Raw genomic sequence first — 243793 nt, 5'->3', positions numbered from 1 at the left:
GCCACTCAGTCTCCCTAGGAGGAAGGAGGTGGGTGGGGAGCATAAAATAAAAACCCTAATACCAGGCAAGAGATGTAAAACATTCTTTTTCCTTTGAAAAATAAAAATACAACTAAAATGTGCAAGAACACACCACCCTAGCCCCTTGACATTTATCAGCTGAGCTAGACCTTAAAACCTTGATCTAGGGCTTCATAAGAATTGGAGTTAGCGCCCACACGTACAAGATTTCATTCTTTTTAACATATTTGAACACTCACTGAATACCAGACATGGTACTAAGCTCTAAATTTTCACAACAGCCTATGTTAAAATTACTCTTATCCCCATTTTATAGGTGAGAACACTAAGGCATACAGCAAGTCCAAGGCTACCCTGCTAATAAGGATTAGAATTTGTGATTTAAACACAAGCTGCTGGACTCCAGCTATTTGCTCCTAACCTCTATACCATCCTGGCGTACTCAGTGATGAGCCCAAGCTGCTCCATCCTATCTCATCAAACAGTTTATCAGGTGGGTATGTTTCAGTTTGATGACAGCGCTATATGCCATTGTTAGCAGGTTTATATGCCATTGCACTCTTCCCTAAACACTGCTTGACTATCCTGTTGCCGAATAGCTTATTGTTTTACTGATTCGTCATGTTGCTTGTTTGTTTTTGGTAAGTTCCAGTGGAAAAGAACTGTAACATAAATACAATGTTCATCTAACACACTGTGTTTTGTAAGAATTCATCTCCATATTCTACTTTTTACTAAAAGCAGAGTATAATCTGTTATCACTAAGATACAGCCATCTGATATATAACTGGGGAGAAGGTAGTGATTTTCCTTAATTATCATTTTTGTGTTCTAAGCATAAAAGCCATGGATAGCACTTGTCAAATGCCATTCTTCGCTTTGATGATGGCCTGTGACAAAGAGAGACTAGTTATTAACTAAATAGAAGCAAAAAATGGATCCCAAGACAAGAGGAAAATTAACTGAGGTACAGACTGAGCATGATGTAATAAAATACTTCATGTAAATTCCGCTTTGGCTACTTTTTGGTTGTGTGACCTTGGGCAAACCACTTAACCTCCCTGAAATTCTGTTTACTCATTTTTAAAATGTCAGAAAGTGCTCCCTACTTTGTCAGGATGTTCTGAGAACTCAGTGTAATCAATTCTATGGAAAACTACTATAGAAAGCACAACTATACAAACTACTATACAAACACAGATGTCTATATGGACCAGTCAGGCCGTGTGAATGAGTCCATTTGCAGGAGATACCGTCCAAATGTAGCACAACAGAGAGTGGGTATTTAGATATGACATTAGGATGATAAGATGTCAATGAGTATTATTCAGCGGAAGATAGGTTAGGGCAGGGAAGTCTCTATGGCCTAATAAGACTGAGTAACAATGATGTATTTCACAACCCTTTTCTGTAGATTCATAAGGCACATTGATATATCATAGACTCTGAGAAGCCCTATAGTAAAGAAACCAATTTTTGCCAATTTACCCTAACCTTTTGCAAATCTATTTGGAAATGAATCCCTTTTAACATCTCCATGGAATAAAAATTCTCTGAAATACATTTTGGAAATCTATTCTTTGGAGTGTCAGATGAAAAATCTGAAAGAGCAGCAATCAGATTCACTCCACGTTGCATAGCTTATGGCTCTACAGTCAATACAAAAGCTCAAGTCTCTCGAATCCTCTACCTCTACACCCCAAGGCATATTCCAAGTATTTAGCTAGGTTTGCAGCTGAGTGGAGATTGGCTTTTTTACATTGCTGGGCTAGGTGGCTGTAGTACTGGCGGGGATAGGGCATGTATGGTGTAGAGCAAGTGTTGGAGAGATTGTGCTACTGGAAAGTGGGAATGTTGAAGTCCTGCTTTCAGAGCTCACATAGGTGATTTTAAATCATGTAGGGCACAGTGTGCACCAAAATCATGACCTGGGCTAAGATGTTTGCATTCTTCCAGCTACAGTAAAGAGCCAAATGGGTTTTGACAATGAAAAAATGCATGACACAAATCAACAAGCAAATTAAGACATGGAGCTATAGTGGGCTTTAGCCTCAGTTATTTTACCCTTTCCTTTTGGAGGAAGTGCCTTGAGCCACTGATGGCTCCCAGTTGAGTGGGTAATAGACCCCTGACATATCTTATTTCTGGCAATTGCTCTGGACATAATTCTTTGTTTATAGCACCGCTGTAGAAAACTTGATGAATACTCAGAAGAAAATAGAATTAGGACCTACAGACCCCAGTTAAAATCAACTTAGTGGAACATAGGCATTTCTTTGTGTAGAGCTGGAAAAGATAGCCATGAGAGAAAGTGGCTTTAACATACACCCAGAGAAGCTATATATTATACACATAATATGTAAGAGGCAATTATGGCCTAGTAATCTGCAGTGTATCACTACCTAGCAATCAGATTGACATATTCTAATGAGACCCATGTTGTTTGTAATCAGACTGGCACTGCTTATTCAGAGCTCTATTCCATAAGATGCACTTTTAAATGGCTCAGATTGCACCAGATGCTATAAGAAATAGCATTCCATTTTATTCCATTACCAGCATTTTCTCCTCTTCCAATTAGCATAATTTAAAATCAGCCAGAGGCAAATGTGAGGGGGCTAAATAGTTGCAAAGAAGTTCAAGAAATACATGATAAAAAAAGGCAAGAAGACACTCAAGCAACCATTTTTTCTTTAAATGGGAAAGAGAATACTGCAATTAATAGAATTCTTCTTTAAATTGCTCAGAATTTATTTCTGTGACTTATCGAAATATTAGAATCTCTCAAGAGGCTAATTGCCCCCAGGTTCTTCTTGCTTATGCATTATCTTGTGGATGACATAATAAAATCACCACCTCATTTACCATTCAGTTAAGGTTTAATTGAGTCCATCTTTTTCCCCCCTCAAAATATGCAGGAACTTAGAGAATCAAAACAAATTTTCATTTGTAAAATAAGAGGATCTTCATAAATTGCCTCTTTATAAGTTAGGTCCTATTTATAAAATTCTTGAAGTTAAAACCTGAGCTAGCATAATAAACATTTTTCCTTGATGTGAACTCTCATGATGTTAGAAATAGTGCTTGTTTTTTTTTTTGGTTTTGTTTTTTGTTTTTGGTTTTTTTTTTTTTTTTTCTTTTTTGAGATGGAGTCTCGCTCTGTTGCCCAGGCTGGAGTGCAGTGGCGCCATCTCGGCTCACTGCAAGCTCTGCCTTCTGGGCTCACGCCATTCTCCTGCCTCAGCCTCCCGAGTAGCTGGGACTACAGGCACCCACCACCACGCCCAGCTAATTTTTTGTGTTTTTAGTAGAGATAGAGTTTCACCATGTTAGCCAGAATGCTCTCGATCTCCTGACCTCGTGATCCACCCACCTCAGCCTCCCAAAGTGCTGGGATTACAGGCTTGAGCCACCATACCCGGCTGAAATAGTGCTTGCTTTTAAATCAAGGATTGGCATCTGATACAGGGAGAGTAATTTTCCAAGGATGCACATACCCCGAATCCTTGTGTTATCTTCCCAGTAAAGCATAAACTCCCTAGGCGGTATCTCAGGCTTTTGCCAGTAGCTCACCTAGTATTCACGCCCCTTTGATTCTCTTCCTAATGGCAGCTAACAGATTTTGAGAACCCATGTTCTCTCTTTATTTCATTTGAGTGAGACTGGCCCATCCCCAGCTATAAGTTACCCTAAAGGGTCTGAACCATAGTAAGCCCTTGATCAAGTGACTGGCTCAGAGGTCCAATCAGAGTGAAACTTGAGTCTTCTTTTCCATGATGTGAGAAGCATTTTTTTTTTTTTTTTTTTTTTGCCCCTTTCCTCATTCCCATAGAAACATGACACCATTTCCTCCAGCAACCATTTTGGGATCATGTGAAGAGCCATTCTCAGGATGAAGGTGACATGGAGGTGAGGAGAAACTCAGGGAAACAGCTGGACCCAGTGGGATACTGGAGCCACCTTGTTCCACCTCATGAGAGCTGAGTATTAAGATTTCAGGAGTTTTATGAGCCCATTAAGGTCATCTTGGCAGCTCAAAATTGGCCATGGTAGGAGTATTTACACCACAGAATTTTGCAAAAACTAAAAATCAGAGCTGCTATTTCTTTTTCTCCTCTCCTTTCTCCTTCCCTTTTCTCTTCCTCCCTGTCTCCCCAGAGCTGGTTTTTAACTATTTGCCAGCTTACCTCAGGATGTGTCTCTCAGAGAGCCATGCCTGAAGTTTGGCTTATTCATTCACCTTTCACATTAGAAATCCAGAAACCATTGTTTAAGTCAATTTGACTGAGACTTTCTGTATTTCTGTTGCTGTTAACCAAAAGCAAATCCACCATGGCCAACAATGTTCTACATAATTATAACAGTTAACCTTCATGGAGCTTTTTAACAAGGACCAAGAACTGTGCCAAGAACTAAGTCACTTTAGGGAAAACAAACCATTCACCTCTATGAAGAAGGTACTTCACAATGTCTAACTCAAAGATGAGGAAACTAAGCCTTAGAGTGCTGACATGGTTTGGCTCTGTGTCCCCACCCAAACCTCATCTTGAATTGTAATCCCCATGTGTTGAGGGAGGGACCTCACAGGAGGTGATTGGATCATGGCAGTGGTGTCCCCCATGCTTTTCTCATGATAGGGAGTTCTCACAAGATCTGATGGTTTAAAAGTGGCAGTTTCCCCTGTGTGTGCTCTCTCTCTCCTGCCACCTTGTAAAGAAGGTACTTGCTTCTTCTCCGCCTTCTGCCATGATTGGAAGTTTCCTGAGACCTCCCCAGCCATTCAGAACCGTGAGTCGATCAATCCTCTTTCCTGTATAAATTACCCAACCTCAGGCAGTTCTTTACAGCAATGTGAAAACAGACTAATACAAGTGCAAACATTACTTATCCAAGCTTCAAAGAGACCTACTTAGAATTTTCCAAAGGCATAAAGCCTTTTCACACCTCAGTGCCTGACCCATGCTGTTTCCTGTTTTTATAGCCCATGTCCACCTAGTTAGTGCCTATTCCTCCTTCAGCATCCTGAGTCAGTGCCTCGCGGAGGTTTTCTTCATTCTCTGAGCTGGGTGACTACCCACATCACCTTGCCCTTATCTTATTTAGAGTGCTTTCAACAATGTAGAGTACTTAGTGATTTTATTGCTGGCTTCCCCCATTAGACTGCAAGATTAACAAAAGCAAGAGTCTTCTCTTTTGCATATCTTCATGCCTAAGATGATGACTGCCACATGGTAGCTGCTCAATCAGTGTTGGCTGAATTATGTGAATGAATGAAGGAAGGAATGAATGAATGAATTCATCCTTGTGATTTGTTTCTATTACATTAAAACTCAAGCAAAAAATTAATGCTGAGGCCGGGAATGGTGGGTCACACCTGTAATTCCAACACTTTGGGAGGCCCTGGTGGGTAGATCATTTGAGCTCAGGAGTTCGAGACCAGCCTGGGCAACATAGCATGACCCTATCTCTACGAAAAAACCCATGAAAATTAGCCAGATGGCAGGTGCCTGTAGTCCCAGCTACTCAGAAGGCTGAGGTGGGAGGATCATTTGGGCCTGGAAGGTGGAGGTTGCAATGAGCTGATATCATGCCACTGCATTCTAGTCTGGGTGACAGAGCAAGATCCTATCTCAAATGATAATAATTTAAAAAAAGAATAAATGCTGTCATTCCGCTTGACAAGTATTATTACATTAAATATGTGAATCATCATAAACTATCAAAAGTGAATCATCATAAACTATCAAAAGTCCTTGTCTTCTTTCTTTTTATTTCTTATCTTCAACATCACCATCTTCTTCAACATCATGTACTGTTTGTCCAGGTATGACACAGATGGAAGAATTTATTGAGAGATATTAGGAAGGTCACTGACCTTTGTGTCAAATAGATCAGGCAAGGACTGTAGTTCCACAAATTACTGGCTGGGTCATTTTAGGCAAATTGCTTCATACATAAAATGGGGATAATGCCTAACATTTAAGGTTACTGTGTAAAGTAAATAGCTGGTAAAGTGGCCATGGTATGTGGCGATAAGTAGGTAAGAAATGGTAGCTCTGTATCTTCCTGCTTTGCGACTTTAGCCATATTTTGCTTTTTTTTTTTTTTTTCTGAGGACTACCACTTAAGATTTAGTATCTGATCTCCATTTACTTAGTTTGGTTATTACAAATTACTACTACTGTGTCCTACTTATCCAAATAATAATAACAAATTACAATAGCCATAAATATTACTAGATGCCTTAGGGGATTGGAAGTCAAAAAAATGTTTTAAGCTGAAACCACATCAACTGTGCATTTCTAGAAGTTTCTGATTTGCAGGGTTACGTTATCATTTGTCTTTGGACCTCCTCGATTTTTTTCTCTTAGATCTCTCGCATGTGCACATGTTTATGCATGAGTGTTTGTATGTATGCAAATGGGTGTGTGTATGTGTGTGTATGTGTGTGTCTGTGTGTCTGTGTGTGGGGGACTGACCCTTTATTCACAGGAGATCAAAATAGGAGACCAGACCAATACAAGAGCAATGCATAATTTTTCATGTTTTTGTATTTCATTCCAGAAGAATCACTTTGAGGAAAAATAAACAAAATGTTGGGCTGGTCTTAGTGATGTGGACTGAGCTACCCTTGTCCTACATAAGGCATAATTGAATATTGAATAAACCAGATTTTAGGAAATCTCCCATTGGCTCTGGTAGTTGTTATATTTGAGCCATTGGGCCAGACCATTAGCAATGAGGTATGATTTTGCCCTGAATGGAAGATAAATCGCTGTCAATCATCCTAGAAGGAAGGGGCTACACATCTGGCCCTTGGATCACTGAAGAGAAAGAAAATTTTCTTCTCTTGGGCCCCAGGTAGGGAAGCAGAGTTAGTCCTGGACTCTAAGCATGAGAGTGTTAGGAGTACTCTAGAGGTGAGAGTTAGTGGGCCCCCGTGCAAGGAGGCAGGCTGGCAGATAGGCAGGGCATTCACCTACTGAGGAGATTTAAGGTAGAATTTGGGTATCTGGGATGGAAGCAGCTATAAAGTACTCTCTGAATTTCTAAGCCTCAGTCAAGTTTGGGGCAAACCACATCCTCCATAGTCATCTCCCAATTATGATTTAGGAAATTGGATTGAGCAGCAAGCTCACAGAAAGCCCATGGAGAAGGCAGTGGGGTGGGGGAGGGGAGGCTGTTCTAAAAAATAGGTGTTCAGAAGAGCAATGCTATCATGATGATGGTCCACAGCGTAGGAGAGGCAAGGGGAAGAACCTGACAGATTTGTTCTGGACTACATGGGAGGCAGGATGCTGGGATGCTGGAATGCTGGAAAACACTTGGAAAACTTTGAGAAGGAGATTTGCCAGAAGTTTGCTGGAGAGAATTTGAATGATGATAGTTTAGACCTGAAAAGAAAATGTAACATTATTTTGTGGCCACAGGCAGGTGAAGTTTGTGATTTACGGGTGACACATAGATTTCTCATCTTATTTCTTATAACAACCAGGTTGTAAGTATTATTAGGCCTATTCTATAAATCTAGGAAATGAGAAATATATAGATTAAGCACTTGCCCAAGTTGTAACTGCTGGCAAAGTCTCCAGGCTAAAATTTGTGCCGTATTTGTCTGCTACCAAAGATGATGCACTTTCTAGAATAACACGATGCCTCTTAAAGTGCAGTGAATATAGAACTGGAGAGAAATGTGGTCTGCTAGTTAATTTCCTGTGGCGTTTCCACAAACTAGACCTGTGAAATTATTGCTTTCCATAAGTTTCAGTAGTCCTTTTTGTATAAGTTGCCTATCATTACTTTCTGTCCAGATGTCTTGATGGAGGAGCGGGATGTAGAGAAGATTTGTGTTTTCATGAGAACCAGTAACATTTAACATCTTAAGTAAGACTTTTAATTCTCTGGTCGATCGCCTGAAATTGATTTTCCTCCAGCTGAAGACCAATGTGATAGAAAATCTACTTAGTGTAATAGGCACTCTCTGCTTGATGTTGTTGAAAAAGAATATGGCACATTTAGAAGACATTGGATCTGGCCTGAACTCTGCTGCACAAAGCTTTGTGAGTGTATGTCACACATGACTCTTTATTCTAAAACAAGGACTTGGGACTTGTAGTCTCTAAATATTTTTAGCTCTCAAATTCAACATATACTCTAAATTCTTTGGTTCCTAGGTATGAGTTTCTGAATGCAAGAATGTTTATACATGGACACAGAAAAGAAAGGCAACACTGATGATACTTGGCAGACACACACTGGTACTGCTGTAGCTGTTGTTACAATATCTAAGTAATTCCATGATAGCTGGTAAATGGCTGTGGTCCTGAAGCATCCTGAGTGGCTCCCATTACCTCACCTGTCCTAACTATTTCTGGATGTGGCCTCACAATCACTGAGTCACGGTATTTGATAGAAGTATATTTATTATTTTTGGAGTGGTTTAAAACTATTTTCACACATATAAAGCAACTATAATCCTGAGTAAAGACTTGATCTGCGAATAAAGAGACATTGAAGATAGAAGTCAGAGAGAGAAAAAAATACAATGAAGCAATGTGTGTGGGGAAGTGGAAGAAAGAAGAAATGACTGTCACTGGAAAGCAGCAAGTCAGCATGAAACCAACACCATATAGATATAGAAAGTCACCTCCTGGTCAGGTGCCATGTCTCATGCCTGTAATCCCAGCGCTTTGGGGGCTGAGGCGGGTGGATCACGAGGTCAAGAGATAGAGGCCATCCTGGCCAACATGGTGAAACCCTGTCTCTACTAAAAATGCAAAAATTAGCTGGGCCTGGTGGTGTGTGGCTGTAGTCCTAGCTACTCGGGAGGCTGAGGCAGGAGAATCACTTGAACCCAGGAGGCAGAGGTTGCAGTGAGCCAAGATTGCGCCACTGCACTGCAGCCTGGCAACAGAGCAAGACTACACCTCAAAATACATAAATGTTATGCTGTACCTTTTCTCTCTTTTTGTCTTCTTCCTCTTCCCCCTCCTCCTCCTCTTCTTCTTCCTCTTCCTCTTCTTCTTCTTCTCCTTCTTCTTCCTCTTCTTCTTGTTTTTATCTAAGGGTTAAAGGAAAGAAAGTTCTGTTTTCAGGTTTTTCTTGAATCTATTACCTAAGACTGTCAGCAGAATAGAGCTTTGAGTAGGTAGATAGATATCTTTCATTAAAAAATTAGACTTCCAGTGAAGAATGTCATTGGTATTTTGATAGGGTTTGCCTTGAATTTGTAGGTCACCTTGGGTAGGATAGACATTTTAACAATATTAAGCTTTGCAATTCATGAGCATGGGATAGCTCTTCATTTTTTGTGTGTTTCTTTTTCAGTTATTTTTCATCAGTGTTGTATAGTTTTCCTTGTAGAGATCCATCATTTCACAAAAATAGGAAAAAAAAAATCCTAAAGTTTGTATGGAACCACAAAACACCCAAAATAGCTAAAGAAATCCTGAACAAAAACAGCAAAAGCAGAGACATCACAGTACCTTATTTTGAATTATATTATAAAGTTATAGTAATCAAAACAGCGTGGTACTGGTATAAAACAGACATAGTGACATAGAACAATGGCACAGAATAGAGAACCGAGAAATAAATTCATTCACTTACAACAAACTCATTGTTGACCAAGGTGCCAAGAACATACATTGAAGAAAGGACAGTCTCTTTAATAAATGGTGCTGGGAAAACTGGATATCTATATGTAGAAAAATGAAACTAGATTTCTTCTTTCACCATATGCAAAATGAGCACAAAATGGAGTGAAGACATACATGTAAGTCCTGCAGCTAGAAAACTACTAAAAGAAAACACTGGAGAAATGTTACAGAACATTGGTCTGGGCAAAGATTCATTGGGTAAGATCTCAAAAGCTCTGGCAACAAAAGTAAAAATAGATAAATGTGATTATGTCAAGCTAAAAAGTGCCTGCACAGCAAAAAAAAAAAAACAAAATCATCAACAGAGTGAAAAGACAACCTACAGAATGGGAGAAAATATGTGCAAATGTCCCTCTGACAAGACCTTAATAATCAGAATATGTAAGAAACTCAAACAACTCAATAGCAAAAAGAAAGATCCCAATTAGAAAATAAACAAAAGTCCTAAATTGACATTTCTCAAAAGAAGACATGCAAATGGCCAACAGGTATATGAATACATGCTCTACATTACTAATCATAAGGAAAATGCAAATCAAAACCCCAATGAGGTGTCATCTCACCCCAGTTACAATGGCTATTATCGAAAGGATAAAAAATAACTTCTAGTGAGGATGCAGAGAAAGAGAAACTCTTACATACTGTGTGGGAATGTAAATTAGCAGAGCCATTATGAAAAATAGTATGGAGAGTCCTCAAAAAACTAAAAATAGAACTACCACATGATTCAACAATTCTACTACTGGGTATACATCCGAGGAAAATCAATCAGTATATAAAAGAGATATCTGCACTTTCATGTCTAAGACCACTATTAACAATATCCAAAATGTGGATTTAACCTGTGTCCATCAATGAATGAACAGATAAAGAAAATGTGGTGTATATGTATACACAATAGAATATTGTTCAGCCATAAAAAGAAAAAAATCCCATCACAGATGGAATGGGAGGTCATTATGTTAAATGAAATAAGCCAGGCTTTCTGTGACAAATATTGCATGTTCTCACTTGTATATGGGAGTTTAAAAAGTGGATCTCATGGAGGTAGAGAGTAGAATGATGGTTACCAGAGACTGGGAAGGAGATGGAGGAGTGGGGAATGAAGAGAAGTTGGTTAAGGGGTACAAAATACAGTCAGATAAAAAATAAGAAACAAACAAAAAATAACAAATATAATGGGGCACTAAGTGCTTTCATATCTTATCATTTATTGTCATACATTTGTATGATTATCATATACTTTAGAAATTTTTATTTTACAAAAAAAGAGAAATTAGACTGACAGTACTTTGGGAATGAAAATACATTGAAAGAAAGCATTTCTAGTGCCGTGGAATGAACCAAAGTGATTTTTTTTATTCCTCACTCTATTCAAAAATGAACAAAATGTTCTGTGGTGCTTTGGAGAACAAAGAGAACGAAGCACTCGTGATGCAAGGTCTTTTACTGATCTGCAGACAGTGGTCCTTGCAAAAGGTAATCTAATAATCCTCTCTTTTATTTAAGGACTATGTGTGATTGTACATTTCTAGACATTTAAAATGATTTGTCCAACAACCCTTCAAGCCCTTTGATCCAAGCATTGTTATTACTCTTGCTTAATGCGTATTTGGGTGGACTGAAGTCAAGTGAGACGTTGGATGCTAATATGTGCTCCGCTGGTGTGTGTTTCCCTTTCTTTTCAGTCAGATACATTGTCCAAAAATGTTCCCCAAAATTATGAGCATGTGGTCCTGAGGGTTTTGTTCTTCTGATTGACTTGAGTAACTTTGGGAAAGCTCTCCGAAGTTCTTTGAGAATCTATTGCTATTCTTGACAGAGTTTTGCAGTTGATTGCTTTGAAGCCCACTTATCTTCCTAAGCTGATTGAAGATGTCTCTGATGTGCTTTTTTAATTAGTTTGTGAAGTGGGTGGAGTTGGAGCAAAGTCAATTCCATCTTGCTAAAATCTAATCAATGCTAGTTGACTGAATGACTTTAGTTTATTTAGCTGATTGACCCTGGATTTCTTCAGAAGTTGTTTTCTCTTATTTTCAATTTTGATGATTAAAAATATGATTTAATTACAGAAGTCGCTTCTATGTTGCTTAATATGTTTGCATGAAATTCTATTCCACTTTTCCACCTTATGTATAACCCATGAAGCACACAATATGGTTCTGCTGAATTCAATAACATTTGCTGTTCCCAACTATAAATAACACAATTTTCTCCTTTGACTTTTCGTTTCCTTTGTTGTGCAGACAAGTATTTATAGAAAGAAAAGATTGCCCAAATCTTTGCAGAAATATTTACAGTGTACTAAGTTTTGTTGCAATTTACTTCAGGATTTTTATGATGCAGTTTTTTGCCAATCCTTTCACCAGCTAAACTTTTCTTATTGAAGTAATGAATAGAAAAATGGTGGCTCCCATTTATTTGAAGAAGAAATATTGTGACTGCCTGCCTGGGCATCAAGCTGAAATGCTTACAAAACCATTTCACATCCCAAACAACAACCAACCAAATTTTGTTTCTGTCAACATAATAGAAACAAATCGTTCTAAAGCAGAAATGCTGCTAGTAAACATTTTCATCAGAATCAAGCACTGTGGCTATGAAAATTCATCCAAATTAAATGTTTATTTCTGAGACAAATGCCTTCTTTGTAAAATATTTGCCAGAAAAGATACCACTAACCCTGCAGGGTAAGTTCACTTATGTGAAAGATCTGTGATTCACAAGAGCCTAATTAAATAGAAAAAAATCAATTTAGTAAACTTCTCTCTAAAAGGAAATGTTAAGCCTGCATCTTTGGGTGGTAGTGAAAACTTGTTCTGAAGCTTAATTTCCAAATGCTATTTTTAAAGAAATTCTACAAGAGGACTCATGTGGAACATGGGCTGGTCACTATTAGTCAAATATGCCAAGATATCCTAGATGAGTCCCATATTGGATTCAGGTCATTGTTTCATTTCGATTGGTTTGGTCCTGGAGTGTCTGAGGGGCACAGAGGGGAAGGAAAAGCTTTGGAATGGAGAGACTGATGTTTACTCCCACGTCTCAGCCTGAGGGACTGATTTTGAGACCAAGGTAGAGTATAGCAGTCAGATATTGCCACATAAACACTGCATACAAACCACCCTAAAATGGAGTGCATACAGCAATAAGCATTTATTTCTCTCTCACACACCCATGGCTTGACTGGAGTTCAGGTGATGTAGGCTGGGTTTGTCTGACTTAGCTCTGCAGTTTAAGTCCAGGTGTATATCATGTGTTTCTTAACCTTTTTCGACCAGATGCTCCATGAGGTGTGTTATTCTCATGGCAAAAGTAGGCGAGTGATAGACTAAGCTGAAACACACATGCACATTTCTAGCTCCTGTGTATGTCATATCAACTAATATCCTATTGGTGAAAACAAGTCAAGGGTCATGCTCAAGTTCAAGGGGTGAGGGAGGTATTTTCTGCCCACTGTGAGGTCAAAGCAAGTCACATGTATAAGACCAACATGAATGGGTGAGAACATATTCTCCTGTCAGGAGGGAGGGAGGAGTTAATATTGCCTGAACAATATTATTATCTACCCAAAGTGCTGAAACCGGAAAAAAAGTACATGTGTTTATGAAATACTTCATGAGTTTGAGAGTTCAAATAGTAGACCCATGAGTAGAATGCTTTGGCATTCTCAGGGATTAGGGTAGCTGTCAGTGGAGAACTGATGAGCACAGTGGAACCGCATTCCTCCAGAGGTTTCTTGCTTACAGTCAGTGGCTTGGTGCCTTGGTGAGAGGTTGGGTCAGTGGAGTGGGGGTATACTTGTTGCTGAGCACAACAAGATGCTACCACCCCTGAAAATCTAAGAGATACTTGGGGGAGATTTTGCAGGGTGCTCAACTCCAGAGCAAACAGGAGAACTAGCACAGATTCATTTGTATCCAGAGGTTTTGGACATTGTTGTTTGTAAGATGAAGTGGAAGATTGGATTCATTTTCTAGGTAATTCTACAGTAAAGCTCCAAATGAACCTAATTTCCATGTTATGATGAAAAATCCCATATATATATATATATATATATATATATATATGATTATATATTGGATGTCCTACAAAACATATCTTTAGTCATATAATGGAATAAATATGTGTATCCAGCGGTGGTTTCAATCAACAAACAGATGAATAACAATAAAAAGCATAGAAGCAATCTGAATGTATGATACTGTTTTGCCATTTTATCTTAAAAAGTCACAAAACTTCTATTTGTGAAAGTTGCTGGTGATCCTACCTGCACTTCCATCTGACACACTTTCCTCATGAACACATAAATATCCATATTTTCACATCACAGTGGCTATTAGTACGAGCATGGGATTTGTGTGTGGCCTGAGACTACTAAATTCCCACCAGACCTATTTCCTCTTCTCCTTAAGCACACCGCTAGAGTACATTTTCTAACGTTCCCTGCAGGCAGTTGTAGCCATGTGACTGAGCTCTAGCCAGTGGAATTTGAGCAGAAATAATATTTTGTCATTCCAAAGCCTGACCTATAAAAACTTCACATGTTCAATTCTTCATATTTTTCCCTTCCAGGGCTTGATGCAGACAAAAATTTCAACCTTGAAAGCCATGGACTGAAGATAGTAGATCCAAAAAAATGGACGCATACTGAGTCTTTGAGCTGCTACTTGAAGTATCCACTGATCAGGACTTTACATGGCAAGATAAAAAATTCCTTCGTGTTTGAGACTGCGTGACCACAGCCAAGTTATTTGACCCCCAGGTACATACATTTTCTTATCTGTAAAATGGTGTGGTTCTGCTAAATATGTACACAAACTCCCTGACACTCCTGTCTTCAAAAGGTGGAGACTAATTTTTCTCCTTTTGAGTGTACACTGAACTTAATGACTTTCTTTCTTTTATTTATTTATTTATTTTTAGACATTTATTTTTGTTTGCCCAGGCTGCAGTGCAGTGGTGCGATCTCAGCTCACTGCAACCTCTGCCTCACGGGTTCAAGTGACTCCCCCTTCTGCCTCAGCCTCCTGAGTAGCTGGAATTATAAGCACTCACCACCATGCCTTGCTAATTTTTGTATTTTTAGTAGAGAAGGGGTTTCACCATGTTGGCCAGGCTGGTCTCAAACCCCTGACCTCAAGTGATCTGCCAGACTCAACCTCCCAAAGTGCTGGGATTACAGGCGTGAGCCACCACGCCCAGCCTTAATGACGTGCTTTCTAACAAATAGAATATGGTAGATGTGGTGGTGCGTGGCTTCCAAGACTAGGGCATAAAAGGCATTGTAGTTTCCTGCTTTCTCTTCTTCTTGGATCACTCACTCTGGGGGAGGTCAACTGCCCTTTTGTGGAGATACTCAGGCAGCGTCATGAAGAGGTCCACATGGTGAGAAAATGAAGACTCCTGCCAACAGCCATGTGACTGAGCCAACTTGGAAACATCCTCCAGTCCCAGTCCAAACTTCAGATGACTGTAGTTCTCACTGACATCTTTTCTACAACTTCATGAGAGACCAAAAGGAGAACTATCCAACCTCTCTCCAATTCCTGATCCATTAAAAACTATGTGATCTATGGAATCTACGTTAGGTAAGGAAAGATATGAGGACACTAGGAGGGCTGACAGGTATGTCAAAGTCAATAGATTTAGAGTTCCAATGAAGATCAAAGAAATGTTAGAACGGGAGAAGTGTTAGGATATGTGAGCTGGAAAGATAGAGCTGATGGTCAGATAGTACAATACTTGAAATCAAGATAAAGGAGGTAATACAGTTATGGGTAATTATGTGAACCAAACTGTTAAGATTATGAGAGTTGATGGCTAAAGTGAACTAAAAGAACTGTAGCTAAAAGTGATAGGCCAGGGTAATAGGTGAATCCTCTTGTCAGATGTTGAAGCTGTGAAGAATGATGACAGGAGGATTCATTTTGGTAAGAAAGGCAGTGACCTGTGTCCTAACATTTTCATTAAATATGGAGGTCTAATTGGACACTTGTTAGACAAGCACCACAAGGAGGGGTAGTGAATGGTGCTGCCTAATAGATGGGGCTCAGAGAAGCCTGCGAGTTTGAGAAAGGAGGAGTGGGAAAATGGGTGGAAGTGGCCAAGAGGAGCAAGGAAAATGCTACCTCATGTCCAGGCTCCAGGGAACATGGGAGCAGTAGAAAAACATCATTGCTGGTGAGGGCTGTTGGAGAAGTAGTGCCCTCAGACAGTAGTCAGATTCCACTTGGAGGAAATGTTGAGGTTAAAGAATTTGGCCAATAATAGATTCAACTCCAGATAAAAGAGCAAATGGGTTTGGGAGGCCAGGGAGTGATAGAAGACCAGGTAGGATTAGGGCCACAGAAGAATAAAAACTCAAGTAGTAAGATAACCTTGAATCTTGAACTCCTGGAAGTAGCTTACGTAAATAGAGATATTAAAGCATGATCACATTAGCTGTGATGGCCTTTTAGATAAAGATACATCATAAATTCTGATTATAGCATTTCTGGGGACTGTTTTAGGTCCGTTTGTAGGAGTGAAGTGGGTGGGGCTCTGGCTACAGACATGGTAATCTAAAAGGGGCACATGGAGCTGCCTGAGCCTTCCTGAATCCCCCTGAGGGTGGCATCAGGGTTGTAGGAGGGACTCTGGAGGTAGTGAGTGATGCCACAGCTCAAACAACAGGGAGGCTAACGGTTGGCAGTCTCCATAGAATTCTGAAGTCTTAATCCTTTTTGCTGAGTATTAACTGCTTGCCCTATTGATAGATTAAAGAACCAAATATCCTCAGGTTCAAAATGACGGGTTCAATACCATCTTGCCTAATCCCCAGTTACCTAAGAAAGGAAAAATTAAGTCAGGACTCAACATTTTATATTTAAATCTTCTTTTTTCTTTTCTCACCTTAAATTACTTTCAAAAAGCTAAAGTCATTTTCCGGAAGGTCTTCAATTATTATTAAGCACAAGTGAGTAGATTCACATCTTTGATGGCTCCTGGAGGCCACACAGTATTTCTTTACCTCTAGCAGGAAAGGCTTAGGAGAGGGCCATGGGGACCTGAGCACAGGAGGGGAAACTATGAGGCCAGTTATCCTTACGCTCTCGGAAGTGCTCTGCAGGCCTGGCAAGGCACTTGATCTTGTTGCGTGTGTTTCCTGGCTTGTGAGGTCTCACCAGAGTGCCTTGAGGAAAAAATAATTAATGGTTGCAAAGCATAAAACCCAAAGTGCTATGGGAATAGAAAAGCAACAATAAAGGGACTTCTCCTGTTGCTCCACTCCTGCATTTGGAGGAACAGTGTCTGGAATTAAACTCCACTCAGGCTCTAGCCTGGTCAGCCTGAGACATGATCTAAGCTTCCCCAGTCTTTGCAGCACACTTACTGATCCTTTCCTTGACTTTTCTGCTACCTCCCTGATGCTCATCCTTCTCTTTTCCCTTTCCTCATCCAGTCAAGAGTAGATCAGATTAAACACCATCGTGTTGGTGTAGTTTAATGTCACACATTTTATCTCTTCACTTATCCATTTCACAATCACTGTATATCTGCTCTGTTTGGGCTCAGTACCTGACCTGGTATTACAAAAGTGGAAGGGTCCCAGCTTAAGTCTAAGTGGCATACATGGCCATGTGTTTACATATCTGTGCATGTGGGAGCAACAGTGGAACAGGCCCCTCAAGAATCTTTGTGCTAGATCCTAAAAAGCCTTGAGAATGGAGGAATATGGGGAGCAGGACACACTTGATTTAGAAGCAAGAGTTTTGTTCTCTGACTCCAGTTTACATTTCACTGTCTCTGGTCTGAATATTGGTATGTTAGTCAGAAGGCTTAAGAATCAGGAGCTCCGATGTTTGAGAGCAGGAGAAGATGGATGTGTCAACTCAATAAAGGAGAGAGAATCCATGCTTTCTCTGCCTTTATCTTCTATCCATGCTCTCAACAGACTGGTTGATGCCAAACATCACTGGTGAGGGCAATTTTCTTTACTAGATCTACTGATTCAAATGCAAGTCTCTTCCATAAACAACTTCACATACACACACACCTACCAGCTGTCTGCAAATCCTTTAGCCAAGTTGACGTGCAAAATTAATCATCACAATTGGGGTTTTTGGTATCTGCAAGATTACTCTAAATTTGTAAAATATGGTGGCCCAGAGATCATGCTTGTCATGGCATATATAATATATTTGACACTCAGAGCACAGAGCAGATTACTTTTTAAGATTCCTCTTTCCTATTCTAAAAATTATTGCTAGTCATAATCATGTACTAATAACCATTATTTTCTTGATTCATTCTTTAGTTCAAAAAGAATTTTAAAATTTCAGTTTAATATTAAAATTCAGTAAAATATTCAATGGATGAACTAAAATTTGCACTTACTGAACTGACTCAAAATGTGTACTATGCTTTGCCGTTTTAAAATTTCAAACATAAAACCTCTAAGAGATCATACAGAATGACAGAGTTGAAGTAAGTCAGGTTCTGTCTCTTCATCTTTACAATCAACATGCCATCATTATTTTGAATCTATTGTTTACACTGAGTAATATGTAGTATTCAAGGGATTAGAGACATAAACTCCACCCAAGATGAGTTGGACCTATTCCAAACCATTCCTTTCTCTTCAAAGGAAATTATATAGCTGAGCCTGTATATCTGGAAACTGTCTGTACTACTGAGAGTGCTCTGAGTTAACTTCCATGTAGAATGCCATGTATATTAAGGTATAAGTAACAAAACTTGATCATTTGAAGCCTGTATTATTGCTGCTGTTGTTATTAAAAGCTCAGTAACTACAGCAATTGTTTATAAATTAGATCAACTAAAGGTTTTCTTTTTTCCAGAGAGGGGTAGTTTACTACCATCACTGTTTGATTGATTGATTGGCACATAGTGGTAGTAAAAAGCAGACTGACTTCAAGTTAGTTTTATTATTTTCAAATTCTCTGCAGACACATACCCTCTATTGCCTTCACCTAGGGTGGACCACTCCCATTTTTCCACCATTTGTACTCCACTACTACTTTGGGAAACCCTAGAACAAAGCAAAACACAAACAGAGAAGATTCTTCCACACTTTTTCACAGAATACTGCTCAATTTGGATGCCAAGAGCTGCTCTAGCAGCACTTGGGAGGAATTACCAGTGGTAGAAAAAGGAAGTGATATCCAGAAAGAGAGGTAGCCATGCCCCACAGACCTTAGCAAGACCACGGTGATGAGCAGATGGAACAGCACTTTGGGGACTCTCAGAAATTCTTTGCAGGGAGAGGAACAGCTCTGCAGAGGTAAGACCCTGTGTCAGCAAGTTAGGGCAAGGGCCAAAAGTCTTAACTGTGTCCAGAGATGGGTAAGACAGAAAGAATTTCTGCCCTCAGAAAGCACGCAGACTAGGTAAGGCAAAAGCCACAAAAGTAAACATCATAATATGTTGTTACAGAATAAAGTTTACTTAAATATTGTGTATATTCCGATAAGCAGAATGCTAGACAAACATGTATGGAATATCTAGGAAATATTCTTGGGAGAAATGATGCTTGAACTGATTCTTTAAAAGGCTATAGGACCTAGTGACTTCTAAGACTGAATTTGTCCTATTGTGACTTCGGGTGTGGCTCTTGAGTAGACACCATATTTGGAGGCAGGGCATGCTCCCAAAGATCGCTTTATATTAAACAGCATCATAATATCCAAGTTTTATTGAGCTTTCATAATGTGCCAGGCAGTGTGCTCACTGAATTCTACTCATCATTTGACTTTATCCGCAATGCAGTCCTGTAGGGTAGATGATGATTGCATCCTCATTTTATCAAGGGGAAACCAAGGCTTTGAGTAGCTAAGAAACCTACCCAAATTCATAATCTAAGAAGTGGCTGAGGTGGGATTCAAATGCAAACAGTCTGACTTCAGAGCTTAAAATTTAATCTTTCAATTGCTTCCTAAAAATGAACACAGAAAGACATTTAGATCCCCATTCACTGGAAACCCACAATTCTTCCTCTTCCTAAACTGCATGTAAGACTGGTATTGCTGTACTGTGATAGCTCCTGCAGGTATTCAGCTGAGCTGTGGTTGGCAAAGACAAGGATCAACACCAGCAACTACTCCCACGGGAAAGGGTCTGACTTTGTGCTTAAACTTCATCTCTACCACTTCTTGGCAATATGATCTTGGCTAAGTTATTTATCCGTTCTAAGCTCAGTTTCCTTACTTATAACATGAGGCTATTAACAACTAAGGTTCAGAATTTTTCTGATGATTAAATGCAACTAAATAACATAGCACCTGGCACGTAGTAGGCACTTCTTCACCTGCTACTCTGACGCATGTCAGAGTTCACTAAGCAGGAAATAGCAGAATTTATTTATTTTTAATTTAGCTGGCACTCAATCTAGTTATTCCACATTTTTGCATCCTAAGTAAAAGACCCCAGGATTGCTATTTATTTTAAACAACAAGCACCTGTCATTGCTTAAATTAGAAACACTTGCAGAACCATGCTACAAAATATTTATAAATTCACAAATGTGTTTTAATTGCTGCTAAGTAAAATGAATTCAGCTGTAGTTTTTTTTTTAAAGAAAAATATGGCTTCATTTCTTTCTCCTGATCCTAATTATAGCTGTTGAATATTGAATTTGTGCAGCCAATTGTATAGTATTTGTGCTAAATGGAAGTTTGGGGGTTGGAAGGAAAGGAAGATGAAGGTGTTGGAGATAGATGTCATAATGTGAAAGAAGCAATTCATATTGCAAACAAAAATTAGGCTAAGAAAATATATCTGCATTTGGCCTCATAGCTCCTATCCACAGTGGGAAATTCATTGACCTAATTTGTGAGACGTTTTTCTTTTTATTTGATAATGTAAGTATGAATATATCCATGTATATATTCATCATAATTCTTAGTTTTTTTGATGGAGTACAGGGAAATATGATATCAGTTTTATCTAATAGGATAAATAGTGCAGTCAACTTCTACTGTCTATGGATTTTTAAAAAATTGTTTCTCCACACACAGATGCAGGGAGGGGAATAACACACCCTGGAACCTGTCAGGGAGTAGCGCATCAGGCAAAAGAACTAATGCGTGCTGGGCTTAATACCTAGGTGATAGGTTGATAGGTGCAACAAACCACCATGGCACACGTTTACCTGTGGAACAAACCTGCACATCCTGCGTATGTATCCCAGAACGTAAAATAGGATAATTGTTTCTCTGACCCAATTTTTTACATGTATGTGTGTGTGTGTGTCTGTGTGTACATATAGTGCTGGGTTTGAAAACCACTGTACCATTGCAAACCAAATATCCACAATCTTATAAACAGAAATTAAATTTAAAGATCATCACATTTGATGGAAAATAATCCTATTTCCATATGAAGTTTGGGGTGAACCAACTGTTAACAAGAAAACAATTTTAAGATGAATATTTTCTTATAATAGAAGCTACAGTGATATAACCTGCAAACAGGTCAGGAATCATGAAGCTACTTTCAGTTTCTTATATGACCTCCACGAATTACAAAAATCGTCAGAGGAAACATTACAATGCCATTATATAAATTTATACTTAAAATTAAATTCACATGTACACAAAACTGCTTTGTACAGAGTTAAACATTTTAGAAAAATTATACCTCAAGAATCATCAGCTATAGATATATCAAAATTTATATTTCAAAATAATTTATTAAAGATTTCTCCTAATGTTATCATAGTCTATAAAATAATAACTCTAGTAACAGTTGCTTCAGAAATATCCTTCTCAAAATTAAAAATTATCAAAAATAATTTATGATCTTTCATTTGCCAAGAACGATTGCTGTCAATTTTATTGAAGATGAAGTTGCTAAAAGCATACATTTAATTGACCTAAGAAGTGAATAGGCAGAAAATATAGCCAGAAAAATCTTATGACCAATCAAGTTATCATATTACCTTTATTATTAATAAAGTATTGAGTTTATTAGTATTTATCATATTGCCTGAAATTACAATAGCAGATTTTTTTCCACAATTTATTAAGTTTACAGTAGTACTCATATAGTACCACCAGTCCATTATGTTTTATAGTAAGAAAACATTTTTAAAGGTAAAAGCTTTATATTTTAATATAGTTTCTTTTCTTTTAAGACAGGGTCTTGCCCATCACCCAGGCTGAAGTGCAGTGGCACAATCATAGCTCACTGCAGCCTCAACCTCCTGGGCTCAAGCGATCCTCCTGCCTCAGTCTCCCAAGTTGCTGGGACCACAAGCATGTGACACTATGCTTGGCTAATTTATTTTTAAATTTTTGTATATATATGGGGTCTTGCCATATTGCCCAGGCTTGTCTTTAACTTCTGAGCTCACATGATTCTTCTACCTCAGCCTCCCAAAGTGCTAGGATTACAAGTGTGAGCCATTGTGCCGTGCCTATTTTAGGATCTTAAATAGCAATTTCCACTTGCCTTTTGAGCAAGAGGCTTTGCCTTTTCATTTTGCACTGCTCCCGTAAATTATATGGCTTGTCTTGCCTGTAACATTTGAGGTAGCCGTCCTCAGGTATAGAAACAAATACAAGCAATAACAAAGAAAAACAGAAGATCCACTTTTCAAACCCAGTTCTGGGACATTCGGTAAGATTGTTTATGTTTTCACTGCCCTGAAGGTGAAAATGGTGGCAAGACTGTTTCAAAAGTAAAGAAGACTAAAGACACGTAAAAACCAGAAGTAATACAGAAATACTAATTGGGTCCTGGATAGGGAGAAAACTATAAAGTTTTGGGGACAATTGGGGAAATTTAAATATAGATTTGATATTAGACAATGTCACTGAATCAACATTTGTCATAATAATGATTATATAGGAGAATGGCCTGCTTTTTGGAAATATATGTAATTTTTAAGAGTGAGGTTAGGAGTAAGGTTATTGTTACCAGTGGAAGGTGTCCAGGTTCTTTGTGCTTTGAACAAAGAATTGAACAAAACTCACAGACAAAGCAAGGAAAGAATGAAGCAACAAAAGCACAGATTTATTGAAAACGAAAGCACACTCCACAGAGTGGCAGTGGGCTGAGCAAGTGGCTCAACGGCCTGGTTACAGAATTTCCTGGAGTTTAAATACCCTCTAGAGGTTTCCCATTGGTTACCTGGTGCCCACCCTACGTAAATGAAGTAGTGGCCCACGATCAGTCTGATAGATTGTGGAAAGTGACCAATCAGAGGCTGAAGTGAAGTTACAAAGTCACCCCCTATGGAAACATCTGATTGGTTGTGGAAAGTGACCAATCGGGGCTGAAATTACTCCTATGCAAAGTTAGACTCCTATGTATAGTCTCCTATACAAAGACTTGGCCCACGACCAGCCTGATTTGTTATGGGAGGAGACCAATCAGAGGTACTTTCAATTTTTCATCTGTCACGCAGAAAAGGGGTGGGTTGCAAAGGGAAGAGCCTCTGGTCCTTTTGTTACTTGGGCATGGAAAGTTGGGGTTTTCCTTTTGATTTAGTTCTAGGAAGTCAGTGTGAATCAGCCTTAGGTTCTCTGCCTCCAGATCCTACTCTCCTGTTTCATTATGGTACTTTTCAAGTACTTCAACAGGAGCGAGAGAGCAGGGAAGGGGAGCACAAGAGCTAGCAACTGTGGCCAAATATTAGTAATTGATGACTAACTAAAAGGTGTGCAGGTGTTTATTGTGCTATTTCAACTTTTTTGAAGGGTTGAAGTTTTTCAAATAAAACATTTGAGAAGATACACAAATGACAGCACAGCGGGGCTTTCTGGGGAGTTGGTAATGATCTAGATTTAGACATGAGTGGGAGTTACAAGAGTGTCTTCAATTTGTAATAATCCAGTTAGCTATTCACATATGGTTTATGTACTCTTTTGAGTATACGCTATTTGTCAATTAGAATGCTTTAAAATAGTGCTGTATAATTGAATGAGGAATACCTAAATGTGATCTATTGTTATTCCCGAGTGCACAGTGGTTTTGGAGCGCAAAGGGTTTTTCAGTTCATCAGGCAATCTCATTTCTTTTGTTTGCTTTGCACATCAGATTCTGGATTCCACATTCAAAATTTGAACCAAAACTTTGGTATGGAAAGGGAACAGAAATAAGATGAGGTTACTTAATTAGAGATAATTTTTTGCAGGGTGGATCTTGGTGTTGTATAAGTGACTAGAAGCTTATATGATTTTGAGGGCCCTCCTTCAAGGAAAATGATATACGCTTAAGCCTGAAAGTAGTATACTGATTTGGAGGAGTCTAGGAAGTGAGGGTTTAGAAACTTGAGTATCGTTGTATTCATGAGAAATCTGCTTCTAGCATTTTTTTTTCTTATTTTAAGGTGGGACAAAGGAAAAACTCAAAGTATTATTGTTTTGATGTCTCCTATTTCAGCTAATACTATACTGTATTTACTATATTCTTATTGTGTCTCTCAGGCACCTCCAATAACTTTTTTTATGACTTAAGGGGACAAATCCCCTCTATTTGCTTCTAAACAATAGCTGGAAGAGGAGCACAAGATCTATGGACTAGTCTTATGGAAAAGAGGATTAGAGGAGAATCTCTAATTTGCTCCCATGTGAAATGACAGAAAACAATACATGCCTCGCTGCTGTCTCTGAAATCAGGGCCTAGAGAAGGCCCCTGTATCAGGCACCATGTAACAGCTCACAAGGGATGAAATCAAACCTCATTTAGTCTTCCCAGTGGCTTTCTGAGATGAGAGTGATTATTCCCATTTTGCAGCTGAACAGTTTCCTGCAGTCAACCAGAAAGTAATGCCTGAGCCCGAATTTAAATGAGGGCTTTTGCTCCCAAAGCCTATGCTCTATCTGTGACACTCTGCTGCACTAGCCAACTGCAGCCCTTTCACAAGGTGGGACTTATAAACGATCATGATCTTAACTTCAGGGATCTGGTGTCTGCTTTTTATGCCTCTAATAAAAGAGATGAAATACAGAAGGGTTGAATGTTAAAGAGAATGTCTTAGGCAAGCGGGCAAAGAGAATAAACCTATCACAGAGAACTTAGACTCTCACTTCTAACAAGGTCAGCCCTTCCTGCTTAACCCTTGTAAACTCTCCAGATTTCAAAAGAGAAAACGAGAAAGTTGTATATTTTATGAATAAAAAAATTTATCTAGCTGATGTATATTTTTTCTCTTTGAAAAAAATTTTTTATTATACGTTAAGCCCTGGGATACATGTGCAGAATGTGCAGGTTTCTCTTTAATTTTCATACTTAAGTCACTAAATTAATGCAATTTCCTAGTTCCTTTTCCTAATTAAGTTATTTTCTTCATGCCAGCCAACTAAACTTACCAATATCATATAGAGACTTAAACATTTTTGTTTTGTTTTTGTTTTTGTTGGAAACAACTCACTTTGCTCCATTTTAGAGTGGTTTTATGAAACTGGGCAGCAAAGACAATAAACTTCTCTCTCTCTTTCTCTTTAAGGAATTGACAAACATAAATAAATAAACCTCAAGATTTCACTTATAAATGAACTTATCCAGGGTCAGATGTTTTTCCGTAAAAAAAAAAATCATGTGGAAAATTGTGCACTCTTCCTGCTTTGTTTGCATAAACCCCAAATCAGCGTCAATCAGCTTGTCTTGATTTGGTATCAAGCCACAGCAAGGGGACTGGCAAAGCTTAAATAGGTTTCAGGACCAGCCAAAAAGGGGCAATCTGCTGGTGGATACAAAACAGTTAATCTTTTGAAGGCAGGCATCTGAGAGCATTTGGTAAAATCAGGCAACGCTCGGTTCTCATTAGGCCTTTCCAGCATGAAAGGCTTCTGCCTTCATTTAGTGACACTGTCCATGGACCAGTTTTCTTCAGTACACAAAACAGATATGTTTGCCTTATAGGTCTGGCAAACAAGTCTTGTCTTTCATTATAAGGACAAGTTTATTGATATTGAGACAAGCTGTGTTCCCACTTCCACTTGTGTTTGAATTCCTGGACTGCGGCTGAGGCTCTCTGGAAGGCAGCATAAAATCACTATTGGCTGCTAGTTGAGGCCTGATTCTTTACGGAGAAAACTTCTAACACCTCAAAACATAGAGCAAATATTAAGTCCTTCAACTTTTGGCAAAATGGTTTTATAATCTGGGGGGCAGTGGCTCGGGATAAGTTATTCAGCCGTCAAGTATTTTTAAAAGTGTAATGTTAGAAATATATGTAGTATTTCTTCTCTCTCTCTCTTTCTCCTTTAGGGAGGACTCTAGCTTCATGTTTCTTGAGAGTAGAAAAGGCAATTCTTTTGGACTGACACCATGAGCCACGTTGAGGATGGGCGGGACTAACGTTTCCTGAGGGTCATCCTTCCATGCAGCTCTTGAGGATACTTTAAACTGTTCTGAGAACACTGGACAGACCCTTCCCCTCCAGTGTGCAGCCACCATGCTGTGTCTACCAGCTCAAAGTCCACTCAGGAACTCTTTGGAGAGGCTGAGGGGTGTTCTCCTAGTAAAAGAAGTTTTTTGAGAGTCGATTTCACAATTTCCTCTCAGATTTACAAAGGCCAGTTGGAGACAAGAAGGTAAAAGTTTGGCCCAATTATGAACAGTCATTCATTGCAGCTGATAGTAAAAGAACTATAAATGCTATATTAATCTTTATTATGTCAATGCAATGGTAGTTAATATAAACAGGTAAAATTTAATTTCTGTTAAATTTAATAGACACCATAAACTCTACATGAGTCTATACTTTTTTCCTCTCTCAAAAAATGCAGTCTTTTTTTCAACAAATATTTGTTCAGAGCATCAACATGAAGAAACCTGACCTAAAGTTTGGCTGAAACCTTGCCCCGGTGGCCAAACACCCTCATCAGCGGTAACACTGAGCAGTGATAGCGAAACGTTGAGTACAAAAGCAGATGGTGGTAGTAGGGAGGCCTGATGCTTACAAATAAACAGTGGCTAATTAATCCAAAGTGATTGCAAGGAGGCCACCTGGCTATTTTCAAGGTTATGAAATGGGAGCAGACGGGTGGTAAAAAAAAAAAAAAAAAAAAAAGGATGAATTCAACAATTTCAAAGAGCTAAGTGTGAGATTTTGTTTAGGGAACCATCGTAGGGTTGATGAACTATGCATGGAAATCATTTAGAGATACCAGGAGCTGGAGCACAAGTAAGAGAATGCGGCCGTGAAACTAACCGTCTTTTGACTTTTTGGCTAATCATGTAAATAACTACAGGTGATTGGTGACAACAAAAAAGAAACTTATCTTTGGGGTCTTGACTGCTGGTGGTGGAAGGAAGATTGAAGATTACCTAGCATCCTAGGTAATCTTATCTCCTAGCTTCCTCTTATCTCAACATATATAGAAGTAGAAACTGTGATTCAAGATGTCCTGCCTAAGGTTGTGTATCAAGTAAGTAGCAGACTCAGAACCCATCCCTCTTTAATTTTCCTTTTAGAATCCAATAATCCAGAGACACTAAGACTTGGTGCAAATGGAAATGCTAAACGTCTACACATGTAGCCTCAGACACAAAGACTAGAAATATTTGTGAGTGTATAGTTACCCTGGCGTCACCAGGGTTCCACTTGATCACACTGTTGATGAATTATAGGCAGATATATGATTATATGAGACAAATGAGATTAAATAAAAGGAGGAAATGCATGAGACCGGTGTAATTCTTTGCAACTTTTCTAAAATTTCAAACTCAGTTTTTGACAATGGAAACATAATGAGAAATCCTCCAATTTTTCAGAAAGGAGGGTTTTTTCCCTCCTCAATCTTGTAGCCAAAACACTGAAGATGATAGAATTGATTCTGTAAAAGCTGTTAAAAATGTAGTCAATTAAAAACATACTCTTGAGTGAGTAGAAAAATTAGACATCATTACTAATGTGGATTGGTCAGGTCAATCTGGTACTGGTTAGGTTATCTTGTGTAGCAGCACTGGATGTGATATCCGCTTTAGATAGAGAAATGAGCTGTGGAGGCATAGAATGTATTCCTTAATGTGGTATCTCGCTCACTCATCTTACACCATTTTTTTTTCTTTTTTAAAGTTGAGCCTGCCATTCCACCTCCAAAATGATGGGGTTAGTTTTACATTAGGATATTTTAAAAAGACCATGCTAACACAGTTTTTATCCGATATTAATACATCGATTTTGGCTTATTCATTTTTAATCAGTCAGATGGGTAGATTCATTCAGAAAATGTAGAATAACTGAGTTATTGATTGATGGGGTCACTGGCTGGGTGAGGGTTGGTAACATCAAATAATACTAAAAAGGGGCATTAACAATGTCTGACTTTTGGAGTTTTTAAAGTTATTATGAGATTCTTGACCAAGTGTATGTAATTACAGAGGGCCTAATGAAGATAAGGTGGCTCAAAGATTTGTTTCCAAATGTTTCTCTCTTTCATATTGCTTCTAGCTACTTAAAGGTAGAAAATAAGGGTGATTGAAAAATTGATCTTGGCGGCCAATCAGCAGATTTCTGTTGGAAAATTTTCCTCTGAACTCTAAATAAAGGTAGATTTGATTATGTATCAAAAAACTTACCACCCACAGGGATTTATACACATACCATGCGGGGCATCACCATGTGGCTCTGTGACAATTGTGTCCGCATGAACCAAGCATTTTATAGCTGTTTCAAAGTTCTACAGCTGGTTTGTTAGCGCTTTTCTCTTTCAAAAATCTTTTTTTCTTGTAATTTCTCATTTTTACTTTTTTTGATAGCAAAGAAGAAAATAGAGCACGAAAAACTGTTACCTCAAATTAGATGGTGAGATCCAATTCAAGTTATTGAGTACACCTTAAGTAACTATGTAAAAGGCCCTGTGCTACATTCAGGAATTTTGAGTCTAATCATTGTCATAGACTTTGTTTATGTATTTCTCAGAGTCCTGATCTTGGGAATATCTAGATTCTAGCAGCTCCCTCTCTTCAAATCCATCAAGAAAAAGTAGCCCTGAGAAGGGTACTTAGTCTGTATGAAGGGTTTTGGGCGGCTGCTGGGCTGTGTTGGGAAAAGCAGCAGCTCGTCTCCCTAGAAGTGAACTGTGCCTGAGTGGCTTCACTGATTCACATCACACTGAACTTGAATCCTTGTTTTTATGGGAAATAACGGTGTAGGAACCAAGGTTTACATTGAAATATTGTTGAGAAAAACTTATTAAGGCACTTCCCTTCACTGTCTGTATGCATGGTGTCTACATGAGATAATTTTTTCAAACATTCTTCCGTAGAGAATAATTTAGGAAATTTAGAACCATGAATAACCCAGGATTGAAGCTCCAAAGGGCTAGTTAAGGTAGGAAGGATGCGACTGTGCAAGAAATGAGTTGAGATTGACTGGATATAGGGACAAAGTAGAGTCTGCATGAAGGTTAGTTGAAGACTATTTCAAGAGCCTCCCAACTAGTTCCCCTTAAGTTATCCTATACAGTGCTGTCAAATTGTCCCTCTTCAAGACTAGTTTTAAATTGTATATTATAAACTTGAAAGCCTCCAATGAATAAAATGTAAACACTTTCTGTACAATACCCCATGCACGTTGTCATAACAGCAATTTCCTCATTTTCACCTCCACACTTCTGCAAAGCTCACCTCTTCCCCAATTTTCCTGTGTTCACTTTTAGGCTACTGCAAAATCCACTTTAAGAGAATGGAAAACAAGGGACTGGATCCGCAGCCAGATTTAATTTCTTGCTGGTCTCTCAGCACCATCTCCCTCTGTACTTTTCTCCTCTCCACCCTCTCTGCCTTGGCAATTTTCAGAATATATCCTTGCATTAAATCCCAAATTATACCCCCTTTTCATTATCATTATTAATTAGCCCACAGACGGTTCAGCCCAAGAATTAGATATGCAAATGCCAATTTGACTTTCAAGTTTAGCTACTTGTGTAATCCCATTATGGTATAGATTGTCAACATATATTGAGATACATTGTTATTTGTTACAAATCTCCTTTAGACAGCAAGCCTGGGTTTGTACTATAATTTGTAGGTACACTACTTTGCTGGGATAATCCAGTTCTACTTCTTCAAAAACACCACACACACACCTGCATCAACATGACTGATTCCTGGCAAATAGGGGTGTTGCTTCCAAGTAGGTGATTCACTCTCCATTAACAGCTTCTTCTCCAGCACTACCCACCCAAATGAGTTTGCTCCTTCTGAAAGAGAAATCATGTCTACAATTAGGTTGGGATGACCAAAAATGAGGGGAAAAGAAACATGTCGAAGGAGTGAGTTTAATCTTCCTTAGAGCATAGATTCTCTAGCACTTAGAACAGAGTGGGGAGTCAGAAGAAATTTTTAGTAAAAGTATAAAGTAGATTCTCAGAGGAAGAAAATAAAAAATAAATATTTGTTTTTTTAAAAATGATGATGAGCTCCTACTGCACTTATTAGGATGACTTAAAAAAAAATACTGCCAATACCAGATGGTGGTTAAGATGTGGAATATGGAGCAACTGAAACTCTTCTCCATTGCTGCTGGGAGTGTAAAATTGTATGGCCATTCTAGAAAATTATTTTTGCAGTTTCCTGTAAAGCAAAATATACACTTGCCATATGACTAGGTATCCCATTTTTAGGTATTTACTCAAGTGAAATTAAAACTTATGTTCACACAAAAACCTGTGCATGAGTGTTGACAGCAGTTCTATTTATCATCATCAGAAACTGCAAGAAAAACAAATGTCTGTCAATGGTGATTAGATTACAAACCATGCTACAGCAATATAATGGAAAACTACTCACCAATAGAAAGGAATAAACTATTAATAGGTGGAGTAGCTTGGATGGATCTCAAAGGCATTACTCTGAGTGAAAAAAGGCAGTTTCAAAATATTGCATACTGTATGCTTCTATTTAAATGAAAGTCTCAAAAGACAAAACTAGAGTGACAGAGAACAGATCAGAGGTTGCCATGGGTTAGAGGTGAAGGAAGGGGACTATAAAGGGGCAACAGGAAGAATTTGGGGGAAGGACAGAACCATTTTCTATCCTGAATCTTCTAGTATTTAAGGTATCTATACATGTGTTAAAATCATAGAATTATACATAATATTAACTCTATTGTATATTAATTTTAAAAGTTAGGCTCACAACTGTAATCTCAGCACTTTGGGAGGCCGAGGCAGATGGATCAACTGAGGTCAGGAGTTCGAGACCTGCCTGGCCAACATGGCAAAACCCCATCTCTACTAAAAATACAAAAACTACCCAGGCATGGTGGCACGTGCCTGTAATCCCAGCTACTTGGGAGGCTGAGGCAGGAGAATCACTTGAACCCGGGAGGCGGAGGTTGCAGTGAGCTGAGATTGTGCTATTGAACTCCAGTCTGGGTGACAGAGTGAGACTCCATCTCAAAAAGAAAAAAAAAAAATTAAATCTAAAAAAAAAGAGGTAAGAAGCATGGGCAGAAAAGAGTGTCTGATACAAATTAGTCTTTCTTTAAAACTTAAGTACTTTTGTTACAAAAACAAACAAACAACAGCAAAAAAACAAACAAAAAATAAAACCAGTGTGGAAGGAAATTCTTTCTAACTACACAAGGAAGTTGCGGAAACCACTGAATACCTACCAGGTAAGCTGCTAGGAATTTATCATTTGATTTTTCAAGTTTGAATAAAATTAGTTTTTTGATATGCAAAATGGAGAATTACATGAGGAATTTATGTTTCTATTATGATAGAAACTATGGAAAAACCACACTTTTTCCCTTGCATGTTTGATGCTTGAAAAAGAGACTTCACTAAAATGTGAGGCTATAAAAAATATGTCCTGTGGAAAGTTTAAGTCAACATATTATCTTTGAAATTGACATTTGCTCAGGAAAAATCACTGGCTTCTTTAATAGCCAAGTTTTTCTCTCCAACTTGTATGGCTTCTTTTTTTTTTCTTCTTCTTTTTTTTGAGACAGAGTCTTGCTCAGTCACCAGGCTGGAGTGCAGTGGCACAATCTCTGCTCACTGCAACCTCCACCTCCCAGGTTCAAGCGATTCTCTTGCCTCAACATCCAGAGTAGCTGGGACTACAGATGTATACCACCATGTCCAGCTAATTTTTTTGTATTTTTAGTAGAGACGGGATTTCACCAAGTTGGTCAGGATGGTCTCGATCTCCTGACCTCGTGATCCGCCCACCTCCGCCTCCCAAAGTGCTGGGATTACAGGCGTGAGCCACTGCGCCCGGCCTCCAACTTGTATGGCTTTGAGGGTGGTTGTCATGGACAGAGATCACGGCAAAATGAGGTGAGTTCCATTTTTTGTTCTATTTTGTTTCTCTCTTTGGCTTTACCTGTTTATGTCTATCATTTTCAAAATGTATGGACTTAATCAGCAATCAAGAGACACAGCTTTGTTGCTTACATGTGGAGATGTGACTTTATTGTAGCTATGCATTTCAAATATTCACCAATTCACATAATAATGTACTTCCCTTATTGTTCCTGTACAGCATCACCCTTTTCACTGTGTGTCTGCGTGTGATTTTATAATTAGGCTACATATTTACCAGATCTTTATTTTACATTTCTAATACCAAGAATTTACGTTAGTATATATTTTCACCTTTGCGATTTCGACATGAGGAAATATTTGTTTTCTAAATAATTTAGTTTTTTGCTGTTATTGTTTAGCAATCTCGTGCTTTTGCACAGAGAGAAGCATTTCACAATTCTAATGGCTGCACACTCATCTTCTGAAATCTATTGTCACTACTCATCACTTATAATTTCAAAGACACCTACCACTGTTTAAGGCACAACAAAACAAAACAAAGGCACCTGTGTCAGAATATAAGGGCCTGAAACAGGTGTAAATAAACTATAGCCTATGGGCCATGTGTCTGCTTTTGCAAATAAAGTTTTATTGAAATACAGCCACATCCATTTGTTTATGTTTTATTTACAGCTGCTTGTATGGTTCCATAGCAGAGTGACAGAGACTCTATGGCCCACAAATCCAAAAATATTGACTCTCTGACTTGTTCAAAGAGTGTTTGCCAAGCCCTAGTCAGAATGCTTATCTCACCAATACTTCATTTGTGTTATGCCAAATTTTATCTTAAATATATTTATTTGAATATAACGAGTTATATTTAATATATATTACAATATAATAAATACAATATATTATATATTAATATATATTTAATATATAATATATTAAATATATTTTAATATATAATATATTACAATATATTATATATTTAATATATAATATATTACAATATAATATATTTAATATATAATATATTACAATATAATATATTTAATATATAATATATTACAATATATTATATTTAATATATAATATATTACAATATATTATATTTAATATATAATATATTACAATATATTATATTTAATATATAATATATTACAATATATTATATTTAATATATAATATATTAAATATATAATATTTAATATATAATATATTACAATATATAATATTTAATATATAATATATTACAATATATTATATTTAATATATTATATATTACAATATATTATATTTAATATATTATATATTACAATATATTATATTTAATATATTATATATTACAATATATTATATGTAATATATTATATATTACATATATTATATGTAATATATTATATATTACATATATTATATTTAATATATTATATATTACAATATATTATATTTAATATATTATATATTACAATATATTATATTTAATATATTATATATTACAATATATTATATTTAATATATAAAAATATAATAATTGATACAATATATTATATTTAATACATAATATAATAAATACAATATATTATATTTAATATATAATATAATAATAAATACAATATATTTAATATATAATATAATAATAAATACAATATATTATATTTAATATATAATATAATAAATATAATATAATATATTTAATATATAATATAATAATAAATATATTATATTTAATATACAATATAATAATATAATATATATTATATTTAATAAATAAATATAACACTCAAGTTATATTTAAATAAAACCTCAGTTCATTTATTTACTCTGAAACCACCTTGAAGGATGTTAAATGGAATTTGAAATAAAGCATTGGACAAAATCCATTGAGGTTCTGCTTGTCAAAACCTGAATGTGGGAAGGCTAGGGCTGGGCCTCCACAATGAAATACACATGTAACATCCACAAAGCTGTTAGACATCAAAGCTCCCTGACATGCCAGCCTTGCTAAGTGGTAGGAAAGGCCCAGCCACAAGAATGGGCATTTGAGTAATGAGAGAGTGTGCTGGGTAACATGTTACCTGGAAGAAGTTTATATTTTTTTCACCCTCAATCCTAGCATATCTTTAAAAGAAACAGCCCTTCCATCTCTGAGGCATAGATGGAGACTATTAACAAAAGGAATTTTGAGCATTCAAACGTAGTCACTCAGAGGAGTTAAGTCTTCAGCATTTCCTTTGTTGAGTGGATTTTGGTCATAGTCAACAGGAAAAAAAAACCCTGCAAATGGAACCAGTCCACCTATCCTTCCCTATTGGGGAGTACAAATGGGTTACATTTACTTTAGTGTACAATTTCTTTGGCTTTGAAAACCTCACCTGATTGATATCAGGAGATACAGTCTGTTTAAGCCTCCCATTCTCCTAACATTGCGGAGTTTTCCCAGGTTTGTTTATAGAGTCCCCACTAAGCTGCAATACCCAGCGCCAGCTCCCTAGAGCTCAAATCTGGCTAATGCTGTGAACTTGCCTCACTGAGGCAGGGCTTAACCTCCTTTCATCTTGTTGCTGTTGCTGTTACACGGCGATGTTTGGGAGGCCCGCCACTGTGGTTTAGGAGAGTGGCTGCTGCTGCTTTCTCGCCCAGCCTACGGTGCACGTGCTGCCTGATTGGCTGTGCCAGGCTGGATTCCAGGACCTGCTGCATGCTGTACCAGCAGCATTTCAGTTCTCTCTTCCTATGGTCCTTAGATCTGGATGTTGTATCTGGCTAGTTTACAGTCTCCCTGTTTCTGGTGAGCTCACTCTCAGAGCCACTCTTGTCTTTCCTATAATCTACCCACCTCAAGGTTCTTCTAAAAACCCAGGAATGCATATTTGAATCTCTAGCAGGAACAGAAGATAGTCTTGTTTTTCTCAAGCGGGACTCCTTTACATCTGTGTAAATTTAGAAGCAATTAGATTCTTAAGAGGAAAGACCTAACCAATTCTGCTGTCATCAAAATCTAAACCTTAAACACCAGTGGATTCTTTGGGGAGGAGCTGTTGTTATCAGGGCCTTTGACCACCGTGCTTAAGCCCCATATCCTCTCTACCTGAGCATGAGTGGAGTAAAGATTATGCTGTTGAACTCTAGTTAGTGGAGGCAGAAAAAGTTTACTCACTTTTGAACTTTGCAATGATCAAAGCTGAGGGCTACATCAAAAACATGCTCTCAGGCTATCTATAGGGAAATCACCTGGGCATTCTAAAAGTACCAATCTCTGCCTTTTCCCCCAGCAACCCAGGGTGGGACCTGGAAATGTGTTAATGAGAACGTTGGTACTAAACAAAGATATATCTATAAAGTCGGAACTTCCCATCTGTAGACTTCAATTATAGATCAAAAACATTAAAGAGTAACAAAATACAAATTAAAAGCCCGGTAGAACAACTACATAGCATTTACACTGTATTAGGTATTATAACTAATCTAGAGATGATGTAAAGTACACAGGAGGATGTGCTTAGGTTATATGCAAATACTACACCACTTTAGATAAGAGACTTGATCATTCATGGATTTTGGTATCTCAGGGGATCCTGAAACCAATGCCCTGAGAATACTGAGGGTTGACTATGTATTATTAACAATTTTCTATACATATACATGTTTGCTAGAAAACTGCACATAGTTAATCCTGTAGGATAGGCCTGATACTTTTTAACCAATCCTTTAGTTATCTATGAAACGATGATCCTAAGGGGTCTCTCCTGACCTTAATTAACCTTCTTGAAGCATTTATTTTAGCAAAATTCATATCAAAAGGAGTATTTTAAATTGAAGCCCACAACCAGATATATATATCGAAAAACACCAAAATGTTTTAAAAATACCTACCTAAGGGAGTGCATTCTTCAGATTTTATCTGACTGGTTGATGCCGTGTAGATAGTGTGTACGAGGCTCACCCACACACAGAGAAATTGCCCATAATAGTAGACAAAACTTCAAATAGTACTTTTCTGCTGAACCACTTTTTAAAACTGGTGGGACTCTGGGTCCGGCTGAAAGCTGCAATACAGACTAGCTACTAACCCCAGGCAATACCACAGTCTGCTTTCTCTTTCCTCTAGTTTTTTGGGGGTCGCTGATGTTGTCTCTTAAGCCCAAAGACATTGAGATTAAAAAGCAAAATTTGAGACCATCTCCATGTCTAAAGGAAAGGCACAGATTTAAGAAGATCCACTGAGGCCGGGCACGGTGGCTTATGCCAGTAATCCCAACACTTTGGGAGGCTGAGGCAGGTGGATCACCTGAGGTCAGGAGTTCGAGACCAGCCTGACCAACATGGTGAAACCCTGTCCCTACTAAAAATACAAAATTAGCCAGACATGGTGGCTCGTGCCTGTAATTCCAGCTACTCGGGAGGCTGAGGCAGGAGAATCACTTGAATCCGGGAGGCAGAGGATCCAGGGAGCCGAGATTGTGCCACTGCACTCCGGCCTAGGAGACACAGTGAGACTCTGTCTCAAAAAAAAAAAAAAAAAGAAAAAGAAAAAGAAAAAGAAAAGAAAAAAGAAGATCCACTGACCACAAACTCCAGATTAGAGTCCTGGGGATTCATCTTCTCCAATGTGATGTCTACCTATAGAGGAACACAGAAATTGAAAGAAATGTACAGATGTTGGTGGTGCCTAGTGTTAGCTATTTTAGCTGAAAAAATTAACATAAAACTTATCTCCCCTCTTGCAGTTTTCACCAGCTTGTCATTTTAGTGGACAGAGCATTAGTCACTCTTGTATTACAAAATGTGAATTTATATTTACAAATATAATAATTTTCAAATGTATACTATTCATTCTCTATGTACTGATCCCACCTACCAAAGAACACCTTTAAGACCGTCAGTCTACCTGCCATATTCTGTTATAGTATTTTATTCTTAATTGTTTCCTGATGCCTTTTATTCTCCTCATTCCACCACATCACCCTCTTTCTCTTTTTCTTGTTTTACTCCGGATCCTTAAGTCTACCTCTCTTTCTTCCTCGTTTGTCACTCGTGTATAGCTCTGTGCCTGAAACTAGGTCATGAGGCTGTCAAGATGTCAGCTTCAAATTTAGTTTTCAATTCCCTGTCTTTAAACCACTTTATACTTTGGGGATGATTTGTTCTTCTCTGTGGTTAGATGAAACAATCTGAATACCCTTTATATTGCACATGAGTTTTTCTATATATATATCTGCTTAAATGGCTTCTTATAAGTCATTGTGCACTGGTATTCACATGTTACAGAATCCAGGTTGGCTTAAAAACCTTCTGGTCTTGATAAATTAAAAAAAATGATAAAGCATCTTACAAAAGACACATGAAGTTAATTTTTGTCACCATATTCATAAAACAATTCCAGTAACCAAATGCTGCCCACTTTTCAAAATGCAATTATGGTTATACCTCATCGAGAGAAAAGATTTTTAAATATTAAAAATAAAATAAGCCACAGAAAACTCAAATATCCTCCCCTAGGAACAAATGGTAAAATCTGGTATTCATTAAAATACTTGAATGTTAATGGAAGAGAAAAATGTAAGCTCTCTGTGTCTGTTTTTTTGGACCAAGACAGTGTGGTTTCTCAGTTTTCTCAAGGCCTGGCCAACTTAGGATCTGGTGAGACTCTTTGGAGACAGGAAATGGGAGGTTGGACATAGAGGAGAAATGGGTGAAATGGTTTGGGGTTGCTTTGTGCTGCACATCATCCTGACCTTCCCCATGGAGAGGCACTTTCAGGCACAAGGAGCTCAGTCCTCTTGCTAATGCTCTTCTACTGACAGAACCTCACTGTCACCAACATGGGAAAATGGTCTCGAAACAAAACAAAACAGGACAAAATGGAAAGATCTTAGAAGATCTGTTGGTTTTGAGGTTTTAGAAAAGGATAAAGCTATGAAAATCAAGAGCATCACAAACAAAAGGAATTTACCTTCTCTCACCTTCCTTGTCCTGATACCCGCCTTCCTGCCTCCACCTTCAGGTAGATCATTAGCCAGAGCAAGACTGTCCAAGGATATCTGCATGGATCGGCTCACTTCAGTTGGCTTACTAGTTAATATTCCACCAATGACAGCCATTTGGGTTTTGGAGTTTTCTACCCTTTACATCTTAATATTATTTTCAATGCAAGTAACTCTAGGAAGGTCAGAGGACTGTCAGTTATTAATACTTCAGAATAAATTAATTGAATCCAATTGCCTTCCCCATAATTTCTAGATTAGACCAGCTGCGCAAAGGAAATAAGACTTCTCACTGCTAGTAGAGAGGGGATTTGTTGATGAGAATTCTGGATTGGGGAGGAGAAGGGGGTCTATTGAGTTTCTGAGGGTCTATTGAGCATCTGAGGTTGAGGGAAATCAGCTGTTTCTGAATATCTACAGTATGAAGAATGGAGCAAAAAGGCAAGAGGGAGGCTGTCAAAGTCAATACTGAATTGTTTAAATGTTTGCCCCCGGCCATGAAAGGGAGGAAAGCTCCCAGCCTGATAGCCTCCAGGAAGAGAGCTGAACAGTTTTATAAAAGGCAGTCAACAGCCAAATTTCTGACTTGCCAATTAGATGAAGGGCAGTGATTATTATGTATCTGTTGAAATACATGTTACCAGTTCTCTACTCTTTTGTATTGATGTATGCTTGTGACAAATTCTGGCACACAGTATGTACTAAACAAATGTTAGTCATCATTATTTGTAGTATACATGTTAAAAATCACACGTGATCAGTTATTAATGTTTATAAAATTTAATTAATTTCTTGAATAGGTAATATATGAAGAGAATATAAAAGCTTAAGAGTTAATTGGGAGATAAGATACACATAAATAAAATGTTTACTCCTTTATTACAGAAAGAAACAGCAATAGAGAAAAATATAGTTGTTAATATGGAAACAGTTTTCCAAAAAGGAAATTTTTCTATAATTATATTTTATATTATTTTGTCACTAAATGTATAATAGAGGTGGTTCAATGTTGGTAAATAGAGGCACATTTTTAATGGCTGCAAAGCATTCTATTATGTAAAGTTACATATTTAACAAATCAATTATTGATATATGCTCAGGCTATTTCTAGTTTTTATAAAAATTACTATTATAAATAATGCTGTAATAAACTTCTGGGTTGCTAGGATTTTGTTCTAAAACATTGGTAGTGGGCAAGGACTTTCTAAACTTTATACCAAAAGCAAAATTATGAAGGAAAAGTCTAAATTTCTTTACAAAACAAAGAAGGAAGGATACTACTCAAAGAAGGAAGGATACAGACTCACTCTTACAAGAATTTTAAAAGATGAGTGACAAATATTATTATTTTGTAATAACTCTTAGGTCAGTGATGGGATGGAGAAATTAGAATTTTTAGCATGTTTTGATCTCTTTTCTTTCTACAGGGTTTCCATATGGTTGCATCTGTCCTCATGTTTGAATAACATGTATATTCCCACTGCTCCCAGTGATGTACATTTAGGCCACCTCTTTTCTTTGGGCGTCAGATCCATATACACATCTGCCTACTTGAGTTAGCCACTTTATTATCTGACAAATATTTGAAATTTTACATACAAGACAGCACTTTTAATCTTCTCAAGCCTAGGTCTCTCCCAGTCTTTGTGTATTCAGGAGTCCAAATCTTAGAGTATTGAATTACTGTTGATACCTCCCTTTCTTCCTCCTCACACTCAGTATCACCAAGACCCATTGGCACCATCTCCAAATACATCCTTAGTCCATCCATTTCTCTTTAGCTCCACCAAGATCACCCTGGTCCGCATCACTACCCACTCTTCCTTAAACTACAGCTAGAGTTTCCTATTTGGTTCCTACACCTCCTTCTTCCCCACCTCCCTGATTTGCCACTCAGCAGCCAGAATGGATACTTTAAAAAGTAAATAGATCATGCTTCATGCATCTTCAGAGCTTCAAACTCTTCAATGGCTTTGCATTCTGCTTTATTAAATTTGAACACTTGGTGCCTAGAAAAGCATATAGAAGGCACACAACAAATATGCATCGAGTCAGTAATTATCAAGGCTGTCCATGGTGTGGCCACTACCCACTGGTGGGACTCACTTTGGGGCAATCCTCTGCCCTCTCTCTTCCTTTCTTCCTCTCTCCTTCCGCTTTCATCTTTCCCCGGGGTCCTCCAATGTGCGCAGTCCTTGCTGGGTCAGGATATTTACACCCGCACTTCCCCTTATCCTGGAGGGTCCTTATCTACTTCTCCAGGGCTGTCTCCTCCTGGGGGTTTGGGACACAGTGTGTAGGTGCTGTCTCCTCTGAGGCCTTTTCCAAATGCCTAGTCTAAGGAGACTCACCCTGGGATTCCGTTTCACACTACCCTGCATTGTTTTCCTCCACATAATATATCAGAGTTTGTATCTATGTATCTAATTGTGAAATAATTTGATCACAAGACCTCTAGGGCAATGTCAGTGACAGTATTTGGCTCATGATTGTGTCCTCCGTGTTTCTCACAGTAGTGCAAATTATGAACCAAAAATGTAGCTGGAGAGGGAAAATCATACCAGCTAACAACACATTTTGAAAACTTGCTTGATGCCAGGCACTCCGCCTTGACAGAAATGATACATGTAAATGCAAACGTGGGATTGGAAGAGAGCATGACGTTGCGCAAGCCACACTGGTATTTGTAAGCATACACTCTCTCTTGAATCCTCACATTTGCCCCACACAAATCTCGACTTCTCATTTTAGGTGCAACAAAACTGGGGCTCAGAGAGGTTGAGTAAACGCCACGGTCTGGACCCAAACCTAAATCTGTCTGACCCAATAACCACCCTTCTGTCTCCATTTGGGAGTGGCTTCAGTGTCATACCACTTGAGGAGGAGTCTCCATCTTTGTGGGGCTGACTTTGACCTCAGATGCTGCCCAGTTGGGGTAGAATCTTCTATTCCTTTTGTGGACCGCAGAGTTGGACGGGGAAAGAAGCCTAGATGTTCTTTAGGGGAAAGAAGGGCTAAAATGGTGCCACTCCCATTTTCTCTCCTGACATTGTCCATAACTAGAGTGATGCCTCCATCCTGGTTTGCCAGGACAGTCCCAGTCTAGTCTAATTATACAGCTTTATTTATTTATTTATTTGTTTATTTATTTAGACAGAGTCTTGCTCTGTAGCCCATGCTGGAGTACAGTGTTGTGATCTCTGCTCACTGCAATCTTCGCCTCCTGAGTTCAAGTGATTCTCATACTTCACTTCCTAAGTATCTGGGACTACAGGTGCACACCACCATGCCCACTAATTTTTTTTGTATTTTTAGTACAGATGGGGCTTTGCTATGTTGGCCAGGCTGGTCTTGAACTCCTGGCCTCAAGTGATCTGCCCGCCTCGGCCTCCCAAATTGCTGGGATTACAGGCATGAGCCACCGCGCCCAGTCTATTTATTACCAGAAAGATCCCTGGATGGAGAAGAAGTCACATGGTTGCCCTGTCCATTGCTGTGCAGTATGGATGATGGCCGCTTTGCTGGCTTTACTCTCAGCTTTCTTCCTTCTTCGCCTTGAGCAACTTGCTCTCTCTGCTCTAACACATTGGCTCTTGCAGGTGGCAGCTGACTCTTGCCAGCTTCCGGATCATCTGCCCTGCTAATCCACCTTGCAGCAAGCTCATGGACTAGCTATGGTTGGAGACTACTGTGAGGTGCCAGGACTGGGTTTCAGGATCCATTGCCCTGCTCTGCTCAACATGCAGCTGGCACTCTGCCTGCACACTCGTGGCGAGAGGAGCTCATTGTTGTTCCCAGCAGCCCCTCCAATCCTGACCATCTTTCCTCTGGGTTCTTCCACAGTTGACTAGCCTCAAAAACACATTGGAAACTTCAGGGAGAGCAACTAGAGTCCCCTACTCCCTTGCCCACTGGAGGCTGCTTTGTGTCTTCAATGGGGCTGATTTGTGTCTTCAATGGGGCTGATTTATTTTGCTCTGTCAAGCTCTTACAGGGAGAACACGTGTCCTTGCGTTCTCATCTCCGCTTCTTCTATTCCCTGCACAAACCCCTGCTCAGTTTTTGAGATGATAATGAGCTGCTGGTTTTCTACCTTGGGTTTGTCAATTTGTTTCTAACAGAGTGAATATTTTGTCTCTTGATTCGTCATCATAGAAAGATGAATGCCATGCGCCGTAACTATACAACGCCTTCCTGTCTGCCTCCTTGCTCCCACATAACCATCAGCGGAGAGATGCTGGGCAGCCTGGATTTATTTTTCTCTGCATTCAATCAGGCACATGACACCATGTAGGGAATGTCAGTTTATTCCAGCTCAAGGTGAATTTCTTTCTCCTCAAGGCAATGACACAAAAGTTCCCTAGGGGGCAGCCCCTTGGAGACTGCTTGATTGTATTTTTCCGTAAATGAGTTTTCAGGGGAGGGTCAGGCTTCTGGTGGGATAGAGCTGGCAGGACCGGTGATGGGATTGGATGTTGTCACCCCACGCTGTCATCTGAGGCAGGGCTGGATTGATTGCATCATTTAAAGTAAGCAAAACCCCGAAAAAGCAAAGTGCTTGATTTCCAGGCTTTTCTTTCAAAAGGGGACAGCGGAAAGCAATTTCATTTAAAAAAGGGGGTGTGACTCCAGAAAATTTGTCTCATGTCTGTTCTAGGTGAACTTTATTTTTACTTATTGTTCCATCTAATTGCATTCATTTGCAATGCTGAGTGCTTGCACTTGCCGGGATGGCTGGGTTCTGTGGGTGGGAGGCTGGCTACACACGTAAGAAAGAGCAGGAGGCCAGCGCAGCAGTGGTTTTTAACTAGCACTCCAAGGAAACCGGAGGTTTTTGTAGGAGGTCGGCAGAGGAGCCTGGAAAATAATTTTGGAATGTCTGATATTTTACTTTTCTAGCCATTGCAGTTCTTTGTTGTTTCTTTTATTGCTAACCAGACTTGTCAGTAGAAGGATCATCTAAGTCTTAGTTTAACTAAAGCATGAAGGGCGTCCAGAACTTCAAATTTTGAATATATTTTGAAAAGGAAAAAAAAATTGTCCATATAGTGCCTAGTATTTTCACGGGAAGCAATGTATGGTATAATACTTTGGGATAGTAATAGGAAAAAAAAGGTTTTTAAGTAACTCTTGCAAATATAGTTGAACTATTAACAGATTTAGACCTAGGAGTAAGGCGTTGGCACCCTAGCTGGCCTCTTTCCCTCAACCCTCACCTGAGAAAGTCTTTGTGGCACAGAGAGCTCCTTAGACCATGGTCCTACAGTATCAAGCAACAGATGGTAGGGGCTGGGCACAGTGGCTCACACCTGTAATTCCAGCATTATGGGAGGCCAAGGTGCGAGGATTGCTTGAGTTCAGGAGATTGGGGTCAGCCTGGATGACATAGTGAGACTCTGTATCTATAGGAAAAAAAAAAATTGTGGGATGTCATGGTGTGTGCCTGTAGTCCCAGCTACTCAGGAGGCTGAGCTGGGAGGATCACTTGAGCCCAGGAGGTTGAGGCTGCAGTGTGCCATGATTGCATCACTGCACTCTAGCCTGGGTGACAGAGTGAGACCCGTCTCCGGGAGGGGTGGTAGGGGGAAAGCAGATGGTAGGCGGGGCCAACTGGCGACGGAGCAGGAGGAAGGATGAGGCTGGGGTGTGGATGAGGCAGGGCTGGTCACTCTACAGCTTTTTTTCTCTGCCCTATTTCCATCTTCTTTCCTCAACTTCGAAGTCATGCACTGAAATGCCTCTCTGGGTCAGGCGGAGTAAGGATGCGTGACGTGGATGTGGAGGGCCTGTGACATGCTGCTCCTGGCCACCCTGCTCTGCTCTTTCTTAGGGAGCAGCTCCTGATGAGCAAGGGGAGACTCTGAGTGTCATAATCCAATTTGTATAAAAATACTCAAGAAGAAGTCTCTCCAAACTTCCCTCAAGGCTCTTTCCCTTACATACGATGGTGGCTTTTTCTTGGCTGAAATTCAAAGAAATCTCCAAAATGAACCAGAAAGCACTTTAAATCACTTTGCAATTCACAGCTTGTCTCTCCTGGTTGTATATGTTTATTGTATTATTTTTAGAATGTTTACTTAAACAGCGTGCAGAGCTGGCTGAGAAGAATATCTGAATCTTTTATTAGAACACGTCTGTGTCTTCTATCACGGGGGTCCGCTGGCAGGTGGCTAAAAATAGTTTGCTGAGCCCCTTCCTCCATCAGAAGGTTGTTTATTTGCCAGAAAAAGAGACAAAACAGAACCTCCCCTTTAATTCCTCTCCCTAAATTTCTTCTAGAACAGAGTAAATGCTTTGCCTCAGAAATAAAAGTTATCTGCCTTGATGTGGGAGCCGGTGAGTAGTCGGCCCCTTTAGTCTTTTTCTGTGAATCTGATGATGACATTAGTTTTCTGATCACATCACATACTTGGTCTAAAATGTTAGCAGCTTACCACTGCCTACATGGCAGGGCTCGAATGTCCTATATCTGGTATTCGCGGTTCTTTATAATCAACCTATCTCCTTGGTTTGTCCAGCATTATTCTCCACTGCTGATGAACTTACACTTCCAGACTGACTCTTCAATGTCCCCCAATACCCTTGGCACCTGCCACACTTCTCTCTACTATTAATAAAATGCCTGACTCTCCTGATAAACAGGTCTGGTCCTGCCCATGTTTTCAGGAACGGCACCAGATTGCTGTCCTGGGGAAGCCTCTTCAGCCTGCCAAAGTTAATTCAAGCTTTCCCACCTCCTAAAATACTCACCACACCAGTCAGCTCTTTTGGACACTTAGCAAATAGGAGAGTCTTTCGTAGTTATTTATCTTTTTATGTGGACAAGTTTTGTTTTGTTAGTATCTCAAACTCCTGGGCCTAAATGACCCTCCCACTTCAGCCTCCCAATTTGCTGGGACTATAGACGCTTGCCACTGTGCCTAGCATATTTTTTAGTGTCCTGAAAAATTCCGGGAATGGTGATAGCAGATTTCACTCTCTGTATCTGCAACAGCAATTGACAAATAATAATGCTTAATTAGTGTTTGATGATTGATTTAGGGATTCTCGCTCTATCCCCACGGGGTGAATTAAGCACTCTTCTCATCCCCACTGGGACCACTCGATGCAGGAGCTGAGCTCTACAGGGTTTTTGTAAAGTAATGCTTGACAAACACTACTCCCTCTAAAATGCTTGCAGGAGGAGGTAGGGAATGTTGTGAAGAGGAAGGTCACCTCTGTGTTAAAAGAAAAAAAAAAAAGAAAGAAATAACCTGCTTTGTACAATGTCCTTATTGAGTCAGAGAACCCTTGGACATATTAAAGGTGCAGAGAAATCCTGCAATAGAGAAAGCTCTATTATTTTGTTGAACCTACCATTTTCTAAATTTATTTTACCACAGAAGTCCCTCTTTTTCCTTCTGTGATATAATAGATTTAACATCCAGAAATAGTAAAAGGCGAAAGATTTATACTCTGAAGAGAAAGAAGACTATCCAGAAATAGTGGGATTGTGTTGAGCACAGTTTGAGAGAGATATTTTCCTGTTTAGTTTCCCATCCATCCTCCCTCTAAGCCACATCTTCAAGGAGATTTTCTAATCTCCGACTGTGGTATGATCTCTTGGATAATTGGACCCCAATGCAATGTAAAGTGTTTACTATTTTATCCAGTTTTTACCAACAAAGTCCTCCTATTTCTACCACTCTGTTGTGTATCCTTTTAGGTAAGTCCAAGTGAGGAAGATTAATCTATATTTCTAGTTGCTGAAGTAACCACTAGGCTTAAATAACTAGACTATTTCTAGTACCTCTGCTACTAGCTAGTTATGTGAACATTTTAGGGATTTTCTACTCTAAACAGATTTTATTTTAACACAATAATTAACTAAGGACTTAGAAAGTAAGTAATGTTGGAACGGGGGTAGAGCAGGAGAGGGTTTGGGGTGATCAAACAGGGAGCAAAATTAACTAAATCCAAGCCTGTTGACTTCCAGGTAAGTAAGTGGGCTTTCCATATACCTCTCAGACTTCCCAATCATGTAGAATCTCCAAGTCTTAACTTTTAAAAAATCTCTTGAAGTCAGCTGAGATCACCCCAAACAGAAAAGAAAGCTATATCACGTATTTTGATGTTTCTGAGTTACACATAACCAGACCCTTCAATTCTCCCTTGCATAGCAGGATTTTCTGTTACCTCTCCACACTGGTCACCCTCCTCTGGGTGCTTTGAAATCCATGTCCTTTCTAAAATGTGGCCCTTGAGACAAACCCAGTTCTCCAGGGGTAGCCTGACTTGACAAAGTGCACTGGGGGTCCTCTTGTCCCCTTAATCCAGGCACTGGGGGTCCCCTTGTCCTCTTAATCCAGGCACTTGGGGTCTCCTTGTCCTCTTAATCTAGGCACTGGGGGTCCCCTTGTTCCCTTAATCCAGGCACTGGGGGTCCCCTTGTTCCCTTAATCTAGGCAATGGGGGTCCCCTTGTTCCCTTAATCCAGGCAATGGGGGTCCCCTTGTCCCCTTAATCCAGGCACTGGGGGTCCCCTTGTCCCCTTAATCCAGGCACTGGGGGTCCCCTTGTTCCCTTAATCTAGGCACTGGGGGTCCCCTTGTCCGCTTAATCTAGGCACTGGGGGTCCCCTTGTTCCCTTAATCCAGGCAATGGGGGTCCCCTTGTTCCCTTAATCCAGGCAATGGGGGTCCCCTTGTTCCCTTAATCTAGGCACTGGGGGTCCCCTTGTCCCCTTAATCTAGGCACTGGGGGTCTCCTTGTCCCCTTAATCTAGGCACTGGGGGTCCCTTTGTCCCCTTAATATAGGCACTGGGGGTCCCCTTGTCCCCTTAATCCAGGCACTGGGGGTCCACTTGTCCCCTTTTCCCCTGAATCCAGGTACTGGGTATCCTCTTGTCCCCTTAATCTAGGCACTGGGGATCCTCTTGTCCCCTTAATCCAGGCACTGAGGGTCCCCTTGTCCCCTTAATCCAGGCACTGGGGGTCTCCTTGTCCCCTTAATCCAGGCAATGGGGTTCCCCTTGTCCCCTTAATCCAGGCACTGGTGGTCTCCTTGTCCTGACCTTAATCCAGGCACTGGGGGTCCCCTTGTCCCCTTAATCCAGGCACTGGGGGTCCCTTTATCCCCTTAATCCAGGCATGGCTCTTCTGTTGCTGCAGTAAAATGGTGTTGGGATTTTCAGTGGTCCCAGATGTTCCTTTGTTAATGCCCTTATCTGCCTTCAGAGCTGGCCTCAATCTCCTAGCCTGGGGTTTTAAGCCTTCCCACCATTCAGTTCCTCTCTTGGTTAATTTATTTCATCTCTTGTCACATGGCAAGCTTTTGTCTTGTTGGATGAACCGGCCTGGCATTCCTGCACCTGCTTCACTTTCTTGCATCTCTGATCTCTGGGCAGTGGTTCACCACACCACCCTTCCTTCTTTCTGTATATTAAATGACTCCCCGCTTCTTCAGATTTTTCTTCAAGCCCCATCTTCTCTATGAAAACTTTCTAGACCAAGCCCTTCCAGCTCCTACCCCTCCACAAGTATATGCCCTCTTCCCTATTTTCTCTCTAAATGCTCAGCACTTGGAGACTATTGTTTGTATCCTCCAGTAAGGCTTGGTGTAGATTTCTACCACTTGTCTCTGTAAGTCATCTCTCTAGCTCTTTTGCAACAGTACTGATTGCAGTAGCGAGCATTTGTGTATCAATTAACATGTCACAGAGGACTTACACAGGCAGTGGCTCATCAGACTCACCTCAGCCTTTACAGCAGTAGGCAAGTATAAGCATCTTTATTACCTTCAGATAAGAATAGATAGCCTTTATGAGGTTACATAACTTGCTCAAGGCCTAGTGAACAGTGCCACAGGGATTTCCAATGCAGAGACCATGCTCCTTTGAATTTTCTACATTGGCTGATATATTAAAGTCTGTTACGCACTGAGAGCAAGATCAGAAAATCTCTAATCGTATGCAGCAACTTTTTGATTTTGAAGTTTTCAGAAAGAGAGGGGTAATACTCTTTCTCCCCCAGTGACAAAAAGAGTGTTGCCCCTCTCCAGGAGTCTAGTGTGAACAGCATTTGCTTATCCTGGAAAGGACTTGGATTTCAGGTCTTCTTCTTCTTTTTTTTTTTTTTTTTTTGTTTTGAGACTGAGTCTCGCTCTGTTGCCATGGCTGGAGTGCGGTGGCACAATCTCAGCTCACTGCAACCTCTGCCTCTTCTCCTGCCTCAGCCTCTGAGTAGCTGGCATTACAGGCACCCATCATCACGCCTGGCTAATTTTTGTATTTTTAATAGAGACAGGGTTTCACCATGTTGGCCAGGCTGGTCTCGAACTCCTGACCTCAAGTGATCCACCTGTCTCAGCTTCTCAAAGTGCTGGGATTACAGGTGTGAGCCAAGGCGCCCAGTCAGGGTCTTCTTTTGGTTCTCTTTACCTCTTCTTCATTTTGTCCCATTTCTATATTTTTATATTCCATGTTCTTTACCTGACTAATGGGTTAATATTGCATCTAAGAACCAAAGTTGTTTTTTTTTTTTTTTTTTTTTGAGACAGAGTCTTACTCTGTCACCTAAGCTAGAGTGCAGTGGCGCTATCTCAGCTCACTGCAACCTCTGCCTCCTGGGTTCAAGCGATTCTCCTGCCTCAGTCTCCTGAGTAGTTGGGATTACAGGCATGTGCCACCATGCCCAGCTAATGTTTGTATTTTTAGTAGAGACGGGGTTTCACCATGTTGGCCAGGCTGGTCTTGAACTCCTGACCTCAAGTGATCCACTCACCTCTGCCTCCCAAAGTGCTGGAATTACAGGCGTAAGCCACCATGCCCAGCCCAAAGTTTTAAAAATCATTCATGAAGGATTCAATGACAATGAGAGCAATTTCATATCATATGTCTTCTAGCATTTTCTAACACTGAATAGAGCAGGTTGAAGGTTAGCTGATATCCACTAGAAGGCGGTAGAGTAATTTGGGCACAAGGTAACTAGCTAATTGATAGTATTTGATGGAAAGTGATACACATGAGGCCATGTCATTTTGCCCTATTCTATTGCAGTAGACTAGTGAATCAAATTCAACAAAGGCTGCCTGAAGTCCTGCTGTGTGCTGGTGCCATTCTGATGACGGGAGAGGAAAAAATGAACAGTATAGACAGGATTTCTGATCTCACGGAGTTCACATTTGGAATAAGAAGACAGGTAGAAACAAACAAACCAACAAATACATAAATGGCAGATTTCAGAGAGTGATAAATACTAGAAAAAAAAGCTGCTTAGTAAGACGTGATGGAGCCCAGCTGGAGGGGAGGGCCATTGAAGAGTGTGGTCAGGAAGGTCTCTTGGAGGGGGTGGTGTTTGAGTTGAGATTTGAATGGCAAGACAGAGGCTGCCAAGTAAAGGTTGGTGGCAGATTGTTCCAGACACAAGAACCAGAAAGCCAGGAGGTGGGAAGAAGCTGTATTTGAGGCTGAGAAAGGTCAGTGAAGCTAGTGTATAATGAGGGTAAGGGACAAGAATGGGAAGCAGCAAGTTTACCTCGGGACCCTTGCAGATCAAGGGAGACATTGGAGGCTTTGACAGGAGGGAGGCAGGGAGGGCATCTAAGCCACGCTTTAGAAGCGTCCACCTAGCTGCTCTGTGTACAAAGGGATTATAGGGAGGTGAAAAGGAAGCAGTAAGGTTATCCATTAATATTAATCAGGTGAGTGATCATTGTAGATTATACAAGGTATTGATGATGATAGAGATAAATGAGAGATTTGGGATATATTTTTGACATTAATATGATGTAAACGTAAGTGGACTGAGCATGGAGGTAAGGAAAGAAGGAAATCAAGGGTGACTTTTAGGTGCTGATACTACATGGAAATACTTGCTAGTACTGTGGAGAGTAGCCTGGCAGAGTTTAAAGAGAACTGCAGTGTCCCTAGGCAGCATGTAAGACCAAGTGCAGCCTGTTATATCCTTGCTGATTAGCCCTGTTAAGGGAAATGCCTCGGTCATTTTTGATAAATACTTTCTATTTCTTCCCTAATACAAAGTTTACATCATTCTATTGCAAATCCTAAACCCGGAACAATCCACAAGTACATAGCTTTTAGTTCCAAAGCAGAAAAAAAAATTTAATGATTGAAATATACAATATTTAATGTATACAATGATTCATATATAATGAGTTGACATATACAATGGGTTGGGGCTCAACCAGAAGTGGAATATGCAGTCGTTTCCTTTGGTGGGGAGAGTGAGTTTCTTGGTATTTAAGCCACAGGATAGCCCAGTTCTAACACGGGCAGGATGGATGCTGCACTGATATCAGAGGCCCTTAGGAATGGTTGGAGGACAATCGATTGGTTGGTGATATGATCTAGTATGTGAAAGGGGCACCACCGTTGGGAGGCTGAGGTGGGTGGATCACTTGAGGACAGGAGTTCGAGACTAGCCTGGCCAACATGGAGAAACCCTGCCTCTATTAAACATACAAAAATTAGCCTGGCGTGGTGGCACATGCCTGTAGTCCCAGTTACTCAGAGGCTGAGGCATGAGACTCACTTGAACCCGGGAGGTGGAGGTTGCAGTGAGCTGAGATTGTGCCACTGCACCCCAGCCTGGGCAACAGAGCGAGACTCCGTCTCAAAAAAAGGGGGCACCACCCTTTTGTTGGTCATTGAATTGAGGTTTCAGAGTCTTGTTTTGTTATTATTTGTTTTGTTATTTACTTTCTTGAAAGTTTTAAATTTTTTATTACGGTCTTAGCAACTGTCATGATCAATGGTTTTAGCAACTTAAAAACTAATGTCAAGGCATCTGTTCTAGAGAATGTGCTAAGGAGAGTTCGTCCCCCTGTTGCTTGCCTAGCTGTATGTATCAGTCAGGATTCTTGGAGACCATGGACAGCACATTGAGTTGAGAGTTTCAGAGACTTTCAATAAAAGGATTGTTGATGAAGAGCCAATCAAAGCTGCAGAAGTACGAACAGGCTGTGGTAGTGCTAAAATCTCATAGGTCTACAAGAACAAGGGATGGAAAAAGTGTTTGGAGACCGGGGACCATGGAAGGGAGGCCTTTTAAAAGAAGCTCCAGAGGCCACAGCTACCTCCAGAACTGAACCTCAGCAGAGAGGGAGCAGGGGAGAAATGCCCCCACCTCGTTCTTCCTGCTCTCAGATGAGCTGCTGGTGTCTCTAGCTAGTTGACCCCCCCCAGAAAAGTCAGTGGTCAAGGTTCCTGACTCACTTTTTTGGGGCAGAGGCTAGGATCGAAAAGGACAGGAAATGAATTTGGAGGTGAACAGAGAAACAACGTTTGTCCCCTAAAGTTGCTCTTGGTTATAGGATTTCTTGTTTATATCCATGCTTATATTAGTTGTTTTATGTACTGCCTTTTACATGCTGTGGACAACATGGTCTGAATGATAGTTTTGACCACTATAGAGATAGCAGGGGGCTATTGATTCTGTGGGGCCTGCAGCTATCAATTTGCCATAGATGTGCAAAACTTTGTTACTAAAAGCACAAATGGAAGGAAAAACAATGTCAACCAAAGAAAAGCAAATTCAATTCCAAACCATATTGTCAGAGTATTTTTTTTTTTATCAGAGCTGGTGAACGGTTCACGTGAGAATACTTACAAGAAGGGCAGTGAGACTTGTCAGTACTTCTCACGCCTCTTCTACTTTTTTGGCACTAGAGAAATGTTGTAGGGATTGGGTCAGCAAGGAGTTGATGCCAGCAAGGAACTGCAGTGAACGGAAATTGGCCTAGCTCAGGAATAAAGAATTCTACCCCACATTACTTAATCTTCGTTCCTACTTGGCTACTGGATGTATTAATAGCATAAATCCTTCCAGCTTCTTCCCTCTTATCTGAACTGTACTGTGGTTATTAAACAAATTGCGGATCTATTCCACATACTCTCTGATACTTTGAAAACTACACAATATAAGGCTTAATGAAGGTGGCATGCCTCAGAATGACTTAGAACTGAAAATATGACTACATCAAAAGTCTTTAGAAGGCAAGATTTTAATGGCTGAATAATATGCTGGAACAGAGGAGTAATTTCTTCTCGAATGCTAGGATGAATTATTTATGCTTTGACAACATTATGTGTCTCTAAAGCAGCTTTTAGTTATTCGCCACTTCTGGGCTACAGCTGATCCTGCTGCCCATTCTTGTAATTACATTAACCTCTTGACTTTACATGACAAGCTTTTCCTGTGCGCTGCGATCAATAGCCCATAACTACACCTCTTTAATAGGGCCACAGTTACACTTCAGTTCAGATACAATTAACTTTTGTCCCCCTTTTCATTTTGGTAGGGCATGGAATAAAATTTCTGATTTTAACATCTGAAACAAAGGAGATCATTTTGAAGGAAAAAAATACATAAAAATATGCAGATCAGATAGGAAGAAGTGATTGCAATAATAGATAGGCCAGTTGAAAATCCATTTCTGCAATCCCATGGGATTACAAACCCTGGGAGAAGCAGTGAATTTTGAAACCCTACATTTGTGTAGTGGCCTTTAAATCTCCACTTTGATAAGCTTTGTAGTTTCAGGAGGATTAAAGGCACCGTGGACCACCTACTTTCCTACTCAAGCTATGACAATTAATTATAGTGTATAAACGTAAATAGAGAAAGCACAATGTTAAATGTTAAAACATCTTCAAGGTCAGCTAGTTAAATCCTCCTCTATGTCAAAAACCCTCCTTTTTGACAAAGAGAAAATGGAAAAGGTATATAACAGTGGTATAATAGAGACCACTCCTGCTGGCTCAGGAAAGGATTGTGCACATTCCATCATGCTGGTAGCTCTAAGTTAGCCATGGTAGGAGTATTTACACCATGGAAATTGGCAAACATATGAACTAGCGTCTTTCCCCAGAGAGAGCAAGTTAACCATTTACCTGCATACCACTGTACATATATGTGTATACATACATATACATCACACATATGTATTTCATGTGCTATATTATGTAGACATTTGTTCTGTATTTCACATATGAAATAGCCTCATAGGATATAGGAAATACAGACATTTGATCTGTATTTCACATAGCAAATAGAACTTTCCCAGGTATTTCTGTGATGGCATTTTAATATTATTTTAATGCTTTATAATACATTAATGCACAGAGACACAAATACAAACACCCACAATAGGTATCCACACAGACTTCCAGGGACTTGTATTTTATATTTGACTTCAGGTTGCTTAGAAGACTTCCCAGCTTATGGTTCATTTTGAAGAACTCAGAGGGAAGCTTGTGAAAATCGTGTCCACAAAGATAGGCACAGTGGATAAGGCTGTAACCAGACAAGTTTGAAACATGAAGGATTTTGAATGTGAACTGAATTAAATTTTCCTCTAATTCTATAATACTGTAAATGACCAAAGTCTGTTACTATCTTCTGTACTATATTATTATAGCCATATATCTAAGAAATAATAAACTAAAACTCCCCATTACAAATAGCAATAATTTAGGACCCATCCAATGTTCCCTACAGATAATGAATCTGGTTTAACCACCTTAAGAAATAACTGGTGGCTGCTTAAATCCTGCCAGACTGCCCTAATTTTCTTTTATGACACTGTCAGGCTTGCTATATTGCAGAAAAGTGATCTACATAATACAGATGTTTATGCCTATACATATTACAAAATCAGCAAATTTAATGTGAAAAAATATCTTCAGTAGGTGCAGAATCGATAGAAGGGAAGTAAAGTGTAGTTACTACCAAGAGAAACTAAGCGTAGAGAATTCCAATGTCCTAGGGCTCAAGCAGCCCCTGTTCAAGTGGGAAAATGGGACCGCATACATCAATATCTACTAGGGTGTTAATTAAATATCAAACCTCTGGGCCCCAGTTCTTAACCCACTGATCAAATTTCATGAAACGATTCTTATGCCTGCTTGAAATTGGGAATGACTGCTGTTGGGCTGTATTTCTCAAATGAGGAAAGTCCAAGAAATAGGGAACTTTCAGCATATACTGAGTGACACCAGAACTCCTCTGCAACCTGTGAGAGCCACCTCTTGCTCACACTCTTGGCCCTCTGTGACCTCCTTCTCTGATGTTTGCCAGAACTCCAAGTTAGTGTGGGGACAAGAATTTCTATATATGATTTCAAGCCAATGTGAGGTGATGGAAGAAGCTTTAAGCTTAAAGACATAAAATCCAAATCAGCACGCAAGACCCCACATCTTTTGTATGGTCTTATTGATAAGTTATTGACTTCTTATGAGCCTCAGTTGCCTCATTGGTAATATGGGAATAATCACATTGGTTCTTTACATATCATAGAGATGCTCTGAGAACTAGAAGAGAATATGGAATGTAAAAAGTTAACCCTAGGCCAGACATAGTGGCTCATGCCTGTAATCCCATCACTTTGGGAGGCTGAGGCGGGTGGACCACAAGGTCAGGAGTTTGAGACCAGTCTGGCCCACATGGTGAAACCCTATCTCTACTAAAAATACAAAAATTAGCCAGGAGTAGTGACATGCACCTGTAATCCCAGCTACTGAGGAGGCTGATGCAGGAGAACTGCTTGAACTCGGGAGACGGAGGTTTCAGTGAGCCGAGATCATGCCACTGCACTCCAGCCTGGGCAATAGAGCAAGACTCTGTCTCAAAAAAAAAAAAAAAAAAAGTTAACCTTAAATGATTGAGTTCAGGGCTATGTCAAGGTTACCATAACCTAGCTCTGAGATAGCATAATTTGCTCTGAAATGGATTTTATGGGGAAATCTCTGTTTTATGGCCAAGGATCTAAAGGTCTGAGTTAGAGGTATGAGGACTAGGCGGCAAAGGGAGGAATAAAGAAAGAATTAGTGATGGTAATTTTAAAGAACACACTAGAATAATTAACAGTTTTTGAGTACTTACCATGGTAAGCACTTTACATAAATAATCTTGTTTGCATCTTAAAGCTATCTGTTGAGTATGTACTGTTATAATCACCATTTTCCAGATGAAGAAACTGAATGATTACATGGTTTGTCCCAAGTTGCACAGCTTGTAAATGCGAGTTTGATTTGAATGCTAAACTTTAACCACCAAAAGTGGCAGAGCACATAGTTGAGCAATGGGATTAGATTTAGCCAGTGGCAGCTAGTATCACCCTGTATCCTGGAGTGTGGGAACAGAGATCCCTGAAACTCGGGAAAGGTGGGGAGTGAGCAACCTACTACCATTGCTTCCTGGATATCCCAGAGACCACGGTATGGGGAAGGTGGGCTGTTAATGCCTAATAACCCCAAATAAACACAATATCCTTTTCATTGAGGGTTTATAAGAACTAGACTGGACTGACAATAATAATGATAGAATCTGCACCTCTAGGGGACTTTAAAAGTGTTGTATATTTTATTGGTTGGGGTTGTAAATATAATCTATTCTAAAGGTGAGAAGTGAGGTGTAATAGTTCTCTGTGTTGGGTCTTTCTGACTCACCTAAGTTTCTTTTAGTTTAGTTCAATGGACATAGCCAATTTTTGTAAGGACATAGTATCCAATAAAGTAGTAAAAGTTTATGCTCTGCATTAAAGTCTAGGGATGGCCATTTTTCTTTTCTTTTTATGGGTGGTCTGCAGGAGTCAGCAGAGCAACAGTCTCCAGACCCATCGGAATGGAACACACACATTACAAAAGCTCTTTGCCTTTCCTTTGGGTCTAAATCACGTAGAAACAGAATCGAGACCCTTTCGTGTAGATGTAACTAAAGGGTCTGATATCAGTCTAAAAACAGCTCTTTGCCAAAAAGATCCAGATACTTTCAGATCCAATAGAAATTTTCCTAAACCATCTGGATCCATTTCCAGGTGAAAAACTTGTGGGTTAATGAAATTGCCAGATGTGACTGCTTGCCAAAATATTGGGATGCTTTCGTTGGTGAGTTGCTACTTTTGGGGTGCACATGGCAGGGGTTGAATTACCATTCTGATATTATCCTTCTAAACAAATTAACATTTTCAAGCTTTGTAGACAGATAGTGCTATTTGAAGAACTTACACCAAAAGGGGCTCTCTGCTTCTTGGATAGCTAGATAAAACCCTGATTTTAAATCTCCTTTCTTATCTTCACAGTTACTTTCTTTTAGGGTTTTTTTTCCTCCTGGAAGTTACTTATGCCCTCCCCAACCCATTCTTCTTCAACACACCTCTTGATTATTAACATACAAATCAATAGAAAAATAACTACTTTGGATATCTAAATTTGGAGAGGCATAGTTTTAATCTTGTTTCGCTGCCTTAGTTTCATTTGTGAACATTATGAACCAATCGCTGCCCAGGAGAGGCAAATATTTCCTTCCTGAAGGGTGAATCACTCAGAGAATAATAAATCCTGCTCTGGTTCTCTTGTTTAATGTTACAGTTCCTTCCTTAATGGGGACACCTGACCCCCCGTAACCCCTCTTCCCATTCCAAAAGCACAACCTCAAACCCAAATAAATAACTTCTCCCATCAAAGAGATCAGAAACAACATGCTTTTTAAAAATATATAACAATGGTGACATTGCCTTAAGGCTTACTGTACCAAATAACTTTAACAGGATCCTTCTAAAACCAAGTGAGATATTAAGACAATAATGCAGATCAGCAGCAACAAAGGTTAACCTACGACTCTAAAAGCAGCTTCCCTAAAATACCCAAGAATTGTCCTGAATGTGTACAGAGAAGGCTGAACAATAGACAGGATTTCAAGGAACTAGGAAACTCCTTATTTTGGCCCCCAGTAAGAAAAAAGAAAGGGAATAGCAGATAACAGATGAGCTGAAGATGAGGGAAAGCCATGGTAATATAGCCCTGCCTATTATAAGAAACAGGTTTGCCTGTCTTGGAAACCAGGGCAAGCTGCTTTCCTGGGATGGGAGGAGCAGTCTTTTGTCACATTAGGGAGGATCTTTGAAGAAAATATGTGTAAACTGTATCTTGTGGATTAGAGGAGCTCCCACTGTTTCAGGGATAGGAATCTCTTCTTTTAGGGTGAAGCTGAGACCCATGATAAAACAATACCTGGACAGAACCAGGAAAGGCCTGTTATTCAGGAAAGAAGCTGGAGGGCTGGGTCCTAGCCAAAGTTTTGCAGGCTTGACATAAGGGGCAAGATTATTTGTGGTTTGCAGTACAATGAAGCACTACAAAGGCTTAGCCCTGCATAAGGGAGAGAACACTGGCCAGGGAATCAAGAAACTCATGTTCTGCACCCCATGGGTGTAATTTCTCCAACTGAAAATTGTTGCATTTGGATTTGGGGGTCTTACATTGATTCATCTTACTCTTTATCATATTCATTTTCTTCAAATCTTTTTGGCAGGTAGTGTTCCTTTCTCCCCACCTTTTTCATTGCTGCATTTCATGTGTTTTCTCCCTTTTATTGTATTGTTGCTTTTTTTATTAGTTTTATATGGTTTGACTGTGTCCCCACCCAAATCTTATTATGAATTGTAGCTCCCATAATATCCACATGTTGTTGGGGGGGACCTGGTGGGAGATAATTGAATCATGGGGGCGGTTTCTTCCATACTGCTCTCACTGTTGTGAATAAGTCTCATGAGAGCTGATGGTTTTATAAGGGGAAACCCCTTTTGCTTGGTTCTCATTCTCTCTTGTCTGCCACCATGTAAGACATGCCTGTCACTTACCGCCATGATGTGAGGCCTCCCCAGCCACGTGGAACTGTGAGTTCGTTAAACCTCTTTTTCTTTGTAAATTATCCAGTCTCAGGTATGTCTTCATCAGCAACATGAAAACAGACCAATATATAGTTTTCGTTGGAGACTTTGACTAGAAATATATCATTTAGATGAAATTTCTAGTGGCAATATTCACTAATACTCTGTTATACAGTTCCCAACATATTAAAGGTGGGGTAGTGTATACATGTTTCTGTTCTTAGCTGGATACTTTAAACCCTTACACGACAGATTTTCTCAAGTGAAAAAAATATCTTGGCACACTTTGTCACTTACCCAAGTATCTAGTTTGCCATACTTGATTATTAATTCTCACATAATCTGAAGAGCCAAGTATTTCTTCAATCTCAAGTCTGGTATCCAAATAACAAGGTGATAGTATCTTCTTACGTTGCTCTTTTTTGATCTAAAGTATTTGGAGAGTTTCAGACTAGAAGAATCCAACACTGACTACACTGCATTCTTTCTGTCTCACCTCAGGTCAAAGCAGCACATCTTTCCTTTATTTTCTCTGCATTTCTCTCTTTTACATAGACACTTCTTACAGACTTTGAAAATTGAAGTTTGGTCTTTTTATATTCTTAAAATGCTAAATGCTCTGTAGAGAACTTCATATAAAAAACAAGTCACCTTTCTTTAGAAACGTGGATAATCATTTTCTATTCAGACGGCTGTCTCAAAAGACCTTGCTATTACATACCTTGTAAGTTGAAGAAATAACATTTCTCTGAAAATAAATGACCAAAGCCACTTCAGAAAGCAGCAAACTTCAAACAACTTGGTAATTTGTAGACCCCTCTGACATCCCAAGTGCATAATGGATTTGCAAAGACATTGAAGATTAAGTAAATTAACTATGAAGTCACAACTCTATTTAAACATTTTTCCTTAAAAATTTTTTTTTTATTTTTTGGAAAATATATTTGGTGACAAATAGTCCTCAAGAAGCGACTGTGGTTTTTACCTCTGTCCCAGGTAGTCCATCTACCCAAAAGAAGCAATTGAGAAAACCCACAGGCTGAAGGCCAAATTTGGCTCTTGTGGGTCATAGAGTTCTATTTAAAAAAAAAAACAAACAGCTTCAGAGGTTCCTCAGACTAACATTCAAAGGGATATTTTCAACTCATGCTATAGACATTGGAAAAAAATTCATGATATGTCCAAAAGTGAACCATTTGAGGCTTCTGTTCCGGTGATGGGGGTATTTCATTGAGTGCTGTCACCCGCTTTGAATTTATGGTCACTAGCAGAAAGCTGGGGACTGTAAATTCTGAGGCCTGCTTATTAGAACCCAAGAGCATTTGACAATGCACATAATTAATGATCATTTGCTAAAAGTATTTTGGGGGATTTTATTCAAACAAAGTAAAAAAGAAACACATTAAATATTAGTCCTGTTATATATTATGGGACATTATATCCATTTGTGTGCCCATAAATCATTTAGCTATGAATACTTAAGAAGAGCAAGAAAATGATACCCTCTGTACACTCTGAGATAATATTGTCTTAGTATTTGATTACAGGCATGGTGTCCTTAATGGACATTTTCATGCTCGGTATCCAATGTCCAGTCGGAGCGGGGACACCAAGAAATGGTAACAGGAGGATGTTAGACCAAGATCAACCAGAGTTCAGGAGTGTGAAATTGGTGATGAAATGACTTTTACTGGGCTTGTCAGAAAGCTCCCTTTTCTCTCTTTTATTGTATGGCTTTCCAACAATTGATTTTGTTGCCCCTCTGTGCGTGCACACACACACGTGTGTGTGTGTGTGTGTATGTGTGTACTATTTTTTAGGGGGATGGTATTAAAAATATTTGGCCTGGTTTGACTATCTTTTTATTGGGTCAAAGAAAGAGAAGAGGGCAATGGCTGCTTCTGTGAGAACTAGAAGAATAAACCTGACTAGTAAAGAATATTTATTTGTTTTGAACAGCTACCAAAAAATCATTGCAATTTGGGTTACATCAGAGCCAAAGCTTTGTCTCCACACACAGGGTAGCATAGAAAAATTTTTAAAAAGATGGAAAGAAATATTGCCTGAGAAATTTAGATACCCAATACAGGCTTCGTGGAGTGATGAGAAGATTCGAGGGATTTGTTTTAGTGCTGATCCCCATGGACATGTCATATGATTTGGGACAAAGCACTTCAACTTTCCGGCTTTAGTGTAAATTTCTAAAAATGAAGGAAAATCGATCAGTAAGTTCACTAATGATCATCTAATTGCCAATAATTATGATTCTAAATTGACACTTTCAGGAAACACACAATCACAAAAAATTGTGAATTTTTGGATCAAAAGATCCATGTATTTGTTTTATGTCTCTGCTTCACTAAACTCAGGCAGTCTATGTCTGACTGCCACTGTATATCATTCCTACGTGTAAAGTATAAGCATTTACTGGCTGCCAGGGAATAAAAAAGGGGTCCAAAAATTATTTAATGTCAGAGAAGCAAAATGTGGGAGAGCTTTAAGAAGTATTTTAAAAATTTGAACTGGGAGCGAATCTTTAAAGTTTGGCTGAAGAGAGCAAAGGGCTTCAAATATTTATTTAGATGGATGAATAAAATATTGACAAGTAAATTGACTTCTTTGGGGTTGTTGATATTTCTTGGTAGTATCTGGATACCAATAGCGTAAAACTTAGAACTCAGGACTGCTAACTCAAATGGTCATTGTATCCATCACAATTTTTAAATGTGGTGATTCAGACATAATAGTCCAAATGAAAGTTATAAGAGTAAAGATATACCATTTTTTAACTTAAATGTAATAACAAATAACTAGGCAGCCTTGCCCAGTTTTATACTAATTATTTGAAGAGAATGAATATCTATATTTACACCCATACATATTGTGTGTGTATATATATGCATATATATATAATATTTTTATTTGTTCAGTGTCTGCCACTGTTCTTCTCTAGATCATGAGCCCCTCATCCCAGTAAAATTTTTAATTATTATTGTGAAATTTAGGCCATCTTTGGTTTAGGAAACTTCTTTTACATTTTGTGGCTTTCCAGAATTTATACTGAATGGATGTGGAAGAAGATGAAAATTATATTTTAAATCAACACATACCCATGAGTATGAGATCTTGAACCCATTTTAACTGTTTAAATTAAAAATTTTCCCAATGGAACTTATATGAGAAGATTTACTTGCATAAAATGTGGTACCTTTGAAATAAATGTTCTCTCAATGTGTCTTATTCATGTTCAGCCAAGTTGAAGAAAAAAATATCGACCAGTCACACATTGTGTTTTGAATTTCAAGGGATCTTTAGAGATAGAGATGGGGACACTGGCACCTACTCTTGTCAGAAGTTGGCTGATGAGCCAACAGCTGAATCTTTTCTTCTCCAGGGCAGCATTTAGGTTTTAGTCCCCAGTTGTGCCTGCCTGTAAGCCAAGAAAAAAACAACAAAAAAAGCACAATGTGTTTTAAATAATGCAACCAAATCCTTTTTTGGGCAAAGGCAGTTAGAGATTTATAAAAGACAGCAGCCAGGAAATTTCTCTGCTGGTGTGGTTGGAAAAAAAGCAATCTTCCCATCCTTATTAGCCTGTTTCCATTTCTTAGACACCAAAGAAGCACCAAGAGGAGGAAATTGGTATATTGGTATACCAATTAGAGGAAAATGCTAACATCTGTTAGCATGGGTGGTGAGTATTCATTTGTTTGTTACATTGATCTTTATAGCTTTCTGAATGTGTGAGAATTTTTGTAATTAAAAAAATTAGATGAATTTGGAACCAGGCCTTGGGCTTCAAATCCCCATCACCTTACTTTCTAGCTATAGTAGCCTGGGGCCAGTTATTTCACTTCTCAGAGTCCCAGCTCCCTCATCAACATAATATGAATAATAATTCCCACCTTTGGGGTTGATATGAGTATCTCAGATCATGTATATAGTGGCTGACAAGTGGCTGGTTTCTCATTGGTTGTGATTGGCACCCACCCATCAAAACTTAGCTGAGAAAACCCATCTCCAGGGAAAATGTCTTGGAAGTTATTCACTGCATCTGTTCTTTTAGATCTCTATATTTACTTCTAGATTAAGTCAGGTCACCACAGATCTGTGTTTCTGCACCATATCATTCATACCAAAGGCATGTCAAGATGTTTACACTCCATTGTCCTTGGGAAAGATGCCACAGGCTTTTAGTAGGGAGCCTTCTTCAAATGTCCAATGAAACTTCTGTGTGCTCCCTGTTAGCCTGCTATGGGCTTGTGGTTCACTGGACTCATCTCAATGGCCCCCATGGGAGAGATTCCTGTCTGGTCTTAACATCCCAAATAATTGTGCTTCTTCTGAGTGACTCCTTTGTATTTCTCTTACAAACATTATAAATTGTTAAACTGATTGGGCTTTTCTTTAGGAGCTGATAGCTAGGAACTTGAGAGCCAAATTAGTGATTCACCCAGAACAGTTGTATGAGTTTTTATGGTGTAAAGCTTCATATTATCTTTATTCCAAAAATCTATTTTATATCTGTACTTAAAAAAAAAACTTTTCCCTACTTATTTTAAATTTGTTTCATAGTGCTGTATATTAAGTATTCATGTAAGTCATCTTAAATTCTTTGGTAGAACAAGAAACCAGATGGCATATAACTGAATCAAGTAAATAATATACAGCACTCAATATTATTGAGAATAATAGAAATATCAGGTACAACTAAAAAGAGAGAAAAATGAAGGCAGTAAATGTTCCTAAAGAAGATGTCTAGTATCACAGCAAGCCTGAATATTCTTAAATGGCAGAAAATAAATACATACTAGTTTCATTAAGAAAAATAGTTAATGCGAAATAATTGTGTTTCTTCTGAGTGACTCTATATGGAATACATGATATATGCTAGGCACTACTGTGGACTACAGTGAGAAGACCAGAGTAGCAATTTTAGGTCACCTTGCAGGGTAAAGAAAATTGGTTTTAGAAATTGGAATTTGGAAGCAGGCATGACTGATGATCATGGGTATGGAAAATGGGAGAGAAGAATTGCTGGATTATCACGTTGTGTTGCGAGGAAAAGAAAACAATAAAAGCACAAAATGAAAAGGAGACTCAAGTTATGTTGTCACATGGAAGAGAAATGGTGCTGTGCTGGGTAGGTAAAGGATGCCTAAGGAATAGGTCGTGTGTGTAATGTGGCCAGGGAGACTTGGCTAAGGATAGTGGGTTCAGTTTGAGGAGGGAGCTGAGGAGCTGGTTGAAGACCAATAACTTGGCTAAGAACAGAAATGTCCAGATCTCAAAGTGTAATCCCTTTCCTGGCCACATAGGAGTTGCAGCCATTTCACATCTGAGGTGAGGTGCAGGACCCTGGGGCCACTGGTGTCTGGTGGTTGTCTACTATTTTTTACATAGGAACTGGGAAATTGTTACAAAGGTCTTGATGTAGCTTTTGTTATGCAAACTCAGAGCTGACTGACTTACAGTATTCCTTACTTAGTCTAAAGTTATCTCAAACATTGCTTCATAATATTTTATTTCAGAGTTAAGGAGAGTTCAGCCAGGAGCAATGGCTCACGCCTGTAATCCCAGCACTTTGGGATGCTGAGGCAGGAAGATCACTTGAGTTCAGGAATTTGAGACCAGTCTGGTCAACCTGGCGAAACCCCCTCTTTACTGAAAATACAGTAACTAGCTGGGCATGGTGGTGAGCACCTGTAGTCTCAGCCACTCAGAGGGCTGAGATACGAGGATCATTTGAACCTAGGAGGTCTAGGCTGTAGTGAGCCTTGATTGTGCCACTGGGCACCAGCCTGGGCAACAGAGTAAGACCCTATCTCAAAAAGAAATAATCTAAGTGTGTCTCAGAAGGTTTATTTTTGTTCTAGATCTAGGTTCATTTCTGGGAGCCCTTCAGACAACCTGGGACAATTTTGGAGTATACTGGGTCTGGGGTAAATGTCACAGGCAAAAACTGAAGGAAAAAAAAAAAACCTTCTCATTTTTAATATAGAATGTTGCTATTTTCAAAAGTCTTCTACGTATACAACTCTTTCACTATTATAAATAGTGTGATCTCTTCTGACTCAAGGTATAAATATAATCACCTCTGTATGTTTTAAAATTGTTTGCTGCTGCTGCTTTTTTTTTTTTTTTTTAGACAGAGTCTCACTCTGTCACCAGGCTGGAATGCAGTGGTGCAGTCTCAGCTCACTGCAACCTCTGCATCCCAGGTTCAAGCAATTCTCCTGCCTCAGCCTCCCAAGTAGCTGGGATTACAGGTGCACGCCACCACGCCCAGCTAATTTCTGTATTTTTAGTAGAGATGGGGTTTCACCAGGTTGGCCAGCATGGTCTCAATCTCTTGACCTCGTGATCCACCCGCCTTGGCCTCCCAAAGCGCTGGGATTACAGGTGTGAGCCACTGTGCCCAGCTAAAATTATTTGCTTCTTTGCTCACTTGTACTACTGTAGTACTCATATAAAATTTAGTACTTTCTTTATGGGGTCTACCACCACAAAATAGTTCAAGAACACTGGGAACTTTAGTCCAAAGATATTTGGTACTTTTTAAAGTGCCAAAGGTAGTAGAAGGTGGGGGAGGAGGAAGAGAAAGAGGGGAAAGGATGGGAGGAGAAGCAGAGAGCATGAGAATCGAATCAGTCTACTACTATTATTGCCTCTTGGAGCCCAGAGTGTTTCTTTTGAAGGCTGATCATGTACATTCAAAGACAAGGCTTGGCTGCTGCTTCCAGGAAACACCTGCTTCTTGTGTCCTTTCTAAGGACACAGTGGTGACCCTGATTTTTGCTCCTTAGATCATACTTCATTGCCCAGCAATTGTGCCCTAAAGCCTACCACCATACCAACCTGACATCCTTACCCTTCCCTGGCACTGAACCTTGAGTGCTACCTTGTTCCAAGCTAACAAGTCACTTTGACTTCATATCACTGTGAGTAGGAATGTGGGTCTTGGACGATCCTCCCCCAACGACTCTGAGTTCCTTACACAAACTGATCTGCTCCTCCACCTTGACCAGCTTTTCATATTAGAGTTCTTAATGAAAGACAGTCTTGACTTAGTCATGCAAAATTTTGTTACACTTTTTGTCCCAGACAATGAGAATCTATTCACTCTACATTCTTATAAGTCAGACATTCAGGAGACTCTACCTAGAACAAAGAAGGTCTGTTTTAGCACGATTTATTCTCCATCCCCAGATGTAAGAGAGATTGGTATGTGTTTTCAGTGTCTTTTACTGGGTACCCACATCCTCCAAGGCAGCTAGTACTATTTATGTCCATCTCCTGGATGAGGAAGCTGAGATCAGGAAGCTCAAGTGAGTTGTTCAAGGTCTCATGGTCATACATTGTGACTCAGTGAGTCTGACCTCTCAACACAGTGGCATTAGCTAAAGGGCAGAGGCTTTAGCAGTAACTTGGAAAGCTTATTAATCACATTGACTAATACAACATGTATGCTGGCTAATACCTTTGTATTAATGAAATAGTTAATGAATATGCATGTGGATATGTTTTTATAGAAACATGGTTTTACAGTAGGAGAATATAAAAAGAGAAATGACGATTTGTTCTAAAAACATTCCATAAACAAAATCTTGTTCTTATAGTAAAACCAATGAGAAAGTGTAACAATAATGCAGTGGACTTTTCTAGAGTTTTTTTGACTCAGCCTTTGCAAACAGAAACATTTAGAGAAGAAACTCAAGAGACTCTCTGGATAGTGGAACGTTGAGCCTATGTGACATCAACTATAGTGGATGGTTACCAGTGATCAGAGAATGCCAAAAATATAAAGGCAAAGACTCTCTGGAGAGTACCATTAACTGCTGGAAATGATAGTATTCTTCGTATACCCTTAACTGATGGTTTATTATTCAGCCTTTAGAGCAGAATTATAGTTTTGTTTTTTTTTTTAACCTGTGAACCAATGAAACCAAAAGCATTATATAATTGAAGAGGAATTATGCAGGCATTGCTTAAGTCACCTTCTGAGGTTGGGCAGTAGAAGGCAGGGCTTGGTCATGAACAGATCAAATCAAGGCTGCCTGCAAAGGCAACACACCAGGTATGTGTTGGGAGGAGGGTCAGGGAAGGGTGCAGAGAGATGCAGAAGGATAAGAGATCTTGTGACTATGTCAAAGTAGGCTGTGGTCCTTTATTAGGTTCAAACTAGTCACATTCGATGTATAAAAGAGCAAGGTCTATATCCAAGAGAATCAATCAAGCTGTTCAGGAAGTCAATAAAAGGAAGGACAGAAGTCTAGCCTGGAATAGGGTGGCCAGAGATATAACAAGAGACAGATGGATTTGAAGGCTGAGTGGAGAACTAATTTCACAAACGTAACTGGCACACAGCCCATTATTCTTGTCAGCTGATTGGTGATTCTCTTGGAGCTGGAAACATACTCTTAAAGAGACAAAACCAAGGGCATGGTCCTACCATGACCCAGGTTGAGTTATTTTGCTCTGTCCTTTTTATCCTCCTAAATGCCAGAGAATCTACATCAGCTCTTCAAACATGAGAACAGCCAAGAAGTTAAGAATAGGTTAGAAAGAGCTTGATTAGAATGCAGACAAATCATCAAAGAGTACAAAATATTAAACTGTCCTCAGAGGAATTCCAAATAGGCTCTAAGGCAAATGGCAAATGGCACACTACATTATGGAAGTAAACTTATTTAATTGGCAAATATTTGTTGTGTGCTTAGTATGTTCCAAGCACTGTGCTTGACATTTTATACAATGCAGAACAAAACAGACAAAATCTTTGACTAGTAGAGCTTAGATTCTAGAAGAGAAGTTCATGCATTAAATGAATGATCCCATTTAATTATAATAAATGCTATGAAAGAAAGACTGGGTTATTCTGGAAGAAAAACAGGTACATAAATTAGATTGGGGTAGATCTTATAAGGGGGTGATCTTAAAAATTAAGACTTGAGACCTGAGAGAGAGAGAGGATGAGAAGTTACCCGATTCAAGGAAGAACATTCCAGGCAGACAAAACAGATGAAGCAAAGACTCCAACAGGAACACATTTTAGTGTATTTGAGGAACTAAAAGAAGTCATCTTTGACTGGAGGTCTGGAAGAATGACATGAATATGAGTTAAAGCTGTAAAGGACCTGGAGCCAAATCAGATGGGGTTTGTAGACCATTTTGATGGGTTTTAAAAGGTAAAGTGATTTTTATTTGCATTTAAAAAGACTGCTGTCTGCTGCATGGAGAAAAGCAAGTGTAGAAGCTGTGAGACCAATTATGAGACTATTATGATGGACAAGATAATGGTGGCTTGGACAGTATTGAATGAAATAGAGATGGAAAGAATTGAATTGATTTGAGATACATCTTAGAGTTGGAATTGACATGATCCATCAAGATTGTTGCATTTCATGGACCAGTGGAAAAGGAAGGGCTATTAAAGGAGATTGAGAAACATTAGCCAGAGAAGTGGGAGGAAAACTACTAGAAATTGGTGTCATAGATAACAGAAGAAAAAAGTGTTCCAATAATCAGGGTTGATCAGAAATTTAGAAAGATGAGATTTTAAAAAATGTATGAGATTTGTGGCCAGGCACGATGGCTCATGCCTGTAATCCCAGCACTTTGGGAGGCTGAGATGAGCACCTGAGGTTTGGAGTTTGAGACCAGCCTGGTCAACATTGGTGAAACCCTGTCTCTACTGAAAATACAAAAATTAGCCAGGTGTGGTGGCTCATGCCTATAATCCCAGCTACTCGCATAGCTGAGGCACGAGAATCGCTTGAACCCAGGTGAAGGTTGCAGTGAGCCAAGATAGCGCCATTGCACTCCAGCCTGGGTGACAGAGTAAGACTCTGTCTCAAAAAAAAAGTATGAGATTTGTCAAACTAGAAGCTATTCATGACCTTAGCGAGAGCAGTTTTGTAGGGAGGTAGTGGCAGAAGATAGCATTCTAGCCGGAGTAATGAAAGAATACATGGTAGGAGAGAAAGTGAGGATGAGAGGAGCAATCAATGCTTCTGCAGTGTAACATCCCTTTATAGATAGGGGTTCCTCATTTGATACCCAGAGAGTTAAAATGATGTGCTCCAGATCACCACATTGAACAGAAAGGGATCAAACTAAATAGGCTTCTATCTCAGGTTCTCCTGCCCATGGAAGAGGGCTAACCTTAGATTACGACCCTGTAATGTTGTGCTGTCCCAGATAGCAGTCACTAGCTGCTTGTAGCTATCTAAATTTAAATTAATTAAAATGAAACGAAGTTTAAAAATTCAGTTGCTCAGTTATGCTATTCATATTCAAGTGTTCCATAGCTACACCTGGCTAGTAGCTACCACATTGAATAGCACAGATGCAAGACATTTCCATTAACACAGAAAGTTGTATTTAACAGCTCCAATGGAATGTATTATTTAAATTTAGGCACCTTTCAAAGTGCCTAAAAAAATGAGGGCATTTCTCATAATCAGACCAGGGAAATAGGCTTGGACCATGACTTTCCTGGGCAAAACAGGATATACAGACACCACCTCTAGATTGACTATTTTAAAAACTTTATTTCTGGTCCTTGTACCTCTTAGTTGAGAAGACACAAGTAAGGCAAATGGTCTCTCGATACCTTCAAACTTATAGGTAGGTGTGGTGGGTAAGACGGTCCTCAGTGATCCTCACCTTTTGGTATTCATGCGCTTTTTCTTTCTTTCTTTTTTGTTCAGACTGAGTTTTGCTCTTGTCACCCAGGCTGGAGTGTAATGGTGCTATCTCAGCTCACTGCAACCTCTGCCTCCTGGGTTCAAGCAATTCTCCTGCCTCAGCCTCCTGAATAGCCAGGATTACAGGCGTGTGCCACCACACGCAGCTAATTTTTATATTTTTAATAGAGATGGGGTCTCACCATGTTGGCCAGGCTGGTCTCGATCTCCTGACTTTAGGTGATCTGCCCACCTCGGCCTCCCAAAGTGCTGGGATTACAGGCGTGAGCCACCGTGCCTGGCCGCCCTTGTGTAATTTCACCTCTTAAGTGTAGGCTAGACCTACTGACTCACTTTTGATAAATACAGTATAGCAAATGTGATGGGATGTTCCTTCCTGAAGATGAAAGGCCATGGCTTTCACCCTAAGCATTCTTTCTTGCTTTCATGCTCAGAGGGAAGCTGGCTGTCATGCTATATGCCCCATGGAGTGGCTCATATGACAATGAACTGAGGTAGGTCTCTGGCCAACAGCTAGCAATAAACTGAGTCCTTCAGTCCAGTGACTAGTGAGGAACTGAAACTGTTAACAACCCTGTGAGCAAGCTTGGTAGCAGATGCTTCCCAAGTTGAGACTTCAGATGAGACTGAAACTCTTGTCAATAGTTTGACTATAACCTCCTGAAAGACTGTTGGTTAATACTGAGTGTCAACTTGATTGGATTGAAGGATACAAAGTATTAATCCTGGATGTGTCTGTGAGGGTGTTGTCAAAAGATATTAATATTTGAGTCAGTGGGCTGGGAAAGGCAGATCCACCCTTAATCTGGTGGGCAAAATCTAATCAGTTGTCATTGAACGTAAGGCAGGCAGAAAAACGTGAAAAAGAGAGACTGGCCTAGCCTCCCAGCCTGCATCTTTCTCCCATGCTGGATGCTTCCTGCCCTCCAACATCAGACTCCAGGTTCTTCAGTTTTGAGACTTGGACTGACTCTCCTAGCTCCTCAAGCTTGAGGACAGCCTATTGTGGGACCTTGTGATCATGTAAGTTAATAATTAATAAACTCATATATATAGTTATATAGTTATAAACTATATATAGTTAATAGTTATAAACTATATATAGTTAATAGTTAGTTATAAACTATATATAGTTAATAGTTATAAACTATATATAGTTAATAGTTATAAACTATATACATATATAGTTATATAGTTATAAAGTTATAAACTATATATATATAGTTAAATAGTTATATAGTTCTGTCCCTCTAGGGAACCCTGGCTAATACAAAGATCTTAAGCTAAAATCACCCAGCCAAATGGCGCCTAGATTCCTGACCCACAGAAATGAGAAATAATAAATGTTTGTTATTTTATATTACCAAGTGTGGGGATAATTTGTTACACAGCAATAGGTAATGAATACATCCGAGCTACTTTGGGCATGATTTTTTTCAAATTTTAAGGAGCAGGATGCTTATATACAAGCCTTTTTCCTCACTGTTCATCTCTCCCAAACTCAATCTCTCTCTTCTTATGTCATTGTCTTCTACAATTTGGGAAAGCCAGCATGTAGCTTCGTGGAACCCCAGTAAGCCTTCCACTTATGTTTTCTGATTAAGAAAAAGAAATAATATAAGGCAGGCAAATTTTTTCTCCTCCTCACCATCTGCAGTAGATGGCCAATCTTTATTTTGTATTATTTATTTATTTATTTTATTTTTATTTATTTATTTATTTTATTTATTTTGTTTATTTTTGATCTTGCTCTGTTGCCCAAGCTGAAGTGCAGTGGCACAATCTGAGCTCACTGCAACCTCCACCTCCCAGGTTCAAGTGATTCTTCTGCCTCAGCCTCCCGAGTAGCTGGGATCACAGGCGCGTGCCACCATGCCCGGCTAATTTTTTGTATTTTTGTAGAGACGAGGTTTTGCCATGTTGGCCAGGCTGGTCTCGAGCTGATGACCTCAAGTGATTGGCCTGCCTCGGCCTCCCAAAGTGCTGGGATTACAGGTATGAGCCACTGTGCCCGGCCTATTTTTTATTTTTTATTTAATTTTTATTTTAAGTTCAGGGCTACATGTGCAGGTTTGTTACATAGGTAACCTTGTGTCATAGGAGTTCATTGTACAGATTATTTTGTCACCCTGGTATTAAGCCTAGTACCTGTTAGTTACTTTTCCTGATCCTCTCCGTCCTCCCACCCTCCACCCTCATGTAGGCCCAGTGTGTTATTTCCCCTCCATGTGCCCATGTGTTCTCATCACTAGCTCCCACATCTACGTAAGAACATGAGGCATTTGGTTTTCTGTTCCTGTACTAGTTTGCTGATAGCCAATCTTTGACTAGGGAGGAGGCTAGCTCTTAGCATAAACAGAAAAAGGCCAGAGAGTCCTGCGGAAAGGTACTTAAAATGAAAGCAACTCATTTTCTTGTGTTCTTTTTACTTCCCTCTCTAACAACTATTTTGCTTTTGTTTCACTCTTCATTGCGCCCTGTATATTGGTGTTCATGCTCAGATAGAATTGTGAATACAGGACTTTTACTCCAGGTTCCTTAGAGTTCATTACATGAGAGTGTTAGTGAACAATGTCATCTGTCTGAGCCTCAGAGCCTCCTCCATCACTAGTGTTAGTTCAGTAAGCCTTGATAGAGCTCTATTCTAAGAACATCTCTGACAACTGTAGTACAGTGTATACATTTGCTCTACGGCCATAAGTCTGTGCTGTCTTTTAAGTGCTCCTTTTAAGTTGCTATGTAGCAAAAGCCCCAAATACGTTGATGAAATCCATTATAATAGAGGTTGTATCATTTCATTAATTCATGGAGTGGTTCTAGCAAAATTACTCCACAGAACCAATTTTTAAAGGTGGAAAGCTATAAATAGTGTGAAAATGAATTCAGAAGCTGAAGACTGAAACACTGGAAGATTTAGAATTAATACTCAGACATCCTAGGCCCATTCAATGTAAAAATAACCAGGACATAGCATAAACATAGACTTTAAGTACCATGATAAGTAGACATTCCGAATGTGGAAAATAAAATCCACCAAGAGAAGAAAAATACATTTATAATTCCACTGAGAAAAATAATCAACAGTCATCTAATGAGACCAGGACAGTAAACACCTAGTGTAACAATGATGGCCTGAATCACTGTGAAAATTAGCCACCTACCTCTAATACTTCAGGGACAGCACAATTACCATAGTTGGCATCACAAAAATAACATAACATTTCAAACAGAGGCTCACACAATGTTTTTTTATTAAGAACCCTGAAGTCCCTTAGCTACCTTCCATATTGTAAATTTAAGTTTCCCTTTGGAATACCTCCTTTCTCTTCTGTGTGGATGAGGAGGCTCAGAGGTTTAGCAAAGCTCTGGGGAAACTATGCATGGACAGCCTCCAAGGATGCTACAACCTTAAAATTATTTTCAGGGAAATAATTGTTTTGAACTGAACAATTTAAGACATATCTTCATGAAACTGGAGAAGAGAATTTATATAAAGTATAGTAATATAATTTTAAGATAGTTTGATGGTTATCATCAGTATGTAAATTCGAGATGAGAAAGGTTACCAGGAATTTTGTGGGACCATGTGACACACCAATACTAATTTTCAGGTGTCTACTGAAGAAGAAGATAGGAAATTTACTACAGAGGTGGGATATGGGGAAATCCATGGATTTTTCTGGTTCAACCAAAGCTCCAGATAGTGAAAACTCTTTTTTCTTCTTTTTCCTAGCACACACGAAAACATTCCTATTCCATCCTGTTTTGTCTCATTTTAGGTTACTTGGCTAGACTTCTTTCTCTTTTCTTTTTATTTTATTTTATTTATTTATTTATTTTGAGATGGAGACTCGCTCTGTCGCCCAGGCTGGAGTGCAGTGGCGCCATCTCGGCTCACTGCAAGCTCCGCCTCCCAGGTTCACGCCATTCTCCTGCCTCAGCCTCCCGAGTAGCTGGGACTACAGGCACCCGCCACCACGCCTGGCTGTTTTTAGTAGAAACGGGGTTTCACCGTGTTAGCCAGGATGGTCTCAATCTCCTGACCTCGTGATCCGCCCACCTCGGCCTCCCAAAGTGCTGGGATTACAGGCATGAGCCACCGCGCCCGGCCCTTCTCTTTTCTTTTCTATTCAAGTTATAGTCTTCCTTTAATCCCTTCTCAAGAGCAAACATTTTCCATTAATTCTCACCCCTCTCCATCCTGCTTAGGCTATACCACAGTGATCACTATCCTTGGCCTCCAACAGCCCTTGTTAGTTAGTAAGCTCAAATGCGGAGCTAACTTCTTGTTGGTATAGGTTGCATACATGTCTGCCTCTGTATTTTTCTTCTCAACTAAATTGCAAGCTCCCAAGAGGGCAGAAGTGCACTTTATGGTTTCCTGTGCCCACCTTCGACATCAGCCTATTCAAATGCTTCCAACATAGCAGACACCCTGACCATGATGGCTCAACAACTGGTGAAGTTCCCCGGCAAAATGAGTTTGTTCAGAGAGACTCTCAATAATATAAAGGTTGGAGAAGAATGCGTTTCAGATGCATGTGACTTATAGTTGTGGTTTAAGTTTTAGGACCCAATAAAGCCAACCCTATCTGGAACTGCCAGTTTAAAAGTACTTAGGATCTAGAATTGCCCTTATGAGCACAGAGTAGTAATGGGAGAAAATTGTGTTGATTAATAGTTTATAACCACTGGCTTCAATCCTGTAAAGAGATAAACATTTAGATTTAATAATTACTGAGAGCTTACTATGTGCCAGGCACTACCACATTTCACCCTCAGTAATATCCTGCCGAGGTATTGTTAGCTCCAAATCACATATGAGGGACCTGGGCTTGGAGCAGAGATTCCAGTAGCAGAGTCCAGAGACAGCAGGTAGTAGAACAATGATTGGATAGCAGGATTCTTAACTTCATCTCTACCAGGTCACAGCTCCCTCCTGGGCACTAATTTTTCTAACAGCAGTATTTTTCCATGTTTTTAAGTTTCAATAATGAAAAGAGGTATACACTGAATTCTGAGATTCTTTGCTATATCACACTGGTCATGAATTGTAATACTGATTAATAAACAATATCTGAAAATAAATATTGATATATTTAAAACAAACAAAAACAAACTTAGAGACTTAGGAATTAAATAAAGCATTCTTCATCTCACTATGTTCTCATTCAATCAAATAAGTATCTATGAATCTTTTTTATTGTTATTTTTTTTTGAGACAGAGTCTCCCTCTGTCACCAGGCTGGAGTGCAGTGGCACGATCTCAGCTCACTGCAACCTCCACCTCCCATGTTCAAGCAATTCTCCTGCCTCAGCTTCCCAAGTAGCTGGGATTATAGGTGCGTGCCACCACGCCCAGCTAATTTTTGTATTTTTGTAGAGACGGGGTTTCACCACGTTGGCCAGGATGGTCTCAATCTCTTGACCTTGTGATCCGCCCGCCTTGGCCTCCCAAAGTGCTGGGATTACAGGCATGAGCCACTGTGCCTGGCCTCTATGAATCTTATTTATGCTAAATAGAAACATTTGGAAGAGTCTTTCAAAGCTACTTGTCGTGGACACTTGCCTTTTTTCTTTTATGATCAACCACAACAACAACAAAAAAACTTTCCTGTTTTGGTGACCCTCTGCTGTATGAGTCTTGACTGGGGGGAAAGGTCACCATTTTACTACAGAATGTATTCAACTTCTCCCTGTCCCCCAGAGACCAGCTGGGAGGAAAGATGATCGACTTAGGCCCCATCAGTCTAACACCCTCACCCAGGACTCTGAACGTCGGGTGTATGATTTGCACTGAGATGATGTAACTCAGCAGAAGTGGTGGCACTGTGGGGTTTGCATTCAGTGGTGTCACAGCTGTGCAGTGGCAGTGGGGATGATGTTCTTTCCAGATTCTCATCCCTAGCCTTCCTTGATTGCTTTCTGTTTTTCAATCCTGATTCTTTACCCTCCCCATTCTTGTTTAGCAGTTACTCTTCTGAATCACCAAAGCTTAAATTAACTCAAGTGGGTGGTTGTGCTTGCAACCAAAAACATAGTTATGTGATAGCACAATGAGAAAAATATACCAGGCAAGCCATACTACTAATGGGAATGACTAAGTTAATCCTTATATCTCTAATTTTTACCAGGGACATGCAGATGTTTTTCAAAACACAGCAGTTCACAACACAAACAGATACCTTTCGGTTCTCAGAGTTAATGACCAGTGTCAAAATGGATGAGGCACTTGATGTCTGGGCTGATGTTTAGCCTAGAGATGTAGGGTGTTTCCCAGGATGGGGCATGCCAACACAAGATGCACAAAATTCAGAGGCAGAGAGGTGCTGTACAAAGAGCACAAGCTTTGAAGTCACCTTTTTCTGTGCTGACAACAGTTCAATTCTTACAGTTGCCCTGCTTCTCTAAGTTTTAGTATCCTCATGTGCACAAAGGGGATAAGTTCCTTATACTCTGCTATTTATAACCAAGACTTCATGACTCTAAAGTACATGGTAGCTATTGAATGAATGTTGGAGCCCAAGCCTTTTCTTTCTCTCTCTTTTCTTTCTTTCTTTCTTTCTTTCTCTTTCTTTCTTTCTTTCTTTCTTTCTTTCTTTCTTTCTTTCTTTCTTTCTCTCTTTCTTTCTTTCTTTCTTTCTTTTTTTCTTTCTTTTTTTTCTGAGATGGAGTCTCACTCTCTCTCACCCAGGCTACAGTGCAGCAGCATGGTCTCGGCTCACTGCAACTTCTGTCTCCCAGGTCCAAGGAATTCTCCTGCCTCAGCCTCCCGAGTAGCTGAGACTACAGGTGTGTGCCACTACGCCTGGCTAATTTTTGTATTTGTGGTAGAGATGGGGTTTCACCACATTGGCCAGGCTGGTCTCAAACTCCTGACCTCAACTAATTCGCCCATTTCAGCCTCTCAAAGTGCTGGGATTACAGGCATGAGCCACCACACCTGGCCAAAAGCCTTTCGTTTTCCGTTACAACTTCTATTAATTACCATATTCAGTGGGAATCATTGTCCACAGAGAGAGTAAAATAAAGAAATTGATGACTCAAGGAGCTGTCTGTCAAAAGGCCAGGGGAAAATTATGTATGTGTATGTGTGTCTCTGTGTGGCTACTGGGATTCATAGAAATTATATTTACAAATTGATTATTTAGGAGTAGTCCTAGAGATCCATGAAACAAAATAATTTATAGTTTTGATGAAGTGCATAAAAGTTTAAACCATTTTCTTCAAGGGTAGCACAAAAGAACAAACCCAGCAGACTTATCAGTATCAACATTTTGGCTCATCTTTGTTATTTTCTACTAACTCCTCCTATTATAACTATCAGGAGGTGACCAAATTATGGTTTTTTTGTTTTGTTTTGTTTTGTTTTTTATGGGAAAGGACTTCCAAAAGAGAAGGATGGGTAATGCAAGGCAAGAGAGAGTTGAAGAAGTGCAGGAAAAACAGGTTATCTGTTCTTTTAGAAAAGAACAGATAATTTGAGCTCAGCAATGGCTTGAACTTCTCATGGGTAAAGTTCCACATATATTCCATGTAGGAGTAAGACGTAGCATTACATGAAAACACTTTTGCACTTGCTTCAGCCAATTCAAAGCCGTTTCTCAAGTGACAGAAAATTAAGAGGCTGAGGGGTCATTCAAAATTGTTATTCACATTTTACTGCAGTTTATGTCGGGAATAATTTGCTGTAGTAGTATTTGGGAATTTGTTGGTTGGCAAAAGTTTATGAACAGCAGATTTTTTTCTTTTCCCCTCCATGGGTGGATTTTAATAACATGCTAAAGGGTCTGGATTTTAAAAGGAGAAAGAAAGGCGAACTCTAAGATATAACTTTAAAATATAATCATTTCCCAAATAATTTGAAGAACAGTCCTTTCAATATGAGAAGCATCAAATTGTGGAACCACGGAACATCTCAAATAGTCTCTCTAGTTATATTAGATGATGATTTTAAAATAACGTTTTAAATTGTGCTTATAACACTAGGGACTTTTATACACATGACTTTTAGAAAGTTGGCAATTATCAGGTCAGCAAATCCTGATACAAACCAAGGGTTTCAGGGAGTCAAGAGGAGCATACATCTTATCACCACATGAGGAAATGGAGGAAATGCTTTGATTTGGAGTATATGGCTTATTGGTATCGAGAGAGGCAAGAAACTGTATCTCCTAACTGTGTTTGCTACCGTGGGAAGCTCAGGTCTATGAAGCAATGTTTGACACAAAAATAATGCAAGAAGAATTATGAAGGCTAATTAGAAAATATCTGCAACTCTTTCCTTAATGAATTTCAATTTGAACTGATGAGAACTGCTTGAAATTATAGCTTCAGTCCTTTATATGGGATGTTATGTGATATTGTGTTTTACGGAATGTGCAACCCTTATATTGTCATTCTTGATGGATGAAAAAATGTTTCCTCCATAGTCTCCACAATTAACATTATACTGCTTGGTTTCCTCTCTCTGAAGGACACATTATTTTTTAAAGGTTATTTATTGTTCAGTCAGGTCCTCTCTGTGACTCCTTCCTCTGATGAGGTTACTGTGAATATTATCCCGCAGACATGCAGGAAAACTCAGTAGCAGAGAAAATAACAGTGTCGTTAACCTCCTTAACACTGCAGATAAATTAACACTAATAAGAGAGGTACCAGGGTAGCAATTGACTCGACAGAGTGAAATTCACCAGCATAAGGAGACGGTAGCCGGTGTCACTCAGTTGTGCTCCACAGTCTTGTGAGGACGTGATGGCTGAGAAGCCTCTTATCCCTCCCTTCTTGAAGTTCAAGACTCACCGCATTGAATTAAAGTCCAGCTGCGCCAGTGTTCCTCTCACCCGTTGCTGCTGACCCTGCTGATGGAAACCAGCGCCACCGTTATTAATTTAAGTCTCCACGGATCAAATAACTCTTCTCATCTCATTTCATGACAGGACACATGACAGCTTCATGGTAGATATGCATGCCAGGGCAAGAGTGAGCTCTGCCTTGCTGGAAAACATTTTGTCGAGATATTTAAATGATATACTGAGAAGGGAAATGGGCCAGAGTGCCTGTCTAAGAGTAGCAAGATAGGGACAAAAAAAAGAAAGCAACGATCTAAAAGATAGAAAGAAAAGGATGCTGGTTACTTAGGGGTCTGCTAGGTCGTTTTTGACCAGCCATGGAAATGCATTTTATGTTTTCATTTGTTAATTGAACGCTAAATGAAAATGGCAATAATTAATATTTTTACTGCCCATTAATTAGGAAATTGTATCATGGAAAGATGATATATGAGGCATGACTAAGTTGGAGTGCCACTGTGAATTGCTCGTGGTCTCACACATGGAAATATAAATGTGTTAATCATTTTGCCTCATCATTAGAGGGGTTCTTAATAAATTTCCAGTTCTTCCAATTGTTTCTTTGTGTGCCCGGATGGACTGCAGTTTCCCAGAAGGAGAGACTTTCTTTGGCTGTTATTTAACATTGCGGCAGGCTGAGACATTGTGCAGTCTGTGGCTCACAGAAGGTTCGCTTCTGAGGAGCCTTGCCCGTGGCATGCAGAGCTTTTCAGGTTTGTGCCTTCTTTCGGTTGCCAAAACATCTGGTTCAGTTTTGAGGAAATATTTGTAGTTATTTTTCCATCAGGATTTAATTACTGCCACTGAAACATTAATGGGTGCCCTGCTGGCCTAATAGATTTTATCTGTGTACCCTTATATCTATGGAGTGTAACTGACAAATCGGAGCCCTGTTTTGCTGTGACTTGCATAAAACAGCCATAGCCTGAAGAACTGAGGATTGATGGAATTCAAAAGATGAACAGATATCAGATTTATGGGACTGGGATTCTAATTTGCAAAGAAGATTACTTTTTTATTTAAGTAACTTCTCATCCATTGAGAAAATGAGCTACTATATTCTAAAATTAATATCCTAAATGAGATACTTTTGTTCATGTCAACCTTACAAGCATACGTTTCAGTATTAAAATTACTGTAATATCTTGTCTGTTAGTGAGAAAGTACAACAGGTTATGTGGAAAAGAAAATAAAGAAGCAGAGGTTACTATTTACTACATTCTGTATGGCAGGCACTGTACTGAATGCTTTGAATATCTACTCTCATTGGAATCATTTCAACAATATGAGGTAGGTGTTATAAAGGCCCGTGTTATTGATGAGGACACTGAGGCTCAGTGAGATTGTGTACCTTTACTAAGATCATACACTGAATAAGTGAAACTAGGATTTGGACACAAATATGTTTGACTTTCAGCCCCTTCTTGTAACTATAATGCCAATAATATGCCTTTAAAAAAAATCAAGCATCTGTTAAGCACTAACTAAGTTCCAGGCAAGGAACATGCTGCTAACGGCACAAAAGGGGAACTAGATGAGGTTCCTGATGCTGCTGAAGTAGATGGCAAGGCCGGCAGCATCTCTGTATTGTGTCATGTAGAGGCTTGAGCAGCCTGGTACAACTCTGCCGTGCATTCCACCAGCTTAAAGCTTTATCCCCAAAAAGGGCCATCCATTTTAATTGTGACTATTAATATTGTCAGAATGAATGAAGCGGATCCATAAAAAATACCAGAGAGTAGTAGTTTATCACCACCCAACATTTGGTAGCAAGGCAATATGTTACAGTGGCTTACATCACCTATTTTGGAATCAGCAAGATTTGCATCTAAACCTTCTTCTTCTTTTTTTTTTTTTTTGACAGGGTCTCACTGTTGCTCTGGCTGGAGTGCTGTGGCATGATCTTGGCTCACTGCAACCTCTGCCTCCTGGGCTCAAGTGATCCTCTGTCCTCAGCCTTCCAAGTAGTTGGGACCACAGGCATGCACCACCATGCCTCGCTAATTTTTTGTATTTGTGGTAGAGATGGGGTTTCACCATGTTGCCCAGGCTGGTTTTGAACTTCTGAGCTCAAGCACTCTGCCCACCTCAGCTTCCCAAAGTGCTGGGATTATAGGCATGAACCACTGTGCCCAGCCTGAATCTTGACTCAAACTTACTATCAGAAAGTTGTTTAAGCTTTTGGAGCCACACTTTTCCTTCTGTAAAATGAGGATAACGTTATTTTTTTCACTGGGTTTCTTTGGTCATTATTTGAGATAACATAGGGTAGACACAGTGCTTGGCACATAGTTAAATCTTAAAAAGATTATTACTCTTATTTTCAGAAAAATAAAAGAATATTGTAGGAACTACTTTCCTATCCACACATTCACTCCAGCCTGGTGAGATTCATATATTTCAACCTGTAAATCTGCTGTTCTCAGGAAACATAAGAAAGCACCAGGGATGAGGCAGAGTAGCTCAATTGCACAGAGTTCATCTCATGCTGTGGGTGGATCTCTTGATTCCTGATTATTTGCTTATTTTCTGGATCCTACTGCTCGATTCCTTTACACCCACCTATTTCCTTGAAAGTATGCTACCATTTTGGATCCCCGATTTTAACCCTGACTGACCGTATCTTGCTCCCATGATAGCTGTGGCCCACTGCTGTTTGTGACCTAAAACAACAACATGCAGGTGGCTTTTGGTTGGAGCAGGGGCATATGTGAAAGTTGACATATTGGCATTCAAATGTATTACCACAAACAAACAAGCCCATTATGATGAGAATGTTAATCTTTGGAGAAGACATGTTAATATGTTGCTAGAAAAAATGTCTGAAATGCATTGTGTCAATCTAAAATATTACACACACAAAACCCAGGGGCTGCAACTCAAGGGAATTCCCACAGAATTGAGAAAAAATTGTGCCTAATGGAAAGAGCACAAATATTAGTTTGTAATAGATCAGAGTTTGCAACTTGGCTCTCATAATAATTTGGTATGTTACTGATATGATTTGGCTGTGTCCCCACCCAAATCTTGAATTGTAGCTCCCATAATTCCCATGTATTGTGGGAGGGACCTGGTGGGAGATAATCGAATCATGGGGGCCGTTTACCCCATACTGTTCTCATGGTAGTGAATAAATCTCACGAGACCTGATGGTTTTATAAGGGGAAACCCCTTTTGCTTGGTTCTCATTTTCTCTCTTGTCTGCCACCATGTAAGATGTGCCTTTCACCTTCTGCCATGATTGTGAGTCCTCCCTAGCACACGTGGAACTGTGAGTCCATTAAATGTCTTTTTCTATATAAATTACCCAATCTCAGATATGTATTTATCGGCAACATGAAAATGGACTAATACAGTTATGTTGAGGAAATCACATTGTCTCCCTTTTTATTTTTTTCCTATAAGGCAATTATATTACAACCGATGTCACATGTTGTTATAAAGATTAAATAAAAGAACGCAAAATGGCTGGCAAATTTCCTAGTATGTAGTAGCTATTATTATTCTTGCTGCTTTCATTAGGGTTTTCTTACAAAATAGTTGTGTGCATGGTCCAGGTTCAGAGATTGTGAAGAATGAAGTCTGAGACTCAGTTGAGGCTACTTTTGTTTTACTATAGTAAGTTTCATGAGTTCAGCAGCCTGCATGGGGTGATAACTTCTGGGAGGAATTAGTGGAGAAGATTCTGAGCCATCCACTTCCCCAGCATGCTGGGAAACTTTATCTTTTTAGATTAATGTACTTTATCTTTTAGAGCTATTTTAGATTTATGGAAAATTGAGCAGAAAGGACAGTGAGTGCCTACATACCCTTTCTCCCCCTGCACTGTTTCCTCTACTTTTAACATCTTGCATTGGCATGGTACTTTGTTACAATTGATGAACCAATATTGATACATTATTCATAAGTCCATAGTTTATATTAGGGTTTATGTTTTATGTTGCATAGTTCTATGGATTTTGACAAATGTGTAATGCCATTTGTTATGGTGGATGATGCATCCACCATTACAGTATTGTATAGAATCATTTCACTGTTCTAAAAATTCCCTGAAAATTGAGGAAAACACTTTTTTATTTCTCCTTTTTTTTCCCTCAATCCCCCAGCAACCATTGGTCTTTTTACTGTCTTCATGCGTTTATTTATTTATTTATTTTTAATTAATTAACTTTTTAACTGTTAAGTTTAGAGGCACGTGGGCAGATTTGTTATACAGGTAAATTGCATATCATGGGGGTCTTGTGTACAGATTGTTTCACCACCCGGGTAATAAGCATAGTACCCAATAGGTAGTTTTTTTATCCTTACCTTCCTCCCACTCTCCAATCTGAAGTAGGCCCCAGTGTCTGTTGTTCCCATCTTTGTGTCCATATGTACTTGATGTTTTCCCTTTTCCAGAATGTCATTCAGTTAGGATCAGTAGCCCTTTCAGATTGACTTCTTTCATTTAGCAATATGGATGTAAGTTTCTTCCATATCTTTACATGGCTTGGTAGCTCATTTCTCTTTAATCAATAAATAACAATCCATTGCATAAATCTACCACTGTTTTATCCATTTGCCTATTGAAGGACATCTTGGTTGCTTCTGAGTTTTGGCGATTATGAATAACACTGCTATAAACACTTTCGTGCAAGTTTTTGTGGGGACATACATTTTTAATTCATTTGAGTAAATATCTAAGAGTGCTATTGCTGGATTGTTCTGGTAAGGCTATACTTAGCTTTTTAAGGAACTGCCAATTATCTTTCAAGGTGGCTGTAACATTTTGCATTTTTACCAGCAACGATGAGATTTCATGTTGCCTCATATCCTAGTCAGTATTTGTTGTCAGTGTTTTGGAATTTAGTTATTCTAATAGGTATACGGTGGTATCTCACTGTTCTGATGTGCAATTTCTTAATGACATATGATGATGAGGATTTTGTTATATGCTTATTTGTCACCAGTATATCTTCCTCAGTGAGGTGTCTATTCAGTTAGGTTGACCATTTTTAAATTGGATTGTTTGGCTTTTTATTGTTGATCTTTCAGAGTTCTTATATAGTTCTGATACCAGTTCTTTATCAGATACATGTTTTTCAAACATTTTATTCCAATCTGCGGCTTGTCTTTTCACTCCCCTCACAGTGTCTTTCTCAGAACAGAAGATATAAATTTCAGCGAAGTCCAACTTACCATTTTTTCTTTCATGACACATGCTTTTGATGTTGTATATAAAAAGTCATCAAGAAATCAGGGGTCACCCAGACGTTCTTCTATGTTATTTTCTAGAAGTTTTATAGTTTTGTGTTTAACATTTGGGTCTATGATCCTTTTTGAGATAACTTTTGTTTTTTTATTTGTTAATATTTAGAATTTCGAAGTAATTTGAGTTAACTTTTGTTTTTTTATTTGTTAACATTTCAAATTTTAAAGTAATTTCCTTTAACAGTTTAAGAATCATGGAGATAGAAGCTTTAGAATAGCTGCCCCAAAGACTGGTGATAAATTTCATACTATTGAGTTGCTATTTTTTCTCATAGATGTGAAGCTATATTTGAACATTAAGTGTACTGTACAGTTTTTTCATTATGTTCATTAATGTTATTGGAAAAATAGAGTAAAAATGCTTAGATCTATTATATAACTCTATTCTAATCTATAATCAGGGAATAATGGGTGCCTTAAGTCTTTTCTAATTTCCAATATTATCATGCAATGATGTCCATTGTCACCAGTATTACTAGAAAATAGCATCAGGATTCCACTAGTTTCTGTGATCTATTCTAAACAGTCAGATATATCGAGTGACTGCTAGAATCTAGTATCTCTGCGGCTGCTCAGTGATTTTAAAGGATAAGAATCTTGTCATAATTCCCCTCATATCCTCTGTGTCTACCCTGCTGTAGAGCTCTGTAATTTTAGTGCAGCCCCAAGGCCAATGGGGATTCTGGAGGTAGACAGTTGATTTTGCAGCACAGAGTATGGTAGCGTATATTCAGGGTTCAGAAAGTATGGAAAAGTGAGAACTACTCCTTTGTTTGTGAAGCTAAAGTGAACATTACCCACAGTGCTTCTCAAACTTGAATGTGTATTTGAGTCCGCTGGGGATTTTGTTAAAATGTAGATTCTGATTCGGTAACTTTGGGGAGGAACCTAAGATTCTGTATTTCTGTATTTCTAACCAGGGCTGACTTGTCCTTTAGGCGCAGGAGACGGAAGGCACAATGCCTAGAGCCCTTGGTTCTTTTGGCGGCCCAAGGCAATGTTTAAACATCTTTTAAAATCAAAAGAAAAAATCCTAAACTTTTAGGCTGAAGAAAAATTTATAATATATAATATTAATGTATATTTTTATATTAGCCTAATTATAAGATATAATTCTTAATTTTCTTTCTGAAAGAAGGGGCCCATGAAGACAAAAGTGTTTGTGGCTCACGAAAGTCCTAACAAAGCCCTGTTTCTAATCGGCTCTCAGGTGATAGCAATGCTGCTAGTCCAAGGGCCACACTTTGAGTAGCAAGGATTTATTGGTTTTTCTCTTACACTGGTTGATGAGTGGGGCATCTGAAACCATGTATAATATCTGGGATTCTGCACTCATTAAATAAAGTTTCATGCATAAACCTTTCAACAGAGAATGAATGCAGTGTTGCCAGTTTTCATGGCACTGACTTCTTGAAGGTTGATGTATTTCCTCTTTTGGATGAGCTTCCCAAAATATTTGGCCCAGAGTATTTTATCAGCTAACTCCTTTGACTGTAATCGTTGGCTTTGGTAGGTGTATTAGTCCATTTTCAAACTGCTATAAAGAATATCTGAGACTGGGTAATTTATAAAGAAAAAAGGTTTAATTGATTCACATTTCTGAATGGCTAGGGAGGCCTCAGGAAACTTACAACCATGGCAGAAGGCAAAGGGGGAAGCAAGACACATCTTACATGGCAGCAGGAGAGAGAGAGTGTAAAGGGGGAAGTGCCACTTTTAAACCCTCAGATCTCATGAGAACTCACTCACTATCACGAGAACAGGTTGGGGGAAACTGCCCCCATGATCCAATCACCTCCAACCAGGTCCCTCCCTTAACACATGAGACTTACAATTCAAGATGAGATTTGGGTGGGGACACAGAGTGAAACCATATTAGTAGGTTTTCCTCATCACAGGCATTCTCTGTATTATTGGAATATGTATTTAAAGTAGTCTTTGAAATGCCCTGCTATTTATTCAGGATTTTTTCTTTCTCCACTAAGAGAGCAAAACCATTTTTCTCCCCTGTTCCTAGTAAACAATCCCATGTTCTAAATTAAACAAATAATTGTTAAGAATACACTCCATGCCTTCACATGGTCTCTGCCTTCAAGTTACTTTCTTTCTTTTGCTACAACACTAAAAACTTCAAAATTAAGGAAAAAAAAAAACTAAACAAAAATACCAACTAACAGACCAACCAACCAAATCAACCAAAAAAACCCAATGAGAGGAAAGCTCTCACCTGGATCAAATTTCCTCTCTCTATGACAATGATTTTCAGAGTGCAGCCTCCAGACAAACAGCATAAGCATCATCTGGGAAACTGTTAGAAAAAGAAACTCTAGGCCTCCCATCCCAGAGCCACTAAATCAGAAACTCTAGGAGGATGCCACCAATTTGAGTTTTTTATTTTTATTTATTTATTTATTATACTTTAATTTCTGGGATACATGTGCAGAACGTGCAGGTTTGTTACATAGGCCTACATGTGCAATGGTAGTTTCCTGCACCCATCAACCCACCATCTAGGTTTTAAGCCCTGAGTGCATTAGTTATTTGTTAACGCTCTCCCTCCCTTTGCCCCGCATCTCCTGACAGGCCCTGATGTGTGATGTTCCCCTCCCTGTGTCCATGTGTTCTCAATGATCAACTCCCACTTATGAATGAGAACATGTGGTGTTTGGTTTTCTGTTCCTGTGTTAGTTTGCTGAGAATGATGGCTTCCAGCTTCATCCATGCCCTGCAAAGGACATGAACTCATTCTTTTTTATGGCTGCGTGGTATTCCATGGTGTATATGTGCCACATTTTCTTTATGCAGCCTATCATTGATGGAAATTTGGGTTGACTCCAAGTCTTTGCTGTTAAAACATTGGTTCTTAACTAAGCTGCAAAATAGAATCATCTGGAAGGCTTTAAAAAATACTTTAAAAAATCTGGGCTCCCATCCAGATATTCTAATTCAATTAGTCTGTAGTGAGGCCTGAGCATGGGCATTTTTTATTTTTTATTTTTTTTGAGACAGGGTCTTGCTCTCTTTCCCAGGCTGGAATACAGTAGCACCACCACAGCTCATTGCAGCCTCAACCTCCTGGGCTCAAGTGATCCTTCCACCTCAGCCTCCTGAGACGGGGTCTCATTTTGTTGCTCAAGCTGATCTTGAACTTCTGGGCTCAAGTGATCCTCCCACCTCTGCCTCCCAAAGTGTCGGGACTACAGGCATGTGCCACTGTGCCCGAATGATCCATGGCTGAGTACTACTGTGCTATCTGTTTCGTAAGATTGATTCCTCAGTGGCAGGTGTGTGAGTGTGTAAATATGTGTATGTGAGTATGGCAGTGACTTTGAGTGTGTGATTCCTGAATCTTTGCCTAAGTAAGCCTCAATTGTTTTTTTCTTTTTCTTTTTCTTTTTATTTATTTAGTTATTTATTTTTTTTTTTTGAGATGGAGTCTCACTCTGTCCCCCAGGCTGGAGTGCAGTGGCACAATCTCGGTTCACTGTAAGCTCCTCTTCCCAGGTTCACGCCATTCTCCTGCCTCAGCCTCCCGAGTAGCTGGGACCACAGGTGCGTGCCACCATGCCAGGCTAATTTTTTTTTGTATTTTTAGTAGAGATGGGGTTTCACCGTGTTAGCCAGGATGGTCTCAATCTCCTGACCTCATGATCCACCCATCTTGGCCTCTCAAAGTGTTGGGATTACAAGCGTGAGCCACCGTGCCCGGCCGTAAGCCTCAATTCTTAGAAAACTGACACGGAGATTACTCTAGAAAATGTACATGCTCTCAATAAACACATACATGTTACATATTTACTACATGATTTGTTCTCTACACAGTGGTTAGCAAACTATGGCCCATGGGCCAAACCCTGTCCAAAGACTGTTTTTGTGTGGCCTGGAAATGAAGAATAGTTTTTACATCTTTAAAGCATTTAAATTAAAAAAAAAGAAGAAGAAGAAGAAGAAGAATAGCAAAAACCATACGTAGCCCACAAAACCTAAATATTTACAATTTGATCCTTTATGGAAAATTTTGCTGATCCTGCTAGGAGATATAGTAGGGACATCTGTAGGAGGGCTTATAAACTAGTTATAAAAGCAGGGGTAACACACAGAATAGATGCAATGCAAGACTATCTGAGCCTTAAATGACTCAACATAGACCAAAAGTGCTATGGAAAATTTAAAAATCATGAGGGAGGCTGGGCGCAGTGGCTCATGCCTGTAATCTCAGCACTTTGAGAGGCTGAGGCAGGCAGATCACGAGGTCAGGAGATCAAGACCATCCTGGCTAACATGATGAAACCACATCTCTACTAAAAATACAAAAAATTAGCCAGGCGTGGTGGCAGGCACCTGTAGTCCCAGCTACTTGGGAAACTGAGGCAGGAGAATCGCTTGAAGCCAGGAGGTGGAAGCTGCAGTGAGCCAAGATCGTGCCACGGCACTCCAGCCTGGGTGACAGAGCTAGACTCCATCTCAAAAAACAAAACAAAACAAAACAAAACAAAATCATGAAGGAATTAGAATTCCTCCAAACTTGAAAGCATTTGGGTAGATGTAAGAAGAAAGGCCACTTCACATAAAGCCTTCAGGTAACAGGACATTCAGATTTCAGGAAACTCAACTTTGAATACTTTCTACAAACTTAGAACACAGGTTTCCTTACATTATTGGGCTGCTGGCATGCCTTGAATTCTGCCAACTGGATTTCCTTCATATAGAACAATTCTCTATCCTTTATGGAATCACAGGGCTTTGCAGCCAGAATTCTACTTTGTTTTTGAAAATGTGTCTGGAACATTTTTGTTTGTCTGTTTTAGGTAGGTGATATAAGGTAGCCTATCCCGAAATCTGTTTGATGGCAGGTGACTTCCTCAGAAAGGTCTTTCCTAAGATTCACATTTGTCCCCACTGCTTACTCTGGCTTCACTCCTTCTCACTCCACTTTGTGGGTAGTCACAGCACTTAGTGCCACCTTAAAATGACTTGCTTGTAGTGTTATTGCCTGTCTCTTCCTGCTGGAATGTATAACCCATGAGTGTAGAAGCCTTGTCCATTTCATGCAATCTCACAGGCCAGCACAGAGTTCAGTGCTTCGTGTAGAGTAGGCATCTGATAACATGTTTCAAGAATGGTGCTTCACAGCTGCTTTTTTTTTTTAAAAAAAAAAAAAAAACAAAGTGCAACTAAAAACAATACACAAAGGGTTTCTAAGTTGTATGCATTTACAGATTGAGTGATACCAAGGAAAACAAACAGTTTCTTTAACTGCAGGAATTATCAGAACTCCTAATATGCTAGGGTTCTAGCTTGATAGGCAAACATATTAATTATGTATGCAAGATCCCCAAACGTTTATAACTACTTGTATCAAGGCAGATACCACAGGGCAGAACTGTAGATGAAAGTTTGTAAGAAAATGGAACTGGTGAATTTCTCATCAACACAAGTAGCTGTATATTTATGGGGCTTTACTTGATATTATTTTCATTGATATCTTTGAAGTTTATAGAATTGATTGTGTATAATATAATCATGGATATTTGTTACCACTGTAGTTACCTGAATATTTTTACATTGCTTAAAATTACATAGTCTTCTGAGAATAATTCTTATCCCTGATTAAAAAGGCCTCCCCAAATAGAGCCTAGTTTATAGAGCCAATCACTGCTCTGAGAAGAGTGCCTGAGTCATCTTCATCTGTATGCATATAATAAACTATGGTGGTTTGTAACGACTTGATGTCTTTCTCTCTATTCCAATTGGATAGGAGAAGTTTCTGGTGTCATTTCGTTTGGGAAAGTTATTCAATGAAATTAGTTAAATACTCTGGTGAATATCAGTCCAGACTGAAAATCTATCCAATCATCCAATAAAAATGAGACTGCCCTCCAGGTTCCAGCTGTCAGGGTCTCTGTGCAAGAAGAGACAAGGAGAAATGATTCCGGTTCCCCTGACACCTGTAATCTAGCAGAAGAGCTGGCCGAACCCCAAGTGTACAAAGGGACCTTGAAGCAAGAGACTCAAAACATAAAAATGAGAAAAATAACACAGATGCTTGTTACTCAAACATAAAGAAAAGCAGAAACGACTTAATCATCTTTGTCCTGCTGAAATAAATGTTTCTATATAATGAAGGGGAGACTAGAGAAAGCCCTGGCAAACCCTGAAAAGTTTTGTTAGGATGTGTAATGAAAAGGCACTCTCACTATACTCCCAGAAAGGGGAAATGATGTATGCCTTATGCTTTACAGAAGCAGGTACAGGAAAATTGAACTTTCCCTGCATGACAGTTGGGAAGCAACAGTTCTGTGGGGATTTTGGTCTTCTTTCAGTTGTGATAATTAGCAATTGTGAAACAATTGAGGAGTCACGTGGTTGATAAAATGGCCAGAATAACTCTGTTGATTGCTTATGTTTAGTTCCTGTTGTTTTAGCTCTCAAAACAGAACAATCTAACCTATTTCATGGTTGGCAGCTATGACTGTGCCTTAAATGTATTTGATTGGGAAATGTTAAACACAGTTTAAGTGTTGAGCTCAATGGATCTGGTTTATTAATGACATTAATAGGAGAGTATAGCCCAAATCAAGGCATCTCAAAATTTCAATTTTCAAATATCTTCCAGTCCCTACTGGGAATAGCAAGTGAATAGTCCTTGCCCATTCTTAATGGTTTCCCTATATATATTTTTTCTGTTTCTATAACTTTTAATAACAGAAATTTTAAAATAGAACTTCTGGAAGCAGCATAGCTTTGCTTCGTTTACATTCCCAATAGGACTTTTTTTTTTCCAACTGCAGGTTGTATAGTCTTATATATTTCTTGTAATTGAATTTAGAAAAAAATATTGGAGAACATGAATCTCCTGGCAATAAGACACCCAATGGTACAAAATTCTACCTAGGAAACACAGTTCATTCCCAGTGTGCCTTTGAAATGCTGAATACTTAACCCAAAGTTGGTCTTAGCCAATAGCCTAGTTATAACAAATAATAGAAAGAATTCGCCACCTGAAAATAATTTTCACAGGATGCAAACAGGGAACTGTTTTTCTTTACCTAAAGGGAAACAGAGAAGTGTGAGTCACCTCACCTTACTGTTCTTTCCCTTGCTTTGGGAGTTAATGTTTTACAGAAGTTCTAGGGATGGATTGATTGGCTTAGGTGTTGGTTTTGCTTTGATTTGCAATAGACAGATGCAGTTGACGTTGGAGAAGACAAGGCAGCCTCATCTGTCTCCTGGGGAGCCTCGGAACTCATTTCACAACTCATTCATTAGAATACCAAGCCCATCTAAAAAGAGACCAGCAACAGTACTCCAGGGCCCTCGGATGCAGAGGAGAGCAACCCCGTATCCCTGGAGGCAGATAAAACTCAACCTCTCAACCTCAAAGAAAGCTTTTGTGCTAGGAGGGAGCAAATTTATGACAGTTGGTGAACCAAAGAAGCCGTGGGCATTTGAAGGAACAAGGTTAACTGAACATTGTCTTTTTGTTGGTGGGAATGGATTTGTTCTTTTTGTTCCTCACCTTTTGAAGTGTTTCTAAAAGGGAAGAAAGTCTCCAGCTCGATCACATTTTTAAAATAATATACAGCATATTCTAAAAAGCACACTGGAAATCTCATGCTCACTAGGTAAGAGTTCCAGGACTGTACTTGAGAGAGGAACTGCACTAGTTCAGCAGTAGATGGTCTTAGCTTAAGTCATGGTCAGTAGTTGAAGACCCATGCTGATCCTTTGAAAGCTTAGGAAGTCGTCCGTAGTCAAGGTCACAGCTTGATATTAGCCAACTTCAAGCCTCTGCATGGAGACAGCAAGTAGCTGTATCCTTCTCTTATGGTCAAAAAGGTGGCCAGAGATCTTTAGTTATCTGAACCCTAAGATACCCTAAGATTATTCTCCAGAATAATGGCCAAAGAAATACACTAATGGAAACAATGGTTCCTCAAGGGTGCTAGTTTCAGCAAACAACTTCTAATATATACTGTCATTCCAAGAATAACCTGATAAAGAATGGTTATGCTCCTTACAGGTAAAGTTTATTTAGAAAAAATCAGAGCATCTCAAAAGCAACAGTAGCATCAGAAAGAGCCAAAGTGACTAGAATTCATCTGAGAAGCAGAAGAGTCAATATTATTTAATCTTCATCTTGAGTACCTGAATTTCTGATTTCCTGCATGTTCTGTGGGTCCCTTAACCCCAATCTTGCCCACTTTGAACCTTGACTTTATCTGTGTTCCATTCTCTTCTACTAGCTCCCCAAGTATTGAAAATCTATTCATATCCCAGCTACCCCTGGACTCAGATTCCACTGCCACCCGTGATGAGTCCATTATGATAAATGCCATAACATTTTAGAATTACAAATAAAACAGTTCAAATCTCCTTTAGCCTCTTTTTCTGCACATGGGAGCAATAAGACTGTCAAAAATTCAGAAATGAAAATGTATAAACTATGTGCACCAAATAAATACCCAGGTTAAAATTTCTATTTCTGGTGAAATCCAAGGGACTCAAGCCTGGGGCCAGAGTTTTTATTATGATCAGAACAAGACTTGCATGTAGTTAAAATAAGCAGGTGCCTGCATAAGGCCATATAAACAGTGCCAGTATTTTAAGCCCACAAACAGTTTTGCCACCCATTCAGTGTTACCCTGGTTCTGAGATGACCAATGCCCCAAAGAATTCTGATTTCTAGAGGCATTTGAGTTCTGATTCATTCTAGAGGCACTGAGTTCTGATTTTTGGGCAAATGCAGCATCAAGGAGTTCAGGACTCTAGACTTTTGGTCAAAGTCTGGATATCCAGTGATTCCGGCAAAGGAAGAGAGCTGAACACTCACATAGCTGAGCCACCCGTGCACATCATGTTCATATCAAAGTGAGTCCCCCAAAAGACCTGTATGTCACATCCCAACTTACCCACACTGGAGAATCTACAAAGGTAGGTCAGGGTCTATGTAGAGAGGTTGAGAACTAAGGACTTTTAGAAAATATTGGCTATAGCATCAAAGTCAGCATCATCTAGATGAGAAATAGCTCTGCCAGATGCTGAGCTGCTCTCTTTTTTGTAAAATCTTTCAGATCTACCTGTTCATGCAGACAGCATGATGTGGGGCAGTGAATATGTGACTTGGAGTCTGCACAATTTGAATATTTACTACCCTTTTGGAGCACTTATCCCATGGCACTTCATATACATTCCCTCTAATCTTTACAATCACCATCCATATCATGAATAATTATTTTTTATTATACAGGCATGAAAAGGGAACCTCAGAGAGGTTAAGTAACCTATCCAAAATCATATCACTAGAATATAGTATTTAAACCCATCAGTAATCAGTGGAAACTTACATTATATAAGGGGAATGATAAAATGTGCATTTGCTATGAGGATCACATGAAATAAAGCATGCCAAAGCATTGTAAAGGCAACAAAGTTGGTGCAGATGCTTATCGTTGTTTTGAAGCCTGGCTCACCTGCACTGCAGCTGAAATTCTATCCTCTGTGGCAGAGGATAGGCTCACCCTATCGTTCGGCGATAAGGAATCTCCCACTGGCTCTGACTGACTGGGGAACGAATATGATTCATGAGAAGTCTAGACGTGCAAAATCAAATGTGTAGCCACCAGCTTTGGCTGGCTGTGGAGCATCTGACATGGGCTAACCCAAGTTGGGTCACGCTGACATGTAAAATGACTAATTTCAAAGACTTGGTCTCCCTCCCAAAATGTAAAACACAGTATCTCAATAATAATGTTTATATTCATTACACATTGAAATGATGATTTGGGGCTATTACATGTTAAATAAAATAAAATATGTTTAAAAGTGAGTTTATCTTTTTATTCTTACTATTTCTTTAAATGTGACTTCTAGAAATTTTGAATTTATATACGTGGCTTGCGTTTGTGGCTTGTGTTATATTCCTGTTGTTCAGCACTGGCCCAGAAGCCTGATGACCTGATTTCCCTATTTTTAGGACTATCTCCTTATAATCTATATGCAGGGGCCCTGATTACTTTTGGATTAAGCCATTTAAATTTCCTAGAAATAAACTAATATGTTCCTGACAGTCACACATATTGAGTAAAAATCTATTACCTTTTTCAGTGTCAACTTTTCTTTATGTTTTAAGTTGTCTTGGAAGATTCAGGAAAGTCATAATAGGAAGGGGAAAGGAAGCTGAAAAACACATATGAAACTGACCATCATGCCAGATGGAAGAGGGGTGCTTAGGGAACTGGATGATTGGGTGCAAACTGTACCCAACAGGGCTGTAGGGCTCAGAGAGGAGATAATACAGGCTTGAGTTACTCTTGGTTAATCCATATTACCACTGGCCTTGATGTTTTGATTTTGTCCTTTAGGCACTTTTAATTTTCTATTGCATACATATTTATCTACATGTACGTACATATCTATGCAATATGTATACTGCATATTTTCAGTAGCAAGAAAAAGGCAGCTGTTGTTTTATTCAGGAAGGTGAGGAGGAACATAATATTTTGGTGGAGGTTTATTTTTTTGTTGTTGTTCCAGGAACCCTGATTAGTACTTTATAAACATCAACTTCCTTAATTCTCACAAGAAGACAAAAGTACAATTATTATTATATAGATGAAGAAATTGAGGTTTAGAGAACTCAAATACTTGCCCAGACTGGAACAGTTGATTGGTAGGTGGAGGAGTTGGGATTTTCTCCTAGGTCTGCTAAAATCCAAAGCCATGTTTTCCTCCACGAATCAGGAAATAAACACAGAGTTTGAGAGCATGGGATTCAGGGTCAAAATATCTAGGTAGAGAGATTGTACAATCTCCCTGTCTCATTCCTTTTCCTTATTTGTAAAGTAGAGATGATAATTATAACCACGGAGAGTTGATGGTGACTATAAAACGAGAGAATACTACACATCAGATGCTTCCATGGTGTTTGATACATAGCAAACACTCAATAAATGACAGTGATTATTAATTCACTAAATAACGCATGTTTCAAATAACTTCTCCTTTGGACAATGAATTAGTCCTAGCTGAAGAATCTGCCAGCTTCTACCCCAGGATTTGGAGTCACATTTTTGCCTGATGAGCTTCTAATATGCTTGTCTGGCTCTTGCACACAGCAGCTGTCTTGGCCCCTGTCTTCCTATCTTGTATGCTCCCTTGGTCTTGGAAAAGTCCAGCCTTAATCTTTTGTAAATCTAGCTTGAAAATGCATGGTCTTAGAATATTTTACAAACCTTCTCTACTCTCCAACTAACTGCTCTAATGAAGAGAAAAATGGTAATTGAAATGAGACTAATTAGATTGTCAATTACCTGCCTCCTCGCATAGGTAATTGAAATCCCCCTAATTATGGTGTCTGTGTGTCTAGATGCTTTGTACTGAGGAATTATTAATGGAAAGCAGCTTTAGATGAAGTAACAGGAAGTCTTGAAAAATGATTTAGAAAAAATGTGTTCTAAAACATTCATTCTTTCAAAGCTAAGATGTTATATATCCAATCCAGCAATGCAGTCATCAATGAGGAAAGAAAATCAGTACACTATTTTGCCTTGGCCATACAATTCAGGTTTAATTGCCACAAGATGACACAAATCCCTTACCTTGACCTTGATTTTTATTTACTATTTATCCCTGTTTTTACAAAACTCCCTTTGAGTCCATTAGTTCTTTTTTCTTGGAAGGAAAGAGTATACATCAGGAGTCCCGTAGAGGATCTTGAGATAAATATTGGAAGTGGGATTTGCAGATGAGGCGCAAAAATGTACACAAAATTAAATATATACATCAAACAAATGACTTCCTCTGAGTGCCCACTAGGAAGAGCTTTTATTGAAGTGGCTTCAAGGGTGAGTAGAGAAGGCAATTTTGATTCCAGGAAAAATATTCTAATAATGAAATCCTTAGAGTTCTCGTGGCTAGGAAGGTGATTTTTGACTTTAAGCGAAGTGTGTTCTTAGAAACATGACCTCTTTCATGCCATTTCAAATTTTCAGTGGAAGAATTTACTTAGACAGCATTAAGGTTGCATTCATGGTCATTTATTTGTATCAGGATAATTTTTAAAATTTTTCTAGCACTACCTCTGATATCTCAACAGTCTCATAATAATTGTAGAAGTTAGGCAGTGAAGATATTATGACCTCTGTCTGAGATGTGGTGAAACAGCCATGTGGAAAGATGAAGCAACTGGACCAGGGTGACCCAGCTTGTTCAATAAAGCCAGGTGTGAATCTTGGTCCTTCTTCTCTTAGTTCTCCGTAGTAAAGCATAACAGGGGCTGGTTTGGTGAAATATCAATGTTCTTATTATCCCAAACAAGTGAAGTTGCAATATAAAACGTGACTGCCTCCTTTTCTGTCTAGGTAGAGACCATAAATATAGCAGATTCTTATTTTAGGATCTTGAACAACCTCCTTTTTGGTATGTAAACACTAGGAATATTGGAATTCCTAGGAAGTTCAATATTATTCTACTTTACAGCCATCATAAAAGGGCTCCTATGGTTACCCCAGAGGGGAAACTGATCATGAAAGAAGGATGAGCCTGGAATGTGAGTTTAGACCTAACACCAAAGTCTAGAGCATGTGAGGGGACAGCTGACATTTTCCCCAGTGCATGACGAAGGCTGGGTCATGCAATGTGAGTGCCCACCATGCTTACTGCCATTACTACCACAACATGGTATTCATGTTTCTGAGACCATGTACTCAAAGAACTCTCACTGTGAGAGTCCAAAGGGTGGAGCAGAACTATGGTCAGTTCACGTTCTGGAAAGTGACAGATGGTGTCATTGCAGGAGTTGACAGGGAGGCATTGGGCTAGCTGTCAACAGCAACACCGAATGACAACAACAGCTGAAAATCGCAACCCCCTTCCCCAAGTGCAATGGGTAGTATAGTGAAATCATTTTAGTAGGTTATAATCACATTTTTTTGGAATGAAATAGCATATAATAGAAAATATCAAGCTGCACAAAATGATTTCTTAGTATGAGTTGATTTAAAAAGAAAACACTGAGAGTCACTCACTTGTAGACTTTTGGGACAACCCAGCCTTCTGTCCAGGAAGCACTTAGAGAGAAGATTGAACCCTTTGGACTAAATAAGTAACTATCTGATTCTTGGTTATTCAAACAGTGAATGGAGGCTCATAGAGAGATACTAGACTTGTGCAGCGGGAGAGGGTGGGGTGAACAAATAAATTTTGAGGAAAAAAGCAAAAGATATATTCTCTTTGTTCCCTAAGCTGGAGATGCGGGTCTTGCTGATTACAAGGATAATTAAATAGCTTTGTTTAAAGAATTCCTAAAACTGCTTGGTGGCTTACATAATCATATTCTAAAGCATGATAAGAAATCTCAAGTTTTTAAATCTCCTTTGTGATGGCTCAATCAATGAGGTGGGAAATCTTAGTTAATAATTTTTCTTCTTCCATCTGTTCAGTCTCCCTGAATGACAAAGGCCCAATTAAGCACATTTCTATATAAGAAAAAAGAATCAAGAATTTATTTTAAGTGTACACTTATAATCACTTGGTGTGTGGGCTGGGGAGGGAGAAGAGATGGAACAATGACAAGCAAAAAGTGTCTTCAGGCTTTTGAGAAACTGCTAACTGGTTCTACAGCTCACCTAATAAGAGCAATTCAAATTTCACTGAGAAAGGGATTCAAGAACAGAACATGTGTTTTCAGATGCTAACATTTGTTGCCTTTTTTGTTGCTTTTGATATAAGCCAGGGATGGTTTCTGATGGCACAGAAAATTGGCAACCTAGAAAAATGGTGTCACAATGGAATTTGAGGAAGGAGCTTCCCACTGCTATCAACTCTGAGTGCCTCCCATTGGCATTGTCAGCCCATAACTCCATTTTCCTCCTATTGGAAACCCAGTTTCTCTCAAGCATCTGTGTGGCACTTTCTCCAGTTCCTGGTTCTATTCATTCATTCAATGACTGATAATTCATTGATTTGACTCCCACTTAGTTCTGAGGGCACAGCCAACAGGAAATTACAAATGTTTCCCTTCAGAAACTTACAGTCTTTTTAAAGGTCACCAGCCTCAATTAACTTCTGGAAGCCTAAGCAGACACTGCTTCCCCAGTAGCTGTTCCCAATGTCCTTCTCACTCTTCATCTTTCGCTATAGAGTATTCATCTTTTCTGCTTCCCATGTAGACAAAAGCGACCATGTGACATTGTTCTGACCAATGAGATATAGTAGAAATCTATTATAGAATTTCCATATCCTGATAAAAGGCATACAAGTGGCTGTCATTTCCCCTTCCTACTTTCTTACTGTCATGAAAAGTTGAGACATTGGGCTCTCAGGCAACCATCTTGAAATCATAAAGTGATAAACAAGAAGGAAAAGCCAAGAGAATCCCAAAGATGCAGACTGATCTAACACTGAACTAACACTATTAACTATTACTTCCAGACTTCCTGTTATTTGCTTAAATCCTGTAAGCCAGGTGAGGCTTGAGGGGCTGTGTCTCATGGATTACCTGGGGGCCTGTGCACGTAGGCAGGTTTCCCATCTGCACCCATTCTAGCTCCGCCATCTTTCACCTAATCCTCTAGCAGGTTATTAGGCTGTTATCACTTCTGTGAGCTATCAGGAGACCTTGGATCTTTCAAACCTTCTTGGTCTAATTTTTTCCCCTTTATTACTACTTAAAAAGAGTTTCACAAGGAAACACGAAAGGAAAACAAATCAGAAGGTATAATTCTACAAAATATGTGGCTTCAGATGAGGTAGTATGTGATAACTTCCTGGCATATAGCAGGTGCTCAATAAATGTTGATTTACTTTCCCCTTGTTCCATTAAATCCAAAGCTGCTGATGTTAAGCAGTTGAAGACCAGTCACAGGATCGTGTGGTGGTGCAGGTTTTGGGGCAAAAGAGCTATTAATTTTCATTAATTTGGCTTAAAGAAAACCGTTCAAAGCCTTTCCTTTTCAATTTATGAGACTTTCTCCTCCCACACCCTCCTTCATGTGGTATTGTTGAAAGAACACAAGACCATGGATTAGAAGCATGTCTTCGTCCTGGATCTGCTGATAACTCACTGTATAAATCTGAGACGGTCACATCAGTTTCACTGGCACCATAGGATTCCTCCTGCAGGCTGAGAAACTGAGATGAACAAAGACATATGGCTTCTGCCATTGAAAAACTTCAGTGTCTTGGAAATGAAAATAGTGGAAGAAAAGGCCATTTTCTCCCATGGAAATCCAGAGTTTTGGTGATTCACAAGGTCTCTTCTAGCTTCAGTATGTTATTATTTTATGTTCACTTGTCTTGTCTCTTGGAAATACACAAGAATATTTTCCCAAGAGCTATCAACTTAGAATACAATACAAAGTGGAAGGAAAGAATATACATTGGTAGAGCTGAATATAGTAATTTCTGCATCTCTTCTCTTTGATCTGAAATTTTATTATACCCTAATGATACACAATTTTATTCTCTTCATTGAATAAAACTTTATTAAATATGTAAAGTATTACAATGATTTTTTGTGGCTGTTGCTATATTCTTGAAAATGGAGAGAAGCCTTGAATATGAATGGCTTTTAAACTTAAACCAAACCAAACAAAAAAAGCTCTCTCTAAAGTTAGAACCAAGGGGCCAGGGGAAAGACAGCATCAGAACTTTCTTCATTCTATCTCTAGCTAAGGCAGGGTCTTATCAGTGAATCAGAAAGAAAGACTGAATTATGATCTTCAGGAGAATAATGCCTTGTTCCATGTTGGCCCTTGATATCTAGAACCATGAGTAGTGTATATCAGGTGTTTCGTAAATATCATTTAAGTGAATGGGAAACTGGGATGAGCAGCTTTTTAAATCAATTGCTTAGACCACAAGCAGGTATTATAGATCCAGATAGCAATAGCAGATCAAAACATAAATTTTACCTCACAATATAAGGTGATTGGGATGAGCTTTTCAACCTACGTGGACCCAAAACTTCCCCAAACTCTCATGCTGATAAAGAAACATTGAATGAAATTCTTTCTTCAATTGATCATCAATCGAAGTCTTCTCCCCACATACCTTCAGCCTGTAGGTCAACAAATTTGGACTCAGGACAGCCAGACAACATCAGTTTTGGTCAATGTTCCAAAGCATAAATCTAAAGATAGATTACCTGTCAAAGCGAGTTGATGATGGAAAGCCCATAATATATTACTTATCAAATTCAAGTTGGATTTTAAGTGTTTAAGTGTTCCAATACCACCTTGTTGATTGGTTGACCTCTGGTTTAGGCAGGTATTTTTATGCATGAACTGTGTGTGAACTGGAAAAGACAAAAGAATGATGAGCTTCTGGGTGAAGGTTAAGAAGGTGACCTTGCCTGGGTCACTGTGGGGCTCCCCAGGGACACTGGAGAAGGCCCTGTCATCCATTGTCTAATAAAGTCCAATAAAAGAATTAGTCCTAGTGTGGTGTCAGCATTGCTATAAATTCTTACACAGTAATAAAATAATAGGATGTTATTAATTCCACCATTCTGGTTGCTTCTGAAATGATATTAGAGTAATATCATTGATTCATATTTTTGACTGCTAATACATTATTTTCTAGAACTATTAACTGCTTTAAAACCAGTGTGCCATAATACAGTTGGAAGAGATTGTGAAATATTTCAACTGATTCCAGCAATTAACTTAATTTAAGGCCACCTTGCACATTTTAGAATTAAGAATTATGCTTTGAAATAACTTAGAGAAAAAAATTAAAGGAGACAATGAGTATTTTTGGACTCCACTCAGTCTTATAGGTAAAAGTTGGGTCGTATGTGTTCAAGAAAAAAATTTTAGAAGACATTTAAATTGTTAATTTTTCCATGTATGTTGCACACCTTTGAATCAGAGAAGCAAAAAAAAAATAGTATAAGAAGTTATTGAATTTCTTTTATGAACAGCATATTGTGTGAAGAACTTTCACAGGTATTGGTTCATCGAACTATGATCTGGATGAAACTGAGACAGGTTTGCTACTCTTCTCCTAGTTCAGATCTATGATATTAAAGGAAAACCACATCTAAACCAAGTTCTAAGATGAAAAAGGTGTGGTGGAGTTTTGGAGATAGAGAAAATTGCAGCTATTTAATGATCTGGAGTAGAGAGTATTGCTGGTGCATTGTGTACATGTGTTAAAGGATGATAGCTTAAGCTGTAAAAACAATATCATGATAAACAAAGTACATTGGTGTCTGGATAATTAAAAGGGAATAAAGAAAGAGGAAGTTGCTTTCACACAGTAAAGCTGCAGAACAGGAAATCCCAGGATTCTGCACAACATAGAGGCATATTTTTTTAGGTGCTGTGTAGAGAGTAGTTTGGTTTTGAACAGGCTTGGAAAACAAACAAACAAACAAATAAGCAGAGGGAAACTGGTGCAAGAAAAGGTTCTGCTAGTATAGCTGGAAAGAGTTGTCCAGACTAAGAGGTTGTAATAACCCTCTCTTCCTTAAAGCTTACTCTATCCACCACTCCTCGTAGTTAGGGGACCACACAAAGTCAGCCTGTAATGTTTTTGAACATTGTTTGAAAAGCCAGCAGATCAACATTGGATGGGAGTATGTCGGGTTTTTTCAGGTTGCAAGGAACAAAGATAATTTCACTATAGATATCCTCTAAGTGCACTTAAAAGCTCAAGAAGCTTAAGCTTTAGGGCCCCCTCCCTTGCATGAAGCGGCTCTAGCAATGTAATCACAGGATTTTGCAAAATGTGCAAATAGTAAGATATTTTAACTACAATCAAGAAAATCATCTCTTTTACTCCAACTTCTAAATTGCACTTCCCCATTTGTTAGGTGGAATTGGAGTAGATACAGGCAATTTTGAGATTCAACTCAGGAGAAACTGGGCAGGGTATATATTTGGTTTAGGATAAGTGGAACATATGGATGGGGTTATCCTTCACTTTTAGATAGTGTTAAGTTAATGCTGGTCAGAATGGATTCCAGAAATATTCCCATGGGCGCTGCCTTTGGGTACTTACCTGGTGCTGCAATGTAAGACATCAGAGATGAACTGGTTAATGACTTTTCTGTTTCAAGGGGCATTTAAGGGAAGTCCTTGGACAAATAATGCTGAAATGTGCTGAACTCACGAGGAGTTTGTCCAAATTTGACAACGATTCTAAAAATATACATAATATTACCAATATCAAGTTGTGAAACAAAATTAAACTCTCTAGTCATCAATTTAAAGAAAATTGACCAACTATGCTAGAAGACTGAGAAAATAGTTACAAAACCATCACCATACAGAAAGGCAGACAAAGAGAATGCGGCAAAAATGTGAGACACATATTACAGAAGTCTATCAGACAGTTACGTTTCTAGATTTTCTAGTTTGTGGTGTTTGTTGGGATTTATTTATTCAATTTAGGTAAATATTCACTTCAAACCTACTTTTATGTTCATAATTTTGTAACCTTTTACTTTAAGGTGCTCTTGTGATTATATAAGCTTCAGGGTCCATAAAGCTTGTATAATCCACTAGGAAAGAAAGAAAACCATCTCAGGTACCAAAAGGCTATGCTTTAAAAGACAACAGTGGCCACGCATGGTGGCTCATACCTGTAATCCTAGCACTTTCCACCTTTGGGAGGCCAAGGCAGGAGAATCACTTGAGTCTGGGAGTTCGAGACACCCTGGGCAACACAGTGAGACCCTGTCTCTATATAAAAACTTATATAATGTTTTAAAAAGGACATCAAGTAGCAGGGCCAGCTGCATAATTGCTGGACCCCATGCAAAATGCCAGTGCGGGGCCCCACGTTTAAGTCTTATGAAGAATTTCAAGGTGGCAGCAACAGAGCATTAAACCACTGGCAGGGCCCTTCCTTGCTCAAAGCCAGCCTGACAGGAGGGCTGTGAATGGCTATACTGTAGCTCTGGCCCTCTTGTTCTTATCTCAGCAACAAGCATCTGAGGCCTTCATTTCTGAGACTAAACCATTATGGTGACAGCTTTTATTATTTTTGCTTCTACCAGCTCATGTACTCAGCTCTGCTCTCTCCTCCTGATTTTTACTTCCTGGCTGTATTTGCATTTACACTTCTGTTTTCTACTGTTTCTCAGGCTGAAATTCTCTGGCATAGAGAGGATTAGTGAGGTTCATTAACAATTACATAGTACAAGGCACCCTGTTGGGTGGAATTCTCAAGTGCAGCTGCTTCATGGATCACTGATGATATGGTTTGGCTGTGTCCCACCCAAATCTCATCTTGAATTGTAGTTCTCATAATCTCCACGTGTCATGGGAAGGACCAGGTGGAGATAATTGAATCATGGGGCAGTTTCCTCCATTCTGTTCTGATAGTGAGTGAGTTCTCGTGAGATCAGGTGGTTTATAAGGGGCTTTTCCCCCTTTTGCTCTGCACGCTCCTTGCTGCTGCTATATGAAGAAGGACATCTTTACTTCACCTTCTGCCATGATTGTAAGTTTCCTGAGGCTCCCCAGAATGTAGAAGTGTGAGTCAATTAAACCTCTTTCCTTTATAAATTACCCAGTGTTGGGTACATCTTTATTAGCACTGTGAGAACGGACTAATACGACCAGACACCCTATAAATGGCTGCCTTGGGTCAGGTGATGATCTTGGTCTAATCGTCTTGTGGCAAGGATTGTGGTATCATATAGCGAAAAACACGATGATTTATTTGTCCTTAACATCTTCCCTTAGAGCTGTGGGCTTGGCTTTTCAGATGGGCAGGCTGGTGAGGGGACACTGGACCTGTCCTGTCCAATCCAGCATGCACAAGTTCTAATGCTATGTATTCTCTGGAAAAATATTTAAGTGTATCGTATATTGCAGCAGCACAAAAGTCAATCTGTACAAGTTAAAAAATATTGCGTTCCCAAATTGAGGTGATTTGAACATGGAAAAAGCAGAACAGGAGGCCTGCTCCCTCTGAGAATCTCACCCTGCTTCCTTATCAGATTTCAGCCTTCTGCAAAGGCATTTTCAAGTGGGCTGTAATTGCCTGCCAGTATACACTTTGTGCGCTCATAAATCTTCGCTAGCACAGAAAAGTAAACTGTGTTGTGTTTGAGAATTCTTTGGAAATGTATTGCGGTTGGATAGTGAGAGGGATACCAGTAAGGGGAAGGGGCTGTGTTCTCAAGGTGAAAGTCATCAGTCTGAGCATAAGGGTCCCGGGAGGATTGCAAGGAAGGTGGAACCTAGTCCAGGAGCCTTTGGGCAGCTGCCCTTCCTGTGTGCAGCAGCAGTGGTGCACGGTGGAATTATGGCAACCACACCTGCAGGGTCCCACAGAGGCGATTTAACTTGCATCTATTCTAGAAGTCCGCTATGGTCTGTCTTAAATGAGGGAACAGCATTCTATACATCATTTACCCCCAAACTGGCTGTACATTGGAATCACCTGGAAAGGTTTTACAAATAGGAACTTTAAAAATAAAATTTCAATCAGTGTAATGGTTATGAGCATAGGTCTGGAGCTAGACTATCGGTTCAAAGACCACTTTTATGACTTACCATGTGGCCGTTCTCTGTGCCTTCATCTTTTCATATACAAAATGTAGATAAAAAATCTTACCTTTCCTCTATGAGAAGATGAGTATATCAGCACAGTACATAAAACTCTGGGAATACCCAATAAATCCTGATTATTTTACATACTCATATTGTACATCATGCAATTAAGGATGGGGGGGCTCACACATAGGCTTATGCACGTATATACTCAGAAGCACAAGTAAATTACATTAAGATTTAATGCACCATCTGAAAGGGGATACTTTACTATAAACTTGCTTTTGAAATGTGCTCTTGAAAGATGAGCAGAGCACACTTGAACATGTGTTAAAAATTAAGTAAGAATCCAAAATGAAAGCTCTTTAAAAGGAGGCCTAGTTATATATGGAAGGACTTCAGATTTGACAAACAATCAAAAAGTAAACCTAATTTATTTTAGAGAGAAAATGTTCAGAAGCTGAAGAGGTCAACTCCTGTATTCCCAAGCATCGGGACAAAAGCAAGCCCCACAGACACAATGACTTAGTGCTGCTTTTGCCTGTGAAATACTAACTCAGTGAGCTACCAGGGAACAGAGGATAAGAAAAGTGCAGCACAGTCTCTTCTCTGGCTCTCTGGATTGTCAATTCCTGCAGAGACCATGGACTGTTTCTGCTTCACTCCCTTGAGCTAGATCCTTCCACATCACCACGTGCGGATTACCATTTAATAAGTGTTTGCGAAGATGACTGATGATGAGGCCAGTGCACTTGGTAATTTAGAGCAGGCTGTGTCAGTAGTAAGAGATTTTATTTTCCTTCCTGTGGGAACCCCTTCTCTGCTTGACTTTTCTTGTTGATTGTAAGCTCCCTTGGGCAGAAGACTTGTTTGTATTTTTATTAAGAGGCATTGAGCAAATTGCAACAAACTACAGAGTGATAACAGTGAGTAAAAATTTCATGAGATGCTATCAAATGATTCATTAAAAGAAAGATCCAGGATATTACCACCAACTGCTACATTAACTAGTCATGTCATAACACCATCAAAATGCTAATTAGGTTGTCTGGCATGATTTGTTATTAAAAAATAAACCCAAGTTTCCTGCAGTTCTTGAATTTGGATAGTTTTCCCTTTCCTAATATTTACTTTAGGGTTTATTGGGTACCATTTAGTTCTTTTTCTTTGGATATAAACAAAGCTTTTGTGTATTCCTCTTGCCACCACCCCCATGAATCTCTAAGCAGTTTTAACTTTCAGACAGGGGTCCAACTCCACAGAATAGTGAATTCAAACCCTACTAAAAAGGGATGAAGCGTGGTGTTAGGAAGGTGCCAGGGGAAGAGACTGTTCATGCTATCCTGTCTTGGGATCCAGCCAGGGCCAACTGGCTGGTTGCTTGCTGCTGGAGAGGGCAAGTGGGGAGCACCAAGACCTAGAGCTCAAACCATCCGTTGGCATAGGCTAGGAGCCGGCAGGGAAATAATAAGGGCAGGCTTACACAGGGGAGGTTCTGTCCAGCAGGCCAAGTCTGGTAACTGAAGGCCAGAGGTTTCAGATGCAATTGATGATAGAAATTTAAGATGAAGAATGGGGGTGTCTCAATAAGTAAGGATCACCCAACAGGGAGGAATCTGGAGTGAATGTTATCCAAATTTAAAGAAGTGGATCAGCCTCAGGGAAGATTACCAACAGTTAGTAACACTTTTGGGCTAAGATTTGGGGGCAGGGCTCCAGTCCTTGGAAGAAGGTCTAACAAAAGCAAAGCAGGATGCCAGCCTCGGAGGGGGCAGATGCACTAATCGTTTTACCTAAGTGGTCACTCATAACAGCAGTCAAGGCCAAAGTTCAACTGTGGAGATGCCAGGGACCACCATGAACTGATGATGGAAGAGAAAATGAGAGACCACTTCTCAGATCCTGAACACCATATATGCCCTACAAGCTATCCTGCAGTCTGAATTGACTGCAAGGAGACATTCTGAACTCTTCAATAGTGATAACAGCTGGGCCAAGGTCACTGCTTTAGGTTAGGAACTGGTAGCAAGGCCGAGCCTGCAGATAGACTAAGAGATCCCCTTGGGGAGAGAAAGGGAAAGAGGCTGGTGGCCAGCATGGCCCTGGCACATGGCAGCCATGTCTTCTGCCTCAACTCCTGTTCCCAAATTTCCAGAACCGTGGAGTTGGCCATCGTTCCTAAAGGCAGAGAGAGCAGATCATAACGGTAACAGCACATGTTCTGGAATTAGGCCGGCTTTGACTCCTAACTAGGGTTGCCACATTTAGCAAACAAAAGTACAGGACACCCAGTTAAATGTAAATTTCAGATAAACAATGAATAATGTTTTTTCTCTAACTATGTCCCCAAAATTACATGGGACACACTTATACTAAAAAAATTATCTTTTTAAATGTGAATATTTAAAATATTAAATTTGATTATTTGAAACATACTAACATATTATTCATTGCTTGTATAAAACTAAAATTTAATTGAGTATCCTTTTTTTTTCTAGTAAGTATATGCTGCTAACTTGTTTACTTTCTAACTATTGGAAATTGGGAAGGTTATTTGATACCTCTATTTCCTCATCTGTAGAATGGAACTGATCTAGCTTACAGTGTTGTTGTGACGACAGATTGAGTTAATACATGCAGACTCCTCAGAATTATGTCTGGCACACAGTAAGTGCTCAAAAATCATTACTTTTGCTTGCTTTTTTTTTATTGTTATTACCACCAGCATTATTACTACATCTGAGAGTCTGCAATACTAGTGATCAGTAGAAATTTTATTTTTATTTATTTATTTTTTTGAGACAGGGTCTTGCTCTGTCATCCAGGCTGGAGTGCAGTGGCATGATCTCAGCTCACTGCAACCTCTGCCTCTTGGGTTCAAAAGATTCTCTCCTGCCTCAGCCTCCCGAGTAGCTGGGACTACAGGCGTGCACCACCACACCTGGCTAATCTTTGTATTTTTAGTAGAGATGGGGTTTCACCAAGTTGGCCAGGCTGGTCTCAAACTCCTGACTTCAGGCAATTCACTCTCCTCGGCCTCCCAAAGTGCTAGGATTACAGGCGTGAGCCACCACACCCAGCCCGAATTTTTATATTTTTATAAAATAATGCAGGGCAAGGTTTCAGCAAAAGGTGAAATATTTTACTCATTTATTATTATTTCCTATTCTCTTCCAAAAACAATTTATATGGTCCCACAGTAAAAGAACAGCTAAGATAAACCCAAAGCCAATTGTCAGAAGAAAAAAAGAAAACCATCGAGCATTTAAGAAAGAGGCAAAGAGAAAAATACCAAGAAATTCCGGTTGAAGACACAGCTATGGCAGTTGAGTACAAAATTGAGTTCTGAGTTTGCTGATAACGCCAGAGAATAAAAGATGGTGAGAAATGGAAGCAGGTGTTGTTTCCAGCCTCCCTTCTCTGTACCGCATTTCTCTCCTGATGCTTCATTGCGTTTTCTCCTCTAAGAACTTGCTCCAGAGAAAGACTTTTAAATCCTAATAGCAACTTAAATTAATGAGTAGCTTCTTCCAGGAGAATGTCCCCTTAAACTCACTGGAAAACAGAAAGGCTGACTTTTTGTTAGAAAGGATTTCTGATGTTAGTTCTTTGTGGGGTAGAGAAAGTTTGGTTCGGCGTCAATGTTTGGGTGGAGAGTTCTTCAGCCAAAGCAGTGACTTTGGCTGCTAATTAGAATCACTTGGGGAGGGTTTAAAACTCTGGGATTCCAGGCTGCAACTCAGACTAATCTCTCCAGAATCTTTGGGGGTACAATCCAGGCATAATTCTTTTTTTTTAAAGCACCCCAGCTTATCCACTTTGAATATCCAAGATTGAGCTACATAAAGATACCCTTGTGCAAACTATTTGTATGGTGAGACTTATGAGACAAGCATATAATCCAGAAAATAATAATAACTATAATTTTCAAATTCTCACTAGGTGCCTGCCACATACATATACTTTTAACCTTTACAATATTGAGGAGTAGGTATTTTTATTCTTATTTTACAAATGGGAAAACCAGAAAATTGTAAATAACACAGTAAGTAAATGAGCCCCAAATCAATTGGATATCTGACTCCCAAACCAGAACTCTTTTCAAAAATAGGGCATATTGAAAAAAAGATGGAATATGCTCTTTGGGAGACCAGGTTGAGTGTCCTTCCCTCAGGCCTTATCTCCATCTATGCCTGGCCATTCTATATAGCACTCCCTGGTTTTCATGTCCTACATGGTCACTGGAGGCAGACCCACGTCTTGGAAATTTGTAGGGAGAGAGCTCTATGGCTGGCCTTCACTCTAACTTAATTTTCAATTCTCCAGCAGGCTCCAGCCCCTCCCATTGCAGACCAATCAGCCAGAGTAAAGCATCAGACACACATATTTGCACTTTGTTGGACAAACCTGTCTAAAGACAGACTCGCAAGTGGTGTGCCAGGGTTCTCTGCCTGTAATTAAGTAGGGTTTTGCTTGACAGGTTTAGCTAGTCAAGCAGGACTTCCTTGCACCTGTGCCAGTGACAAAGATTGAATGAAAAGTGGGAGCAAAATCAGCAGCTCACAGCCCATTTCAGCCCTTCTCATCAGGTACTAAACTGTTTCACCAGGAAAGCTGTCTTTGCTAAAACAGAATACAAAACCAACTTATTTTATTATTACACATGCAGGAAAGGTATTGCCAGGTGGATTCAGTTCTCCTGTTACAATCTGGAACATATGTACGTGTGTATGCATTCATGTCTTCATTCAGTAATTGTTCATTTATTCATTCATTTATTTACTCATTAATTTGATCACACAACCAATATTTATTGAGTGATTGCTACAACATTGCTGGTAATGTACTAGGTTCTGGGTATTCATTAGTGAGCAAGCCAAAAATGGTCTTGTGGTCATGTAACTTGTAGTATGGAGATGGTGGGGAAAGCCAGGTCGTAAACAAATAAATTACATGTCTTACACCTATAATTACCCATTGTGATAGAAGCTATTAAGGAAAGATTAAACTTTTTGATGGATAGATAGGTGAGAGCTGTGGGTAGCTCTGGGAAATCTTCTCTGAGAAAGTTACATTTGAACTAAGATGTAATTTTCCAACTCAAACTTTTTGTTGTCTTTTTTTTTTGGTTTTTTTGGTTGTTGTTGAGACAGGGTCTCGCTCTGTCACCAGGCTAGACTGCAGTGGCACAATCATGGTTCATTGTAGCCTCAAACTCCTGGGCTTAAGTGATTCTCCGAGTAGCTGGGGCTACAGGTGTGCACCACCATGCCTAGCTAATTTATTTCACTTTTTTTATAGATACTCACTATTTTGCCCAGGCTGGTCTCTAACTTCCAGCCACAAGTGATCCTCTGACCTTGGTCTCCCAAAATGCTAGGATTACAGATGTGAGCCACTGCATCAGGCTCCAAAATGTTTTTGTATCATACTTCATTGAATATTTCCCTAACTCTTTCTTTTTCCTTTTATTAAGAATGTCAATTGTACATACATTTTTCTCAGTCTTCCTGATTACTTTGCATATGTAGACTACTGAGCTAGGCATTACAGCTAGCTATATTCAGAAAACTACAGCCCTAGCATCCTACAGAGGGTCACTGTGGAATTAATCTCCCTATTTATTTGCATATCTCGTCTTTTCATCATCATCAGTTCTTTATTTTGGGATGCACTTTACTGTTTGCAGAGCACTTTCACCTGTTAATCTTTATGAGAAGATCCTGGGCTGCTGGTCTGGGCCCAGGATTCCATTGATTCATCCCACCTTTGAACTTGAACTCTGTTTTTGCAAAGGCCCAGATATTAAAAACGCTGGTTAGACACAGTTAAAAATCATATTTTTAAGGATTAGGTTCTATAATCAATTTTTTCATGTGAAGATCACATGTTGATCTTTACCAGCTGATCTTCATCAACAGCCCTGCAGGATATGAAGAGCGTGGCCTCTCTGTGAAGTGGAGAGAAACAATGATTCTGGAGAGTGAATGTTTTGTCCAGGGTCATACGCTAGTAAGTACCAGAGACAAGAGAAGAACCTAGGCTGTTTTCACTCTTAGGCCAGGAATGTTTCATGCATAACCCCTGCCATTCTCCCAACCCCACTTACCCAACACACATTTCTCTCTCCAATTTAGAGCACTTGGGGAAAGACTGATTTAGATACTCAATTTCTCTTGCGCATTACCGTGGATCCAGGAGAATGTCTGGTCTCTGGCCCAGCCTCAGCTCTCCAACCTGCAGTTAACAAATAGATAAACAAATAGATAACCAAATCCAACAAATATGTATTCAACAGAGCCCACCGTGTATCAGATAACTGTTCGGGCACTGGTGGTATAATACATCGCTGGGCAAACAAACAAGAAAACCTGCCTTCACTGCATTTACATCCTCCCGGGGGACACACATCAATAAGTAAATCAAAAAATAAATATATCTTGTATCAGATAGTGTGCTATACAGAAAAATAAAGCAGAGAAGAGAGTTAGAGAATGCTGTGGAGAGAGCAGGTTGAAATTCTAGATAAGATGGTCAGGAATGACCTCTGGTGCCCTTTGTGTGAAGCCCTGAGGTCATCTGGGGAAAGAGCATTCTAGGCAGAGGGGACATGGGCTAAGCGGCTGGCCCAAGCCCAGGAATCCATTGATTCATCCCATCTCTGAACTTAAACTCTATTTTTCCAAAGGCCCAAATATTAAAAATGCTGGTTAGACACAGTTGAAATCATGTTTTTAAGGATTAGGTTCTATATTCAATTTCATTTTTGGTCAAATACCCTGTTGTGTGTTGTCCAGAAAGCCAAACCACCATGAATAATGTTTCCATAGGAAAACTTTTTTTCAGAGTTTAACTCGTTGACTTACCAATGAACTTAAGGAGTTGGTTAGTAAGTTGAGAGCTGGATATAGTCATTAAGGGGCAATTCTCCTACCAAGTCTTCTTTCTGCTAGGACAGAACACAATTGCACCGAGCCTCCTCCAACCCTCAAGGACACACTCCGACATTCTTTTTCTGTCCTTATCCTCCTCTCTCGTCTCTTTGGTTCTGACCTGTATTTTTCATTTCCCCTGCAGGGCTTCTCTTTTTGCCTTTAGATCTTTGAATAATCCTTCATGAAACCACAGCGAAAGCCCTCGATTCCCTTATTCTCCTTTTTTAGAAGAGTTGCCATCTATCTCCCCTTAATTGTAGTGTCTCGCAGATTTCCCAAGCCTTTTTTTTTTCATGCACACAGATTTACCTGTATTATTTCACTGTCTGCTTCTGGCATTGCAGTGGATTTAATGCCAGTAATAAGCATTGCACCTGGAACATTCTTAGCACCTCACAAATAGATTAATGAATGTACATGCTATTTTTTTTATGAAATTAATGACTACCTTTTCTCCATTAAATGGGGGATTCTTCAAGATTCTTTTCTCTGTGTCTGTTTGAAATTGATTCATAAAAATAATCAGATGGGCTTTGTTTTTCCATCAACTCTGCCTCTCATTTCTTGAAGGTGGAGGGATAACCGTTTCTATCTACAGGGAGGCATAATGAGGAGTCAGAAACCTACAGCATCAGAGTAACTAATACAAAGGAGGTAGGGTTTGGGGTACTGCTATACTGGGTAAACTATCTGGGGTTGTTCTGTCAATTTGCCTTTGAAGTTTGCCTGGATTTGCATGTAAGAACCATGCAATTTTTAAATTCAGTGTGTGTATGTACATATATCCCCCAAACCATGTACAGTATCTTCTTTATTCTTACTTTACTTACACAGTGGGGTAGCTAGATACACAACTGTGGGCTGGCCAGAAAGCCAAACTTAGAGAATAACAATAGCTAACACGTTCTGAGCACGTGCTGCATTATCAGCACTGTCTTACAAAGGAATTAGCTTTCTTCATAACATCTTCAGGTGAGCCTCTGAGATACAGAGGTTAGCTAACTTGTTCCAAGTCACCCAGTGGGTAAAGCCACAATCTGACCCTAGACAATCTGATTGCAGGACACAAACCTTTGATCACTACCCACTACCACTGCCCGTGGAAGATGAAGGGAAGAACAGCTTTTCCATTTCCTCTTTTTCCTTCATGGGCTGTAGGTCCTTTTATGACTCTTCCTAGAGAATCCAACCTAAAATTTCTTTGATAAATCACAGATACAGGTGAAGTCATTGGTTCTTCAATTGTAGTTTTGGATGCAGTAGAATCTAACAAGCTTTCAAGGGCTGCTGATGCTGCTGATTAAAAGGGCACACTTTTTTTTTTTTGAGATGGAGTTTTGCTCTTGTGGCCCAGGCTGGAGTGCAATGGCACGATATCACCTCACTGCAACCTCCGCCTCCCGGGTTCCAGCGATTCTCCTGCCTAATTTTTGTATTTTTAGTAGAGACGGGGTTTCACCATGTTGGCCAGGTTGGTCTTGAACCCCTGACCTCAGGTGATCCACCCACCTTGGCCTCCCAAAGTGCTGGGATTACAGGCATGAGCCACCGTACCTGGCCAAAAGGGCACACTTTGAGGACCACTGGTCTATGTGCTCCTTCGGGCCCTCATAGATAAGTAACATTAATAATCATATCTTCACATTTTCAGCGTTTCACTGTTTTCAAAGCATTGTATTTATATAGCCTCAGTTCTTCACAAGGGTGCTCAGCTTTATTTTGAGCAAATCTTATGTCCATTGTATGGATGAGAGAATAGAGGTTCTGTGACTGTAAGTGGCATATTCCTCATTGTATAACAAGTGCTAGGAGTTAGGCATTTTATTTTTCGTTCTACTCTGTTAATGCTGAAGAGAGTCCAACAACTGTCCATTTCCTGCACCCAGCTCACAAATCGGTTTGTTCACTTTCCTCTTCAACTCATGCTTACAAGAATAAATGGGCTCAAGAAAACCATCTCTTGCTTAAAAAGGAGAAACAGTGTCCTGAAAGGCACAAATATCTGAGCACAAAGGAGGGTGGGACTGTTAGTTTCTACAACCAAGATCCCGACGCTTATATCCAAATTAAAGGTCTGTGAACTTGAACGGGGCTGGCTAATGTTTTTCTTTCCTACCAGGTTTGCTGAGCTTATAAATATCAATTATATGGTTGAGTAAATTACAGGGATGTTGAACTTTTAATTGTTGTAGCACCTTAAATTGTCTATATAGTAATAATAAGGAGATTGTGAAAATCTGCTGAAGGAAATCTCACACATATTTATAGATAATTAATACAGTGAGTGGAAACTGGAAATCAGCACTGAATTTTTTAAAGCAGTAATTTAAAAATGCATTATGGCAACACATTGTTAGCAGTTATTCAACAAGGAAATGTGAAGATTATTAAGCTAATTAAAGGTAATAAAAACAAGTTAAGGTAGTTCTGCATATAACTTTGAAATTAAAAAGAAAATTCTTCAGTCTTACTACTTCTAAGAAGGGCAAGTCATGGATGGCAATTAATATATTGATAAGTTACCGGATTTTAATGTAATAAGAGGAGGTTTCTGTATAAATATATATTCCCTGGAGAAGTACAAAAAAAGTACAAGGAACTGTTTCTGCATAACCCCAGACCCCTTAGCAGGCCCCTGTGAGCACACGTGCATTTTCTCTTTCTCAGGGAGGGATGAGTGATTGTCATTTCAGGAACTTGATCTTGAAAAACTTTCTCCAGTACAGTCTATCTGATCCCACTGAGCTTTCAGATCCTGTGCCTCTCTCCTGATCTTTGGGCTCCCTTCCACTTCAAGTTATGTGACAGCGATTTGGGGGATGGTTTCTTACGCTTTTCCACATTTAGCTCTTGTTCTCTGCATGAAACCACTATTGCCATAAAATGAAGCTGCACAGTGTAAGCAGGAAGCTGAAATTGTTGGTAAGGTCGGAAATAGATGCCACTTTGTGGTAGATGCTTCAGTTCAGTGTGTCCAGGGTGTAGGCTTATAAATTTCTTTAGGGAAAAATAGTGAAAAAGGAAAGGAGAAAAATGTCAAAGGTAATAGAGAGTAAAAATCACATTCATCATGTACAATAGAATAACATGTTTATGTCCAGTCTTTTTTTGTTTTGTTTACCAATTACTGGGGACAAAGGAGGGAAATGAAATGGCCAGACTTTAAATGAACCATACCTGTGTCTGCCAGTGCAATTAAGCAGATTATTAAATGCCAGTGGAGGAAATCTTGGGGGTGTTTATTGTAGCAAAGGACTGCAATTTCAAATTAAAGCAGGCTCATGATTCTTAATTCTGGTAGAGGGCCCCTGTAAAATTTACCACTGAGCAAATTGGGGTGTGCACAGTTAAATGGGGGCAGAGGGTGAAGCTTATCAAGGAGAGAATTGTCCCGCTTATTAGAGAAATGGGGATCATTTGGATACAAATGAGTAAGGAATCAGAAAAAGTGTTATCAAGAAGAGTTCCAATTTGTCTGTAATCCTACACAATTACAAAAAGAATAGGTGATAGGTGAATAGGTAAATTTTGGGTTTTAAACTCCAAGATAATTTGATTATTTTACTTCAGTAGATTTTTATAGAACACTTTATAAACTCAGTCTTCCCTAAAAAATCAGGGCAGGGTGGTCATCTTCAAGAGGCATGTTTTTCAACACTTAAGGGAACAGTTTTAACACTGCAAGTTATCTGGTAGATGATTATGCAAATTGTATCTAAGATTTCTATAACCTTTGTGCTGAGAGTCTAAATAGAAGAGTTTCTTTAACAAGGTAGCATACTTTTGTCAGCAAGGTCACACCAGGAATTTTAGGGGGACAACTAAAAAATGACTTCCGCGAGCAAAAGGGATCCTTTTTGGTCATCAGGATGAATTGTTTGAAAGCTTCAAAGCAGCCGTGGTTCTCATTACTGGAGCCTGACTTTATAAGAAGTGCCTTTTTTCAATTATTTTCACTTTTCATTAGAAGTTTTTGCAGCTGTTGCTCACCTCATTAAGTTCACTAAGATGCTAGGCATTTAATTTTCATGTTGTAATTTGTAGTAAGTTGTTTGACATTAAAGCTAGTTTTCTGAGTCTATAATTTCTCCAGTTTTTTGCTGCCCTTCTCCTATAGTAACGAGTTACCTTTTAGAAGACCGAAGAATTTAATGCAATTAATGTAATTTTTAACTTAACTAGTCTCAATTATTGGAATTTTGTTCTTATAGGGTGTCCAGACCATGGTGCCTTCCACGTGCTGGAATGCTCATTACCAGGTACCCTCTAGAAATATATTCTGCTTGCTCGTAAAATGTCCCTCCTGATCCAGCCTGCAATTTAATTACTTAGTAATCAGTTGGCTAATTGAACACTTTCTCTCGCAAGATTTTTCTAATTCTCAGCCAAAACTTTCCTCTGCTAATTTATAACAAGGAATGTTTTTCTTACTTGGTGTTTGCACATTCCCGGTACTTGTAGCTTTTATCATTTTGCCCCTCAGCTATTGCTCTGTCAGGTTTCTTGATTTGGCTCCTTTAATCTTTTCTCATCAGTCAGTCACTTCCAATTCCCCCATTCCTTTAATCATCTCCTTTGAACTCAGTCCAGGTTTTTGGATACTCAGGTACCCAAGACATCGTGCAGCCGTCTAGGTGTGGTCTCACCACAATTGTGTGGAGCTGAGAGGGAAAAAGAGCAAAACAATCTTAAGTGAATCTGAAACTTGTTTCTATTTCCATCTCAAAAATAAGTCTTTCTACCCTCTATTAGTGTAGCAGTGTAGCTTTTTCTCATCTTTCTTCCCAGCTTTTCCACATTCAATGAGAAGCATTAAGAGAGAGGGTTTTTGGCCGGGCGTGGTGGCTCACACCTGTAATCCCAGCACTTTGGGAGGCCGAGGCGGGTGGATCACAAGGTCAAGAGATCAAGACCATCCTGGCCAACACGGTGAAACCCATCTCTACTAAAAATATAAAAATTAGCCAGGTATGCTGGCATGTGCCTCTAGTCCCAGCTACTCGGGAGGCTGAGGCAGGAGAATCGCTTGAACCAGGGAGCCAGAGGTTGCAGTGAGCTGAGATCATGCCACTGCACCCAGCCTGGCGACAGAGCAAGCCTCCATCTCTAAATAAATAAATAAATTAATTAATTAAACAAGAGGGTTTTTTTGTTACTAGGTGTCACATCACACACAGATCACTCCTACCTAACAAAGTAAGAGGCATCCTGGGACCTAGAAGTAAGGTCAAATTCCCACACAAACACATATACCATTAGCCTATGCTGATTCTGAATTTTCAGATGCATGTTATTTGTTTTTGTTTGTTTTCTGCCTCCCCAAAGGCCTACAGGGTCTGGAAGGACACATGTGGCCTACGGACCTCCAGCAGTCTGGCAAACATCAAAACACTGTTCAACCTTCTTGCTAGATCATGGCATTTCCTGAGATGTATCAGTAAACATTCCAAATACAATCTTGGCCTCAGATTGAAGGAAACCCCGGGGCTTTCAGCAGAGCTTAGCAGCACAGATATGGGAAGGTGGCTCTGCTGTGATTGGCAGGAGGGGAAAGCTGGACACCTTCCTGTCACCTTTAATCCCACATCACCAGTGAGCCTGAGAAGGTTAGACATAGGGTAGCAAATGCAAAGATCATTCCTGCAAAAGACAAGTCTTCATACAATTGTCATTTAGGTTGAATCCTGAGAACCTTGACGCTCATTAGAATTGAAAATTGGAGGCCGGGCGCAGTGGCTCATGCCTGTAATCTCAGCACTTTGGGAGGCCGAGGCGGGCAGATCACTTGAGGCCAGGAGTTGGAGACCATCCTGGCCACCATGGTGAAACCCTGTCTCTACTAAAAATACAAAAATTAGCTGGGCATGATGGGACGTACCTGTAATCCCAGCTACTCGGGAGGCTGATGCAGGAGAATCACTTGAACCCGGGAGTCAGGTTGCAGTGAGCTGAGATCCTGCCACTGCACTCCAGCCTGGGTGACAGAGCGAGACTCCCTCTCAAAAAAAAAAAAAAAAAAAAGAAAGAAAAGGAAGAAAGAAAACTGGGCTTGAATGACATACAGGAGTGAACTCCTTAGCTGTACTCCATGGGATTCTATTAAATCCACTGCAGTTTCCCAGTGAAGAAATATTGTAGCTAGAGACCCTTCATCTGCGCAGGAACTGAGTTTTTCATTTCACAGCTCAGCCTCTTTCCTAGTAATAAATTGACCCGAACTGGAGTCCTAAGACTGTCAATTTGCACTTTCCTTTTGTATCACCTCTTCTCTCCTGTTACAAATGTGTAGAACCATGACGGGAGATTAATATTGAAAGAGAACTTTTTCCCAGTTACATTTGATCTGCCTACTTCTGCCTTCTATTTCTTTCTCCAAGACTTATTTTAGTTCAGCAAAAGCCTCCAGGTTAATTTAACAAAGAATTCTTCCCTGAGCTTACCGGAGTTTCCTGCCCATGGGTGACCTGTTCTTCCACCAATTGAGATTTGTCACTGAGCGATTCTGAATGTTGATCTTGCTTCTTTGAGTTAAGAGGGAACAGTGTGCCTTCAGGTCAATATCCCTCCTAACCACAACAGAATGTAAGCTTCATTCTCAGACAGAAAGCAATGCATTTGTTCAAAGATGAAGAAAACATAAAAGGGGATGAGGCTAAGGATGGAGACAGTTTCTGGGCGTTCACAGGTAAGCTGATACTTTGAGATTCTCGGAGATTAGTGTTCTATCAAACAGCAGAACATCTTTGGCAAGAAGAAACCTAAGGGATTAATGCTGGGGTGGGGGGAAGCTGACTGCAAGAGTATGGGGGACAGATGTGTACAGAGGGTGTCAAAGTCATTCTTCCTAGAGCTGGGAAAATTTAGACATTCTGGGGATCGAGCCAGTTAAATTTCATTTTAAGCCTTTCAGATCACAAGATTACAACAGGCATAGACAAGTTTAATTATAGTAGATGGAAGGTTAAAATGCACACACATTTACACCCTAGTGTGCACATACATACAAACACAGCGGCACAGTGTTTTCTTTTGTTTTTCTGGTGAATTCATGTTACTGCTAATTACTTAAGGGTAAACATTTGTTGGATCAATTGCAGAATCCACTGGCATATGCTATAAACAGGTTGAAAATAATCAAAAGAAAAATTCTCTTTGACATGTCACTGACACCTTGAAGACAGCGTATAAGAGAATAAAAACAGCATTGGAGGCCTGGCGTGGTAGCTGTCACCAGTAATCCTAGCACTTTGGGAGGCCAAAACGGGCAGATTACCTGAGGTCAGGCGTTCAAGACCAGCCTGGCCAACACGGTGAAACCCCGTCTCTACTAAAAATACAAAAATTAGCCAGGCGTGGTAGTGCATGCCTATAATCCTAGCTACCCAGGAGGCTGAGGCAGGAGAATTGCTGCAACCCGGGAGGCGGAGGCTGTAGTGAACAGAGATCACAACACTGCACTCCAGCCTAGGTGACAGAGCAAGACTCCGTCTCAAAAACCAACCAACCAACAAACAAACAGCACTGGAGGGTACATACAGATCCTGGCAAATTCTAAACATTACTAGTGTGTGTGTGCATGCGTGTGTATGTGTGTCTTGAGAAATGTAGTCATGAGGTAGAAAAAATAAAGCTTCAACATAATGCATTTAGGTTAATGTAGTAGACTGATTTTAGAAATAATATAGAGGCAGCCATCAAATGTAAGCTGCAGAGCTGAAATAAAGTGATTTTTTTTTTCAGTTTTCTATTTCACGTAACAGACTATGCCACAACTTACTGATTTATTATTTATTTTATTATTTCTCACAGTTCTCTGTGTTGATTGAACTCAGATGGGTGGCTCTTCCGTTCCACATGGCATCTGCTGGGGTCTTTTACTTGGCTGCATTCAGCTGGGAGTAAGCCTGGGCATGGTATGCCCAAGATAACCTCACTGGAATGCCTGGGGCTCTGCTGGGGACAGCTAGAAGGCCAGGATCTCTTTTTTTCTAGCAAGATAATGGTGCCTCTTTATATAGTAGCTCAGAGCCCCCAGAGAACAAAAGCAGAAGCTACTAAGCCTTGTAAGGGCTACAGCTGAAACTGACACAGTGTCACTTCCTTCGCATTTGATTGGTGGAAGCAATTCCCAAGGCCAGCCCAGTCTCAAGGAGGGAGAAATGGACTCTACCCCTGAGGGGAAGAGTGGTGACCAGACGTGCGCACAAAAAAGAATTATTCACAGCCATTTTATAAGTTTTTAACACTTCTATGGCAGTTGTATAGGCACATCAATTGAAAAGGGTGGGGTCAGAAATCTGAACTCTGCTCCAGTTTCCAAATACATAGTCTCCATGTGTAAGAGAGGTTGTAGTTTCCATCCAACTCACCTGCAATCACAAGACCCTCCCTTTCAGGTTTGAGCGGAGAAGTGAATTAGATGCCTTTGTAGGTTACCACTCCCTCGAATGCTTCCTTATGCTTCTGAAAGTCAATAGACTCAGGTCATGGAACTGCTGCTCTGTTGAAACCTAGCCTTGTGTCCTTGCTCATATTGGCACATCATTAGAGAGGTTTAAATATTTTAATTTTTTTCCAATTTTTACTCAGTTTCTGGCATTGACATTAACCAGCCAATGTAGGAGAATAAAATACTATACAGACCACTGTTCAATTTTCTAGTTATGTATTAATCATAGTTACACTGAACTTGGAAAATCTTAAATACCATCATTTGGCTTGCTTATGTTTTTAGTCTTTATTTTTATTTTTATTTATTTATTTTTTTGAGACAGTGTCTCACTCTGTCACCCAGCCTGGAGTGCAGTGGCATGATCTTGGCTCACTGCAACCTCCACCTCCTGGGTTCAAGTGAGTCTCGTGCCTCAGCCACTCTAGTAGCTGGGGTTACAGGCTTGTGCCACCACATCTAGCTAATTTTTTGTATTTTTAGTAGAGACGGGGTTTTGCCATGTTGGCCAGGCTGGTCTCGAACTCCTGGCCTCAATTGATTCATCCCCCTCTGCCTCCCAAAGTGGTGGGATTACAGGCATGAGCCACAGCACCCGGCCCATACTTACATCTTTAGTTGAATAAACTCCATAAGGCTGCCCACAGTGGCTTATGTCTGTAATCCCAGCACTCTGGGAGGCTGAGGCAGGTGGGTCACCTGAGGTCAGGAGTTCGAGACCAGCCTGGCCAACATGGCAAAACCCTGTCACTACTAAAAATGCAAAAATTAGCTGAGTGTGGTGGCTCATGCCTGTAATCCCAGCTACTCACAAGGCTCAGGCAGGAGATTCACTTGAACCCGGGAGGTGGCGGTTGCAGTGAGTCAAGATCATGCCATTGCACTCCAGCCTGAACAACAGAGTGACTCCATCAAAAAAATAAAAATAAAATAATAAATAATAAAACTCAATAAGACTATTTGCTTTTAAGATGAAGTAATCAGATCTCTGGTTTGGCTGTGTCCTGCTTAAGTTTAATTTTATGTTTTAGGAAGCTTGTCACCCATTATATCCATATTTATTTATTACCTACTACGTGCACTATGGTGTGTTTGTTCATTGGAACAAATGTTCTATCCAGAAATTGTATAGATAAGACAGGTCTTTCCGATACCGACACATTTAGGAGTCATGATTCTATACAATCAGCAACATAGATTGGAAAGTAAACATACTGAAGAAACTTGAATTTGATGCTAAAAATGAATCAACAAAAAATACATTCTAGGCACATGCAAAATGTTTCCTTTGTGTCTTCTCAGCGGTTAAAAATAAATTCTATTCCATGAGAGGCAAGAGATTTTTCTGGAGATAGAGTAAATACACAAAATAAAAGATCATCAAGGTACATGCTGAAAATAATGGAACTATTTATAAAGCACAATTCTAAGATTATGAATACCAGTAGAGTGATGATTTGATAAATAATTCTAATGTTAGGTATTTGATGGAAATTATTATTACAAGGTAGAACAACCATAAATTAGTATTATTTTTATTTATTCCAAAATATTTAATGAATGCGTGTTTCGGAAAATGTAAGAATGAGCACAGAAGACAAATATTTTTCTTTCATATACTATCTTTTAAAAAAAATATAATCATAAAACATTTTTTTCTAAAATAGCTATTTTTAAAACATTCTAAAATCTTTATTATCATTCTAAACAATTTTCTCTAACAAGCAAACATGCCTCAACGCTTTTTACAGGTGAATCCTTTAATCTCTATCAGGGATCAACAAATTGCAGCCCAGGGCTCAATCCCTTCCATGCCCATTTGTTTAGTTATTGTCTGTGGATGTTTTCCTACAGCAACAGCAGACTCAATGCAACAGAAACCAAGGCCATAAGCCTGCTGAGCTGAAAATATTTATTATCTGGTTGTTTCCAGAAAAAAAAAAAAACAGCCAACCTCTGATCTAGAATCCATGACAATATCAAACTTTTTATAGTTGAATAAGGTAAAGAGGACCTTGATTCTAAAAGAAAATGATTTCCATAATCTATTACAACATACTATTTTATTTTATTCTGTTGCACAAGGTTTTCAAAAAGAAGAGTTAGCTTTGGAATTTCTCTTCCACTCCTCATCCTCCAATCCCAAAATAATCTTACCTTGAATCTCTTCCCATACATAATGAGGATGGAGGCTGAGATACAGTGGAAGTTGTCATGCTCAAGGTGGGATGGAGGCCTTGGAGCTCTGACAGTTACATTGCTTTGCAAGCGCTCCTCTCTCCAAAGAAGTGTGTGAAGCTTTCTGAAGAACCCCCTGGACTACAAAATTGCTTCTGAGCCAGATGGATAAAATTAATGAAATGTCAAAGCTAAAAGGAATTATAGATGAAGATACCAAAGCTCAGGCGACTTAAATGCTTTAGGCCAGGGTCTACACTAGTTATTGGCAGAACTAAAAGCCAAGATCAAAGCCATGTGACTTGATTTCCAACCCACACTGCCTCTTCCATTCCTGCAGAGGGTGAGACATGGGCTGGTCTCGCTTGGTGGCATAGTAAACCCAAGACCAGCGATGTCTTTTTATTGTACATGTCAACAGGTTCCTAAATCGATTTCAGAGCAGTGACCTAGGAAGAGAGACAGATAACAACTCAAATGAGAAGAGATAGCCATGTTTCAAAATATAAAAAATTCAGGATGGATTGAAGAAAATAAATTTTAAAAGAAAGTTTTAAAATAAACTGATAATACTGTCAAGTATTTTTCTCCAACACATGGTGTTTTAAGGTTTCCTATAGCCAGCACTAGATTAGAGCATATGTATTTCTATTTATGTCATGTTTTCCTAATTTCAGATTAAAGGAGGTGGTATAACCTCCTTTTATTAACCCTGAGAGAGAGAAACAGAGAGCGAATGAGAAAACAAGACCTGTTAGAAAAAACTATAAGACTATAACATTATTTTAGAAAGGGAAGTGGAGATATAATTTACTTGAAATTGTAAAGAAATTTAGGTAGAGAAAGCTGAATTACTAAAGTAGGAATTTGACAGGGCACTGAGGTTAACAGCTTGAGCCTTATGACAAAGGTTATGGGATCTCAAATGAGGACAAGTGACCATGAACATCTAGTTAGTATCCTTTCAATTTATGGAAGGGGTTAGAAAATCTATTTTGGCCTACGACTTCTTCAAGCCTCACAAGATAGATTTCTGTTTATTACACTTCTAATAATAGTATTACTACTCATTGGTAAAAATTAGAAGCAAATTAGGCGATTAGCCATTACTACCTGTTATATCTTTTAAGAGGATGATGTTTTTCAAGTACCATGAAAGATCTAATAGCAATTACTGAACAGTTAATGTCTTTGTCCCTTTATTTTAATGGCACTATCAATTTTAAAGATGAAAGTTTGAATGAAAACTTTAGGAAACTTTAGTTGTAGGCACCCAGCCAAAGTAGAATTACTGTGTTTAGGAGCTTCAAAGAAAATAATTCACTGAAACTTATGTATATATGCTTTTTTTTTTTTCTTCCCCCCCCCCCATGAGACGGAATCTCGCTCTGTCGCCCAGGCTGGAGTGCAGTGGCACAATCTCAGCTCACTGCAAGCTCTGCCTCCCAGGTTCCAGCGATTCTCCTGCCTCAGCTTCCTGAGTAGCTGGGACTACAGGCACCTGCCACCACACCTGGCTAATTTTTTGTATTTGTAGTAGAGACAGGGTTTCACCATGTTAGCCAGGATGGTCTCGATCTCCTGACCTTGTGATTCACCTGCCTCAGCCTCCCAAAGTGCTGGGATTACAGGCATTAGCCACCACGCCCAGCCTTATATGCTTTATTTCTCAAGATACTCATGTATTTGTGTTCTATCATGATTTGTGCTTTAAGAAAAACCATTGATATCAGAGGTAAAATTTGAGTCAAAACATTTACAGATAGATAATGCTTAGCTTCTGCGTCTAGAGAATGTATGTGGGCAAAATACGGTACCCAAGCCTATTGAAACAGAGGTAGTAATAGCTGTGGAGAGGGAGACATATTAAACCAGAAGTCAGGATTCTGGATATGAGTTCTGACTTTGCCATTATTTGCTTTGTGACCTTGGGTGTAATTGCTTAATCTGCCCATACCTGGTTTTACTTGTCTCTACAATATAGGGGCTTAAATAATAATCTACACTGATCTATCTCTCCTAATGGTTATATGATGGAGAATTATGTGCTAGCATGTCCTTTATTTGTCCAAAAGCAATCTTAATTTTTTAATTGGAAAACTTTACCATTTCTATTATTTTTTGCTACCCCCCGTAAAGTTCCAGAATCCTCTAGATTTTAGATTGGAAAGATCTGAGATTTTCTTGCTCAGTGGTTCTCAAATGCGTGCATGTCTCAGAACGCACTGAATCACTTATTCAAATGGATAGTCTTGCACTCCACTCAGGAGTTCCCGATTCAGTGGTCTGAAGTGGGGCCCCAAATTTGCATTTCTAACAAGTTTCCTTCTGGGTGATTCTGAAGCACTGATCTGGACACCACACTGAGAACACACTGGTCTCTCTCAAACTATTTACCAGATTAGGCAAGAAGCCTTGCAAAGATAATTGAATTACCCATGCTTACTCATCAGTTAGGGGCCCAAACAAAACCAGCAAAACCCTATTCTCCCAGATGCTGAGGTCAGAGCCTTCTCTATAATACCACAATTCCCCACTTTGAATTTGGGTTATATGATACAGACTAAAAAATTCAAATAAATTTATTCCAATCCACATTGCCACTCAGATTAGCAGCTTCTGTTGAGAGGGTTTTTTTTTTTTTTTTTTTTCCTTCAGTCAGGAACAGAGTTTAAATACCCAGTAAGTGCAGTAAGTGTTCTTTTCTTTTTTTTTTTTTTAATGTGTCGCCCACACCTGGACCATGTTTGCATGAAGAAGAATTAAAGCTAAAATGGGGCAAAGAAGGATTTATTGTTAGTGAAAGACTTCTGCCACAACAAAGACGGACTAAAAGAAAACAAACCAGCTTATTTCTACTAAACGTATATATTTTTATATTTTCATGTGTGAGTTTTAGTTTGTTGTTGTCGTTAATGACAAAAACCCACACAGAGCAGGTTTAAGGTTCATAAAAGATTTTAGTATCTCTGGAATCTCATTTGCTTGAAGAAAAATTCCCCTTGATCCTGATAGTGTAGAGATAAGAACTTCTTCTAAAGTCCCCAGAAACAAGCACAAATAATGTGCTTTTGATAACGACTGAGAAATCTACAAGACAGACAAATAGGGTTTCCCTGGATGCACTGATCTCTCTCTATCCCCTGAGTTTGTGGTGCTTTCCTCACCCTCTGGAATAGTCCTTGGCCCCTCCATTCCCCCGCCATGTTGGCTACTGATTCTTCAGGTCTGAGCTTAGAGGCTCTTTGCTGACCCTCCAAGTCCAGGTGAGGGACAAGTGGTGGACACCATTGAGATGACTTGGCATTCTTGCCCTTGCGCCTCCCTCACCTTGAGTTTAAGCTGGATCTAGAGACTTGCTTCAGATTAATGGAATTTGATGATGCTTCCAACAGGAGGTTACATAAAGGCCCTGGCTTTTGTCTTGTTTTGCTCTCTTGTTTGTTCACAGTTTCTATGTCATGAGCTTCCCTATGAAGAGGCCAATATGATAAAAGACGAAGAAAGACCTCTGGACAACAGCCAGCAAGGAACCAAGGCCTTCAGTCCTCCAGGTTATGAGGAAGGGAAGCCTCTAACAATTCTGTGAGTAAGCTTGGAAGCTGGGCCTTCTGTTCATCCTTTGGGTGAGATTTCAGTCCCAGTAGCTTGGGAGAGGCTTTGAGGCAGAAGCACCTAGATTCTTGACCCACAGAACTGTGAGATAATGCATATTTGCTGTTATACTAAGTTTTGAGATAATTTATCACACAATAAATAATTATTATATCACCCATCACATTTATTGACTCTCCCTGTAGACCAGTAAATCACAAACTTTAGATGGTGAACTCTTGAAAATAAACATTTCCAGCTTCAGAGAGTCTGATCGAATAGTTCTGGAAAAGGTCCAGGAATCTGTTTTTAAAAAAAGTATTTCAAATAGTTTGTATGCATATAGTCTCAAGACCCCATTTTTGAAAATTCTCTCTGGAAGCTACAAGCAACTTTTTTTTTTTTTTTTTTTTTTTTGTGGCAAGAGAGATTTTAATGGCCAGAAAGGAATCCTTTAGGATAAGCTAGGATTGTTAAGCTAAATCATACGTTGCTCAAAAAGGGAGATCTCTAAGAAGCCCTTAGCTAGCGAAGATTGCAATCTATTTGTGTTTGTTTGGGGCTTATTGCATAGGGGCAAAGGGCAAGATAACTTCTTATGGCTCCTAGACTATCTTTTTATATTTTTATTTTTTTTGAACTTTTATTTTAGGTTCAGGGGTGCATGTGAAGGTTTGTACATAGGAAAACTCATGTCATGGGGGTTTGTCGTACAGATCATTTAATCACCAGGTATTATGCCCAGCACCCAGTAGTTATCTTTTCTGCGCCGCTCCCTCCTCCCACCCTCCACCCTCAAGTAGACTCCAGTGTTTGTTGTTGCCTTCTTTGCGTTCATGAGTTCTCCTCATTTAGCTCCCATTTATAAGTTAGAACATGTGGTATTTGGTTTTCTGTTCCTACATTCGTTTGCTAAGGGTAATAGCCTCTAGCTTCATCCATGTTTCCACAAAAGACATGATCTCATTCTTTTTTATGGCTGCATAGTGTTCCATGGTGTATATGTACTGCATTTTCTTTATTCAGTCTGTCATCGATGAGCATTTAGGTTGATTCCATGTCTTCAAGCAACCGTTTTTGTTTTATTCATGCCTTTATATTCATGTCTGAAATGTGGTAGAGTCTCAATAAATATAATGGAATGAATTAATGAATTAATGCATACTGATATACAATACCAAAATTTTAAATGGATTTACCAAAACTTAGTTGTAAGCATAATATGATTAAGACAATTAATTTCTTCATAATTAATCTGTTTTGTGGTTATCACATCTGTTTTTCTTACCTGTAGCTGTTTTATGCATTTATACATGCAAATTTTCCCTCTTCCTAAAAGCAAGAACTGCGTCTTTCTTATCCATCCACTGACCATATGACACCTTGCAAAGTAACTTGCTGCATATTTAATTCTCAACTATATTTATTTCTCTTTTATTTGCATAAAATATGCTATAATAATGTGTACTTTTAAAAATCAGATAGCTATATTTTAACTTATCATAAGCCTACTGACATGAGAGTAAACCTAGCATGGTGAAAATATGAATCTTCAAGTTATACATACCTGGCCTTAAATTCCAGTTTCCATATGTAATAACTGTGGGCACTTTGGCAAATTGTTTTATTCTTTGAGTATCTGTTTCTTCCTTTTAAATGGTGGCTTGTGTTCTTGTGAGATTTGAAGGAACTAATATATAATAAGCCTTACTAAGTGGTGGATGCTGGAGTTCACATAATCCTAACATTTTTTTCTTATTGCTCATATTATGGGCTGGATTTTGTGTCTTCTCCCCCCATGCATATGTTGAACACCTAAGCCCTAGCACTTCAGAATGTGACTGTATTTGCAGATAGGGCTTTTAAAGAGGTAATTAAGTTAAAATTAGGACATTAGGGTGAGTTCCAATCTGATTGGTGTCTTTGTAAGAAGAGGAAATTTGGACACACAAAGAGACACTGGGGATGCATTTACAGAGAGAAAAGACAACGTGAAGACACTAAGAGGAGAAGATGGCCATCTACAAGCTGAAAAGATACCAATCCTGCCAACAGCTTGATCTTGGACGTCCAGCCTCCAGAATGTGAGAAAATAAAAGTCTGTTGTTTAAGCCACCCAGTTTGCAGTATTTTGTTATCACAAACTTAGCAAACTAAAACACTTCATATTATAATATGTTTTCATGCTCCTATATAGTCATAGTCATAATTTTGAATGACTGCATGATATTCCACTGAGTTGCCATTGTTTATATAACAATTCTGTTGGCTATTTAATGCTTTGTTACTTTGCAAATGGAGACAGTTTTTTTCAGATATGGCTTGGTTTCTAGACTTGGTTCTCTCCTCCCTTTTCATATGATAACTATAGCATTCTTACCAACGAGATTACTGTACCATTTATTCTGAATGGTGCAACCCTGACCTGAAGCAAGAGACATCATTTAAACAACTCTTGTGTTGCAGCCTTAGATTCCAGACTAAATCCGTCTTGCTCTCAGACTAAATCCAGACTGCTCTCAGTCCCAGTTTGGAAAACTCAGTCTACCCCGGTGGTCTTTGTCCCCTGTCCTTATTACTGGGCTCCTAACTTGGTCTCTGGCCCTGGGACTTTACCAGCTGATTGTTGTTTAGGTAGAAGGTCAGAGACTGCATTATCAACTGCCCAGACAATTTTACTTTAACTTTTCCTCGTCTTTCTCCCCTAAACCAGGAATCAGGGAGAGATCATCCAATTACGTGTTGGGAATAAAATTGTATAAGTGTGCCAAGAAAAAGATGGAGAAACAAAGTGACTGTGTGTTTGTGTGTTGTTGGGGGGAGACAGAAGGGAGTTGGTGACGAAGTGTGGAGGATTCAGCACTGCCCCTTCTAACTCTGTTTTAGGGGTTGCATTTCCAGGCCATGAAAAACCAGAAAATACTTCCTCAAAAAGTAGGAAAATCACAGGCTCAGCTCAAATTTCAGCTGCAGCTAGAGGGCTTTTGATGACAAATAAGGAAAAAAATATTCTGAAAAGAAGGGTCGTGAAACATCATAGCAGGTCCCTAAAGGAAGTTGTCGAATTACTGGAATAGTTGGTCTTTAAAATACAGAATGTCTCCTCTATTTAGGCTCATTTAAGTGTAGTCGACTCAAGCCTGAAGTGGACAAAAGAAAGAGAGGGTTTATTAGGAGCATATTCATCCCTATAATTTTATGGTCTTCATGAATCAGCAGCCTTTGTTGAATAGGTTTACCAATCATTAATACTTGATATTATTTTAGGCTTCCCAGTGGCTGATCTTTAAACATGCTTTGAGTTCCAAAGCTGTGCATACCAAGATTTCTGGTAACAGCTGGAAATCCATAGTTATAGTACACAGAGTACATCCTCATCTGGCAAAAGCTGTAAATAAAGCTTAAAAAGCAAATACCCCATTTATATATGCAGCTTCTGAATACTAGGAGATCAATTACTAAGAAATTGGAGAGCTAGATTTTCTCAATTATTTCTTAAGATAATAAATTATTTCTTCCTCCAAGGGAAAAGAAAATACAATTTTAATATTTAAAGATTTGGACGTAAAGAGTAAAATTTATCTAAAAATGTTACTTTTTTTGCTCCTTATATAACTTGAAAAACTGGTTGACATTGTTGAAATATCATTGGGAAAAAAAATTATTGCTTGAAAGCAATTTCCTACTGGAATCTATCCCCTGCAGGATTTTTTTGTTTGAAAATGCATAAGAAAAAATGTTTTTTTATAATTTTTAATTTTTGTGGGTACATAGGTGTATAAATTTATGGGTACATGAGATGTATTGATACAGGCATGCAATATGTAATAATCACGTCATGGAAAGTGGGGTCTCCGCAGGTTTATTTTAAGGAAGCGTCTGGATTACCTACTAAGAACTATGAGAGATTTCTAGTTTAATGTCTTTTAAAGAGTTGTTTGAAGTACTATAAACCACAATGAAATGGTATGAAACCAAGAAATTCTGTATGCATAAATAAAAAACAATTCACTGTGCAAGTTGCATTTGAAGTCGGCACAATTTATAAAGTATGAAACAGTTAACTTCTGCTTTTTAAAAGCCATACTCTAAAAACCCCTCACTACTTCCCATTTTATTCCAAGTATTTATTTGAGAGTGGCTTTTGATGGAAAATATTTTAAACTGAATGAACTCTTAAGCAATTAATGATTACAATTCTAGTAGAAGTGACATGATGTAAACCCACAAATATACCACAAGAGACATTCCAGTGACTGCTTAGTATTTGTGGTGGCAGAGGAATGAGAATGTGGTTCTTGCTCATTCCAGAAAAAGCAATTACAATGGTCAATCACGCTAAATTCCATGCAGTAAACCACTAGTTTAAGAATAAAGGCAAACACATTTTCTCTTTTCCTTTGCAATATTTTTACTTTTGTTTGGCTTTGAGCATGTTTAAACTAACTATTTAAGTAGTTAACACAACTTAAAAAAATAAATGAACCAGAAAAAATGCAATTTGCCTATATTCGTCACTCATTAGGCTTACCGGCATCAGTCACTGTCTGAATGTCCTAGGGCATAGGCAGATGTAAAATCTGATTTGAAAAAAATCCCAAACTAGACAATTGTGTATTTTAGCATATATAAGGTCTGATTATCGAGTATCACTTTTTTGTGTGTGGAGCAACTGATATTACTATGCAAGCAACCCTAAGTATATATTTATGCCTTTGTTCTATCTTTTGGTGTCCTTGGACCCTCTGAGCCCTATTGCTTACTGTATTTCACTTACTTGACTCTATCCTGGTATGTAAAGCTCTATCCATCTTAGCTGAAAGTTAAAACACAGCAACAAATCAATGAAAGATGCAATATTCTTTTAAAAATTGAGATCAAAATAAATATAATAAAGTATGAAGCTGCAGTAATCTCAAGTGATAAATTTTTGCATGTATATCTATATACCTGTATAATCCCATTCACATCAAAATACATAACATCTCCTGCAGTCCTGAGGTTTCCTTATGCCTTTTCCAGATTAATATACCTCTCCCTCTTTTTGGGGTAGCAACTATTCCTACTTCTATTTTCATCAGTTAGTTTCACATATTCGTGAAATTCCTATAAATTGAATTACATATGTGCTGTTTTGTGTCTGGATTCAGATTTAAAATTATTCATAGTTTTAATGCTAATTTGATTTAATTAAGCAGAATGGCAAGCAGAATAATTTCTCCATGTTTAGTATTAGTTATGGTGCTATTAAAGAATTCTGTAATGTGGTATGTACTTAATTTTTTAAGAAGTTTTATTCTAAATAAACCACACCAAGACTAGAAAAGAGCCACAGACATTTTAAGAGTTTGAAAACAATGCACTTATTTGATTGTTGGAAAGTCAGAGTTGCTTTTATCACATTAAGAGGAGCTATAATTAGCTAGAAACTGCATAACTATGAGTTCTGTATGTGAGTTGCTTTTAGAGGAAAGATTCCAAGCAATTGTTCTAAGTCTGTGGAGGAAAAAAAGGAGAAATAGGCTAATTAAACTGGGAAAGATTTAAGTTTGGGCCTAAGAAAATAGCCTGATGTCCCTAGAAAGCATTATCATGGACACAGCTTTTAGTTTTAGCTCTGTTACCATCTGTAGCTTGAATGACAAGTGAATTCACTTCTCTGGGACTCAGTGTTCTTATCTGTAAGAAAGGAAGGTGAGCCTAGATTTGGAGTTGCAAATTCAGCTCCCTGTGAGAACCGGGCAGGTGATGTGTATATGTGAAATGATCTGCAAATGAGTGTGGCCAAGGGGGCAGGTGCAGTCATTACTGGGCTCAGGTGATTATGAGTCACCAAATGAAGAATGTTGCCAAATGGCCCAATATGGCCAAAGCCTCCCAATTTTCAAGAACATTTAGAAGTCTGGAATGGCTCCTGTTTAGTCCCCTATTTTAAAATTATTTTCTCTATAAAAGCGAAATTAACCCTTCAAACAAAGAACATCTTACAGACATACTAAGCCTCCAGGTCAAGATCTTTGATTATATTAGCTGTCTAATATGGTAGTCATTAATACCGTGTGGCTACTGAGTACTTGGAATGTGGCTAATCTAAATTAAAATATGATATATGTGTGAAATATATATTGCATTTCAAAACTGAGTCCAAAACAAAATTAATATCTCAATATTTTTCATATTGATAACAGGAAGAAATGATATTTTTGCTGTATTTGGATTAATAAAATATAAATATTAACATTAATTTTACCCACTTCTTGGTACTTTTTAAGGTGCAGCTAATAAGAAACTTTAAATTACTTCTCTGGCTCACATTTGCAGCCAGCGTTATATTTCTATTGAGCAGTTCTGTCTTAGATAATTATTTTTTAAAGTGCGTCCCATGGTCATGAGATGACACTAGGTAAATACAATTGTAAATTGTATACCTATTGGCAAGGTATACAATCTTATATATACTTCTTCTCCCACCCTGTTCAACAAGAAAAAGGGAAAAAAAGGATAAAAGGAACTTTGGTCAGAAGACTTTTGAATACACTAAATTAGAGAAAGGCAGACAGCCTTTTGTAGAGTAGCACACACAGTGATGCTCTAGGAGGAAGATCCTGGAATGCCTTATCTCCTACATGCACTTTCTCTTTATTGACCATTAAACAAAGAATCTGTTTGCTTTATAGAGATTCTCACAGGACTGTGTTCTAAAAAACACACTAACTGGTAAGACCTATAACCTCCTTCCACTCAGTTTAAGAAACCAGGCATATTTTTCTGAAGAAACTGTGATAGCTCTGGAGGGGAAAAAAATGGATACTAACATTTGGGAATCTCGTGATGAAATAGTCAAGACCCCTGATGTTTGGAAACCCTTCCTGTTCTCAAAGTTTGTACTCAGTGCCCTAACAGCTTTTAAGAAAAACTTCTAACACAAAAGGCAGAGATCAAAGTAACAAAAGGACCAGAGAAGAATCAGAGCTGGAGATGGCTGTTTTTCATTATAATCCATGTAGTACTACTTGACTTTTAAAAATATGCAATTGTGTATGTATGTGCTAAAAAATAGAAAATATATAATTAAAAAATGACTAAACCCTACGCTTAAGAAGCTCAGAATCCGAAAAAAGAGTCCAGTATATAAAAGATTCTTTAAAGTGCACTCTGTCAAGAGTGAAAGTAGCAACAGAAAACAGGGAGCACTCTACTAAGGGCAAATGATGGGTTGAATGATCATTAAGTATTTTGAGAAAAGGTTGGGAATATGTGTGAGGATGACTAGCTCTATGAATTTACTTCAATCAAATGAGAACATAAAAATGAGACTTACGGGAGGTAACGTAAGGATTGGGGTGAATCACAGGGTTGGGGAGTTAGTGGATATTGAACTTACTTAGATACAATATACAGAAAGCATAACTGAGAATTTTTCTCTTCTCAAACATTTAAAATATTTCAATTTAATTTTTTAATATATGTTTTCTGTTATTTTTGTTCACCACATCAAAATAAACACAGATCTATACAACGTTACAATGTGATGTTCTCCAAAATAACTCACTTAAAAAATTGCATAGCTTCTACTAACTGTAACCCAACCCAAAAAAAGGAAGAATATGGTCAATATCTATCCTATACACAACTGTGAAAGATAAAAGGTTACTTTCAAATATTTTTCTGATTATGAAAGTTATATTTATATTATAGATTATTTAGAAAATGGGAAAAATGCAAAAAAAACAAGTAAAAATACTTCTATTTCTGTCACTCAGATATGACAAACTAGTCCATTTTATGGAGCATAAGAATAAGGTCAGTTTCTGCTTTTTTCCATGCTATATTTGTCATGCCTAGCACAGTGACTGGAACAAAACAAGCATTTCCTTTAATGCCAAGTGATTGAACAAAATGCCCATGGCTCTTATTTTTGTAATATAAATTTAATTTATGAGGATTCTAATATCTTTGTTTCTGTGACAGAAGGGTGTTGTGGAAAGAACTGGACAGGCATGATTCACATTCTTTTTCTAATACTAGCCATGTGGACTTTTGCAAGTTTTGAACTTTCAGTAGCCATTTCCTTTTCTGGATAATGGGGGATTAATAATAGTTTCCCTATAGAGTTGTAATGATTAATAATTCATAATAATTTGTAATAATATGTCACAATTAAATGCCATACTGTACAAACTGTGCCTGGCATATAGTAAGATTTATCAGTGTTAGCTCACATTCATTCCTTGTCGTCTTTAGAGTAATGTTTTCCAATGCAAATACTATTCCTAATTGGCAACTAAACTCTTTCCATATATTCTTTAAGTGACAAAGAGAAGGAAGAGATAAGACAAAGGAAAAGAGAACTATTCTTCTTAATATCAAGTCTGGTAGAGAGTGACCAGGCATCAGGTACTGAAAATTTATTGTAGTGATCTCCAAACCAGCACCTATGGTTCAGAGGTAACTGCAAAATTCAATTTCATTGAAAGTAGACCTTATAGACTCTAAGACTTTACACAACTGGACATTTTATAATGACTCTTAACTGACTGAAAGTTACAGAGCAGGTTTTTCTATTTTTCAGTGTGATTTTGTGGTCTTCACAATCGACGTTTATAACTGAATAACATTTAGAGCTAGATATAACATTGGAGCTCATTTAATTCAAGATTTCCATGTAGAGATGAGGAAATGAAGACTCTAAGAGGTCAAGCCATTTGAACAAGGTCAAAGAGATCAAGTGACAAAGCTAGGATAAGCCTAATGTATTGTTATTCCAGACAGCATCTTGTTGTAGTGTCCCATAGCCAACATTATCTGTTGACATTAAAATATAAATGCTCACTTTTAATAAGTATGCCCTAAACTCATACATAAATATTTACATATGTTCTTAGTATTTCATGTGCATTATCATGCTTTCTGCAAGCATTTGCATGCCCAACCAAGATGTTTTTGTTGAAGATTTGATAATTAAATGATTGGCCCTGGATATGAAAATGGGTAGCCTTGAACCATCTGGTCTTGATTGTAAATTAATCTTAAAAGAGTGGGGATAGATAGGATTCCAGATGAACAGAGATTAGAAGAAGGTCACCATCTTCTGAAGTTAAAAAAAATAACAGATACATCTTTAATCCCGTGTGCAGAAATTGTGTGCGCTTTCACAAACTTTGCTTTTGGAGAATTTTATCTCCCACACTAATCAGAAACTATTAGACATCACAGAGTGTAACTACTTTATTTTTCAGTTAGAAAAGTGAGGATCACTGAAGTTAAGTGACTTTCTCATGATCATTCCACTAGTTAGTGGAAGGAAAGGAAATTATCAAGTGGTGGATATTTTTATAAAAGATTTTCTGAACACATTTACACACGTGTATATAACCTATTTTTCGTTATTCAAAACATGGTTTTATTTTCTGCATTTAATATTTGAACAAATAGGTCTTCAGAAACATTCTGTTGTTGGGTTTGAAAAACACATCTGATTCTAAGATGAAACCCTTTTTACCATCCCACATACTTGACAAGAGACAGTCTAGATTCAAATGCATGTCTTTTGATTCCCAATTCTGACACTATTTTAAATGTGGACACTGCCTTGATACATTTTACTTCTCAAATAAACCTACAGAGGTGATATATCCCTAAAGAAGCAATCTGGTCAATGGAATATGGATACATGGTGTGTTTTTACATTTTTGCTACTGGTGGAAGTAAGGACTGAGTTTGGTCTCATGTCTTCAAAAGCTCTAGTCAAACAACAGACAACTCCTTCCACATTAGCAGGTTATATTTAAAAGTAAACATTTGAGATCCACTTTTTAAATTTATCTATTAAAAATATAAAGACTTTTTAAACAACCCTTTTAACTGTGGGGCAAAACCGTCACCTGTATCCTGGATTATATTTATGATTTGACCTTTTTTTTGGAGGACATAATTTATCCTGCGTGGAATCATCGTGTGGCATAGGCTACTTGCTATACTAGAACTTATTTTAACATGCAATGCACCTCTGTTTTTTTTGTAAAATTTTTACAAAAGTTTTCTTTCTTCTTTCTTCTCATAATTCTCTCTTTGGAGTGTCCAGTTTCTTTAAAGCTAATGAAGTCTACTGTTTAAAAATAATTTCCACTATTTTTTCCAATATTAAAAAAACTTTACATATATTTATTTATTTATTTTATTTTATTTTTTTGAGAGGGAGTCTTGCTCTGTCACCCAGACTGGAGTACAGTGGCACAATCTTGGCTCACTGCGACCTCCACCTCCCCAGATTCAAGCCATTCTCCTGCCTCAGCCTCCTGAGTAGCTGGGATTACAGGTGCCCGCCACCATACCTGGCTAATTTTTGTATTTTGGGTAGAGATGGAGTTTCACCATGTTGGCCAGACTGGGCATAACCTCCCGATCTCAGGCAATCTGCCTGCCTCGGCCTCCCAAAGTGCTGGGATTACAGGCTTGAGCCACTACGCTTGGCCATTACCTCTATTTATGAGGGTTTTGTGTGTGTGTGTGTGTTTTGGCTGTTACCTCAAATACCGAACGTCAGTGTACTCTGATCTTCCTTAAAGAGCAGCCCAGAGTTTTCCTCCACCTAAGCAAAAGATGAGGACCTTTAAAGCAAAAGAGATTCTTGCATGTCTAAAGAGATTAATTATTCCCTGGTTTGAAGACAAAAGATCTGATTAATTAAAGTCATAAAATTCCAGAAATAGTCTTAGGATCCTAGAAATGGAAAGAAGCTTGAAAGTTAATTTAGTGATGAGATTCAGTTGACCATTTGTAGAATCACACAGAACAGATCTGTTCTTTCTTCCTTGTGATAGTCATGCAGGTATTTGAACACTGTAACTATATCTTCTCTCCAGGCTTATCAGCCGTCATTTATTTAACTGACCCTTATATGTGTCGTGGCTAATTACTGCCCTCAGAGTCCTTTTTGGTTAATTGCTGTGGACTGAATGAAGCACCATTTTTTCAGGAGTGGTTAGAGAATAACAGCATTGATAAGGACCATCACCTCCTTTATCTAGAAACCAGACCGCCATTAATTCAACTCACGAGACCAGACATGGCATATCATTCACTAATAATGATCTCGTTAGTTTCCTCTCCTTCCAGTCTGTACTTGTGTATTCATATTATTTGTTCCCCCAAACCTTTGTTCCCTAAAGCCTTTGGATTTTCTGTTACTAAGAAAAGAGATATACTATATTGTCATCTGGGAGTTCTTGAGAATGGAAAAGGCAATTTTCTAGACCACAAGAGGAAGGAAGGATTTTAATTCAATTCTTTTGAACTTGAAACCCAGATGATAGGATAAGAATGAGAATTACAGACACTTTGGTCACTTCTTTGGCCCACTCCCAATTTGAATCAAGATGTCTTAGGTTCCACCTAAATTTGAATTCTGGAAAAGATAATACATTCAGACTTAAGTTGACTTTAGATTTTATTTCATACATCCATGAGAAATGATGGTTGTATATTATCCTGAGAATTTAAGTGGTTCTTCTGGTCAGCCCTGATGATTTAGCACACTCACCCTGCAAAACTCAAATAAATAAAATCTCTATGCCAGAATGACTTGATTTGACATCACGAATAAGCAAATGTCATTATAATTAATCACACCCTTCCCAGACCTATCTATTTCAACAGTATATAGGCACAAGCATAGATATTTATTTGTGTGAAAACTTTCTAGGGTAAATGCATGCATGGATGTATAAAAAAGCTATATAATGGAAAAACTGTGCTTTAGCTATTCCTCCCTAATTATGGGTTCAATATTTTTCTTGGCCACTCATAATTGAATATCTTCTACGTTCATGAAAATTCTATGAAGCATATTTGAACAATCATTTATTTTCAAGTACATTGAAATATATCTCACTGTTCTCATTTTTGTGTCATCCACAGTATGATGTTTTTATTGCCACCAAGGATTACTTAATAGTCAAAGAAAAAAGGAATAAAAGAAACAGGATATGTAATTATTCCACTGCCAAAGAATGTTTGAATCAAGAAAGTATAAGTGATTCTCATCATGAAAAAATATGTTTAATGTGAAGGTTAAAGCCTAAATTGAAAGAGAGAGAGAAAGGAAGAGAGAGTGAGAGAGAGAGAGAGAAAGAGAGAGAGAGAGAGAAACTGGGTTGAAACTGAAATTTATTAACACTTGTAAAAGCCCCATTAAAACTCTTCAATTTATGGCAGTTAAACAAGTTTACATGCTGGAATTGCTTGAGATTTCATATCAAAGGTGGATCGTTTGATATTTTATGAATTATCAGAAGTCTAAGAGACAGATATCTACAGCAATAGTATCACATTTCATGGAAGACATGATTTTCGTATTTGTCTGAGATCTTGCTTTACTTACTACTTTTGACAAGAGTGATTCCAGGGAATATTCACTTATTTATAGCATTGCAGGAAGGAATAATAGAACAGAAATCTGTAAAGAAACTCACCTCCCCTTCTTGGTAATAACGTGAAGAACCTGGCATTTATGAGATTAAATAATACGAACAAAAATATGGACCTGAACATTAAGTGAAAAAAAAAAGAAAAGAAAAAGACTTTGCTATAAAAGGTAATTTTGGAATAGAGATAGCATTTTCTTTCTTTTTTGTGTGTTCAGCAGTAAATTAGAAGAACATATGATGATCCATGTTTTGTCATCCTTGTCTTAGGAACATTTTAATTAGTAGGCATGACATTAAGCTAAATTTCCTGGAAAAGATAAAGGCAACCTCAAAGTCTACCTAGGAAACTAATAATATGCCTTTGCTTTAAATAATCTGCCTCTTTGGAAGAATACCTCACAGTAGTCAAATACTTGGATGAAAATCTATGTTGTTTACAGATTTTTCAAACTCCTGTGGGTAGTAACTTGAGCAGTTAGCTCAGCCATATTGTTGCCAAGCCATATTGGAGCCTGAGGTAAAAGAGAAATGTCAGTAATCCTGATCCTATCTTTATGTGAAATGTTTATATGTCATTTATTATGGAATTTTTGCATTAATTTTGATTTTTTAAAGATATTGTACTAAAACACTATTTATCTTGATTACTGAGATTTTTGGTGCCTTTTTAAATATGTGCCTAAGGCAAGTGCCTAACTCACTGTACATTAGAGTCTATCTGTCTATCTATCTATCCATCCATCCACATTTTAGAAGATGTTATTTGTATCTTTCCATTTCAGAGTTGAGGCCCATTCCTCCTCCCATCACTACATCCTTAGTGAAGTTAAAGAACAAGTAATTATAATATTTCTTTACAAGCATTTTCTCAGCTTTGACATTAAATCTTCCTGTAGGCTTTGTTCTATGTGGATAATCTGAGAACCTTTAGCATTTTTATATTTAACTCTCTATTTTTATGGCTCCAAGATAAATTTTTCTCAGTTTTCCCAAGTAGTTCAATACTAGAGGGAAGATTTGATGTTATGGTTTTTACTTTTTGTGTCTTTATGTTGTACTTATTTCGTTTTTTTTTGTTTGTTTGTTTTTGAGACAGGGTCTTGCTCTGTCACCCAACTTGGAGTGCAGTGGCTCAGTCTCAGCTCACAACAGCCTCAACCTCCTGGGCTCAAGTGATCCTCCCACCTCAGCCTCCTGAGTAGCTGGGACCACAGGCGTGTGCCACCACACCTAGCTAATGTTTTTATTGTGTAGAGACAGTGTCTTGCTATGTTGCCCAGGCTGTGTACTTTTTTTTTTTTTTTTAATTGTTTCAGGCCTTTTTTGTTTTCTTGCTTGACTCTCTTCCTGTAGTCCGGGGAATTGACAATTGGGCATGGCCTTTTTCAGGAGCAAGTTATTGGCAGAGGGCTTCGTGTGGTACATTAAAGTGGTGTGAGTTTGTGTGTGTGTGTGTGTGCGTGCACACATATGTGGAAGTTGAGTATAGCAAATAAATGTTTTACAAATATTGTACAAAATGCATATTAGACCTTTGGAGTGCAGCTAATTCTTTTTCTTTGAGATGAGACTTTTTGGTTTTAGATAATCAAGAACAACACAAATCTTAAAAAAAAATACAAAGCAACCTGATACTGGTCTCCTCACAATCTTTTACCTTCTTTTCCCAAAGATTTCGGAAATCGAAGTCTATGGCATGCATCAACAGACAAGAAAAGGGCTTGGACTATAACTGAATCTGTGGCAGAAATCCTAAATGACTTTTACTGCCAGAGTTACATATACTTAACTTTTCCCTGTCTCCATCAGGCAAAATCTGTTCTTCAGTATGACACTGTTATCCCCATTAAACCTTATTTTAGTTGCAGCTGATTGGTTTGGCAATTTACTCTATTGCTTTGGATTTTATTGCCCTAGTCCCAGGAATCTGGCCTTCCCCCTTTGCCCTTCAGAGCTTAATAAGAACCTTCTCTCTGTTGAATCCTCTAGGTCACTGATAGAAATGTTAAACCACTTCAGATTCAGAGCTGACCCTGGAGGAACTGTGGCACCATTTGTTGTGTGTCCCTAGGTTGACACTGATCCATTGATAACCTCTCTTTAGGTCTGACTTTCCAGCTGGTTTTCCACTCACCTCATGACTGAGTAGTTCAGACCTTGTTTTTCCACTTAATTGATGTGTGTGTTGTGTGGGGCAGAATCAAAGACCCTGCTAAAACTTAAGATTGATTATATCGCTGGCTTCCTTTGGTTGACCAGAACTCCCACAAGGATATCGCCCTGGTCAGACTAGACGTATCCTTGTCAGAGCCACACTGCTTTTTCTTTTTATTAAAAAGTGTTCATTATTTCATGTTGTGATAATTTCTCCACTTTTTTCTAAGTGTCAAAATCCTGCTGAAATTACAATAGCTCAGCTATAAACGAAGTGGAAAATTCAGGATAGTTCTCAAGCTTTCTTTAAAGGAAGAAAAGAATTTACAGCAATTATTTTACTGTGTTAAACCAAAAGCCAGAGAGTTTAGGTCAGAAGATTTCTGGGAGCAAAAGAAATCAGGGCTTTCAAAAGAGCTTTCTGGAATCTGTCTGTGCCACTTCTCTGTTTCCTTCTACTCTTTCCTCAACTTGGCATAGATTGTGACAGTCATTCAGGTAAGAAATCACCCCATTTTGAGAGCTATAACTTCATATTGTTCATTAATGTTTCTGCTTTAGGGTAAAAAGAATGGGTACATTAATGTCTACCTGCAGGTATAATAAAAATAGATGTATCACACAGAGATGGATCATTTGTCTAGTTTATGGGGAATTCCTTTCCATGCCCAGGAAATTTAAGTATTTACTTGAAAGGAGCAACCGTGGCAGTGAGGCTTCTGCTGTTCTTCATTCACCACAAAACATTAATTCAATTAATTTATTACCTTGAAAGGCTTTGACGCAACAGTGGTGTACATGACCTATTCATGTTGGGAACAGATGAAAATGCTGTGTTGGCAAAAGGCTTCCATCTCCTTAATGAGATGTGATACTGTTTAGGGTATTCTAAGGCATAAGAATATCTTGAAAAGTCAAACTGAGACGACGGGGACATAAAAAAATTGGATAGATGAGATGCATAAAATTGTGGAATAAGGAAATTCACTTTCTCTTTAGAGAAAAAATAATACTTTTTTGTATTTTAAGGTAAAGACCATATATTAACTTTCTAGGTTTTTGAATTTATGTTTCTTTGAATAAAATACATCACAGACATATGAGGGAAAACAATGAATGCAAAACAGACACAAACTTCTGTGCATATTTTGGAATATGGGGAGGGAGCGTCAAGCTGATGAATCCTCCACACCTATCCTCTGCCGATAGTTTGGGTTGCCCTTTCCACCAAAGCCTGGAAAGGTCAGCAGCCAAAGAGGACAGAACCTTTGTCCCTGCCACTACAGAGCTTCCAGTCTGATTCTGGGATGCCACAGGCCCTTAAGACCAGGCCCCTTATGACTAATCACACTGTTGTTCAGGAATCAAGGGAAAGCATAGCATTGTGCATTGGGTCATTTCAGTACCTTAAAGCTGACTTCCTCTACATTCAGCCCAACTCATTATTTGTTCTAACAGACCCTTACTTTCATGTATTGTCAGGGAGCAAGTCTACTTTCCTCATTGTGTTGCTAGTTACCTCAAGCCATAGTGTTTTGATATGAAATCAATTAAATATTATAAATCAAAAAGAAGATAAAACACATCAAAGAAAAATAAATATGAAATTTAAAAGAAACTATAAAACAGTTAAAGTAAAAACCAAGGTACAGGGCTGGCATGTGTGGTTGGGCAGTTTGTGCACTGCACAAGTGCTCTAACCTAAGCAGGGTCAGCCAGTGTTCTGCTCAGCAAGCTTTCTGGCTATGGTCCTGAGCCTGCCTTGTTTATAGCCTATTGGTCGCCTTGTCAGAGTGCCTGCAGTTTGAATGTTGTCCTGAAGGTATGAATTTTAAAGAATCGTTAGGCAGAAAGACAAAGAATTATCTGAAATTTGATTTAAAGTCTCTAATTTAGGAATCCCAAGGAAGATGGTGAAAGACACACAAAAATGTCAAAGGGCCACAAAAAAGAAGACTAAGAACAAATCATTTCCTTTAACTATGCAGCTAAAGGTCCCAGCAATTCTGTGTGTGCATGGCAGGGGTTGGGGGGGTGGGGCAGCGGGTGGGAATAAATGAGAGGTAGATACCTGAAGTAGATATGTTTTTCATTTATGATTTGTTTGATAGATACCGATGGCTATGCTTCCAGTTACTGACTACTAAACTGATTGCAGTGCATGCCTATCGTGTGGGGTTTTATTCTCAATGAAGCTTTTTATTATTTTTGTGACCTGAGATGAAGAACACCTCCAAGACTTGATATGGAAAATACTTGTACTCAAAGAATTCCACGTGATAATTGCAGTCATGATTCAGGTGTCAGGGGGAGTAAACTAGGTAGGCAGAGTCACACAGAAGAATGCCATACATGGCTTGTTTCGGAGTAGTTGTGTCTCCTGTTAGGTCAGCTGACACTCCTGCCAGTTACTGTTTACCCAGCCTTGGGTGGGAGCCTGCCGTGGACACTAGGACAGGTACTGGTACAAGTAATTGTGATGCGAAGGTAGTGGATTTTGAAGGCAGCATTAGAAAGAAGAGGGAACCACCACTAAGAGGAAAGAGGAAGGTATTCCAGGTGGAGGCTGCATGCTGGAGGCTGACAGGGTAAATTAGGCTAGAGTGTGTGTTTGATTTGGCCTGCAGAAAGTTTATGTAACTAGGGAAATAATAGGATTGATCAAAACATAACTAGTGTAATGCCTAATATCTTAGCCAGCAGCTTTATTCTTTTGTGTGTCCTGCCTGACCACGAAAAGCAGTTGAGCTTTTTACTCCCATAAGCATCCCATTTTGGAAGTAGAAATGGAAAAAGAATAATTGCATTGAAAGAGAAGGGACATGAACATTCCTGAAGCATATATTGCCGTATTGAGTCATGATGTAATGAGTAATTGGGAACCAAGTTTTTTTGTTGTTGTTGTTTGTTTGTTTTTTCAAAATGCTTGTGAACTTTAGTGGATAAAACATCATGAAACTGACCATAGACTGTTCCCAGGATCCATCATTTGTGTATTATAAGGTGAATACTAAATAAATACTAAATCTATAAATGAATATTAAATAAATACTAAATCTATAAATGAGTACTAAATAAGTAATAAATCTGCACACATACCTCATGTGAACAAATTAAATGGAATTGTGTCTTTGGTCATGACTCAGAAGTGTTTCAAACTGGTCTAAAGTACTTATTTTAATAAAGAAAAAGTACTTTCAATTTCCAAATGCAATAAATAAAAATATCCTCTAATTCTGTAATCATATTTTAAAAAAAAGTTTGAGGTTGGTGAATTTTACCAGGCACAAGATTATAAAACTAACCCCAAACTATTTCTAAGATATATAATTTGTGTTTGGTAAGATGTGTATTGAGTAAATATTATAACCTGCAGATACATCTCATGTGAACTTGAACCCATAATGGTTGGAAACAGTTTCCACAAGATTGCTTTTTATTGGGGTGGAGGCTTCAGAACTACATGAAAGAAATTTAATGGCTAGAAATTCCTGGGGTTATAACCAAAATAACCGAATATGCAATTCAGCTATGTGGCATCTTGGTGATGCCAATCTCACTACTGTTAGTTTTCAAGAGCTCAATGTCTGAAAATATAATAGAATATGCTGTTCTGAAAGATTATTTAGAGCATTCAACAGAACTTCCTGAACCTTTCCCAACCTAGCAGGGGGAGGAAGAGTCAGTATGTGTCCTCAGGGGTAGTCCAAATTGCCTACAACTATGGTGAGGTTTCCTTAAAGCCTCTGTTATTGAAAACTTGGGAATTAAATATTTTACTCCATGATATATTATGCTTGCTTTGGTATAAAATTTATTTTAAATTTCTTACCATAGAGCAAAACTGATGTTCTAGGAAGAAATACCCTGTGGATAGAGTAGACACTAGGACTCCACTCCACCGTCTGTGGCGGTGGAGATAGTTGTGTGAGTGTCCCAGTTTAAGGAACATGGTGAACAGGGCAGACCAAAGCCTTCAGAGGTGGAAGCTTCTGCACTGGTACAACTCAGTTCTAATGAGGGGAAACCAAAGAGCGTACCCGGAGGAGGACTGCACTTACACAGCTGCTCTGTCCCTGGCTTCTATCCCAGCCATGAAATACTAACACAAGAGATTGCATGCAGTCATTGGGACATTCAACACCTGTCCAGGAGAAAGGGCTTAACATTCACTAATTGGGTGAGAACAACTTCCAACATGTTTCAGGTATCAATAAGTTACCCTTAAAATTGTTACTCAGTACAGAACAGACATCCAGCAACCCCATAAGCATTCGGTTTCCAATTTTAGCTGACTTTTTTCAAAGCTGCTTTTACTTTCCGCCTAAATCTTCTTGCAAAATGCTCCAGTTAACTATGCACACATCACAGATGATGTGCTCTGACAGATATGAAGAAGAATTAAAGTGAAACGCATGCACTGTTTAAAATAAAATCATCTATGTCATAAATAAGAAAAACAAAACAGATGGAATTGTGTCTTTGGTCATGCCTCAGAAGAGTTTCAAACTCTTCTAAAGTACTTAATTTAATAAAGGAAACACTTTCAATATTCCAAACGTAATTAAAAGAAAAAAAAGAAAAACCTCATTCTGCAATCTCTTTGGAATTTGGTATCAATGGTTTCAGTGTAAGAATTTGTTAATGAAATGACATTGAGGGTAAATCATTGAGGCAAAATGACTATTGATTCGGGTGTCACCGAACTGACAAAGTGGCTTTGCATTAGACTAAATCTTGCTTAAAGAAGAATCTCGTAAGTGGAGCTGCTGTCAAAAAAAGGGGAAACCTTGTATCAAATTGGGTGAAATACGTCTGCAGTTTCTTCAACACAAATGGTCATTTCTTCACGAAACATTCCAAACAAGCAATTCACAAGCCATTTGTCTTTCATAGCCTGAAAGAGGGGTGCATTTGCTGCAATCATTTGGTTAGCTCAGGGCCACAAAAAAGTCAGCAGTCTTGAGGTTGCTTTCCCAATGGAATGCTTCAACTTGACATCAACAGGAAAGCCCAATCAGTCTTAGATTGGAAATGCTGAAAACGTTTTCCCCAACTGATTGGTGGGAGAAGGAGGGAAGAAAAGGAGGGATTTACTCAATACCAGGGGAGCTGAATAAACAGGTGCCATTGCAGTTTCCTGCAGGAAGGTGGAAAGATTAGTCTGGTTTATATTGAACGCTTAGTAGAAATTGTAGTTGATTAAACAAGAGTGAATCATTGCGCTGCCTCATCTAGATAATCTTTAGCCATTATCTTTCATAATAATATCAAAATCCTGAGTTTTCATTCAGTCCCTGACTTATGTGATCAACGAAGAGGTGGCACTCCTTACAGAGATGACAAAGACACATCCATAGTATTTTAGTCACTTTATCTCCACAGCGTTTTCACTCAATCTTCACCTTTAACAAATCATACACAGGATCCTCTTACAAATCCTAATTGCAAGCTTTTAAAATCATACGTTAGGAAGTCCAGGATCATTTTCAGGGTCTTAGAAGAAAAGTCGCTCTTGCCAAATGTCCTTGGGGACCTTTGTTACTGGAAGTGGGCATTTTGCCAGATGCTGCAATGAAGCTTTATAAAAATAGACAAGATAAATGGACTTTTAGTACAGTATTGTGCCAGACTTTTAATTTTCAGGAAATTATTTTTTTAACCTAGCTGAGAGTCAAGTCAATTTGTGAATTAGTTGAAAGGGTGGCTGGATATGGGGTGGAGGGTAGGGGTGGCATCTGACATTTTAAGTCAGAAAAGCCTGCCACACAAAACAGATTTCTCTTGGCAATCAAGATAAGTTAACAACCATAAACACATTGTCAGAGGGAAAAATTACATTTTACTCTAACACAGATCGTGTACAGATGACTGATTTTTCTCTCAAGTTCAAGCACAGAAAGATTGTTTATATATTTCAACTTCTGACCCAGGCGGGTAGAACGGTCTTAGAGGTCTGAACAGAGACGCCGAAAGGGCTTTTGGCTATTTCTGTGTTAAGGATACAGCATAACGATGATGGGGTGTATATGCAGCCCAGATTGCAGAGAATCAGGATGAAGTTGCTGCTGCAGATAATTTGCAATGTTTATTTGTTTTTTTTATAACCCACAAAAAAGGCAATACCACTGCAGTTAAAAAATATATACATTTCCCTTTGCTTGATTTCTTTGGAATATGTCAGGGTATGTTTCCCTGTTTCAGGGGTTGCTTGTATCAATCCAAGGATTTTTAAAACTAACACCCCAACATTTTATAATATTATGATTTCATCAACTTACCAGGTAACTGATCCTTTAGATGGTGAACATAAGATAGTTCTGAAGGACAGTTGAAAATGTTAAGAACTATATGAAACACAAGGCATTATTAATTCTTTATCATTCTTCTTATTCTGTTCTCAAAAATAAGAAGCATTGTAAAATCTTTAAATTCACCTGAGACCACGCTTCAACTAAGGCAAGATTATTTGATCCAGTTGGAGTTGACAGGAGTGTTGCCCAATTCTCGAGCAATTTGGCATTATTCACTGCAACAAATGCATTAACTAAGTATATATTTATTGAACATCTTTGACATGCATAGTGCTGTGATGGAAACTGTCACTGTGTGTCAGATATTTCTGACAATGCAACAAACGGCCCTTGCTACCTGAAAGTTTGGAAGCTGGTTGTGTAGAAAAGACTCACAGTGCCCACAGACACATAAACACATTATTGTTTAAACATTACACAATAATGCAAGACAATAGTACAAATAGTAAAAGAGTAAGAGTAAGCAGCAGTATGTTATGAATATCTATTTTTATTATAAATTTGGAAAAATCACAGAAAGGTGGTATGTGTGTGTGTGTGTGTTCATGTCTTCCTGACATCACTTCCTATAACTTATATTCCTAAAAGCCTCTTGAAATGAGACAAGTATTTATTGAGTACATATTATATATGCTAGGCACATGGCATGTATTATCTCATATGTTTGTCAGAACAACAACTGAAGTAATTGTTATTGCTAATTCTGTTTTATAGACCTGGAAACAACCTCAGATACTAAGCAAGTCATCCAAATCTACCAGTTAGCAAATGGCAGAGCTGAACTTCCAATTCTGGTTTTTCTAATTCAAAAGTCTGTCGTCTTTTCCTTCTAGCAGTATTTCTGAAAATGAGATGTGCAGACCTGGATTAGAACCACTAGGAAAGAGAGGGTGCTTGGTAAAATGCAGATGACTAGGTCCCTATGCCTGCTAAACTGGAATCTCAGCTGACTGGAAAACCATTGCTCTGCCCTCTGCTTCCACTGTTTGGTATTTGGTACTTCAGGTAAACACAATTGTCTGAGATGAAAGGAATAGGAAAGCATAAATCCCAATTCATTGCTCCTTGTGCTGAGGTCACTTGAACTGAGCTGAGTCCTCTTCAGGTGTCACTACAATTTTTCAGGAGTTCACAAATCACTAAGCAAGTAAAAATTCTATTTCTTTCCTGAGGGGGGAAGAATAAGAATGGGTTTCCCTCCTGAATAGCTGGTGTGTGAGGATGCATCTCTGAAAGATGAATTTTCAGGTATCTAATTGGAACCTAATGTGGATCCAATCCCCATTCTGGAGCCATGGCTCTCACATTCCTTTTATCCAGGGCTATAAATCTCAAAATAAATTTAGCAAGAATTTAGAATGAAAGTTTCTCCATTACATTTTGAGATGAAATGTAAGTTAATCGTGGCAAGAAGAATTTCATCTATTTTATAGGATTCTATTGGGAGATAACAGATAATTGGAAACTAATTCCTAGATTCAAAGAATCCTAAGAGTGAATGGAAATGTGATTATGTCTATTTGGGAAAAGGTATTCATGAAATATTTTTGTTCATTATCCTTCCTCTGAGCAGAATAATGCTGTACTTAATTCAAGCTCTATCTTGTTCTGGGAAAAGTATTTCTGGAACTAAAATATAAGATTTTACTTTACCTAACTCTGTTAAAATGTAAATTTAGTAAATGAATTTATTAAGAGTAGTAGTAGCAGGTACAGTTGCCAAGGGAGTAGGGACTGGACTGATAACTTTATGGCCATCTTTCATTGAGCATTTGATTATTATGCTGTCACTCAATGTTGAATTCCTGCAACTGCCTCTTTTATGGAAAAAGGAAAGATATTGCATTTTATGCCATCATATGTATATCTAAAAAATGTTCACATGCATTCTTATTTTGTTATTAATATTAATAATAACAATAATGATTTTGGTCAAATTTAATCTTTATGAAAACCCTGAAAATTAGGTGCTACTCACATGTTATAGATAATGACGTCGAAGCTTAGGAAAGTTAAAAATAAAACCCAGTGGGTCTGGAACCTTAGCTTGCATCAGCTAGAGGGCTTGTTAAAACACACAGTGTTGGGTTTCACCCTCAGAGTTCCTGATTTAGTGTATTCTGGAGTCGTTTCAGGAAAACTAGTGCTCTACACACGTTGAGTAAGACATAACATTTCCACATGTACACACCACATTTTGGTATCCTATTATTCAAGGGTACCCCATTATTTAACAATATTTTTTCTTTACAATGCAATTTATTTTTAAATTATTTTGTCATCCAAGGAGACAGTGCTTCAGGGTGGGTCATGATACATATTTGATGCTTAAATTACACAGGAGAAAGCAGTTCAGTACTGAGAAAAGAAGCCAAATGAAAGATCACATTATGGAAAACATACTGATTTGGGACAGGCTGAGCCAGGGGTAGTCTATCAGGTCTTTGGATGCATTGAACTTTTGTGCTCCAAGCAACTTTCCTACTTGTATCATTTTGTGTCAGCAGCCTGTGCTCTTAAAAGTTATGGAAATTAGGAATAGGAGAGACCCACAGTGTCATTTCTTTCATCATCCTGTCGGCCTAGAGCCACTCTCGGCTGTTTTGTCCATTCCCACCAAAATTATTGTTAAAAAATGAAGTAATGGGATATTAAAAGAAAAGAAAGGATAGTTGGAAGGAAATATTTTTCAACTAAAATGTCAAGAGTTAAGAAAGCTACCATTTGTTTTTGATTTCTCTGACACAAGGAAACTGGGAGAATATCAGTTTTCTGTCTGCCAACATTAATGCTTTCACTATGCTGATTGAGTCACCTCTGAAATTATCAGTCTGGCTTCCCATGCTCCAGGAAGCTGGAAGACATGGTGGGACTGCTCACGTTGAGTGCCATCTCCATGCACAATCACAGACAGTGTGAATGGCAGATGTAGCTTTTCTTTCTTCCCCATTAGGGGCTCTATCAGACATCTGTTGTGTTTGCCGGTTCATTATTTCTTTTCCAGCCTTTGATTGCAGCACCCTAATATTTCAGACTAAGCAGACCCTTCCAGAGCCTTTTGCTTGTTTTTATTGGACTTTCTCAACCTGTAGGATGTGAGCTGGGTGCTCCTAGGTTTACCATCACACAGGAGGAGCCTGGTTAGAAAGGAAGGGACACGTGGAGGAAAGAAAGCAGATTTTGGGATGGAGAGAAAGATTTGTGATAATGCTACTTCAGAATTTGAATCAAGACTGTCCAGGTGTGAACCAATAAATTCTCATTTCCTTTTCTCTTGTGTGAAGTTTTTGAGTAAGGTTTTAATCACCACCTGGTTTAAGTTTAAGAAAACTAAAGCAGAAGGAATTACAGGTATGTCAGCATTAAAATAAGCAGGCCTGTATGTCAGTGAGAATACTAGGTTCAGGTTTCAGGAGACCTGGGTTCTAGTCCTGGTTGTGCCACTGATTAAGGTTCTTTGAGGACACGATCTCTTGGTGTCATAGCACCTTGAATTATTTCTCGCTCAATCCAGGCCTCCCAAAATGACCTGTGTGAGTGATGAAATTGCAATGAAGAGGCTTCTGTGGAAATTCTGGAAAATGGCCAGGGAAAAGATCTGTCACCTAGACACTGGAAGATCTGAAGGGAGAGGTGAAAAGCTGCAGAATCCGGGTCATAGGCAAGTTACAGACAATGACATCATTTTTCCTGATATACTATGGCAGCCCAGTCAGCCTCAGCCACTGTCTGTAATGGAAGCCCTAAGATGAAGAAGCAAAATAGAAAATAAACTATGGAACAAAGAAGGCAATATTCCATACCTATTGCTAGTAACTTTATTTTTGGTTGTGTGCTTGTTCTTGCTAAAATGTTAGGAGTAGAAGCGACCAGATATTAGGAAGAAAGAGAAATCAAGAAAAACCCATCCAAAGAGCAGGGTCTCATAAGGTCCCTGAAGATGTTTGGATAGAAGACTCAGAAAATGTTCACAAAGCTGAATTGTCACATTTTACGTGATTTTTGTTTTGCTTTGTTTCGTTTTTCACTCAAGTTTTCATCAGAGCCCTGCCGTTGGCTTACTGGTAAATGTTTAATAATTGGCTCTCCAGGGAAAAAAAAAAAAGCCTTAGTTAGTAGAACTGCCAACTTCAATAGTGTAAACACTCCCCCCATGGCCAATTTCAAGCTACCAACATTATATGAACTGATTCATAAAATTCCTTCAAATTTAACAATTGGATCCAAAATGAGCTGACTCTAGCCTATAATGAAATTACAGAGTGAAAACTCTAATTATCAGCGTGCTTTGTGTATGCATTTAAGGGATAGCTATGTGTTCCTCCCTGAAGAATTCAGATGTGAATTAGAGATTGTAGAGGTCCAGAAAGGGGGATTATAAATGCCTTTGGTGTCGTATTCTTAAGTAGGGCTATTCTGATGCCACTGGACCATGGCTTCAGAGCAGAACCTTGGCTGTGGAGGTCACAGGGCACGGCCGCGGGATCATTATAATGTCTTAATCCACACAGGCAAAATTAGCATGGCATGCAGCCTGCTCTGATGTTTCAGGTGCTTGGATTCTGAACACAAAGGTAGCAATTGTGGGCAGAGGGGATGGTGCAACCTTTGCAAAGAAGAGAAGCATTTGCCCTGGGGCTGGAGACAAGAAGAAGAGGATAAGGAGCTGGAGGCATCCTCACCTGTCCCAGACTCAAAACAAGTTTAAACAGAGCAGGCAGAGAATTCACCAGTTCCAGATAATGAAGCAGTCCCATGAAAGTACATGAGAAAAGAAGGCAGCGTTGGAGATGATTCGATGTAGAAGCTGGAGGAGGAGGAACAAGGAAGAGAAGAAAGGAACAATGAGAGGAAGGAGAGAAGTAGCCACAGGAAATTGGCAGGAGAGGCCTTCACCCGTCAAACATGTGGGTCCCACGTCTCTGGGAGGCCCAGGTGGGATTGTGTTAGTGAAGGCTGATTGCATAAGGGGAAGGATGAAACATGTTTTCAAGGGAAATAAATCAAGGGGCAGATTGAAACTTCCCATGAACAAATACTAGATACATATTTATTAGTAGTTTCACCTAGGCAAAAGCCAAAGCCCAAACTGCATTTGTAGACAGAGGAGCAACAGGTTTCACAGAAACTGAAGATCCAAAAGCCCGGATGTTGAGGATGAAAGTTAAAGAAATGCAAGCATGATTATTGTTTTAAGGAAAAAAAAAACAGAAATCTTTGCTACTCTTCAAATCTTTCTAGTTATGATTTAGTCTTGGTAGTGTCCAAGTTCCCCAGACTAAATGCAGTGCATAGTCTTCAAAGAAAAAATTATATTCCAAATAAGATTTATCTTTGGCTCTACATTGAAGGTAAAAATATGGCGGTTAAGAAAGATGCTTTTGTAACTTTCAAGGGAAGAAACAATAGATGACTCTTTTTGGAAAGATTTGTGCAAGAAACAGACTGCTTCGGAAAAAAAAAACGCTGTTTGCTTTTGGGAGGAGCAATTCCAGCTAGGCTCTTTTGGACTTGAAGAGAGACAAATGGCAAGCAACAAAGTTCCTATGTATTTTGCTTCACACAGACATGGATCTGTTGAATTTATGTAAGGAAGTAAATTATGATGTATATTCAAAGAATAATCCAACTGTTATCTATATTCCCTGTACCTTCCCCCCAAAAGGAAAAATAATAAATAATAACAATTATCTATTTAATCATGTATGTTCTTTTCTAAACAAAAGTGTTAGGAAATTGATGTTTTCCCCTTATCTCTTACAGTCACATTAGAGGAAGATTTGTAGACTTCAGGACAGAAAGGAATCAAAGATTTTAAAAACACAAATGCATGCTAATTCAGAAAGATGTTTTAAAAAGCCAAATAAAAATGCTATAGACTCAGTTTAGGCAAGTACCGGATTTTAGCCCAGACACAGTTTCCAACATTCTTTACTACTTGGACAAGTCACATACCCTCCCCAGCCTGTCTTTCATAGGATGTAGAAACTGGGGCCGACACATAAGGTTCTGTTTGGCAGGAAACTGACAAAGCAATCTACAATCAAGAAAGACTCAGTTCCTCTAAACGCAAGGTAAATAATTCATTTTAAAATTTGATTAATTCATTTCAAGTTCATAAATAATGCATGAATAAATGTTCTGTATAAAAATTTCAAATAATACAAAAGTATATAGGGAACTAAATTATCATGCTCATATCTCCCTCCTAAATCTCATTTCTCTCAAACAAGGTAACCATAATTTGTAGTTTGCTGCATGTCCTTTATGGTACTTTTTCTATTTATTTAGCTGTGATGATCATTTATATATTATTTTTATTATTAAAAATAGTATTTTAATAATTTTACTATTAAAGCAGTGTAATCACATTAAAGAAAATCCAAAAACTAGAAAAACAGATAAGTAGAAAGAAAAGTCCATAATCTCACTAGCTAACACAAATCCAGTAAAAAGTTGTTATGTTTTCTTCAAATTTTTGCCTATGTGTAATTTGTAATAATAGTAATAATACATACAAAGGGAAGGACATTCAATTATTGGGTTAAAAATTAATAGAGTTATATATTCTGCTTTAGGGTGATATTTTAGTACTACTCAGTACTAAAATTATTGGTAATCAGTATTAGTAGTACATCTATTAGGAGCCAGACACCTGAGAAATAATAGGAGAACAAATTTCATTTTTAAGGAATAGAAAATATAACTAACAGCCTTTTAGGATTCTCAGCGTGGATGATGAATGTGTTAGACAAAACAAAAGCAAGAGTTAAGGTCAGAATGAAAGAATTACAGACTCTTAGAGCTTAGAGGCATCTAGCCCATGTTTATTATTTTATAGATGAGACAGCATAAGTTTGTGACTGTTTTTCTGAGGTTACACTGCTAGTGAGTAATAAAGCCAAGATTTAGACCCTCTTACCCACCCCTAATCCTAATTTTTTCCTTAATAAAATGAACCAAGCTCATAGAGAGACATCTTCAGGGGTAGAAGGACCAGGATCCAGGTAGTCCCTTACAGAGAATACCTTTTTAAATAGTATTTTTGAAATTTATTTTTAATTTATATGGATTTAATAATGTATAAATTGGTGGGGTGCATATGACATTTTCATAAAAGAGTACAATGTGTAATGATCAAAGCTAGGTAATTGGGATATTCACCACCTCAAACATTTATCATTTTTTTTTGTGCTGGGAACATTCCAAGTCTTCTAGCTATTTCAAAATAATACAATCAATTATTGTCAAGTATAGTCATCTCATTTTTCTACTGAACAGTTTTAAACCAGCACCTTTAAGCCAAAGCTGATCCTCACAGTTTTTAATTTTTTTAATCAAAACAATAGTCTTTTAACAGAATCAGTTCCCAACACTTGAAAGTGTAATTTTTGACTTCTCTGGAAACATACAAAGATCTCACAACATCGCGCCCAACAATTGCATGTAGCAGTCATAGACAGGAACCTCTTTGGACCTGCCATGCTCTCTCCAGAGCTCCACAGCCCTCACCTGCCAGCCTCACCCATGTGGGGTGCCTGCCTGGGGCCCCTCCATCAGGAGCAATGTGTCATGTCCACACCTGACAATGTTGAGCATGAAAGTCTTTGTAACTAATCACGTTGAGACAAAAGAGAAAAACCGGGACAGTTCCAGACAAATTGGAATATATTATCGCCCTATAGACACCTGAGTATGTGAGGGCTATTTCAGAACCTAGGGATGCTGTGTGTTGATGTTCTGTCTCAGTGTGAAACATACAGCTTACCGCTCTTAATCATTCCAAGTCCCTTGTTCCTTCCCTGGGTCCACAGAGGCAGTTGCCTTCTCTGAAGCTGGTCAGTGCTCCTAAGAGTAACAGATATCAGAAACACTGCTAGGCACATCTGGGAAGAGGAATTGGGAATCTGTTTATAAGAAAAGTGTTGATTGGGGTAAATGTTAGAACTGCAACTTCTTTATCAGCAGATAACTTTTTAAGAATTTATTTTTAATTGACAAATAATTGTATATACTTATGGGGTACAATGCATTTCAATGCAGATACACATTTTTTAATAATCAAATCAGGATAATTAACATATTTGGCATCTCAAACATTTATCATTTCTTTGTGGTGAGAACATTTAAAATCCTTTCTTTTAGCTATTTTAAAATATACAGTATGTTATTAATCACTATGTTCCCTCTAATGTGCAAAAAGATCTTCAAAACTTATTTCTCCCAATTGTAACTTTGTACTCACAAACCAACAGCTCTTCTTTCCCCAGTCACCCTCCCCCACGCCTCACTCAGACTCTAGTAACCACCATTCTATTCTCTACTTGTATAAGGTCAACTCTTCCAGATATCAAGTATGACTGAGATCATACATTATTTGTCTCTTTGTCCCTGTCTCTCTGTGACACTATTTCACTTAACATAGTCTCCTCTTGGTTCATCCATGTTGTTGCAAATGAAAGAATTTCCTGTTTTTGTTTTTAATGGCTGAATACTATCTGTCTGTCTGTCTGTCTGTCTATCTATCTATCTCTCTCTCTCTCTCGCTCTCTCTATGTATCTATCTATACACAGACACACACACACACACACACACACACTATTTTAAAATCTAATCATCCATTGTTGGATACTTAGGTTATTTCCATGTCTTGGATATTGTAAATAGGACTGAAATGAACATGGGAGAGTAGATATCTTTTCAGCATACTGATATCAATTCATTTGGGTATACAACTAGTAGTGGCATTGCTGGATTACGTAATAATTCTTTTTTTTTGAGACTGAGTTTTGCTCTTGTTGCCCAGGCTGGAGTGCAATGGCACCATCTCAGCTCACCGCAACATCTGCCTCCTGGGTTCAAGCGATTCTCCTGTCTCAGCCTCTGGAGTAGCTGGGATTATTTTTAGTTTTATTGAGGAATCTTCATACTGTTTTACAAAATGGCTGTAACTAATTTACACTAATACTAACAGTGTATACGGGTTTCCTTTTAGCCACATCTTTACTTGTTATCTTTCATCATTTTGATAATAGCCATTCTAACAGTGGTAAAATGATATCTCATTATGATTTTTATTTTCTTTTCTCTGATGCTTAGAAATGTTGATCACTTTTTCATATATCTGTTGGCCATTTGTATGTCTTTTGAGAACTGTCTCTTCAAGTTCTCTGCCTATTTTTTAATAGAGTTATTTGTTTCCTTGTTATAGAGTAGTTTTGGTTCTTTGTATATTTTGGATAATAGCCCCTTATCTGATGTATGCAATGTGTATTTTATGAGGTAAGTATATATGTATGTATTTTCTCTCGTTCTGTAGGTTGTCTCTTCACTCTACTGATTTTTTTTTTTTTTTTTTGCTGTGCATACTTTTTTTTTTTCAGTTTGATGTAATTCTGTTTGTTTATTTTCACTTTCGTTGCCTATGATTTTAAGGTCTTATCCACAAAGTTGTTGCCCATATTCACAGGTTTTATTCTAGAATTTTATAGTTTTGGCTCTTAAATTTAAGTCTTTAATCCATTCTAAGTTAACTTTTGTATATGGTGTGAGACAAGGGTCTAATTTCATTCTTCTGCATATGATGTCCAGTTTTCTCACAACCATTTATTTTTTTAATTATACTTTAAGTTTTAGGGTACATGTGCACAATGTGCAGGTTTGTTACATATGTATATATGTGCCATGTTGGTGTGCTGCACCCATTAACTCCTCATTTACATTAGGTATGTCTCCTAATGCTATCCCTCCCCCCTCCCCCACCCCACGATAGGCCCCGGTGTGTGATGTTCCCCTTCCTGTGTCCAAGTGTTCTCATTGTTCAATTCCCAGTTATGAATAAGAACATGTGGCGTTTGGTTTTCTGTCCTTGCGATAGTTTGCTAAGAATGATGGTTTCCAGCTTCATCCATGTCCCTACAGAGGACATGAACTCATCCTTTTTTATGGCTTCATGGTATTCCATGGTGTATATGAGCCACATTTTCTTAATCCAGTCTATCAATTATGGACATTTGGGTTGGTTCCAAGTCTTTGCTATTGTGAATAGTGCCACAATAAACATACATGTACATGTGTCTTTATAGCAGCATGATTTATAATCCTTTGGGTATATACCCACTAATGGGATGGCTGGGTCAAATGGTATTTCTAGTTCAAGATCCTTGAAGAATTGCTACACTGTCTTCCACAATGGTTGAACTAGTTTAGAGTCCCACCAACAGTGTAAAAGTGTTCCTATTTCTCCACATCCTCTCTAGCACCTGTTGTTTCCTGACTTTTTAATGATCACCATTATAACTGGCTCACAACCATTTATTAAAGAGACTGTCCTTTCTTCATTGTGTATTCTTGGCACCTTTGTCAAAAATGATTTGGATGTAGATGCATGAGTTTATTTATGGGCTTTCTATTGTTCCTTTAGTCTATGTGTCTGTTTTTATGCCAGCATCATACTGTTTTGGTTACTATAGCTTTGTAGTATATTTTGAAGTCAGGAAGTGTGATGCCTTCAGCTTTATTCTTTTGATCAAGATAATAAACTCAATAAAGTTTCAGGATACCAAATCAGCATACAAAACTTAGAAATGTTTTTACACATCAAGAGGAAACTCTCTGAAAAAGAAATTTTAAAAGTCTTATTTACAGTAGCTACAAAAAAATTAGGAATACACTTAACCAAGGAGATAAAAGGTCTCTACAACAAAAACCATAAAACATTGATGAAAGAAATTAAAGAAGACATAAATAAGTGAAAAGGTTTTCTGTGTTCATGGATTGAAAGAATTAAATCATTAAAATGTCCATACTACCCAAAAACAATCTACAGATTTAATACCATCCCTATCAAAATACCAATGACATTCTTCATGGAAATATATGTTCAAAAATCCTAAAATTTGTATGGTACCACAAAAGACCTGGAATAGCCAAAGCTATATTGAGCAAAAAGAACAAAGCTGGAGACATCACACTAGTTGACTTCAAAATACAATACAAAGCAAATAATTCCTAAATGCCACTACGTGGTAGACATTTTAAAAGCTATAACGGAACATAAACACATTCCTTGCTTTAAACAGCTTAGAATCGAGCTGAGAAGATAAGCTCTAAGGGGAGAGGGAGAGACGAGTTCAAAGGAACTGAGAAGTTCAAAGGAACATAATTGTCCATGGCTCCTGCTTTCCAAGAAGGGCTTTATAGTGAGCGCAGGACTTGGGCAAAATCACAGACAACAAGTAGAGGTTAAGCCAATGTGGAAAAGTGTAAAGACATCTTACGGAGAGAGAAAAACAAAAAGATTGGTTGGTGTGGAGAGAACTCAGTTGGCCTGGGCAACTCTCCCTTCGTTTTTCTCAAACAGAGCAGCACTTGCCAAGTTATTCCTTTGTTTGCAGTTTCTTTGTTTGCCAGAGAGAGGGATGCATGTGTGGGTGCGGGGTGAGTGTGGAGGGGACAGTGACACAGAGAGAGAGAGAGGGAGCTAGAGAGAGAAAAGAGAGAATACACTATTACTATCCTTTTTCTGGTGATGGTTTTCTGATTCTTGGCAAATAGTTCGTTTTCCAAAGGATGAACAAATGTTGGATTATTTTTCCAGTTCAAGAACCCAGCTGGAGGTCAAGGTGCACACTTAACTACTCATTAGGCTGAGGAGCTGGTTGGGTGGCTAAGGATTATTCTCTAGACAAAGGTTTTTTGCCTTATCTCACCCAAAGGTGTTCTTTTATAATATTTTGTAATGCCCCTGATATTATCCTGAAATAAAATAAAATCTATAAGCCATTTTCCATATATATAATTTCATAAATCAATATAATACTCTAAGTATAATATTATAAAGAAATAAAGGATATGTATTTTATAATAAAAATCATATATATACATATGTTCAATTTTTATATTTCAATAGATATCTGCTAGGTCACAATCACGATAGAAAACAGAATCTGACAGATGCTTGTGCCTATGCATGGATCCATGGGAATGCTGACAGTGGGTTGCTTTGGTGTTAACATGAGTGCTGTGGTGTTCTTAAATGGTGAACAACACTTACTAATATTCTAAGTAAAACAAAGTCCGATTTTCCTTTCACCTCATCAATTCCATTTCTGAAATATTCATTGTGTGTTAGGAACATGCAAATAATACTCTGTGTCTATATATCAAGGAGAGTGAGCATCCAAGCCTAGTTAATTACAAGCAGACTATTACTTATTTGAGACTCTCCTGTTCACTGTTGCCCACCTAGCAACCCTGGTGCATACCTCCATACATGTCAGTAGTGTCATTCCATCATTATGATTCTAAGTCATCCCTCTACATGTCTAAATTGTTCTCTGGTGGCAATAGTACCTCCATTAAGAACCACTGCCTTGTTTCAATCAAAATCCACTATTAGAGCAGTTTTTTTTAAATGAGAGGAAGATAGAAGACATGACTTAACAAACCCTTAATTCTACGTTAATTGCATATCAATAAGTACTAAATGTTGTTGGAAATGTAATAGGCACTCTGCTGTGAAGGACTTTCCCCCATATTGATCAGTAGATGTTCCCAACTCTAGAAACACATTCCAGCATCTAAATGAAGACTATCTATATTTTCTATTAGTGAAAGAGGCTAGAAATAAGAAAGGTAGGGCATGGGAAAGAGGATGTAGTGTTTCTAACCCAGGTAGAAAAGGAATTAAACAGTAAAGACATTTATAGTTTTAACCATTGCTAGGGTAAAAAGAGAATTCTGACCCCTTAGTTTTGAGGATCCCACATATAACACTGAGCAATGGCTCAGGAAGACAGTGGGAGGGGTAAGTAGGAGAGGTGCTGACGTCTCTCTCTCAACTGCTGTCAATACCACAGTGTGACGGGCAAGCCTTAAGGCAATATAAACCACTGAGGACCTGAAGTGGAAATGCCCCTCCCTGCATCTGCACATACTCCAAAGGCTGAACTCCAGTGACCTTGAAGCTCCCCAGTGTAACCTGATCTCAGTTAGATGAAGTGATGCAGGAGCACGCAGAATGACTGGCTCTGAACTGGAGAAATCTAGGGAAATAATTGGCTTGGGCTGACTATGGCACAACCTTAACCCGAATCATTTCAGAGCAAGAGACCCTGGTTCTCTTATCAAAGTAAAAAAAGCTTGAAAATATGCTCAGTTATCCAAGGCATATAAGTGGGCAGTTTCATACACTACTCATAACAGTGTAAATTGGTACCTTAGTCTGGAAAGAGAATTTGGCAATAAAGAAAATGTCCAAATAGATAGATACATTTAAAAAAAGTTGTATCTTTTAACCTAGTGATTCTCCTTGAAAAATCTAAACTAGATAATACAAACAAAGCAAAATGATTTGTGTATAATGATGCCCATTTTGGAAATGTGTAAATAGTAAAGATTTGGCAACTCTTTGAACCAAAGATTCTCTAGCCAGTTATTTAGTGTAAATATCTGAAGAACATCATAGGTACAAAAATGGTCTATATATGTATACACATGTATAATAAAAATTTCAAACACTGGTATATATTTTGCATCTACAATGATTATTTATTTGCCTTCTATTTTTTGATGCCAGCTTTTGTGTTTTTATACGTAATTAGATGGCTATGATTATTTATACACAATATATAAATATAATAAGACTCTTCAGGTAGTAGCTAATCACAATATTCTTAACTACTATTATTAGTACTACTTTAAACATTTTTTTCTTTTAAGAAATAGATGTTCACACAACTTAAAGAATTAGAAAATACACAGAAACAAATTAATAAAAAAGAAAATTAGAATCCCTGCTCAGATTTAAATGTTTGTCTTTTCTAAAACATTTGTTGAAATTTAATTGCCATGGTAACAGTACTAAGAGGTGGGACCTTTAAGAGGTGATAAGTCCTGTTATAAAAGGGCAAGTTCAGCCTCTCTCTTGCCCTCTCTTGACTTTCTGCCTTCTGCCACGAGATGATGCAACAAGGAGGCCCTTGCCAGAGACTGGCCTTTTGATCTTGAACTTCCCACTCACCAGAACTGGGAGACAATAAATATCTGTTTATTCTAAATCACCCAGTCTCAGGTATATTTCCTTATAGTAGCAAAAACAAACTAAGAAAATTCCCTGAATTGCAATACACAGAAATAACTTCTTAATATTTTGGCATCTGTTCTTCAAAAATTCCCCTCACCCACATTTATGCCCTTTTCAAATAACAGAAGACACATTTTCTCTACTATTTCTCAGATTATGTAGCTTTTCCTTCTCTATAAAAGTCAAGGAAATAATGAAGCTTGAATGAAGGTGTATATTTAGTTTTATTTATCTGTCAATCAATGCTAAATCTAGATCCATAATTTAATTCCTCATGTTGTTAGATTTACCACGTTTTCATCACATTTGACTGTATGTTAAAACAAATATAGAACATTGCAAAGGACCAAATATAACATACTCATGTTTTCACCACTTGAAATGCACAAATATTGACCTTTTTGAAAATGCTTCAGAATAAGAATTATTATTTTAAAGTTTACATCCCTTATGTAGCTTTTCCCAGTCTTAGCTCTCTCTCCTTTCTTCCCTCCCTCCACAGAAACAGCCACTATCATTAAGTTTATTATGTAAACTTTCAATGTACTAGCACAGAAGCTTCTGGAGGGCAGAGATTTTGACCACTGCTTTATCTTTGGTAACCTTAGTAGAATAGGTGCTCAAATATTTGCTGAACAAATAAAAATTTATCCATAACCCATATATAACACATAGTTACATATAATATATGACATATACTATGTATTATTATATATAAAATATATGATATATATGTCATGGTATTTTTGTGCACCTTACAACTGTATACAAGTGGTATCATACTGTAGCTATGGATCAACTTCTATAAGTAGCTTTTTATTTAATATTAAGAACTAGATTCTATATTTACTGAATATATTCACATATGTATATCTCATACATCCATTTTATTTTTCCTACCAATTTTATTTAGCACTAACGTATGCAAATGATCTCTATTTAAAGTGTACAATTGAATACGTTGTACACATTCATAAATCCACCAGCAAAATCAAATTATAAAACATTCCATCACATCCAAAACATTCCTCATTCCTTTCCCTTTTGCCCCTCACTCAAGGCAACTACTGAATTGCTGTTGGTCACTATATATTAGTTTGAATTCTATATATATTATATCATATTATATGCATTTCCTTGTGTCTACCTTCCTCCCTTAATCAAACCGATTATGAGATTCATTGGTATTGTATGTTTCAGTATGTTTTCCCTTTTTATTGAGGAGTGGTATTCCAATGCATGGATGACCGCATTTTGTGTATCCACTCACCTGTTAATGGACACTGGGCTGTTTGCAGTTTTTGACCACCATGAACTTAGCTGTTATGAACATTCATGCACATGTCATTGTGTTGACATGTTTTCATTTTCTCTTGAGAAAATGCCAAGGATCATATGGTAGATATACCTTTAATTTTTAAAAAGTTTCCCAAGTTATTTTCTCTGTATCATTGTCTCTTCTCCTACTGTGACTCTATTTACCTGCATATTAAGCTTTCTGAATTTGTTTCACGATTCTCTGAAACTCTTTATTATTTTTCTTTTTTTCTTCTGTATTCAAGTTGCATGCTTTTCATTAATCTATTTCAAGTTAATTAATAGATTAATCATTTTTCTATAGGACCATTTAGTAAATATTATTAAAATATATTAAAAAGTTGTATTTTATATGTAGTAAAGTTAATACGATTAACACTGGATCTATTTTAGGACTTTTTCATATGTTCTATTTCTTTGCTGAAATTTTACTGTATTTTTGTTCATTTTATTTGTCTTTACCTTACTGACCATCATTATAGCTATTGCATTAAAGACTTTGTCTGATAGTTTCAGAATCTGGGTCATCTTGGTGTTGGCATCTATTACTTATCTTTTTCCTTGAGAATAGTTCACATTTTCTTGGCTTTTTAAAAATCTTATTTTGGAATATTATCCAGGACCTTGAAAATGTGTTGTGTTAACTCAATTCAATTACATTGTTCTACCCAAAGTATTGGTGTCTCTTTTTGGGAGAGAATAAATTTGGGTAGACACACATTTTCAGATATCATGCCTGAGCTCAGTTAAGGATTTTTTCTCTCATTTTTCTTTTAACTTTTATTTTAGGATCAGGGGTACATGTGCAGGTTTTTTATGTAGGTAAACTTGTATCACGGTGGTTTGGTGTACGATAATTTCATCACCTGGGTTCTATGCATAGTACCCAATAGATATTTTTTTCTGATCCTCTCTCTCCTGTCCTCCACCCTCAAGTAGGCCCTAGTATCTGTTGTTTCCCTCATAGTGTCTATGTGTTTTCATTATTCAGCTCTCACGTATAAGTGAGAACATGAGGTATTTGGTTTTTTGTTCCTGTGTTAGTTTGCTTAAGATAATGTTCACCATCTCCATCCATGTTGCTGCAAAGGACATGATCTTGTTCTTTTTAATGACTGCATACTATTCCATGGTGTATATGTATTGCATTTTCTTTATCCAGTCTACTATTGATGGGCATGGTTGAGTCCATCAACCTGGAAACAGGTGGATTCCATGTTTTTGCTATTGTGAATAGTGCTGCAATGAACATTACATGTGCATGTGTTTTTATGATGGGACAATTTGTATTCCTTGGGGTATATACCCTATAATAGGATTGCTAGGTTGAATGGTAATTCTATCTTTGTTCTTTGAGGAATCGCCACACAGCTTTCCACAATGGCTGAATTTACACTTCCACCAACAGTGTATAAACCTTGGTTCCTAGTATGTTCAGTTTGTCCGGTGCCTGCTTGGTTCGGGGATCAGCCAGAAGTAAGATGAGTTTATGCATGGTCAGGGTTTCCTCTTCTGTTGCTCTTTCATTGCTGGGGTACTTCTTGCTCTCTGGCAGCTCCTTTCATGCTTGCTTCATCCAGAATTTTAGCTGCCCGCGCCACGGCAGTTGCCACCATGACTGACTGCTTTCAGGACACAGCCTCCAAAACACAGTGGCCTCATTTTATGCTCATCATCTTCTTCAAGTTTTGACTCCCCTTAAGTCTCCTCGCTTTAGATAAATCTCCAGAGTCCTCCAGCAGTTGTCTTTGTATTTTATCTTGAGCTGATGGCTGTCATTTATGGATCAGTTCGTTAGGCACATACTCATCCGTGTGCTTACTTTTTCATTTTAACTGTTGTACAGTATTCCTATGGACTGTCCATATTCTTATTTATTTGTTCATCTACTGAGAGACCTTTAGTTTTCTTTTTCTAAAATTTTTAACTATACAAAAAAGGTACAGTAAATTTCAGTTACACCTATGCCTTTCTGTATTTGTATTGGTGAGTATGCACCAAGAAATAGAAATTTTGGGTCATAAGGTATACACATCTTCAACTTTACTAGATATTCCTAAATTATTCTTTAACATGTTTGAAGTGATTGTACTTCATCAGCAGTTTTGCAACTTCCTACGTCTCCACATTCTAATTTGATATTCTCAGTTATTTAAGTTTTTTTGGTGTTCTAATGTGGGGAATATTATCTGGTTACTGTTTTTATTTTCAATTCCCTAATTACTAGAGAGGTCAAGCAAATTTTCATGTTTATTGACTCTTTTCCACCTCTCCTGTGAGTTGTGTATTCATAGTTTGTTTTCTTCCATTCTTCTATTAAATGGTTTTCTTCTTATTGATTTGTAGAAATGCTTCATATATGTCCTGATTTCTAATCACTTGCATTGCAAATATCTTCTTTCATTTTGTTGCTTACTTTTTAACTTTATTCATGCTATAGTTTCTAATAATGAAATTTTATATTTTGATGGAGTCAAGTTTATTACATTTTACTGTATAGTTTCTAGTTTTGATAATTTCTTTAAGAAATCTCTTTCTCTTTTTTTACACGATTCATTCAAAAATAGTTTTTGAACATCTGTTATGCTACAGGCATTCTTCTAGGCACTAAAGATTATAGTGGTTAAAACGTAATAGGAAAGATAGGCAAGATGCAGATAACCATACTCATTGCAAATTTAGGCAAGATACAGATAACCATACTTATTGCAAACTTAATCTCAGGTATTGATAACTACTATAGAGAAAGGACAACATAGCAACAAAGTTAAGGGCACAGCGTTTGCAGCTGGATTGCCTGGGTTTGCATCCTGGCTCTGCCACTTAATAGCTGAGGGCAGTTACTCATTATCTGTTCTGTGCCTCAGTTTCCTCACTTATAAAGTAGAAATCTTAATAATGTCAATGATATGGTTTGGCTGTGTTCCTACCCAAATCTCATCTTGAATTGTAGCTCCTATAATTCTCATTTATTGTGGGGAGGATTTGGTGGGAGGTAATTGAACCACGGAGGCAGGTCTTTCCCAAGCTGTTCTCGTGATAGTGAATAAGTCTCAGGAGATCTGATGGTTTTATAAAGGGGAGTTCCCCTGCACATGCTCTTTCTTGCCAGCCACCTTGTAAGATGTGCCTTGCTCCTCCTTGCCTTCCATCATGATTATGAGACCTCCTCAGCTACATGGAACTGTGAGTCAATTAAACCTCTTTTTCTTTATAAATTACCCAGTTTTGGATATGTCTTTATTAGCAGCATAAGAACAGACTAACACACTTGACTAGATATGAAATGTCTTCAATAATTTGGAAGAATTAAATGACCATATATATATATACACACACACACACACACACACACAAAGTATATAAAGTATAGTATATAAACTGCCTAGCACATAGTAAGCACTGCATAAGCATTTAAATATAATTTATAGAATACAATGAGATGAAATCAGATGACAGGGGTGCATAGCCACAGTTAAATTCTTCATGAAAAACTTGACCAAGGAGTTGGCATTTCAGCAGATACCTAAGTGAAGTGAGCTAGGGAAATCCAGTATGCTCAAGCTGTAAAAATTTGGTATATTATTCTGCAGTTTCTTTTAATAACTTAAATTCTACTTTTTCATTGTTTGTTTTTTAATCCATCTGGAGTTTAATTTCATGCATTGTGTGAAGTCGGTATATAATTATATTTCCTTCCATATGGAAAGCCAGTTGTCCTAACAACATTTATTGACTAGTCCATTTCATTTTCCCAATTTAGTAATTTCTTCCCTATTATATATAATAGCATTTACTACTTATTTGGGGACCATCTATTTTGTCCCACTTACGTATTTGACTATCGCTGTGCCAGTACTGTGTAGTTTTAATTACTAAAGCATAGTAAGCATTGGTATCTTATAGGACAAGTTTTCCCCATCTTCTTCTAAATAGTCTTGTGTGTTCTTGTTCATGTCTATCTCCATGTAAATTTTAGAATCTCTTTGTTAATCTGATGAAGAATCATATTCATTATGTTTTTTTTGAGTTGCATTGTTTTTGGTGGGGAATTGACAACCTATTGAATTTTTCCTTCCATGAAAATGGAATACACAAACATTTACTGAGGTCTCATTTTACGGCAACTTTTAAAATTCTCTGCCTAAAATACTTGTATAATTTTGATAACTAACTTCTAGATATTTTACATTTTCATGGCTATTATGAATTTCTCTTTTGACAGTTCTGTTTTTCAGTCAGTTATTGCTGGTGTATAAAAGAGCTATTAAATTTTTATCTTTATCTATATTATGTAAATGCGCTGAACTTTCTAACCTGTTTTAATGGTTTATCTGTAGAATCTCTAGGTTTTTCTGTAAAAAATGTAAGACATCTGTAAATTATAACACCTCTTCCTTTTAAAATCATATGCTTATTTATTTTCTTAAAAAAGTGATTAGAGTCTGTTTTATAATGCTGAATAAATGGGAAATAGAAGACATCTTTATAACATTCCAGATTGAATGGGAAATCTTTGAAAATTACATAATTAATAATTTATTATGCTTGTTCTAGGCTTAGCTGGTGCTCTTCATTGGGTTAAGAACATTCCTTTTTATTCTTAGTTTGTCAGGAATTTTATCAAATGACTTTTCTGCATGTATAGATTTTTTACTGTTACTGTTTTTAAATTAAATTTATTGGTTTTTTGATGTGGAATAACTGTAGCACTCCTTAATCAAGTGACTTGATTATGATGTTTTAAAATACATTGCTAGATTAATTACACATATCATATTGAGAGTTTTTGCATGTTCATAATTTCAGTTACATACTTGTTCACTGTCTGATCTATTCCTTCTGCTTTGTTGTGTATTACAAAAAACTCTTTTTTGTTTGTTTGTTTGTTTGTTTTTCTTTTTTGAGACAGGGTCTGGCTCTGTCACCCAGGCTGAAATGCAGTGGCATGATCATAGCTCACTGCAACCTCCACCTCCTGGGCTCAAGTGGTCCTCCCACATCAGCCTCCCAACTAGCTAGGACTATAGGCACATGCCACCACACCTGGCTAATTTGTGTATTTTTTGTAGAGATGGGGTTTTACCATGTTGCCCAGGCTGGCCTTGAACTCCTGATCTTAAGCAATCCATGTCCCTCAGCCTCCCAATGCGCTGGGATTACAGGCGTGATCCACTACTCCCAGCCTACATTTTCTATTCTTTATTGACCACTGGCTTCTGAGTAGGTCTGGTCAAGAGAAGCACCACTGGTTGTGGAGTGAAGGGTGGGAAAACGGAAACATGAGGGTATTATGACTTCTCCCTCCTGCCCAGATTGAGTGTCTGGGGGTGGCCACATCACCTCTCTAGCCCCATTTCCAAGACTTCCCTCACCTCGTGCTTCTCAGATCCTACCAGACAACTCACCATCCTCCCTGCCCCAGCTGTGTGGTACCTAATCCTGGGGTCCAGTAAAACCACCTTTTGTCATTGTACTTTTTGCCCTAGGGCTGGTATTGGCTGTCTGCTATTGCTAATCTCTCAATTGCTTGGTGGCTCACGCCTGTAATACCTGTAAGACCATCCTGGCTAACACGGTGAAACCCCGTCTCTACTAAAAAAAAAAAAAATTCAAAGATTACCCAGGCATGGTGGCATGCACCTGTAGTCCCAGCTACTCAGGAGGCTAAGGTAGGAGAATCGCTTAAAAAATTCAGGAGGCGGAGGTTGCAATGAGCTGAAATCACGCCACTGCTCTCCAGGCTGGGTGACAGAGCAAGACTATGTCTCAAAAAACAAACACAACAAAAACACATTTTTTAATCATCTGTGTTATAAATTGTCTGTATTGAATTCTCTGTGTTTGGAGCACCTAAAGTAGTTTCTGTCTTCCTAAGGGGATCCTGACTGATACAACCTCCAAAGGTATGTTTGTGGATTTTTAAAAAATAAATATGTTTATAGATGTAAAAAAAAAAATTGAGACCGGGTCTTGCTCTGTTGCCCAGGCTGGAGTGCAGTGGCATGTTCATGGCTCATGTAGTCTCAACCTTCCAGCCTCAAGCAATCCTCCCACCTCAGCCTTTGGAGTAGCTGAGACTACAGGCGTGCCCCACCACATCTGCCTAATTTTTGTATTTTTTGGAGAGACAGGGTTTCCCTATGTTGCTCAGGCTGGTCTTGAATTTCTGGGCTCAGGCGATCCTCCAGCCTCGGCCCCCTAATGTGCTGGGATTACAGGCATGAGCTACTGCACTGGCCCAAAGTTATGTTAACATACTCTTCTTGTCCCATTTGGCTTTATAGTAAAACCTCATGAAACAGAATTGGTAATTATCAGTTTTTCTTTTCTTAGACACACATTGTATGAGATAGAGATTGGTATTGAAAATCTTTTCTGGAGGCAGAGAAACTAAGAAAATTACATTTAAAGGTCAATAAAAGTTGTGTTATTTTGTTTTCTCAGATTACATTTTAAAAGACAACTGAGATTAAATTTACTCCCATGTGTCTGAAAATCCCATAACCATTTTTCTTAGAGAGGAAGGTTTGTTTATCTGAACGAAATAATATAATTAGTACATTTTAAGTATATGAATTAAACTAATGGTATTATTTGATTTCAATCCTTGTTCTAGACTATTGCTAAAAGCAGGAGAAAGACTTTACAGATACCTCAGAGGTAGACTTTGACACAAAAGATGCTCATGTACCTGCAAAGTGTTATAAACTTGCTGTTGTTGTTATGCAAGGATACTTTTAACTGAGTCAGTGGAAGATGACTTTACATAACTCCACCCTGCATTCCTACTCCCCCGTTTCTCACACTTAAATAAAGGAAGTAATTGAGACATTTTAAGCTTTGTTATTCTAAGCATGATACACATGAGAAACAAAACCTGTCTGATGGAGTTTTTAGATATTGATAGTTAAATGTGTAAATGGGAAAATTGTATTCTTAAGATGAGAACTCAATTTTATCCCAACTCTGGTATCTACACCTCCAAAAATTCCTATTGATGCTGTAAGTTTTTTAAATCATTACGGAGGTTAATAAATTTTTTTCTTTTTTTCTTTTTTTTAAGACGGAGTCTCGCTCTGTTGCCCAGGCTGGAGTGCAGTGGCGCGATCTCAGCTCACTGCAAGCACCGCCTCCCAGGTTCATGCCATTCTCCTGCCTCGGCCTCGCGAGTAGCTGGGACTACAGGCGCCCACCACTACGCCCGGCTAATTTTTTTTGTATTTTTAGTAGAGACAGGGTTTCACCATGTTAGCCAGGATGGTCTTGATCTCCTGACCTCGTGATCCACCCTCCTCGGCCTCCCAAAGTGCTGGGATTACAGGCGTGAGCCACCGCGCCCGGCCAAGAATAATTTTTTTTCTTTAACATTTATTAAAAAGCCGTATTTTGGTCCTTTTACATACAGTCTCATTTAATAGTCACAAAATCCTCTGTCATATGCATTATTATAACCATTTGACAGATGAGAAAACTGAGTTTCACAGTGATTATTACCCCAAATTCATAGTGTCTAGTTTATATTTTAAAACCAACATACCTGAATTTAACTTTTTTTTTTTTTTTTTAAGATGGAGTCTCGGTTTGTCACCCAGTTTGGAGTACAGTGGCCCAGTCTTGGCTCACTGCAACCTCCACCTCACAGGTTCAAGTGATTCTCCTGCCTTGGCCTCCTGAGTAGCTGAGATTACAGGTGCCCACCACCAAGCCTGGCTAATTTTTGTATTTTTAGTAGAGATGGGGTTTTACCATGTTGGCCAGGCTGCTCTCCAGCTCCTGGCCTCAAGTGATCCTCCTGCCTCGCAACATGGCTGACTTTAAATATCATGCTGCAACAATAGGTGCCACACTACCTATTGACTATTTTATTTCTGTACTAAGTCAGAGTCCTGTCTTCTAGGAGTCTCTCCTAAGGTAAAGGAGCATATCAGAATCAGTTTAGGGAACTGTTCACAGTATGCACATACCCAGGGGTAGTGTTAAAATAGCTAATCACCTCTTTGTCTCAGTAGATCCACACTTGTGCACAACTACTGAATATCAATCTTGCATATCTTTAATCTCATCGCTTCCTCCCATAAGATATGCATGAAGGGTCTGGCTTATTTAATAGTTCATGTGGTTTTTCAGGTCACTGCACATTTGTGAGTTTTCTGACATATACTGGGAGGAAGGTAAAAAGAAAAGTAAGGGGGAATACACAGCTCTCTGACCATCAAACATTGGTCATCCTTGATGTATCATAGGGGTGTGTTTGTTAATATCACCTACCGTGTACATTTCCATATTCCATACACATGGAAGCCACCATTTCGTTCTCTTTTCTGGAGTACTCATTTCTACCTTTCTTGTAAAATGTCCAATGCCAAGAGAAGCAACCTAAGCTTGTCATTGTACACTAAGATTACAATTTTAGCTTAAGATAGTTTTGTCCACAATGATTTGGGAAAATTTAACATGCCCTGCTTTGTTAAAAGCACTTTAACAAAGCTCACTTCTGTCCCTGGGTCTGGACACCCAGGTCTACTATTCAACTGAACATGAATATCAACCCCACAGGTATGCTTATGCCAGGATAGGATGCCAATTCCTCAATCTACAGCAGGGCTGCTCCCTAGGAAACCAGTCTCACAAGCCTAAGGCACTGGGTCTCTGGCAGGATCCAGAGAAGTTTTACAATGGGAGGAGTTATCATTGTACAACTGGTGCCTGGAAGACCACCCTCAGAGATTTTATAGTGGAAACCTATTATGAAACCAAATGAATATCTAAATTGCATAGTGAATGTGAAATCATAAATAAGGGCTCAGAATTACTGGCTATTTTTTCCCCAGAGCTTTTTGGAAAACCTTTCTCGCCTTCTTGGTACACTGTTTATACAGTCTTCTCCTTCATTGCTTTGCCCAACTAATAAATAACAGTGATCTTTTCTTCCACTCAACTTTTCAAGTTTCCATATTCCTTTTTGTAGATTTTCTAATTTCCATTATCTTCATGATTTCCAGGTAATATCATTTCTCCCCTCTTCCACGTTCTATATTAACATTTCTATTTTACTTTCCGAAATTAAATAGAACTATAACTTTATACATTCTGGGTCATGCTTGTAAGTGTGCATTGTTAATTTTGGGGGCCAATCCACTATCTATGTTGGCTAAAGACTGCTTTTATTTTTAATTTAATTATATCAGGGGTGGAATGTTAATATAGGTTGGTTCTTTACCAAGATTGCTGGCCTGGGAATCAAGAATCTTTTTTTTTTTATTATACTTTAAGTTCTAGGGTAGACGTGCACAATGTGCAGGTTTGTTACATATGTATACATGTGCCATGTTGGTGTGCTGCACCCATTAACTCGTCATTTACATTGGGTATATCTCCTAATGCTATCCCTCCCCACTCCCCCACCACACAACAGGCCCCGGTATGTTATGTTCCTCTTCCTGTGTCCAAGTGTTCTCATTGTTCAATTCCCATCTATGAGTAAGTTTACTGAACCTTTCTGAGTCTCAACTTCTCATCATTAAAATAGGAAATTAAGACTAAATATTCAGTGTCATGTATTTCTTTTCTTTATATCAAGGTCTGCTTTAGTGCTTGGTATATAAGCATCAAACAAATTACAGTTAAATTAAATTGCATTATTTGCTTTCTTTCTCAGTTATATCTACTTAAGCAAGAAAAATTCCATATTGTTGCTGTTATCTTAACTAGTAATATTAATAGGGCTCCCTTAAAATCCAAGAAACATGACAGAATCAAATTGTGAATAATATCACTCGAAAATGAATTTTGAATGTCAAAGGAATTTCCATTTTAATATAATGACATAAAAGCTGGTTTATAAGCTACAAGGAAAAAAAAATCAGCCTCATTACTTCAATGTTACACCATTTTTGGACCAATACTTGAATTACTTAGTATGATTACCTACCTTGTTTACTGAACTTGGCTCTAAATGACTTTTGATTGTTCCCCAAAATTGAATTCATCTTCAAAGGATAGATATTTCTTAATACCAAAGGGATTCAAAAGTTTATGCCATTGGCTCTAATCTGAAGGCAACTTAAAGAGGATCCAGCAGTCTCTTTGTTATGAATTAATAAGCCAGAAATATAAAGGAAAAAAAAGATCAGAATACCTGGATTCTAGCCCTAGCTTTGGAAATAATTAGCTGAGTTCAGGCAAGTCACTTCACTATGAATCTTAGCTTCTCTATTTGTATAATGAGGGATTCGGGCTAAATGATTCCTTCCAGCTTCACTATTTTGATTTGTTTGTAGTAGAAGAAGATGGGAAATGCATTGTTTATACATGGAATCATAAGATTGTGAAGGATCTTGATCACTATTTAGGTAATTGTTACCGTTGAGTTGTTTAGATATTTACTTAAATGGGATCTTTCAAATGGGAAAATGTAAACAGGGGTTGAAGGATAATTGCTATTTTTTGATAGAACAAAATACTATTTTGAAAAGCCTATGCAATACTATGTTGTAAAAGTTACATAAAATCTAATTTAAGCTAGCCAAGACAACAAAGAAATGTACTGGTCCATGTAACCAAAATGTCCAGTGGAAGATATGCATTCAAGCTATGCTGGATTCATGACTCAGGTGATATTGCCTGGGTCTCAATTTTCCCCTCTACGTCCTGCTGTCCTTTGACTGGTCCTTTCCTCAGGCTCTACAGGGTGGCTGCCTGCCAGCTCCAGCTCTCTTCTCATGAAAACAAAACGCTCCACACCTTGAAGTTTCATTTTATGCTACTTAAAGAAAGAGAAAGATCTCTTCTGGTAGCTTTTGTAAAAGTGGGCAGACACCCTCATTTCCAGAAACCTGCAAACGTCTTGTGTAATCATGTTAGTTCTCATTGGATGGCATGCTCCCCTCTGAGCCAATCACTGAGGTCAGTGGAATCAGACATGAATACTGACTGAAGCCAATTAGGAAATGTTCCCCAAGCTGAGGGGGAGAAGAGTTCCATCCATACTCTATGGCAGGAAATGGGTAGAATGAGATTCCTCCAAAGAGAAATTGTTACCTGAAGGAGGGGATATGGAAACTAGAGAACAAACAAGCAAATGCTTATAACACAATATTAAATAATAGTAACCAAGATCTGGGAAAGCATTTCTGAATGACTGGTTATAAAAACACCTTACATATTAATAACAACTTGGAGTTTACTTAGCATATTTGATGTTCAAAATAACCATGTAGAAGAGGGAGGATAGGAGTTTCAATTCTCATTTTCCACAGAAAGAAACCAAGACTTGGAGGACAAAATTTTATGTTAGTGATAGAGCTGGGAGTGAACTTTCAGGCTTTTGAGCTACGGAATTCCAGTGCTCTTTAGATTTGCCTTTGTACAAATTCCAGCTCCACCTACCTCTTGGTAAATTCCTTGACTTCTTTAAGCCCTGGTTTCCTCATCAGTAAAATGGGAAAATTATGATGCCAACCTAATGTGTTTGTTACATAAAATGAGTTGCTCATTTATTTAAAACACTCAGCACTGTGCTCAAGAGATAGGAAACATTTAGTAAACGTTAGTTATCATTATTATCACCATCAGCATTATCATCATCATTATTCCATGATAACTCTATGGAAAATCACTCACTGTAGAACCCACATGGTATCCCATGAGATACCATTGCTCTGGGCCATCTGATTACCACAGTCTCATCTCAGTTAAATGCAGGCCTGAATTTCCCACTATGAAACTTGCTTTATAAAGCAATTTATAATTTATAATGTGATTTACTTATAACTCCTTAGCATTGATTGTCACTAACTAGGGATTGAACCAATTGTATTTATTGTGGCATTTGAAGAGTGGACATTTGCCATGTGCCATGGTTGCCCAGAACCTTTTTGTCTGTCTTTTCAAGTTTGGAGACATTCTTGTGTTATGAAGACTATGTCCTGCATGTACTAATGAGAGTTTTACATCCCACACAGGGTCCAGGTGTGTAATATGATGTCACCTTCAGCCATACAATGATCCAGGCAGGACCTCAGTTCAGAAGTGAGCACAGTGAGGTGTTGTGTGTGCAGGAATCATCTTCTGAAAGAAATTATCTGATTTTTAGGGAACAGAAGTGGCAGAGCTTTTGTTGTCTAATCCGACACAGTATCCACTCATGCCACGCAGGGGCCCTAAGGAGGTTGCAACAGTGCTTTCTCTGAAGAAGCTCCAAAATGTGATGAGGTTTTTCTAATCACGTTGTATTGGCTCTTGTAGCCAAAACTTCCAGCAGAGGTTCTCCTGCACAGCACAGAAACCTGGTTATCTGGCTTCAGGTAGACTTTGTGAACACCTAATAACCTTCAATAAATTCTTTTTCTGCTTAAACCAGGCGGAGTGGATACTGGGTTTTGCAGCTAGACTGCTGACTAACACAACAAGGTTCATCCTTACTCCTTCAGCCTTAAGAAGATTATTGTGTAGATATCAATTTTTTTCTATAAAAATTTTTGGACTAGTGGAAAAGTACAACATTATGTAGGGAACAAAAGGAAATTAGGTACATAATTTGCACTGAAGACATTGAGTACAATTTATCTTTGGAATTCTTATTTTATTATCAAAATTGCCCAATCATTTCTGGTTGATAAAATTTTTTTTAAATGATTAGAAAAAATGGATTTAAAGTAACTGCTTATTGAACATTTTGTCTCTAACTACTTCTCTTGGAAAAACAGTTTCATCATAGAGCCACAAGTCATGAGGGTTTGACCACTGACCTTTACTCCAGAGTATTCATGAATTTGAATAAGTATCTCAGATGAAACAGCCTTTCAAATAACTCTGTGCTTTTATAGATCTTCTAAGACTAATTAGGAATAATTAGTATTATTTCTCTGATATTTTCCATTTAATTTTCTGGTCTTTAAACATCTGTAAGCCAGAGATGTTAATAATTTCTAAAGCACAAAGAAGATCATGTCATTCAGGTGCTGAAAGTATGTTTCCTAAGCTCAAAGGGAGCTGGTAGTTTTGTGACTATTTCAGGTTGAATCCTGAAGCTGACCTCAATGAACCACATTTTGTCTTTATAAATCTATTTCAGAATAATGGAGCTGCAAGTTATCCCTTTCCTTACTTGTCATCTGTTGGCAGATTTTCAAGACAGATATTTTCCATTTAAACTCACACCTCGAAAAATGACCTCAAGAGCAGTATTAGCAATTCCTGAACTGCTATAGAAAAAAAAAAAAGACAATTATAAGAGAAGAAATGCGGAAAGAACAGAGCTTTGAAAATATCAGTACCCTCTTTCCAAAATGACTTATCTTGTTTTCAATTTTCTCTAAATGCTAGTCCAAATTCTAGTTTACACTGATCAGATAAATTCAAATAATTTGAGAAATATATGCATATGCCTGTTTTTAAAGTTAATATTTATGAAAACATCATATCCGTATGTCTTAAAATGTCAAATTGTCCTATAAAATTTATAAACAAAAATAGTAGCTCTCTTCTTCCTTCTATACTTACTAGTTTCACTTCTTTGGGTTAATTACATTAAGTATTATAATAATGTAATATAAGTTAAATCTATATTCTGAAATAATATTTAATAGTGATTTTTATCAATATATAAGCTATTGAATATATAAGCTGCTTATGAAGATTTAATTATCTTATACCCTTATACCACACATATGTACACACACCCTACTTTCAGTCTCTTCTTGTGTCCAGTTGTACATATTTACATGAAGTGGCCTCTCCTGAACAAAGAGGTACACTACAACTTTGTTTCCTTTTTTTATACAATTCTTTACTTTTCCTGAAGGGAATTATTATCTTTAAAATGTTTTCTTAGTTTTCTATGTACTCACTACAATTTTTCCCCAAGTGTTCTGACACATATATTAAATGTTTACCTATAATATTTTCCAAGAGTTTAATTGAGCTCATAATCCATGGCTCCATTTTCTTCTGAAATCCCTCATTGTAGAGATTTCCATATCATTCTTTAATTTGGCATGTCCTTTTGGTATCTTTCCCCTTCAGTCAGGATGGGGTGCTCTTGATCTCTTCCTGCTCTATCTAGATGAGCCCTCTCTTGACTTGATACTGAGTGTATTTTGGAGATCATCTTATATTACTTTTCTAGATGGGAAGCAACACAGAAAACCATAAAACAGAAACTGAAGTTGCATGGTATTGAATGAAGTAGGTATAGGAGTTCATATCAAGGTACATCCATGTAGGATGCAGGAATGGTTAAAGAGATCATGGAGGGCATTTCAATACATGTTTCTCTACTTTTATATTTCATGTAAAATGTAAAATTCATTCATATTTTAATATGAAATTATTCTATTGCACTTTGAAAACAAGTTACTACTTCAGTAAGTTCCCATAGGTAGGTTAAAAATAATATCTCTGAGAGAATCTATTCTACAAGGTTTATAAGGCTGTTTATCATCTGGCCAGCCCCTCAAGTCTCCACATTGCTCCATTCTCTTGCTCAGTTTCTGAGCTTCAGTCATGCCGTCCCTCTGTGGGTGCCCTACATGTATCCCAGCCCTGCCCCAGAGTCTTTGCTTTTACCTGGTTAACTCATTCACTTTTACCTTAAACTTTGACTATCTGGCAGGAGACTCGCTGACATCCCACTCAAGTGCTCAGGAATGTGCTCTCATGAGCCTCTGTACCTCCTGTACATTGTCCTGACCATAGTGTGTTTTTACATATTTGCTGATGATTTTATTGTCTCACTCCCCCAAGAATACACTGGCTGCATAAGAAGCTGGGGGCGTATCTATTTTGGTTTCCCATTAATTCCTCAAGATCTGGCATAATCTCTGCAAATAGAAGACACTTGCATGAATAACTAAATAAATAACAGCTTAAATTAATGAAATTAATAAATTGTTAATAAATAATGGCCAAACTAATAAAATTGGCTAAGAATACACATGTCAATGTGGCTCAATTTATTGGTACATTGAACACAAGGCAGTGCCTGCACATAATTACCATTTAGTAGATATTTCTGAATTAATGCATTAATTGCTGAAATTTAACTTGGTAGTTTTAAAATTACAAGTTATGATAGTTTTGATTCCAAGAAAAATTTGAATATGAGCTTATTTTCTTAAACCCAAGGACCCAAACTATCATTGAATTCACATGCATGTCTATTGTACCATTATTATAAACCATTATGTTTAAATTTGTTAACACCATTCTGTCTTAGACTGTGTCTACACAGTTAAGAACACTAATGGATCCAGACTGCAAAATAAAGAATACTTATTTGATTTTCATTTTACTGAGGTATCACAGAGTCCATGAGATAAAGCCATATTCTAGCTGTACATAGAAGACCTCAGGTTTCCACCTGTAGCCTATTCTTACCTTACTACAATTTTAACAGGCTTGGTTATCTATACTCAATTTTGCGAATTAAAAGGGGAAAGAGGGTTTACTTATTAAAGAATGAACGAGAGTTGATTGCAAGGAAAGTGACAGAAAATCTTCCAAAAGCAAACACAATTAGCATGCATACACATATACACACATGCAAACTTGGGTGATTTAATTGATCGTTGAAGTCTTCTTACATTCCGCGGTTGAATCTAAGGGCATTTAGGTAGTATATAGTAAATGATTTGCGTTAAAATATCTTTGACCAAAAAATAACTAATTCAGTTAAACATGCAGGGAATGCCTAGTACATTTCAAAATGTTTCAATTCAAAACAATTAAATAACCTGTTTTCAAGACTTAAGGGGATTTGCCCTTAGAGATTTGCAAAGCTTGGTTTTCTGGAAGGATCTATTCCCTAAGGATTCTGAATGGCCAAGGTTTTATTGTACTTCCTGAGCTAAATTTCCTGCTGATAATAAGAAAATAGAGCGCTTCCTGTTTGGTTTCCCTTGTTTGTGTGTTTCCATAGAATCACAGTGGTTGTAGAGTTTAAAGTGACAAAGAAAAATTCAAAATATGAAGAAATCACTTTCTTCTTGTAGCGTATTGGACTTTGACATGGTCTTTGTGCTTGTGTATATTGTTTTTGCCTATACGATGATAATGTCAGGTGAATATTAAAAACTATTTGAAGAAGAATCACCAGCAAAATATTAGGACTCACCTCTAAGCATTAGTTTAAAAAGGCACAACTTTTGCTATTAAAAAAAATTAAATTTGGAAGATTTAATGGTTGAAATGTGAATCCTGTTACTATCCACTTCTCTGAACAGAGGTAGTATGAACCATCTTGGGTAATAGTTTTCTTATATATTAAGTAGAAATACTAAGGTTCAACCTACCAGCTTCCCAAAGTTCAGGTAGACTAAATAAGATATTAAATATAAGGTTGGCTTTGAAAAGAAAACAATTTAAATGTCAACCACTATGTTTATCATAAAAAAATTGTATGGCCCTATGGGCCTAGGCACATTATATAATTATACTGGTTTCTAATAATCCTCCTAACTTATATTAATATCTTAGCCAAAGCAACTACATGTAATGGCTTCAAAGAAGTATAAGCATTAATCTTAATTCTTACTGTCCTGGAGTCTAATCTCCATTGGATGAAGTCAAAGTTCTTTCAAGTCTTAGGCCTATTTCACTTGCCATCCACATTGCTGACATTTTGGAAAAATATAGCATGTTTCTCTCAACCAGGTTTGTTACCTTCCTGTAAATGTCCACTGACCCAAGTCATATTTCTGTTTTTGAGTTGAAGGTGAAGAGACATGCTGTTCCATTCCTTTGAACAATGGTATTTCTTTGTTAGATATTAATAATGCCAAACAAATTTGATTTTTTAAATAATCCATAAGCAAATTTGCCAAAGCATTTTGGCAGTGCCATATGATGCACATGAAATGGTAAAAAATTTCTTATGTGTTGCACTTACCAGATTTTCAGAATAATTGGATTGTGCTGACCCTTTGGAACTGGAAACTGATTAGTGGGACTCCTCTTAGATGTCATTATATAGAGTTTGCTAAATGGAACGTTCTCAGTGAGGTCTTGAGTTTGGGGAGACAGAATATGTATATTCAGATGCAATGAATGAATGAATGGACTTGCCAGAAATTACTCCCATCTTAAGTGTTTAATTTTTTAGCCATTCTTCTCTAAAACTGGTATTTTATTATTTTAAAATAATATTTCTCCTGGATGCTAAGAAACTAAAGTTGTCACAAGTAAGGAGAAATATTCTAGCATTGCCTAAACACATGTGAGAGGGAGAAGAAAGCAGATGTTCTTCACCACATAGCTGTGAGACAGTGGGGAGGGGATAGACTCATTCTCACCTATTTCTAATCAGTTGAACCAGGGAACAGAAATCACAGTGATACAAATATGGTGTCATTCTTAGCAGATAGCGCACAATGAAATCTTCACCTGAGTTTTGGGGTGATGTCAGAGATTTATAGAAAGAAATGGCAAAATCTTTTCTTGTATGAATCTTGTGGCCCTATTAGGGTAGTCTAAGTTAGGAAGTAGCCAACATTCTTCTTTCAAAATATTCCAGACTTAAGTAGAAAAAGAAAATAATAACAAAATAAAAATCACTGAGTAGTCACTGAGCTTGGAGGTGCAAAATGTATTTGATATAAGAGGCAGACCAAACGGAAACAGATGAAACAAAATAAAATTATTCTATTTTTATGTGTTTTATCAAAATATTGACAAAGGCCCTGGCATTTTCCTCTTCTTTCTTTGCAAACTTTCCCTCTTTGTGTAAAGCATCCAACATTTTTCTAACTGATGCAAACGTGGCTTACACATGCTAAGTTAAATGATGTTAGGATTTATTGGACTTTGAAACATTTTATTTAATGAATGACCACTTCTTATCTTTAGTGGAAACTCTTTGTATCAAGACCAGAAAAGAGTATTAAAAATTATGTCCTTTTGTAAATAAGTTATAAATCAGTTACGATAATACCTCAAAATATTTATGTGCATTCTGAAATTCACATGGAACCACAAAAATCTTGAATAGCCATAGCAAGCGTGAGTGAAAAGAACAAATCTTAAGGCATCACACTACCTGACTTCAAAATATACTATAAAGCTATAGTAACCCAAACAGTCTGGTACTGGCATAAAAACAGACACATAGGCTAAAAGAACAGGATAGAGAACCCAGAAATAAACCCATATATTTACAGCCAACAGATTTTGGATAAAGGTGCCAAGAACATACACTGGAGAAAAGACAGTTTCTCCAGCAAATGACTTGGGGAAAACTGAATATCCATTTGCAGAAGAATAAAATTAGACCCTTCTTATACAAACATCAGCTCAAAATGGATTAAAGACTTGAATGTCAGACTCAGAACTACAATCTTGCCAATGAGGCTGAGAATATTCTCCTGCAGAGGACAGATACTAGCGCTTGGGCCTCAGAATGTTTAGGTGGCAGGAAAAATCCAGAGATTTCCATAACCCCTGTACAAGCAATGATTTTTTCTAGAAATAAGATGAACTATGTACTCTGAAGTACCTAATTTCAAAATCCAAATCCTTTGTGTTGATTTATTAATTTTAAATAATCTGATATATAAGAAATGATGTATGCTGAGATTTCTTCTTCCTGGTAAATTCTTTTAAACTTCTCTTGTTCCCTACTTCTTTGTTCATTTCTAATGATGTTGTAATTATGGTCAAATTTAGCTGAACAAAGAAGCTTTGAAAGATAGCAATAGAAAATTAACAGTAGTGCAACATTAAAGCTCATTCAGAATTGAAAAGTCTCACTTTGCAAAGTTAAATTTAATAGTTTATTAATTTGTAACCAAAGAGCATAAAACAGTTTTAGACCAAGGGTTGGCTGGCAAACTATGGCCTGTGGGACAAATCTGGCTTTCTGCTGCTTTTGGTAAGGTTTTACTGGAGCACAGTCATGCCCATTTGTTTGTCTACAGCTGCTTCTTGGTGGACTTGAGTAGTTGTTGGGGTTGGGGGTGGGGGTGTCAGAAATATTTGCTATCTTACCCTTTACAGAAAAAAAAAAATCTACTGAGCGTTTTTATGAAAATATTGTTGTCTCACTCTCGAGGTACAAGAACATGGAAAAACTCAGTTACTTGAGTCTTCCCTTCCCTTCCCTTCCCTTCCCTTCCCTCCCCTCCCCTCCTCTTCCCTCCGCTCCTCTCCCCTCCCCTCCCCTGTCTTCTTGTCTCTTCCCTTCTCTCTTGAATACTTCTGTATCCTAGGTACTATGCTAAAAATTTAGTGTATATCCTTCCATTTAATTTTAACATTATCTTTATGATGTGAGATAGGTATTATTAATATCCCCCATTTACCTACCAAAGAAAAAAACCTCACATAAGATTACCTAATACTATAGTTATTAAGGGATTGGGAATTAAATTCAAGTCTGTCTGATTCCAATACACGAAACCCAGTTTTAGAGTTATTTATATTTATTTACATAATTATTTATATGCACATGTATGTCCATTCTCCAGAAGGGTTGATGTGAGTATTAAATAATTTCATGTATATAAGGTATCCAAAAGTGCCTGACAGAATAGATGTTCAATAAATGTTAGTATTTGCCTTCTTACATCTGGATTTCATTATCTCTGTTGAATTGAGTAGAAATTAACTTGGAAAAATCTATGTATATTTGGCATGGAAACAGCATATCTAATTTGACTAAAAGGCAGAAGTCATATAATTTCTTCTTTTTAGAAGTAGCTCACCATCAGAAAATCAGATATTAGTGAAAAGTGGCCTTGAGCCAGCCACACGCTCCTATCTGGTCTCAGTTGGGATTAAGAATGAGGCTTTGAGAGATGGATGACTTTGGTTAAAGGTCCAAGGTATGCCTGTGGAAATGATTTTGTGCTATTTTTTTCTACTCAAAGCGCACTGACTCCCAGAGGACCAACTCTCTGACCTTAGCATCATTAGCACCAGGCTCTAACCAGCTAAGCTAATTGGCCTATGAGGATTCATAAACCCAAACTCAAAAGCTCTAGGCTAGAGAGAGAAGCGACCTGGATTCACAAATGCTTTTGTTAACTTCCTTGATTGGGTGACTCTCCTGATGCAACCAAACTTCTTAATAATACATTTCTGTAATGTCAAATTATTATATTCTGTTGTTTTTAAAAGTAAAGTTCCATTGGATGTAAGAGTGAATTGAAAATAAAACAAAAGAAAAACTGGGACATGTCATACACTTCGTGTTTTACAGAGAAGGTAGAAGTTGAATGTTGTAGCCCCTGCTAGTGGGAAGGAAGAATGCTGGCCTCTTAGCTGCAGCCATGGGCTTCAAAAGCCAGACTGAAATTCACCCTTATTTTAATAAGGTTGACTGTCAACGCATGCAGATTTATCTATGCCTGGCAACAGAAAGTAATGCATTCCAAATACTTGCTAGTGAATAGTCTTAAGCTTGTAGCCACTCAGTATTTACCTACATACTAAATCAATATTCAAAGATTTCTGGATTTAGATATTAAAATTATAACTTAACCAGATCAGTAGAGAGCACATTTGGTTGGTCTCTTGCAAAATTGCTGTTCTTAAACTCTATTTTAGTGGCATGCTATCAGGTTATATGAAAAGTCATGATCAAAACAGGCCTATTAAGTTCATTGTTACATTTTTGTTAAGGGTATTCTTGACTATGTGGCATTCTTTTATCTTTATGATTTATTAGAGCAAAATCCTTGGACAATCTTCATATCAAGAATGTGTGTAAGCCACCTGGAAAATGATTCTTTTTTATGTTAGGGATGCAATGAATTATGTACCCTAGATTTTCCCTTCAGTTGGCAGATAAAAAATCAAGGGCTAAGTCTGTGATGCTTCCATAGTGCACACATCAGTTGTATGGTTTTGCCTATGTACTTGTCTCATTTTGATCTCATGCTTATTTTATTTTATTTTTATAAATTCATATTTCTTTATTAGAATGTCTGTAACTGTTTTTTATTTTTCATAATTTCAACTTTTATTTTAGATTCCAGGGGTACATATGCAGCTTTGTTACGTGGGTATACTGCATGATGCTGAGGTTTGGGATATGAACGATCCTGTCACCCAGATAGTGAGCATAGTACCCAAGAGTTAGTTTTTCAACCCTTGCTCCTTTCTCTCCCTCCCCTCTAATAGTCCTCAGTGTCTGTTGTTGCCATCTTTATGCCCATGGGTACTCAATGTTTAGCTTCCCATTTATAAGTGAGAATATGAGAAATTTGGTTTTCTGTTTCTGCATTAACTCACTCAGTAATGGCTTCCAGCTGCAGACATGTTGCTACAAAGGACATGATTTTGTTCTTTTTTATGTCTGTGTAGTATTCCATGTGTACATACACCATATTTTATTTATCAAATCTGCCTTTGATGGGCACCTAGGTTGATTTCATGTCTTTGCTATTGTGAGTAGTGCTGTGATGAACATACAAGTGCATGCGTCTTTTTGGTAGAACAATTTATTTTCTTTTGGATATATATCCAGTAATGGGATTGCTGTGTTGAAAGGTAGTTCTGAGTTCTTTGAGAAATCTCCAAACTGCTTCCCACAGTAGCTGACCTAATTAATATTCTCACCAATAGTCTATAAGCATGTAACTATTTCTTTTAAGTCATAATTTTTGAATATGTACTTAAAAACTGACAACATTTCACCATGCTTAGGTTTGGTAAATACACAAGAGAAGTGCTGCAACTTTCCAGTCTAGTGCCCATGGCAGACATCATTAATCAATAATGGTTCTCATTCCCTTGAAGACTGGTCACCATTTTAGATTCCTTTTCAATCCATGTTTCATGTAGTCACTACCAATTGATTAAAAGTGGCTTTCAGCATGAAACCTATTTGCCCTCTCTGCCTTAGAGGTTTTTTCCATGTAATTTAAAAAATATATTTCTTCTCGGCTATAACTTAGGTAAAATTGGCTTCTAGTATCCTTAATGTGAAATATAACCTTTACCTCTATTTAAAATCAGTAAAATAAAATGGTACCATATAGCAATAGTATGCATATTTAAAAATAAGTAAATAATAATCTTTCATAATAAGTTGATTTTTAAGAGTGAAAAAATAAGTTTCTCATTTTCTTTGGATCACTGACATTGAAGAAGTAGAGTAGTAGGGCTATACCTTTACTCTGAACTACTCTGGTTCTTGAAGATCCTGGAAACCTTTGTTTAGGTGTGACTTATCTCAGCCATGTTTTATCTCAGCCATGTTTTATGTAAGGAAAATGATTTCCATATGTCTCCACTACTTCACAGCCAAAACATTTGTGCACAGGTTGGGTGAATGCTTCCCATAGGGTGCATTCCCTTCATTTCAAGTCATGAATAGAGAGGCTTTGGATTGCAGAAAAGAATTTGACAGTTTTCATAGTGTGCACGCATGCACACATGCATGCGTGCACACACACATGAACACACACACACTTCTCTTTTTCTTTCAGGGATTCAAAATGATGTTGGGTTTATTAACCTGTTATACACCTTTAATTAAAATGCCACTATCAGGATTAATGAGTAGATTTAAATTAGTATTGTATCACAGACAACATAGAGTTTAAAGGGAAAATGGCTCTAACATTATATGAAATTTATTTTAGTGTGTTTCTTAGAAAACCTCAGTGGTCCAAATATGTTGCTTTGCTTTCCTGTATTTTCAACTCCCCACAGTAATGCCCCACACCCAAGCTAAGCAATTTTTAAAATTAAGAACATATTTTATTAATAGCTCAAATACAGGAAGAATACAGCAGCCCTTCCTGGTGATGTAACTGAACCTGATGATTTGAATTAAGAATATGCTAACATCTGGTAGTACCAAAAACATGCCCTATTAGAAATAGAACATACTCATCTCTGAATTAATATTCATGCTTTCTATATATTTTTTAGGAATAAGAAGTCTATTCCTCCAACAGAAATCTACATAATTTAAAAAAGTATTTGGCTTTAAAGCTTTGTTCAAGTTTCCTTTACCAGAAGTGACAGTCATACCGAATAGGGTCTGGAGTCTTGAGTGTCAGACTGGAGGTGAAAATAGAAAATCTCTTTTCCTGGCTTTATAGAAAGAAGCATGTTCCTAACAGGTCAGAAGCAAAGTGATGTGTATTTTTTATTATCATAGGATCTGGGATAAAGTACAATAGATAAATACTTAGATGAAAAGTTAAATGGAGGCAGGAAGCTTAAACAGGCCCTTGAATAATGTGTTGTTATTAAGGCGTTGTCAGACTTTGAGAGGAATTAAATTATATTGTGGCAATTTGAAATGTTTACCTTTACATGCACATACCAAAAAAAGAAAAAGGAAAATGAAAAAGAAAACAATATACCACATTTCTTTTATTTCAGTTTTCAAGAAAGGCTTCAGCAGGAGTTTTTTACATGATAAATACAAAAAGACAACCTAATAACAGCTTGCTTTGTTCTAAAATTAGGAAAGGAAAAAGGTGGAAATGAGCATGTTGCATAGTTCTTAGAAAAAGGACAATTTGTTTTTAGAACTGAACGTTACAGAAAATTTTTTGTCCGGAGCATGGAAAATTACTAAAAAGGTTATAGAAGTTATTCCTAAAGTGGCTTCCAGCACCATTGTGCCAATGTTTAATTTTATCCCTCCCCCAACCCCCTCCAGCAAGTGTTCTTAAAGGAAAAGGGATTTTCTATTTTGAGTCCCTCAAGAACAAACATATTGTAACAGTTTTCTTTCCAGAGAATGTTCCCTGTGCTTCTGTTCTTTACCTTTTCATCCCAGAAAACTGCCATGCCTACCTAAGGCAGGAATCAATGCCAGTCTCCTCATCCTGTCTCCAGCTAAGAGTGCACCTCCCTGTTAAATGATTAAATAGGTCAATATTCACTTGTATAGCAGAACTTACTTTTGGTAACTTTTAAAGTTTTATATGATATCAAAATTTATTTCAGGAAAAAGAGCAAGAATAGGTCAAGGAGCTCTTGTATATTCTTTACCAGTTGTTTATATTTTTCTTTATTATGTCTCTATTGCTGCTTCTCTCTCTCTTTCTCTAGACACACACATACACACACACACACACAGAGTATATTATTTTTGGAAACATTTGGAAGTCAGTTGAAGACATTGTACTTCCAGTTCCAAACTAACTCTACAGGGTTTTGCTGTTTTCCACATTTGTGACTTTCTTCTCTAGTGGTAAAAACCCTGGCTTAAATTATCTTTAATATAAATATTCATTTGCTCAGGTCTAGAATACATGGAAAGCAGTTTTAGAATTGTTAATAACTGCAAAACCTAAACTTACCAGTGAGAGTTTAATATTTGTTTTCAGTTCTGTCAAGGGATAATTCACATACAGTGGAATACAAAAATCTTAAGTATGTAATTTGATGAGTTTTGACAAATTCACACATTCATTTATCCACATGCCCAACAAAATGTAGAACTTTTCATAACCTTGCTCTTTGCCAATTAATCCTCATCCCAAAGCAAATTAACCCAAAGTATATAGAATAAATGAAAGCAAATTAACCCAAAGTATGTAGAATATTGAAATAATAAAGGTCATACTAGAGAACAATAAAACAGAAAAATGGAGAAATAGAGAAAAACTAATATTTGAACATTTGAACAAATCAAATTTGTTCAAATCAAATTAAACAAAACTAATATTTGAATATTTGAACAAATCAATAAAATTGATAAACCCTTAGCTAGACTGATAATTACTAGAAATAGATGAGGATGTGTGAATATGAATCTTCTAGATAGTAAAAAATAACAAGGAAATATCATGAATAATTTCATGTGATTTGTCAATTTAGATGAAATGGACACATTCCTAGAAAAATACAAATTAAGAACACTGACACGAAAAGAAATAGAAAATCATACTAGCCCTATATCTGTTCAGAAAGTTGAATTTATAATTACCCCTATAAATAAATCCCTATTATTTAATGGTGAACTGAAACCTTTAAGAAAGAAAAACCACAAATTCTACATAAACTTATTTTTCAGGAAATAGATGAGAAAAATGTTCTTATTTCATCTTATTAGGCCAACAAAACTCTAATACCAAAGCCAGACAGACATTACAATTAAAGAAAATCTGTAGCCTAATGTCCCTTAGAATACTAATTAAATCCATCAATATATAAAAAAAATAGTCTGGACACAGTGGCTCACACCAATAATCTCAGCAGTTTAGGAGGCCAAGAAAGGAGGATCACTTAAGACCAGTAAGACAAGGCTGCAGTGAGCAATGATTGTGCCACTGCACTCCAGCATGGGCAACAGCAAGAAAAGATGCTGTCTCTTGAAAAAATTTTTAAAAAAGAATAGATAATAATATCAAGTGAAACATTCAAAAATTAATTACTGCAATTTATTAAGATTTTTAAAAATCTTATCTCAACAGATGCAGAAAAAACATTTAATAATATTTGCTGATTTATGACTTAAAGCCCCAACAAACTAGGAATTTGTGATAAAGGGCATCTATGGAAAACCTACAGATAGCATTGTATTTGATGTTAAAATATTGGACCCTTTCTCAATAAGGTTATGAACAAGGCAAGATTTTTCACTTTCCAAACCTTTATTATAAAGCTGGCAAAAGTAATTTATGGTAATAGAAATCAGAAAAGGTTTTGCTGGAGAAATGGTTAGGACTGTCTAAGAAGAGGCACTAGAAAACTTTGGTTGGGGTATGCATTGCTAAGATGTATTCTTTATAATCTGTGTATTTTGATGTATGTAATTTATATTTCAATGATGATCTAAATTCAGTCTCCAGATACCTATTAAACAATTCAGCTTTTGAGTTTTTACTTTTTATTTTGATATTTTACATGTTCCATATTTCTTATTGTGACAGACAAAATTCTATAACCCCTAATGACCTACATGTTGTATAATCTGCTCCCTTGAGTATGGGTAGAAACATAACTTGCCTGTAACTGAATATTGCAAAGATGATGGGATATGACTCCATGATTATGTTACATTATATAGTAAAGATGAAGGGATTTTGCAGATGTAATTAAGTCCCCTAATCAATTAACTTTAAGTTAATCAAAAGAAGATTTTCCTGGGTGGGCATGACCTAATCAGGTGAGCTCTTTAAAACAGGATCGAGAGGGCAAAGACTCTCTCCAAGCTGTCCTTGAAGAGGAAATCTGCCTTGGGTACAATGAAATAAATTCTGCCACCAATAATGTGAGTTTGAAAAGAGAATCCTGAGCTCCAGATAAGATGCAGGCCAGGTGCGGTGACTCACACCTGCAGTCTCAGCACTTTGGGAGGCCGAGGCAGGCAGATCACTTGAGGTCAGGAGTTCAAGACCAGCCTGGCCACAATGGTGAAACCCCTTATCTCTACCAAAAATACAAAAATTAGCCCGGCACAGTGGTATGTGCCTGTAATCCCAGCTACTCGGGAGGCTGAGGCAAGGGAATTTCTTGAACCCGGGAGGTGGAGGTTGCGATGAGCCGAGATAGCGGCACTGCACTCCACCCTGGGTGACGATGCAAGACTCTATCTAAAAAAAAAAAAAAAAAATCTAAACCTAGGAGACACCTTGAATGCACCTTGTGAAGTCTTGAGCAAAGGGTCCAGCTGAGCTGTACCTGGACTCCCGACTCATGGGGAACATGTGATAACAAATATATGTTGTTTTAACATTCTAAATTTGTGGTCATTTTGTACTCAGCAGTATGAAATAAATGCACTAAATATTGCTTTAAACATTTTTATAAATGTGATAGCTTCTTAGATATTTCTCTTTCCCATTATTGTTTTCCCCCATAGAAGATGGATTTTCTCCTTAATAAATTTTGTATCTATCTCTCAAGTAGTTGATTTCCTTCATTTCTTTTTAGGTTGAGTTATAATTTTATCTTGTCTTTGATTCATCTGGATCACTGTTAGTGGATGTAGATTTTATTTTCAATACCGTGCCTTTGCTTAAGTTGTTACAGAAGAAGAGAAGCAGAGTGCAGGACAAGATTCTGTTCTGCACATGGGGACTCCTATTTCCGCTAGTAAATTACCTGGGCCACATTCTTAAGACCTGCTCAGTGGGGTTCTTATATCTGGACCCCATTTCAGGGATTAGTGCTCAGAGTATGCTGAATTGGCTACCGCCCTTCTATCTTCAGGCTGGGCTATGCTGTCTAGAATCAACACTCGTTTTAGGTACCCTCTCCAAATATACTGTCCACTATTTTTTTTTAAAGATAGTATTACCTTAATGTCTAAGTAGAGAGAAAATACTACTGTTTCATGGTACATAGTGTAGGCAGAGGAAGGGTAAGTTCTTTAATTTCTTCCTTTGATAATTGTTGAATGTGTTTGGCCTGCTCTTGGTATGTATTTCTCTGAATTTGAGTTATCTCAGGAATTTCTGGAAGAGCTCTCTCCTCTTGAACATGTTTCAGTTTGTGGTTCCTCTTGATGAAGACTTCTGCTTCATCAGTACAAGTCTACCAGCTTCTATTCTCAGGAATTCCTTATACTCTCTGTCACAATAAATGACATTCTGTCTTGTTTTCAAGCATTAATATGGACATATATATCTTCTTTTTTCATTTTGTAAGATTTGATGAAGCAGGGAAGTGCTTTGATTGTTTCTTGTTATATTCCCATGTTCGAGGTGGTCAGATAATTTTACAGATGAGAAAATGAGATTGAAAGATGGCCACAGGATTTACCCAAGGTCACCCATCTGGCAAACTGTATGGACTGGATCTGAGCTTAAATCATCTAACTCTTAATGCAGTGTTTTCTTGCCTCTCATTAGGACCTAAATTATAAATGTTAATGTGATGGAACTTCTCAATATAGTCAAAAGCATTTATTGTCTACTTACATATTAAAGAAAATTACTTTGGAATTCTGGGAAGCCACATATTGAATCATTCTTCAGTGACTCTGAAACTAGCAATGTTTATTTTACTATCACGTAATTTAGAGTGTGGCATGTATTTTTGTTTGCTTCCATAGTTTCATATTTTTTCGTATACACACAATTCATTCACACACACACCCTTAAGTTAGTAAGATAGTCTTTAGCAGGGTGTGCATGCATGCTGGAATTACACAGTTAAGGACTAACAGCTTGCTCATAAGAGAAAATGGATTTACTACCCATCTCCTTATTACTGTCTTCCTCAGTGTTAATTCCATCAATGGCTCTGGAATTTTCATTTGCATGCTTATCTTGAATGGGAGTTGTTTCTCTCTCTCTGCCTAATTATTCCAGTCTAGTCATTTTATAGTTGCCTCCACCTGGTCTCATTCATTCTCAGGTCAGTACAAATCTTGTTCTGGTGGCTTAGGGCTCCCATGCAATATTGTTTTGGTTGATACTGCGGATTTTACTAAACCAGGTTTCTCTGCAGGTGATTTTAGCTAAATAGAGAGGTTGGGGCAACTTTTCCCAAGACTTCAGTTTAGTATAATAATCCTAGTGCTAGTCCATTACAAGACCTGGGCTGCTTTTGATTCTATTACCCACAGATTCTGGGCCTAGATGCCAGCAGTTTCAAGGCACCATTCTCCCTGATTTCAGTTATATGAGTAGGAATCATTGTTTTGTTTCAGGACAAAGAAAATGGCTTCTCTTGCTTTTGTTAATTTTCATTTTAAAATTGTATTAGTTATTGTTGTGCTTGTATGGGGGGGTATTCCTTGAAGTATGAACTCACCATGCCATTTTGCCCAAATGCCAGATAATTTTTATCTTCCATTAGATCAACTATTAGCGATAATTTTCCTCTCATCTTCTGTTGAATGTGAGCAACTGGAACAGGCTCCTCCTTTTCTGTGTTTTGAAAGTTCACTGTGTTTCTGAAAAATAATAGTTTGTAATTAATTTATTCAGATCAGTGAATGTTTAACAGCAGGACTAACACACGTTCATATCACACTTTGCGTTAGCCAGCTCAACGGCCGGACAAATGCCAAAGTATTTTCCATTTGTGTTTTGGTATTTCATATTTGCTGAATATGAGCCATTATGTGATATATTTACATATATATAATGAGCATGAATCAAAACATTTTCCTTCTGATTTTCTTAATTGGTTGTGGAAGGAAAAATGTCTTTAATCTTGTTTGTAAATGATGTTTAATTTTCTTAGCGTTAATTGGTGGCAATACGAAAGACTCTTTGTTGGTAAAACACATACAGGAAGATCTTATTTACGGGTTTAATATTCTTAGTTAATGATTCTAGCACCTGGAGCTATTTGCCTGTATGACTAGACTCAAGTGGTAATGCTAGTAAGGTGAGTTGATATAGCTTGTAAATTATAGACCTGCAAGTTCTAAGGGGAAAAAATGTGGGGGAATAAATTAATCAAATCAGTCTTTAGCAAAACATCTTTATTGGAGGTAATCTGATGTTTTTCACAAATATGTCCTGTCAGGCTGGACTATTATGAAGGATAGGCAAGCATGTTAGATCAATGGGAAATGATAACTAAATGAAAATTATTGGAATGAAATTACCGTGGGTTAGAACAATCTTCCGAGGTAACGGGCTTAGAATTGAAAATTTTCAGTTGGCGTTTTATTAACACAAAGATTGTCCATGTCTGTGGCACACAAACCCTCAAATGGTTTCCAAAAGGTTGAAAGAGCTTTTTCAAATTCTGTTTACACTTGCATTCAAAATAAGAAAAATAATCTCATGATTGAAATCACTGAGATTTGTGGCAAGGACTGCTTTGATGAAAGGTTGGTTTGGTCACACACAGCGTTAAGCAGGAGCTCAGCCAGGGATCACAAGACAGACTTCCTTCAAATATCCTCCTTTCACGTCATAAACATACCTTCACGCCTGCGTGGGGGCATGAGGTATCAGGGAGAGACAGTTGAATTCTATAAAAAGTTTTCAGATAGCTAGAAAATAGGTTTTGAAAATGCAGTAGGCACAGGAACCTTGTCCTTTCATCCTTAGATTCCTTTCATAGAAATAAAAGAAAACACTTTTATACCTGTCACCTTCCCTGAGGGAGGAGGATATGTGTATTAGTCAGCTTTCTGTAAAGGGACAGAACTAATAGGATAGATAAATATATGAAGGGGAGTTTATTAGGAGAATTGACTTATGCAATCACAAGGTGAAATCCCACAATAGGCTGCCTGCACGCTGAGGAGCCAGGGATCCAGTCCAAGTCCTCAAACCTCAAAAGTAGGGAAGCCAACAGTGCAGCCTTCAGTGTGTGGCCAAAGGCCCAAGATCCCCTGGCAAACCACTGATATAAGTCCAAGAGTCCAAAGGCTGAAGAATTTGGAGTCTGATGTTCAAGGGCAGGAAGCATGCAGTATGGGAGAAGGATGAAGGCCAGAAGATTCAGCCAGTCTAGTCCTTCCATGTTTCTCTGCCTGCATTTATTCTAGAAGCAAAGGTATTTTGTGGAGACTCTATTGTCCTCTAAAGCAAAATTTGGTTCAAACAATGATTATAAATTTTGCAATTACTTTGAAAACCAATAAGACAAAAATCAACAGAATCCTCTGTGATGAGATGGCAAAATGGTAGAATCATGAGATGGTAATAGAATGTAATAGCTGGAGGAGTCCTTTGAGGTCTTCTAGCCTAGTATTTCTCAAAGTGTGAAAATAAGCAGGAAAAAAAAGACAGAAAGTGAGGGTCATTTTTGGGCAATAATTTAACAAATCCTTGCTTAAACTCTTGTTTCTTCACTGCAAGACTTTTCAGGCCCTTTAACACTTAAGTGCATTTTAAGTTTTCAAAAGAGATATTTCTCAAAAGGTGAGCCAGCATGAAGTGAGTACGTGTGTGTATGCATGTATTTGCATGTGTGTATGTGTGTGTAAATCTCTATGAATATTCCGTGATGCGCGCGTTTATGTGTGTGAATCTCTATGAATATTCTGTGAGAGACTCTTGAAAAATTCTATTCTCACTTAACATCCCTATCTTATAAAGATGGAAACTGAGATCAAAGCAGGTTGATGCACAGCTCATGATTGTTGAGCTGTGCAGTGGCTGAGCTGGTCCTGAAACTTAGCCACTGTGCAGCTCACCAGTCATGAACTGTGCATCAACCTGAGCATGGTGTTATTTACACTGTCCCACAAAAAGAGGATGAAGGCAGTAACATCCATGGGCTTAAGGAGAAGAGACCATCGCTGACATGCTTTCCATTAGAAACAGAAAAATGATTCAAAATAAAATATTCCCTCACTGGCCTGCTAAGATGCCAACAGTATTATTCTTCAAGAACCTTGTAGTGCCATGGGATTTTTAATTAGCTAACTGGAAAGAAGGCTATATTTAGCCAGCTTATACCACAGCAGAGAGTTATTTTCACTGCTAATACCCAGGATAGAAAAAAGTGGGGTATAAGCTGGGCAAGGTGGCTCATGTTCGTAATCCTAGCACTTTGGGGGACCAAGGCAGGTGGATAACTTGAGCCCAAGTTCTAGACCAGACTGTTCAACATGGTGAAACCCCATCTCTACAAAAAATACAAAAATTAGCTGGGTTTGGTGGTGTATGCCTGTAACCCAGCTACTCAGGAGGCTGAGGCAGGAGGATCACTTGATCCCAGGAAGTTGAGGCTGCAATGAGCAGTGATAGCACCACTGCACTCCAGCCCGGGTGACAGAGAAAGACCCTGTCTCAAAAAAAAAAAAAAAAAAAAAAAAAAAAAAGTAGAGTATAGAATTAGCCTCCTATAAGGAGCATCTGTGCTAAAGAAAGATGAGGAAAAGGGTGCTTTTCAGATTTTAATAAGCACAGGGGCAATCTTGTTGAATTTCATGGGTTTTGGATGGGGCCTGGGATTCTGCATTTCTCTCAAGCTCCCAGGTCATGCTAATGTTGCTGCCTTATTGAGCCATACTTTTGAGTAGCAAAGGGCTAGATCATGGACTAATGAGATGTGGTTTTCTGTGTGTGTACTTGGGGAAAGATAAGATGGTCTGGAATACAGAGGCTGGCCCATATGTCCTGGCTTGTTTCTTTACAACTTTGTTGAGGAGAGGAGAAACAAAGGCTGAAACTATCTGATAAAATACTAGAATTGAACCAATCATTAACTCTAAGTTATGAAACTCTGCTATTTATTTAGCCATAGATTCTTCATTTTATTCACCCATTTTCTTCTCTAAGACCAAGAAAAGAACTGGGTATGAGATTTCCTTCTTCTATATACTATCCCTGTGAACTTCGATCTCTTCTCTGAGCCTCAGTTTTCTGAGTATTCAGTGGGAATAAAAAATATGACTATAAAATGAGATCATATGCGTGGACTTTTAACACTCTTCCCTCAGGTTTTTTTTTCTTTGTTCCTGAAGAAAAATCAATGAATATAATTTTGGGTTGAAAGTGAATAGAAATTTGGATGCCAGAAAAATCTGCTATTCCAGTGCTAGTGCTTTGTCTCCATTTTAAATTTTATTTTATTTATTTATTTATTTATTTATTTTTTTGATACAGAGTTTCCCTCTTGTCCAGGCTGGAGTGCAATGACATGATCTTGACTCACTGTAACCTCCACCTCCCGGGTTCAAGTGGTTGTCCTTCCTCAGCCTCCCAAGTAGTTGGGATTACAGGTGTGCACCACCATGCCTGGCTGATTTTGTATTTTTAGTAGAGATGGGGTTTCACCATGTTGCCCAGGCTGGTCCCAAACTCCTGACCTCAGGTGATCCACCTGCCTCAGCCTCCCAAAGTGCTGGGATTATAGGCGTGAGCCACTGCACCTGACCGCTTTCTCTCTATTGTTACTAGGACTGCATAGATTCCAGCAGGGCCTCTGTCTCTTCATCAGTAAACACGAGCTTCTTTTGATGGGGGGATAAGTGGGCACATATGGCAGTGGGCAGAAGTGTTTTGCTTTGGAAAAAACAGTTTTACCCTTTTTTAGAGTCCCTTCTTGATACTTTTAATTAGAGATACTTATTTCTGTCAAACAATAGGGTATTTTCTAGAAAAAAAGCTTTATGTAGACTGTCAAGGAATAAGTTTTTCACCTGCATGCTGTAACTTAAACACTTCCTTTGGACAACAAAGACACTGGAGAGAGCAGAAAACAACATTATGAAGCCAGTACTACAGTCATCTGGGAGATTCCGGCATCCTGAGATACACTAATCAGATTTGCTGAAATTTCTTGGAAGGCTGGGCTAGTTCTACAAAGAGGGAAGGGACTGTGTGCAGGGAAGGGAGCCTGGTTTTCACTGAAAACGAATGTTTGCCTTAGTTGTAATGGGGCCAGTAGATGGTAGTCACTGAATGATCCGAGGCAACAGAGACTCTCCCGACATTTGCGCATAGAAGAAAACAAACCAGGCTCAGTACCAGATCCTGCCATCTAATAGCTGTGTACACTGAACTTGCTTAAACTTCTCTGAACCTCAGTTTTCACATCTAGAAAATGGACATGATAAGGCTTGCCGTTAGAATTTGAGTGAAAATTAAAAATAACACATTACACACCCTTACATAATAAGTACTAAAGAGAAAAACTGTAATTGTATTTCTAGTATTTATCAATTATATTGTTCATTCTACTATGATCACTTATTTTATCATCTTTCCAGGTCTTTGTTGACACTACCTTTGCCTTGCCCCATGGCATTAGAGTTTACTCCTCTCACTGCCTTCGTCCCTGTGGTCATCATGGTCTCGCAGCTGTTCTCTGTTCCCACATCCCATCTCCCACCCCTACTTTCTCATGCATTTCACGAATACATGAACTTGCTTAACTTCTCTGAACTTCAGTTTTCACATCCAGAAAGTGGACATGGTAATGCTTGCCTTTAGAATTTGAGTGAAAACCAAAAACAACATGTTATACAGCTTTACATAATAAGTACTAAAGAAATAACTGGGCCAGGCGCAGTAGCTCACGCCAGTAATTCCAGCACTTTGGGAGGCAGAGGCAGGCAGATCACGAGGTCAAGAGATCGAGACCATCCTGGCCAACATGGTGAAACCCTGTTCTCTACTAAAAATACAAAAATTAGCTGGGCATGGTGGCGTGTGCCTATAGTCCCAGCTATTCAGGAGGCTGAGGCAGGAGAATTGCTTGAACCTGGGAGGCGGAGGTTTCAGTAAGCCGAGACAATGCCACTGCACTCCAGCCTGGGTGACAGAGCAAGACTCTGTCTCAAAAGAATAAAAAAAAGAAAAAAAGAAAAAAAAGAAATAACTGCTATTGTAGTTTTAGTATTTATTGATTCTGTTGTTCATTCTATTACTATGACTTATTTTATCATCTGCTTTCCAGGTCTTTGTTGACCCTACCTTTGCCCTTCCCCATGGCATTAGAGCTTACTCTTCTCACTGCCTTCGTCTTTCTGGTAGTCATGGTCTCATGGCTGTTCTCTATCCCCACACCCCACCTCCCACCCCTACTTTCTTATTCGTCCACTGCCACATTGTTAAACTCTATCATGCACCAATCTTTACAAAATTGGCAGACGTATATGATCACTTTGGACATCCCAGGTATAGAACCAAGGCACAGAGCCAACTCATAATTACTCTCTAGCATGTCATTTTTAAGTGCTAATGTAGCACATCCTAAATCCTATGCACGTAGGGCCTTGGATTAGTTGGAAAGTGTTAAAGTATTTTCTGTGACTGCTCTCTGCCTTTCATAACCTTGAACAAGTCATTTTCACTCCTCTCTTCTCACTTTCCTAATGGAAAGATTAGAGAGATAATATCAGTAAGGTGCTATCTAAATATGAAATGAGGTATAAAGAAAATAAATATCAGACTGTGCCTGTCAGAAGCTGCTGATCCTCCCAACAATAAGTTTTTCTGTGACCTTCAATCTCGTAGCACTGGTCCAGGAAGCAATAATACAAGTCAAGAACAACTTCAGCTCTCCAGAGACTTCTTAAGGGGGCTGTTCTGCTTGCCTTGTTGCTGGCAGATTTTCAATCCCTCATTCAATGAACATTTCTGGAAAATCTGCTATGGCCCAAATGGTAGACAGATCAGAAACTGAGAATTTAGAAACGAAAAACAGTCTCTGTCCTCAAGGAGGTTACATCTTTTGAGGGGGGAGAATCCAAATAACAAGCATTGCAATACATGCCTGAAGGAGGTCTGTAAAAAAAAATGCCAGGCAGAACTGAGGAAGCGGAGAGGCTTTGTCACCAAACTCAGTTTGGAGGAAAGTTTTCTTGAGGAGGAAGCTCTGAAGTTGGGCTTTGAAAGTTGAGATGCATAGGTTGAGAAGAGGAGACCTGGAGTAGGTGAAGGGAAGAGTGATTGCATCGTGACTGCAAGAAGCGTAGTGTGTAGATTGGGGGTGTGTCCAAGGGCTGAAGAGTGGCAGCTGGGGTGCAGGATGGTGGGTGAAGGGTAGTCTTCATTTTTTATCTGAAAGCAGTAGAGAGCCTTTGGAGGATTTTAAACAGGAGTCTTGTTTGATCAGAAAGGTGGCTTTGGCTTTCCAAATATCTGCCTTGCCTTTGAGGTCCACCGTCTGTGTTCTTGTAGTTCCTGATGAGGAGTGCACCTGGCCTCTCACCCTCACTGTCCAATCAATTTGATAGCAACTAGCCACATGAAAATATTTAAAAGTAAATTTAAGGCCGGGTGCAGTGGCTCATGCCTGTAATCCCAGCACTTTGGGAGGCCAAGGCAGGCGGATCAGGAGGTCAGGAGTCACCAGCCTGACCAACATAGTGAAACCCCATCTCTATTAAAAATACAAAAGCATTAGCCGGGCATGGTGGTGGGCACGTGTAATCCCAGCTACTCAGGAGACTGAGGCAAGAGAATCATTTGAACCTAGGAGGCAGAGGTTGCAGTGAGCCGAGATCACACCACCGCACTCCAGCCTGGGCGACGGAGTGAGACTCCGCCTCAAAAAAAAAAAAATAAAGAAATTAAAAAAAAAAAAGTAAATTTAAAATAATTAAAACAAAATGGAAATGTAAAAATACAGTTCCTCATACTACCTAATTTACCTAATCACCATGCCACATTTCAAGTGCTCAATAGTGACATTTCAAGAGCCAGTGGCTACTATATTGGGCAGGGCAGTTGTAGAACATTTCCATCATCACAAAATGTTCTGCAAGATAACTCTGCAACCCTCCGCTTGCTGTCCAGTGAGACTGTACATTACAGTGGGAACATGCAGTTGTGCTAAATTCAGTAAGCACTAGTTCACATCTTCTGTCTTTATCACCTCCAATAGTGTCTGACCTTGGACAAGTTACCTAATATCTTTGGGCTCCAGTTTGCTAATAATAAAACTTATTAGTGTTGAGGCTTAAATAGATTAATGCATGCAAAGAGTGGAGAATAGTGGCCAGCAAATGGTAAGAACTCAGTGTTGGATGTTAGCATTCATTTTATAAAGCCTCACCCTTGCTTGCCTATTTCGTTCTGATCTATTGTTTAGCTCTTATCTTCCAGACCTGCATTCAGCATTTTTCTCTGGGACCCAGACTCGGCATTCACTGTCTTATGGGCTCTACCTTACCTATGCCTCCCAGGTTTCCCCCAGCTATTTATGTCCCAGATTTGAGTCATGCAATTTGTAATCCATTGTCTTTGGGGCTTGACATTGGCAGTGAGAGGATAAAGCACATTGCAAAAATTACCTGTTCTCATAAAGTAAAACTTGAGAGAGTGTCTTGGTAGGGTTGGGGGAAGGGAGAAGGGCAACTGTAATTGAGCAGGCTCACCAAATCCCCCTGGATTCTCCCAGGCTACAGGGAGAATCTAAAATGACCTTGGAATTGAGTCATTTTTCAAACCCAAGTGTAAATTGTTTCCTATCATTTGAAATGTCCTCACAAGCAAACTCATTTTAAATGTTCATACTTACGGTTCCCTAAAAGGTGTGTTAATACTTCAATATAACATTTCAGAATTGTAATATGATGGTTTTGTGCTGGGTGTTTTAGCCATTGCTTGGTGCTTTGACTAATGATGGTAAAAGTATAAAATCACTTCATAAATGGTTTAAATGGCTATCACATATGTTTCTAGATCTAAATTTCTCTTTTCTTAAACCCATAATCATCTATTCTGGTAAAATTGCACTCTCCTTTGTCACAAACTTTTCTTAAATAACCCGTTTTTCTTCTTTGCCAGAACTATTTTTATTTAAAAGTTACAACTTCTAAACTGGAGATTATTACAACTCTGCTTTTCAGCCAATAATTTCTATTTGACTGCTATAAAAGTACCATTCTTTCTTAAATCTCTTAGTATTTTGTTCTTTATAATTAAAAAAATGCACACATATTTTCAGACAAAGTTTTATGTGGCAATTATTTTGCAGATGATTTTTTGTTTCGTAGTAGCTATGTGGGCTGTCCCCATGCAAATCATGCTGAGTGTAAAACTTGTCTTTGGCACCTCTCTCTGCCCCCTTCCATGAAACAGCTCCTGTATCGGGGCACCTGAGTGGCTTCCTCCATAGTCCTGTTGCAAAGCATCACTGCACATCCTAGACAAGGAGTCAAAACTAAGCACCCACACTAAGCTCAATGCTTACAGAGATGAAATAGTTAAAGGGAATCAGTGAAGCAAACAAGGGGGGAATGGCGGAAATTGTGGTGAGCTAGAAAGTAAATACCCATCCCAACAGGGTAGCCATTACAGTACTCTATTCTACTAGATTATTGCCAAACCATTATTCCAGATCTGCAGATTTTTCAAGAGATGCCTGAAATCCAGATTTAATTAAAACATATGATGTGGACAAATATTTCACGGACCAAGCAAGACCTATCAATCTGTTGCCCTTTTGAGATTGTTCCCTTCAACCTCTAAATGCCTATGACATCAACATATACCTGTCTCAAGGTGTACCTGTCTCTGCTGGGATTAGAATAAACAAAAATAATAATTACTCATAAAAATACAAGTAATACATTGAAAATTACAAAGTGGCAGTCTTAGAGTGGAGTGGGGTTGGGGTGAAATAAGAGGCAGGACATGACTCAGGCATATTATTTTGATAAAAACAAAATAAAACCCCCAGAAATCAAAATTTACATTTTGATAGGCATCTTTTGATGACAATGTCAAAATATACTACTATAATTAGTTCTAGGTATGGTGCCAGTGGCTATTGGGATTAAACGTACTAGACATGCTGCCTACTTCTTGCTTACAGCTATGTCTTTATAATGTCCTTACCCACGGGAGTTCAGTGGGATGAGTGATGAGGAATAGAGAGAAAGGTCACTGCCTCCTCTCATTCAGTAAGGAAAGGCCCAGCTATCCTCGTTTGTGGATAAAAAAAAAGTCAAGGTAAAATTTCTCAGACACGGTGTTAATGTACTTCCCTGATGTACTTTCTTCTAGACTTTGGACTTTTCCTAAACACAAACTTTTAGGAAAATGCTGAACCTCTTTGCTAGGGATGCATAGAAAAGACCACACAAGCACACACAAAATAGGAATTTATGACCATAACCTCAATTTAAAAATTTTTCTCTATATGTGGTATAATTAAGGGCCTGGTTATTCTCTCCAAAAATCATGTTCTCAAAGCTAAGACAAATGCATTCCTTTGAAACCTACTTATTTTGAAATCTAATTATGACATATAGCAGTTTGTGCATTTAGCCATAGTTTATCTACACAGTTGCAAACAGGATATGCCACTAGCTCAGGGTCTTTACTAACAACTCTTTGAATGCCTAAAATGTTGCTTATTTATCTGTCTCTCCCTTTTTCCTTAGGAAGGAGAAAGACTGATTGCAAATTAACCTTAAGAAATGTCCTGCCCAATAGGGCCTTTGAAGACCTGAGATATTTTTAAGGTGAAATATCTTGACTTTGTCACAGAGGTTTACAATAAGCAGTCATGTGTTCTTTTACATGACCAAGGGCACCACAGGAAAAGAGAAACAATGAAACATGGTGACAGATTATGCTCACTTTTTTCATGTACGCGAACAAAAAGAGGCATGCATCTGACAGGGACTAAATTGAAATTTTAACCCTTAGTGGGAATACATAAGAACACGCAACAGCATGGGTTAAAACAAAACAAAACAGCAGGCTTCATTCACAGAAGTACCAAAATTTCAAGCTTCACACGCAGGCCAATTTTGAATTATACATCTTGGAACACTGTTAAATCAAATATTTGAGTGTCTATAAAATGAAGCCTTCCCATTTCAATTACAATCTATTATGTGCCTGTCCTTCTTTACAAGGCCAATATTGGGAGACTAGCACGTCTCTTACTCCTGTAAGGCAGATCTTCAAAAGGAATCTGGCTGAATTAAGGTTGAGATTGGTGGCGGGAAACTCAGTTTTCAGATAGAGCTCAGAAAATAAGTGATAAAACATATATCCTCCAGGAAATTGTTTTGAACCAACTCTGTATTCTTTAGAAGTCATTTTTATGTAATAGATGTTGCATGCTTCCTGGTAGATGTGATTTTATGGCTTTTGGTTTCAGAGACTTAGGGAGTTATAGCAAGCAGTTCCCTAGATGGCTTCCTTGTATTCCTTAGGAGCAGTGGTTGGTGGGCTGATCAAAATCAAGGGGTGTGCCTGGTTCTGATTCCTTTGTTAATTTCTGGTTGTTCAGTTAACCCATACTCCTTTGGAGGCACATTCTGACACTGTTGTTGACTTCATCACCAAGTTTAATATTGTTCTCAAGGGGGGTCTTCCCTGCTACCTATGTCTAGGTATGCAAGATTCCACTACAAGATTCCAGAACAAATCTCAGTCAGCTAAAGTCTCGCAGAGAAAGCAGACAATCTTTGATCTAAATGTCAGTGATGTTTGCAATGGTTTTTAAGAAAAGATTCCCACAAAGTAAGCACTAAGAAGAGAGTATTCAGGCTAGAGTACAGGTTCCCAGTGCACTGAAGCTGCCCAGGAAGTGTTTGTGTGATGAGGAAACCAGATTACGACTAGAGACGGGATAAAATACTTCCGCTAAGTCCCAAAGATAAAATGGCGAGTATGTAGACTTTATTTACCTCTCGTAGTTACCCTTTATATCAGTTAGCTATTGCTGTGAAACAATCCACCTAAAACTTAGTGGCTTAAAAATTAACCATTTACTATTACTCAAGAGCCTATAGCTGGCTGAGTTGTTTTAGTTCTATCTAAATTCACCTATGCATCTGTGGTCAGTTGCATCTTGTATGGAACATTGTAACCTCTTATTAAAATGTCACTGTTAGTAGTAGTAGCTATGTTCTATTCAGCAAATATTACTTAAATGCTTTCAATAGGAAAAACACAAGTTCAGATGCTGCAATACAAGTTGTTATAAGTGACTGCCCTGTTCCTCAGAATATTATAGTTTTAATGGAAAATGAAATACTAACTTATTCATTCCATAGATGTTTAATGAGAATCTATTTTGTGCCACTCAGTGCTATAAAGCCTATGGGAGGAATTTCTAGCCTAGACATAAGTAGCAGGGAAGGCCCCATGAAGGTGGTGGCATTTGAGCTGGGTCTTGATAAGTATATACAGTTTACCCTTAAATAACATGGGTTTGAACTGCATGGGTTCACTCATACGCAGATGGCAAAACCAACCCCTCCTCTTCCTCCTCCTCAGCCTACTTAACATGATAACCATGAGGATGAAAACCTTTATGATAATCCACTTCCACTTAATGAAGAGTACATATATTTTTACTTCCTTATGATTTTCTTAATACCTTTTTCTTTTCTCTAGCTTACTTTGTTGTAAGAATCCACTATATAATACCTATAATATACAAAATATGTGTTAACTGACTGTTTAAGTCATTGGTGAGGCTTCCAGTCAACAGTAGGTTATTTATAGTCAAGTTTTTTGGAGAGTCAGAAAGTTGTACACAAAAGCTTGCCAACCTCCACATTGTTCAGGGTCAACTGTACGTTGTCATGGGCAAAGAAGGCATGAGGAAAGGCATTCTAAGAAGGGAACCTTCAGTGTAGAGTTGGCAAACATTTTCTGTAAAATGCCAAACAGTAGATATTTTAGGCCTTGTGGACCATTCAGTCTCTGAAGTAACTTGTCAACTCTGCTGTTTCAGCACAAAAGCAACCATAGGCAATCCATAAAGGAATGAGCATGGCTGTGTTGCAATAACACTTTTTTATAAACACTGAATTTTGATTTCGTATCATTTTAGATGTCATATAGTATTATTCATATTTTGCTTTTCCTCTTAACCATTTAAAAATGCAAAACCCGTTTTTTTTTTAACTTTTATTTTAGGTTCAGAGGTACATGTGAAGGTTTTTTATGTAGGTAAACACGTGCCATGGGGGTTTGTTGTACCTATTATGTCATCACCCAGGTATTAAGCCCAGTACCCAATAGCTATCTTTTCTTCTCCTCTCCCTTCTGCCACCCTCCCCCTTCAGGTAGACCCTAGTGTCTGTTGTTTCCTTCTTTGAGTTCATAAGTTCTTATTATTTAGCTCCCCCTTATAAGTGAGAATATACAGTATTTGGTTTTCTGCTCCTGTGTTATTTTGCTAAGCGTAGTAGCCTCCAGTTCCATCCATGTTCCTGTAGAAGACATGGTCTTGTTCCCTTTTACGGCTGCATAGTGTTCCATGGTGCATATGTGCCACATTTTAAAAATCCAATCTGTTATTGATAGACATTGAAGTTGATTCTATGTCTTTGCTATTGTGAACAGTGCTACAATGAACATTTGCCTGCCTGTGTCTTTATAGTAGAATAATTTATATTCCTCTGGGTATATACCCAACAATGGGATTGCAGGGTCAAATGGCAGCTCTGCTCTTTGAGGAATCATCATACTGCTTTCTACAATGGTTGAAACAATTTATACTCCTACCAACAGTGTAGTAGTGTTCATGTTTCTGTGCAACCTCAACAGCATCTGTTCTTTTTTGATCTTTCTTTTTTTTTTTTTTTTTTGATATGGAGTCTTGCTCTGTCGCCCAGGCTGGAGTGCAGTGGCGTGATCTCGGCTCACTGCAACCTCCACCTCCCAGATTCACGCCATTCTCCTGCCTCAGCCTCCCGAGTAGCTGGGACTACAGGCGCCCACCACCACACCCGGCTCATTTTTTGTATTTTTAGTAGAGGCGGGGTTTCACCATGTTAGCCAGGATGGTCTTGATCTCCTGACCTTGTGATCCGCCCGCCTCAGCCTCCCAAAGTGCTGGGATTACAGGCGTGAGCCATCGCACCCGGCCTCTTTTTTGACTTTTTAGTAATAGCCATTCTGACTGATGTGAGGTGGTATCTCATTATGGGCAAAACCCATTTTCACCTCTTGGAGCCATACAAAAACAGTTATTGGGTTAGATTGGGCTTGTAGGCTGTAGTTTGTAGGTCCTGCTTTAGAACAAGTGTTTTATGCTGAGAAAGGGTTGAATATGTTGAGAAAAGAATGAGTTATCTTAACTGATGTTTGTGTCAGGTAGTAGCAGAAGATAAGAATAAAAAAAACAGAAGATGGTATGTCTTGAATGCTTAAATAATAATAATCATGGTAACTATGACATCCAAATGTGTACATCACAGCTTGTACATTTTTGCATACAATATCATATTCTCATTTTGTAGATGAGAAAAATAGAAATGCAGAGAGATTACCAGACTTGACCAAGATTATACATCCAATAATGACAGAAATGCAGCTAGTTTTCTAATATCTTTTGGCATTTAATTCTCCTTCAACTATATTATGTAGAGTTTGTCCCATATGCTATGGATTTGATACTATTTTATGAAACATTTTCATGTTCACAATTTGTCCTTTGGGAAATGAATATCTTCATATTTGAAAAGTCCTTTATTAGGATTTTTATTCATATAAAACCAAGATGTAAAATTCAGGCCCAAGAAGTCAGACAGTTGTGCAGGATAAAGAAATATTTTTTGGAGTAGGAAGTTATGCTAATTGAGTTTTTACTTTTAGAAGGACGAGGTAGGTTCTCGTGCTCCCAGGACTTGGGCAGGGAAGAACAAGGGAACAGGCGCTTAAGTCAGAGAGGGCATTAGAACCATATAGCATGACTTCAGATTAGGTATTGAATGAAAGGATAGCCAGTAGGGGTGTTTGTGGATCAGGTAGGGTTTATGGACTGTAGGAGCACAGTATTTTATATGGAGCTTTAAATTTGCCCTTCCTGCATGACTTCTTTCTTGTGTGATCCTCAGATTGTCAGAAAAAAAGAATAAAGTACTAAACTTTATGTAGCTTTGGATTAGCAGTTTCTTTAGAATGAAGAATAAAGTCTCATTCTTACTTTATCCGATGGTGCTGGAGATGGCACCAATCTATGGAAACACTGACCAGATACCCAAAGGAAACGAAAAGAGGACACAAGAGTGACTGATTAGGGTGAGAGGTGGCAGGTAGGTTATTCATGTCCAGGAATTCATTCACATCTAGATATACCTATGCCTTTATTTGTCTTGTATAAATAAGCTATATAAGGACTTATATGTGTGTGTGTGTTTGCTATTTAATTTGGACGTTAAAAGTGAACCCCTAAATCTGGAAAATTTAGGATACTAGAATTAATGGAGAAGGAAATGATCAGATGTATATTTAAGAAAGAAACTCCAGAAGCAAGGTGAAAAATGCTTTGGAGAGAGAGGTATGGGAGGTAACCAGTTAGGAGACTCTTGTAAAAGGACCTGTACTAGGGCAGGGCCATGAGGTTCAAAGAAAGGAGAGAAGCATCAAGCACTTCAGAGAGTTTGGGAACCTCCTGGATCTGGAAGATGAGGAGGAGCGCTGTTTCCTAGAAACACAGGCTAAAACAGCTTTGTCATGTTTTCATGTGAGGGATATTTGATTCTCTGCTAACAGAGGCAAAGCAATTTGTTACTGATGATGTTCAAGTTTCTACCTAATCTGTCATTGACCGGTCTAGAACAAGGCCAGGTTCCTTAAACACCCTGTGAAGCTGAGTGAGAATATATATTTGAGGTTTGTGTGCCATTACTTACCCCTGGTGAATTTCAGAAGTCACTCTGCCAGCATTCTTAAGCAATCCTACACTTGACCTCTATGTCCTTATTCAGGCTGCCATTTGTCTCCTGAGCTATCCATCTTGAAGCCCAATTTTAGAGAAATATCATGTTTTATTCTCTAAAGGCAGTGCTGTCTAATAGAACTTTCTGTGATGAAGACAATGTTCGATATCTGTGCTGCCCAATAATGTAGCCACTAGCCCCACGTGGCTAGGGAGCACTTGAAAGGTGCCTAGCGAAACTAAGGAGTTGATTTTTAATTTAATTTAAATTTACATTAAGTAGCCCCATGTGACAAGTGGCTGTTGCATTGCGTGGTACAACTCTAGATCCTGATAAACAATATCCTACTCAAACCGTGGGAACCTAAGAATTTTGGTTTGGGATGAGGAGATTACATACTTTTTATTGCTGCTGCTTCTTTTTTTTTTTTTTTTTTTTTTTTTTTGACAGAGTCTCACTCTGTCATCCAGGTTGGAATTCAGTGGTACGATCTCAGCTCACTGCAACCTCCACTTCCTGGGCTCAAACAGTACTCCCACCTCAGCCTCCTGAGTGGCTGGGACTACAGGCATTCACAACAATGCTTGGCTAATTTTTCTATTTCATGCAGAGACAGGGTTTCACCATGTTACCCAGGCTGGTCTTGAACTCTTGAGCTCAAGAGATCTGCCCACTTCAGCCCCCAAATTGCTGGGATTATATGTGTGACCCATCACACCCAGCCTTCAAATTTTTCTAGTCCACATGAATCTGTGGATGTGTCAGGCACTAGCATCTGGCCCTGCTACCATTATTATATGAGTTCCTTCCAGGAATCATGCTGGCAGGCTGGATTAATTAACACTGTACAAGTAAAGAAGCTGGAAGTAACTAATTACATGAATTTGAGTAGTAGTTCAGATTAATTTTTTTAAAATTACATCATAAAACTTTGATGTTTAGCAAGTTTACCAGCAGAAGAAATCTAGATTCAATGCTCTTCGCCTTATGCGCTGGATTCATGTTTGAGTCGCATCTATTTAGATGGACCTTCTTGACTCTTCATGGCTATTGATGCAATTTTATTGTCTGGCAATGATTTTGACTCCTCATCTTCTGGACAAGCATGGAATAAGCTTAAACTCACTGGCTCTATGTAGACCTTTCCAGCTATCACACAAAAACTTATCTACCTGAAGTGGCAGTCTCTTGAAATCTTGTCATATGTTTGGCTACTTTTTAACTTCACTTGTGCTAAGACGTTAATAGGTAACCATTGTTTCATCACTGTCAGATAGTATATTAGTATTCTAGAGCAATAGCCTTTAGTGTCTGGAGCCAAAGAAGAGACTAATAGGAAGAGTTCCAGTTTTCTATGATTGGCAACTGAGCCATGTAAAAGCAGGGGGCAATATGAGAAAATTCAACTCATTAAATATTTAGAATATGACAATGACATGGAAAACTTTGAGGTAGAGAAAAATGACTCCTCTTTTTTGTGCCAAGTAAGTCACAGGGCAAGTCCTCTCCTATCGTAAAGTTAAGTCTAATAATATCTGCAATTCATTGGACCTTTTAAGAACTTCAAAGTATGGAGTAATTAAATCCTGGTGTTTTGATTGAATATATATTTTTTAAATTCTAAACTATTCAAGCAAAGAGGTAGGGACATTTGCTAACTTTATGGTTTGTGTACCCACACACATCCACACATATATGTATATATAAAAACATATGCATGGCTGGGCATGGTGGCTCATGCCTATAATCCCAGCAGTTTGGGAGGCTGAGGTGGGCTGATTACTTAAAGTTAGGAGTGGGAGACCAGACTGGCCAACATAGCGAGATCTAATCTCTACTAAAAACACAAAAATTAGCCGGGCATTGTGGAGCATGCCTGGGTGACAGAGCGAGACTCCGTCTAAAAAAAAAAAAAAAAAAAAAATGCATGTATCTATGTGTGGATGTGTGTGTGTGTGTGTGTGTGTGTGTGTGTGTGTATTTTCCCCCACCCCAATAGCAGGTAACTATAGGGAGCGTATTGTTCCCTTTGCTGAGAGTTCATGAGTTTTACCATTTGCTGGTTATGCAACCCTGGGGCAAATCTCAATCTCTATCAGCTTCAATTTTCTTACTTATAAACTAGGAGTAATGATACTTCTGAGGATTATCAAGAAAATTAAATGTTAGTAATACATGAGAAAACAGTAAAATAGGAAGCCATTTAAGGTCAACAGATTTGATGGGGGGTGAGGTGAGAATTGCTCTTTCTCCAACATGATTATGAGGGCTTGAGCTGATGTCTGATTTGACAAATGCACTAAGAAGCATATGGATACATTTTCCTGACAGATGGCTGATAAATTTTACGCTGCACATGCATGACTTTCTATGGAGTTGCTTTAGCTCAAAGAGCCTCTTTCAGGAATCTTTATGGGGCTAAACTACGTTAGGTGAACCTCAACAAACAAAGAGCCTGAGGCTTGAACCTAATGCAAACAGTTGCACGGACGTTCAGTATGCTGAGTGTAAATAACATCTTGAATGCCACCAAATGTCAATACCGATGCTTGATGGTATGGCATAAATTCAGCTTTAATTGAGCAGAGCTAAATCCAACCAAATGGACCTGTTTATATCCTCAAATACTGAAATGAAGCCTAAATAATGAAGATTTTATGCTTTGTGTTTGGGATGTCCCCATATATGAAATATATATATATATATATATATATATATATATATATATGAAGAGAAGTATATATATATATACTTCCTTAGTTTGACAGTTCTTATCGACTTGAGAACAAAGTCTTAAGTAAACAGCCATCCTCAGATACCAGCTGTTCCAAGGGCTACTCTACCGCACAGGGGAAGGGTGATTTATGCACAAGGAGAAATTGTTTATATTATGTGGCAGTGTGTCCCTGCTCCATAAAAAATTAGTAACCAAATCCATCTATAACAACCTTAAAAAATAACATGGGTTCACAGGAGGTTCAGTTGCTGGGTGCTAGCACATTTATGGCTTCAAATAGATAATCCAGGGGATTTAAACAGACTGCTGAAAATGACTATTATAAGGTGTTCGTGGAGTAAAGTGCTGGAGTTGAGCACTTTAAACAACTGTTTTCAGGCACAAAATCAAATACACTCTGCCTGTTGATTTCTAGCCAGGTGTCTGATATTAAATTATATATATATGAAATATATATATATTTATATATAAAATATATAAAATCTGAAAGAATATTGCAGCTGATGAACAATAAAGATTTTCATTGTAAAATGGAGATGTTGGGAGATAGGAGGTTCCTGTTCTATTTTTTTTTATTTCAGGAGATGAATTGCAATCTCTTTGCCACAAAATCCAAATCTAGTCATTAAAACTCTGATTTTCAAAAGAAGCTCTTGCATGCATATATGCATATGGCTTAGATAGCGCTGAAATTCTTGATTTGCCACTCAGGTTCTTTCTCCCTTGTTCTGTAATGGATCAAGGTGAGAAGAGTTGTTTATGATCTTTATAACTGATACCATGTAAGCATGGATTTACTATCATGCTGCACTTAACTGCCTCTTCTGCAGGCTAAATAGCCTAGTTCTACAAACCTTCCCCTAAGTGTAGATCATTTTCAACTGTTTAATAGCTATCTTTGTTGCTTTCCACTGAAGGATTTCCAAATTATTTCCACCCTTCTAACGTTTTCATCATCAGTAACATTGCATCTGTGAAGTAAATGTTCTGCTGGGCAGTGTGCCAGATTTGATTGCGAATGTCTTCTACCTGTCCCGCAAGCTTTAGGGCCATGTTACAAACAACACAAATGAGATCAATACATTTAATAACACATTGACAATGCATGGCCTTTGATTCAGGCGGAGAGAAAGACATAGGCATTGCCTGGGTCTTTTTATCTTGTTTTACCTATTTCCATTAATGATTTTGCTCATTCATCAAGGCTCTTTTGTTAGTTATTATTTGGAGGGTTGTCACTGAGTTTTAAATTCAGTCTAAAGATATATTTGAAATCCACTCAGTTTCAGCCATATGGGTTGGAAGAGAAGACTTTGAACTATCATCAGGACTATATGAGGGTCATTATCCAAGAATTAGGAACCAGAACACCAATGGAAGGGGGAGTGGACACTTGTGCAGCTGTATCCTGGGTTTTAGTGGACACTCCAGGGCCATATATAAGTCAGGAAGATGATGTGAAAACCAGAAGATCCAGGTATTGGAAAAGGTGGTATAAAAACCAACTAACCACTAACAACATTAATAACAACAACAAAACAAAAATAGAGGTAATTATAGATTAATCAGACAGAACACCTCTCAAGGCAGCTGTTGAGTAACAGGTCTTCCCTATCCTGGGTTTCCTTTTGCGGGTGGCGCTGGCTCTCTGGTGAGGTCAGTTCAGGGACCAGGTGCAGGCTGATCTAAGGCTTGCACCTGCATTCATTATGAGGAAGTAAAGAAATAACCCTGAGGGGAAGAACTCTCAGTTCAGAGATGTGAAAACCTGGTTTTAAATAATGAATATTCATTATTAAACCAATAACCTGATTTGGTAGACTTCCCCATCCTCATACAGTGACCTCCAGGAAGTTTAAGCCACATTTACAGATCAGTGATCACATTGAGGGAGAACTCCTTAGCCTGTACATCTGTACTTTCTTTGTTTTCACTCATCTTTATACTCATATGTACATTTTCTCTAGTTCTGGTTTTGCATCCTTATTTATATTTTCCCATATTGATAGCAGGGGTTCTTGTGCTTCACGTTATTTACAAAAGAAGACAGGGAACAAATAAGTAAATGTCTGCATCCATAAAGCAAAAGCATTGAGTGGATCGTAAAGCCTTGCTGCTTTGTGTATTCTACCTGTTGTGATATTTACTTCCCAATATCTGTCTAGGTGGGCAAAATTCACAATCTACATAAGAATGAAATGAACTTGTTCTCTTGAAATTTCCTTACTTCCGTAAGCATGAAATAGAAGTACACCTTGTTTTCCTTCAGTGAAAACTCAAGTGCAGTCTGGTTGCCATCTCTTTGAACAGGCAAGAATAACATGTGTTTTGGATCAGATGCCTCTCATGTGCATTCTTGAGGATCCCTGGTAACCTTAAGGAACAGAAGCAGTTTTAAACTTAGGCTCATAAACTGAGAGTCACACTGTCATGCGGTAGGCATGGTTCCTTGTGATCAAGGGCTTTGATAGGTAGCTCTATACTAATTCTGTTCTGCAGTACCGCTAATACGTAAGTAGGATCTGAAATTGAACCCTAGACGCATTCTGATGATGCATTGAAACTGTCTTTTTAAGTCTCCGGAAAATTTTATTTTCCCGTGTTGGATGGGGAATAGTCACAAAGAGATACAATTTGAGTCTTCTGCGGCTATACCATTCAACATTTTAATCCAAACATCCCTGTTTCCTTATCCTCCCAGAGAAAGCATTCTTTTGGAGAGTAATGAACGAAATGAATAGTGGAGATGACATGAAATATCTTCTTAGAAAATTATCCTTATTCTTCTGTTGAGAGTCCAGGATTTGCAGTTCAAAGACATGGGTTCTAGTCCTGGTTCCCACTATTATGTGCTCTGTGATTTTATACAAGACATTGAAATTCTTTGAGCTTAGTTTTCCTCATCTGTAAAATGGCAATAATGATTCCCTTTTGGCCTGGCGAGGAGCAGTTGAGATAATTTATACAAAGGTTAATGATCTAATCTTCTATGCACCTAAGCCATGGACTCCCATGCTCTTGCCTTTGACCTCGTAAGACCTCCTGTCCACCAATCTATCACCATCTCACTCTCAGTTATTCTATTTTGTGTTTTCATTTGCTTTAAAAAAAAAACACACAAACAGATAAGATTCTATTGTCTGTAATTACAACACTTTCTTGCAAATATAACTCCTTTGCCAGGCCAGGCATGATGGCTCACGCCTATAATCCTGGCACTTTGGGAGGCCAAGGTGGGTGGATTATTTGAGGTCAGGAGTTGGAGATCAGTCTGGCCAACATGGTGAAATGCCATCTCTATTAAAGATACAAAAATTAGCCAGGGCTGGTGGTGTGTGCCTGTAATCTCAGCTACTTGGGAGGCTGAGGCAGGAGAATCACTTGAACCCAGTAGGTGGAGGTTGCAGTGGGCTGAGATTGCATCACTGCACTCCAGCCTGGGTGACAGTGTGAGCGAGACTCTGTCTCTAAATAAATAAATAATAAATAAATAAATAAACTCCTTTGCCTTTCTTTCTCTTCTGACAGTGTTGTTCACGGAAGTTCCTGCTCTGGTTAATATACTCTTCTGTACTTTAGGCTTGTATCTGAGTCAAATGTTCCTAAAGAAAAATACACATGCTTGCTGAATGTTTTTACTTTAAATTTCTGGCCACAAATCTCAGATGGGCATTCCACCCCATCTCCTGTTCCCTGCTCTACCTGCTGATGACCTTGCTTCATTTTTCTTTGAGAGAACAGAAGCATCAGTCAGGAGGCCTCTCATCCACTCACCTTCAGCATTCTCAATTTTCTCACATTCTGTATTTTGTAAACAGTACAGGGATCTATGAATATTAATTATTATTTTGGTTTCATAATTCTTGGTTGGATATATCTAATGCATTTGGAATACTTTCTAAAAACCCTTCTCAAATTTGACCTCATTAAACTGTTGTACAGAAAAGGGACTATATTAATCACAGTGCAGTATTGTGAAATTTATCTTTATTAAAATGTGTACTAGAAGCATATGAGTCACAAAAGGAGCTGCTTAAGTCTGACCAAGGTAATGAGCAATTTGACCATTTTGCCATTGATTATTTTTGGAATATTTATATTCGGAGGAGGGATAAAGAACATTCAAATTTAAGTATTATTCACTAGGTTTGAGAGCTGAGTATAGGTGATACATAATTGCCTATGTTACCTTCTACTTTACTTTCAAGAAACCCACAATGACCTGTGATTGTGTTGTTAAAAACTCAGGTTCCAAATAAAAAAAATGTTCCTTTTCCCCTTTGCACCTTGTCACTTGCAAATCAATGAGAGCCCTATTTGCTCACCCAAGGTTAAGCCATTCAAACCATTCAGCTGAGAAGGGCATCCTCAACCACTTGTTAAACTTCCACTATGAAAGGGCCCTTCATAAGCAGCCTCTCTCGGGGAAGCAGCAAGGAGACAAATTAGCAACTTGAAAAATAAGGCTGTATTTTCACAATCTGTCACAATCTCTTTGATCTTGTTATGAAAAAGACTTGTCAGATTTCTTTTTCTTCTCTAAGTTATAGCTCTGTAATGATCCCAGCCTCCAGGATGCAGTCATTACTAGGTGTGCTGAAAAGCCAAACTTGACTTCTGTTCCACGGTGCTATCTATGTACCATTTTCAGTCCCAAATCTGTTAGAAGTGATAGTCTAACCCTTGAGCACAAAGGCAAGACAATAGAGGTAGTGTACTGGGACTTTAACTTTCTCAAAATGAATGAAATAAGCTAAGTCTTTAATGTGGTTGATGACATACAGCAAAGTAGAATTGGAAATAAAGTTTTATTCTTTCCCTTTAGCTTGTTTCATCATCTTTTCTTAGATATTTCCTTTAAAACATTGATTCTATGAAATGGTCTGTTAGAGAAAATTTTCTGTAATCAAAAAAGTGGGGAAATATTTGTATTGCAATCTTTTTTTTTTTCTTTTGAGACGAAGTCTTGCTCTGTCTCCCAGGCTAGAGTGCAGTGCTGTGATCTTGGCTCACTGCAACCTCCACCTCCCAGGTTCAAGCAATTCTCCTGCCTCAGCCTCCCAAATAGCTGAGACTACAGGCACGTGCCACCATGCGTGGCTAATTTTTTGTATTTTTGGTAAAGATGGGGTTTCACTGTGTTAGCCAGGATGGTCTCAATCTCCTGACTTCGTGATCCACCCACCACGGCCTCCCAAAGTGCTGGGATTACAGGTGTGAGCCACTGCGCCTGACCTCCAATCTTTTTAAGAAATTCAAAATGCAAAGTTCTGAAAAACCCTGCTGTGTGTGACCTTGAGCAAGCTACTCAACCTCTCTGTGTCTGTCAGTAAAATCAGGGATAATAATAGCAGCTACTTCATTGGATGGTTTGAAAGCTTAAGAGAGTGAATTTATGTAAAACACTTAGAGCAGTGCCTGGCACTAAGAGAGCTATTATTTTTTACTGCAGTATTCTTCAAACCTTTGAGCAGACAGTCCATTAACCCGAAACTCAGCAGAAAACCTGCCATATGATATTATTTTATTAGATGGTTAGCATCTTGAAGGCAAGGATTCTGTTCTGCTTATTGTACACCTTGCTGCTAGCACAGTACCTGGCATATCATAGGAGCTCGGTAAATAGTTGACACACTCATGCTCAACATTGTCCTTCATGTCACGTCTTGCTTTCCAGACATGCTTAGTTTAGATTGGCCTGTCCCTGAACACAGATGGATAGATCCACATTCTGTTTTCCTTCTTGGTATTAATACTGTTCAATTGGTTAGTACTTTATAAACTAGTGTTATCTCATTTCATTACCTAAAATAGAAGTCACCATAGTATCAATTAGAGAATGAGACTAAGTGGCAGATTTGGGATTTGAACCCCAGATGACTCCAGGTACTGGTTTTCTCTCGCTGTCATTCAGAAGAGAAGCCTTCTCAGCTCTGTCAGGCCAGAAGTGACTTGGATCTAGAGTTAAATTTTCATATTAGAATTCCTTTCTTTAAGCTTCTGCAGCTTCTCCATGGTTTTTGAGATGCAGAATTTGTCTTAATCCAGAGGAATGTTAATGGATTTGATCACTTTGTTGGGTACTAAAAATTGTAACTAAAGATATAGGGCTTTTTTTCCCACTACGTATGTTTTGAATGATTTAAATGCATTTACATTAATAATATATGTACTTTGCTTGTTCACTTGGTCAGATTTGTTGTAAGATACGTAAATCCTTGGGAACCCCAAGGAACAAAGGGTTTGGTACAGGGCCCCAGTGACTGGCTGAGAATTGCTGTCCTTTGACTGTTTGCTCAGGTGAAGATGACTAAGAATTTTTAGGACTCACATTTGCACTTTAGTTTATAATACTTTGTTTTGTATATTTGATGAAATACATTCCATAGCTTGATGATGTCTCTGAAATAGAAACCTTTTATCTGAGGAATGACAGATCTTTTAAATGATCAGGCCCACAAAAGTATTTAAAATGTAATAGCCCCTATGTCTCACTCCCCCTTGAGCTAAAGAATTACCTCTTAAGCCCCTTGCTATTCAGGCTCTAGACTAACTGACACCAAGAAGCCATAAATTACCAAATATTCAGTAGTTCAACAATGTATAGCCAATCATGAACAAATGTTATTTATGTAAACCAATAAGAATTCCTGATGAAAAACTTTTGTAATCACCCCCTCTGCTGATTGGTCATTTTAATCTTTATAAACTTGAGCCTCTCTTTTGCTCTCCAGAGCACCCCACAAGGCAACTTGGAAGTGTGTCCCGGGTTGCAGTCTCGACCTTTGTGCTTGAATAAACTCTCTTTAAACTACCTTCCGATGCTTTGATGATCTCAGGTTGACATTTATTAATATTTTCCTTATCTCAAGCGTGGGCCTGTTAATGGTTCCTCTTAATGTGAGTGAAAAAACATTTTTTTTTTAGTCTCCTTTTATTTAGATTTCATCTTTACTGAATTAGTCCTGGAAGCATGTGATTTTATTTCCCAGTAATCTAAGAGAGACCCTCCAATTTTCCCTCCCTTTCTAAGTTTTTGGAATTATCAAGAACATTTTCTTTCTTCTCTATTTTAACCACCTATGCTAATAACATCTTGCATCATTGATCATCTGCAGCGACTTTGTTGAATATGATTTTTTTGGGACATAAATAGAATACTAGGGGATGTTTGCATTCCACTTTGGGCTGAAAACACCCGAGCAAATTGAGTTTGAAACAAATAATGTCTTGCTGTTCTGAAGCTGTGCAATAGGCCTCTTAAATTACAATTTCAGTTTTGCAAAGGCACAGCACAAAATCAGCAAAATGAATGGGACCACCCAGCTTGTTCATTTATGTATATGTGCTACTCAGGCAACGTAACACCTGACAGAGCAATGAATTTCTTTTTGAGTTCCACCTAGAATTCTGAATTTGATAGATGACATTCAAAATGCAGGAGCAGCACTGGTTGTAAATAAGTGAATCAAATGAAATAATGGATATAAAACTGCCTGTAAATAAAAAGTATTATATGTATATGAAGGATGACTATGAGTCATACTTTCTGCTAGAGAAAACACTGAATGAAATTCACAGTAGGTCCTGTGTATTCATTCATTCAATTACCATCAAGACAACCGTGCATTCTATCTATACAGTCTTTGGATGTGAATACTAGAGAAGAAGGACTAGGTTAGACTCGATAAAGACAGTGTGTTTGTCTAGTTGTATTCTAGATAAACATTGCTGCATTGGTTTGCAGTTTGCTCTTCATCTTGATTTAGGAGTGGTCCTAGAACATGAGAAGCCTTTTTTATTTATGTCTTTGATGTCCTAAAACTGAAAAGATTAATGTTGTATTTAATGCTTATGTCCAACTTCATTTACTCACTTCTTAATTGTATTTACATATTGTGAGATTCTCAAATCCTCTGACACCAAGTGTCCGACAATTCAATTCCATTCTGATACTATATACTTGGAGTTAGTGGCAGACCCCATATGTTAAAGGACTCTGGAGTTAGTGGGAGACTCCATATGCTGAAGGGCTCTGTGTTGCCACCAGACTCCCCCATTTCAGATACCAGTCTCAAGTCTCAGGCCTCTGGTATCTCTGACCAACTGGCTATAAATCAAGGTTTCTCATAACTCTCTCCTGAGGTTTGATAATTTACTAGAGGCTCACAGATCTCAGAGCTCAGGAAAACAGTTTATTGACATTATTGGTTTATTATAAAGGCTACAACTCAGTAACAGACAAATAGAAGAGATACATAGGGCGAGTTGTTGGGGGTGGAGGGTAGTGCAGAGCTTTTGTGTCCTGTCTGGGTGCACCGCCCTCCCAAGATTTCAATGTGCTCGCCAACTGGGACACTGAATCTCATTGTCCAAGAGTTTTTATAACTCAGTCTCCAGCCCTCCTCCCATCTCAGTCAGTTGGTGGGTGGAACTGAAATTTCCAACTCTCTAATCATTTGGTCTTTCTGGTGACAAGGCCCATCCTGAGGCTATCTAGGAGCCCCACTCAAAGCCATCTCATTAGCATAAATTCAGATGTGATCAAAGGGGGCTCTTTTTTTTCAGTTTAATTTTTAATAGGCAGATAAAAGTGTTTGCATTTATTGTGTACAAAATGATGTTTTGAAATATATGTATATTGCAGAATGGCTAAGTCTAGCTAATCTACTTATGCATTATTTCACAAAATTATCACTTTTGTGGTGAGAACATTTAAAATCTATTCTCTTAGCATTTTTGAGAATTCAATATATTGTTATAAACTGTAGTCACCATGTTGTACAACAGATCTTTTGAACATGTTCTTCCTACCCAACTGAAATCTTGTATCTTTAGACCAACATATACCTAACTGCCCTTTCTATCCCCAAGCTTTGACCCAGCCCCTGGTAGCTACCATTCTACTCTCTACTTCTATGAGATCAGCTTTTTAAAATTCCACACAAGTGAGATCACGCAGTATTTGTCTTTCTGTGCCTGACTTATCTCATTTAACATAATGTCATCCAGGTTCATCCACGTTGTTATAAACGACAGGATTTGTGTCTTTTTTAATAGCTAAATGACATTCCATTGTGTATATGTACCATATTTTCTTTATTTGTCTGTTGATGGATACTTAGGTTGATTCCACCTATTTAATTGTGAATAATGCTGTAATAAACATGGGAATGCAAAAATCTCTTCAACATACTGATGTCATTCCCTTTGGATATATACCGAACAATGGGATTGCTGGATCATATGGTAATTCTATTCTTAATTTTGGGGGGAACATTTATATTATTTTCCATAGTGGCTGTGCTAATTTACATTCTCACTGTGTGTAAGGACTCTCTTTTCTGCATATTCTTGCCAACAATTATATTTGTCTTTTTGATAATAGCCATTCTAACAGGTATAAGATGATTTGTCATTGTGGTTTTAATTTGCATTTCCTTGATAATTAGTAATGTTAAGCATCTTTTAATATACCTATTGGTCCTTCATATGTTTCTTTTGAGAAACATCTATTCAAATCCCTTGCCCATTGTTAAATCATTGTTTGTTTTCTTGCTATTGATTTGTTTGAGTTCCTTATATAGTTTGGATATTAACCCCTAATCAGATGTGTGATTTGCAATTATTTTCTCCCATTGTAAAGGTTGATTCTTCAATTTGTTCATTGTTTCTGTTGCTGTGCAGAAACTTTTTAGTTTGATGTAATCTTATTTTTTAGTTTTCTTTTGTTGTCTCTACTTTTGGGGTCATATCCAAAAAAGTCATTGTGTAGACCAATGTCATGGAACTTGTCTTCTGTGTTTTCTTCTAGTGGTTATACAGTTTTGGGTCTTATATTTAAGTCTTCAATTTATTTTGAGTTGACTTTTGTATACGACATGAGATAAGGGTCCGATTTCATTCTTCTGCATGTGGATGTCCAGTTTTCCCAACACCATTTATTGAATTGACTGTCCTTTCTCCACTGTGCATTCCTGCACTTTCATTGAAAATCAGTTGGCTATAGATGAATAGATTTATTTCTAAGTTATTTATTCTGTTTCACTGGTCTAGGTATATTTTTATACCAGTATCATGTTGGTTTGGTTACTACAGCTTTTAGTTCATTTTGAAGTCAGGTAGCACGATGCCTCTAGCATTGTTCTTTTTGCTAAAGATTGCTTTGGCTAATACAGGCATTTTTTGGTTCCATGCAAATTTTAGGATTATTTTTTCTATCTCTGTGAAGAATGTCATTGGTATTTTGATAGTGATCATATTGAATCTGTACATCACTTTTGGTAGTAAGGACATTTTAACAATATTAATTCTTCTGATCTATGAACAGGGAATATCTTTCCATTGATTTTTATCTTATTTAATTTCTTGTATTGATGTTTTATGGTTTTTAGTGCAAAGATTTTTCACCTTTCTGGTTAAATTTATTCCTAAATATTTTGTGGGTTTTGTAGGTATTGAAAATTAGATTGTTTTATTAATTTCTTTTGCAGATGGTTTGCTGTTACTATATAGGAACACTATTGATTTTTGTATGTTGGCTTTATATGCTGCAGCTATACTGAATTTATTAATTCTAACAATTTTTTGATGTAGTCTTTAGGATTTCCTAAATATAAAATTATGTCATCAGCAATCGAGGACAATTTAGCATTTTTTTCCAATTTGGATGCTTTTTATTTGTTTCTGTTACCTAATTGCTTTTGGTTAGACTTTCCAGTACTACGTTGAATAGAAGTGGTGAGAGTGCACATCCTTGTCTTATTCCTAATCTCAAGTTTTCACCAGTGAGTATGATATTAGCTGTAAGATTATCATATATGACCTTAAGTGTGTTGAGTTACATCCTTCTATTTCTAATTTGTTGAGTGTTTGTATCGTGAAAGGATGTTTAATTCTGTCAAAGGTTTTTTGGGTTTTTTTTTTTGCATCTATTGACATGATCATATGGTCTTTGTCCTTCATTCTGATATTGTGTTGTATTACATTTCTAGGTTGCATATGTTGAGCCATTTTTGCATCCCTGGGATGAATCCCACTGGATCCTGATGAAAGATGTTTCTAATGTGCTGTTAAATTCAGTTTTCTAGCATGTTTTTTGAGAATGTTTCCATCTATTTTCATCAGGAATATCAGCCTGTAGTTTTATTTGTTGTATTGTTCTTGTCTGGCTTTGATTTCATGTAAAGCTACCCTCATAAAGCTAGTTTGGAAGTATTCTCTCCACTTCAATTTATGGAAAGAGTTTGAGAAGAATTGGTGTTAGTTCTTTAACTGTTTGGTAGAATTTACCAGTAAAGGCATCAGGTTCTGGGCTTTTCTTTGGTTAGGGATTTTTTTATTACTGATTTAATATTTTTACTCATTATTGATTTGTTCAGATATTCTATTTCTTCATAATTCAATCTTGGTTGGTTGTATATGTCCAGGAATTTATCCATTTCCTCTAGGTTTTAGAGTTGATCAGTGTGTAGTTATTTATAGTTGTCTTTAATGATCCTTTGTAGTTCTGTGATATCTGTTGTGATGTCTCCTTTTTCATTTCTAATTTCATATATCTGGCTTTTTTTCCTTTTTTCTATTTAGTCTAGCTAAATGTTTATTGATTTTGTTTATTTTTTCAAAAAACTAACTTAATTTCATGGATCTTTAAAAGTGTTTTTCTAGTCTGTTTTATTTACTACTATTCTAGTTTTATTATTTCCTTCCCTCTACTAACTTTAGGCTTAGTTTGTTCTTGTTTTCATAATTTCTTGAGGTGCAACATTAAGATGTTTGAGATCTTGCTTATTTTTTGATGTAAGACATTTATAGCTATAAACTTTCTTGCTAGAACTGCTTTTGCTGCATTCCATAGTTTTGATATGTTATGTTTCCATTTTCATCTGTCTCAAGATATTTTTACATTTCTTTTAATTTCTTTGTTGGTCCATTGGTTGATCAAGAGCATGTTATTTATTTTCCATGTATTTGTGAATTTTCTGAACTTCATCCTATTATTAATTTCTAGTTTGGGGGTCAGAAGAGATACTTGATATAATTTCAGTCTTTTTAAATTTGTTAAGACTTGTTTTATAACCTAACATATGATCTATCCTACAGTATGTTCTATGTGCACTTGAGAAGAATCTATGTTTTGCTGCTATTGACATTTTATATATGTCTGTTAGTACTATCTGGTCTAGAGTCATTTAAGCCTGATATTTTCTTACTGATTTTGTGTCTGGGTGACCTGTGCATTGCTCAAAGTGTGGTGTTGGAGTCCCCTATTATTAGTGTATTGCAGTCTATCTCAGTCTTCAGATCTATTAATATTTGCTTTACATATTTAGGTGATCTGATGTTGGGTGCATGTATATTTACAACTGTTAAATTATCTTGCTCTATGGATTTAATATGGGTATCTTTGTGAATAAAAAAGACCCTCCTATTACTCACAAAATTCCAAGGGCTTCAGGAGCTGTGTGACAGGAACTGAGGAAAAATAAAAACATATTTTATGTATCACATCTGTTTTTTAAAAAATAAACTTTATGGTGGGGTGCAGTGGCTCCCGCCTATAATCCCAGCACTTTGGGAGGCCAAGGCAGGTGGATCACCTGAGGTCGGGAGTTTGAGATCAGCCTCACCAACATGGAGAAACTTGTCTCTACTAAAAATACAAAATTAGCCTGGCATGGTGGCTCATGCCTGTAATCCCAGCTACTTGGGAGGCTGAGGCAGGAGAATTGCTTGAACCTGGGAAGCGGAGGTTGCGGTGAGCCAAGGTCATGCCATTGCACTCCAGCCTGGGCAACAAGAGCAAAACTCTGTCTAAAAAAAAGAAAAAGAAAAAGAAAAAAAATAAATGAGCTTTATATTTGAGGAAAATTTTAGGTTCACAGCAAAACTTAGCAGGAAGTTTAGATTTCCCACATACTCCCTGCCTTCACACAAGTACAGCCTTCCCACTATCAACATTCCCACTACAGTGGGACATTCATTACAAGGGATGATCCTTTGTTGACACATCATTATCACGCAAGTCCATCGCTTACATCGGGGTTCACACTTCGTGTTGTACATTCTTTGGGTTTTGACAAATGTATAATGACATGTATCTACTATTCTGGTATCAAACAGTAGTTTCATTGCTCTAAAATTCTTCTGCATTCTACTTATTCATCATGCTTCTGCTTTCTTAACAGTATATCTTAATGTACATGATAGTCCAGCAAAGCAGAGCCTATTTGGATCTCTAACACACCATAATGGGAGAAAAGCAGTTTCCAGAAGTAACTAATGAAAATTTGGGCAGTCCCCAGGAATGATGTACCTCAGTTTAAAAGGTCCTTCATAGTGTACTTGGTGGTTATCTAAAAGATTCTCATATTATGAGTTGAGTCTTCTACAGTGTACAGAAAGCCTGAGATGACCTAAAATAACATGAAGCCAAAAGCTTATTATTCTAGGTACAATGATTGCTGAAAAGCTAAAACAGAGGCTCAGCCCAAGCAGAATTTGCTTTGGAGAAAGACTCTCCACTTTGCAGGGCACTCTGAGGAGTGGACTTGAAAGTTGTGGACAGACAATGCCTTGAGCTCTGGGTCACTTCTGTTCTACATTTCATGATCCCACAATATCTCTAAGATGGGTCACTTATCTGTTGCATTAGAGGTAGCACAACACATTTTTTTTTTTTTTTTTGAGATGGAGTCTCACTCTGTCACCCAGGCTGGAGTGCAATGGCGCTATCTCAGCTCACTGCAAGCTCCACCTCCTGGGTTCACGCCATTCTCCTACCTCAGCCTCCCAAGTAGCTGGGACTACAGGCGCCCACGACCGCGCCTGGCTAATTTTTTGTATTTTTTTAGTAGAGATGGGGTTTCACCATGGTCTCGATCTCCTGACCTTGTGGTCTGCCTGTGTTGGCCTCCCAAAGTGCTGGGATTACAGGCGTGAGCCACCACGCCCGGCCAGCACAACACATTCTTAATTGTAGAAAATAACATCTGGAGTTAGACATTTCATCAAATTTTTGATATTCCCAGTTAGGGTTATGAGGTGTTCTTTTTTTTTTTTTTAAAATTATACTTTGCGTTCTAGGGTACATGTGCACAACGTGCAGGTTTGTTACATATGTATACATGTGCCATGTTGGTGTGCTACACCCATTAACTCCTCATTTACATTAGGTATATCTCCTAATGCTATCCCTCCCCCCTCCCCCCTCCCCCTCCCCCCACCCCATGACAGGCCCCAGTGTGTGATGTTCCCCTTCCTGTGTGCAAGTGTTCTCATTGTTCAATTCCCACCTATGAGTGAGAACATATGGTGTTTGGTTTTCTGTCCTTATGATAGTTTGCTGAGAATGATGGTTTCCAGCTTCATCCATGTCCCTACAAAGGACATGAACTCATCCTTTTCTATGGCTGCATAGTATTCCATGGTGTATATGTGCCACATTTTCTTAATCCAGTCTATCAGTTATGGACATTTGGGTTGGTTCCAAGTCTTTGCTATTGTGAATAGTGCCGCAATAAACATACATGTGCATGTGTCTTTATAGCAGCATGATTTATAATCCTTTGGGTTTATAAATCCAAAGTAATGGGATGGCTGAGCCAAATGGTATTTCTAATTCTAGATCCTTGAAGGTGTTCTTTAATTTTGTTTTATAGTGGCATTTCAAAAGGTCATAAAGGTTTTGCTTTATCCTCAGAGAACAAATTATATAAAAATCTATATCACTAATATTGTATCAGATTAGAAAAACTTCTTGAAACTGTTAGAATCAGCCTTCTCGGGCCAATATTTAATGATTCATTCTTTTGGCAACAGCCGAAGCTATGTTGGAGAACATAACTGAAAGGCTCTGGAATTGTCTAGAGATCTTAAAAGTTCATAAACAAAGAGATAACATACAGGACCTGGGTGGAAAGTGCTCATATGCCTTTGAAATACCAAATCAATTATTATTTAAACAGTAAAATAAAAGTAGTACTCAACATTTAAAGAAGCCTCAGAGATAATGAGGAGAACAATTTGTTGATGCTTGTTTTTCTGTGAGAGCTCTATGATATGGTAAATAGCATTCAAAGGAAAAAAAATAGAGAGATGCACATAAGAAAATATAAAACTCTTAGGGGTGTGTGTGTGTGTGAGACATACACATCCATCCATCCATACATACATATGTGCATTCACGCATGCGTCCACACACATTGTCAGCTCTCAACGTTCTTTCCTGGTGCAGCTGCCTGTTCCTGTCTCCCTGCCTGTCGGTGTACATCGTGGTGATGATTTCAAGTAAAAATACTGCTGGTGAAAACGGCTCCTTCTCAGGGCTGTGTGTGTTTGGGGGGCAGGGGGAGCTTCTCTCTTTCCTCTCAGAATCCTACGACACCTGGTCGTGTCTGGCTGCATCCAGCAGGGCTTTAAGCACCCAGCCAAGTTGCTTGGTCCTGAGTTTATTCTTTCTAACTGGGAGTGATTATATAGAACAAAAGCTCTGAGCATCGTATTCTCTAAGAGGATTTAGGGAGATATCTCCGGAGGAAGTCAGTAGTCCTAGGAAGATATGTAACTTCAAAGCTACCTGGCAGCTGGAAAGCCCCTAACTCATAATAAAAAGAGGAGGGAGGAGGGGACCTTTGCAAATGTCAGAAGAACTAAAGGTAAAATTCCTGTGTGGAATGTTTGCTGATGGTTTTCTTAATGCACAAATATATTATCAAAAGCCCAATCTTTTAAGCCATTTTCAATTTGTAGTCTTAACTTTGAAATACTTAGCTTTGGTATGTAGGAGTGATTTTTAAAATATGTTTGTTCTGAGTTTGCTCAATAACTCTCTCTTAATAACTCATAAAGTCTTTCATTTATCACATGCATGACGATTTATTCCAATACTTGATTATCAATGCAGAATTATGCATTATTTATCCCATTGATTTATCCCTCAGCCTGGAATTATGTATTTCCCAATGAAAACCAGTAATGACACTTGAAATAATGGAAATCCAACTTATATCTCTTTGCACAATACACTGCTGCTATGGCATAACCTACATACCCCTGGATGTGATAGCAACAGTAAAACTTGAGCTCCTGTGCCATGAACTTACTTGCACTCCCTAAAATTCACATGTGAAGCTTTAACCTCCAATATGATTGTATTTGGGGATAATGCCTTTACAAACGTAATTAAGGTTAAAAGAATGTGGGTGAGGCCCGAATCTTTTATGACTGGCATTCTTAAAAGAGGAGGAAGAGACTCCAGAGATACCCACACTCTCTGTCCGCGTGCAAAAGGAAAGGCCATGTGAGGACACAGTCAGAAAACAGAAGAAAGGGTGGCTTTACCAGAAACCAGTCCTGGCAGCACCTTGATCTTAGACTTCCAACCTCCAGGACTATGAGAAATAAATGTCTGTTGCTTCAGCCACAGTTTGTGCTTTGCAACCCAAACTGACAAATGTATCCTGAACCGAAGGAGAATAGTTACTATTATACAGGGAGGTTCATGGGCTTCACGTTTTTGCGCCATAGAAAATCCATGTTTTGGCCCAAGGCCTAACTGGAAAACATTTTTTTTTTCCCAGCAAACAGGGCAGATTTCAATCCCTTTCATCCCTACCTCAAATGTAGAACCCAAAGAAGGCGGAATATAACAGTATTAGAAAAGAGATCCCAACCTGACCAGAACACAGGCAACTCATTCTATTGGCCACATCTATCTTGGGGTTTCCAACTTTCCAACATATACCAATGAGAAATTAATTGAAAATTTACTTAAAAATTATATGTTGTTTGTTACAGATAACTATATTTAAGCCAGCTCTGTAGTAAAATAAATCTGTTCTCATTCTATAGTATAAGTTTGGTTCTACTTTAAAAAATGTCCTTTTTACTACATTTATAAAATTACAAGTTAAAAAATGCAGGATATATTTATAGGGAGATAATTGGATTAGTTGGCTATTCCCCAATGATTGAATTCAGAATTATGATATCTAAATTCACAGAAGTAGAAATAAAAAAGAAAGTAAAGGAGTTTTCAACCTCATTAGAAGTCAATGAACTGCAAAGGTATTCTACCAGGGTATGTAATGTCTTACCTACCAAATTGACAAAGAAGAAAAGACCCACTTTTGTTCTAGAATATGATAAAAACAGAACTTTACATAAGCATTTCCATGGGAATATACTGAAGATATAATGATACATAGACTATCACTGACTTGGTAGTTGTGTTTATGAAAATTCACACTAAAGAAGTTTTCTTCTAAATTGTCAGCCTCCTCAGTGTTCCGGAGTCCTGCAGTTCCCTTGGTTAACATTTTCCTTTACTACTCAAAGCATCATTCTCATTCCATGTTCTACAGTGCCACTCCTTTTCCAGAATTTCTGAGGATTCTCTGAGGGCTATTACTCTACTATAATTTCCAGCTTCTATGGAATTTTTAAATTCAGCCTTGCTGCTGAATTATTTTTCTTATTCCTCTATGTTTTCTTATTGCATGGGTCTCTTAGTTGTTCTTTTCCCTAACATCATGTGGCTGCTGACAGTGTAACAGATTTTCTCCTGAAAATTGCAGATGATAAGGGGGAATTACAAGGCAACACGGTATAAGCAAGAATGTAAAAGACAAGCTCTGCCTGCCTCTCTTGTCCATTGGCTGTGCCTGTCGAAAAGAAATCCTCATTGGCCAGGTTTCCTCCTCACCTGATCCTGATGGGCCCTGGCAAACCTCCACTTTTCAGGTCTCTCTCTCTCTCTCTCTCTTCACCTTGGAAACCTTCTGTTCCCTCTCTAGCTAAAAATCATTAACTCTTTTCCTAAATTGTTCTTCTCTAGGCAGAGAAACTCTCCTCCCTTAATCAACACTAGACGTCAGGCTAAACTTTGCATTTTGAAAACTTACTGAAGTATTTTTTTAAAGCAAACGTTCTATCTCCTCCAAATCCCCACTTTTGGCAGCACAAAACACTACCAAAATGCAGGAACATATACATATATACACATATGCGTACATACATATGACTGTCATATGTTAATGGGGAAATGTAAAAATTAGGAGAGAGGGAATAAGAAATTAAAACAAGAACAATGATAACAATAACTGAATTTAAAACATTAAAAGCATTCATAACAAAACCAGAAATCTTGATGTCTCATTCACTCATTTATGTAAAATTACATCTGCTTGTGTCTGAAGACATGGTGTGGCCCGGCATGGTGGCTCAAGCCTGTAATCCCAGCACTTTGAGAGGCCAAGGCAGGTGGATTGCTTTAGGCCAGGAGTTTCAGACCAGCCTGGGCAACATGGCAAAACCCTTTCTCTACTAAAAAAATACAAAAATTAGCTGGGTGTGGTGGCATGTGCCTATAATCCCCGCTACTTGGGAGGTTGAGGCACGAGAATCACTTGAGCCTGGGAGGCTGCAGTGAGCCAAGATCACGCCACTGCACTCCAGCCTGGGCAACAGAGCAAGACTCTGTCAAAAACAAACAAAAACAAACAAACAAACAAAAACAAAAACAGAAAAGCACAGCACACTCTGCATACTATTCTTGGAAGTAATCTTAGAGCGGTAAGATTTCATGATTTTTTTAAAAAATATGCATATCTTCTAATTTAATGTGTTGTTCTAAAAGGGCGCTCTCTTGTACAATCAGAAAAAAATCTAGAAATGCAATTTCTTACTGTGGAAAACAATGTGCAGATTTTATGAATAGAGTCCTATTTAGGCAGGGTATCACTTCTGCCATGATACAGGTGATCAAAGAAACTGACGAGGGTGTCACTTCCATCATGATACAGGTGATTAAAGAGGCTGATGAAATAGCACAAATATATACTTTTTCTCTCTCTAGAGCAAGTCCTAGAACTTGTCTGTGGTCTATTTCTTGCAGTTGCTGTATACTAGGATATGAACAAATATGCATAAACTTAGATGGATATCACAGTTTTATTACGTGCAAGAGGGAAGCAGCAACTCTTTCAGAAGCCAAGCGTACAAAAGCTGCCTTCAGTCTGGTGGGTGTTTGAATTACACATTATCCCACAGAGATGGGCTCCTGGAAACAACTATGTATGTATATACACACACAGTTTACATTATGCAGATGTGGGCAAAACACCTGTACCCTTCTGTCTATATTTTCTAGAAGGAAAGCAAAACAATTTGGAAATAGCAAACAGGGTATAACTAGGATGAGACTTGGCATGGGAGTCACTGTGGGGCAAGCCTTGCAGGTGGGGTGGGTAATGCAGAAATGAAGTGGAAGCCAAAGTGATGGGGTGCAGTCCTTCAGTACATGACAACAACAACAACAGGGTACACACATCAGGTCTGTGGTCAAGATCAGCTTCCCACGCTTCTGCTCAGGAGGGTACCACATGTCAGTAGCAATCCCTGGGTGCAACATTGCTTTACATCCCTGGGATGGAGCAGATTCTGCAGAGTGACAGAATTCAGATTTTAGGGTTGTTCTTTCCATGATATGGAAAATCAGTAAAGGGTAGAGCTCAGCACTTTGCCTGCTGACTGACGCTTTTTTAGAAGTCTCTTTTACCCACAGGGAGGCACACTTCAAAATTTATACTCTAAGAACAGAATCAAGCGCTATAGTTAAGCTCCGAAGGAACTACAGAAATGGCATTTCAAAGTTACTTAATTATGATTAATCTCATTATATTGAGAAATAAAGAATATTCAAAAAAGGTTTAACCTAATCAACCCTATTAAAGGAAATTATCTCTTTTTTAACGGAGGAACTGGGAATTTGCAGAAGAAATAAAAAGCAAATGTCACAATCAACATATAAGATATATAAAACCTCATTTAAATGAGAGGTAATTTGTATGTATTTAACATCTTGAATATACTTCAAATATTGCAGTATTTGCTGACTGTATTCATTTCCTATTGCTGCAGCAACAAATCACCACAAACTTCATGACTTAAAACAGCTCAAATTCGTTATTTTATGGTTCTGGAAGTCTGACATGGGTCTCATTGGGCTAAAATCAAAGTTTTGGCAAGGCTGCCTTCCTTAGGGAGGCCCTAGAGGAAAATCTGTTTCCTTCCCTTTTCTGGCTTCTAGAAGCTGCCCACATCCCTTGGCTTTTGGACTGTTTCCTCCATCTTCAGAGCCAGAATTTTTGCACCTTTGATTCTTCTTGGGTAGAAATCACCTTTTGATCACAACCAGGAAAGATTCTCGCTTTTAAAGACCACGTGATTACGTCAGGCCCGCTGAGATAACCCAGGATAATCTTTCCATTTCAGGGACCTGAACTGAATGACAGCTGTAAAGTCCCATTTGCCACTTCAGGTAACATGCTCATAGGTTCCAGGGATTAGGACATAGACATCTTTAGGCACTATTATTCTGCCTGCCTCACTGACAATGAAGTGTGGCGTTATAGTGCAGAATAACAGCACTGAAAATGTTTGCACAGAGATTTTCGGGTCTGATGACATTTCATTCCTATTAGCAATGCCTGTATATTTTAATTAAAACAGGCCCTTTGAAACTTGGTACACTATCATTTTATGATGTCAAAGCAAGGAGGTTAACCTTGAACAGCAACCACTTGAGACACACTGGTACCCACAGTTGCTTTGCTGCATTAATTATCTGATGATGGACCCTTGTATTTCATGGAGCTGGCATTTGTGAATGTGGTTATTTAAGCATAAAGCAATGATTTGTCAAAAACTTAAAGCAGATAGCAAACATTGGCTTGTGAAGATCAAGGAGCAGGAAATAATTTGTGATGGAACACATTCCATTGAAATCTGGAAATCTAAGTACATTAAGTTCTTTGTTTCCTTTTTCATTTGCAGAACAGCTTTTTATTAGGAACTCATCTAGAAGGCAAGTAAATTGCCTCCTTAAACATTGTGTACTTTCTTTTATAGTTTAAAAAATTAGTATTATTAAGCATCTTAAGTAAGAGAGGGTTTTTGAACCCCATTGCATTTTGGCTAGTAACAGTGAATTGCGTAATTATTGCTTTGCTGGCTTGAAATGCTGGTTCTTATAGTCAAATTTACTTTCACAGAATATTAAATGAAATAAAAAATTAAACAAAAACTAAAAAAGAGAGCTAGGAATTGGATTATATGATACTACTAAAAAAGAGATTCCTAAAGAATGAATATATAATATATATGAAAAATTTCTGCCACTAATTTTAATTTTGATATTTAAAAAATGATTGATTTCTGATTAACTCCTAATTAAATGCAGTGAATATTTTGGTACTTTTCTGGCATACATTTCCCTTTCCTCCTTCCTAATAGAACCCCAAAAGTTCAGATTATATGGAATACTGACTTTCATCAGCCCTCGACTCAAGAGATTGATTTAAGAAAATCAGTATAATTTCCCTCCATTTTCTACAGGGATTGGCACAAGCATGGCCAGGTACACCAGAGTCTGTATGTGGTGTTTTCTAGCTGAAACTTTAATTTGTGGTTTGGGAATTTTTTCTTCTGAAAAAGAAAATTGCATTGCCTATGGATGCAAGTCTTGAAACCATAAGGAAAAAAAAGTACTTGAGGATGAGGCTAGCAAAAGTAGAAAGGTGTTGCTGAAAGAATTGCAGAGACATGAAGGCAAAACAGAACCTGAGCTTAATTACCTCTGGAATTTTCAAGTTATGAGAACTTTGTACCTTTCATGTTCTCAAGACATTGTATGTAGTATGTTCTGTTATTTGAGACCAAAATGTCTCAAACCATGCTTCAAGCAATACATAAACACATTAATATATTCTCCTTTCAACAAATACAAATGCATCTACATTAACTGCCACATTCTTTTTTTTTTTTTTTTTTTGAGACAGGGTCTCAATCTTTTACCCAGGCAGAGTGCAGTGGCACAGTCTTGGCTCACTGCAACTCCAGCCCCCGGGCCCAAGCAATCTTCTCACCTCAGCCTCTCGAGTAGCTGGGACCACAGACCACAGACTTGGGCCACCACTCATGGATAATTTTTTGTTTTTTGGATTTTTAGTAGAGACAGGGGTCTCACCATATTGCCCAGGTTGTTCTCAAACTCGTGAGCTCAAGTGATCTGCCTGCCTCAGCCTCCCAAAGTTCTGGGATTACAGGTATGAGCCATAACATCTGGCCTGTTGACTGCCACTCAGGAAGTATTTAACATAATATATAAAGTATATAAATAAAAATGCCAATAGTCTTAATATCACCTCAGTGGTTGCTAAGATCTAAAAACAACACTGGAAATTATACTGATTAATTAAGTCCACAGAATTGGATCTATTATAGCTGTTGTTTCATAACCAATTATGATTGCATACCTCTCTTGTTTATTCATGTAATTTGTTTTGTGAACATCAAAATACACCTAAGAACTAAAATATTATCAACACTTTACATCAACTTATGTGTTGTTTCCCTACCTTACAGTGAAGTAATGACTATCCTGACAGTTGTGTTGGTCATTCCTTTATTTTTATAATTAGTTTGATTACATAGATTTTAAGGCCTAACAGCATATGGTATACCTTTGTTTTTGAGCTTTATTTAAGAGTGTCATCCTTCATGTAGGCTTCTGAGACTCGCGCTTTCAGTTAACATGTTAATTCTTGCGTGCATGTTGTGGCAAGTAACTACTCTTAAATGTTCATTGTTGCATAATATTCCACATCATGAATATACCACAATTCTTCATATATTTTTCCATTACAGATTTTTAAATTTTTTTCCAGAATTTCGCTATTATAAACCTTTTCCTATGAATAGTTTTATACATCTATTCTGAAGCACATGTAGAATGATTTCTGTTGGTCTGCATCAAGAAATAAAATTGTGGTCATAAGATAAGAAAAATATATATAATACTGTATTACCATCCAAAGTGGTCAATGAATTTATATATTTTCAGTAGCAGGAATAAGACAGCCAATACTTTGAATTATCAGATTTCTTAATATTTGTTAATCAAACATGATTTCTAATTTTGGTTTTGATATACATTTTCCTCATTATAATGTTTGAACATTTTTCCATATTATTGACTATGCAAATTATCTTGTCTAGAACTACTTGTTTATGTTTTTGTCAACTTTTTATGTATATTGTTTGTTTTTTCCAAAAAAAAGATTTAATTTAGGCAGGGTGTGGTAGCTCACGCCTGTAATCTCAGCACTTTGGGAGGCTGAGGAAATGGATATCTTGAGCCCAGGAGTTTGAGACCAGCCTTGGCAACATGGCAAAACCTCATCACTACAAAAAAAAAGTGTGTATACATATATGAAAATATATATATATAAATATATATATTTATATATATATTTATATATTTATATATATATTTATATATATTTATATATATTTATATATATATATATATATATACACAAAAAAAATTAGCTGGGTGGGGTGGTGCATGCCTGTAGTTCCAGCTACTCAGGAAGCTGAGGTGGAAGGATCACTTGAGCCTAGGATGTTGCAATGAACTGTGACTATGCCACTGCACTCCAGCCTGGGCAACAGAGTGAGACCACATCTCCCCCCAAAAAAGATTTATTAAGTTTGCTTTTATGCTTAACACCTTTTAATGTTTTATTTAATAAATCTTGGCCGGGCATAGTGGCTCACACCTGTAACCCCAGCACTTTGGGAAGCTGAGCCTGATGGATCACCTGAGCTCAGGAGTTCGAGACCAGCCTGGCCAACATGGTGAAACCCCATTTCTACTAAAAATACAAAATTTAGCTAAGCATGGTGGCTGGCACCTGTAATCCCAGCTACTTGGGAGGCTGAAGCAGAAGAATCGCTTGAACCCAGGAGGCGGAGGTTGCAGTGAGCTGAGATCGTGCCATTGCACTCCAGTCTGGGCAACAAGAGCAAAACTCTGTCTCAAAAGAAAAAAAAAAAAAAAAAAAAGCTTTCCTTAATGTAAGATTATATATGCTTTTTCTAAAATCATTAAAATTCTACTGACAGTTTTATGTTTCATCATCTGAAATTGATTTTTATGTATTGTGTAATATAGGAATGTTTTAAATCTTTTTTCCATACAAATAACAATTTCTGGGTTCTATATGTAGCAATCTGTCATGACACCTCTATTGCATATTTATGTTATTTAGTCATAAATTTCTTTCTGTATTGTGTATTCTATTTGCCAATTGTCTTTCTCGACATCTCACTCTACCATCTTAATTCTTATAGTTTCTTAGTCTAAGTATTTGAGGAGGGGAGAATTTTCCCCTCTTTATTCATGAGTATTTTGGCTACTTTGAGTTCCTTTCTCTTTCATAAAAATCTTAAAATGAGCTTGTCAAGTTGTATAAACAATCCTTCTCAGCTTCTGGTTAGAATTACACTGAATCTATAGATTAGTATGGAAAGAATTACTGTTGTTTAGATAATGATTTTAAAATCTTTGAACATATTCTAGCACTTCACTTATTTAGAAGAGACATTATTACCACTTTTCTCAGTTTCTAAAGCTAATTCTCTGATTTTTTGCCCTAAGTTGCTTTAAAGCAATTTAAAGAAATTGGCTATGTATACAAAAAATCACTTGAGAAGTTAACAAAATAATGATGACTCTGCCCCACCCCAGAACAATCAAACCTGTATCTTTAGAGATGGGGCCCTGGTGTTGATATTTTAAAAGTCTTCCCACAGTGATTCTAATTTGCGGTTTGGTTGTGAGAACCTCTTTTTAAAGGTAATTTTAGTTGTCAAACTATCTGTTCATGTTCACTAAAGACAGACACTTGTGTGATGTTGTTTCATATGGAAAAACTGAAAGAGGAACTCCTACAGGTCATTCTCTCTTCTCCCTGCATCTTCACATGGTCTTTCCTCTGTACCTGTCTGTCCCCAGATTCCCTCTTCTCATAAGGACATCAGTTATGTTGGATTAGAGCCCAACTTAATGACCTTAAAATAAGGTCATTAGGTTAAAATAACCTGTTTACCTCTTTAAAGACCTCATCTCCAAATACAGTCCCATTATGAGGAACTAGGGGGTTAGGACTTCAACATACACATTTTGGGGGTACACACTTCAGCCTATGACACTCACTTACCCAGCTTTCCTTTCTGATGGAATATCAGCATTTGACTTGGGCTCAGCCAAATCAAATCCTTTAGTCCTCAAATTTGAATTGGGAACTAATTACATAAAGACACATAGACAGTAGAAAATTCAGTCTGGAAGAGGTAAAACATAACGCTGGAAGCAGCATCTAGTTTCCAGGTCAGTAGTGGCTGTAGTGTTGAGCTGGAAGCTGCAGCATCCAGATGGAAGATGTGGCAACAGCAATATTTTTTACCAGAAAGTTCTGTGCCTTCTATTGTTCATGCCATTTTTTGAGCCTGGATCTCTAGCCTTCTCAATGCTATTATGATATACCCAGTATCCTTTTAATACATTCCTCAATTCTTAAATCAGCCAGAGTCCATTTCTATGCCTTGCAACCAACAACCCTAATTGATATACTTCATATGGTGAAATACTATATAGCCATGAAAAACAAAGTTTTCTGAACATTTTAATGGCATTGGAAATATTTATGGAATATTACTAAGTGAAGAAGCAGGTTATAATACTATATATAGTATGATTTACGTTGTGTTTTAAAACTGTGTATATATAATCCTAGACAAAGATTAGATGGGAATATATCAAATGTTTACTGTGATTATCTTTGGGTAGCAAGATTGCATTTGACTTATGTCTTCTTCTTTTGACTTGCCTGTACTTTACAAGCATTCTACATATAGTACTTTTATTATCATACAATATTTACAAAAGTGAAAGTCAACTCAGCATGGCCTTTTGGAATTCTCCCTGTTCCCATAATGTCTGGCTAGAGGTGTGCTTCACTCCATGCTTTCATGTAGATCTTTATGGCAGCTCATGTTACTCCTGTCTCTAACGTGGCCATCTACACTCCCTGGTTCACTTATCATTCTTCCTTGCCAAGCTGCGAGTTTCTTTAGAAGAGTTATGAAACCTTACATCCCTATATTACTAGTTCCAAGCACAGGATCTGGCATAGAAAAAACACACAGCCAATATTTGTTGAATGAAAAAATAATGATCCTTTAACATCATGTAATCAATTTCTTCAGTTGTATTAAGCTATTTTGTGGAATTTTGGTGATGACTAAAATTCTATTATAGTATTCTTGAGATTTTATGTCACTCAATTATTTATCTAGGGTAGGAAGAATTAACAGTATCATTCTACATTCAGGTTTTTCTATCATAAAGTAGACATTCTAATAATACTTTTATAATTGTGAGACATGAATGAAGGGATGCAGGAAAACTATTTCCTACGTGGCATAGCACCTTAGATAAGTAATCAATTATGTTAATCATTCATGTTGTAACCAACTCATTAAGCATAGAGCTACCTAGGTTTTATCTTATAGTCTGTTATAACTCCAGATTCTAGCTCAGCCACAGGCTACTGTTGGTGAATCAAGGCTACATTTCAGGATCACATTGTCTGTGAGGAAGTGGAAGTGGAAACGTCATTCCAAGGATTATAATCCTTCTAAAACTCAACACATGATTCTATTCTAGCTTAAAGCAATTTGTTCAAGCTGGCCAATCCGATTCTGTGTCTAGGGTGACTGGTAGCTGTTTCATGTCAGTGGTAGCACCCGAGGCTTGTGTCTATCAAAGTGCTCGCCTGCACTAGATAAGGAGCTCATACCAGAATGTAAATCAGCACACTGCCTTCTTCACTAGGGAAATCTTGCTATAGAAAGATTGTCAGCCGAACTAAACAGTATATTGAATAAACTGCCTTAGAGTAGAAGATGTGGAGGACCCCAAAGTCCTCAAACTGAGCTACGTGGGGCGTCCTGATTCTGACACTTCCCATGTTTAATTGATTGACTTTTTTCCATCTTTCAAAAAAAAATTCTATTATTTTTCCTCTGCTAGCTCAAGCAACCAAAATTTACTTAATAGAGAAGAGCTATGAAAATGAGCTAATGGGCCAAGAGTATGGATCTTGAAGTCATGTTCACGGAGAAGGTTACTGGAACCAAGGGCAGGTAAACATGAAAGAGAACATTGACTAGGAAAGACGAGTGATAGAAAGAAAAATCTTGAGGCCAGAATCAGTTCATTTATAAAGTTGGAGTTGGAAGAGACATAATTAGAGGGAACCGGGAAGGGATATCAGACAGAGTGGAAGAATCAGGAAGATACATGCCATAAATCCTAGGGAGAAACATGTTTCACAGCAAGATACTGGCCTATAGTATTTTCTTGGGTTGGGATGGGCTGTGTATGGTCACCAACTCACAAATGCATTTTAATGGCTTAACGCAATAGAAGTTTATTTCCTGTTACACAACAGTCTAAGGCGGGTGGTCCTGGTTCATGGGTGATTCAAGGACAGTGGGTCCTTCCATCTGGTGGCACCAGCACCTGTGAGGATCTTGCTGTTATTGGCTGAAGAAAGAGACATGGGAAAGTCTTTAATCTGAAAGTGAATTGTGTCCTTCTGCTTATATTCCATTGGCAAGTACTAGCCACAGCCAGATGCAATTACAAGAGTCAGGCGGCCCCTTTCTAGCAATAAGTCTGTGCTATAGGAGAGGTGAGTACATTTTGGTAGACAGTTGGCTTCCTTCCTCAGTGTTTGCCACTTTTCCAAGGAAGGTTAAGAAAATGAGGTCTAAGGAATATCACTGAAGTCATTTGGAGGTCTTCAGTAGAGTGAGAAGAACTGAAGCTGTATTTCACCCATTAAAAGGAAAAAGATTATTCGAAGAGGAAAGATAGAAGGAATAGACTTCTCTTTCAAATAGCTAGGCAGTGCAAGGGCAGTAAAAGAAAAAATAATATGAATAGATGGAAGAGATAGCAAGAGAGAAGGAAAATTTTATTTTTATAATTAAGTTGACCTGAGCATGTATATAATGAGTAGAAAGAAATGAGACATAAGAAAAGCAAGAAAAAAGAGAGCTTGCGAACACAGGTGCAGGGGTTAGCAATGGACGGGGAGAGAAGATGTCTTCTGGAGAGACTAGGGATTAAAAGCGAGGGTGAAGACACACATGTCAGTGGAGGAAAACAGTTTATTTGGCCGCTGTCCAGGAAAGCAGGAAGAAAGGCCATCTGCTTCTGTTGAGGGGTAGGGATATAGGACTGGGGTTCGTGGGAGTATAAAAACTATGGAATCTCCCATTGCAGACGTAGGGGTATATGTCAGGAGATTAAAAAAAATGATAGCTAAGCAGAGGACAGCACAGAGCCGAGACTAGAGATTTACAGGTGTCCCAATCAAAGAATAAATCCCTTGGTGATATTTTTCCTTCTCTTACAAGTAACTTTTCATCCTACTTTTTTTTTCTTTTTTTTGGAAAAAGACATATTTTTTAAAGTGTCAGTTAGGTTGGTATGACTTATAAGATCAAACTAGTCAACTATTTGAACAGACTGGAAATAATAATTCCCCCTTTTTATGCTTGGTACTGTAGGTTGGTAAAGAAACACAGCAAAGTGGATATGAAAGAAAAGGTCACATAAAATGACTGAAATACACAAATTGAGGGTGTTATTTTTACTTATCATTTTATATTTCAAATGGCTTCTGAATAATGATGCTTGTAAATGTTTGTTCACAAATAGAGATATGGATTTTGTGTAGGTGTTAATGCCATTTAAAAACTGGAATTACTTAAAATGCATTATTAGTGCAATGGGTGGCAGTTATTTTTTCTTTTAATATGGAGAATAAATAAAAATAACATTCTTAAAGAAGAGGGAAGTCATTTTTACTCAGTTGAATGGCAGTGTTTTCCATTTTATGACTTTTCTCAGCCTGCAGGTTGTTATTTTGCAAAGCATATTTAAGAATAAAGTTTTTTTCTTCCATTCTTCCTAGGAAACACTAAACCTATCCATTACCAAAGACTCCTACCAGTTTAAACAGAATTCTGAAACTATAACTTTTTCTAGGCCAAGATGAAGCCAGCAATCTCCACCCAGAAGGCATTTTATAACCCGCTAAAATGACCTCAGCATGTGCCAGATTTTAAAAGAAGTAATTCTGACATTCCTCCTTCAGCCTTTGGTTGAAACATTTGTCCACCAGTTAGATATTAAAAATAATTATTTGTGCACACACACACTGCACATGTACACACACAAACACAATCAAAAATATATCTCTGGGTATTTTTAGCCTCATTTTCACAGTCATATCAACTTAAGAAAAGTATATGTTTATATGAACATTTCAATGGTATATTTTAATATATAGACATATTTTTGAATAAAAATGCAAAAAAATCACTATAAATGTTATTACTTTAAAAACGGAAGTATATTGAAAGCTTTTGATATCAAGGCCCATTAATCTGTATGATATTGTATATAAAATAAATAAAACTGGTTTTTCACTTGAGAAAAGAAAGTGTAAATGTGACTTAAAATTGAATCTTGTTCTCATTGGTTTTTGAATTCTAATCTGTAAACATTGTCCCTAAGGAAGAAACTTTATGGAATAATTTTAAAAATATGTGTGTGTGTGTGTGTGTGTGTGTGTAACATATGTACATATATGTTAAAATGGCTTTAATTCTCATAGGCAGGAAATGATCCTAAAATACCACAATTCAATGAAATTACCACAGGTTGGTTTATTATATTTTACTTCTTGTATATCTGATTTTTTAAAAGCTAGGGAAAAAATTACCAAATGTTTATAGACAGATGGTTTAAACTTAATCAGATTAAATATCAACATGGAAATCACATCAAGGACTGAAAATTCCAAGCATGCTTTAAAAATTTTCTAACAAGACAACTTCATAAGACAAAGTCAGGCAGAACACTCATGTTTCATCTGTCGGATTTATCCGCAATTGACTTGTTAAGTGTCCCTCAAATAAGCTGTCTTGGTAAATGGTTGCCAAAGTACATTTCTAAAGTTCATAGAAATGTATTTGTTGACAGTTGGGATTTAAAAAGTTTAACTAGTTTCTTTTTCTTTAAAACAGCTATTTAGTACACAATTGTCTAATTTTAAAAAGCAGAATAAGTCCCAGATTGGTATTATCCATCTTTAATTTCAGCTTTTTGGAGAGTATGAGATATGTGTAATTGGAATGGATATTCATTTGTTGTTATGTAGAGCTGATTTATTAGTTTTTTTCTAAACTTATACAGAATTTCTTTCTATTTTCTCCTGCTGAACTTAACATAGAAATTTATTCATGCAGAGAAGAAGCTTAGCTTCCCCACAGTCTAATAATGCCTTGACTGTACAGCTGAGGAAGGAGGCAGATAAACATCCTATATGCTAAAGCAAGTCTGCAACCAATTCATCTCAGTACCTGGGTCTCAATTATAAACAATCTTTAAAAACAATTTAATTAATATATAACATACAATTATCAATTAATTATTTATAAATTATTTACCGTTATAAATATAATTATTTATAATGAAAGTTCTTTCTACAATACCAATTTCTTTGTAAATTAGATTATGGTCATTTATGTTCTTTCTACCCTTTGCTTCTCTTTCCCACTTCACATTTATAAGATTATTTCTTGAGCTACCTACAAACCTCAGAGTCAAGGATTGAAATCTATCACAGTGCAGACCTATGAACGGATTTTGATAGTTCATCTAATAAGTGAATATTTTTGTGTTCACAGAGAAATAGCCTAGATATAACTAATGCCAACTTGAGCCCACATTTGAACAAAAATAGTGATGATCCAGAATCAGGTTTAGTCAGCTGAAAAAAGTATACAGTCAAGCAGACTCACCAGGTTCATTCAAGTCCAAATTCTGCTTTTGCCTAAATTAACCAGATTGACGCCTCCATCTTCCTTCTGGCCCTTAAATACTGCATAGAAAATGACTCAAAAACTTGGCTCGGTTTTTTAGGGAGATGTGAAAGCTTCTTGGGACCACTAGTACATCTGTCTCTCCCTAGAGTTGCCTGAAGGTTTTTAAGGCTGTTACATTAGATGTTAACTTTTCCCCCATGGCATTCAGCAGGGCTTCTCTTCGGAGTCCGTTTCTAGCAACCACCCTTTGGAAATCACTGGGCACTATGTATTTACATGAGTCTACTTATACTTCCATACCATATTTTTATTGTTATTTTAAAAAAGAAATACAATTTCTCTCTTATATTATTTTCTCCATGAAGGTAAAGGAGATGATTAAATAATTTATAATGGCTGAATAGCTCCCTCTTCCTTGCATCCCCTACTTTATTGAAGAGTATAGGATTTCTGAGACTCCAAAATACCAAACTCAGTGGGCTGTACTCATGCTCCATATCTCAGAACTAATCCACTCAGGGGGTTATATTTTGTTCTTCATTTTTAAAACTCAGGATACCAATCTGTCATATAATGAGTGGTGAACAGCGAAAGCTGGTACATGAGAAAGACAGTTCCTGTCATGAGAAAATGTCACCTCTACCTATTTAAACTTCCAATACTATATATTTTTTCTTCCAAATATTTCAGGGTGACAAGCAATTTCTAGCTTGTAAAATGTAAGCTTCAGCTTAAGTAACAGCTTCTTAAAAGTTGTTTTGATCATCTTAACTTCAATATAAGAATCTCAAAGGAGAAAATTGAAAAATAACATTTTTGGGGGGCAATGCCTTCTTTTTCTAGCCATAAATACCTATGTAATTCAAATACACAAAGGAAAAAATAGCTCCCTTGGTCGTATGAGTATGTCCAAATCAATTAAGTTAATTAAAAATAACAAAGCATTTATTAAGCTCTGAATGTTTTTAACATACAGATGTTTAAATTCTCTAAGGAGATTTGGACATCTGCCTATAAGAGGTGACTTCCAGATCATGGCATTGAATATAGGTACTGTTCCTGTTATCTATTGTGGAGTACAAATGGCCTCAAAATGCAGTGACTTTAAAAAACAGCAATCATTCATTCCGATCATTAATTTACAGTTTGAGCAGGGTTTGTCAGGGAAGGCTGGTCTCTACTCTGCTCAGTGCAAGGTAGAATAGCTTAGCTGTGGCCTGGAGGATGTGGTCCCAAGATGGCTCACTCACAAGGCTGGAAAGACAGGGACTGGCTGCCACCTGGAAGTGCAGCAGAGGCTGAAGGTTAGGAGCCTCAGTTCTCCTCCATATGGGCTTCTCCAGGTTGCCTGGGCTTCCTTATCTGCATGATAGCTGTGTTCCAAAGATAAGTGTCCCTAAAGAGAGAGAGCCAGTAAGAAGCTCTATTACCTTTTATGACCTGGCTTTGCAAATCAAATCATGTCTTGCCCAGTTCATCCCATTCACTGGAAACAAGTCACTAAGGCCAGCCCCACTCAACTCATATTCAAGGTGAAGGAATTAGACTCAATGTCTGGATGAAAGGAGGATCAAATAATTTGTGGATATATATTTTAAGCTAACACAGCATGAAACAAGAATGCTAAAAGTAATGCTAGATAAATTCTAAAGAGCTAAAAAGAGCAATTCTTCCTTGAGTTATAATTTTTGAAATATCATTTATTAAATTCCTAGTATGTGCTTTACATTTATTTTCAGTAATCCTTACACAAATTCTAAGTCGGCATTTTCTGTTTTACAGATAAAGTCAAAATCACAGTGGGAAATGATTTGCCCAAGGTCACATAGGTAATAAATGATAGAACCAAGGATTTAAAAATTAACCTCTTTTTGCTACCCATGTTAAAGTTCTAAGAAGGTGGTGAGATTTGACTCAGAACCTGGCAGAGGGGTAAAATCTGAGTGGCAAGAGGAAAATGGAGATATTCTCTCTCTGCAGAATAATGTGATAAAATGTACAGGAAAGCATCAGATAATTTTCATAAGAATCCTTTGGCCAGACCAGAATATTTATATGCAGTCTATTGGAAGCCATACCTGAGGCAAGTGTGGGATGAAGATACTGGTCTTTGGTAGCTAGAAGCCTTTGCAAAGGTGTGGCAAAGGTCTGTCCAGATAAGCTGGTACTAGTCCATTCTGGAGAGGGTCTTTGAGAAATTGGCAGATTAGGGAGGCTGGCAGAAAAGAACCAGGTCAGGGATCCTAGAAGAGTCACTGACCACTTACTAAGTAACATTTCAGCTAAAGTGGCACGTACACTACGGTTTCTAGAATTGTTAACCACTTGGAATTCAGTGCTGTCTTTTCTCCATAAATAGCACTTAGTGTGAAGATGGGCAGTTTATAAAACATCTTCCTCAAGGAATTGTGGCATGCTACTCCTTTGAAGTTTTTTTGTTCCTTTTAAATCATTTTATTGAGGAAGGTTGACATACAAAAAGTTGTATATGTTTAATGTTTACAATTTGATGAGTTTGGAGATAAGCATACATCTGTGAAACCCTCACCACCACCTATGCCATAAACAGATTCATCAACTTCAAATTTTCTTCCTGCTTTATTTATAATGATAATGATTATGATGATGATAGGAATACTTAAGATAAAATCTATCCTCTGCAAACTTTTAAGTATATCATACATCTTATTCACTATAGACAGTACGCTGTCTAGTAGATCTCTGGAACTTGTTCATCTTGTATAACTGAAACTTTGTACCCCTTGACGTGAGTTTTAAGAAGGGTTATATCCATCAATCTATCCTGAGTTCTAAAACAGAGTTTTGTTCCTGTACTCAAGAAAAACATTTTTAATTCATTTTTATTTAACAAACACATAGCACTTACTATGAGCCAGGCACAGTGCTTAATACTTTGTAAATATTTTTAAAACCTATTTGAGTTACGATTGCCATTGTACATATGATTACTATAGTTCAACCCCAGAGATTCACTGTCAATACATGTTTTTTTTGTTTTGTTTTGTTTTTTTTGTTCTGTAAGATGAGGAAGAGGGTAACTAGAAGTCAATCTGGGTTTATCTCAGAGACAGTTGTAGTGTGAAAGAAAAGACCCTTGAATTTGAAAGCTGCTATTTTCTTGGAAAATGCATTAGCTCCTCTAAGCCTTGTGTTCCTCTACCGAAAGTTTCTGTAAGAAATAAATGAAATAATCTACAGGCCAATGTATGAAAAGGTATGCCATGAAGTCAAGAGTTATCAAAATATAATGTGATACAATGCTGCTAAGAATGAATGAGAAGCTGTGCCTCCAGGCCACATGGGCCAGCTATTGACAAGGGCCCCTGGCTGCATGCATTAAACCCAGCTCCTCCCAATTCACAGACCTCTCTTTATCAACAGCTGTTCCTGGGTTAGCACTAGAGTTACTTCTACCATTGGCTGAGCTGATAACTGAAGAATACATGTATATTAACAATAATAAAATGAGGGCTTTGGATGATAAAGTATAGCAGCCCTTCCTTATCTTCAGTTTCAGTTACCCGTGGTCAACCATGTTCCAAAAATATTACAGAGAACTTGGAGAGACAGAGAGAGAGAGAGACCCCATTCATAACTTTTACTACAACATATGATTATAATTGTTCTTTTTTTATTAGGTATTGTTCATCTCTTACTGTGCCTCATTTATAAATCAAAGTTAGTTACAGGAAAAAACATAGTGTATTAGGGTTTGGTACTATCCACATACCATGGTTAGAGGCCTGCACTGGGGGCCTTGGAACGTATGCCCTGAAGAGAAGGGAAAACTAACATTTATATCAGTGGTTTCCAACCTTTTCGGCACCAGGAACCAGTTTCATGGGAGACAATTTTTCCACAGACCTGGGGAAGGGAGCATGGTGTGGGGATGATTCAAGCACATTACATTTATTGTGCACTTTTTTTCTATTATTATTACATTGTAAGATACAATGAAATCATTATGCAATGCACCATAGTGTAGAATCACTGGGAGTCCTGAGCTTGTTTTCCTGCAACTAGTTGGTCCTATCTGGGGCTGAATAACAGATCATCAGGCATTAGATTCTCATAAGGAGCTTACAACCTAGATCTCTCACATGCGCAGTTCACAATAGGGTTTGCGCTATGAGAATCTAATTGCCACCACTGATCTGACAGGAGGCGGAGCTCAGGTGGTGATGTGAGTGATGGGGAGTGGCTGTAAATACAGATGAAGCTTCGCCTGCTCACCCGCTGCTCACTCCCTGCTGTGCGGTGGAGTTCCTAACAGGCCAGGGACCAGTACTTGCACCGGTCTATGGACCAGGGTGTGGGACCTTTGGTATACATATTCATCTTAGGCAATATCATTATGGGCTTAACCATGATACTATCATTGGATCTTCAAGTTTTCCAATTCTTTTTGCTAATAAACATTATTTTTGTATACAATATCCATTTTTATTCTTACCTTTCTTTGTTTCTCATAAATCTATCCTTACTCTTTTACTTTAATGAAGAGTAGATGGCGAACCCACTTTGCTCTTAATGATACATGCACCTTTCATGACTATATATGAAACATGATTAAAACAAAATTATATATATAACATATGATTTATATATAAAATATATGCACGATATGTATTTAATTTTATATGCATTTCTGTATTTTACATGCATTTAACATGTACATTTGTATTTAATTTAACATGTTTTTAATTTGCTCCTAGAATTCGTTGCCATCTCCGTACACTTTTAACTTCAGACTGCAAATATTATAGTAAACAAAACAAAACAAAAACATTGTCTGAGGAAGAAAAGCTGCTCGTTATGCTAGATCTTAGTCTTTCAATTATTTAAAAATATTTTTAGTACTACTTCACAGGTAAAGATTTTATGAAAGAATTATTTTTCTGTCAAACATCCTATCATGTACCCTTTTTAAAAAGAAAAGCTTTTATTTTTCCATGAAATGTCACCCTTGTTTAAAAAACAAGTGTTTTAATCATTGTAAATTTAGCCATAACACAGACTTTGTTCTTTATTTCTAAAAAGAAGCTACGGCTATAAATAAAGGGATTTTTGTTGTAACAGTAACATATCACAATAATGGTAGTTCACAATAATTATTATAAAAATGGATAGAAATCATTTTTTTGAGAATCAAATATCTATTTTTTTGTCATCTTTTATAAACACCATCTCATTTAAGGCTCACAATGACATATAGGGCAAGTTATATTTCCCCCATATACAGAAAAACCTCCTTAGGCTCAAAGAGGTTAAGTGACTTGCCTCAGAAGAGTTACAGCCAGAAATCAAATTGATGCTTTTTTTTTTTTTCTGTTATGCCAGGGTAGTGCTTATTAGCCAAGCCCCTAAAACACAGATTGCAGATTTACTTTTCACCCTCTGACTACAGATTACTGTTGTCAACTCGAGCACTTTTTCAGATTCCCAACTCTTTTGCCAATCCTTTCTACTTTGGAATAATAGTTTGCATTGTGGAAATACTTTAAAATTATGAAATACGTTCGCATGCCTTTTCTCTCATTTCTGTCAACATTTGTAGTCTTATTTTACAAATTAGACACTAGCTTATATTATAACCAGGCCATGGTTTCTTATATAATGATCCTATCTATAAAGATAAACTACCATCTCCCTTGTATGCATACTGAAATAACTCAATAGTTGATGAGTAAATGATAATCTTTAAAAAGGCATGTGTTCTTGTTAATGAGTTATTGTAACTATCAAACAAGTGAAGCCTTTGCCCCAAAATTGATGAGAAGGGTTCCAGGAAAGGCCAGTGCAAGAAAGAAGACGAACCACAGACCCCAGAACTCTAAAGGGATTGGCTATTTAAAACATCAAAGATTTAAACCTGTCCCCTGGGCCACTCTCTACTGCTGTCTATTCCAGGATTAGTCTTGAGCATATGTAGTCTTTATGTGCCAGATCCCAGATTGCAAAGAGTTTGCTAAAATCA

The 243793-nt window shown here is 38.0% G+C and overlaps 1 long non-coding RNA gene across 1 annotated transcript; it reads left to right on the top strand.

Annotated features, from left to right (window-relative positions):
- The first annotated feature begins 209 nt into the window (after positions 1-209).
- LOC129397308 (uncharacterized) lies at positions 210-126261 on the top strand. The gene is made up of 4 exons (XR_008624594.2): positions 210-514; positions 14256-14445; positions 31752-31924; positions 123885-126261. It is a non-coding gene; the product is annotated as an uncharacterized LOC129397308 (long non-coding RNA).
- Positions 126262-243793: the final 117532 nt, after the last annotated feature.

Source organism: Pan paniscus, chromosome 13 (assembly GCF_029289425.2).
Source record: "Pan paniscus chromosome 13, NHGRI_mPanPan1-v2.0_pri, whole genome shotgun sequence".
In the NCBI taxonomy this organism is placed as follows: domain Eukaryota; kingdom Metazoa; phylum Chordata; class Mammalia; order Primates; family Hominidae; genus Pan; species Pan paniscus.
The sequence above is the reverse complement of the archived record's forward strand: the minus strand, read 5'-3'. Positions and strand labels throughout refer to the sequence as shown.